At 43.8% G+C, this 288,358-nt stretch overlaps 2 protein-coding genes across 3 annotated transcripts; both read left to right on the forward strand.

Moving 5' to 3' along the window:
* Positions 1-2,119: 2,119 nt before the first annotated feature.
* ASB18 (ankyrin repeat and SOCS box containing 18) lies at positions 2,120-161,528 on the forward strand. Of its 2 annotated transcripts, none has more exons than XM_030210246.1 (5): positions 2,120-2,386; positions 46,446-46,713; positions 84,823-85,327; positions 151,445-151,558; positions 160,743-161,528. In XM_030210246.1, the coding sequence occupies exons 1-5, from the start codon at positions 2,143-2,145 to the stop codon at positions 160,926-160,928; spliced, it is 1,317 nt and encodes a 438-aa protein (XP_030066106.1). In that variant the 5' UTR covers positions 2,120-2,142; the 3' UTR covers positions 160,929-161,528. The 2 variants fall into 2 exon arrangements, with proteins under 2 accessions (XP_030066106.1, XP_030066105.1); XM_030210245.1 differs by lacking the exon at positions 2,120-2,386 and adding an exon at positions 14,562-14,805.
* A 58,294-nt stretch (positions 161,529-219,822) lies between these two features.
* GBX2 (gastrulation brain homeobox 2) lies at positions 219,823-221,879 on the forward strand. Its single transcript, XM_030210104.1, has 2 exons — positions 219,823-220,333; positions 221,359-221,879. The coding sequence occupies exons 1-2, from the start codon at positions 219,823-219,825 to the stop codon at positions 221,877-221,879; spliced, it is 1,032 nt and encodes a 343-aa protein (XP_030065964.1).
* The last annotated feature ends 66,479 nt before the right edge of the window (positions 221,880-288,358 follow it).

A 288,358-nucleotide genomic window follows, 5' to 3' on the forward strand; every position in this document is an offset into this window, starting at 1 on the left:
TCTCTACCTGGAACCGCTAGCCAGGTGACCATTATGCCTCTGGCTCTCAGTCCAAGGTGTAAACCAGTGGATTGAGCTACCAAGCGCTTACCATCATTTTCAATGTAAGGCAAGAGTCTATTACCAAAGCAGAGTATTAATTGAAAATGGCTATGTTAATGCATGCTACCTACAAGGGCTATAGTATGCATGATAAAGTGTATGCATGATAAGATATCTTTAATATGCAATATGGTGCAAGTAGAGATGGGAAGTATCAGCAGCTAGTAAAGGGCAACCAGGTTTAGTTAGTGAATTGGGAGACCAACTTGTAAATGGGAAAATGTCTTGTGGGACCACACAAAGTAAAAGAAAGGGGGAAATTCCTTGTATAACCACGCTATATCCTAAATCATGATTGAATGCATGCTGGTGACTCACAAACTGGCCCACAGGGGGGCCAAATCACATCCTTACCTATTATTGGAGAGGAGGTTGGAGACCATTGATATTATTGATACATAGGACACCTAGAGCACTTACTACTGAGCCCAGAATATATAAGCTGGAGCCACAAAGGCATGAAGTCCACCCACCTGATCATAAGACTCGCCTAAATATATCATAAAGAACACGCATAACTCTACTTTCTTTAAGATACCCAGGAATGTTCTTTACTGTCTTCTGCTTTCACACTATCATGCACCTAATGTCTATGGCTTTAACACTATCATGTATTTTACCATCATGTAACCAAAACTTCTGCTAAAACAAATGTATACTCTTTTCTATTTCCAATATTATGTATTTCACCATCATGTACCCAAAACTTGCTGTAAAACCAAATGTACATTCTTTTCTATTTCCAATATCCACGATGAATTGTAAGCCACATTGAGCCTGCAAAAAGGTGGGATAATGTGGGATACAAATGTAATAATAATAATAATAATAATGAAGTCCACCTACCTGATCATAAGACTCTCCTAGGTGTGCATTGCACACCACAGCTTGACAATAATTAAAGAAAGCCTATTACAAACCACCACGTTGGACACAGACACTGCAACCCATCTGTGTAGCCAAAGCAGTCCAAACCTCCTCCACACACGGTAGATCAAAACTGCAGTTTAAGTGAATAGGAAGCTGCTAAGTGCTTTGCCAGCTTAAGCTGCCCAATCTGAAAGCAACCAGAGATAAGTTAGGGAGAAACCATTAACAAAGCTGAGGAGGGTGGATCAGAAACGATCTGCTGCTCACCATCAAAGAGGCTCTCCTGCCTCCTCGGTGGCCCTTTATTTTGTTTTTTTTCACGCCAACAGGCCATGATCCCACCCCCTTCTCAGCCTCCCCTCCAATCCCCGCTGGAGTTTCTTGTGACATCACTCTTTCCATGGCAGGGAAGCTGGAGAACCATGCAAGCCAGGGAGCTACTGCTTGGCAGCCACCATGTTATGTGCGGCTACTCGCTATGCAGCTCGCTGGCCTTTTTGAATATACACATTCTTACAGAGCTAAGACAGGACTGACCACCAGTAAACATATGATTCTTTTTTAATATCATCCTAACGATTTTTACTTTTTTTTTTTTTACTTTTCTTTAAATGTTACCCTAAATGTGGAAACAAAGCAGAACAATTTCTAGTCTTCACTCCCAACTTTGTTGTATTATTTAGTGAAAAACAAAACCTGCTCAAGATGGGTTTTAAGCAATGGTCTGAAAGAGCCTGCCCTGTGTCCTACCCTTGCTAACAAAAGAACCTGACCTCTCTAAGCTTTGGAGCAGTGTGACTATTTATAAACTCACTCGGGGATAACATTCATTGTTATAAATAATGCATTAACTCATAAGTTCCAATCAGATGCTTGCAAGCTTTTGCACTTTTTCAGCTATGCAAAACAAAACAGTCTTGAAAGGGGATAATGTTTACATCCAAATATCATCAATTGCATTCCAAATTCCATCCACAATTGATAGTCATCTCATTTCCCTCTGTCATCTCAGAGCCACATTGTATGTTTTAAATATAGGTTTTGGGAGGATCAGGTAGCATAGCAGAGTGGCATCCACACAGAGGGGAATGAATGGAATCATTCGTGATTGATCTCAGGATAGAGATTATGGGTCCATGCTAGCCTCCAGCCATCATCTTGCTACCGGCCATGCTCAGCCATCAGGATAGAGATATCAGAGATCACCATGTCTCTGAGGGATACAATGGTGGGAGGCAAAGGAGCACAGAAGGAAATGGGACTAAAATCTCCCATGATGACATATCCATATTAAACTGTTTCTGCAGTGGTGACCTGGAAATGATTCAAAGCCTTTTCCACAACTCTCTTGACATTGTCAACGCTACTTTGAGCATTGAAAGTGATGAACTACGCTGGAGCTGCAGGAAGACAGGTATGTGCTGCTGCCCCTCATATTCCAGAAGCCAGCACACCATCTCAGCAGCGCAGGGCTAGTGACTTCACATTGTAACACAGCCACTGATGTCATCAGCAGATTCTTTATTTTTTTTTAAGCACTGGAGCAATTTATGATTTTTAAAGTTCATTTTATTTATTTATTTATTTTCAGCACTTGATTTTCTGCAAGTGATCCCTGAGGCAACTATATTTACAATTCCTGTTACAGGTACTTTGCACTGTTTCTAATGAGCTCACAATCTAAGTTATATATTGTACCTGGAGCAACAGAGGGCTAAGTAACTTGCCCAGGGTCACATGGAGCTGCAGAGGGAATTGAACCTGGTTCCCCAGGATCTCAACCTACTACAAACTGTCAGGCAGCAGCAGAAATTGGACCTTTGTGTACAACCCACCCTAACCATTAGGCCACTCCTTGAATGTTACAGTCTTAAGAGGAGGGGTAGATACTACTACTAATCATTTCTATAGTGCTGCCAGATGTATGCAGTGCTGTACATTCTATTCAGGTACTTTCTCTGTCCCTAGTGGGCTCACAATCTAATGTATGTGGGGGGGGGGGGGTGTACCTGGGCCAATGGAAGGTTAAGAGACTTGCCCAGGGTCAAAAGGAACTGCAGTGGGAATTGAACCCAGTTCCCCAGAACCACAGTTCACTGCACTAACCATTAGGCTACTCCTCCATGGATAAAAAAACATATTCACAGAAAAATATCAGTTAACCTTTGAAAGCAATTAAGTTGACTGTTAACTAATAAAAACAACAATTGTTTTTTCCTCTCTTCTTTATGGATGATACTATGTATTAGACAAACAACTCATGTCTACATACCTGCATGGAGATTCTTTGTCTCTATCCTCCCTGTCATTGTGTTTCAACATAGTTTCTTCTATTCAGCTTTCTCAAGTGATTTAACCTTTTTTTTTTTCAACATATGGCTTCCCACATACTGCTCAAGCACAGCAATATCCAGCCAAAATTGACAAAACGGATCCCTTATAATCTATTTCTGTATTATAAAATTGAAAGAAGTATTGTAGATCAGTGCTGAGGTGCACTGGTGGATAGCTAAAGGTGCGCAAGTCAAGATTCAGCTGCTTTGGCAGAACAGTATGTAGGTTCAGTGCAGGGTGGAGGGTTTTAGATTTGTAAGGAACTGGGCAACATTCTGGGGAAGGGGGAGCCTATTCTGGAATGATGGGCTCCACGTTAACCAGGGTGGGACCAGGCTGTTTGCATCAGTATTTAAAAAGGAGATAGAGCAGCTTTTAAATTAGAACCTGGGGGAAGGTTCAAAAGCATATGGTTCAGAAAGATATCACCAAAACAGGGAAGACAGGGTATCCCAATAGAGAGTCTGCAATAGAGACCATAGTAGACCAACCAGCTTATTTTCGAAAGAGAAAGATGCCCATATTTCGACCCAAATCGGGAGATGGGCGTCTTTCTCCTGTGGGTGTCCAAATCGGTATAATTGAAAGCCAATTTTGGGTGTCTTCAACTGCAATCTGTTGCGGAAATGGCCAAAGTTGATGGGGGGTGTTGGAGGCGTGGTGAAGGCTGGACAGGGGCATGTTTATCGGCCGAGGAGAGATGGGCGTCCTCAGCCGATAATCGAAAAAAGAAAGGTGTTTTTAGCGTGAATTTGGGTCACTTTTTTTACCCTTTTTTTTCACGAACAAGTCCCAAAAAAGTGCCCAAAATGACTAGACGACCACCGGAAGGAATTGGGGATGACCACCCCTGACTCCCCCAGTGGTCACTAACCCCCTCCCACCCAAAAAAACAACTTTAAAAACATTTTTTCCAGCCTGTATGCCAGCCTCAAATGTCATACCCAGCTCCATCACAGCAGTATGCAGGTCCCTGGAGCAGTTGTTAGTGGGTGCAGTGGACTTCAGGCAGGTGGACCCAGGCCCATCCCCCCTACCTGTTACACTTGTGGTGGTAAATGGGAGTGCTCCAAATCACCCCAAAATCCACGGTATCCACATCTAGGTGCCCCCCTTCAGCCATAAGTGCTATGGTAATAGTGTAGAGTTGTGGGGAGTGGGTTTTGGGGGGATTGGGGGGGCTCAGCACCCAAGGGAAGGGAGCTATGGACTTCATAGGTAGTTTGCTTTGTTTTTTTTAATTGTTACAAGTGCCTCCTAGGGTGCCCGGTTGGTGTCCAAAATTTGGAGACGTCCAAAATTGGGTTTCGATTATACCGATTTGGACATCCCTGGGAGATGGACGTCCATGTTCCGATTTATGTCGAAAGATGAGACGTCCATCTCTTTCAAAAATGAGCCTGAGAGACACTCAGCCTCTTTAAAAAAGGTGGTCCATTCAATGGTACTGTTTAAAATTAGTGGTTCCAGAGAACGTAAACGGTCCAGTGATGTTCCTTCTGTATAATGCATCTGTCATAGAGGCATATTTTCAAAGCACTTAGTCTTCCAAAGTTCCATTGAAACCTATGGAACTTTGGAAGGCTAAGTGCTTTGAAAATATGCCTCATAATCTCCTCCACGGCAACTTGGTGCCACTTGTTCAGTAGCAAAGCTAGTAAAAGAAGAAAAATCACATCCAGCAGTCTTGCAGTGGCCACCAACGTGCTCCAAACTTCTGTCAGGAGACAGCTGAACGATGTTTGTTCAATCTGATATGTAATGGTCTTTTAGTCTTGCTTGATTAGCAGTGGGAAAAAGAATAGTACAGCCACTTATCTGCACAATCTACATAATCTGCAAGCTCTCTGGACCCCGACAGGCTGGCAGGCTCTGGAGAGCTCGCAGATTGTGTAGATTGTGCAGATAACTGGCTTTACTATTCTTTTCCCACTGCTAATCATTTATTGCCTGCCATTTCAATAGAGAGGACACAAATAGATCTTTACAAAATTACATAAGTAAAAAAACATAAAAATACAAAAATACTTATAAGTAATATTTGGTAGGTGGGGGTTTTTCTGTTAATGATTTTATGAGTCACATACAGGCTTCACCCACTTATGGAGTGTTGACCAAGAGTGATAAGTCCCTGTGACTGTATGAGACTTTTTCTCCCCCTTATACCTAATCAGTAGTGAACTATTTGTCTACTTTTTTGATATTAAGTTGGTTACTTAATGGTGAGTAGACCAAGTCGTGTTGATTTTGAATTAAGTAATCCCAAATTATTACTGCAGAATTGTGAGAGAGGATGTTAGAAGTTCAAGCTTTCCATAACCCAACTTGGAGAAATACAGTGGTCCAATAGAGGTTAAGATATCATATAAAGATAGAAGAGGATCAACATTAAAAATGGACATGAGGGAAAAATAAACATAAAAATGCACTGAAATATGTAAAAAATAGATAAGCAACTAAACGGTGTGGTCTTGGCAGTCCCCTGCTACTACTTCAATGCAAGATCCTTGGCCAACAAAGCCATAGTAGTGAGGGACTGGTTGGAACTTGAACAGCCCGGACTGATGTTTGTGACACAAACATGGTTACAATCAAGAGAGGATCCAGTCCTATGAGACCTCTTACCAGGAGGATATAAAATCACACATGTATTTTGTGCATCCAAAAGAGATGGCGGGATGGCAATAACATATAAAAGTTTTTTTTTAAACATTCAGATTGAGGTGAGTAATCAGTCATCCTGCTTAGAATTATTATCATGCAAGAACAGAGACGCTTCACTACTAGGTAGCTTACAATGTACTGTATGCTACTGCCCTCCAGGGAAGTGGAAAGAAGCCAAAGGAGAATTCTTTGAACTTACGATGACTCAGAGTCTAAAATCTGGAGCACAATTAATGGTAGCTGACATAAATCTTCATTTAAATGAAGAGAATGACAAAAACACCAAGGACTTTAAAATGTTTCAACAAAACATAAACATGAAGATAATTCTAGCCCAAGGAACACATTGGCTAGGCCACCAACTAGACTTTGTAGCCTGGAGTACAGATTCTGAGACCCAAGTAAGGATAGAGGCTGGTTGCTCCAAATTTGGTCTGACCACTACCAATCACATGTAGTAGTATATTGGCAAGAAGACACCTTAGGAAAAAAGAATAAGATAACCAAACAGGAATTTTAAAAAGTACGCAAAAAAAATTGATAACAAAGTCTTCTGATCCAAAGTGGAAGAAAATCGGAAAGAATCAGATTATCAAGTAACCATCACCTTGTGGAACAGCTTTATAGAGTCAACACTAAATGAAATAACTCCTAAAAAACTGAAAAAGGTCACAAAAATGAGTAAGGAACATTGGTTTAATGAAACCTTACTAAAACTGAAACAATCCTGTAGGAACATGGAGAGAATATGGCGGAAAACCCAGAGTAAAACAGCTAGAGAGGACTGGAGAAGAATGGTAAATGTATACAAATTTCAAAATAAAATAGCCAAACAACAGTACTTTTTTGAAAAATAGAGAAAGGTAGACTATATATAAATATATATATAATATCAAATAATGGAACACCTAATGAGTCCAGAAGAATTAATAGGAACAACAATCACATTACCCAGTGCAAACTGTTTAGCACAACACTTTGAGGACAAAATCAAAAATGTAAGAAATACAGTAATAGGGAAGGCAATAAATCTCAATGATTATGAAGAATTCTCCAGTGGAGAGGTCATAAGACAGAAGAAAAGAGAATGAGCAGCAGATAGAAACTGGTCAAACTTTGAAAAAACTACAGTACAGAAACATGGATAGATACCTTGGTTCACGAATTCAGGAAAATCATGAGTACTGGCCATCAAATAGCACTGATGCAATTTGACCTCTCAAGTGCCTTTGATATAGTAGACCATAAGATGCTCCTGGAAATCTTAGAATCCCTAGGAATTAATGGCGTAGTTTTGGAATGGAAAAGAGGTTTACTCACCCTCAGATCTTACTATGTGAAATGGCACATACTGGGGTGCCACAGGGATCCTCCATCACCAATCCTATTGAATATCCTGATATCCACCCTGGCCTTCTATATGGAGAGGAATGGAATTAACTGCTTCTCCTATGCAGATGACATAACACTGTATTTTTCCTTTCGTAAAGACAAAGATGATGTTCAACCAAGGTCTGATGCTGGTTGACAAATGAGCATCATGTCTATAAGATTTTAGTAATCACAGCACCTACAATGAATGTGTCAATCATACAACTACACTTCAATGGAAAACCACTGAAAATGGAAAATGACCTTACAGCCGAGACAATTTTAGACTACTGGTACAATCTCTCATTCTTGCACAAATCGATTATTGCAATGTATTATATGTAGGCTGTGCAAAATCAATTAGAAAAAAGATACAGATGGTACAGAATGTTGCAGCTAAACTGATCTTTTCTAAATCAAAATACGAGAGAGTAACTCCTTTGTACATCACATTACACTGGCTACTGTTTGAAGCGAGAGGGATTTTTAAACTCTGCATCATGATACACTCACTTCTACATGGCAAAATGCCAGAATATGTAAATGGTTGGAGAATACTACCCAAAAAGAGAATGAGAAGAATGAAAGGAAATCATCTGGACCTAGTATTTTCATCAACAAAAGGTGTCAGATTTAAAACAGTTCACTCAACCTTATCCTATCTATTAGCAACATACAACATCACTTTGTATTTGTTCACACCAGAGTCTGCGAATGCCTCTCCCATATTATTAAGCCACATTGAGCCTGCATATAGGTGGAAAAATGTGGGATACAAATGTAACAAATAAATAAATATACCAGTGACAATAAGATCAATATCAGAGTACAGAATTTTCTGTAAACAGTTGAAGACTCATTTATTCAAATGAGGGATAATGTGTACAGCACCCCAATACCCACCCCCAACTACAACCATTATGACCCTAAAATGTAACAATGTTTTTCTTCTTGAAATGTGATGAGTCTAAAATGTAACAATATAATGTAAGTCATACTGAACTCAGTCTTTGAATGCTTGTGAATAATAAGAAATAAAGTAAAATAAAAGTAAAGTAAAGTGTTTTGGTTAGTTCGTTTCTTAAAAGCTTTAGTGGAGAAATAGTCGTCTGACCACCAATATCCACATCTAAAAAATGTATACTGGTCTTAGAAATTTGAAATGTGAATTGGATGGCTTCATTGCAACCATTTCGCCACTGAAAAAAGGAAACCAATTATGTCTCACCTCCATTTCAAATCAAAAAAACATCATCTATGAACCTACGCCATAGAAAGATTTTTCACTAAAGGGATGATGATTAATCTGTTCAGTCTCAAACTTGGACATATATAAATTCACAATGCTAGGTGCAAAGGTTGCCCTCATGGCAAACACCAGAAGTTTGCAAAAATAAGGTGTCTAGAAACAAAAACTAATTTTCCTTTAGAGCCAACTTCACCAGTCTAATTAAAAAAACCTGAAGGAACATCAACGAGTCTCATTCTTGATTCCAAATTCTCCCATATAACATCCAGTGCCTCATCTTGCAGTATGGAGGTATATAGGGATTTAAAATCTAGAGTAACCATCAAAGGCTGTTCATAATGTCTGCCAAAGGGATCTTGGATTCCCTACAGGAAGTATTGTTTCAGCAGTGGGTAATGGAACTGACGCGGAATGAAGCTATTCTGGACCTGGTGCTTACAAATGGAGGGAATGTTTCTGATGTCACAGTAAAAGACCATTTCACATCTAGTGATCACTGAATGGTGTGGTTCAATATTAAAACAGAGGAGAGGCCTATTCAAGATTGAAGGTCCAGGATCTCAAAAGAACTAACTTTGCCGAGATGGGAGAATTTCTCAAGAAAGAGTTATTAGGTTTGGAACAGCAGAAGGAAATAGAAGCTTGCGGAGCTACTGTTAGTGATATGCAATTTATCCTTAAAATTGAGCGTGGTACTAGATTGGAGGGTGGCCAATGTAACGCCGATTTTTAAAAAATATTCCAGGGGAGATCCAGGAAATTACAGACCGGTGAGTCTGACATCGGTGCCAGGGAAAATGGTAGAAGCTATTATCAAAAACAAAATTACAGAGCACATCCAAGGACATGGATTACTGAGACCAAGTCAGCACGGCTTTTGTGTGGGGAAATTTTGCCTGACCAATTTACTTCAATTCTTTGAAGGAGTAAACAAACATGTGGACAAAGGGGAGCCGGCTGATATTGTGTATCTGGATTTTCAAAAGGTACCTCATGAAAGGCTACAGAGGAAATTGGAGGGTCATGGGATAGGAGGAAATGTCCTATTGTGGATTAAAAACTGGTTGAAGGATAGTAAACAGAGATTGGGGTTAAATGGGCAGCATTCACAATGGAGAAGGGTAGTTAGTGGGGTTCCTCAGGGGTCTGTTCTAGGACCGCTGCTTTTTAATATATTTATAAATGATTTAGAGATGGGAGTAACTAGTGAGGTAATTAAATTTGCTGATGACACAAAGTTATTCAAAGTCGTCAACTCGCGACAGGATTGTGAAAAATTACAGAAGGACCTTACGAGACTGGGAGACTGAGTGGCTAAATGGCAGATGGCGTTTAATGTGAGCAAGTGCAAGGTGATGCATGTGAGGAAAAAAGAACCCAAATTATAGCTACGTCATGCAAGGTTCCACGTTAGGAGTTACGGACCAAGAAAGGGATCTGGGTGTCGTCGTTGATAATACACTGAAACCTTCTGCTCAGTGTGCTGCTGTGGCTAGGAAAGCGAATAGAATGTTGAGTATTATTAGGAAAGGTATGGAAAACAGGTGTGAGGATGTTATAATGCCGTTGTATCGCTCCATGGTGCGACCGCACCTTGAGTATTGTGTTCAATTCTGGTTGCCGCATCTCAAGAAAGATATATTAGAATTGGAAAAGGTGCAGCGAAGGGCAACTAAAATGATAGCGGGGATGGGACGACTTCTCTATGAAGAAAGACTAAGGAGGCTAGGGCTTTTCAGCTTGGAGAAGAGACGGCTGAAGGGAGACATGATAGAGGTATATAAAATAATGAGTGGAGTGGAACAGGTGGATGTGAAGCGTCTGTTCATGCTTTCCAAAAATACTAGGAGTAGGAGGCATGCGATGAAACTACAGTGTAGTAAATTTAAAACAAATCGGAGAAAAGTTTTCTTCACCCAACACATAATTAAAATCTGGAATTCATTGCCGGAGAACGTGGTGAAGGCAGTTAGCTTGGCAGAGTTTAAAAAGGGGTTAGACGGTTTCCTAAAGGACAAGTCCATAAACCACTACTAAATGGACTTGGGAAAAATCCACAATTCCAGGAATAACATGTATAAAATGTTTGTACGTTTGGGAAGCTTGCCAGGTGCCCTTGGCCTGGATTGGCCGCTGTCGTGGACAGGATGCTGGGCTCGATGGACCCTTGGTCTTTTCCCAGTGTGGCATTACTTATGTACTTATGTAGTAGTGGACAAGACTGAAAGGAGCTATTCTAAAGGAAACTAACCTTTATGTTAATAAATTACATAAAGGAAAGAGGAAAAGAAGGCCGCTCTGGTTCTCAAATGTAGTAGCCGAAAAGGTAAGGGAAAGGAGGTTAGCTTTCATATGTTATAAAATGACTCAGAAAGACGAGGACAGGTGAGATTACCTGGATAAGCTAAGAGAAGATGGAAAAGCTGTCAGGAAAGTGAAGAGACAAATGGAAGAAAAGATAGATATTAAGGTAAAATTGGGTGATAAGACATTTTTCAGATATGTAAGTGACAGGAGGAAGGGCCATAATAGTACTGTGATGCTGAAAGCTGAGGGGGAGGAATATGTGGAAGCTGATAAGGCTACAGCTGATCTGCTTAACAACTATTTCTGTTCTGTGTTCACGGACGAAAGGCCAGGGGTAGGACCTTAGAAAACAAATGCAAATAGGGATGGATGTAAGGTAGGCCATGACCCGTTCTCAGAGGACTGTGTTCATGAGGAGCTAGCTAAACTAAAAGTAGACAAAGTGATGGGGCCTGACGAGATACATCTGAGGGTGCTCAAGGAACTCAGAAACGTTCTGGCAGCTCCACTGACAGGCCTTTTCAATGCTTCCTTAGAGTCCGGAGTGGTCCTTGAAGACTGGAGAAGGGTGAATGTGGTCCCATTGCCCAAGAGTAGAAGTAAGGAGAAGGTTGGGAGTTACAGACCGGTCAGTCTGACCTTGGTGGTGAGTAAACTAATGGAAATGCTTTTAAAGAAGAGAATTGTGATCTTTCTCGAACTGAATGGAATTCATTACCCGAAGCAGCATGACTTCACTGGAGAGAGGTCATGTCAGACGAATCTGATTAATTTCTTCTACTGGGTGACCAAACAGTTGGATGTGAGAGGGGCGCTAGATGTGGTATACTTAGATTTCAGCAAAGCTTTCGACATGGTTCCACACAGGCAACTCATAAATAAACTGAGTACCCTTGGTATGAGACCTAGAGTAACTAACTGGGTTAAAAATTGGTTGAACAGAAAGAGACAGAGGGTAGTGGTAAATGGAGCTTGCTCTGAAGATAGTGATGTTATCAGTGGAGTACCGCAGGGATCGGTCCTAGGACTGGCTCTTTTTAACATCTTTGTGAGTGATATTGCAGAAAGGCTGTCTGGTAAGATTTGTCTCTTTGCAGATGATACCAAACTCTGCAACATTGTGGACACCCTGGAAGGTGTGAATGACATGAGGAAGGACCGAGTAAAGTTTGAGAAATGGTCCAATATTTGGCAACTAAAATTTAATGCTAAAAAAATGCAGGGTCATGCACTTGGGTCACAAGAATCCAAGGGAACATAGAAACATGATGGCAGATAAAGGCCATATGGCCCATCCAGTCTGCTCATCCTCTGTAACCCTTAACTCTTCCTTTTCCTAAGCAATCCCACATGCTTATCCCATGCCTTTTTAAATTCTGACAAAGTCCTCAACTCCACAACCTCCACCGGGAGGCCATTCCATTCCCCCACCACTCTTTCTGTGAAATAATACTTTCTTAGATTACTCCTAAGCCTATTCCATCTTAACTGCATCGTATGCCCCCTCGTTCTAGAGCTTTCCTTCAGTTGAAAAAGGCTCACTTTCTATACATAAATGCCCTTGAGATATTTAAACATCTCTATCATGTTTCCTCTCTCCCTCCTCTGTTCCAGCATATACATGTTGAGATTCATAAGCCTGTCCCTATAATTTTTGTGTTTAAGACTGCTTACTAATTTTGTAGCCGCTCTCTGGACTGACTCCATCCTGTTTATATCTTTTTGTAGGTGCGGTTTCCAGAATTGCACAAAGTACTCTAAATGGGGCCGCACCAGAGACTTATACAATGGCACTATCACCTCCTTTTTCCTGCTGGTCATCCCTCTTTCTATGCACCCAAGCATCCTTCTGGCTTTGACCATCACTTTTTCGACCTGTTTGGAAGCTTTAAGGTTATCAGACACAATCACCCCCCAAGTCCACTCTTCCTTCATACACTAAAGCACTTCACCCCCTATATTGTACCGTTCCCTCGGATTCTTGCAACCCAAGTGCATGACCCATTCCTCCAGCTTCTCTAGGTCCTTCATCATGTCATTCACACCCTCTTGGTGGAGGTTATGGAGATGAGGACTGTGTCAGAGTATAAGAAAGCGTGGGACAGGCACATGGAATCCCTTAGGAAAAGGAAGAGTTAGTGGTTATGGAGGATGGAAAGACTGGATGGGCCATTTGGCCTTTATCTGCTATCATGTTTCTATGTTTCTAAACCCAGATACACTAACTGCAGTTACTACATCCTCCAGCAAAGAGTTCCAGAGCTAATTTATTTATTTATTTATTTATCTATTTATTTATTTATTGCATTTATATCCCACAGTATTCCCACCCATGGGCAGGCTCAATTATTCGTTGAGTAAAAAAATATTCTATTTGTTTTAAAAGTATTTCCATGTAACTTCCTTGAGTGTCCTCTAGTCTTTGTACTTTTGGAATGAGTAAAAAATTGATTCACTTCTACTTGTTCTACACCACTCAGGATTTTGCAGACCATAATCATATCTCCCCTCATCCATTTCTTTTCCAAGTTGAAGAGCCCTAACCTTTTTATCCTTTCCTCATGTGAGAGGAGTTCCATCTCTTTTATCATTTTGGTTGCTCTTCTTTGAACCATTTCTAATTCTGCTATATCTTTTTTGAGATATGGCGACCAGAACTCAATGCAATATTCAAGGTGAGGTCGCACCATGGAGCGATACAGAGTCATTATAATCTTTTCAGTCTTATTTACCATCCCTTTCCTAATAATTCCTAGCATCCTGTTTGTTTTTTTTGGCTGCCGCCGTGCACTGAGTACCCGTTATTTTATAGACCTCTATCATTTCTCCCCTCAGCTGTCTTTTCTCCAAGCTGAAGAGCCTTAGCCACTTTAGCCTTTCCTCATAGGGAAGTCATCCCATCCCCTTTATCATTTTTGTCACCCTTCTCTGTACCTTTTCTAATTCCACTATATCTTTTTTGAGATGCAGTGATCAAAATTGCACACAGTATTCGTGGTGCGGTTGCACCATGGAGCGATACAAAGGCATTATAACATCCTCATTTTTGTTTTCCATTCCTTTCCTAATAATACCCAACATTCTATTTGCTTTCTTAGCATCACATAACTATAGTTCGGGTTCCTCTTTCCCACATGCATCACTTTGCACTTGCTCACATTAAACATCATCCGTCATTTGGATGCCCAGTCTTCCAGTCCCTCCATTACACCAGGTACAAAATAAATACTTGTAAATCACTCTCATTGTAATCACAGAAAGGCAGTACATCAAATTCCCTTCTATCTGAAGAGTGAAGAAAATTTTGATACAGTCAATATCACAAAATAAATGGCTTTTAAAATTATATTTTCTAACTCTGAGTAGTCACAGATCACAGAAAGTACTCTGAACAAGTACATAATAAAGATTTTCATGAAACTAAGCCTTATTTTCAGATTATTGTCACATCTATTAGCACTCCTGGTCCAAATCATATCAAATAACTGTGATCACCTGACCGCCCTCTGACCAAGCTATAAATAGCAAAACAATAGAACTTGACCTGGCTGACAACAATGGGATTACTTGTACAGGACAGGGAGGAATGAGTGGCACTCCAGCACAGTGCCTGCTCCAGGGCCGAGTCTTGTTTTCTGGAGAACCCTGCAGGGTGTATGTAATAATGGCCAGGCTTCCAGGACCAGCTGTAGAAAAACTGGAGATCTTTCAGGAGACCGAACCCCAGCATCCACTGCCAGCAGCACAAAGTCCTGTGGACAGGTTTCATCAAGCACTTGTCACAGGAGACCTGTTTTACTTGCGGGCACTTACTGAAAAATACTACCAAGATGTGGGTGTGGTATTTGAGATCAGAAGGAATGAGCTGGAGTGGCAGGCTGGACAGCCTGCAGCCTTTGGATCAGCAGGTACTGCACAGGTAGAAGTTGCTTTCTTTCCTTTTTCTCTAGTGCAGGCTAATAGAGTGCACTTATGCATGGACAATTATGCTTTAACAGTATGAATATTTTAGTTGTTGTTTACAACTGAAGGAAGTAATTTTTTAGTATATCATTTAATCAATAATCACAGTTCTTTAAAATTTTTGCAAGTCGCAGCTCACTGTATTGAACTAAATAGGAATTATTTAAAGAGGTTGTTTTACAGGAGCTTCCAAAACTGGTTAAACTCCTTCTGCATCATCTGCAGCCTTCACAGTTCATATATTGCAAAATCTTTGGATAAGTCTTAAATGTTCCAGTGAATTCTATCATAATCAGAAAACAATCCAGTTTTCTTCAGCACCAATATTGTAACCAAAATTTGTATTAAAGGTGACAGCAAATAAAGACCAGCACAACCCATCTAATCTGTCCAGACAGGTGTTTAGGATTGTACCTGGTGCTCTGTGCAGGGTTATCTCCTCTATGCGTTTTTTAAAAGTGTAAAAGCCATTTCAGTTTTGAGTGGAAATGTTCTATACTTTTATTCCATCCTCTTGCTGTATGGGGACCATTTACCCACACCTTCTACAATCCTGTTACTGTTTTTGTTCTCACCACCTTCTGTGAAAGAGCATTCCAGGCATTTACTGCCTTTCATGAAAATGTTTTTCCTGTTAATACTTTTAAGTTTCCCTCCTTGCAGCTTCATTTCTTGTCCTCTAGTTTTATAGCCTCTCCATTTTTGGAAAAGTTTGTTCATTAATATCTTTCAAGTATTTAAATGTCTGTATCATATCTGCCCTGTCCCTGCTCTCATCTACAGTATACATTTTCAAATCGCAAGTAATAAACAGGGCCACAGACCTTTATGTAAGGAGAGTAAATAAAAGCAAGAGAAAAAGGAAACCGATATGGTTTTCAAAGCAAGTGGCTGAGAAAATAAAGGCTAAAGAGTTAGCATTCCAGAAATACAAAAAATCTCAAGTAGAGGAACACGGGGAGGAATACCGGATGAAACTGAAAGAAGCCAAGAGAGAGGTACGTCTGGCGAAGGCGCAAGCGGAAGAACAAATGGCTAGAAATGTACGGAGGGGAGACAAAAACTTCTTCAGGTATATTAGTGAAAGGAGAAAGACTAAAAAGGGGATTGTGAGACTAAAAGATACAGCAAAACGCTATGTAGAAAATGATGAAGAAAAAGCCAATTTGCTAAATAGATACTTTTGTTCTGTTTTCACTGAAGAAACTCCTGGGGAAGGACCGAGAGGGACTTGCAAAAGTACACTTGAGAATGAAGTGGATAGAGCACCGTTCACAGAAGAGAGTGTGTATGAACAACTTGGAAAGCTAAAGGTGGACAAAGCCATGGGGCCGGACGGGATCCACCCCAGAATACTGAGGGAGCTCAGAGAGGTTCTGGCGGGTCCTTTTAAAGATTTGTTTAATAAATCCTTGGAGACGGGAGAGGTTCCGAGGGATTGGAGAACGGCGGAGGTGGTCCCTCTTCACAAAAGTGGTGATAGGGAAGAAGCTGGAAACTACAGGCCGGTAAGCCTCACTTCGGTTATTGGAAAAGTAATGGAAGCCATGCTGAAGGAAAGGATAGTGAATTTCCTGGAAGCCAATAAGTTGCAAGATCCGAGACAACATGGTTTCACCAAAGGGAAATCGTGCCAAACGAATCTCATTGAATTCTTTGACTGGGTGACAGGAGAATTAAATCAAGGACGTGCTATGGACGTCATCTACTTAGATTTCAGCAAGGCTTTTGACACGGTTCCCCACAGGAGGCTCTTGAATAAACTAGACGGGCTGAAGATGGGACCCGAAGTGGTGAACTGGATTAGGAACTGGTTGACGGGCAGACGCCAGAGGGTGGTGGTAAATGGAGTTCGCTCAGAGGAGGGAAAGGTGAGTAGTGGAGTGCCTCAGGGATCGGTGCTGGGGCCCATTCTGTTCAATATATTTGTGAGTGACATTGCCAAAGGGTTACAAGGTAAAGTTTGCCTTTTTGCGGATGACACCAAGATTTGCAACAGAGTGGACACCCCGGAGGGAGTGGAAAACATGAAAAAAGATCTGAAGAAGCTGGAAGAATGGTCAAACATTTGGCAATTAAAATTCAATGCGAAGAAATGCAAAGTTATTCACTTAGGGAGTAGAAATCCAAGGGAGGCGTATGTGTTAGGCGGGGAGAGCTACTAAGTAGTAAATTTAAAATAAACTGGAAAAAAATGTCTTTACTCAACATGTAATTAAACTCTGGAATTCGTTGCCAGAGAATGTAGTAAAAGCAGTTAGCTTAACATGGTTTAACAAAGGTTTGGATAATTTCCTAAAAGAAAAATCCATAAGCCATTATTAAGATGGACTTGGGAAAATCCACACCTTATTTCTAGGATAAGCAGCATAAAATCTGTTTTACTTTTTTGGAGAAAATATCCTTCAAGGGTGACTCCGGATACTTATCTTGATTAACTCGGGATGAGGGGAGTGTGAATATGAAATCATGTCAGATTTCAAGTAATGATTTTGCTAATGGCTTTGTTGGAAAAGTAAAATGGATTACTGACCATTTAATCAGATAAAATTACCAGTTGAGAGTGATTGCCCTTTCCAGGATAATGAGCAATGGGATTCTTTTGCAGAAGTCCTGTTCAATTCTGATCGCCGCATCTCAAGAAAGATATAGTATGGCATTACTTATGTACTTATGTCTCTCAAAAAATGATGAAACATATGGAGGCCAATATTCAAAGTGATTTAAGCGGGCAGGAGCCTCTCCTGCCCGCTTAAATCACCTGTCGCCGCCCAACCACAGATATTCAAAGGCACTAAAGAGGGCTGTGCCACTAAATATCGCCTCTGACTGGCCCCCAAAAAGAGGGATGGTCAGGGGCAGGCCAAGGAGTGGTGTTGAGGAGGAGCCAGGACTTATGCAGGAGCTGGTATTATTCAGCTGAGGCATAAGGTATGCGGGTGAAGTTAGTTCAGCTCAACAGCTGCCCTAAATTCACACGCTTATCTTTATGTGGCTGACAGGGGCGTATCTGAACTGTGGCGGTAGGGGGGGACAGGGCCAGAGTGAGGGGGCACATTATAGCCCCCCCCCCGCCGCCGCCGCCGCCATTGCCGATCCCCCTGCCCCCAGCTGCTGCCATTGCCAACCCTCCCCCTCCGTTGCTTGCCTACCTTCGCTGGCGGGGGACCCCAACCCCCGCCAGCCGAGGTCCGCGTCCTCCTGCCCCTGCCGGCTGCTTTTAAAGAATTCCGTCAGCTGGCGGGGGACCCCCAACCCCCACCAGCCAAGCCGAGGTCCTTTCATTTTTCCACTGAAGCTGGCGCCGACGAAAGTTTCTTTTGAGTCTGACGTCGCTGCACGTTGTACGTGCAGGACGTCAGACTCAGAAACACAATGAAGCTGTTTCTGAGTCTGACATCCTGCACGTACAACGTGCAGCGATGTCAGACTCAAAAGAAACTTTCGTCGGCGCCAGCTTCAGTGGAAAAATGAAAGGACCTCGGCTTGGCTGGCGGGGGTTGGGGGTCCCCCGCCAGCTGACGGAATTCTTTAAAGGCAGCCGGCAGGGGCAGGAGGACGCGCACCTCGGCTGGCGGGGGTTGGGGTCCCCCGCCAGCGAAGGTAGGTGAGCAACGGAGGGGGAGGGTTGGTAGCGGTAGGGGGGTCCAGGGCGAAATCTGCGGGGGCCCAGGCCCCTGAGGCGCCACGCAGATACGCCCCTGATGTGGCAGCTTCCTGAAAATGGCTGCTCACAGTACTTGCAGTACTCATCTCGCAGCAGACATTTTTAGGAAGCTGCGGCTAGGGGCAGGAGCGAAGGGGATTTGCTCCTGCCTCCAGCACCCCGCTGGACCACCAGGGAGGTCAGGTAGGCCCCAGGGGAGAGTCCTATCCTAACTGGGAGGTGGTGGTGGGATGGGGCTTTTGTTGGCTAGGGGGAGTAGGTGGGGCACAGCAGAGCTACCCAGGGGGAGCAGTACTGACCAGAGCAGAGCTACTGGGGGGGGGGGGGGGGGGGGTGATGTTGTCAGGTGCTGGGCCGCCCTGCTATGGGAGGATGAAAATAAATTTTTTTATGCGGGTCACCTGACATTTAGGGCCTGCATAACTTTCTGCCTGCCCGCCCGCCTCAACGTACGCCCTGATATTCAGTGCCGGTGCCCGGCCTGCAAAACATAAACGAGTTTTTGGGCAAGATCATAGTCACGTTCAGCAGGTGCACTTTTCTTTGTGATTTCATTGCTCTTGCTCAAAGCTAAACCAGTTAAAATAAACCCATCAGGAAATAGGATATCCTCATTGAAATCTGGCCATCTGAAGAGAAATGGGCACAAACTACAGAATTTATAATTGTTGTTTCTACCAGCTACAATAATTTGTGAAGCTGTTTTAGTGATATTCAATTGTTATTTCTTTTCTCCTCCACCTAAGGCATTGCCTATCCAACTGAAACAGCTTTAGACTTATTACAGATGTGGACCAACAATAAAGAACGACAACATGGAAGCAGCAGCTCATAGGTTTGCTTGCTTTGTTTTTGAGCAAAGAGTCAATGACGGCTGCGCGGGGAAGTGGACACACAGATTAACCAAATTGGTTTACTTGTTTACAGTGGACTAGATAGGCGGCTCACTTCCACTCCTGTCTATTAAACCTCCGTACTTGGCTCGGCTGCTGGTCCCGCCCCCTCATGTCAGTTCCTGTTCCTGCTGTGCAACAATAGAAAGACGTGCTTGCCTGCGCTAACAACAGAGAGATCTTGGGCAGCTGCAGTGGCTTGGGTGACAGCGTGAGGGAAAAAGGGAGGGAGACAGCAGCTTGGGTGACAGCGGGAGGGAGGGAAGCAGCGGCATTAGTGAGAGCGTGAGGGAGGGAGGGAGGGAGGGAAGGAGGTGGGGAAATCCCAGATCAGAACTCCCGATTTTTTCCAAAATAAATTGATTCATCCAAAATGAATCGATGAATCCATTTGAATTGTGAATTGGACAGCACAAGTGTTTGATACTATAAACCACACTATCTTAATAAGCAAATTTCAATCAGTTTTAAAGTGATTTAATTTTTTTTTTTTAGAAAGCAGTTTTAGTGTTGTATGAGGGAATGATGTATCAGAATCTCACCTATTATTAACAGGTGTTTCACAAGGTTCATGCTTGTCTGCTGTTCTTTTTAATGTTTTTTAGTACCCCTTCGTCAATTGTTAAATTGTTTTGGAATTCAGTTTAGGCTATATGCAGACGATATACAGCTTTTTGTTCCTTTTAAGAAGAGTGTTTGTCACATTTAATTGATTGAAGTTAATTTTGTGGTGTATTAATTGTTGGATGTCAGCAAATGGCCTAAAATTGAATATTAATAAGACCTAGATTTTATTGTTGGCCACAATTATGATATTCTGACAGAGTTTCAATTTGAGAATGATTTAATATCTATTGTGCGAAATCTGAGGGATCTGGGTGTAATGCTTGATGAAGGATTAACAATGAAAGTACAAGTAAACAAAATTACAGTTAATGAAGATATTGAGGAATTTATTGAAGTCACATAATTTCAGAACTGTTGTACAGAGTCTAATCACTCTGCATTTTGATTACGCTAATGCATTGTTATTAGGACTTCAGAGAACCCAGATAAAAGCACTGCAAATAGCACAGAACTCAATGCCTAGGGTATTGACAGGGTCCAGTGGTTTAGAACATATTACTCCTGTTTTTCCTATTGAGCAAATGGTCTAGTTTAAAATTCTTTGTCTGTTGTTTAAGATTTTAAAACAAGTCTCAGAGATATTGGCAGCTAGGTTGCATATTTACCAACCAAATCGATTGTTGAGATCAGGAACCAAAAATTTACTAGATATTCTATCTCATCATACTATTCAGTCTGATGGAAGTAGACATAAGATTTTTTTACATGGCTGGTCTAGTTCACTAGAATAGGCTACCTTTAAGATTTAGGAATATTACAGATTTTAAAGAATTAAAAGGGAACTTTAAAACATTATTGTTTATGCAAGCATACAGCTGAGGGAATGAGTAAGGATCCTGTGCCCGTTTTAAAAAACTTGATTGATTGTGTTTATAATGGTGTTATGTTTGTTTGTTTGTTTGTTTATTTATTTATTGCATTTGTATCCCACATTTTCCCACCTATTTGCAGGCTCAATGTGGCTTACATAGTACCGTCAAGGCGTTTGCCCAGTCGGTTGATAGCAAATACAAGGTTGTATATAGTGATCGAATGAGGTATATGTGGAGGGTCGGAAGGGATGAAGATTGTGTGTTGTCCAGTACGATCATTAGGCATTCTATGTTTCTGGGTGAAGAGGTTTACGTAGGGTCATTGGGGTAGGCCTTTTTGAAGAGGTTGGTTTTTAGTGATTTCCTGAAGTTCAGGTGGTCATGGATTGTTTTCACAGCTTTTGGGAGGCCATTCCATAGTTGTGCACTTATGTAGGAGAAGCAGGATGCGTAAGTTGTTTTGTATTTCAGTCCTTTGCAATTTGGGTAGTGTAGGTTTAGGTATGATCTTGACAATCCGACTCTGTTTCTTATTGGTAGATCTATAAGGTCTATCATTTATCCTGGGACTACGCCATATATAATTTTGTGGACTAAAGTGCAGATTTTGAAGATGATCCGTTCTTTGATTGGGAGCCAATGCAGCTTTTCTCGAAGGGGTTTGGCAATTTCGAGGCGTGTTTTGCTGAATATCAACCTGGCTGCCGTATTTTGGGCGGTCTGGAGTTTTTTTGTGAGTTTATTTTTATTTATTTATTTATTGCATTTGTATTCCACATTTTCCCACCTCTTTGCAGGCTCAATGTGGCTTACAATACATCATGAATGGTGGAAATATATAAGAAAATAGACAATTTAGTATTACAGAAGGGTCTTGGGTAACATTATAATGATAAAGCATGATAGTAATATAACAAGCAGATATTGAAGACAATTCTGGATGTATGTGGAGGAGTTCACATTTGTTGATCTTTGTGGTATACCTTGTTAAAGAGATGGGTCTTCAGTAATTTGCGCAAGTTAGTTAGTTCATAAACTGTTCCAGAATTGTGTGCTCAGGTATGAAAAGGTTGACGCATGCGTTAGTTTGTATTTTAGACCTTTACAGTTGGGCAAGTGAAGATTAAGGAATGTGCGGGATGATTTTTTAGCGTTCCTGGGTGGTAAGTCTATCAAGTCTGACATGTAGGCTGGGGCATCTCCGTGAATGATTTTGTGTACTAGGGAGCATATTTTGATTGTGATGCGTTCTTTAAGTGGTAGCCACTGTAGCTTTTCTCGTAGGGGTTTAGCACTTTCATATTTTGTTTTACCGAATATGGGTCTAGCTGCAGTGTTCTGGGCTGTCTGAAGTTTCTTGATTATTTGCTCTTTGCAGCCAGTGTAGAGTGTGTTGCAGTAGTCTAGATGACTGAGTACCATTGATTGTACCAGGTTATGGAAGACGGTCCTTGGGAAGAAAGGTCTTACTCTTTTTAATTTCCACATCTTTTTGGTTGTATTTTTCGCATGGTTCTCAAGTGTTAGGTGTCAATCAATGGTAACTCCAAGAATTTTTAAGGTGTCCGAGATTGGGAGATTCAGTTTTGGTGTGTTAATGGTGGTGAATTTGTTTGTGTTATGTTGAGAGGTGAGTATTAGGCATTGGGTTTTTTCTGCACTGAGTTTCAGCTGAAATGCATCCGCTCATGTATGCATGATATGTAGACTTTGGTTGATGTCATTTGAAATTTCCGTTAGATCTTGTTTAAATGGAATGTAGATCGTTACGTCATCTGCGTATATGTATGGGTTGAGGTTTTGGTTTGATAGTAGTTTGGCCAAGGGTATCATCATTAAGTTGAATAGAATCGGTGAGAGGGAGGATCCCTGTGGAACTCCGCATTCAGGTATCCATGTGGCTGATGTAGTCGAATTAGATGTCACTTGGTATGATCTTGTGGTTAGGAACCCCTTGAACCAATTGAGAACGTTGCCTCCAATTCCAAAGTACTCGAGGATATGTAGTAGTATTCCGTGATCAACCATGTCAAAGGCGCTAGATATGTCAAATTGTAGAAGTTGCAATCATTTGTTTGAATTTAGTCATGAGAGTTCTTTGCATCCCGCATAGATTCCGTTGCAATAATCTGCATGACTTAGGACCATTGAATATATTAGGTTTCAAAAGGTTTCCCTTGGGAAGAAAGGTTTTAATTGTTTGAGCTTCCACATTGAATAGAACATTTTCTTTATTACAGAGTTTACTTGGCTCTTGAGAGTGAGGTTGCGGTCGAGTGTGATGCCAAGTATTTTCAAGCTGTCTGAGGTAGGGAGGGTGTATCCCGCCTTCCTCTGATGTAATTTCCTTTCCATGAGGGCGGGCGGGACGCTGAGAGGGCAGCACTGCAGGGAAGCGAAGGACGACGGAGTCGAGCTTGCTGCTTTTACTAGCGCTGCCCACCAGTTCACCACTGCCTGCGACTTCGTTTTAGAGTGAGTGGAAGTTTGACATGGGAGTGGGGAGGACAGGGGAGGGAGGAGAATCGCTGGCCATGGGAGAGGGGAGGGAGGAGAATCGCTGGCCGTGGGAGAGGGGAGCGAGGAGAATCGCTGGCCATGGGAGAGGGGAGGGAGGAGAATCGCTGGCGAGGGGAGGGCAGGGGAGGGAGGAGAATCGCTGGATCTCTGAAAAAAGGTGCCGGTACGCTGTACCATTGCGTACCGGCACAAAAAAAGCACTGGTGTTACACCTCAATTGCTACGCTGTGGTGCGCATATAACTAGCATAATTAGCTTCGCACTTGGAAACCTGCTGCGGTTAACTGGAATGTACATCAAGAAATCAGTGGTTAACCAGCATTCAGTACGTGGTATTTAGGGCTGAGGTCGACAATGCTTAGCAATGAGCATGAGGCTATTGACAAAGGGCTTCGGGAACATAATTTATGACAGCAATTCTTACCTTTCTATCAGTACAGAGTCTCCATTGGCTTTGATGTTCAACTTGGTGTCACTTTAGGTTCCCCAGCTAAGAACATACCTGACTGCTAGATAGGTTTTACATCTACCGGCTCTCAGGCTTGTTAACTATCGAAGGGTGACACATCCATCTTCTCTACAGCACATCTTCTCTTCAGCATTTACCTATACATAAGAGTGTTTTCTTGCATTTACGTCACCAGTATTCTTTATGGGATATCGTCACCAGTATTCTTTATGGGGTATTCATGACAAGAATGATTAACACACTGGTTCTTTGCATTTTGCTCGCATTTCGCTTGGGGTAGACAAAGGGCTTTATGAACATAAGTCATGGCAATAGTTCTCACTTTTCAGTTTGGTTCCTTATAATAAAAATATACATTGCTGCTACACCGAGTACTGTCACCAGCACAGGAGGTCATCATTAGGCACATAATTGATGCTAGGTAAGGTTATTATACCAACACACCAGATTACACATAACCTACGATCAGGCTGGTTAATTATTGAAGGACTTCACATTCAAGTAATCTATCGCAGTTGACTCACGACGTTTCACTATGTACCATATAGTGTTAAGACAAAAGGGTCGCTTGCATGTGCAGTTGATATTGCACTCTCCATAGAGCCCAAGCCACTTACTTAGATGCACTTCGGTGTGTCAATCGAAGGTCATAGGAAAGGTAGTGGTGTGACCCCTTTTTCCTGTTTCTCATGAGCCAATATGACTACGACGGCTCAGTTTATGGTCCCATCAGGCTATAGCGTTTTTTGCATTGTGCCTTCCTTTTATCGTAGGCTATCAGTGGGGCATGTTTAGGGCACATGTGGATGGATTACACACAGAATTTCTTCTCCAGGCAATAGTGGGTATAGTAATTTCATCCACGTATTCTTGGTTGGGTGAGTATAGAATAAAACATGGGTAGCAAAACTACTATCCTATTGTTCTGGACAGTGCAAGTTGGGTCCCAATGGCATCCTAATGTATTGTCGGGCCACCATTATAGATTTAACTGCCCACTATGCCGGTATGAAACGAGGTGCCCGTATCAGATGAGCATCACCCTTTGACTTTATGGAATGTGGAAGCGCTCTGCATCACAGGACAGCACTTCTCAGGTATAAGATGCATTACAGATGTCAAATCAAGCGCTGCTCATGTTTAAGATAAAAATCAAGCGCTGCTTATGTTTAAGACATAATCAACTACAATTGTCAGATACTCTTCACATATTTGAAATGGCTTAATGACTGGAATTATAGGTGCCAGCTTTGGCTGTAACACATATATACAGGTCACAAGATGACAGGTGCACATACATGCGTACATACGGGATGCTGGTCCATTCATAAGTTCCTACTAGAGGGAATGCGCTCCTTATGCCAGAAGGTTCTGACGAGCCTCAGTAGAACATATGATGTCACGAGTGGGAGAGAGACATGGGGACGGAGGCAAGTGTGAATTAAAACTGTTTGGTTTGTGCCACAGACATGCACACCAATTATTACAACTGACTGGTTTGGGGCACAGAAAGGCCCACTGGTGAGGTGTAGTGCCAGTTGTTTGTCAGTTGTAACATTACCTGTGTTGGCAGTCATGACGACCTGCAAGAGGCTCACACAGCAGCAGCCTAACAGGGGGCAAGGAGTGAGTTGGATGCAGTAGTGTGCATAGTTTGGACAGATCAGCACAAGATCTAGCGAGGCTCTACCAGGGAATTATTTGCAGTCCAGTCATAAGTGTCAGAGTGAATGTGGCCGCAGATAGGATGGATTGTGGTGGGTGACCGCAACAATCGAGGTTTCGCTGTCCTGGTCTGTGGCGGTGGGTCCTAGCCTGAAAGAGTACACAGTACTATGTTTCAGACAGCCGCATGAAAAAGCAAATCAAGAAATGTATTAAGTTATGTCCAATAAAAAAGGTATCATCTTATTTTCTTTTCCATGTTTTCTTTTGTTTGATTTCTATTGATATGTTTCAGACCAAAGCAAGGTCAAAGGCCATGTGGTTGTTGTTCCATGCTAGCAGTGGCATGGATGATGTCTAAGATCAAGGGCAGTTCCCCTCTTGTACGGAGGGGGGCCAGTGCCAGATTAGCAGATGATCAGCGGAGCCTACCTCAGACTTGGACGGAATGGGGAGGCTGAAGGCTTCACGAAAGAGAGCCAATGGGTATGAGAGGGAAGATGCTTTTACAGCAATCCCTTGAGCAAAGCTGTGATGTTAGCACCTGTGCATGTTGGCAGTATATGCCCCAGGTGGAGCAAAAAGCTACAGCGTGATTATGGCAGAAAGAGAGAGAACTCACTTTTGCAAATCTCTGAAAACCTATCTCTTCAACAAGGCCTACCACGAGAATCCATAACTTAATTATAACACTTCACCACTCTTCCCTTTTCTGAACGTCTTCCTTCTACACTGTCTGCCTAGCTCTTTTTGTCATCCTCGATCTCTTTGTAACACCAATTGTATCTCTACCCTGGAATGGCGATGCCATAACAGATCTTTATAAGCCACATTGAGCCTGCAAATAGGTGGGAAAATTTGGGATACAAGTGCAATAAATAAATAAATATACTGTGTGACTCAAAAAGGCTAGGCCACTTGCCTCAAATGCTCTAGATAGAAATAGAGTCATATATTTGATTGTTTATTACTGTAAAATGTATACATGATTGGAAATTGCTTACTATTATGAATAATTCATAGATATAAATTGTAGAATACTGCGGCCACAATAAATTCCACTCTTTATCGGATAACTGGTCAAGTGTGAATATACACTGTGTATGGTCTGGACTGAAATGAGAGTGCTGAAGTGCCACCTGCCTGATTTGTGAATCATTTACCTTTGTTCCACTTTTGAGCTTCAAGTTTTGGCTATAAGATAGCCAGCCAGTTGGCAAACCTAAATCAGCTCCTCTTCCTACTCTTGGGCCAAGCACCTACAAATAAGTGATGGGCATGTATATATGCATCTTGTCAGTTCATTAACTTGTTCCAATGTCTTGCCACTGGTGAGGGGCATAGGAGGAAATTCCATAACAGGACACTAACATTTAGGTGCCATATTTGTGCGAGCAGTGAGTCTGTTCTATAAGAACACTTACATGCATAGTGTTCTTTATAGAATATTAGCATAAATTAGCATTGGTGTGCCTAAATGTAGGGGTACATATTTACAACAGGTCTATGGCTGGCAGAAAAGAACACATCTAAATGTGGCATTTACGTGCATAACCTGCTGTACACCACCTTGGGTGAATCTCTTTAAAAAGGCGGTTAATAAATCCCAATAAATAAACTTACAGTATTCTGTAAACTCTTCACATAAATGTTGGCCATGCCTATGACATGCCCATGCCCCTCCTATGTGAACACCCCCCTGCAATTACGTTTTAGCCGTTTTAGCTCGTAATTACAGAATAGCGATTAGGTATACTACTGCCATTTACTGTGTGAATGGCAGTATTCTATAAATTTAAGTATGCAAATGATACTTACCTTTTGACGAATTACAGTGCACTCCATTTAAGTGCATGTCGGATAAGCGCATGCTCTGTTTAACTGCATGCCATACTTCGGTCCCATTTTTTGCGCCATCAATTTCTATGGGGACAAACTTCAGTTTAGCACATCACTGATAAGTGCAAGATTTGCTTATATGCATGGTGTAAGACTGCTCCTCTGCAGGAAGAGTCCGCATAAGCGCACGCACGGAATATGGAAGCCGATTGGCGCATGACAAAGGTGCGGTAAATTTGAAATCTCGGTAAACTGCCACAGGCAGAATAAGCAAAAGAATGTTGTTAGAGTGTACACTGGAGTTGTCGTTGTTGTCGTCCTGCAGCTGTAAAACTTTAACACTGGCAGAACGAATAAAAGTTCTTAAAAAATTAGAAAACAAACAAAGTCAAGCATCTATTGCTAAAGAATATGGTGTCAATCCCAGTCAAATTTCACGTATCTTGAAGCAGAAAGACCAGCTTCTAGAAGACTGGCAAAACAATACAAATCCACACTGGAAACGTAAACAGGCGGGAAAAACTGAGGATGTAGAAGATGCTCTTCTTCGGTGGTTTTCTCAAGTCAGGAGCAGACAGTTTCCTGTCAGTGGTCCACTGCTTATGGAGAAAGCTAATCAGCTAGCTTAAAGTCTTGGACTAACTGAATTTAAAGCCATTGTTGGATGGTTGGAAAGATGGAAGGAGAGGAACAACATAAAATTCAAGAAACAGCATGGTGAAAAACAAGATGCTGATGACTTTGGTGCTGAAAATTGGGTTGTTACAGTTCTTCCTACCATCTTGAACGAGTTTGCACCTCATGACATTTTCAATGCTGACAAAAACGGTCTCTACTGGCGAGCGATTCCTGATGGAACACTTGCATTCAAACAAGCCGAAACTACAGGAAGTAAAACGTCAAGGGACCGACTGATGATCCTCCTTTGCTGCAATATAGATGGGAGCGAGAAGTTGGAACCACTCATCATTGGAAAGAGCAAACAGCCCCGTTGTGTCAAGAATGTTAAGCGACTTCCTTTGTCATACGAGGCTAACGCAAATTCATGGATGACTGGGGAAATTTAGAAGCAGTGGCTAAAGAAGTTAGACACTAGAATGTGGGCATAAAAGCGTCAGATTTTGTTGCTTTGTGGTAATTGTGCTGCACACAGTGATGATGTCAGGCTGTCTAACATCAAGGTGGTCTTCCTGCCACCAAACACTACCTCTCTGATCCAACCTATGGATCAGGGCATAATAGCCAATTTCAAACAACATTATCAGGCTCTTGTGCTACGTCGTGTAATGAGCGTTATGGATGACCAGACTGGCAAGGATAAACATGCGGTTGAACTGGCTCATAATCTATCACTGTTGGATTCCCTACATATGCAGAAAGAAGCCTGGAATCATGTTACACAGGCAACCATTGTGAACTGCTACAAGCGGGCAAGCTTTGTTAGGGATGTGGAGAGGGACGAAACAGATGCAGCTGTTGCAAACGCGTCAGATGAGCAGGCTATTGACATCCCAGCTGTTATTACTGAAGAGGAGTTTCATCACTACGTAGCTGTTGATTATGGTCTATAAACAGCTGATGACAGTACTGATGTCGAGATATGCACCTACACGCAGACAACGGCTGATGATGAAACAGATGATGAAATGAGCAGCAAGGCACATGCTGACGAAATTCAACAACCGCCTGTCACTTTAGCAAGAGCACTGGAGAGTCTCAACACCGTGCGGGCCTATCTGGAGGCCACTAGATGTCAGTGCTATGTCAGTTTTTACCGTCTGGCAGACGTAGTCTATGGAACTCACAGACACAAGAGTGTACAGAGGACTATGACTGATTACTTCAAATAAGCCTAACGTCAGTTAACAGAGACTGTATAATGTCAGTTAACGGAGACTGTATACTGTACGAATAATAAACAGTACTGTACATATGTTTATCAGATGTCAAGCTTCTTTGGGTCACAACGGTTAAGTGCACACTCCAGTTAATTGCATGTATTTCTTTGGTCCCAGACCCTTGCATTTAAGTGGATTACACTGTATTATAAAATGAGAAAGATAGTGTTCAGAGCCAATGTTAGACATACTGGTGCCCAGAGCACAAATTTAGGAGGGGACTCCAAAGCCTAAATAATCTATGCTTTTTTCAGCTTCAAGAGGGCTTGGGTACTCTGTGGTATGGGAGCCCCGGGCAGTTTCCCTGATTGCTTCACCTAACTCCAGCCCTGACAGTGCTCAGCCTAATAGTAAGCATGCCTACTATGCCTCTATACAAACAGATTTTCACATCTCCCTCAATGCTCTGCTGAAACAATCTCTACTCCTTCAAGGTTAACATAATCTACAAACTGGCAGGCAGGGTAATGAGCACATTCTGAATGGCTCTCAGCATGGGGCCCAAGAGAAGCTATTGCTCTGTGAATATGAACTGCAGCTTGTTACATCTATGAGATCGATGCTTCCATAGCATTCCTGCCATTGGAGTCATCTTCCTTATTTGATATTTGCTCCCTGGGGATCATATTTTCCCATTCTCTTCATGCCAGCTAACAATCTCACATATGGCTCCTGAACTCTTTCTAAAAGTTATTATTTTTAATAGATGAACAGTACTACCATGTTATATTCAGTGAGGTGCCCTATACACATAAAAGTACACAAAAATGTCTAAAGACATCGCCAGAGCAGTGAAAGAAGAATACTGTGGAAATTGTACTATTAAGTACCTTCTGACACTTTTTTATTGAGTCTCAAATCCTTTTAATTCAATGTCAATTGTAAAAATATGATTCCAAATATAACACTCATGGAGAAAGACACCTGTTATTATAACCAAGCTGATCACCAGATGTCACTTATCCTTTCTCTTCCCATCCTTGAAGACTACAAAAAGGCATTTAGTGGGGAGCTTCATGAATCAAATCTGAGGAGACAAATTTACATAAAGGAATTGGAGCTAATTATAGGTCCCTGTTTACAAAGGTACGCTATGCTCACTATGAGAGTCAGTTAGCACATGCTAAAACTGCTAGCATGCCTTTGTAGGGCTCTCTTTCATTATGGGGATGTTGGCTTTCCTCTCCAGGCTGCTAGGTCACCGCTGCCTCCTGGACACTTGACCGAATCAGCCGTTCCACACTGCTGGCTGGCTCTTCCCAAGCCTCTTTGGTGAGGTTGTCTCTCTGCGGTGAAAGCTCCTGCAGCTTGGCTTCAGTTTACTGGTGAGCACCGGCTCTTTGTGCATCCAGTTGCAGAGGCTTACCTTCTCTGTGGATGCATCAGCTTTCTTCTCCTCTCCTGGCTCTTGGATTGCTGGTGTCTCCCGGACAATTGCCGGACGGCCTTTTCTCACTGCTGGATGCAACATAGTCGGGGCTCCCAGGCCTCTTGGGTGAAGTCATCTCCCTTTGGTTATTTGTAGGGGCTTCCGTGTCGCTCCCGTGCCTGGGACACTCAGGTGTTGCTGGTCTACCGTGCTTTCTCCACAGTGATTCCTGGCTCTCCCCCGTGCTTCAAATTGGCCTCTTATTGGCTCAGGGTCCCAGAGCTCTTTGGCTCCATGCCAACTAGCTGGCAGTCATCTTTTGTAAAGAGATGAGTTTTTAAAAGTTTTAGAAACTCTGCATGACTGGGTTGATTTAACACGCAATGGTAAACTATTCCAGATTTTTACATCATGATATACTAAAGAAGATTCCAAATATGATTTTCTTTGCATTTTCCTAACAGATAGATAGTTAAGTTTTAAGTATCATTTTTTCCTAGCTGTATAGAAAGAGGTGGAAAATTCTAGATAATTAACCAATCATTTTGAGCTATCTCTGTAAAGTGACTTACATATTAAACAAGCTTTCTTATATTTATTCGTGAGTTTATCCTAAGCCAGTGCTAGTTATGCAATAATAAAGTAGCCTTCTGACCTTGAGTAGACCAGTCCAAATATTAATCTTGCTGCTGTATTTTATAAAAATTGCACTTTCTTAATTAATTCAACTGTCATTGTATTTTATCAGTTCATTGTAAGCCGCTTAGAGGCCACTTTCAGTGGTATAAAGCGGGGTATAAATGTTCTGCATAAATAAATAAATAAATAAATTTACATGAGAAACAACCATATAAAGAATTACAATAGTCTAAATATGGCAAAAGGCCAGACTGCCCCACACTTCTGAAATTATATGGATGTAGCATTGATCGTATGGCCCTTAATTGTCTAAAGTGAAAAAAAATTCTTCTCAAGAGCATTTAACTGTAATTCAAAGGTCAGACCTGAATCAACCAACACTCCAAGAATTTTGAAGTGGTTGTCTATCTGCAGGTCCTTTCCTGAATCAAGCACAAATCATTTTATTGGTAATAGATCATAAGGGCCAAACCAGACTATCTTAGAAATAGCTCCTGGCCAGTTAAATCACTTCTTTGAGGGCTAACCACTCATTTTCACTGACACTTAACTGGTTAGTGCCAATGAAAGTGTCTAGTGTAAAACTGGTTATTTCGGAGGTGTTCTGGAGGTGGAGTCAGTACTTGGCCAGATAAGTACCAATACTCAGCACTTTACTGGCCAAAGCAACCACATAAATAGGACTGCATAAAAGTCAGTGCTATTTTTATGTGATTCACCATAGCTGGTTTAGTGGTGAGCATTACTATGGTTTAGCCAGCTCTATAACCTGGAAATTCAATGCCAGAGCCTGGACATGGCCTGTCATTGAATTTCTGGGCATAACACTGGCAGAAGTCAGCAAAAGGCTGAGCACCACTGCAGAATATCAACCCCCTGATATATAACTGGAATTGTAGCCTGGACCAGATATGTAAGTGTCATTGAGCAAGCCTGGAAAAAAGCCAGGGACTGCTTGATGATAGGGGTTGTTTCCTACATCCAAACAAGCAAGCAACTCCCCCACCCCCTGGGGAATGGGAAGCATGCACAACCACACTATATTAACAAATTTCACTGGTTTTGTGTGTATAGATTTAAAACATTTCACCACACAGTCAGTATTCCAACGGTGCAATATATTCCAATCCTAAATGGAGGAAAAAGCCTCAGAAAACAATGGATGTTATAAACATATATATTTACCTCTAGGCTTCAGAGAAAAACCTCCATAAACTTTAATCATGAACCACTGTGGGTTTTAGATAGATAGATAGATAGATAGATAGATAGATAGATAGATAGATAGATAGATAGATAGATAGATAGATAGATAGATAGATAGATAGATAGATAATTTTTTATATAATTTTTAAAATATTTTTAAAGTACTTAGCTTCAGTCTATTTTGCAGGAGGTTACCCCCAACACTAGCCACCATTTCGTAGTGCCTAACCTGCTGTTTCAGGGGGTACCGACTTTGGCTCAAAAAGCTGGAGATAGAAAAGAGCAAGAAAATTAGTTGTTCATCGTCTTCAAACATTCCAATGAAAAAGCAACAATGAACTTACTCACTGCTATCTGGTTCTGTGTTGACCTCAATACTACTTAAAAATGGCAGCTTGATGTCTGAGAGGCAGTATTAATACCCAACTTGAACCAATCAGATTGCTATTAAAGACTTCATATTCACATGCTTATACACACATCAATTACATATCTTGGCACTCCCATTGGTTGGATGATTTAATTAATAAAAAGCATTGCAATGAAAAAGATCTTAATAAAAATGATGCCATTCAATGCCAGAATTAAAACCCCTTGGTTGTGTGGAATTTGGACAAAAAATCCAGCATTGCTCCATTTGAAATAAAGCCAGATATTGGTCTCTACTATGAACATCAGAATTCACCTGGCTTAATCACAAAGCATTTAAGGTTGCGGTGAGGAACTCACTGTGACCAGCGGAGACAGACCGCAGCAGGGAAGACAACTGATTCGACCACATCGACCAAGCGAAAGCCAATTGCGGCAGAGACCGACTTGCATGGGAACGTCAGCTGCAACATCAGAGGCCGAGACCCGGCCTGTAGGGACCCACTAGGAGATTATGGTGAGCAGTGCCACGCCACTCCCCCGCATAGAGAACACAGCAACACCACTATGCAACTGAGACCCACTGAGACAGAACTTCTAGAACTCCTGCGTATGTATACCTGACCGTCTGAGAGTCACGAAATTGTATACATATAACAAAATTGCGCTAACTCTTGCTTTTATTATCTTGCTGTGATATCAGCTGTGCTGACTCCTACTATTACTATCTTGCTGGTATTATCTGCTGATATTGTCTTGCTAGCATTGCATAGTATTGTTAAAATGTGATAATTAGATATCTTATATTTACAATACTATCTTTCAATTGTATATATGCTGATGCTGCCAATGCTGACACCCAACCAACCCTGCACCCTGCCAAAGCTCCTTCATCTTACAACAAACCTTTCATAGTCCAATTCCTCGGGACCCCACCCTGAACCAACAAGAGTAACCCACCCTACCCCCACCTAACCCACCCCTTAACTTTAACCCACACATGCCTACCAACCCACAAATACCCACTATCCAACCAAAGTATCTCACCAGCATGATCCTCTTGAAAATAATCATCACTATCCATTCACTCACTACAACCCATGCAACTCTCAAAACCCCCTCAACTGAATTCAACATGATACCAATCCTTCAACACAACTTAAGCACACCCATAATACTTACACCCACACAAACCAACAACAACCACAGAAACCCACCAACATCCATGCTACCATCCTCAAAAGCAGAAACAGTCCCACACAATCCCAAAACACCTATAATAAGACAACTTATCAAAATCCGCCCAACACTCCAAACCGCTGATCCACATCTATCTGTCCGAATAGGATATATCAATGCAAGATCAGTAGTAAATAAAAGCGAAATCATCACAGATTGGATCACTTCAGACAACCTTGACCTACTCTTCATCACAGAAACCTGGATCAGTAACTCAGAAGATCCCATCATAAATGAACTATGTCCTCCAAGCTACAAAATATCACACTGGCCTAGAAAAGACAAAAGAGGAGGAGGAATTGCACTCATCTACAGATCCAACTTGTCCGCAGAACCCATCTCAGAGTCCATTTCACCTCAACTTGAAATTGCCTGAATAAAACTACACAGCCCCACACTATACGAACATCTAACCTGCATACTGTTTTACAGACCTCCCAATAACTGGAACTATAACCAAACCACATTCATGGACTTTATATCAAACGCATGCACTAACAACTCCAACATATTATTAATAGGAGACCTAAACCTTCATTTAGAAGACTCCAACTCTGCCCACACTCGGGAATGTAAAGACTTCCTCCAACTATGTGACTTCAACCTTCCTCCAACACTACCAACCCATATTAAAGGACACTTACTCAACATCATCGCCCACAAACACTACACAGACCAAAACCTCCTCTTATCAGACATCTGCTGGGCAGCTTCCCTCTGGTCCGACCATCACAAAGCAACCCTATCCTTACAATGGTGGAAAAAAAACCAACCCAAACCACTTGACCCCATGACAGTCAGCACCAGAGGACGAATTGACAAGGAAACTTTCTGGCAACAAATCTATGGCAACAACTGGTCAATAGATCCAAACTCAAACCACTTCCTCACAGAATGGGACAACAGATGCAAACTTATTCTGGATGAAATCGCCCCACTACACTCCAAAACTCTACACACAAAAAAAAACCCTCACCATGGTTCAATGACGAATTAAAAAACCTAAAGAAACAAACCAGGAAACTAGAAAAAACTTGGAGCAAATCAAAAGACGATCTCACCCTGAATGTGTGGAAACAAACACAAAAGAAATACAAGAATGCCAATAAACGAGCCAAAAGAACATACTATACAAAACAAATCACATCCACCGGAACAGATATAAAAAAACAATACCAACTTATAAAGAATCTTCTTAACACGAATCCAGTAACAACTTCACCCTCAAATTGTCCATCTGCCGACCAGCTGGCCAACTATTTTAACGACAAAATCATTAATCTATGCAACACAATTCCCCAAGATGACGCCAGCATCGATATTTTCCTCGACGAACTGGACCCCGACTCGGAAGAGATCCCAGCACACCGCTCCTGGACAAACTTCACCCTCCTCAGCACTGAAGAAATTTCCACAGCAGTATCCAAACTCTCCAAGTCTCACTGCCACCTGGACCCATGCCCCAATTATCTAATGAAATATGCCCCAGCACGATACATTACAGACCTCACCACTCATTTAAATTTCCTACTTCAACAAGGCTCCTTCCCCTCCAAACACGGCAATATACTACTCACACCAATACCAAAAAAAACCCCAAGAAACTAGCAAACGACATCACTAACTACCAACCTGTGGCCTCCATCCCTCTTCTGACCAAACTAATGGAAAACAGACTGACCTCCCAACTCAACGAGTTTATACAAAAATTCTCCATACTACATGAGTCACAATTGGGTTTTCGATCTGCACACAGCACAGAAACAGTATTACTTACCCTAATATCCAAGTTCAAACAAGAAATTTCAAATGGAAACAACATACTTCTTCTGCAGTTCGACCTATCCAGCGCATTTGACATGGTAAACCACGATATTCTTACAAAACTACTGGACAAATTAGGGATTGGCTGAAACATCATTAAATGGATAAAAAGTTTCATCACCACTAGATCCTACCAAGTCAAATCAACCACATCAGTCTCATCTGCATGGTCATCAAAATGTGGAGTTCCCCAAGGATCGCCTCTATCCCCGATCCTCTTCAATGTTATGATGATTCCTCTGGCCAAATCCCTATCCAAATCTGGTCTAAACCCCTTCATCTACACAGATGACGTCAACATATGCATCCCTTTCCAAATCAACCTAGCAGAAATCTCTGATAAAATAATCACTGGCATGAACATCATGTGGTGGGATAACACTTTCAAGATGAAAATGAATAAAAAAAAAAACTCAATGCTTAATCCTCTCATCACAACACTCTACTCTACTCCCAACTACCCTGATCACCCCTGACATTACAATCCCAATATCCGACAACTAAAAATCCTAGGAGTAACTTTAGACAGCCACCTAACTCTAGAAACTCATGCAAAAGCCATGACGAAGAAGATGTTCAACATGATGTGGGTACTGAAAAGAGTGAAACCATTCCTCCCCCTAAAACCTTTCCACAATTTGGTACAATCCACTGTACTCACCCAAGCTGACTACTGCAACAGCATCTTCATTGGATGTAAAGCCCAAATCCTGAAAAAACTCCAAACCGCCCAAAACACGAAAGCCAGACTCATTTTTGGTAAATCACGATTCGAAAGCGCAACACCACTCCATGAAAAACTCCATTGGCTCCCTATCAAAGAACGAATAAACTTCAAAGTCCACACACTGATCCACAAGATCATCCATGGAGAATCTCCAAGTTACATGACCAATCTGATAGACCTTCCAGCCAGGAACAGGTCCAAATCTTCTCGAACATATCTCAACCTTCACCTTCCCAATTGCAAAGGTCTCAAATACAAAACCTACTACACATCCAACTTCTCCGTTATAGGCAGCCAACTCTGGAATGCCATACCAAGATCCATCCGAACAACCAACGAACATCTACCCTTTCGAAAGCTGCTGAAAACTTACCTCTTCAAACAAGCCTATCCAAACGACCCGACCTAATTTACGAGCCTAATCCACACCACTAATATTAACTATACCTCAATCCTCCCCTCCACATCTCTTCCTCTTGTCCTACTTTATACAACCACACCACAATTCTACTATCCTACAACAGTGTTTTTCTGTTATACTTTGTAACCCATACTTTGTAAGCCACACTGAACCTGCTATCGAGAAGGAAAGAGTGGGATATAAATGCAACAAATAAATAAATTAAATAAATAAACCCGTGTTTCTGTTGCAGGCAATGGTCCACTACTGGCGCTTCCTTCAGATCTCTGTGCAGTGCACTTCGGTGCTCAATCAAATTTTCTAGATATTTGTCCCACATAGATTTTAGCACAGGGCACAAAATAATATAAACTACAAATGCTGAATCACAGGTGGTACTGCGTCTCAATGTATATTCTTTCTGATCATATGGATTCATGAAAGAATTGATCGTTAAAGTCACAGCACAGACAGAACGCGTATGACAGGGGAGTAGAAGAGATGATTGGGTTGATATGGGTGAGGAAAGATAGGGGGAGTAGAAGAAATGATTGTGTTGATATGGGTGAGTTGGAAGGGGAGAGCTGGACATGTGGAGGTGGAATGAAAGATTCTGTACATGACAGATCGGGAGATGATGGACATCAGGGGAGGTGGAAGGGGAGATTGGGGAGATTATGTATAATGGAGGTGTAGGGAAGATCAGAAAGAGATGCTGACATGGGGAGGTGGAATGGAAAGTGCTGGATATGAGGAGGTGGAGGGGAAGATTGGGAGACGGCAGAAAAAGACCTGCATGGTCCATCCAGTCTGTCCAACAAGATAAACTCATATGTGCTACTTTTTGTGTATACCTTACCTTGATTTGTACCTGTCCTTTTCAGGGCACAGACCGTGTAAGTCTGCCCAGCACTATCCCCGCCCCCACCACCAGCTCTGGCACAGACCGTATAAGTCTACCCAGCACTATCCCCTCCTCCCGCCACCGGCTCTGCCACCCAATCTCGGCTAAGCTCCTTAGGATCCATTCCTTCTGAACAGGATTCCTTTATGTTTATCCCAGGCGTGTTTGAATTCTGTTACTGTTTTCATTTCCACCACCTCCCACGGGAGGGCATTCCAAGCGTCAGTCGGTGTCAGACAGAGGGCAGGAAGGAGGTGCGGTCAGAGGCTCTGAGGAAAGGGAGCCAGGCCTGGTCCCTTCCCCAGCTATGCGGAGGGGGCCTGGGGAGAGAGGCCCAGGAAACTCCCAGGCTATGGGGCCTACAAGGCCGAAGGATCTGAAGGCCCGGCGGAGTAGCTCTCAGCCAGTCCCTCCTCCAGCACGAAGGGAGCGTAGTCCCCTGGACCGTAAAGCGCCCAGGGCCAGGGAGGATTGTGGATCTGATGCCTCCTCCATGACCCAGCGGCATCCAGGTAAGGAGCCTGAAGATCATGGGGGAGGAAGGAGGAAGGTTGAGGCCCTAAAGGTGCAGACCCAGAAGGAGCAAGGACAAGAAGGAATGGAGGTGGGGCAGGAGGCCCAGTTGGGATTTGAGGCAGCCGGCAGTGAAGAAGAGTGGTCAGAAGAAGGGGAGGAGGCCGGTGAGTGGGAGAATATGGACCCAGGACAGTGTGCCAGAGAAACGGTGGAGCGGGTGAGGCACATCAAGTCTCTGGAGAAGGAAATAGAGGAGCTGGGGAAACGGTTGAAAATGACTAAAGCCATGAGTAGGCTGGCCCCAGCAGAGCATGGTCAAAAGTATAAGACTGAAGAAAAGCGCTTAACAAAGTTGCTGAAACAGAAGGAAAAAAGAATTGCTTGTTTAAAAACAGGCTCTGCAAATCCCTTGAGGGAGGTTTATGAGAATCAAGAGAGGATGCAGGCTGGTACATCTAAAACTATGAGCCAGGAGGTTTTTTCCCCAGCACAGGATTCTACCAGTTTAAGCTCAGGAACATTGTTTCACAAAAGGCAGTTGGTAACAGAGATTGTACAAAGTCCAAACAGTCAAAGTACATTGCAAACTATGAAAGCCCTGATGAGCCCAAGGGAAGAGGGAGTACTCAGGTTGGATACGGTTCCAGGAGAAGGGGGAGGGGCGGATTGTTTGGCCTCAGGTATTCCGGTAGAACAGAAAGGAAAAGACACAAAGTTACAACACTTTCATATTATTGAAACGGATGGAGACAGGTTTTCCACCCAGGACACTTTTTCAGTACCCACTAGTGGGGAAGAAGAACAGGGTGTGGAAAAAAGTATTGAACTTACCTGTGTGGAGAGATTGCAAGAGAAGCAAAAACCAGCAGGCTTCCAACTGCAGGAGCACTCCAAAGGTGCTCTGATTGAGGCAGCAGTTTCTGGTGATCAATTATCATCAGCTGTGCAGCTTGGCTCAGAGCAGGTCTGCCCGCGAGGTCAGGACGGACAGGAGGAAGAATCAGGAGAGATCTCTGTTCAATCTGCAGCCAAGTTTGCAGGGGACCTGCTAGGGTATGGTGCCCAGGACATAGAGAATCAGCAGGAGAAAGAGGAACTGGAACAGGAGTTGCATGGAATGGAGCAGGACATTGGACCAATTGCTCAGACCAGAGTAAGCTCTGAAAATGCACTAATTTTTAAAGCTCCTGATGTCCCAGTTGAAGGTCTGGGTTTGAACTGGTTGAGGGGGGGCTGTGTGCGAGGGGAGGGTGGGGGGCGGGGGGAGGGTCTTGGTCAAGAGAGGGGTATGCTTTCTTGTCGGAAGGTGGGGGAGGGGGATGTGGGGAGCCGGGATTCGGAGGAAGGGAAGAAGGGTAGGGGAGAAGTGAGGGGGGCGGGGGAGGGGCAGGGTGCTCTTTCCTTTGCGGCGGTGGTGAGGGGTGAGGGGGGAGGGGAGATGGGGGGGCGGCCAGTGTCTGTGGAGGGATCAAGGGGGAAAGGGGGGGAAGGGAGAGGGGCGGGGCAAATCCCCAAACGAAGGAATGTGGTGCAGATTAGATGGGTGGGGGAGGGGGCTATGCCTTCTCGGGAGACGGTTTTGAGGATGGTCATGGGCCTGGGGTTTGTGCCGGAGGACTTCTATGCCTGTATTCACCCAGTTAATTTGCCTGAGTACGATGTTAGTTTTCTAACGCAGAGGGGTATGGAAATCTTTTGGGAGAGGTATGAGGGGGTGAAAGGAAGGGGGGATTGGAGCAATTATGTGGTTATTCCTATTAGTAGACCTGACTTGGTGCAAGTCACTGTATTGGTACGAAACGAGTCCATTTCAGGGGCAGACCTGGCCTACTGGTTACAGCGGCATGCGGATTTGAGAACCCCGTTATCCAAACTCCCGGATCCAAGTAGGGTGTGGGCAGGGGGGTGGGGGGCTTGGGTTAAGCTAAGACAGGAAGGGCAAGTGGTCAAGCACATTCCTTCTGCGGCTTTTATTGGCCGGGACAGGATTCTCTGCTTTTACAAGGGACAGCCACGGCAGTGTTTCCGTTGCGGATCCTTTCGCCATTATAGTATGTCTTGCCCAGTGCAACAGTGTGTAAAGTGCGGGAGTAAGGAGCACTATACAGAAAATTGTTCCTCTATCCGTTGTAATTTGTGCGGGGGTCTGGGGCATGCCTTTAGAGACTGCCCGAGGGCGCGTCATAATAGGAGGGATGAGGGCAGGGGGAATATGATTCGGGGAGAGGGGCAGGATCTAGGTCAGGGTTCTGGGGGTCTGGGGGTTGGGAGGGCTTGGGAGGAAGGGGGAGGAGAGGGAGGTTTGGGGGTACAGGGGAGGGGTGGTTTGCAGGGGGAAGAGGAGGGTTTACGGTTAGAGGAGGGCGGGGGTCTAGAGACTAGAGGGGGACAGGAGGAGGAGGGAAAGGGAGAGTGGGTTCAAGTGTCAAAATTAAAGAAACGGAAGGTTTCAAAGGGAAAGGGTTTGACATTACAGGGGTTGCCTGGGGTGGGGCAGGGGGGTAATCGATTTCAGATTTTGGAAGAAGAGGATGGGGGGGCAGAGATACAGGGGAAGGGGGATGATGGGGAGAAGGGACCTCAGGAAGAGGGAGGAGGGGAGAGGAGTCGGGGAAAGGTCAAGGGGGAAAGGAGTCAAGGTAGGAAGGGAAGGGGTACCCATGACGAGGAGGGGGGGATGGAAGTGGAAGATGTTGAGGTTGGGGAGGAGGAGGGGGTTCCGGTAGGGAAGGGAGGGGGGGGTAAGAGGAGGATGGGGCAGGGGGTGGTTAGCCAGGAGCAAGCTCAAGGGGACGGTAATGTAGAGGTAGGAAAGGAGGGGGAGGGGGTGCAGAGGGGAGAGGTTCAAGAGGGGAAGGTTGCAGGGGGGGATTCCGTAGGGTTTAAAAAGAAGAAAGGGAGGAAGAAAGGTATGAGGGAGGGGGGAGGGGAAGGTTGGGATCAGGATACAGGGATACGGGACTGGGCGGCAGAGATAGGGGATAATGGAGAGGAGGATTACATTCTGGGTAGCAGGTTGCCACAGAGAGTAGATAGTATGCAAAGGAAGGAGGAGAGTGAGGAGTTGCATGACTCCTAATGGGGGGTATGGCAGGGCTTCTTCTGACGTTCGCCACCCTAAATGTGGCGAGTGTGGCTTCCCAGAGAGCTCAGTGTTTGGCCTATGAGTGCTTTTCTCAGGTTAAGGCCGATTGTTTTCTGCTTCAGGAAACGCGTTTGCAGAACCTGGAGCAGCTGAGAAGGGCGCGCAGGGATTGGAGATGGGGACCCTCGGTGTGGGGGCTGGCAGGGGAACGATATGGGGGAGTGGGGATTTTATTTAAGACACATAAGGTGGAAATTCAGCGTGTGATGGAACTCGGGGTGGGGAGGTGTTTAGTGGTAGACGTATTATGGCAGGGTATGGCGTTGCGAATTATTAATCTTTATGGGCCGCAGACTAGGAAGGAGCGCAGTTTGTTATTAGGGAAGATCAGGCCTTACTTGTTTACTGCACGCCAGGTAATTTGGGGGGGAGATTTCAATTTAATTATTAGGAAACAGGATAGTGGGGGTACTAAGGTACAGGTGACATATGATGGGGTGCGCTTGCTCGGGATCATGAAAGAGGGGGGGCTGATAGATGTTCACATAGAACATTTCCCAGATGAGGATGGATTCACGTTTAGCAGGGGGAGATGTAGGAGCCGAATTGATCGGTTTTTGGTTCGTAGAGGGGTATGCCAGCGGGGGCCTCGCCTGCTGGACGTGGATTTTTCCGACCATAAACTGCTTCTTGTGGAAGTAGGGGGGTCGGCGGCTCATAGGATAGGTAGGGGGTTGTGGAGGATGAATTTAAGATGGGTCCAGGATGAGGAGGCTCAAAAGAAATATTTGAATTTTTTAGAAGACCAGTTATCCTTACGGGGGATCTTTCCCTCCAGAGGAGAATGGTGGGAGGTGGTGAAAAAACGGACGCGTTTCCTTTTCATGGGACAGGCACGGAGGAGGGGAAGGGAAAGGACACGTTTGGGGATGGCCTTGAAGCAAAGGAAGGATTATTTGATTTCCAAGGGAGGGAGGAAAGAGGATATCCAAGAATTACAGTCTCTGTTAGAGAAGACTCAATACGATCGGTATTCCTCTTTAGTTTATGAGAGGGACTTTGGTAAATTGATTAGCCCAGATCCCTTCGTTTGTTGTAGGGAAAGAAGAGAGCATAGGGTGGTGGAGGGTTTTAGGGATACTAGGGGGGTGATGCAGGATTCCAAAGAGGGAATATTGAAGGTGGTGGAAGAGCACTTCAGGGTTTTTTTTTCGGATCAGCACTTGGATGGGGGGAGGATGGATCAGTATGTGGAAGGGACTCCGGGGGTGGGGAATTGGGGGTCTCATCTCCAGGCCCTTTCGTGCCCCTGGACACTGCAGGAGGTTGAGGAGGCTATAGGGGCCCTGAGAAAGAGGACATCTCCGGGGCCGGACGGGCTGCCGGCAGAATTCTATCATACGTTTCGCAGGCGCCTGGCTCCGATTTTATTGGATCTCTGGGAAGAGGCACGTCAGAGGGGGTCTCTTCCAAAATCCTTGTTGGAGTCTGCATTGATTTTGTTAAGTAAGGGCAAAGATCCGCAGCTGTTAACTAACTGGAGGCCTATTGCGCTACTAAACTGTGATCGTAAGATCTTTGCGCAGATGCTCTTCAAGCGTATGCGGCAATTCTCGGGGGACTTGTTGGCAGCCTCACAGGCTTGTGGGGTGCCGGGTAGAGGGGTGCTGGAGGCTGCGGCATGGGTGAGGGAAGGTTTAGAGCGGAGTCGGGAGGAGGGGTCAGGGTGGCTGATGGTGGCGCTTGACCAAGAAAAAGCCTTTGACAGGGTCCAATGGGGATTCCTCTGGCGGGTTTTAGAGTATTACGGGTTCCCTAGGGATTGGGTGGCACAATTACGGTTGTTATATTCTCATGCACATGCATTTCCATTGATCAATGGGTGGAAAGGGGGGGAATTTGAGCTGACGGCAGGGGTTCGGCAAGGGTGCCCTTTAAGCCCTTTGCTGTATGCATTTTCTATAGACCCTTTTATTAGGCGTCTGGAGCAGGGTGGGGTGGGAGGATTGAGGGGGGTGGAGGTAAGCACGGGAGAACAGTTGCGGGTGGTGGCATACGCAGACGATATTACTGTGTGGGTGGCAAACAAAGCAGAAGGGGATAAACTTTTGGAGTTCATCCACGATTTCGCAGGGGATACAGGGTCACGGGTGAATATCCACAAATGCAACAGTTTGTGGTTAGGGCCAGTAGGGGAGCAGTTTGAATTAGGAGGGGGTTTCCCGGGGGTGGTGGATAGAATGAGGGTTTTGGGGATTTACTTTGAGATAGGAGATTATGCTAAATTCAACTGGGACCGTTGTCTTCAGGAAGCAAAGGGGCGGGTGGACAGGTGGAAGAGGTGGAAAATGTCCATGGAAGATCGGGTGAAACTCATCAAGACCCATTTGGTGCCCCTCTTTTTGTTCATCAGCTACATTTGTTTGGTACCTGAAAAGTGCTATGCCTCTTTGTATAGCATTTTCTTCCAGTTGCTGTGGGGCAATCGGTTGAATCCAGTCAAACGAAACACCACATATCTATCTAGGAAGGAGGGGGGGGTAGGGATGATCAATCCGGTTTTGTTTTTTAGTTCTTTGTTTGTGCACTTTAATCTAGGGAGAGCGGTGGGTCAGGCTCCTCCAGGGTGGGCGAGTAGTGTGCTGGGGTGGTGGGAGAGGGTTTGGGTGGGGTGGAGGAGAGGGGAGAGGGTAGGGGTATTGCGGAAAGGGGCTCCGGAAAGGGTAGGGTACTATAAAACGTTAGTAAAATTAGTTCGGGTCTGGGGGATTCTAGTGGGGGAGATTAGGGATGGGAAGAGAGGAATCTGGGTGGAGAGAGTGCGCTCCCAGATGTTCTCGTCCCCTCTGGTACTTAGGGATGCTCCCGGGGAAGTGCTGAGGCAAGGGCTACGGAATATCAATTCGGAGAGGATTCCGGCTAAATATCGGGACATTGCCTGGCTGTCCCTACACGGCAAATTATATGTCAGAGAGAATCTGAGAGATAGGAAGATCCAGGACAGGAATTGTCCAAGGGGGGAATGTGTGGGGAAGTTAGAAACCATGGACCACTTTTTGAAGGACTGTCCCTTTTCCCGGGGGGTGGGTGACAGGGTTTCTGCTCTCCTCCAGATCCCCACGTTCCGTTCCTATACGTATGCGGACTGGGTGTATGGATATCGATTCAAGAGAGGTCAGCTGGATCCGGGGACGGGGTTCTTGATTTCGCTCATTCTCCGGTTCTGTCTTTGGATGGCTCGTTGCCGGGTATCCCTGCACCAAGAAGATCGATCCATTGAACAGGTCAGTTGGGATGTGGTGCGGGCTGTACAGCAAGTGGCGCAATGGGAAAGAGTGGAGAGGGATTCACAGATGGTGTCCTTGTGGTGGAAGCATGTGAGGTTAAAGGCCTTATGATTATAGTTACTGTGATGTTGTGTTGGTTGTAATTTTAGGGGGGGAATAAGGGGGGGAAAAGGAAGGGGGAGGGGTGTATATATGTATAGGGGCAGAAGGGATTGTTTTGGTGATAGAATGGTTTGTGTTAGGCATGTGAATATTGGTATTTATATGATTTCTGTATTTTTGTTATTCGTTGCTGTAAATAAAGAAATCTCCAAGCATCCACTACTCTCTCCGTGAAAAAATACTTCCTGACATTTTTCTTGAGTCTGCCCCCCTTCAATCTCATTTCATGTCCTCTCGTTCTACCGCCTTCGCACCTCCGGAAAAGGTTCGTTTGCGGATTAATACTTTTCAAATATTTGTACTGTTATGGATTTTTACAGCCTGCTTCACTGACACAGACTATTCAATAATTACTGTGGATTCTTTTGGAATCGTATTAGGTAAATGAAACCTTTATTAGAGACTCTAAAATCTACAATGATTAAGATATATACACACAATGATTATTAGCTATATAACTAAAAAGAAACAATACCTATCTATAAACAATCATTACATCTGTGGTCTCTACATCTATGCAATGCTACGATAAGAGTTCCTAGACTACTACTATTAGGAAAAGAAGCAATAATACACTATAAACAATCATCACTGGTCCTTACATCATCCAGGCTCTTATCATCAGCTGGAAGGGGGGGGGGGCCTGTACACAACAAAAGCCAGGAGCTTCTTTGACCAGGAGTCTGGTTCTATGCAGTGTGTCCACCCATAGATGAGCCCCTGATTTCACTGTTACAAGCTCCCCTTTTCATTAGGCTTAGAACTCATGTTCAGAGCTAAGGAAAATTACAGAATACTTGAGAAACAAGCCATTCTGTGGGAATGTGGTCACATGTTTCCCAGTCCAGGTGAAGTCCTCTCACAGATGGTGTCTTCCTAAACAAGGTCTTTATTCAAATCAATAAAAACAACCCCACACGAAACGTGTTTCGGCCGTAAAGGCCTGCGTCAGGGGTCTATTGATCTTTGATGCAAAATAACTTGTAAAGCAGATGACTCACAGTCAATTATCTGATAACAGAGATATCGGGTCACTGCTCAAAGACTGTTGTCATCTCTCTCTCTTTCTCTCATTCCACCGGTCAGTTTTTATTTATCACCTTTTTGAAGAAATCAATGTTTTATGATGGGTGTATTTTTGGTTGTTATAATATACACAAAATGGGAGTTGCTTGGATAAACATGAGTCAATACTCAAAGGGACTGTTATGTTTAGCAGCCACCATTAAATAAATAAATCCACTATCTGTGAATTTTCAGCACCACTGTATGGGTAGTGTCACCAAAAATTGCTTCTAACCACTCTGTCACTATCCAGACAGTGTTGTGACTGAGCAAGTGTGTACCACCTAACTATACACATCACAGTGATATTCAGCCACTGTATTTGCATTAAAACCTCACAAAAGTACCATGATTTTTGGCTATTTCTGAATGGCTTAACAATATTCTATTCTTCTTACCATAGGGTTATGGTCTCTGGAATACAAGCGTGAGCTAACCAATCCCCTCTGCATCACTGCCAAGTGTGGATATGCGGACTGCCTCCTCTACCTGTTGCAGCGCCGAGCAGACCCCAATGCAGCTCCTGGAGGCAAGAGCCCCCTACATGAAGCGTGCCTGGAAGGTCACAAAAACTGTGTGGAACTGCTGTTGGAGTACAGATCCAACCCTAACCTACTGAATGATGATGGACTTGCGCCGCTGCACCTCTGCACTACTAAACAGTCCTATCAGTAAGGGGAGAAAATATCATTTATATTTATGTTGTTTTGTATTTCTGATCAGGTGCTGCTAGAAAGCTGGTGAGGCTTTGTTATCATTAGTATTATTTCCTTGCTAGACTTTGTTCTACACTTCTTTTCACTTGGTTTTCATCAGAGAACATCACAGATGGCCCATCCATGTACACTTCCATTTCCCTTTTCCCTATGGCTATCATCAGGTTATCAGTTATGCATGACCTCACTTAACTACTTTGTATCATGCTTTCATCAGGGAATCAGTCTGCAGTATTTTCCTTTTTTGTCATCAAGATTTCTTTCCACTCATATTAAGTGGTGAAGGGGTCATTTTACAAAGCTGCGCTAAAAGGGGACCTGTGCTGGCATCAGTGTGTATTTTTGACACGCGCCAAGGCCCCCTATTACCGCAGTGGGTAAAAGGCAGGATTTTTTTTTTTTTTAAGAAATGGATGTGTGGCAAGTGAAGCACTTACTTCATGCCCATTTTGGGTGGGAAGCTTACCGCCACCAATTGGGCTTCCGCACTACCCCAGCAGTAACCGGGCAGCACACGGAACTGCCCAATTACCTCCGTGTACACACCGGCACTAGAAAAACAAAAATATTTTTCTGGCGCCAGAAATTACACGTACTGGGGGTGGAAACTATCGCCGGGCTGCTGCAGTAGCCCAGCGGTACTTTCCTTTTAGCAAGCAGTAAGCCCGCGTTGGGCTTACCACTGCTTTGTAAAAAGGCCCCAAAATGTCTTCTTTTTAAGTAAGGTTGTGGTATTGTATTGTATTTGATGCCAGCCACTTGGTGTCACTGTTAAAGTAATACTTAGGATTCCTTTTACTAAACTGTGCTAAAAAGTGGCCTTAGCATGCCCTTATGCTTATGAAAAAGGTGTGAGCAAAATCTAAATAAAATAATATATAAAGTTGTAATTTTTCATAATCCTGTTGCGATTTAACAAGAGGACTTTACGAGACTGGGAGACTGGGCTTCTAAATGGCAGATGATGTTTAAAGTGAACAAATGCAAAGTGATGCATGTGGGAAAGAGGAACCCGAACTATAGCTACGTAATGCAAGGCTCCACGTTAGGAGTCACTGACCAAGAAAGGGATCTTGGCGTCGTTGTTGATAATACTTTGAAATCCTCTGCTCAGTTTGCTGCAGTGACTAAGAAAGCAAATAGAATGTTAGGTATTATTAGGAAAGGATTGGAAAACAAAAGTGAGGACGTTATAATACCTTTGTATCGGTCTATGGTGCGACCACACCTCAAATATTGTGTTCAATTCTGGTCACTGCATCTCAGAAAAGATATAGTGGAATTAGAAAAGGTACAGAGAAGGGTGACGAAGATGTTATAGGGGATGGGACGACTTCCCTATGAGGAAAGGCTAAAGCATCTAGGGCTCTTCAGCTTGGAGAAGAGACGGCTGAGGGGAGAAATGATAGAGGTCTATAAAATAATGAGTGGAACGGTTAGACGTGAATTTTGTTACTCTTTCCAAAAATACTAGGACTAGGGGGCATGCGATGAAGCTACAAAGTAGTAAATTTAATACAAATCGGAGAAAAGTTTTCTTCACGCAACATGTAATTAAATTCTGGAATTCGTTGCCAGAAAATGTGGTAAAGGTGGTTAGCTTAGCGGGGTTTACAAAAGGTCTGGACGGCTTCCTAAAGGAAAAATCCATAGACTATTATTAAAATGGACTTGGGGAAAATCCACTGCTTAATTCTGGGATAAGCAGCATAAAATATTTTGTACTTTTTTGGGATCTTGCCAGGTATTTCTGACCTGAATTGGCCACTTTTGGAAACAGGATGCTGGGCTTGATGGACCTTTGGTCTGTCCCAGTATGGCAATACTTATGTACTTATGTACTTTTTACACCGGGCTGGTAGTTCCCACCCCCAGTGCGTGCCATTTCTGGCACTACAACAATTTTTTTTATTTTTGTAGCACTGGTGTTTACCTGGCGGTAATTGGGCAGTGCCGCGCGCTGCCTGGTTACTGCCGGGTTAATGTGGGAGCCCTTACTTCCACCTCAATAGGTGGCGGTAGGTGCTCCCTCCCCAAAATGGCCATGCGGCAAGTGCTTCGCTTGCCACATGGTCATTTCTTTAAAGAAAAAACAGCCTTTTACACACTGTGGTAAAAGGGGGCCTCAGCACACATAAAAAACGCACACTGATGCCAGTACAGACCCCCTTTTGCTGCAGCTTAGTAAAAGGACCCCTTACTGCAGGATGCCTCGGCACATCCCGTAGTAAGCATGTCTTAGTGCTTACCGCAGCTTAGTAGAAAGACCCCACAGAGATAGCACACATTAAGCTTTAGTAAAAGGGCCCCAATGAATGCTGCTTCACCCATGCTAATAACAGAGCCAACAAGTAGCAGTCTGAACAAGGCAAAAATGAAGCCTAGTTCTCTGGCCTAGCTGTACAGAGCTTCTGTCCATTTGTAAGATTATTTTGTTTCTTTTGGAACTAATAATGCTAGGAGTCTCAGAAGCCACAGGAGGGGCTTCGTTAGACAAGAAACCTCTCACCACAGGAGCAGTACTCAAAACCTTTCAGCCACTGCATGAGTTGGATCAAAAGTATTAAATGTATACAGCTGGGTATCTGTTTGACTAGCTAACTTCTGAGGGTCTTAGAACTGTGCACAGCTTCTCAATGCTTTGGCCTAGGAACGTTTGAACAGAGCTTTTTATTTTTTAAAAGAAAAATGTTTAGTGGTGTCTCATTCCCTTCCAGAGCTGCATGCTGCTGACACCTCTGATTCAGCAGAGGCCTCGACCCACTCTCTTCTTTTATACTCTGTCAAAACTAGGGGCAAAGCAAACTGAATTAGGGAAAAGAAAGAGGTCATGGAATTTTTTTTTACTACATTTTAAATGGCATGAGTGCACAGATGCTTGCAACAGTGTTACACTGTAAAACATATAGGGCCCCTTTTACAAAGGTATGCTAGCGTTTTTAGTGCATGCAAAAAATAAATGTGCGCTAAACGTTAGAGACATCCATATATTCCTATAGGCATCACTAGTGTTTAGCGCATGTTAATCATTAGCACGAACTAAAAACGCTAGCGTGCCTTTGTAAAAGAGACCCATAGTACTGGGCATTCAAAAATTTGACATGATGCCACAAAGTGCTCTGGGATACCTGAGGTTTGCTATTGGCTTCTACTGCCAGCACTGGGCTCTCTTATAATAAGAAGGAATGAAGGTGCAGACTGCTCTTAAGTGCCTCAGCAAAATCATTTACAAAGTTCTAATGTGCTAAATATTTAGTTATTTATTAGGATTTATTTACTGCCTTTTTGAAGGAGTTCTGTGAAGGCGGTGTACAACAAGAATAAGTCTAACATAAGCAGTATACAATTACAGCAGTAAAAATATTCAAACAACAATACAAAGTATGGCATAGTATGCTACATTACAATGCCAACACAATACACAATATAACATTTTAATAGACAGCATAATAGACTAAAATGATAGCGGGGATGGGACGACTTCCCTATGAAGAAAGACTAAGGAGGCTAGGGCTTTTCAGCTTGGAGAAGAGACGGCTGAGGGGAGACATGATAGAGGTATATAAAATAATGAGTGGAGTGGAACAGGTGGATGTGAAGCATCTGTTCATGCTTTCCAAAAATACTAGGACTAGGGGGCATGCGATGAAACTACAGTGTAGTAAATTTAAAACAAATCGGAGAAAATGTTTCTTCACCCAACGCATAATTAAACTCTGGAATTCATTGCCGGAGAACATGGTGAAGGTGGTTAGCTTGGCAGAGTTTGAAAAGGGGTTAGACGGTTTCCTAAAGGACAAGTCCATAAACCACTACTAAATGGACTTGGGAAAAATCCACAATTCCAGGAATAACATGTATAGAATGTTTGTACGTTTGGGAAGCTTGCCAGGTGCCCTTGGCCTGGATTGGCTGCTGTCATGGACAGGATGCTGGGCTTGATGGACCCTTGGTCTTTTCCCAGTGTGGCATTACTTATGTACTTATGTAGCATAGGGTGTAAGGAAAAATGGAATATATAGATAGATAAGATAGAATAACAGGAGTAAGAAAATAAGGGACTAGTTAAAGAGAGTTGCAAATGAGGAGTGGAGGAGTGACCTAGAGGTTAGAGCACCAGTCCTGCAATCTCAAATCCCACTGTTGCTCCTTGTGATCTTGGGCAAGTCACTTAACCCTCCATTGCCTCAGGTACAAACTTAGATTGTGAGCCCTCCTGGGACAGAGAAATATCCAGAGTACCTGAATGTAACTCACCTTGAGCTACTACTGAAAAAGGTGTGAGCCCTAAATAAATCCACTGAGGCCCAGCTTGAAAGTGTTATCACTTTTCCCTGAAAATAGTTCACTCAGGACCTTACCTCAAGGTGTTCCTCTCTCCACGTCACTTCTTGCTTCAACCAGGAAAAACTCTCTGTGGTGTGCCCCTCAATTCAGCCTAAGGCCACTTGGCCTCAAATATATAGACTCAATGGCTCCCCCATTGGTGGAAGCACATCAGGGGTTGCGCGGTGGTACGGAGGGGGGGGGGGGGGGAGACTACTACCTCCTTGGTGCTAAACAATGCCCTTTGAATGCTGTCTTTCATGGACTGAGCAACAGATTCAGCCAAATCCACAACTGCTTCTAATCAAGGAATAATGTCTGATTCTACCAAAGTTGCCTGCACCATCAGGTGTATTTGACCAATTACAGAGGGGTATATTCGAGGTTTCCCCTTTCTTTTTCCCATTACAAAGCAGTGGGGAACTGGCATGACAGATGACCTCAGAACTGACAAGCTTTGCCCACACATCCCTCTCAGATACCATTTTGGCACCCAGATCTGGCAGCAAATCTTGGTATGCAAAATCTGGCTTTGCAGGAAATATACAAAAAGCTATACACTCCTAGTAATTGAAACTTCTTGAAATTAGTAGGTGTCGTAATAAGAGCAAGGATGGGCCTGGAGCCAGCACAAACTGGTGCCACAGAGCAGGTGCAGGTAAAAGAAAATACAATTTATTATAAGTATCAGGTAGGGGTCTGGTTCTGTTCACTGTTGGGGGAAAAATCAACACAAAACTAGTCTGCAACCATAGCAATGTTCTTTGGTAGCCTGCTCCTCCAGGACTACAGCATACCTTACTGTCTTCCAGTTCAGCAGCACGCTTTACTTGTCTCTGGCATGGTTATCCAGAGTTATCAATGTAGTGTCTAACATTTTCTTGAGTCAAACATCCAAAGTTGGAAGGTTCCAAGTTGAACTTGGCCTACCTGACTGTAGGAGTTGCAGTACACACGCAGGTGGTGGAGGCAAATTCATTTGGGCGTCATTGCTTCCTTCTGGGCCTCCTTAGCCTATCTGTGCCCCAGGCTAGCTCTACCCCTCCCATGTCACTTCCTCCCTGGAGGGGACTATGAGTTTTAAGGTGGCTCTGAATTGGTAGCCTCCTATAGAGTCCTTCATATACCCTCCCCCTCAGCTCATCCATGCCTGTTTGATCACCTGCCACATCAGGGTCCACCTCCTGGGACAAAAAATCAGCATTGGCATGATCTCAGCCAGCCCTATGTTGAACCTCAAAACTGAAGAGTTTGAGGCAAAGAAACCACCACTTGATGTGGGTATTTTTATCTTTGTGGTGAGCCATCCACTTGATGGAATCATGGTCCATGACAAGATCTCTGATGCATCCATTTGTACCACAAAATGCCAACTGAAATCCAGGCTGACCAGCATTGGTTCTAAGCAAATGGCCTTCTTTGGGGTCTGGAAAGCAGTGTCCAGTTCTGATGTCCAATGCACCTTCTCACGGACTTTCTTCTGCAGGAAGTGGATCAGTGGCTCCTCTTCAGAAAACCCTGGAATGAATCATTGGTAGTACCCAACGAGCCCCAGGAAGGATTGCACTTGCTTTTTGGTTTGGGTTACTGGCACTTGATGTGCAGCTACTCATACCCATTGAACCTGACTTACCTACAGCCCTGAATAAACTGATTACCTGTCTAACATCAATTCATGAATAGGCTAAGCACAATAAACTTTGCCTGAACCCAAGTAAAACCAAGCATCTCTGGGTCCCTAACACCTGACATCAAAATCTCTTTTGGAAAGTTCGAACCCCCACTCGAATCACAAGTCAGGAACCTTGGAATACAGTTAGGTTTAACATTTACTCTGATTCTCCAAATCCAAGCAACCTTCAAGAGCTGCTTCTACTATTTGCAACAACTATGCTGCCTCTCTTCTTAAATCAAGAAGGAAAATCTTATCCCAGTTGTGCATGCCATGATAACATCAAAACTGGATTACAGTAATGCACTCTACAATGGTCTGACTACAAAGGGTCTGCAAAGGAGAAAGGGGGGGGTCCACTCCTTCCACAGTAACGCAAGCATACAAAACACAGGGTAGAAGAAAACGAAGTCCAAGTGACCAGCCAAAACACAGGAGTAAGAGCTCCAAACAAAGTTTTATTGGGACCCTACACGGTCCATGTTTCGGCAGAAACGCATTCTTCAAGGGTCTAAAAACACACAAAGTTTAAAATCAATACGCAGATAACAATAAAAACAATTAAATAAATAAGCATACAACGGGTAATAAAAACTGCAAACATACAAAGGAATATAAAAATAAAACACAATTTGGAATCCAGAAAGCAAATATAAAAACAACAAGAATAATATATAGATATTAATAATACATAACATTTTATATAAGTGCACAAGGTACATATATGTAAACATAACTTAATGCAGTGGTATAATGGTGGCTGCGTAAAGATTGTAAGAAAAAGGAAAAAGAAGTCCTCCCTAGTTACATAATAATGTAATGATGAATTGGAAATTTATTGATGACCAATTGTATTTAAAGTGCGTATGTGTAAACATATAGACTGTAGTGCCATGATGTTATGAGGGTAGAATAATATTGTTGTTAGGGTAGAAAAATATTATGAGAGAGATGTAAAACTGAAAAACTAAACAACTTAGAAAAGGCTGAAAAAAATGGCAAGGAAGCATACCGATAAATCCTCTGCTGAACGTCAAAACCAACTTTGAGTGCTAGGAAAGCACAAGTGTAAGGATGCTGTAAAATCAAAATAAAAATAAAAACGCTAAAAATAAAAGTAAAAATAATGATAATTAAAAATGATTATAAACAGGAGAGACATAGTACCGAATAAGCGCTGACACAGGGAGCGAAAATCGCAATGAAAAGTCAAGCATGCTGACACAGAAACCAGAAATCAGAAGCAAAACAAGCACTGTTATGAAAAGCAAGAGATAGCGTTGAAAATGGAAACCGGAACCTGAAAGCCATAACCCAGTCCACCATACCGGAACACAAAAGAGGTAGAAGGAATAAAGATAGCTAAGAAAAAACCTACCTGGGTCTGCTGAAAAGGGTGCAGCTAAGCCAAACATGTAAAAAGCAAAAAGAACCAGTGAAAGAAAGTGGGAAATAAAAATGGGCTGATGCACCAGCTCCAATTGATTCAGAATGCTGCAGCAAGACTCATAGAAGGTTGCAAGTGACTTGACTGCATTATACCATTTTTGCAAAAAATTCATTGGATACCAGTAGAATACAAAGCTAAATTTAAAACACTATCGTTAGGGAAAAAGTATTTATTCATGTCTAACTTCCTTCCCAACAGCTGATGTTTTAACCCAGAGGTCAATGTTAACGAAAGAAACTGCTCTATGTAAATTACGTTTTTTATTCAGGCATCAAATATGGAAAGTGTCACGTCTGTCACAGCTATCAGGAATAGAAGTGAGTCCTTGTGCTGATCCAAGGACCAGCAGTCAGAAGCCCAATGCTTCACCTGCAGCAACCACTGTTCCCCAGTGGTTGAGCCCCTGGGTTCAGGTGGCCAACAGGACTTAGGAAGATGGGCAAGAGAGAGGACTCAGGCTCAGACAGATGGAGGCGAGGACAGAGCTATGCAGAAGTCAGGTCCAGGCAGGGGTCAAGGCAGGCGGCAATCAGCAGAGATCAGGTCCAGATGATGGTCAAGGCAGGCGGCGATCCAGCAGTGTTCGGGTTTGGGCAGTAAGGTCAGGCAGCGATCTAGCAGAGGTCAGGTCCAGGCAGTCGTAAGGTCAGGCAGTGATTCAGCAGAGGTCAGGTCCAAGCAGTAGTCAGGTCAGGCAGCGAACTAGCAGAGGTCAGGTCCAGGCAGTAGTCAGGCTGGGCAGCTATCCAGCAGAGGTCAGGTCCAGGCAGTAGTCAGGTCAGGCAGTGATCCAGCAGAGGTCAGGTCCAAGATGTAGTCAGCAAGGAAGAACAGCAACAAGAAAAACACACCAGACACCAGGAAGGTAGTAGCTGAAGCAATGAAGTAATGAAAAGTTCCTGGTTTTAAAGTGAAGGTGTCTGACGTCAGAGTAGGCGCGCCCAGGGTGTAAGCGCCCAGACATACAGGTACCCAGACGTAGGCGCACCCAGACATAGGCACACCAAAGTGTAAATGCGCCCAGATGTAGATGTGCACGAAGTTTAGGCTTGCCCAAGCTGTAGACGCACCCAAACTGGAGATACTCAGAAGAGAGGTATTAAGTGCATAGTAGGTGTGTACATCTGGTTCCACGTTTGATATATAAAATAACGAGATGGAGTGGAACAGGTGTATGTGAAGCATCTGTTCACGCTTTCCAAAAATACTAGGACTAGGGGGCATGTGATGAAACTACAGTTTAGTAAATTTAAAACAAATTGGAGAAAATCTTTCTTCACCCAACGCGTAATTTGTTGGAATGTAATTGTATTTTACATGCATTGCCTGTCACCTATTATTTCTCTGTGATTACTCTGTGACCTCTGATGTGAATTACTTAGAGAGGTCACACAGCTATGCAACTTCCTGTGGGGGTTAGACACAGTTAGATGCAGCACATGCAGCACATGGAGCACATGGAGCTCATGATCTCTCCTAACCTGAGAGGATCTATGGTGGTGTGAGCATCCATTACCATCTAAGCACATGGAAGGAGCTGATAATACAAATGTATAATAATATGTATATATAAGCCTGTCTGATTATAATCTAACTGCAAACTGTGAGTAAACAGATGTTTTGTTACTTCAACTTTAAAGTGACTCAGCAGTGAATTATTCAGGGGTGAATGAGAGAGAGATGAAGAAAGAAATTAACATTTCTAAAGCTGAAGCTGTGTGTACTAAAATCTGCTAATTATTTGCTACAAATAATCCAACAAAAGGGTTATGGGCCCAGGGCTCAGGAATTGAAAAAGAAGAGAAATATTACCAGGCAGAAAAAAAGGCCACATTTTTCTCTTAAGTTTTAAAGGAAAGATTCAGTCTGTCTCTCTCTCCCCCCACACAGCAGACAGAAGGCTAAGAAAATGGCTGAGGGAAGAAATTCACCATTGTTCTATTCTCTCAAGGTGCCTAAATTAACTGAGTTTAATTATCAGCAGTGGGAACTAAGATTCATATGTCTCCTTCGAGCAAAAAGATTAAATATATGCTTAGACCAAGACAGAACAGATGAAAATATGGCTGAATGGGACAATGCAAACTATTATGTGAAGTGCATGCTTTTGGAAGCTCTCTCAGAGAAACAAGCCATATTAGTGGAGGGAAAAGATACACCAAAGGACATTTTATATAAACTGAGAACTATGTATGCAACTACATATGCAAAGCAGCAACCAATTTGGCTGGCAGAGTTGAATGAAACCAAATTAAGGGATAAAAGTAAATGTAATGATCACATTATGCATCTTATGTCTTCATTTCAAAAGCTAGAACTTTCTGGAATTCCCATGTGTGATGCATTGAAAAGAGCATTTCTTTTTACCTCACTATCAAAGAAGTTTGATGTTTTTAGGTCTGTAAATGAGGCCATTGAAGGGCAATCTTTTGAACAGGCAACATCAAAACTAAGGCAGGAATGCATAATAAATGATTCTGAGGAGATGTGTTCTCAAAGCAAGTCAGAGAGAAATGAAACAAATTTCTTGGCAAAGAACAGAGGAAGGCGGAGCTATGGGAAAACTCCACCCAAGGGCAAGCTGATTTGCTACTCATGTGGAAAGGAGGGACATGTATCTAAATGGTGTAAGGAAACACAAAACACTCCCTCTAGCTCACCTAAGCCAATGGAACTAAAGAATTTTCAAACCAGGAAATGTATGAAGGACAAAGATAAACACAAGGGCTTTCTAATGGCAGAAAAATCTTTGACTATGGTAAATAATAATTCAAATGAAAGTACTTGGATTTTGGATTCAGGGAGCACATGCCATTTAACCAATTGTAAGAATTTCTTTCAGGAAATGTGTCCAGAGGAAGGTATTCTTAAAACTGCAAACGCAGGGACTGCTAAGATCCAAGCAAAAGGTATTGGATTCTTAAAATGCAAAGTGTCTAATGAAGTTACAGAAATTCCTGTAAGTGATGTCTTGTATATTCCCCAAGCAGTTTGCAATATGCTTAGTGTATCTACATTAGATAAGAAGGGATTTGCGATTCATTTTGAAAACAGTAAGTGCACAATCTCTAAAAATGATGAAGTGTATGCTGAAGCTTTTATGCATAATGATGTTTATAAGCTGAACATTTCAGGTGAAGCCTCACATATGGCGCAAGTAAGGAAGAATGATGGTAAATGTAGTCTGGAAATCTGGCACCGCCGCCTGGGACATCGTGATTCTAAGGTGATCCAGGATCTTTACAGTAAGCAACTGGCCACCGGCATTCAGATAAGTGCAGATGCTGGTAAAATGGAGAAATGCATAGACTGTGTTACTCAAAAAGGTGTGAGACCCTCATTTCCTGCATACACAGGAAATAGGAGTAATAAAGTGCTGGACTTAATACACAGTGACTTATGTGGACCGTTTAATATCCCATCATTGGGAAATAACAGATTTGTGCTAATATTCTTGGATGATTTCTCTAGATACTGTGTGGCCTATTTGCTGAAAGAGAAAAGTCAAGTCACAGACATGCTGAAGAAATACGTAGCCATGGTGAGCAATAAATTTGAAAGAAAACCAAAGGTTCTTCAGACCGACAATGGTGGTGAGTTCACTTCACACAGCATGCGCACATTTCTAGAACAAGAAGGCATTCAGCATATCACAACAGTAGCTTATACACCAGAGCAAAATTCTGTTGCAGAGAGAAAATTTAGGTCACTTGTGGAAATGACCAGATGTATGCTGTCAGATAGCAATCTCCCTAAAAGACTATGGGGGGAAGCCATTCTCACAGCAGTGTACCTACAAAACAGAATGCCAACTAAAGGCGCTGAGCGCACACCACATGAGACATGGCATGGTAGGAAGCCAAACCTGTCACACATAAGAACATTTGGAAGTACAGCATATGCTCATGTACCAAAGCAAAGAAGGCATAAGCTGGATTCCACAACAGAAAGGGGCATTTTAGTTGGCTATGCTCCAGGACACAAAGGATATAGAATTTTGAATCTGAAAACTGGCATTGTTGGCATAAGACATGTTACATATTTTGATGAAAACAAAAGGGTTGATAAAGGCTGGATTATCCCAGATGAGCCTTATCATCCAGAATATGAAACTAGAACCATAATAGACATGCCAGTGTATATAAATGCCATACCAAGGCAGATGTCTGAAAGCAACTCACCTGTATCTAACGAGGAACAGGCAGAGGAAGCAGACACAGAAAGGATCATTGAAGAAGACAGTACAGTTGGAGAAGGGGAATCAATTGGAGAAGAACTCTCAGATATAGAGGATGCGGAAAGGTCAGACCAACCTGTTGTCAGACGCTCATCCAGGGAAAACAAAGGTGTTCCACCCCTAAGACTGTCTTACTTAACAAAGTCAGCAGAAGCTCAAGAGCCCTTAACATGGGATGAGATTGAGAAAATGCCAGCAGAAGAAGCTGCTGAATGGCATAAAGCTGCACAAGAAGAAATTGATGCATTGGATAAAAATAATACTTGGATTCTTACAAAATTACCTCCTGGCAAGAAAGCTATAGGATGCAAATGGGTATTCAAGTTAAAAAGGAATGCACAAGGAAAAGTGGAAAGGTATAAAGCCAGATTAGTGGCAAAGGGATATCTTCAAAAATATGGAGAAGATTTTGATGAAGTGTTTGCACCTGTAGTGAAACACACGACAATCAGAACACTTCTGAGCATTGCAGTCTCAAAAGGCATGCAAGTCAAACACATTGATGTGAAAACAGCGTTTCTTCACGGAGATATAACTGAAGACTTGTACATGGAACAGCCAACAGGTTTCATAAATACAAAACAAAGACAGCTAGTGTGTAAATTAAACAAAGGTCTTTATGGATTAAAGCAAAGTGCAAAATGTTGGAATGAAAAATTGCATGAAATATTGACAAATTTAGGATTTAAGCAAGGTGAAGCAGATAAATGCTTGTACACTAGGTGCACAAATGGACAATATGCATACATTTTAGCTTTTGTTGATGATCTGCTCATTGCAAGCAAAAGTGAGCAAGAGTACAAGGACATTGTAAAGTGTTTAAACCACAATGTTGAGATAAAAGAACTGGGTAATGTGTCATACTATCTTGGTATAGAAATTGAGAAACAAAATGATGGTTCTTATCTTCTAAGCCAGAAGCAGAAAATAAATGAGCTTATTGAAAGTTTAGGTATGCAAGATGCCCAAGTTGTAAGCACTCCCATGATCACTGATTTTCTGAAGGATGAAACAGTAAGAGAACCTTTACCAGATAACATCCAATATAGATCAGCCATAGGTAAGCTTTTATATCTAGCTACCACATACAGGGCTGATATAGCAAATGCAGTAGGAATTTTGAGCAGAAGGGTCAGCTCACCTACCAAATCAGATTGGACTGCAGTTAAAAGGATGGTAAGGTATTTAAAGGGTACCATTGATTGTAAATTAAAGATTTCAGCCAATAGTAATCCAAAACTAATATGTTACTGTGATTCAGATTGGGCAGGGGATCATTCTGATTATAAATCCACAAGTGGATATGTGTTTATGTATGGAAATGTACACATTTCATGGGCCAGTCATAAACAAAGTATTGTGAGTTTGTCTTCTACAGAAGCTGAATATGTGGCCGTATCGGAAGCGTGCAGAGAACTGATGTGGATTGAAAAACTTTTGCTGGATTTCGGAATAGCTGAACAGAGACCAATCCAGATAATGGAAGATAATCAGAGCTGCATCCGACTGTCACAGAATGACAAGGTTCAGTCACGCACCAAGCACATCGCAACGAAATACCACAACGTGCGAGAGTTGGCGAAAGAAGGGGTCATCAGTCTACACTATTGTCACACCAGTGAGATGACAGCTGACATCATGACCAAACCGTTACCCAGAGAACATTTTGTGAATCTGCGTATAAAGCTTGGACTTTGTATGAATAAATAATTGCATGACAGTTATGCATGAGAAGGGGTTTGTTGGAATGTAATTGTATTTTACATGCATTGCCTGTCACCTATTATTTCTCTGTGATTACTCTGTGACCTCTGATGTGAATTACTTAGAGAGGTCACACAGCTATGCAACTTCCTGTGGGGGTTAGACACAGTTAGATGCAGCACATGCAGCACATGGAGCACATGGAGCTCATGATCTCTCCTAACCTGAGAGGATCTATGGTGGTGTGAGCATCCATTACCATCTAAGCACATGGAAGGAGCTGATAATACAAATGTATAATAATATGTATATATAAGCCTGTCTGATTATAATCTAACTGCAAACTGTGAGTAAACAGATGTTTTGTTACTTCAACTTTAAAGTGACTCAGCAGTGAATTATTCAGGGGTGAATGAGAGAGAGATGAAGAAAGAAATTAACATTTCTAAAGCTGAAGCTGTGTGTACTAAAATCTGCTAATTATTTGCTACAAATAATCCAACATAATTAAACTCTGGAATTCGTTGCCGGAGAACGTTGTGAAGGCGGTTAGCTTGGCAGAGTTTAAAAAGGGGTTAGACGGTTTCCTAAAGGACAAGTCCATTAACCACTACTAAATGGACTTGGGAAAAATCCACAATTCCAGGACTAACATGTATAGAATGTTTGTACCTTTGGGAAGCTTGCCAGGTGCCCTTGGCCTGGATTGGCCGCTGTCGTGGATAGGATGCTGGGCTCGATGGACCCTTGGTCTTTTCCCAGTGTGGCATTACTTATGTACTTATGATATTCCAGGTTCGTGACAGAAAGATCACATTATCAATTATTGAGACAGGAACAGAATTTTTACGTGACAAAGGAAGCATGGCTATATCAACAGAAATTATACTTTCCGCTTAGATACTTTTGAAGAAAATGTTAACCATTAGCAAAGTCAAACCTAGCCAAAGTAAAGAGACTATTAGTATCTCCAACATACTGGTAGCTATTCTCTTAGCTGCCTGTTTACTCTGAGATCAACAACAAAGTGCAAGCCCAATACACAGGAATGAAAGCTTAACTGCTTCTCAGAATGCAGAGAAGTCCTCTAGTAAAACTTCCTCCCTCATATACTCGCCACTTAGCAAAATCTCAACTTTCTGTACCCCCATACATATCTTCCACACACCAACCATCACCACCATAAAAGACAAACCTTTTTCAGTTCCCTCTTTTATAAGAAATCTTGATTATGGATCTCAATGACAAACTCCACCCCTGTTCTGTACGTATCCTAAGGCCTGCAATAATGATGACATGGCAACATCCAGTCCAAGGTAATTTTAGGGAAATTCCAGGAAGGAAAATTTATTCTGACATCTTATCAGTCTACCATTGGTTATTTCCAATGAGTCCACTTTGCAACCCTCTTTTCAGAACCTTGCATTGGTCCATGTCATTACTCTCATTATCTTATCTGGGTTGCCATGATCTCCCTTCAAGGAGCATGTCAGGCTGACATGACTTCTTTGAGCATATCTACTCAAGTATAAATACTGGCCCCAGTTCTTCATGAACAGGTGAGGTGTTCTAAGTCCAAATCAAATAGCATGACTTCAAGACAATCCAAAGGTGAACCACCAGAAATTTAGCTAAGCCCTGTATCCTGTGGCCTATTACCATGTATTTCTCTCAGAATAAAATGGCTTCCCTGTCTTCCATTTTAAAATCTTATCATATCCTAAATTCCCCTGTTATCCCATGAAATCTTTAATAAATTTTGTTTTTAACACTATGTCTGATCTTCAAGGCCCTTAAAGGAAATGGCCCCAAGTACTTAAAGAACAGGATGACCCTCTACACACCTCCAAGGACACTAAGGTCTTCCCAAGGGGTATCCCTAACCACACCCTCTCCAAAAGACATTATACAATGTGATACCCGCAAACGAGTCTTCTCCGGAATAGACCCCACACTCTGGAATGCACTCCCTGAAAGGCTCCATTTAACACGTGACTGTCTGTACTTCAGGAAGCAGGTGAAAGCTTGGCTCTTCAACCAGGCCTTTAATGGAAAAAGTAACTAGCTCTTAGTCTCACACACATACACAAGGAGTGACATGGGCTGCACATACTGCAGCAGGACATGTTTATCCACTCCTACTCTAGCTGAGATAACATTTAATTATCTCTCTGATCTCATGTACAACTTTCTTTAAATTAGTCACCTTATTTTCTAACTCCTCTTATTCTCTTACCTATGCATAGGTTCCATCTTTGCTTATATCCTATGTTGTCTATTAAAATGTTCTATTATGTGTTGTGTTGACACACTATGCCATACTTTGTATTATTTGAATATTTTTACTGCTGTAATTGACTACTGCTTATGTTTGATTTATTCTTACCGCACACTGCCTTGAGTGAAGTCTTTCAAAAAGGTGGTAAATAAATCCCAATAAATAAATTTACTCTGAATGAAGATGTTGTCTATGTAGGTGGCTATCTAGCTTATTTTCGAAAGAGATCGCCAGCTATCTTCCAACACAAATCAGGAGATGGCCGGCGATCTCCTGAATCCGGCCAAATCGGTATAATTGAAAGCCGATTTTGGCCGGTTCCAACTGCTTTCCATCGCGGGGCCGTCGAAAGTTCAAGGGGGCGTGTCGGCACGGTAGCGAAGTCGGGACGGGGGCGGGACGGGGTCGTGCATGGAGATGGCCGGCTTCGTCCGATAATCAAAAAAAGAAAGCCGGCCTTGACGAGAATTTGGTCCACTTTATTTAGTCCCTTTTTTTTCAGGTCCAAGTCCCAAAAAAGTGCCCCAACTGACCAGATGACCACCTGAGGGAATCGGGGATGACCTCCCCTGACTCCCCCAGTGGTCACTAACCCCCTCCCACCTTCAAAAATACAACTTTAAAAACTTTTTTTGCCAGCCTCTATGCCAGCCTCAAGCACTTTTAGTGGGTGCAGTGCACTTTAGGCAGGTGGACCCAGGCCCATCCCCCCCTACCTGATACACTTGTGGTTTTATATGTTGAGCCCTCCAACCCCCCCCCCCAAAACCCACTGTACCTACATGTAGGAGCCCCCCTTCACCCCTTAGGGCTATGGTAATGGTGTACAGTTGTGGGGAGTGGGTTTTGGGGGGGGGATTTGGGGGGCTCAGCACACAAGGAAAGGGAGGAATGCACCTGGGAGCAATTTTTGAAGTCCACTGCAGTGCCCCCTAGGGTGCCTGGCTGGTGTCCTGGCATGTCAGGGGGGCCAGTGCACTATAAATGCTGGCTCCTCCCATGACCAAAAGCTTGCATTTCGCCGGGTTTGAGATGGCCGGGTCCGGTTTCCATTATGGCCAAAAACTGAACCCGGACATCTCTAAACCTGCGATCTCAACATTCGACCTAAATGTTTAGATTTAGCCGGCGCCAACTGTATTATCGAAGAAAAATATGGCCGGCCATCTTTTTCGAAAATACAGTTGACTCCGCCCATTTACGGAGCCGGCCCCGGAGATAGACGGCCATGGAGATGGTCGGCGCCATTCGATTATGCCCCTCCATATAACCACCATGTGGCTTTAGCAGGCAGTTGACAAGAGTTTAAACATTGTAGGAGCCCCATGAAGGCCAAAAGGAAGGACAGTGAACTGGAAAAGACCTTGAGATGTCACAAATTCTGTCTCTTTCTTGCCAGCCAGCCAGAGAGAGACACCTACCAGTACCCCTTGGTCAGGTCCATTGTTGATATGAACCAAACTTCTCCCAGCTATTTAGTGAGTTTGTCAATCTTTTGCATTATGTAGGCCTCCAGTTTGGAGACAGCATTCACTTTCCAAAAAGTTGATGCAGAACCGGAGGCTCCCATCTGGTTTAGGCACCAGCACGATGGGTAATGACTAATTCCTGGTGGATTCTATGATAATCTCAAGGTCTAGCATCTTGCTATCTCTTTTGACATTGCCTGCTGATGGACTTCAGGGATCCAATATGAGTACTACTGGACTACAACTCCTTGCTCAGTGATGACATCATAAATGGCCAGGTTGGTTTAGCCCAGCATGTTGGAGAAAACGCCCTGGTTCTGGCAGACCAACTGTTCCAGGTTGGCTTTCTGTAAGGCTGAAAGCTGCTCACCAAATAGGACTTGCCGGTGCTCAGGTTGTATTGGAACTCTGGACCCAATTTGTCCTCTTGTACTAGGGCTAGAGTCAAAAGGATCTATTTCTTCAATATATTGATGTATAAAATCTTTGATTTGCATCTTCTGTATGACAGGGCCACTTTATAATTGATAGAGACATTCTTCTCAACTATCTCATAAGGCCCTTGCCATTTACATAGCAGTCTACTCTCTGATGAAGGCAGAAGGACTAAGGTTCTGCCCCTGTCTGGAAGGTCCACTGAATGGCCTTCTTCTTATAAGCTTGGGCTTGTTCCATTTGAGCCTTCTTCTAGCAGAGTTTGGCAGACTCTACGGCTTTCTTCAATCTATCCTGCATGGTGAGCACATACTTTGCTAAGTTTTTGCCTGGGCTGGGTTCCTCCTTCCTGATGACATCCAGGATTTCTCTAGCTCTCTGTCCATATAACAATTCAAATGGAGAAAATCCTGTCAAACTCTGGGGTATCTCCCAGACAGAGAACAGTCTATGCAGGAGCAGGGTGTCCCAGTTCTTTTCATCTTCTGCTACAAACTTCCTCAGCATTTGCTTGAGTCTTGTTAAAGCATTCTACCATACTGTCTGTCTATGGATGATACACCGATGTCTGCAAAGTCTTTATTTTTAGCAGGACATACATTTGCCTCATGACTTGGGACATAGAAGTGGTGCCTTGGTCAGTCAGTATCTCAGTAGGAATCCCCATGCTATAGAAGACTTCCCATAGAGTACTGGCCACAGTGGCAATCTTCATATTATTCTCCCTATGGGTAGTGGGTGGCATAATCCAGAATAACTAAGATGTACCTGTTGCCTTAGGTGATTCATTCCATAGCCACCCTGTCAAGTGGAGTAATGACAATGGGCATGGGCATCAGAGGGGTAGGTGGAACTCTTGCAGGACTGCTCAGCTGACCAGTCAGGCAGGACTGACAAAAGAGCACTACTTGCTTGTATACATCTGGCCAGAAAAACTGTGCCAGTATCCACTCCTGGGTTTTCTCCCCCAAGTGACCTCCTAACAGTAACTAATCGCATGACTTGCCTGCAATAAGAGTGTGGGACTAACAACTGCTCTATCTCCTCCCCTTCCTTGGTACCCTTGGCCACACTATACAATAAATCCTTCTTTGGTACGAAATATAGAGGAGCTACAGGTCTTGGCTTCCCATGGGGTTCCCATCTACCATTATAACCTTGGCCCGGGCTTTTTAAAGGGATTTGCCCTCTGCCTGAGCCCTCACATATGGTGCTTTTCCAATTAAGACTTGTTTGCCATTCATCTGACTACTGGAGGTTATTTGGTCAACCCCTTCTCTTGCTTTTCTGTTCCTGGATCATATGTAGGGGTTTGCTTCCTGATTCTTTTTGTTGTGGTTTACATTTCTTTCAGTACCCAAAACTTTGTTATTATTATTTCTGTCTCTATTCTTATGCATTGTTATGGATACTCTTCCTGTTTCAGACACCTTGAAACTTCTGGGAGTTACACTTGATCAAAATCTCACATTAGAAACTCACACAAAGAATGTAACAAAGAAAATCTTCCACACAGTGTGGAAACTCAAAAGAGTAAAACCTTTCTTCCCAAGGGAGGTATTCTGTAATCTGGTGCAAACAATAGTGTTAAGTCATTTGGACTACTGCAATTCCATCTATGCTGGATGCAAAGCACAAATTATTAAGAAACTCCAAACAACCCAAAACACTGCAGCCAGACTTATATTTGGAAAAGCGAAATATGAAAGAGCCAAACCCCTCAGAGAAAAACTACATTGGCTCCCACTAAAAGATCAAATTACATTCAAGATCTGCACCCTGGTTCATAAAATTATTTATGGTGAGGCCCCGATATATATGTTAAACCTTATAGACCTACCAGCAAGGAATACAAAAAGAGCATCACGCACATTCTTGAATCTCCTCTACCCCAACTGCAAAGGACTTAAATATAAATCTATATATGCATCAAGTTTCTCCTACATCTGCACACAACTATGGAATATATTACCAAGGGCCATAAAAACAATGCACGATTTGGCAGCCTTCCGGAAACTACTAAAGTCTAACCTGTTTAAGGATACTTTTGATAAGGATCCTTCTCAAATGAACTGACATCAAAACTCTTACTAGAACAAGTTAACATTGAACTCTTTTTATTGGTTTCTTTGTCACACTGTCATTATTGAACGTTACACACTACCCTTGTTCTTAAATAACTGAAATGAATTGTATATCTGTTTTCTCTAAGTTGTATTATATTTTCTGTTCTTGAAATACAACAACATTCTGTAATTCTCATTCCGGAAATGGTGATCACCATTACGGCATATTGTAAGCCACATTGAGCCTGCAAAGAGGTGGGAAATTGTGGGATACAAATGTAGCAAATAAATAAGTAAATAAATAGAAGCTCAATTTTCAGTAGCTGTCATACCTTCTTGGATTATTAGCCATAAAAGCCTTTCCTGTTACTGTCAACAATGTACAATGAGGGTGTGCAGCAAATACTCACTCTCTTTTTGATATACACTGAAGTATCATTTGCCCCAGGTCAGTAAAAGATCAAGGTATCATATTTCTCAGTATCAGAATTGCTGCATAGCATGTTCCAGTCCACCGATCCAGCTTCCCCCTTGCTCGTTCCAGTCCATCTGCTCCAGCCTGCTTGTTCCAGTCCAAATGCTCTAGTGTGTTCCAGTCCGCCTGATCCGCCTGCTCCAAGCTCGTCCCAGTCCGCCCGATCCCAGCTTGTTCCAGTCCGCCGATCCAGCTTCCCCAGCTTGCTCCAGTGTTCCAGTCCACCTGTTCCAGCTTCTCCCTGTTTGTTCCAGTCCATCTGCTCCAGCCTATTTGCTCCGGTACACCTGCCCAGCCTGCCTGCTCCAGTACATCTGCTCCAGCGTGTTCCAGTCCGCCTGATCCGCCTGCCCCAAGCTTGTTCCAGTCTGCATGATCCCAGCTTGTTCCAGTCCGCCCAATCCCAGCTTGTTTCAGTCCGCCGATCCAGCTTCCCCTGCTTGCTCCAGTGTTCCAGTCTGCCTGTTCCAGCTTCTCCCTGCTTGTTCCAGTCCATCTGCTCCAGCCTACTTGCTCCGGTACACCTGCTCCAGCCTGCCTGCTCCAGTACATCTGCTCCAGCGTGTTCCAGTCCGCCTGAACCAGCTTCTCCCTGCTTGTTCCAGTACACCTGCTCCAGCCAGCCTGAACCAGCTTCTCCCTGCTTGTTCTAGTACACCTGCTCCAGCCTGCCTGCTCCAGTACATCTGCTCCAGCGTGCTCCAATCCGGCTGAACCAGCTTCTCCCTGCTTGTTCCAGTCCATCTGCTCCAACCTGCTTGCTCCATCTTCTCCCTGCTCGTTCCTGTCCATCTGCACCAGCTTGTTCCAGCCCACCTGCTAGCTTGTCAGCCATTGACTTAATTGCCTGCCTGCTAACTTGCTAACTTGTCAGCCATTGACTTACCTGCTCTCCAGTTTCTCCCTGCTCGTTCCTGTCCATCTGCACCAGTATGCTCCAGCCCGCCTGCTAGCTTGTCAGCCATTGACTTACTTGCCTACCTGCTAACTTGTCAGCCCTTGACTTACCTGCTCTCCAGCTTCTCCCTGCTCATTCCTGTCCATCGGCACCAGCATGCCCCAACCCGCCTGCTAGCTTGTCACCCATTGATTTACTTGCCTACCTGCTAACTTGTCTGCCATTAACTTACCAGCCTCCCGCTGCTCGTTCCTGTCCATCTGCACCAGCTTGCTCTAACCCGCCTGCAAGCTTGGCAGCCACAGCCTCACTTGCCTGCCTGCTAACTTGTCAGCCATTGACTTACCTGCTCTCCAGTCCATCAATCCCTCCAATTCCAAGCCCCCAATCCAGCTTTCCGCTCTATCTATCTGCTTCTCACCTCTGTCACTACACTTACACCTGTTACACCGCAATCACTACTTATGGCCCCTGTCCACATTCTCTTCCTTGCACTGTCCCTTCCTAATCTCTTTCCACTTCCCATACCGCTGTCTACCGCTGGAACTCATTGCCCACCCGTGTTCCCTCCCGTCCTGCTCGCTACGGCAATACCCTATTCACCCCCATCCCTCACCACATCACCATCTCTCTTGTCCCCCTCCTCCTTCCTAGCCCTTAACCTTCAACACCTCCTTCCTGCCATTAACCCATCACCATTCCTCCTAAGTGCACCCCGTCTTCATCGCCTTCGTCGCCCGACCTCCCCCACCCTCCTCCGCACTCTCTTGCTCCTCCTCCTGCTATCCGCGGGTGACATTAATCTTAATCCAGGCCCCCCTCACCTGTCCTCCTCCTACCCATGCAAACGATTCCATGATGTCTCCAATCTCGTTTTTATTCCCCTTCTCCCCCCCTCTTCCCTCCCCTTCTCATGTGCCTTGTGGAATGCCCACTCGGTCTGCAACAAACTGCCCTTCACTCACGATCTCTTCATCTCTTGTTCCATTCAACTGCTCGCCATAACTGAAACCTGGCTCTCCCCTGATGACTCTGCCTCAGTTGCGGCCCTTTGTCATGGAGGTTATCTCTTCTCCCACACTCCCCGCCCAGCTGGCCGCGGTGAAGGCGTCGGGCTACTACTCTCGCCCTCCTGTAGTTTCCAATCCCTCCTCCTACCGCAATCTCACTGCTTCTCATCCTTTGAAGCTCACTCCATCCGGCTATTCTACCCATTACCACTCAGAGTGGCAGTCATTTACTGCCCCCCTAATAAATCCCTCTCTTCCTTCCTCACTGACTTTGATGCCTGACTTTCCGTCTTTCTTGAACCCTCATCTCCTTCCCTCATTCTCGGAGATTTTAACATACACGTTGATGACCAGTCCGACCCTCACGCTTCTCAGTTCCTCACTCTAACTTCCTCCTTCAACCTCCAGCTTTGCTCCACCACCCCTACTCACCGAGACGGCCATTGTCTTGACCTCGTCCTCTCCTCCTCCGGCTCTCCCTCCAATTTCCACGTTTCAGCTCTTCCTCTCTCCGATCATCACCTAATCACCTTCACACTTCTTCACCCCCCCCCCCCCTCAGCCCCATCCAACTTTAACCACTACCTCCAGGAATCTCCAGGCTATTGACCCTCCCACCCTATCCTCCAATATTTCTAATCTCCTCCCCTCCATCATGTCCTCCGAGTCTGTCGACAAGGCTGTCTCCGCTTACAATGCCACTCTCTCCTCTGCTCTGGACACCCTCGCACCATCCACCTCCTGTCCCACAAAGCGTACTAATCCCCAGCCCTGGCTGACCCCTTGCATCCGTTACCTTCACTCCTGCGCCTGATCTGCTGAATGCCTCTGGAGGAAATCTCGCACCCATTCAGACTTCCTTCACTATAAATTCATGCTATCCTCCTTCCACTCCTCCCTATTCCTTGCCAAACAGGACTATTACACCCAATTGACCAATTCTCTCAGCTCCAACCCCCATCGTCTCTTCTTCACCCTTAACTCCCTCCTCAAAGTGCCCTCCGCTCCCCCCCCCCTCGCTCTCTCCTCAATCACTGGCTGATTACTTCCACGACAAGGTGCAAAAGATCAACCTTGAGTTCACTACCAAGCCATCTCTTCTTCACCCTTCAACCCTCTCCCTCAACCACCCAACCCATGCCTTTTTCTCCTCCTTCCCTGTCATCACCAAGGAGGAATGCTCGCCTTCTTTCCTCCTCGAAATGCACCACCTGCTCTTCTGATCCCATCCCCACCAACTTACTTAACAACAGCTCTCATACTGTCACCCCCTCCATCTGTCATATCCTCAACCTCTCTCTCTCCTCTGCAACTGTCCCTGACACCTTCAAGCACGCCGTAGTCACACCTCTCCTCAAAAAACCATCACTTGACCCTACCTGTCCCTCCAACTACCGCCCCATCTCCCTCCTACCCTTCCTCTCCAAAATACTTGAGCGTGCCGTTCACAGCCGCTGCCTTGATTTTCTCTCCTCTCACACCATCCTCAATCCACTTCAATCCGGCTTTCGCCCTCTTCACTCGACAGAAACAGCACTCTCTAAAGTCTGTAATGACCTGTTCCTTGCCAAATCCAGAGGCCACAACTCCATCCTCATCCTCCTTGATCTATCTGCCGCTTTTGACACTGTCAATCATGACTTACTTCTTGCCACACTGTCCTCATTTGGGTTCCAGGGCTCTGTCCTCTCCTGGTTCTCCTCCTAACTCTCCCACCGCACCTTCAGAGTTCACTCTCATGGATCTTCCTCCACCCCTATCCCCCTATCTGTTGGTGTTCCCCAGGGATCTGTCCTTGGACCCCTTCTCTTCTCAATCTACACCTCTTCCCTGGGCTCCCTGATCTCATCTCATGGTTTCCAGTATCATCTCTATGCTGATGACACCCAGCTATATCTCTCTACACCAGACATCACCGCAGAGACCCAGGCTAAGGTATCAGCCTGCTTATCCAACATTGCTGCCTGGATGTCCAACCGCCACCTGAAATTGAACATGTCCAAGACAGAGCTCCTCGTCTATCCACCAAAACCCATGTCTCCTCTTCCTCCACTTTCTATCTCAGTTGATAACACCCTCATCCTCCCCGTCTCATCTGCCCGCAACCTCGGGGTCATCTTTGACTCCTCCCTCTCCTTCTCTGCGCATATCCAGCAGATAGCCAAGACGTGCCGCTTCTTCCTCTTTAACATCAGCAAAATTCGCCCTTTCCTCTCTGAATACACCACCCGAACTCTCGTCCACGCTCTCATTACCTCTCGCCTTGACTACTGCAACTTACTCCTCACCAGCCTCCCACTTAGCCAACTATACGTACAGAACTCTGCTGTACGTCTCATATTCCGCCAGAACCGATATACTCATATCACCCCTCTCCTCAAGTCACTTCACTGGCTTCCAATCAGATACCGCATTCAATTCAAGCTTCTCCTTCTTACCTACAAATGCACTCAGTCTGCTGCCCCTCACTATCGTTCTACCCTCATCTCCCCTTACGTTCCCGCCCGTAACCTCCGTTCACAGGACAAATCCCTCCTCTCTGTACCCTTCTCCACCACCGCCAACTCCAGGCTCCGCTCATTCTGCCTCGCCTCACCCTATGCTTGGAACAACCTTACTGAGCCCTTACGCCAAGCCCCCTCCCTGCCTATCTTCAAGTCTTTGCTTAAAACCCACCTCTTCAATGCTGCATTCGGCACCTAACTCTTACCATTCAGTAAATCCAGACTGCCCCATTTTGACTGCCCCTATCGGACTGACCGTTCATTTGTCTCTTAGATTGTAAGCTCTATGTTAAATTGTACAGCGCTGCGTAACTCTAGTAGCGCTTTAGAAATGTTAAGTAGTAGTAGTAGTAGTCTTGTCCCAGCTGTAGAAAATCCGTACTTGCCATGGGCTCTCCACAACTCCCCCAGTCCCTCAAATGTTGAGGCTATCATTAAGTAACCAAAATTTCCAAAGCATCCTGTATATTATTGATATAAATATTGAGGCCCACATCCAACAAATGCATCCCATCAGATCAATGCACCCGGGGCACCCCTCAGCTATCTCAATCTCAGGTATTTGTAGCTCACTCAATCCCTAGATCTGGTTCAGAGTGGCTATCATTAGAAGAATATAAATAACAATTTCTACAATCAGATAGACATCATTAAAAGAGAGCCAATGTTACTTTAAATATTTTTGAAGGAGATATGATTTTAGGCTTTTATAAAATAATGCATAGGTAGTTTGTTGCATAACAACTGAAGGTAAGTGAACATTATTTTGCTCTGTGTTGGTGATTTAAAGATTTGGAATAAAAGAGAAATTGAAGGTTTATTGATAAAGACAGTTTAAATTTAGAAAAACAAACTTTATTAACTACTTTCCATAGTGTAAAACCTTTTTCCACATCATTTTAAACTTGAACTTTCTGATAGAGGTATAAACTTAACTGTCACAGCTTACAACATTAACAGATGGCTTCTTGAAGTCACAGCAGGACCTAGTTCAGTCTTCATACCCACCCACCCTCCCCAGCTCCCACTCACTCCAAGCATATCTCTTCATATAGTCCTGATCGTGACTGAATAGACATGGATGGGCTGGAATGTAAATTTTAAGGGGTTTCGATGTTAGCATCAGAACTTAGTACAAGAAGAGTGCTGGGCAGACTTCTACGGTCTATGCCCTGAGAATGTCAAGGACAAATCAAACTCGGGTATAAAATATTGCATACCATGTAAAATGAGTTTATCTTGTTGGGCAGACTGGATGGACCGTACAGGTCTTTATCTGCTGTCATTTACTATGTTACAATTATTCTAATTAGGATAACAAGAGGGAAGTTTTCATTGTAGAGTTTTAATTACATTGTATTACTTCCTGAGAAGCAAATACTAAATAAATCATGTGGAGGGGCATAATCAAACGTGAACGCCCATCTCCATGGACTTCTATCTCCGAGGATGGGTACATGAAGGGGCGGGCCAGACCGTATTTTCGAAAAAAAAATGGGTGTCTATCTTTTTTTTGATAATACGGTTTGTGCCGGGCAAATGCATCGGATTTAGGCGGATTTGAGCTGGGTGATTTCGTTTTTCAGCGATAATGGAAACTGAAGGCGCCCAGCTCAAAAATGAACAAATCCAAGGCATTTGGACATGGGAGGGGCCAGGATTCATAGTGCACTGGTCAGAGGAGGTCATCCCCGATTCCCTCCGGTGGTCATCTAGGCAGTTGGGGCACTTTTTGGGGACTTGTTTGTGAGAAAAAAGGGTCCAGAAAAAGTGACCCAAATTCTCGCTTCTGGAGCCCTTCTTTTTTTGATTATCGGCCAAGGGCGCCCATCTCTTCTCGGCCGATAAACATGTCCCAGTCCCACCTTCACGACGCCTCCGACATGCCCCTGTCAACTTTGTCCGTTCCCACGACAGATTGCAGTTGGAGACGCCCAAAATTGGCTTTCGATTATACTGATTTGGGCGCCCACGGGAGAAAGACGCCCATCTCTCAATTTGGGTCGAAATGTGAGCGTCTTTCTCTTTCAAAAATAAGCTGGATAATATACCATATAATCTCTGAAGGATTTTTATATTAGTCTAATATTCCTAGTACTGTAACAAACTTTAATTAATTAAACAATTCAATAATAATAAGATGCAGATAGCAGTCCAGCAGCAAGAGGGGTGCTATCCAGTTGTGTGCACTGTCATATATATATGATTATCTCCCATTTGGCAAGAGTCACATATATGATTGTCACCCAGTTGGCGAGAGTTTGTATGTGTGTGTTCAATGCAGGGAGCTCCTAGCTCTCAGGGAATGAGTCTGTTCTCTTGAAGCTAGAGTAGCAGACTTGAAGGAGCTGAGGCATACAGAGAGGTACATAGAGGAGACCTACAGGGATGTTGACGAGAAGTCCCACCTCCAGTCTGAGAGAGGTCTCCTAAAAGGAGAGCATCACCCTGGTGATCTATTTAGTAATCCTGTAGCCAGGACCTGCTCACCAGGGGATGCAATATCCTCTAGCACCTAGGATGTATCTTCAGGATAGGGAAGAAGCTGGAAACTACAGGCCGGTAAGCCTCACTTCGGTTATTGGAAAAGTAATGGAAGCGATGCTGAAGGAAAGGATAGTGAATTTCCTGGAAGCCAATAAGTTGCAAGATCCGAGACAACATGGTTTTACCAAAGGGAAATCATGCCAAACAAATCTCATTGAGTTCTTTGATTGGGTAACAGGAGAATTGAATCAGGGACGAGCTATGGACGTAATCTACTTAGATTTCAGCAAAGCTTTTGACACGGTTCCTCACAGGAGGCTCTTAAATAAACTGGATAGGCTGAAGATAGGACCCGAAGTGGTGAACTGGATTAGGAACTGGTTGATGGACAGACGCCAGAGGGTGGTGGTGAATGGAATTTGCTCGGAGGAGGGAAAGGTGAGTAGTGGAGTGCCTCAAGGATCAGTGCTGGGGCCGATTCTGTTCAATATATTTGTGAGTGACATTGCCGAAGGGTTAGAAGGTAAGGTTTGCCTATTTGCGGATGATACTAAGATCTGTAACAGAGTGGACACCCCAGAGGGAGTGGAAAACATGAAAAAGGACCTACGGAAGCTAGAAGAATGGTCTAAGGTTTGGCAATTAAAATTCAATGTGAAGAAATGCAAAGTGATGCACTTAGGGAGTAGAAATCCACGGAAGACGTATGTGTTAGGCGGGGAGAGTCTGATAGGTACGGATGGGGAGAGGGATCTTGGGGTGATAGTATCTGAAAATTTGAAGGCGACGAAACAGTGTGACAAGGCGGTGGCCGTAGCTAGAAGGTTGTTAGGCTGTATAGAGAGAGGTGTGACCAGCAGAAGAAAGGGGGTGTTGGTGCCCCTGTATAAGTCGTTGGTGAGGCCCCACCTGGAGTATTGTGTTCAGTTTTGGAGGCGTATCTTGTTAAGGATGTAAAAATAATTGAAGCGGTGCAAAGAAAAGCTACGAGAATGGTATGGGATTTGCGTTACAAGACGTATGAGGAGAGACTTGTGGACCTGAACATGTATACTCTGGAGGAAAGGAGAAACAGGGGTGATATGATACAGACGTTCAAATATTTGAAAGGTATTAATCTGCAAACGAACCTTTTCCGGAGATGCGAAGGCGGTAGAACGAGAGGACATGAAATGAGATTGAAGGGGGGCAGACTGAAGAAAAATGTCAGGAAGTATTTTTTCATGGAGAGAGTAATGGATGCTTGGAATGCCCTCCCGCGGGAGGTGGTGGAAATGAAAATGGTAACGGAATTCAAACATGCATGGGATAAACATAAAGGAATCCTGTTCAGAAGGAATGGATCCTAAGGAGCTTAGCCGAGATTGGGTGGCAGAGTCGGTGGCGGGAGGCGGGGATGGTGCTGGGCAGACTTATACGGTCTGTGCCAGAGCCGGTGGTGGGAGGCAGGACTGGTGGTTGGGAGGCGGGGATATTGCTGGGCAGACTTATACGGTCTGTGCCCTGAAAAGGACAGGTACAAATCAAGGTAAGGTATACACAAAAAGTAGCACATATGAGTTTATCTTGTTGGGCAGACTGGATGGACCTTGCAGGTCTTTTTCTGCCGTCATCTACTATTTTACTATGTTTCAGGAGCTTCTGCCCAGGAGGGAAGGGTTAGGGCAGCTGTTGTAATTGCTGGTTCGATCATTAGGCATATAGATAGCTGGATGGCTAGTGGGTGTGAGGATCACCTGGTCATTTGCCTGCCTGGAGTGAAGGTGGAGGACTTCATGTATCTTCTAGATAGGATTTTAGATAGTGCTGGGGAGGAGCCAACTGTCTTGTTAGGAAATGGGCAATGTTCTGGGAAAGGGGAGCCTATTCTAAAAGGATGGACTCCACTTTAACCAAGTTGGAACCAGGTTGCTGGCACTAACATTTAAAAAGGAGATAGAGCAGCTTTTAAAATAAAATGGGGGAGGGGGAAGCTGACAGTCGCCCAGAGCGCATTTTTCAGTATGGAGTATCCTTGAAGGATATTATTGAAACTGGATCTTTAGGGTATCCCAATAGAGAGGTTCCAATAATGGTGAAAGAAAGCCAGGAGTGTTTAATGGGAGATCAGAGTAAAGGATGCAAATTATCCCCATCAACTTCAAAGCAGCCTGTAGATACAAGGAAAAAGTACAATTTGAAGTGTATATATACAAAGCCTACAAAATAAGATGGGAGAGTTAGCATATAAATCACTAAATGTGAAGGTAGATATAGTAGACATCTCAGAGACCTGGTGCAAGCAGGACAATCAATAGGACACTGTGTTAACAGAGTACAAATTATATCATAATGATAAAGTGGATCAAATTGGAACGGGGTTGTGCTATATGTTAAAGAGGGAATTGATTCAAACAAAATAAACATTCTACATGAAACAGATAGTAGTGTGGAATCCTTGTGGATAGAAATTCATGTGCGAAGGGAAGGAGTATACTAGTAGGGCTGTACTACCGTCCATCAGCACAGAATGAACAGACAGATGAAAATTGTTTACAGAAATTAGGAAATCTGGCAAATTTGGCAGGAGTATAATAATGGGTGATTTCAATTACCCCAATATTGACTGGATAAATGTTACACCAGGGAGCACTAGGGAGATAAAACTCCTAGACATAATAAATGACTGCTTCTTGGAGCAACTGGTCCAGGAACCAACAAGAGCCCCCCCCCCCCCCCCCCCCACTTGTTGGCTCCTGGACCAGTTGCTCCAAGAAGCAGTCATTTTAGATCTAGTCCTTAGTGGAAAGCAGGGCATAGTATGAGAAGTAACGGTGTTGGGTCTGCTGGAAACTGTGATCATAACATGATCAAATTTGAGCTAATATCTAGACTGAAGTCACAACGTAACAACACTTAATTGCTGAAAGGGCAACTATGATAAAATGAGGAAAATGGTTAATAAGAAGCTAAAAGGATCATCTACAAAGATTAGGACTTTAAATCAGGCATGGACATTGGTTATAAAATACCATTTTTGAAGCCCAGTTCAGATGTGTTCCACATATTTACAAAGGTGGAAAGAAGAGCAAACGACAGCCAGCATACTTAAAAGCTGAAGTGAAAAATGCTATTACAGCCAAAAGAACATCCTTCAAAGAATGGAAAAAGGACCTGAATGAAGAAAATAAGAAGCAACATAAGCACTGGCAAGTTAGATGTAAAGCCCATTATAAACCATAAAGTTGTAATGCTCTGTTTGTCTCCATGCATATCTACCTGTCTCTCACCCATCCACCCTCATCCTGTTAGACTGTCACTGAAATGCTTTGATGTTTCCATGCATATCTCTCACCTATCCACCACCATCCTGTTAGATTGTCACTGAAATGCTTTGATGTCTCACTTATATATACTGTCAACTACCAACATTTGCTTATTTCCAATCTGATGAAGAAGGGCAACCTTCAAAAGCTAATCAAGAAATGTATTAAGTTATGTCCATTAAAAAAAGGTATCATCTTATTTTCTTTTCCATGTTTTATTTTGTTTTATTTCTATTGATTACCTTTAAAAGTGGACTACCACACCTCTCTACTCAAGATATTTGAATAAACTGACTGGGTAATCTGTCTTTTGAAAAGGAGAGGAACTGCTGTAGGAAGAGGAGAAGACCCTGTAACCCAGCTGACCACAGTATTTTCAGGATTTAGGACAAGATGAAGATGCATTAACCAGTTAGCGACTTCTCGCAGGCAGTCTTGTAGAGGTGATAAGTTAATAAACAGCAGATCAGTGTATGAATAGGTACTTATACCAAAAGTCTAGATAAGCAATGCTAAGGGACTGACAAACAGGTTGAAAAGAGAGGGTGAGAGGACAGAACCCTGGGGAACCCCATATGAGACAGTACATGGGCAGAAGTAGAAGTAGACTAAACAACTGTGAAGGAGATGTGTACCAGTAAAGAAGTAAACCATTTAAGATCAGTATTTATTTTATTTTATTTGTTATATTTGTATCCCACATTTTCCCACCTATTTGCAGGCTCAACATGGCTTTCATAGTACCATAAAGGCATTCGCCAAGTCCGGTAGAGAAACAAATACAAGGTGATATTGTAGAATAAACGTACATGTGTTTCCGGTACAATGGGGATCGAGGAGAGGAAAGGTTATTAGTGTCCATTACGAGCTTTGGTTTTGCTGTGTTGCAGAGTGTAGGTATTTATGTTGGGTCGGTGGGGTATGCCTTTTTGAACAGGTTAGTTTTTAATGATTTCCTGAAGTTTAGGTGGTCATAGGTTGTTTTCACAGCTTTAGGCAATGCGTTCCATAGTTGTGTGCTTATGTAAGAGAAGCTGGATGCATAGGTTGCTTTGAGCGGTCTGGAGTTTCTTAGTGAGTTGTTCTTTGCATCCCACGTAGATTCCGTTGCAGTAGTCTGCATGGCTTAGTACCATTGATTGTATTAGGTTACAAAATATTTCACTCAGGAAGAAAGGTTTTACGCGTTTAAGTTTCCACATTGAGTGGAACATTTTCTTTGTTGTGGAGTTCGCTTGGCTCTCGAGTGTGAGGTTGCGGTCGATTGTGACACCGAGTATTTTCAGACTGTCTGAGATAGGGAGGGTGTGTTCTGGGGTGATTAAGGTTGTGGGTTTATACGTATTGTATTGGGATGAGAGGATGAGGCAGTGTGTTTTTTCAGTGTTCAATTTCAATTGAAAAGAGTTTGCCCATGAGTCCATGGTGTTCAGACCGAGTTTGATATCGTTGTTGATTTCTGTTAGATCATGCCTGAAGGGAATGCTTATTGTGACATCTTCTGCGTAAATGAACGGGTTGAGGCCTTGCTTTGATAAGGTCTTGGCCAGTGGGATCATCATTATGTTGAACAGTGTTGGTGATAGTGGTGATCTTTGAGGTACTCCACAGTCTGCTTTCCAAGGTGGTGATATGTCTAAATTTGATTTCACTTGGTATGTTCTGGTGGTTAGAAAACCCTTGATCCAGCTAAGTATATTGCCACCAATTCCGAAGTAGTCTAGGAGTCTTAGAAATATATTATGGTTTACCATGTCGAATACGCTTGACATATCAAATTGGAGGAGAATTATGCTTTTTACCTGTAGCTATTTCCTGCTTGAATTTGGCCAAGAGAGTGACTTGCACAGTTTCGGTGCTATGGAGGGGGCAGAATCCCGATTGTGATTCATGTAGTATTGAGAACTTGTCCATGTAATCGGTAATCTGTTTGGTCACCATGCTCTCCATCAGTTTAACTGCCAGAGGGATAGATGCAACTGGGTGGTAGTTGGCGAGTTCGGTTGTTTTTTTTCTTGGTATCTTTAGGGATTGGGGTGAGTAAGATGTTGCCAAATCCCTCAGGGAAAAGACCTTGTTGGAGCATGTAGTTTAGGTGGGATGTGAGGTCTGTTATGAAGCAGTCAGGGGCGGATTTTAGTAGGTAGCTGGGGCAAGTATCTAGTTTGCAGTGGGTGCTGGAGAATCTTTTTATCGCCTGGGTGACTGTTTCGACGGTGAGGGGTGTGAAGTTTGACCAAGTTCGGTCAGCTGGGTATTCTCCAGGGTTTGGATCCAATCTATTAATGAAGTTTTCGGTAGCAGTATAGTTCTGAGGCAGCGTTTTGTGTAGGTTTGTAATTTTTTCGTTGAAGTATTTGCTGAGTTTGTCGGCAGATGGGATGTCTGTATTGGTTTCAGTTTTATAGTATGTCCTTTTGATTTGTCTTATTGCATATTTGTATTTTCCCAAAATACCCAGAGAAACCAGATGAAGCAGAAGAATGTGGTCAATAAGGTAAAAAGCAACTGAAAAATCTAAGGACACCATTAGTGCAATCTTATCCTGCTCCAAATTACTATGAGGTTTACTCAAAAGTGCGCTGATGACAGTCTCTGTGCTATAGCCTGATATGAAACCTGATTGGCAGGGGTGCAGAGCATTCGTTGATTCTGCAAAAGGAATGTTAAATGTAGTCCAGCATGCTGAGTTGACATGCGATGAGGGAGTGGGTAGAGGAGAGTCAGGGGGGAGGGGATAATTGGAAGGCAGCGGGAAGGTAGCTTGAATCTTCTCAATCTTGGAAGTGAAATATGAAGCCAAGGTCTCAGAAGTGAGATGAACAAAAGGAGGAACCTTGGATGAAGGGGGTACAAGATGATTAAAGACCCTAAAAAGTTGCTTGGTTGAATTGGAAGTGAGTTGAATCTGCTTAGAGAAATAATTTCTCTTTCCAGTTTGAATCTGAGCATTATAATACTGTAGGTCTACCTACAAAGTCTAAGAGAGTCATCTGATTTATGTTTACACTAGAGGTGTTCATCAACATGCATGGGACAAACACAAAGGAATCCGGTATTGAAGGAATGGTTCTGCGAACTCTTAGGAGAGATTAGGTGGTGACGTCGGTAATTCGGAAACAAAGCCAGTGCTGGGTAGACTTCTACGGTCTACGCCCTGATTGTGACTGAGTGTAAAGGGGCTTCGATGTTAGCTTCAGAACTTAGTACAAGAACAGTGCTGGGCAGACTTCTACAGCCTATGCTCTGAGAATGACAAGGACAAATCAAACTTGGGTATACATATAAAGTATCACATACCATGTAAAACGAGTTTATCTTGTTGGGCAGACTGAATGAACCGTACAGGTTTTTATCTGCTGTCACTTACTGTGTTACTATGTTTCTATCAGGCTCATTTTCGAAAGAGATGGACGTCCAAAAAGTGACATAAATCAGCACTTGAACGTCCATCTCACAGAGGCGTCCAAATCGGTATAATCGAAACCCAATTTTGGATGTCTTTCTCAGAAGTCCATCGCAAGGATGTCCAAATCTCAAGAGGGCGTATTGGAGGCATGGTCAAGGCCAGGGGCGTAGCTACGGGTGGGCCTGGGTGGGCCTGGGCCCACCCAATTTTGCCTCAGGCCCACCCAGAAACACAGATCCATTTCTTTCTCACCCTCTCCTACCCCTGCTGCGGCGCTTGCACTTTACTATGGCAGCAACTCACAGATGCGGCGTCCTGCTCCGGGGCTTTCTCTCTGCTGTGTCCCTGTGTAAACAGGAAGTTGCATCAGTGCGGCGGAGGGAGAGCTCCGGAACAGGACACTGCACTGTCTACAAAGTGCAAGTCAGGAGCTGCAGCAGGGGTGGGAGAGAGAATCGCTACAAAAGGACGGTATCCATGTAGCTGCGAGGGCCCGCGACAATGATGTAGTCCGTGGAAGGCAGCGCGGGACCTCCAACAGCTTGGCAGACCTCCCAGATCAAAGCGGCACGCCTCCCCTCACCTCACCAATAATAAACTCCCGAGGGCAGAAGCGTAACGGGAAGACAGAAAAGCCACAAGGCAATTCCGTTAAACGCTTCAGCTATGTTGGAAATTCGATTCTTTCAGCACTATTCACAAACGGACTGTAAAGGAGAAGAAAAAATGATCCTACACGCAACTGTCAACGTGTCTTGAGTCTGGACTAGTTTGGAAATTTAAAAAAAATCGTTGAGGCTCCCAGTCACGTTACGCTGATGGCTCTGCGGCGCCCGACACGGACTTCCTGTTTCTGCGAGGGCAGGACAAGAAGGGGAAAATTGGGCATAAGGAAGGACACGAGGAGGACTGAAAAATAGAAGACATACTGGATTGGGGGTGAGGAAGAAGGACACAGAGGAGGACAGAAAATAGAGAAGATGCTGAATTGGGGGTCGGAGATATAGGGAAGGAATGCTGCTCACTAGAGAAGGAATGGGGGGGGGGGTGGACACAGGGAGGAACACAACATAGAGAGGGCATGCTGGTTATGAAGGAAGAATGGTGGAAGATTTTGGATACCCAGAATGAATGCTCACAAGGGTTGCTGGATAAGTGAAGGAATGAGGGAAGGAATGGCAGAGGGGGGAAGAATGGATGCAGGGAAGGACTGGACACAGAGAGGGGTTGATGGACATGAGTCAAAGAATGGGAGAAGAATCTGAACACAAGGAAGGACAGGCTGCAGGACATGTTGGACATGAGGCAAGGAATAGGGGGAGATTATGGCCACAGGGAAGGATAAGAGCAGAGTCACAAAGGTGAGGTGCTGGACATGGGGGAGGATAAGAGCACGGACACAGAGGGCGGATAAAGACATGGACACAGAAGGGAGATGGATGGTGGACATGGAGAGAGAAGAAAGGTCAAATGGACAAAGGATATTGGGAAAAAAGTTAAGAGAAGACAGAGGAATGCAGAAACCAGAGACTGAGACAACATGATTAGAAAAATAACATGACCAGACAACAAAGGTAGAAAAATATGTTATTTTCTATTTAATGATTGGAATATGTCATGCATGAGAACTGAGCATGCCTATGGTGCCGAAGCCAGTGTCACTAGCATGGAGCAGTGCCTTTGACTGCTGTGCTTTTCTAAACAGGGGTCTGTGGGCTAGAGATCTTCACCAGCTAAAGTATTTCATTTTTTTAAGTTCTTGGTTGGGGGAGGGGGGAAGGGAAGAGGAAATGCATCCCCACCCAACCTGCCCACTGGCCCACCCAAAAACTGCCTTCTGGATACACCACTGGTCAAGGCGGGACTTGGGCGTTCCTAAGACTTGGACATCTTTGAGCCATAATCGAAAAAAGAAAGACGTCCAGGACTAAAACTTGGACGTTTTCACCCAGACCTGTTTTTATTATGAATAAGGCACAAAAAGGTGCCCGAAATGACCAGATGATCACTGGAGGGAATCTGGGATGACTTCCCGTTACTCCCCCAGTGGTCAGTAACCCCCTCCCACCCTCAAAAAACATGATTAAAAATATTACTTGCCAGCCTCAGATGTCATACTCAGGTCCATGACAGCGCATGCAGGTCCCTGGAGTAGTTTAGTAGTAGGTGCAGTGCACTTCAGACAGGTGGACCCAGGCCCACACCCGCCCTACCTGTTACATTTGTGGAGGAAACAGCGAGCCCTCCAAAACCCACCAGAAACCCTCTGTACCCACATATAGGTGCACCCCTTCACCCGTAAGGCCTATGGTAGTGGTGTACAGTTGGAGGTACAGTGGTGTACAGTTGTGGGTACTGGGTTTTGGGGGGGGTTGGGGGGCTCAACAGACAAGGTAAGCGAGCTGTGTACCTGGGAGCAGTTTATGAAGTCCACTACAGTGCTCCCTAGGGTGCCCGATTGCTGTCCTGGCATGTCAGGGGGACCAGTCTACTAAAAATGCTGGCTCCTCCCACATCCCAATGGCTGCGATTTGGACATTTTAGACTTCAACGTCGTTGATTTCGAAAATGGCTGAAAATCAAAGACATTCAAATCCAAGGGCGACCAAGGTATTTTTGAACAAAAAGATGGATGTCCATCTTTTTTCGAAAATGACCTTTTCCCCGCCTCCAAATTTGGACGTCCTACAAAGATGTCCAAATTCAAATTTAGATGTTTCTTTCGAAAATGCCCCTCTATGTCTCTAAAAGGGCCCACCTACACTAAACCCAATCCTTGAGAAAAATAGAAGAACATCCCACCCCAGTCCCCCACTCCTGACACCTACTTCAATACTTTTGGACGTCTACTGTGAGCTGGAATGAGACAAAGGTACTCCTGCCCTGGCAGTATCATTTCTAAAATACTAGTACCTGACTTCTAGCAATACAACAGATGAAAAAAAGTGACTGCTGGCTGAGAACTATCTCTCCTGTCCTTTTTTTTTTTTTTTTACAGGAACCTCTCCTGTTCTTTTTTGAGAGTATGGGTAGGGGTTTTGTTAGGTTGTATATTAAGGCTCTTATGACTGTATTTTTAACGCTGTAAACAGCTTTGCTTTCTATTTGTCTATAAATTGTAAAAATAAATGAATATTCAATTGCTAACTTCTCTGGCTGCTGTGCTCAATGAGATATTCTTACTACTTAATAGCAAGCAAGCTAGTGTCTTCTCTTTCCAAGAGTAAAAATTCACTAGCTTGCTTGCTATTAAGTAGTACAAATAAATGAATGAAATAATTTTAAATTGGAGAAAAAATAAGTGATATGGCCATGGTATTTTTTTGAAGTATAAAATAAGAAAACTGTTGTGTACTTTAACAAGAGTATACCTATAAATAAGACCAAAATAGGAATTACAAAGCTCAAGAAAAAGAAAATTTGGTATACTGAGAAATGCAAGTCTCTATGCAATGAGTACTGATCTAAGTATCTTTATGGAGAATATGTTGACATCTTCTTCTTAGTGTGCAGTGGTGGCCAAAAAAGCAAATAGAATGTTAGGAATTATTAGGAAATGGATAGAAAATAAGACAAAGAATATTATAATGCCTCTGTATAACTGCACGGTGCATCTTCACCTTGTGTGTTACTTGCTTACTCTTTCAAAAAGTACAAAGATGAGTGACACTCCATGAAGTTAGATGGTAATACTTTTAAAACAAATAGGAGAAAATATTTTTTCACTTAGTGGTCCTTTTACCAAGCTGTGGTAAAAAGGGCCTTGTGCTAGCAGTGGAGGCCGTTTTTGCCCTGCGCTGCAGCCCACTTTACCACAGCGGGTAAAAATGGCTGCAAATAGCCATTTCCATGCAGTAAGATTGCTCTTACCGCATGGCCGTGTGGGGGGAAGCACTTACCATCACCATTACAGCCCTATTTTCCCTAGTACGATAAATGGTACGTGCTGGGGCTGGAACTACTGCCGGCGACCGCATTGGGCAGATGGTAGCTCCAGATTAGCTTGCAGTAAACCCACCACCGCTTTGTAAAAGGCCCCTTAATGAATAGTTAACTTCTGGAACTCTTTGCCAAAGGATGTGGTAACAGCAGGTAGTCTATGTTTAAGAAAGGTTTGAACAAGTTCCTGGAGGAAAAGTCTACAAACTTCTATTAAGGTAGACAGGGGGAAAACCACTACTTATCCCTGAAGTTGACAGCATAGGATCATGCTAATCTTTGGGAGGTACTTGTAATCTGGATTGGCCACTGTTGGAAGCAGGATATTGTCTACACGAACCATTGGTCTGACCCAGTATGGCTACTCTTATGTTCTTATGACCTTTTCTTTTTATTATAGATGTGCTAAACTGCTGATAAAATACGGAGCTCTGGTCAACCAACCAAGTGAGGAGACTGAAGACACACCTTTACATATAGCAGCTAAACATGGGCTACATGAGCATGTGCTGTTATACCTAAGATATGGTGCGAGTGTGGACAGCATGAACAGCAGTAAGGAAACACCCCTTAACGTGGCTTGTGGAGATGCCAAAGAGCTGAAACACCAAGAGAACTACCTGAAAGTGTGCAAGCTGCTTCTGGCTCATGGAGCAAATGTGAATACTCAGGATGAGGAAAAGAAAAGTCCACTCCATAAGGCCTGTAAGAATGCCAGTCATTGCCTAGTGCAGTGGCTGCTGGAGAATCAAGCTGATGTGAATGCCATAGATTACAATGGAATCTCTCCCATGGCTTGTGTCCTGCAGACTGCAGCATTCAAACAAGACCTGATGCCTCATCTTAATGTACAGTCCCTACTCAACCACGGCTCTCACAAGATATGGCCTGGAGCATTTTTCAAGGTAGGCCTTGCATGCTTGGGCTTTAGTACAAATTCAGCTAGCCACAGAGTCAAGGAGATAAGCTCATAGAAACCTTCCACATTCTTTTGCCACCTTTTTCAAAAGGTGATCCATAAAAGTGAAGGATTAAGCAATCATTTTCAGTGGCACTTAACTGGATAGTGCCACTGAAAATAACCCATTTGTGCCCAAGCCAAAACTGGCTATTATGGGGGCACACTGGGGATGAAGATGGCACTTAGCCAGTTACTTGTCAAAATTCAGTACTTAAACGGCTAAGAAAAACATATAAATAGGACCATACATAAAGCAGTCCTATCTTTTTGCAATTCTTCATAGCTGATTAAACACTGAATATCGCATTTAACCAGCTATGTTTTTGCTGGTTCTGTATACCTGGAAATTCAATGCCAAAGCCTCCTGGACATGGCCAGCATTGAATTTTTGAGTATAACACTAGCATCATTCAGCAAAACGCTGATCACCACTAGCTGAATATCGGGCCCCATAAGACCTTTTCTGTCAAGGTCCTCATTGTTTCAGCTACATCCAAAATTGGTTCAACCAAGTCTTGGGCATGAAAGGGCTTATATTATAAAGAAACAGCTGTTGCCCTGTCCATGCCTGCTTTGCAATAAAGCAGATTGAAGCTAGTTCACAAATAGGCTCCCTACTGTCCATGTCTTTTTGTGCCAACAGCGGTGCAGCACTCAGTAATGATAGCATGTCCCCTGTTTCCCATAATAGATAGGAAATATTAACAAGGATTCCTTCAACAGCAGCAGCAGCCGTAGCAGTAGAGAAATCCTTTCAAGGACAGCTAGCTCAAATCCACTTCAGTTTAAACCTTATTATCTAGCCAGGGGTCAGTGAGCTGCTTTGAATTACAAGCGAGAAAATGCCCCTGTAAGTAATACTGGAATGTCTCTATACTAGATACATGTTGTCATATGAGAAAAACTTCAAACCATGCAGCTTAAAATGCAGCAGCAAACAACAGTCTGATGCACACCTTCCTTCCTGCTGTCCTGGAACAGCCTAATGGTTAGAGCAGTGGGCTAAGAACTAATGGAGCCTGGTTCAAATCCCATTAAAGCTCCTTGTGATCTTGAGCAAGTCACTTAGGGGTCCTTTTACTAAGTTGCGGTAAAAAGTGGCCTGTGATAGTGCGAGCGTGTCTTTCAAGCACACACTGGAACATTTTTACCGCATCTAAGTTAACAGGCTTTTTTAAGGGGCCGTAAATGGACGTGTGCTAAAATTGAAACCAGCGCACGTCCATATTTGGCCTGAGACCTTACTGCCACCCATCGACCTAGTGGTAATGTCTCATGCGCTACCCATGCGGTAAGCATGCAGCACACGCCAACTGCTATTTACCACTGGGTAAGCGGCCCGTGGTAGAAAATAGAAAATTATTTTCTATCACGGGATTCAGTTCACAACAAATTCAGAATTACCGCTCAACTCACTTGCTAGCTGGGTGGTAGTGCCAATTTAGCACGTGCTGTACGCAAGTAGGCCCTCCCGTGCCTTTGTAAAAGGGCCCCTAAATCTTTCATTAACTCAGGTACAAACCCAGATTATGAGCCCTCCAGGGACAGAAAAATACCTTCTGTATCTGAATGTACACTGCTTTGATAGCTTGCAGGTGGTATATAAGAAAGGGAAAGGGAAATGGGACTTGATATACTGCCTTTCTGTGGTATTTTGCAACTACATTCAAAGCGGTTTACATATATACAGGCACTTATTTTGTACCAGGGGCAATGGAGAGTTAAGTGACTTGCCCACAGTCACAAGGAGCTGCAGTGGGAATCGAACCCAGTTCCCCAGGATCAAAGTCCGCTGCACTAACCACTAGGCTATTAAATTAAAATAAATAAGTATCCCTCACTTGTCCCCATACCCTGGCTCTTCCCTGATAGACATTTCATCTCAGGTCATAGAAAAATGTAAGTAGCAGGGCCGCTGAGAGGGCGGGGGGAACTTCCTGGGCCCGGTGCCAGCAAGCTTCTTTCTGCCTGCTTCTAGGTCTGTCCTCTCCTGCTCCTGCGTGCTGCCCTGGACGTGGATGATTACATTAATGCAATATCGCGTTAATGCAGTCATCCAGGAGCACAGGAGCACTGGAGCAGGAGAGGACAGAGCGAGGAAGCAGCGCAGCAGTGATTCAGAGAAAGAAAGGTGAAAAAAAAGTTGCGGGGTGGGAAAGTGAGGGTCCAGGGGCAGAGACAGGCAGCGGCAGCAGTGGGCGGAGGCACATGCAGCAATCCAGTCCTGCCCCGGGCCCGGCTGCGTCTCTTGATGGCCCTGATAGGCAGAAAAAGACCATATGGCCTTCCAGCAGTGGTGTAGCTAGGTGGGGCAATGGGGGCCTGGGCCCCCAAATTTCCTTTGGGCCCCTGGTTGGCTGGCAGTGGTCCCCAACCCCTGCTAACTGAAGACTTCGTTCAGCGCTGGTCTGTGGCAGTGCCGCCAGATTGCCTGCCCTGCTCTCTCTTCCCTGACATCGGGCACGCTCCTTTTAGTAAAATTGCTCAGTTTCACTAAAAGGAGTGTGCCAGACGTAAGGGGAAGAGAGAGCAGGGCAGGCAATGTGGTGGCGCTGGAGACCATCACTGGATGAAGTCTTCAGTTGTTGGGGGTTGCGGATCCCTGCTAGCCAAGGTATTTGTGGCAGTGGGCGGCGAAGGGGAAGAGGCAAGGCGGCGGAGCTGCAACCAAAATGTGCCCCCCCCCCCCCACCTTGGGCTCTGGCCTCCTCCTACCTCGAGGTCTGGCTACGGCCCTGTCTTCCAGTCTGCCCATCCATGCCACCTACTCTCCCTATCACTCCCTTAGAGATCCTATGTACTTGTCACAAGCTCTCTTGATAAAGTCATCAGCTGGAACCACCTGATTATAATCCAATTGTCTTAGATACAGCGTACAGTATAAGAGTAGATGCCCACAGAAGGGATGTCAGCCTTGGATTAATAGCACTGTGCTGGGATGTGACTCCATTGCAGTGTCAAAACAATTGAGCTGCAATTGAAAAAAAAAAACAGACACCAATTTAAGTTCATTTTCATGGAGCCCTATATTCAGCATTATTTAACTGTCTAGAAACGACTCCTGGACGGTTAAATAGCACTTAGCCACCTAAGTGCTAATATTCAGTATGAAATAGCCGGTTTTCTGTGCTGAATATTAGTGCTTAGCTGGCCAGCTAACCACACTGCTTGCCGCCGGCTGAATATCAGGGGGATGGTGTTTAATTAGACATTATCTCACAGCCATCAAACTTCAAGTGTACAGACAGAAGCATTTATATCACACCTTTTTCAGTAGTGGCTCAGTATCAGCATACTATAAGCTTTACCAACTTATAAAGGATAAAAATAAGTATGCCCTATGATGGTGAACGGGCAAAAAAAAAGAGAGAGAGAGAGAGAGAGGTATCCCATCCCAGAGGAAATAAATCAAAATAAAAATGGTAGTAGAATACAAGTAAAACTATAAAAATAAATGTATCAAATTATAAAGGCAAAGGAGGTAATTTTAGAAAGGCTTTCTATAAGTAAAACCATTTTCTATACACCAAAAGGGCTGTTTCTAAAATAATATATTTATATGCAATCAGTAATCCTATGCATACTTTAAAATATTGTTTAAATGGGCGTTCCTGGGGAAGTTGGGCAAAGTTAAAAATTTATAACAGCACCATTTTAGATAAACTGTAAATGTAGGAATATAGACATTTTAGTGAAAATGTGCCGAACCTGAGACATACAGTATATTACAATACCCAAGGCTATACATGTAAGCATATAGTAAAATCAATGTATCTCCACCCCTCTGACCAATGTGTTTTAAAAGCATGAAAAACATACAGGAAATAAATGTGAATCTCACAAAATGCAAACATGGTACATACGGAAATCCAGAATGTTCTCAAAGGGTGCCTATGACACAGAAACCAAGTCTATATGGGCATGGCCCTTATACATATACCTGCAAATTCTATATAGTGTGACTAGAGTTGTGCGCACAAATCTAGCTGTATTCTAATTTGAACGCACAACTCAATGGGTTAACAAACCAATCAGCACTGATAATTGGATGTTAACAAGCAATTATCGGCACTAATTAGAATTTACAAGATTTACTCGCTAAGCATTTTCTATAAAGTAGTCCACATAAATTCTACTGTGCGGATCTCAAAAGTGGGCATGGCCATGGGAGGAGCATGGGTGGGTTATGGGAGTTTCCAAAATTTATACACAGTCTTACAGAATATCCCGTTCTCCCCTGGATTCTATATAGCATGCATAACGATATGCACCTAAATCCAGGTATATTCTATAATAGTGCATGTAATTTAACTGGCTTAACAAGCTAATCAGCATTGATAACAGCATTTAACAACCAATAATAAGCACTAATTGGTAGTAATTAGAATTTACACACAACTCGCTAAGCATATTCAGTTCAAAGGAGGTGCGGCTAGGAGCAGGGAAATGGGCATTTCATGGGCATTCCAAAATTTATGCAAATAGTTATAGAATATGGCCCAGTTCACGTAAATCTTCAGACAGGGATTTACGCCACGCTTTCATTGGTGTAAATAGAGGCACGTAGTTTTAGGCCCTGGGACATCAACTAAGTATACTCTATATATTGCACCTAAATCTAGGCGCCACTTATAGGATATGCTTAGGCGGAAATGTTCACTGCACAGATTTTTTAGGTGCCTTATATAGAATTTGGCCCCCTGTGCCTAAAGTTATGCATGGACATTTACACCAGCCTTTCACTGGTGTAAATAGCTATGCCTAAATGTTAGTCATGTTGTCAGCTCTATGCGTATTATATGAACCATGCCTAAGGCACAATTATAGAATACACATAGGTGCATTTTCCTTCCATACCAATTTTGTGGCACCAAATATAGAATCAGGCTTATAGTAATTAGCATCTATGAGGTCCCCTGGCTGTGGAATATACATATTTAGACATCTGCATGGAAAAAAACATATAGCAGGATTCTTATCAGAATTCCTAAGGAAATTAAAATTCCACAGGCAATATCCTGTTTGCATTGGAAACTGGTTAAAAAATAGAAAGAAAATAGGTTAAATGGCCAATTCTCTCAGGGATATATACTGCATCCGAGATTTTTAACATATTTATAAATGATCTGGAAATGGAAATGTTGAGTAAAACAATCAAATTTGCAGATGACGCAAAATCTGCCAAAGTTGTTAAATCACATATGGGATAGTGAGAAATTACCGAAAGAAATTGGGAGACTTTTGTTACATGTTATATTCCCTAAAAATGTAACGGGTCCGAAAATCAGGAGACGAAAGACAAATTGGTTCCAAAACAAATCAGCTTTTTATTGCTAGCAATTCACACAGCACCAAGTACAATCTCAGAATACTGTGTGTCGAGCGTCATCTGACACTCGTTCTTATACAGATTACTGGTCATGCGCATAAAACGCATCATACGTCACACACACACATGCGCAGTACAGGCACATGCGCAATACATTAGTAGTTCTGTAGTTCTCACAGAGAAAAGATACGTCAGTCTCATAGCTTTCATAGAAATTGTTACTTTGCAAGAAATGTAACTTATTGCAGTGTCCCAGCACATTTACACAATACAGCCTCTTTATGCATGGATCACGAGACTGGGCTGGCAGAGCCAGCTGCCTTAAATTGCTGACTACTACAATTTGTTATCTAGCTGCTGGTTAACAAATACATGCTACTAGTAAAAGTCTAACTGCACAGGTTCTAGTCTTAGTCTAGGCTTATTATATGTAAGGCACAAAGGTCCAGTGCATCAATAAAGTATGGCTAAAAGACCAAAAACAGAGGTAGAGTCCATAAGTATAAGTCCATCAATAGGCACAAAACATGAGGTTGTTCTGGTGGTCAGTAGGATTCATAGTATTCAAATAGTATCCGGCGTTCCACTCCTTCATTCCCCCCTTTTGATACTTGAACATCCATCTGGTGGAGAGTATCACCTCCATGAACCCTGAAAGGGAAGAGAGAGAGACAAGAAGTATTAGCAGGGAGGCAAAAAGCGAGCCCTAAGCCCTTGCGCAGCCGTTGGTTGCTTCGCCGGGGTTGAGACGGAGGGCCCCTAGTGGAATCCCTCCCCCTTTGTAGCCGGACTTGTGCTGTCACAAGGGTACTGGCTCATTAATTGACTCAGGAGGACAGAAGTGCACGTCAGCCACAAGGTGCTTCATCGTCAGCTTCGTCGGACTGGGGAATGGGGGAGTACATCTGAAGAGCCATAAGTTGAGCAGCAGCACGGCGGTCAGCGACGCTTTCCATGGTGGAGCGGAGACACCTGAAAACTAAGGGGAGAGACAAAGGTATTAATAGGCAGGTCAGCAAAAACAGGCCCCCCATGGCGAGGAGGCCCTTTAGGCTCCCGGAGGTCGGCAACCAGCTAGTTAGGGAGGAAGTCCAATCCCAAGCGCTGTTCCAGGTTTGGACGGGGACGTGGGCCAATTTGACCATCCGGTCAGTTATCTCACTGATGACTTGGCTTTGGTCATCAATTTGCAAGCAGCAATTACTGAGGTTAAACTTGCCGCACACCCCGCCTTCCTGGGCTAAGAGGTAGTCGAGAGCCAAGCGATTTTGGTAAACTGCAGTAATAAGCTTAGTGTTCTGTCGAGCTAGGACGTTGAGGGCAAAGGCCGAGTCATTAGTAAGGATCTCGAGCACTGCCTGCAAGCGGATAATACGATTCAGCATGTAGATAGGAGTACGGTACCCGTATGTACCATCTTCAGCCCATGTGGCCGGTCCATAGTAATGAATGATACGTTCTGGCGGCCACTCGTTGTCCTTCTAGTCTCCTATCTGGACTTTGGGTTTGGTGCTCGGGAGGGACCGTTTACGTCTGCCAAGGTTATCAGGTCCCTTTTCCATATAAAGGGGGATGCCCAACGTCTCGCCGACTCGCAGGGGCAAGAGGAAGAAGCTAGGTCGGACGGTGCCCAAGAGACAGGTACCGTACCAGCGGGCCGGGAGCTGTTCATAGGCCCTGCGTCCACAAATGTAATAGTAGCCCTCCGGGGCTACCCACTTAAGGGAGGCATTCCCTCCGTGTGTCCACGTTGCGTTCAAGGTGGGTTCAGTCCAGATGGGCTCCGGGACAGGCAGCTGGTCCGTCTGCCACCAGGTATGTTGACTCCCGTTAAACTGTAGGACTCCCGTACAGGCGGAATCTCCCACGGGTATAGAATAACGCTTCGATGGCGCTCGACTAGCGCAGAGGGTACCTATGATATTAGTTCTCAGGGCCCATTCGTATGGCTTTGGGCGCTGGGGAAAGGTAATGTTTGTGGTGTTGAGCGCATCCCATGTCTGCTGTCGGATCTCTCTCGCTTCCCAGGGCCATTGCTCACCCATATCGGTGCCTCCACAGACGAAACAGTTGGTAATTCCCAGGGAGAAGGCGACATTTTCGGCCAGGTTGAGGAACATATTCCGAGCTTCTAGGGAGATGGGGAACTTAGTCGCTGCCTCTTCAGCGCGGGCAATTTCGTCGAATACCTCCTGGTACCCAACGACAGTAGTCTGATAATGCGTGGGAGGCTTAAGGTCAAGACTCTGATATATGGTAATGTACGTCAGCGGGTCCATTCCTCCTCCGTCAATGCCAAGGCCCCACGTCCCTCTCCATGGCATGTCATGGCCTCGGATGGGCCAGTCAAGGGACACATAGTTACCAGAACCTCGACGAAATTCGCCCAGGCCGGTGCATCCGGTATATCCGCCTCCCATGTAAGCGCATACTCGTTCCCAGCCCGAGGCTCGAGTGTCGCCGGCACACGGGAGCCAAACCCAAGGGGAGCAGCATCTCATGTCTGGACTGAAAGGGCAGACATACTTGTGGTCGTTCACGTATGCCTCACGCCAGCTTTGGCTTCCACACTTACGGGACCAAGGGTGTTTGTCCATGGCGGCGCAAACGTCGAAGGTGAGTGTAGCCACAGTTTGGGTACCGCCAGCAAGGATGCGAGTGGAATTGACGTAATACAGAATGCCATCCCCTTCAACTCCCGGGGGCCCGGCCACATACGCAGGGAGTCCTACACTAAGGGTAACATTGTAGTATCTTGGCTTGGTAGGGCTATGACAGACGGTGAGGTTGCCTTGGAGGCACCTGTGGAACTGTTGGAGGCCTGCCGGAGTGATGATGGCACAAGTCGGAAGGAGCCGACAACCGCTATCCGGGGGCTGCGACTGGTGGATGAGGGTGGTGACTAGGTGGTACCCTCCTTCTATGCGATGGCGCACCAGGCGCAAACATTCAGTACAGTTCTGGCTCAAGGGGTAATGGCTCGGGACTGAGCAAAGGAGGAGTAGTAGGCTCAGCATCATATATGCGGTGGAAGGTATCCGAGCCTTTGCAGCAAGAAGATGATAAGGCCCACGATTATGGCTACAATAAACGCGGAGCCAAAGACGCAGTGGGTCCAGAAGCCAGGGTTCTGTTGCTGGGCAGGCATGGATCTACCGGTTCACGTCTTTCTGAGGGTCAGCCGTAGTGGAGCGTCAGGATGTTGATGCGCAGTCCAGCGCTTCGGGGTGCTGCTAGGAGGAGCTGCAGGCTTCAGCCGGGTCCAATGTATCCACACTGGGCTTCCTGCAATTTTAACAGCGGTTGGGGTCGTTAGGAGAACAAGGGAGGGTCCTTTCCATTTGGGTTTCAAACAGTCCGATTCATCCCACTCTTTTACCCAGACTTCATCCCCCACCCTAAACTGGTGTGTAGGACTAGTAAGGACTAAGGGACCTACACTTTCAGTATATTGTTGAATGTCCTGCACTACTTCACGTAAGGCCTTCATCTGTTTTACTAAGGAATTCTCGCCCTGTATCTGCAAGGAGTCGGGAAAAGAGGGTAGTGGTGGTGGCCTAGCGTACATCATCTCGTAAGGAGTAAGGCCAGTAGCCTTAGGGGTACACCTAAGATGTAGCAAGGCCAGTGGAAGCAGGTCGGGCCATTTGGCTTTAGCTTCTTGGCATAGCTTGGCCAGCTGGTTCTTCAGGGAACGGTTAGCTCTCTCCACTATGCCACTGCTCTGGGGCCTCCAGGCACAGTGCAACTTCCAGTCGAGGCCCAGTCGCGTACTGAGCTGTTGTGTAACTTCGCTGGCGAATGCAGGACCATTGTCGGAGTTTATCTGCTTGGGGAGGCCGTATCTTGGCAGGATGTGCTGGATCAATAAGGAGGTGACCTCCTTTGCCATTTCCGTTCTGGTGGGCTGGGCTTCAATCCATCCAGTGTAGGTACACACAGCGACGAGGATAGCTTTATATCCCCGTGCTGGGGGCATGTGCGTGAAGTCAATCTGACAAACGTGGAATGGCCTAGTGCCCCGGAGAACATATCCTGGCACAGGGCCGGGCCCCGTTCTTGGGTTGTTCCTAGCACAAGTTACGCATTGGCTGGAAGCATTCTTGGTCCACAGGGATAGTTTGTTGATGTAGTAGGTCTTCTCGAGTAGACGTCCTAGAGCTTCCTTGCCCAGGTGTGTGCGGTCGTGGGCCTCCTTGGCTACAGTCCACGCCAGGCCTTCGGGTATCCATATGCGTCCGTCTTGTAGTATCCACCAGCCATTGCGTAACTCCAGGCCCTCTTGCCGGGCCCACTCCGTCTCTTGCGGGGCATAGATAGGGATCTCGGTGGGGAGGTGAACGACGAGTACAGGGTCAGAGGAACAGGAAGGGTAAGGGAGTTGACTTGCTCTTTTCGCTGCGTCGTCTGCTCGCTGATTTCCCCGAGCGATAGGGTCCGTTCTTCCAGTGTGGGCCCTGCAGTGCATCACAGCCACCTTCTTCGGTTTCCATACTGCCTCAAGTAATTGGCAGATTTCAGCGGCATTTGCAAGTCCTTTTCCCTCAGCTGTCAGAAATCCCCTCTCCTTGTACAAAGCTCCATGTACCTGGAGAGTGAGGAAAGCGTATTTGGAGTCGGTATAAATGTTAACAACTTTTCCTTCAGCCCACAGGAGGGCTCGGGTGAGGGCGATCAGCTCCGCTTTCTGGGCTGATGTTCCGGGTGTCAGAGCCATAGCCTCAATCACATGGTCCTCAGACACCACCGCATAGCCTGCTCGTCGAATTCCCTCTATCACTTGGCTGCTTCCATCGGTAAAAAGGGTGATACCCCCTTGCCAAGGTTGGTCCTTCAGGTCAGGTCTGCTCGAGTGCACAGTGGCCATTACCTCTTCACAGTCGTGGAATGGTGGTTCAGGGGCAGGAAGGAGAGTAGCAGGATTAAGGTTAGTTGTGTCCAGGATCCGTACCTCCGGATTTTCGCACAGGAGGGCTTGGTATTTGACCAATCGGGAGTTGGTCATCCATCTGGGTCCATGGCTCTCGAGTAGGCCGCGGATGGTGTGGGGCGTAGTCACAAAGAGTGTTTGGCCGAAGGTGAGCTTATTGGCCTCGTGTATCAGCAAGCAGGCAGCCGCAATGCTTCGTAGGCAGCCCGGCCATCCTCGTGCCACATTGTCCATGCTTTTGGAGAGGTATGCTACAGGGCGTTGCCAGGTGCCGACCAGTTGGGTGAGGACTCCAAGTGCCAATCCCTGCTTTTCGTCGATGAACAAGTGGAACGGCTTAGTCACATCTGGCAGTCCGAGTGCTGGTGGGGCCGCAAGGGCATCCTTAAGGTCCTGAAGGGCTTTCAGTTCGCTTTTCTCCCACCGGAGATCTTGGCCCTCGAGTTCAGGTCCTTTCAGTTTGGCATACAAACTGTGGGTCAGGATAGCAAAATTGATGATCCAAATGCGGCAATATCCAGCGGCTCCGAGGAGTGCCCGCAATTCCTTCTTATTTGCAGGAGTGGGTTGGTTGCGGATAGCTTGGGTTCGGGGGGTACCGAGCCTTCGGGTTCCTTCTCGTAGGCGAAAACCCAGGTATTCGACTTCGATCTCACATATCTGGGCCTTCTTGCGGCTGGCCCGGTACCCCTGAGCTTTCAGGGTTTTCAAGAGGTAGAGGGTGGCATCAGCACATTCCGTGAACGTTTCACGGGCCACCAATAAGTCATCCACGTATTGGACGACCGGCCCATACTCGTCCTGATACGTCTTCAGGTCCTGGGCGAGTTGGTCGCCGAAGAGGGTAGGGGAGTTCTTGAATCCCTGGGGAAGTCGGGTCCAGGTAAACTGCTGCTTATTACCGGTCTGTAAGTCTTCCCACGTGAAGGCAAACAATTTCTGGCTGTCGGCAGCAAGGGGGATGGAGAAGAAGGCATCCTTTAGATCAATGACACTATACCACTTGGTCTGGGCTGGCACTTGAGCAAGGATGGAGTAGGGGTTCGGTACGAGGGCAACTATGTCGGCTACCTGGTTGTTGACCTTCCTCAAGTCTTGGACGGGCCTATACTCCGACGTTCCTGGCTTCTTCACGGGCAACAATGGGGTGTTCCAAGCAGATCTGACAGGTCTAAGGACCCCTTGCTGAAGGAGTTTCTGTAGGTGTTTGTGCATGCTATGCCGGGCTGCATAAGGAATGTGATATTGTCCTTGGTTGACAACTTGGGCATTTGGTTTGAGTTCGATCCAGATAGGGATGGCGTTGACAGCTAGTCCACCGGGGTTCACTTCTGCCCATACGTTGGGCACCTCTGCCATTAGGTTCCTCCTCTGTTGCGCGAAAGGGGTATCCTGGTGATAGCGGCCGTCGTCAAGGCCTGCAATAAGGGGGGCATGTAGTCTCCATTCTTCCCATACCGGACAGAGGAGCGTCACCGGCCGGTCTTCAAAATGGGCTTCCACTTTGCCTGTTGGTTTAAACTTCAGGGTGGCTTGGAGTTTACACAGTAGGTCGCGGCCAATCAGGGGGACTGGGCACTCGGGGATATGGATGAACTGGTGGGACACCATCGTTCCACCGATCTGGACTTGGCGTTCCCTGAGTAGGGGGGCTGTAAGCGATTTTCCAGAGGCCCCGATGATTGGTATGGTTTCTTTGGTGGCCGGGGCGATGGCCGTGGTGATAACAGAGCGTTGGGCCCCCGTGTCTAGGAGGGCCTTCATCAATTGCGTCCCCACGCGGATCTCCACCAGAGGGTCAGTGGGGACTCTGCCCTCCCGGTCCCTTCATGCCGTATGGTCCCGGGTGGCGTCCAGAGCCATCTCCCATTCCTGTTGTTCAGTCCGTTCCCGGCCACGGCCCCGTCCTCGTTGTCCTTGTCTGGGGCCCCTGGGGCGGTCAGTGTCTTCCCTCTCTCTCTTCTGGTCACGCGTTTTCTCCGGGCAGTCCGCCCACCAGTGCCCTTCCTCTCGACAGTTTGCACATTGGTTGCGTCCTAAGGGGGGCTGTGTTCCTCTTCCCCCTCGGCCTCTGCCTCTGCCCCGTGGCCTGGACCCCAGACGTTCTTCCAGCACCGTGGCCAGCACATCCGCATTCTCGCGCATCCGCCTGGTCGACTCCTTCCGGGCTTCGGCCTTCTCTTCTTGGTCGCGGTATCCGAACACGCGATCAGCTATGGCCTTCAGTTGGCTGATGCCCATCCCCTCAAATCCTTAGGTTCTCTGGAGTTTTCTCCGTATGTCGGGTGCCGCCTGGCTAACAAAACTCATGACCACTGTAGGGATGTTTTTAGGGTCTTCGGGATTTATCGGACTATGTCTCCTAAATGCGTCCATAAGGCGCTCGAGGAAGTCCCCCGGGCTTTCATTCTTCTGTTGGACTACATTGTGAATTTTTCCCATATTGGTAATTTTCTGCTTTCCCTTCTTAAGGGCCGCTAGGTATGCCTGTTGGTACCGGCGAATGACGGCCTGTCCCTCCTCGGTCCGGTAGTCCCATGCAGGGACCGCGGTAGGGACTTCCGTGTCTACGATGGCCTGTACGTTAGCATTTCCCGGGTTGGCGTCTCGGATCGCTTGTTCCATATTTTGCTGTAGGAGGCGGCGTTCTTCGGTGGTCAGGATGTGGGCGCTCAACTGCCTGAGGTCGGCCCACGTGGGATTATAACTGTAAATGATGCCTTCTACCAATTCTATCAATTGTTCAGGTTTCTGATCATAAGAAGGTCCGTGCAGCTTCCAGTTATATAGGTCAGCGCTGGAAAAGGGAACGTGGCTGTAGACGGTCGACTGAAAGGGCTGGGCATCTGCCACTGGGTTAGGGGTGTAGGTCGTAGACTGCCGGACCGGGTATAGGTTAGTCACTTCAGTCTTTCGGGGAGCTGGGAGTGTACTTCTCGGACTCGCCTGGGGGTACCGAGTAACAGCCTTTACTACTCTGCGACTCTTCCTGGAAGTGGTGGGGTCCGGGGTTATAGCGTCTCCAGTGTCCGACTCGGACTCGGAGGCCTCAGCGTCATCCGGGCCATCCGACAAGTCCGCGAGGTCGGGGTATAGGGGAACGTAGGGAGGGGGCGCCACATCCTCTTCGTAGGCTTCTGTGGCAGCAAGGATTGGGGCCTTCGGGGATACCTCTTCGGGCTGGCCCTGAACTTTCCCTCAGCCTTTCATGGGTGGTCTAGGTTTGGAAGGCACACTGGTAGCACGGGGCGGGGCCTTCTTGGTGGTAGCACGGGGCGGGGCCTCTGGGGCTGGGGCGTCAACAGCAGGGGCGGTGGGCGTTGCAGGCGTTGTAGGGGTGGTTCCCCTGGCCTTCTGAACGGCAGCGGCTGCCGGGATTTGGAGAGCGAAGGCCGGGATTCGTTTGGCTCCCCGCCCCTTCCTCTGTTTTATTACCATAAGGGCGGCCTTCTCTACCTCATGTTGGGCCCAGTCTGGCGGGTCTCGGACAACATTTAACCACGCCTCAATGTAGGGGATGTCCTCTGGACAACCGGGGTTTCCCTCAACCATAACAATATTCATGACCGCCGCTACCTTTTCGTACTCGAATGACCCTTCCGGGGGCCATCCAGCGATTCCTAGGCCGGGCCACATAAATTGACATCGCTGTATCATCCCGGCCCTACTGCATTTATCGTGGTCGAACACTTCGCTAAAGTGTTCCGTCATTAAGTCCAACGGTGTGGAACCACCCCCGCCCATCCTAACCTGAGTGCCAAAGGATAGGAGACAGACGAAGGGGGGGAGGGATGGTGGAGGAGTAAGGGGTCTCGTTCCACCGGACACAGAAGGGTCAACACTCGGCCTGACCAGGACGTGGTCGCCCAGCCTGGAACTGCAGGCCCAATCACACAACTTCCGCACACAACAAGAAACCCTCCCGTACGGTTTCTTCGCCCAAGCCTAGTGAGGTTCCGGGACCTAGTCCGTATTAGTCACTGGCTAAGAGGGTGATCAGTCCTCTTCTTCGGCCCTTTACCGGGCCGGTCACTACGTTGAGTATACTCGCCTGTCCGTCGCCTCAGCAGGCCGCGTCGTCGTACGCGCCTCCCCGGAGAGGAAAAAGAAAAATGAGAAAGCTGTTTTGTCGGAGCCTCACAGTCCCACTTTCAGGCGGCCGGAATAGATCGGCCCTCCCGCCGCTAGGCGGACGCTGAAATCAGCGGTGGCCACTAACCGCCTTCTCGGCCGGGGGAGTCGGTGAGCCGATCCGCCTGCAGTGGGAAGGGGAAAGAATATAATCCGATTTCCCTTTCTACTCCTGCGGTCCCATCTGGGTCGCCAATGTAACGGGTCCGAAAATCAGGAGACGAAAGACAAATTGGTTCCAAAACAAATCAGCTTTTTATTGCTAGCAATTCACACAGCACCAAGTACAATCTCAGAATACTGTGTGTCGAGCGTCATCTGACACTCGTTCTTATACAGATTACTGGTCATGCGCATAAAACGCATCATACGTCACACACACACATGCGCAGTACAGGCACATGCGCAATACATTAGTAGTTCTGTAGTTCTCACAGAGAAAAGATACGTCAGTCTCATAGCTTTCATAGAAATTGTTACTTTGCAAGAAATGTAACTTATTGCAGTGTCCCAGCACATTTACACAATACAGCCTCTTTATGCATGGATCACGAGACTGGGCTGGCAGAGCCAGCTGCCTTAAATTGCTGACTACTACAATTTGTTATCTAGCTGCTGGTTAACAAATACATGCTACTAGTAAAAGTCTAACTGCACAGGTTCTAGTCTTAGTCTAGGCTTATTATATGTAAGGCACAAAGGTCCAGTGCATCAATAAAGTATGGCTAAAAGACCAAAAACAGAGGTAGAGTCCATAAGTATAAGTCCATCAATAGGCACAAAACATGAGGTTGTTCTGGTGGTCAGTAGGATTCATAGTATTCAAATAGTATCCGGCGTTCCACTCCTTCAAAAACGGTTCAATGTGGCTTACAAGTTTGGTACATTAATATCAAAAAAATTACGTTGTCCAAGGTGTCGACACAAAATGGTAATAAGTATCACTCATAAGCAAGTGGTAATAAGAATAACTGAAATTCCAAAAGTACTGCAAAAATAAATGTTTTTAACTTTTGGCAAAAATTCAGATAATTCACATTAAGTTTTATAACGCATGGCAAAAAATTCCAGAGTGTTACCGCAGCCAAAGAAAATAGAGAAGTAAACTGATTGGTGTAACAGACCCCTTAAAAAGAAGGGGGTTGGAGTAGCATCAAATTTCGTAAATGATAAGAAAACAATAGTAAAGAAATAGAAACAAATTCAATCAGCACTGCAGGTGCAATTCCATACATAATTTCTGTTCTAATATGTGTGTAGTGTTTCATGGTATTTTGGCATGAAAATATACACACACTGGCTTGGCAATAAAAGTAGACTGATGAACTATGTTCTGGAAAGCTACAGTATGGCTCTGCTTTGCATAGAAAGTGCATGCCTGAAATAGTTGCCAGGGAACCATATTTGATGGCAGAGATCAGGCAACCCTCAGGGGGAGGAATGCTGGCTTCGGCCTAACCCCTGGTAAGCCTTTCCTCAGCTGAGAGGTGCCCAGCTCTACCACCGGCTGCCTTTCAGGTGCTGAGGAGGACTTGCAGCTCCTGCATATCCTTACAGCCTTCTCCGGGGTGACACCCAGGTCTACTCCGATCCACTCAGGGCCTCCGCTCTAGGTGCCGCGCGGGGCATTTTTCTCTTTACATCTAATCTTCTTCCCAGTTGCTAAAGTACCTCAGTTGTTTATGGCCCCTATTCACATTCTCTTCCTAGCCCTGTCCCTTCCTAATCTATTCCCTCACCCCCTACCTCTCTCCGCTACAGGAACTCACTGCCCATCCATCGACTTCATCACCTCACCTTCTCTCCTACCCTCTTCCTCCCTCTTGGCTTTTAATCTCCGTCTCTTTCTTCCCTCTATTTTGCCTTCCCCATTCCACCTAAATACCTCTCGCCTTCGACGCCTTCGTGGCCACACCTCTCCTACTCTCCTCCGCTCTCTTTTACTCCTTCTCTAACTCTCAGCCGGTGACATCAATCCCAATCCTGGCCCTCCTCACCAACTATTATCCCAACTCTACAGATCTAACCGCAACCTCTCTAACCTCATCTCTATTCCTCTACTCCCCTCCTCTTCTCTGCCCTTCTCTTGCGCCCTATGGAATGCCCGCTCTATCTGTAACAAACTCCCCTATATCCAGGACCTCTTTATCTTGCCTCACCTCCATCTGCTCGCCATAACAGAAACCTGGCTCTGCCCTGATGACTCTGCTTCAGTCGCAGCCCTCTGCCATGGTGGTTATCTTTTTTCACATACTCCTCGCCCTGCTGGTCGCGGGGGCGGTGTTGGACTACTTCTCTCTCCCTCCTCCAGATTTCAACCCCTTCTTCCACCTCAATCTCACTGTTTTTCCTCCTTTGAAGTTCACTCTATCTGCCTTTTCTCTCCTCTGCCTCTTCGAATAGCAGTCATTTGTCGTCCCCCTGATAAGTCCCTTTCATCCTTTCTCAGTGACTTTGATGCCTGGCTTGCCTTCTTCCATGATCCTTCCTCCCCCTCTCTCATCCTTGGTGACTTTAATATTCCTGCTAATGATCCTTCCAACTCTTATATTTCCAAGTTACTCGCTTTAACATCCTCCTTTAATCTCCAACTATGCTGCACTTTCCCCACTCATAAAAATGGTCACTGTCTTGATCTCATCTTCTCCTCCAACTGTTCACCCTCTAGTTTCCTTGCCTCTGATCTTCCCCTCTCTGATCACCATCTTATAACTTTCACACTTAAATCTCCTCCCTCCCAGTCCCGTCCTATCTTATCTAATTTATCTAGGAACCTTCACGATATTGACCCTTCATCTCTATCCTCCCATGTTTCAAACCTCCTCTCTACTGTGGCACCATCCATGTCTGTCAATGAGGCTGTTTCTTCTTACAACAATACTCTATCCTCTGCCTTAGACACTCTTGCACCTTTGATGACCCGCCCTATAAGGCATACAAAACCCCAACCTTGGCTGACTTCTAATATCTACGTTCCTGTACCTGCTCCGCCGAATGCCTCTAGCGGAAATCTCGGGCCCTTGCTGATTTCTTACACTTTAAGTTCATGCTGACCTCCTTCCAATCTGCTCTTTTACGCACCAAACAGGATTATTATATCCAACTGACCAACTCTCTTGGCTCTAACCCTCAACTTCTCTTCACCACATTGAACTCTCTTCCTCAAGGTGCCCCCTCCCCCAACACCCCCTTCATTATCTCCTCAGACCCTTGCTGAATTCTTTCACGACAAGGTTCAAAAGATAAACCTTGAATTCTCTACCTCGCCACCTCTCCCTCCACTAGTCTGTTCCCCTCACTCTCCTTCCCCTCATTCCTTTTCCTCCTTTCCTGAAGTTACTATAGAGGAAACTACACTTCTCCTTTCTTCCTCAAAATGTACCACCTGTTCCTCTGATACCATTCCCACCCACCTTCTTAATGCCATCTCACCTGCTCTTATTTCTTTTATCTGTCACATTCTCAACCTCTCCCTTTCCTCTGCATCTGTCCCTACTGCCTTTAAACATGTTGTGGTCACACCTCTCCTTAAGAAGCCTTCACTCGACCCTACTTGTCCCTCTAATTACCGACCCATCTCCCTCCTCCCTTTTCTCTCCAAATTATTTGAGCGTGCTGTTCACCACCGCTGCCTTGATTTTCTCTCCTCACATGCTATTCTTGACCCACTACAATCTGGTTTTCGCCCTCTCTACTCAACCGAAACTGCGCTTACTAAAGTCTCCAATGACCTATTACTGGCTAAATCCAGAGGTCTCTTGATCTTTCCGCTGCTTTTGACACTGTCAATCATAGCATACTCCTCGATACCCTGTCCTCACTTGGATTCCAGGGCTCTGTCTTTTCCTGGTTCTCTTCCTACCTCTCCCTCCGCACCTTCAGTGTTCACTCTGGTGGATCCTCTTCTACTTCTATCCCTCTGCCTGTCGGCGTACCTCAGGGTTCTGTTCTTGGTCCCCTCCTCTTTTCTATCTACACTTCTTCCTTTGGTTCATTAATCTCATCCCATGGCTTTTCCTACCATCTCTATGCTGATGACTCCCAAATCTACCTTTCTACCCCTGATATCTCACCTTGCATCCAAACCAAAGTTTCAGCGTGCTTGTCTGACATTGCTGTCTGGATGTCTCAATACCACCTGAAATTAAACATGACCAAAATCGAGCTTCTCATTTTTCCCCCCAAATCCACCTCCCCACTCCCTCCGTTTTCTATTTCTGTTGATGGCTCTCTCACTCTCCCTGTCTGCTCAGCTCGAAACCTTGGGGTCATCTTTGACTCTTCTCTCTCCTTCTCTGCTCATATCCAGCAGATCGCCAAGACCTGTCGTTTCTTTCTTTACAACATCTGTAAAATCCGCCCCTTTCTTTCCGAGCACTCTACCAAAACCCTCATCCACACCCTTGTCACCTCTCGTTTAGACTACTGCAATCTGCTTCTTGCTGGCCTCCCACTTAGTCACCTCTCCCCTCTCCAATCAGTTCAAAACTCTGCTGCCTGTCTTGTCTTCCAGGGTCGCTTTACTCATACTACCCCTCTCCTCAAGTCTCTTCACTGGCTCCCTATCCGTTTTCACATCCTGTTCAAACTTCTTCTACTAACCTATAAATGTACTCACTCTGCTGCTCCCCAGTATCTCTCCACACTCGTCCTTCCCTACACCCCTTCCCGTGCACTCCGCTCCATGGATAAATCCTTCTTATCTGTTCCCTTCTCCACTACTGCCAACTCCAGACTTTGCGCCTTCTGTCTCGCTGCACCCTACGCCTGGAATAAACTTCCTGAGCCTCTACGTCTTGCCCCATCCTTGGCCACCTTTAAATCTAGACTGAAAGCCCACCTCTTTAACATTGCTTTTGACTCGTAACCACTTGTAACCACTCGCCTCCACCTACTCTCCTCTCCTCCTTCCTGTACACATTCATTGATTTGATTTGCTTACTTTATTTTTTGTCTATTAGATTGTAAGCTCTTTGAGCAGGGACTGTCTTTCTTCTATGTTTGTGCAGCGCTGCATACGCCTTGTAGCGCTATAGAAATGCTAAATAGTAGTAGTAGTAGAAACCGCTGTACCTCAGCTCATTCCCTTGAAAAAGCAGGCGGTGAAATGGATGTCCGTCAGGACACATAGAGCTTAAGGAGGAACTATTAACCATCACCATCCGGGCACCTCCTCTGCTGGGCTATCCGAGGATCCGCCCACAAACTGCAGTTTGTGGCGGATCCTCGGATAGCCCCGCAGAGGAGGTGCCCGGATGGTGATGGTTAATAGTTCCTCCTGAAGAAGAATATCTTGAAATGCGATCGCACATAGAGGAACTAGAGGAATTTAAATGGACTGAGATCTGAAAATTGAAAGGGATCTCTTGTTGTGGCTACACACGCAAGCCTTTCTCATATCACACAGCGGATTCACAAGGCCAGTCGCAATTGCGTTTGTGATGGTGAAGTATGAAATTCAGCAGTGAATAAGACATTGTGATTTAATCTGTTACTTCGAGCACATTAAGAACTTGGCTAGAATAACTCCTAGAATGAAACGGAACGCCCGTGGTTAATTGGAGCCATCTTACACGGTCTAATGGGACTTTATACAATGGTCCTTGGATACAAAGAGACATTATTTCTATAGACTTAAGCACAAGCATTGCTCGATGTGGCAATCATGATTAGGAGTTAATATTTACACCTATGTATAATTTGGTGCGATGTTGTGTCTGAGTGGCTGATGCTGTGTGGGATATTTGAGAGTGAGTTGCGTGAGAGCTTGGTGTTTGAGAAATCAGTGAATGGATATCAATAAAGGTGTCCATGAAATTTAAACTTAATAGTGGAGTACTTTTTGCATTATACTATAATAGATAGCCACAGGAATTTGGCTGTGCTGTTTCCTTCTGCATAGCAGTGGGAGTTATTGCAGATTACTATATAATAGCTACTCCCACCACCACTATTTGGTACTATATAGAGGATTCTTCATATGATAGAATATCTGCCACTGCATATGATGCAGTGCCCATGTGGTATGATTATGCCTTGTGTGTAATTGTAGGCAGATGCTGGGCATACCCCTTGCGTTTACTACTAGTTTTTGCAACTTTAAGTAAGTAGATGTAAAACCAATTGTATATTCTCTTCTACCTCCAGTATCCACGATGAATTGTAAGCCACATTGAGCCTGCAAAGAGGTGGGATAATGTGGGATACAAATGCAATAAATAAATAAAATAAATAAATACATAAAACTAATGCACAATAAATACAAAAACTTACCACATTTTAGTAAAAGAGCTAGCTTCTGACTGTTCATTAACTGCATTGCAGATAACATAGTAACATAGTAACATAGTAGATGACGGCAGAAAAAGACCTGCACGGTCCATCCAGTCTGCCCAACAAGATAAACTCATATGTGCTACTTCTTGTGTATACCTTACCTTGATTTGTATCTGCCATTTCCAGGACACAGACCGTAGAAGTCTTGCCCAGAACTAGCCCCACCACCCAAACACCAGCCCTGCCTCCATATCTCAGCTAAGCTTCTGAGGATCCATTCCTTCTGCACAGGATTCCTTTATGTTTATCCCACGCATGCTTGAATTCCGCTACTGTTTTCATCTCCACTACCTCCTGCGGGAGGACATTCCAAGTATCTACCACTCTCTCCGTGAAAAAATACTTCCTGACATTTTTCTTGAGTCTGCCCCCCTTTACTCTCATATCATGTCCTCTCATTCTACCGCCCTCCCATCTCCAGAAAAGGTTTGTTTGTGGATTAATACCTTTCAAATATTTGAACGTCTTTATCATATCACCCCTATTTCTCCTTTCCTCCAGGGTATACATGTTCAGGTCCGCAAGTCTCTCCTCATACGTCTTGTAACGCAAATCCCATACCATTCTAGTAGCTTTTCTTTGCACCGCTTCCATTTTTTTTACATCCTTAGCAATAGTTATTGCCACTTACTAAGGTGTTGTGAAATATTCTACATTATTTCCCACATTCAGTTCATACCTTGTTCCTGCCCATTTCCTACCCAATTCCGTGTTTTTCAGTTAATTATTTGTATGGGTGTGTACAACAGGTACATGTTAATTCCCACGTTAACTACTAAATACACTTTTCTAAAAGGGAGTCTCATGAGCAACAGATAGATATATAGATTGATTGAATGAATTTTCATAACTGTCTTTCTGAAAAATAAAATAAAGGCAAAACATTATTTTGTATTGACTGTAATGTGAAAGTATTACATTATTATATAGTTGATATATACTTTGTTAAGATGTAAAAGAAATGTAAGAAATGGCAAATAATGTTGTTGTATCCTTTTTCACTTTATCTTCTGCTTTTGGCATAATGAACAATTCTCTGCAATTTAACTTGGATCCTATAAGTTCTATGACCCTGCTCTGGATCTCTGAGAGACCTTCAGATTTCTCTGTCTCTGTAATCCTGTAACAGTACCAGTGGTGCAGCCCAGCATCAGTATTTGAGCAGCCATAGAAGCAAACAGGAAGTGCCTCAACCTTGCAGTGGTACTGCCACTTTCTGCCATCACCTACTGATTTTCATTACAAGATCATGGAGACAGAAGCAGCAATGTGAAAGAAAAGAGAAGAAACACAACACCAGTAATGAAATAAAAACTGTTTAAGTTTATCTTTAGCTATAGAATTTCAACCAATAAACAAGACGGAAAAAATCCCCAACATGCATTTTACCAAGAGGCATATTTTCAAAGCACTTAGCCTCCCAAAGTTCCATAGAAACCTATGGAACATAGAGGCATATTTTCAAAGCACTTAGCCTCCCAAAGTTCCATAGAAACCTATGGAACTTAGCCTCCCAAAGTGCTTTGAAAATATGCCTCTTAGCCTCCCAAAGTGCTTTGAAAATATGCCTCCAAGTGTCCTAATGTCTCTATGGTTGCTAGCATTCAATCACCATCTCAGTACTGCAGCATTTTTAAACTATTATGGGGGGAGGAAGGAAGGAGAGAATGAACAAAGAAGGTGACAAGATAAGGGGAGAACAAAGCAGGAAGTAGATGAGGAGGACACATAGCAAACAGCTCTACAACCATAGGACAGAGCTGCTGTGGCTCTGCACCATTCCTATTGTATCCTGCCTAGTCTTTGTATGTTTTCCCTTTTAATTTAGATTGTAAGCCGTCTTGATGGTTTTTTCTATAGGCGAGGTAGAACATTTTAAGTAAATCTGGAAACTTGGAAAACCTGGGGCTTTGTGCAGAGGAGGAAGGTGCAGAAAGATATGAAAAGTAGTGATGAGTCAACAGGAAGAGAAGGAAAGGAGATGGAAGTGGAATGAGAAAATGAAGGAGAGAGGATGTGGTACAGTACACAACAATTTCTGATATGCATGATAGTACCAGAAATCACTCTACTGTTGCTGATGCACTTTTTGCTGTAGATAGGTTCCAGCAACCAAGGGACCTTCTTACTGTTTCCTCCTACTTGCTGACATCTGTCTGCAAGAAGGCACATCAATGCCTATCTGGCAGTTTCTGGCACTGTCATGTATACCAATGAATTTCTTTCCATTCCTAAATCTGATCTCAAGGAGATTAAACCTAAAAGTTTTCAGTTATTGGTATGACATTGTAACAATGATAATGATGATAATGATAAATTATATCCCGCTAATACTTCATCAGTTCAAAGCGGGTAACACAGTCAGAAGAGACCAGAAACAATCCTCTGGGAAAAAAATTAATCAATATCACAGCATAGTCAAGAAGTAGAATGCAAAACATATTTTTGAAACAGTAAGGTTTTAACCCTTTTCCTAAAAACAAAATATGATGGGGAAGAATTAAAAATATCAGCCAAAGTTTTCCAATGTCTAGCTGCCTGAAACACCAGAGTCAATTCAAATAAACGCAATCTCCTCTTCCCCCTGACATAAGGAAAGGAGAAAATCACATCACCCTTACTTCTTGTCCTCCGAACAACAGGGAATTAAACATGATCATACAAATAATTAGGTGCAAGGCCATGCAAAATTTTAAAAAGAAAACAGGCCAACTTAGAAATAACTCTGGCCTCAACTGGGAGCCAGTGCAATTTTATAAAGCTGGAAGAAATTAAGTCAAATTTGGTAAGGCCAAAGATCAAACGAACTGCATTATTCTGCAAAGATCAAATGAATTGCAGCATGCCATACCCTAGCATGGCATGCTACAGGACTCAAATGGCTTTCTGAACCAGACCCCTGACGCAGGCATTTTTCTCCGAAACATGGACCGTGTCGGGTCTGATTAATAAACTATAGTTGTGATGTCCCCACTCTTGAAGGATCCTTGTGCTTCGTTTGGCTACATGCTCATATTTGAAACAGCCCATCAATAGGCCGGCATCTATATTCTGTGTTATTTGTAATGATTTTAAGGCTCAAAATAACTTTAAGTCTGAACATGGCAATAACAAGAATAATATTAAATGGATAGCTTATCTGTTTAAATTATAAATATATATCCATGAGTGGCACTTATACATTTACCATAATTGAATAGCCATATAACTATACAAATATTGTATCTAGATAAAGTTCTAAAGATATCATGCTGTTGAAAATTTACTCCAATAGTATCAGCATAGTCCCTGATTGGAGGAGATAAAGTAAGTGAAAAGACAGTAGGTGAAAGTGAAAGGTGCTATAAAAAGGGTAATTTAACTTTATGTTAAGAGAGTAAATGGAAAAGAAAACCATTAAAGTTCTCTAAGGTGGTGGCTGACAAAAGAACAAAAAGACTAGCATTCACAAAGTACAAAGAATCACTGAAGGAAGCGCATTGTAAAGCTGAGTGCCCAGAAACTGGATGTAGTGGTAAATAAAAAGAAAACCACCAGAACAGTATTGATTATAGAGGTGTTCGTCCCAAGTGACTTCAGGTATCAAGAAATGCAGTCTGAGACCAAGAAAATGTGGAAGAAGGATACAGAAATATTTCCCACTGTTTTGGGTGCCACAACATCATTAAAAAATTTTCTAAGCACACTTGGATAAATTGTCTATACATGTAACATTGTATGAAGTTCTCTTTAGTACAATGCAAGTTCTACAGCAAGCATTAGAAGTAAATTTGAGACACTGAGATCATACTTCACATCCTCTGGCTTAGGAATGAGGTTCATTCTTGTCATAGTGGGGTCCATTTTACCAAGCTGCGGTAAAAGGAGCCCTGCAGTAGCGGCGCGGGGTGTTTTTGCCATGCGCCAGGACCCTTTTTACCTCAGTGCATAACAAAATACTAAAACAGACATGATCATGCAGTAAGATTATTCTTACCATGTGGTCATGTGGGGGGAGCAATTACCACCACCCGTTGAGGTGACAGTAAGGGCTCCTGCGGTAACCCAGCAGTAAGCAGGCAGCGCATGGCACTGCCTGATTACCGCCGAGTTAGCACTAGAAATTATGGAATTATTTTCCATAGCACCATAAATGGCACATGCTCAAAGCACAACTATCACCGGTGGCTGCGTTGGGCCGGTGGTAGTTCCCGATTGCCACGCAGCCAGCCTGTTGACGCATGGCAACCCTTTAGTAAAAGGGCCTCTCTATGCACAAAACAAATCCATTTGAAGAAATTGACCCAAAAGATTCAATCATTAGGCATATAAATAGCTGGGTGGCTGGTGGACATAAAGACCATTTGAGTGGAGGAGTGGCCTAATGGTCAGTGTAGCAGGTTGCAGACCTGGGGAACTGGGTTCAATTCCTGCTCCTGCCCAATGGTCAGCAGTGGGTTGAGATGCTGAAGAACCAGGTTCAGTTCCCTTTGCAGCTCCATGTGATCTTGGGCAAGTCACTTAACCCTCTGTTGCCACAGGTACAACAGTATTATAATGTACTACTTAGACTGTGAGCCCATTAGGGACAGATCCAGAAACTGTAAACTGCTTAGGTCTAAGTGGTATATAAATATTTAATTATTTGCCTGGCTGATGTGAAGGTGTTGGACATGAATCACTTGTTTCCTCTTTCCAAAAACACTAGGACTAGGGAGCACTGCAATGAAGCTACGTACAAAGTAGTAAATTTAAAACAAATTGGAGAAAATATTTCTTCACTCAATGTGTAATTAAACTCTGGAATTCATTGTTAGTGAATATAGCCAAAGCAGTTAGCGGGGTTTAAAAAAGGTTTGGATGTCTTCCTAAAAGAAAAGTCTATAAGCCATTATTAAGATAGACTTGGGGAAAATCCACTGCTTATTTCTAGAATAGGCAGCATATTGTACTGTTTTGGGATCTTGCCAGGTACTTGTAACCTGGATTGGTCACTGTTGGAAACAAGATGCTGGGCTCGATGAACCTTCAATCTGTCTTAGTATGGCAATACTTATGTTCTTAGTTACTATGGGGCTCATTTTCGAAAGAGAAAGACGTCCAGAAAGTGTCATAAAGTACCATTTAGATGAATTTCTTATCAAACGATCCAAATCAGTAATTTCAAAACCTAGTTTACAGATGTTTTTCTATGCAATTCTTCTGCAGTGCATCCAAATCACTAAGGGGTGTGTTGGGGGTATTTCAAAGGTAGGATTAGGGCATGCCTAACACTTGAATGTTTTATAGCCATAATGAAACAAAACCAAAACATCTAGGGCAAAAACTTCAATGTTTTATTCTAGACCTGATTTTCTAACGAATAAGACACAAAAAGGTGCTCTAAATGACCAGATAAACACTGGAGGGATTCAGGGATTTTACTCCCCCAGTGGTCACTGACCCCCTCCCACCCCCCAAAAATGTGAATAAAAATAGTACTCACCAGCTTCTATGACAGCCTCAGATGTTTAGCCAGGTCTATTAGAGCAGTATGCAGGTCCCTGGAGTAGTCTAGTGGTGGACACAGTGCACTGTAGACAGGTGGACCCAGACCCATACCTCCCCCTTCCCGTTACACTTGTGCTGGAAACTGTGAGCCCTCCAAAACTCACCAGAAACCCACTGTACCCACATATGAGTGCCCCCTTCAGCAATAAGGACTATTTCAGTGGTACACAGTTGGAGATAGTGGGTTTTGGAGGGCTCAGCAGAAAAGAGAGGAATGGTGAAATGTGTCCCTGGGAGTATTTATATGAAGTCCACAGCAGTGCCTCCTAGGATGCCCCATTGCTCTCCTGGGATGTCTGGTGGACCAGACTAGCCTAAAAAGATAAACGCACAAAGCTCAAAACCTGGTTTGGAATGATATTTTCAATTTTAAAAAAAGATAGACATTTTCTTTTATTGAAAATGGTTACATTTATTTATTTAGTTAGTTACTGCCTTTTTTTAGGACTTCATTCAAGGCGGTGTACAGTAAGAATAAATCAAACATGAGCAATAGACAATTACAGCAGTAAAGACTATTTGGATTTGGAACATTTAGCACAAAACGTCCGAAGTCTGACTTAGATGTCATATCGAAAATGCCCCTCCATGTCACTTTACAAGTCTATGTGCTTTGAAAATGAACACCATAATGGGGCAATTTGACAAACTAAAGAATAACAAATCACCTGGATTGGATGGTATACATCTCAGAGTACTTACAGAACTAAAAATGAAATTGCAGATCTATTATTAGTAATTAGTAATTTATCTTTAAAAAGAAGAATGACAGGAGAAGATTGGAAGGTAGCCAATGTAACACCCATTTTTAAAAAGGGCTCCAGAGGTGATCTAGGAAATTGTAGGCCAGTGAGCCTGACATCAGTGGTGGGCAAAATGGTAGAAACTAGATGACTGAGGGGTAAAAGAGCACACAGGGAAGACAAGGCCATAGAGAAGAGATTAAATGAATTCTTTGCTTTAGTTTTCACCGAGGAAAATGTGGGAGAAATACCAGTGCCAGGAATGGTATTCAGTACTGATGAGCCAAAGAAACTGAAACAAATCTCTGTAAACCTGGATGATGTAATGGAGAAACTTGACAAACTGAAGAGTAGCAAATCTCCTGGATTGGATGACATATCTCTGAGTACTGATAGAATTGAAAAATGAACTTGCAGGAGTATTGTTAGTAATATGTAATTTATCTTTAAAATCAAACATGGTACCAGAATATTGGAGGGTGGCCAATGTAATGTCAATTTTTAAAAAGGTTTCCAGAGGTGATCTGTGAAATTATAGACCAGTGAGCCTGACATTGATGCCAGGCAAAATGGTATACACTATTATAAAGAACAAAATTATAGAGTATATACATAAGCATGGATTAATAAAACAAAGCCAACATGGATTTAGTGAATGGAAATCTAGCATCAGCAATCTACTTTCTTTGAAGGAGTGAATAAACATGTGGATAAAGGTGAGCCAATCAAAATGTGTATCTGATTTTTCAAAGGACATTTGACAAAGTACCTCATGAAAGCCTCCTGAGAAAATTAGAAAGTCATGGGATAGGAGGAAGTGTCCTATTGTGAATTATAAACTGCTTAAAAGATAGAAAACAGAGAGTAGGGTTAAATGGTCAGTATTCTCAATGGAGAAAGGTAAATAGTGGTGCTCCTCAGGGTTCTCTGCTGCTTTATAACATATTTATAAATGATCTGGAAACAGTAATAGAGAATGAAGTGATCAAATTTGCTGATGACACAAAGTTATTCAAAGTTGTTAAATCACAAGAGCATTGTGAGAAATTGCAAAAGAGCCTTACAAGACTAGGAGACTGAACATCCAAATGGCAGATGACATTTAATGTGAACAAGTGCAAAGTGATGCATGTAGGAAAAAGGAACCTAGACTATAGTTACATGATGCAAGGTTCCATATTATAAGTCACCACCGAGGAAAAGGATTGAAGTGTCTTTGTTGATGATGCATTAAAACCCTCTGCTTAGTATTTAGCAGTGGCTAAGAAAGCAAATAGAATGTTAGGAATTATTAGGAAAGGAATGGAGAACAAAACTGAGAATATTATAATGCTTTTGTATCACTCCATGGTGCAACCACACCTCAAATATTGTATGCAATTCTGGTCACTACATCTCAAAAAAGATATAGCGAAATTAGGAAAGTGCACTGAGGGAAATTTTTCATTTCAACCACAGACTCTAGCGCCACACAAGAACTGGACACCAAGGGAGGGCACCAGCTCAGTACGCTGTGATTAAACAAAAGGAACCCAACCTGCTACACTCCACTCCTTATTCAATAAATATTGTGGCAGTCAGTCACAGATACCTACTGCCATAGCAATAGGTATCTTCAGAGAGAGAAGATCTAGCAACATATATGGCTTGCAAAAAGATGGTGAACATAGTAACATAGTAACATAGTAGATGATGGCAGTAAAAGACCTGCACAGTCCATCCAGTCTGCCCAACAAGATAAATTCATATGTGCTACTTTTTATTTGTACCTGTCCTCTTCAGGGCACAGACCGTATAAGTCTGGCCAGCACTATCCCCGCCTCCCAACCACCAGCCCCGCCTCCCACCACCAGCTCTGGCACAGACCGTATAAGTCTGCCCAGCACTATCCCCGCCTCCCAACCACTAGCCCCACCTCCCACCACCGGCTCTGCCACCTAAACTCGGCTAAGCTCCCAAGGATACATTCCTTCTGAACAGGATTCCTTTATGTTTATCCTACGCATGTTTGAATTCTGTTACCATTTTCATCTCCACCACCTCCCACGGGAGGGCATTCCAAGTATCCACCACTCTCTCCGTGAAAAAGTACTTCCTGACATTTTTCCTGAGTCTGCCCCCCTTCTATCTCATTTCATGTCCTCTCGTTCTACCGCCTTCACATCTCCGGAAAAGATTTGTTTGCAGATTAATATCTTTCAAATATTTGAACGTCTGTATCATATCACCCCTGTTTCTCCTTTCCTCCAGAGTATACATGTTCAGGTCCGCAAGTCTCCCCTCATACGTCTTGTAACGCAAATCCCATACCATTCTCATAGCTTTCCTTTGCACCACTTCAATTCTTTTTACATCCTTCGCAAGATACGGCTTCCAAAACTGAACACAATACTCCAGGTGGGGCCTCACCAATGACTTGTACAGGGGCATCAACACCTCCTTTCTTCTGCTGGTCACACCTCTCTCTATACAGCCTAGCAACCTTCTCGCTACGGCCACCGCCTTGTCATACTGTTTCGTTGCCTTCAGATCCTCAGATACTATCACCCCAAGATCCCTCTCCCCATCCATACCTATCAGACTCTCACCGCTTAACACATACGTCTCCCGTGGATTTCTCTTCCCTAAGTGCATCACTTTGCATTTTTTTGCATTGAATTTTAATTGCCAAACCTTAGACCATTCTTCAAGCTTCGGCAGATCCTTTTTCATGTTTTCCACTCCCTCCCGGGTGTCCACTGTGTTACAAATCTTAGTATCGTCCACAAATAGGCAAACTTTATCTTCTAACCCTTCGGCAATGTCACTCATAAATATATTGAACAGAATCAGCCCCAGCACCGATCCCTGAGGCACTCCACTACTCACCTTTCCCTCCGAGCGAATTCCATTAACCACCACCTTCTGGCGTCTGTCCGTCAACCAGTTCCTAATCCAGTTCACCACTTCGGGTCCTATCTTCAGCCCATCCAGTTTATTTAAGAACCTCCTGTGGGGAACCGTATCAAAAGCTTTGCTGAAATCTAAGTAGATTACGTCTATAGCTCGTCCCTGATTTAATTCTCCTGTCACCCAATCAAAGAATTCAATGAGATTCGTTTGGCACGATTTCCCTTTGGTAAAACCATGTTGTCTCGGATTTTGCAACTTATTGGCTTCCAGGAAATTCACTATCCTTTCCTTCAGCATCGCTTCCATTACCTTTCCAATAACTGAAGTGAGGCTTACTGGCCTGTAGTTTCCAGCTACTTCCCTATCACCACTTTTGTGAAGAGGGACCATATCCGCCGTTCTCCAGTCCCTCGGAACCTCTCCCGTCTGCAAGGATTTATTAAACAAATCTTTAAGAGGACCCACCAGAACCTCCCTGAGCTCCCTCAATATCCTGGGGTGGATCCCGTCCAGTCCCATGGCTTTGTCCACCTTTAGCTTTTCAAGTTGTTCATACACACTCTCTTCCTTGAACGGTGCTCTATCCACTTCATTCTCATTTGTACCTTTTCCAGTCCATCGTGGTCCTTCTCCAGGATTTTCTTCTGTGAAAACAGACCAAAAGTATCTATTTAGCAAATTTGATTTTTCTTCATCATTATCTACATAGCAGTTCGCAGTATCTTTCAGTCTCACAATTCCCTTTTTAGTCATTCTCCTTTCACTAATATACCTGAAGAAATTTTTGTCACCCCTCCTTACATTTCTAGCCATTTGTTCTTCCGCTTGCACTTTTGCCAGACGTATCTCTCTCTTGGCTTCTTTCAGTTTCATCCGGTATTCCTCCCCATGTTCCTCTTCTTGAGCTTTTCTGTATTTCTGGAATGCTAACTCTTTAGCCTTTATTTTCTCAGCCACTTGCTTGGAGAACCATATCGGTTTCCTTTTTCTCTTGCTTTTATTTACTTTCCTTACATAAAGGTTCGTGGCCCTATTTATAGCTTCTTTCAGCCTGGACCACTGTCCTTCCACTTCTCGTACTTCCTCCCAGCCCACCGAACATGGGACTTACTCAGTTCAATGACTTCCCCAAAATGTATAGAGGGTAGAAATCTGACTTTAAGGATGCCATAGCAATTATGAAGCCCATCCCAAAGCAAGAAATGAACCTGATAATAAAATGGCTGGGAACTGAGTCAGAAGATCGAGTAAAGGGATTAAAGGATGCATATTTACATGACTCCTCCAGAGGTTTGAAAGAAATGTGGGAAAGACTTGACCAGCACTATGGCAGCCCAGAAGATGTCACGTCTGTGGCCGTGACCACCCTCTTACTTACCCTGTTTCTGGGAGTCAGTGGCTGTGCTGGCTTCTGCTTGTCTCTGTGTCTGTCTCTGTCTTAGTTTCTCTCTGGCTCTGTGTGCTGATTGCCCTACTGAATCTCACCTGTGTGGGCTTTGCCTCTTCCAAGATGGCTGCCGCTTCCTCCTCCTTGCCAGTATCCAAGATGGCTCCCGCTGTTCCTTCCTATGGGATGACTGCTTTGTGTGTCAAGCCTCTGTTTGGTAGCAAGGTGATTGCTGCAGCTGTGGCTCTGGTGTTGATGAGCTTTATTAGTGACTGGAGACTACAGTCCTGGCCTTTGCATTGCCATTTCCTCCGCAGTGCCTTAGGTCCCGAGGTTAGTGTGCTGTTAGCACTGTTTGCTTTCCTTGTCTTGTGCTCTGTGGGTTTTCAGCCCTTCTGTGTTTATTGTTCTGTGGGGTTTCTGCCCTTCTGTGTTTATTGCTTTGTGGGTTTCCAGCCCTTCTGTGTTTATTGCTCTGTGGGGTTTCTGCCCTTCTGTGTTTATTGCTCTGTGGGGTTTCTGCCCTTCTGTGTTTATTGCTCTGTGGGTTTCCAGCCCTTCTGTGTTTATTGCTCTGTGGGTTTTCAGCCCTTCTGTGTTTATTGTTCTGTGGGCTTCCTACCCTTCTGTGTTTATTGCTTTGTGGGTTTCCAGCCCTTCTGCTCTGTGGGTTTCCAGCCCTTCTGTGACCATTGCTTTGAACCTGCCTACTGCCAGAACCCGGACATTCCCTGCCTGTCTGCCTTGCCATCGCCCAGGGGCCAGGAGGCACTCCTGGACCTTCATTCCGGCGGTTCCTGTAAGTCCTACCGGCTGCCAGAACCTGAGGGCTCAACCCGAGGGGGAAGGCAGTCAAGTGTAGGTGAAGCCTAGGTCCAGGGGGTTCCAGTTCCGCGGGTTCCGCTCCAGTGTGTTCCAGTCCAGCGGGTTTCACTTCTGTATGTTCCTGTCCAGTGGGGCCACTCCAGGGTGTCCAGTCCAGCGGGCCCCACTCCAGTGCGCACCCGTCCGGTGCGTTCCAGTTCCGAGTGTCCCGGTGTAGAACTCCAGTCCGGAGTTCCGGTCCTGTCTTGTCTCATCTCTACCTTGTAGGTGATCTTGCCTGCCACTGCCGCTCCACGGTAGTGGTCCAAGGACTCACGAAACCAGTGCTCCCGGGGAAGAAGCCTGACAGTGTGCCAAGGTCCTCGCGCACGCGACAGAATGCAAAGGCCATGAGTCCGGCAAGATCATCACTCCCAGTGGGCTGCCTGCCCATGAGTTCGTTCCCTGTGGACAATCCGGGTGCAGTTTCTGATTTTGACTCTGATCCTTATGTCAGCCCAGTTTCTTTTTTGGGTCCTTTTATGACGCTTCGGGAGTACCGAGATAAACTTTTGTCTGATCCAGCCCTGAAGGCTACTCCTGAAGCAGCAGCTGAAAGAAAGCGTCTCTGGTGGCGTCTGGTCCGCCATAGCCCAGTTTCTGACATGAATCCTGCTATCTCGCTCTGTGAGTACCGCCTCAGACTTCTGGAGGAGCCAGCTCTGCGGGATACTCCTGAAGCTGAGGCCGAAAGAAGACGCCGGGGAATCCCTCCGCTCAGGTCTCCTCAGCAGAGCAGCCTGCGGTACCATAGCGGGTTAGTTCCTATTCGGGATTCCAGTCCACCGGCGCTGAGTCCAGTCCAAGGAGAGTTTCAAGTGGAGTCTTCAAATCCTGTTCGAGTGAAGCCGCCAGTTAAGCCTCTGAGTTCGTTCCGAGGGACGGTCCTGACCAGGTCTCTGAGGTCAGGCCGAGTGAGGCGTCGGACCAAGCCCCTGACCCCAGTTCAAGTAGCGCTGCCTCCTAAGTCACTGAGTCCAGTCCAGGGGATGCTTCATACTGAACCTCCAATTGCAGTCCAAGTAACGAGGAAGCTTAAGTCTCCGAGGCCAGTCCGAGGAAGGCGTTTGATGGAGCCTCAGATTCCTATGCAAGTGGCGCTCCAGGTCGAGCCTCCAGTCCTCGTTCAAGTGGCACGCCCTTTGAAGTCTCCGAGTCCAGTCCGAGGGAAGCCTTCGATGGAGCCTCAGATTCCTGTGCAAGTGGCGCTTCGGGTCAAGTCTCCGGTTCTTGTTCAAGTGACCCGTCCAGTCAAGCCACTGAGTCCAGTTCGAGGGGGGCTTCTAACCAAGCCTCCGATGCCAGTCCACAGGGTGGTTCAGGTGGCACCTCCGCTTCCAGTCTGGAGGGTACCTCCAATCAAGCTCCGAAGGCCAGTTCGAGTGGCGCTTCCGCTCGAGCCTCCGATCCCTGTCCAAAGGGTGTGTTCTGCCAAGCCTCAGTTAAAGTCCAGTTCGCGGGGTGCTCCCAGCCAAGCTCCTGAGTCCAGTTTGAGGGGCCCTGCCAGTCAAGCTTCTGATTCCAGTCCGGGTTCTAGTCCCGGTTCTACTCCTGTTCAGAATTCCTGTTCCAGTCAAGACTCTGATTCCAGTCCGGGTCCCAGTCCCGGTTCTACTTCTGTTCCAAGTTCCAGTTCCAGCCAAGAGGCTGACCCTGCTCCTAGCTCCAGTTCCAGCCAAGATGCTGAGTCTGTTCCAAGTTCCAGTTCCAGCCAAGATGCTGACCCTGCTCCGAGCTCCAGTTCCAGCCAAAATGCTGAGTCAGTTCCAAGTTCCAGTTCCAGCCAAGATGCTGACCCTGCTCCGAGCTCCAGTTCCAGCCAAGATGCTGAGTCTGTTCCAAGTTCCAGTTCCAGCCAAGATGCTGACCCTGCTCCGAGCTCCAGTTCCAGCCAAAATGCTGAGTCAGTTCCAAGTTCCAGTTCCAGCCAAGATGCTGACCCTGCTCCGAGCTCCAGTTCCAGCCAAGATGCTGAGTCTGTTCCAAGTTCCAGTTCCAGCCAAGATGCTGACCCTGCTCCGAGCTCCAGTTCCAGCCAAAATGCTGAGTCAGTTCCAAGTTTCAGTTCCAGCCAAGATGCTGACCCTGCTCCTAGCTCCAGTTCCAGCCAAGATGCTGAGTCTGTTCCAAGTTCCAGTTCCAGCCAAGATGCTGACCCTGCTCCGAGCTCCAGTTCCAGCCAAGATGCTGAGTCCGTTCCTAGTTCCACTTCCAGCCAAGATGCTGACCCTGCTCCGAGCTCCAGTTCCAGCCAAGATGCTGAGTCCGTTCCTAGTTCCACTTCCAGCCAAGATGCTGAGCCTGCTCTGAGTTCCAGTTCCAGTCAAGCTCCTGACGCACGCCTGGGTTCCAGTCCCGGTTTGCTTCTTGACTCTAGTCCGGGTCCCAGTCCCGGTTTGCTTCCTGAGTTCAGTCTGGGTTCCCTCAGAGAAGGGTTCCTTTTGAACATGGTTCCTCTTGATGCATCCAAGTTCCTGAGTTGGCCCAGCGGTGATTGGAAGGAGCCTCCTGTTGACAAGTTCCGCTCCTCTCTGCCAGTTTTGAACTTCTTTGTGACTTCCAGTCCAGTGATCCATGTCTGGGGGTTGACACCGATCAGAAGGTTTCACCACAGTTACCCCTGGACACCTGACCTCCTCAGGGAGACCGAGAGAGGGGTCTTGAGGAGGGGGTACTGTCACGTCTGTGGCCGTGACCACCCTCTTACTTACCCTGTTTCTGGGAGTCAGTGGCTGTGCTGGCTTCTGCTTGTCTCTGTGTCTGTCTCTGTCTTAGTTTCTCTCTGGCTCTGTGTGCTGATTGCCCTACTGAATCTCACCTGTGTGGGCTTTGCCTCTTCCAAGATGGCTGCCGCTTCCTCCTCCTTGCCAGTATCCAAGATGGCTCCCGCTGTTCCTTCCTATGGGATGACTGCTTTGTGTGTCAAGCCTCTGTTTGGTAGCAAGGTGATTGCTGCAGCTGTGGCTCTGGTGTTGATGAGCTTTATTAGTGACTTGGAGACTACAGTCCTGGCCTTTGCATTGCCATTTCCTCCGCAGTGCCTTAGGTCCCGAGGTTAGTGTGCTGTTAGCACTGTTTGCTTTCCTTGTCTTGTGCTCTGTGGGTTTTCAGCCCTTCTGTGTTTATTGTTCTGTGGGGTTTCTGCCCTTCTGTGTTTATTGCTTTGTGGGTTTCCAGCCCTTCTGTGTTTATTGCTTTGTGGGTTTCCAGCCCTTCTGTGTTTATTGCTCTGTGGGGTTTCTGCCCTTCTGTGTTTATTGCTCTGTGGGGTTTCTGCCCTTCTGTGTTTATTGCTCTGTGGGTTTCCAGCCCTTCTGTGTTTATTGCTCTGTGGGTTTTCAGCCCTTCTGTGTTTATTGTTCTGTGGGCTTCCTACCCTTCTGTGTTTATTGCTTTGTGGGTTTCCAGCCCTTCTGCTCTGTGGGTTTCCAGCCCTTCTGTGACCATTGCTTTGAACCTGCCTACTGCCAGAACCCGGACATTCCCTGCCTGTCTGCCTTGCCATCGCCCAGGGGCCAGGAGGCACTCCTGGACCTTCATTCCGGCGGTTCCTGTAAGTCCTACCGGCTGCCAGAACCTGAGGGCTCAACCCGAGGGGGAAGGCAGTCAAGTGTAGGTGAAGCCTAGGTCCAGGGGGTTCCAGTTCCGCGGGTTCCGCTCCAGTGTGTTCCAGTCCAGCGGGTTTCACTTCTGTATGTTCCTGTCCAGTGGGGCCACTCCAGGGTGTCCAGTCCAGCGGGCCCCACTCCAGTGCGCACCCGTCCGGTGCGTTCCAGTTCCGAGTGTCCCGGTGTAGAACTCCAGTCCGGAGTTCCGGTCCTGTCTTGTCTCATCTCTACCTTGTAGGTGATCTTGCCTGCCACTGCCGCTCCACGGTAGTGGTCCAAGGACTCACGAAACCAGTGCTCCCGGGGAAGAAGCCTGACAGTGTGCCAAGGTCCTCGCGCACGCGACAGAAGATAACCAAATGGCACTGATGAAAAGAATAAGGAGTTTCCCAAAGGTTAAATGTAGAGATAATGACAAGTTACAAGAATTAGGAAATCTCCTCCAGGAACTAAACAATCAAAGCTGAGCTGAACCTTCCAGACCTGTACTACTTGGATACAACTTGAGGAATCAATGAGATTATAACAAAGCTGCTATATGACATAAGAGAGAAATGGTCATCATTAGGCACAAAGTATAAAGGGAAAAACCAAGAGACATTTTCTCCATTTACAATCTTCTTGAAGTTTATCTGAGATTTGGCAGAGAAGAAATGATTCCAGCTTCATGTTTGATGTACCTGAAGCAGGCAAGACAGGCTATTTCCTGAATGAAAAACTGGTCAAGAAATATGGCAACACCAGGAGGCCTACAACTGTACATATGTCAGATGTGTCACCCACAGCAATTCCACCATCTGATTGTCTTACTACAGAGAAAGTAATGGATCCAGACCAACAGTGTTCTATACATAAGAAACCTCATCCTCTCAACAAAAGTCAAGGGTTTAGAGATAACCCCTTGAGAAAATGTAGAGAACTGTTCAAAAAAATACAGAATTTGCTATAAATGTTACTCTTCACGCAAGTATATGGCTAAAGACTGTAAAGCAGCCATCAAGTGTACTGAGTGCAATAGTAACCAGCATGTCAGTGCCTTACACCCTGACAAGAGTAAGCCTACTTCCCCAGGAACCCCAACCACACAGTCAAGCCACGTCAGGGAAAAGAAGGCAGAGCAAGTGTCACAACCGAACATTACTCCAAACTGAACACAAGTGAGCAGAGAAGGCCGCAGTGGAAGGTCATGCACCAAGATATTTGTAGCTAAAGTATATCCAAAGAGCAACCAGAAAAGGCAGTAAAGATGTATATCATCATAGATAAGCAGAGTAACCAGTTCCTTGCAAGGAGAGAATTCTTTGGCTTATTTGACATCCAGGTAGATCGCTGTCCCTATAACCTCAAGACCTGTACAGGGGTGACAAAGAGGATGGGGAGAGAAGTAAGTGGATATGTGATGGAAGCAATGGATAGCAGAAGCAAAACCCATCTCCTGATTCTTATTGAGTGTAATCATAACAGGAAGAAAATTCCAGCACCAGAAGTTGCACAACATCATTCTCATTTGCAACTTATAGTGGAATATCTGCAGCCTTTAGACCCAAATGCTGAGATTTTACTCTTGTTGGGAAGAGATGTATCAACATTGATCAGAATTTGTAAGTCATGTGTAGGTCCACCTGATGCCCCATAGGTTTATCAACTCACCTTGGGATGTGTGATAATAGGTGATGTCTGCCTTAACAGATTGACGAGACCAAGTGTAGATGTATGCAAAAAGTATGTCTTGGAGAATGGATGCACCACCTTGTTCAAGCCTTGTCTTAACCAGCTGCAAATAAAGGAAGTTTTCAGCTGGGAAAAAACAGACCCTGGCTCAACCATCTGTCAGAACACCTCTACATCAGATTTAGGAGAATGTCTGGGGAATTCAGTATTCAAAATCATCAAGGATGATGACAAACCAACTCTTTCAGTAGAAGACAGAGTCCATGAGAATCATGGATAGAGATTTCCCCATAGATAAGTCAAACAGTTGAGTAGCTCCTCTACCATTTCGGATGCCCAGATCACGACTCCCTAATAACAGAGAGCAAGCTCTGCCTCTCTACTTACTTCACTGTGGAAGACTCTAGGAAGGAAACCAGAGACAAAACAGCACTTTATGACATTCAAGCAAAACATGATCGATAATGGCCATGCAGAGCCAGCTCCACCATTAAAAGGCAAAGAAGAATGTTGGTACTTACCTACCTTTGGTGTGTATCACCCACAAAAACCAGGCCAGATCAGGATTGTTTTTGATTCCAGTGCTCAACTTCAAGAAATTTCACTTAACAATTTGCTGCTTTCTGGGCCTGACATGATCGATAGCTTATTAGGAGTCTTGAATTGCTTTTGTGTTTTACTGCTTTGTCATGCACCCTGACTACAAAAACTACTTGCAATTCATGTGATACCATGAAAACATCAACTAGGATATTGTGGAACACAGAATGAGAGTTCACATCTTTGGTAACAGTCCATCACTTGCTGCACATGGCAGCAAGAGGGAAGGAGAGTTGCTGCATGAGGTGGGGGGGGGGGGGGGGTAAGAGAGGGAAGAAGAGTTGCTGTATGTGGGGATGAGAGAGGGAAGGAGAGTTGCTACATGTGGGGCGAGAGAGGAAAGGAGACTTGCTGCATGGGGGGCAAGAGAAGGAAGGCGAGTTGCTGCTGCATGGGGGGCAAGAGAGGGAAGGCGAGTTGCTGCACAGGGGGACAAGAGAACATAGTAACATAGTAAATGATAGCAGATAAAGACCACTACGGTCCATCCAGTCTGCCCAACAAGATAAACTCATTTTACATGGTATGCTATATTTTATATGTATACCCAAGTTTGATGTGTCTTTTTCATTCTCAGGGCACAGAGCATAGAAATCTGCCCAGCACTGTTCTTGTACTAAAAGTTCTGAAGCAAACGTCGAAGTCCCTTAAAATTTACACTCTGGCCCATCCATATCTATTCAGTTACGATCAGGGCATAGACTGTAGAAGTCTGCCCAGTCTGCCCAGCACTGGTTTTGCTTCCCAATTACTGGTGTTGCCACCCAATCTCCGCTAAGATTCTGTGGATCCATTCCTTCTAAACAGGCTTCCTTTGTGTTTATCCCATGCATGTTTGAATTCCATTACTGTTTTCATCTCCACCACCTCTCGTGGGAGTGCATTCCATGAATCCACCAACCTTTCCATGAAAAAATACTTCCTGATATTACTCCTGAGTCTGCCCCCTTCAACCTCAATTCATGTCCTCTTTCTACCACCTTCTCGTCTCCAGAAAGGTTTGTTTGTGGATTAATGCCTTTCAAATATTTGAACATCTGTATTTGTGGTCACAATTAAAGGATTTTGTATATTCATAATCGGAGTACATTGGGTATATATGTTGTAGGGTTTTGTACTCTGATATCAAGCTATATTCCCCTGTATGTATAGAGTAGTATATAGTAACAACAAACAAAGTTTTAAAATTTCACATTGAAATTCCAAGCAGTTGCTGAGAAAACAGCAAGAAACTCTAGGGGTTTACTTTTTTGCCTTACCCTGTAGAATATCTGGCCTCAGGCCTTACAAACTCATTTCTATGCAGGCAGTTACTACGTCTTTGCAGAAAAAGTGCAAATATTTGCAGATTTGCAAACTATTGGGAAGTTTAATCCATGCTTTCTCAAAGTACTTCAGGCTCAGCAAGAGAACCTCAACAAATACAAACTTCCACAAACAAGTGATACAAATCATAGTGTTCCCCGTTCCATAAAGGACTGCTTTAAATTCTTACTGCCCAGACTGGAGCTGTAATGGATCTTGGATTTTGAATTACTTCTATCAGTTCATTTTCCATTAGCTCTTACCAGTCTGGACCAAATCACCCAATCTTTGTTATCATTATTTTAATTACTTCATTTCAAAGGAACAGATTAACTCTCCAAACCTTTAAGTGCACTGAAGGAAAGTAATTAATATTATTTCATGCTTAAGTGGTCTTTAGTTCAAAGCTGATGATTACCCTTGACTAGGAGAGAAAGGAGTCTAAATAGAAGAGGAAAGAGCTTTAAATCCAGTGCTCTCAGTTGATCTCACCTTGCAGAGTAAGGGCATTTAATCTTTTGTTCAGATTGATATGGAGAACTGAAAAAGTGTTATCAAGGTAAACTAAAGGTCAAGGCATATTGTACAATATTTCAAAATATAAACAATGATTAGTAATATTCTACTCAGCTAAAGTTGAATCCAGAGAAATGCAAGGCAATGTGGATTACTGGCAGGTTGATGGTTCCAAGTCTGGGGGAAAGTTATCAACATTGGTTAACCTTAAGACATAGGTATAGTTTGACTACTACATTGGGGGGGGGGGGAGGGGGGAATCGAGAGTTCAGATCGGTGGTAGGAAGATAATTTTCTCTCCCTCCTACTCTCTTCCTTCTATTTCTTTTGTTTTCACCTTTTCTGTGTGTTTCCCTGTATTCCCCTATACTTTTCCATTAGTCTTTCCCCCTCCTCACTATTCCACACACATTCTTCCTCCCTGCCTCTCCATAATTCCATTCACTTCTTTCCCTCTTCTTTTCTTCCACCCTCCCTCCTTGCTTCTATCCTGTACACCACCCAGGGCCGGTCTCAGCAATTGTGGGGCCCTGTGCAGACCAGTTTGGTGTGCCCCCCCCCATCCCACCTCCACCTAGCCCCACCACCACCTAGCCCTGCCCCTTGTTGACAAGATGCATTTTAAACTATTTGAAATTAAAAAAAAATAAGACAAATCAAGTAAAACTTGTACAGAAAAACTCATTCAAATATGCACAATGCTATCATAGGAAACCTTTGGGTTTAAAAAGCAAAATAAATCTGCTTAATATGTAATCAGTGCACTTTTTCTAGTGAAAAAGGTGCCGGTACTCAAATACTAGGCCGTCCTTCAGGGGTGGGGGTAATCACCGAGGGACCCTCCCCACAATAGTCAGGCCTCCTGCAACCAGTCACAGAACCTATGACAAGGCAGAATTGGTGTGTAGAGCCTGAGCTCTTTCATTAAAACTTGGGGACCATGGGTCAATTTTAGCAGCCAATGGAAAAGGTGCCAGCACTCAGTACCCCCAAGTACCCCCTCAAAAAAAGCCCTATATGTAATACTTGGTAACAATAATGAAACAGTGATTGAATATTCACATAGTAAGCAGCCTGAGCCAACAGATTTATTTTCCACTGAACATAATTAACTGTGTATGAACTTGGCTGCTAACAGTGTGCTGAACTGGACAATGATGGCACATTTAGACTGACTCTAAACAGTTCTACGTGAAGGAAACCCTTCCCTCATTAATCACTACCTTCTCTGTGAAATAGTAATAATTAAAAAAGAGGCACGTGCATTTTTATAATATACCACTGCATTCCACAAAGCAAAATGAGCAAGTTCCCACATGCAATCTTTTTTTCTTTTGATGTAGGCACAGAAAAAAAAAAAGATTTTAAATGCTCCCAGGTTTCAATCTAATTCATGCTTAATGTGGGATAAAATGTCATAAATAAGTAAATAAATAGATAGAAACTCTGAATGTGGTGCACTTAGGACCGTTTATTAAGATGCGCTAGCGTTTTTAGCGCATGCGCAAAATTAGTGCGCGCTATGTATGCACCCACAGGAATATTGTGGGCGCCTACACAGTTAGCATGCACTAAAAGCACTAACGCACCTCTAGCGTGGCTTAGTAAACGGGGCCCTTAATTCTCATAACATGATGTCTGTTTACCAGGAGAAAAAAAATCTCTGCACAGATATACTACTACGGGTGTCCCTTTAACCAGCCCCTCCAAATGACACAGGTATTACCCTTGATTTTTTTTTTTTACAGTATCCTCCCCTCCCCTTCCTCCCACCTATTCCAGACCTCCTCCCCACTCCCCCAAGCCACAGGGTGCCCTCCTGGCACATACCTGAAGCCACCTTGGTGGTCTATTGGAGTCTTTGGAGCAAGAAAGATCCCCAGTCTTTCCTGCCTGCTGCCAGCACTGATCCTCTTGCTGCTGCATCTTCTTTAAAATGGCTGCAGAGACTTCCAATTGCAGCCTCAACAGAAGTCTCACAAGGCTGCTGCTGGAAGTCTCGGCAGCCATTTTTAAAGAGCGATGCGGCAACAAGGGGGTCAGCACCAGCAGCAGGCAGGAAAGACTGGGGATCTTTTCTGCCCTGAAGACTCCACTAGACCACCAGGGCGGCTTCGGGTACGTGCCGGGAGGACACCCAGCAGCTAGGGGGAGGGGAGGCTAGGCTAGGAGTCAGATCGCAGCAATGGCGGGGAGCGGGAGGGAGCGCCGCAGGGCCCTGTGTGACAGCCCCTCTCGCCCCTGCCTAAGACTGGCCCTGACACCACCCTCTTCCTCTTTCTTTCTTTCTTTCTTTCTTTCTTTCTTTCTTTCTTTCTTTCTTTCTTTCTTCCTCTGGCCCCACATTTTCCACCCCTCCCTTCTCTCAGCAATTCTGCCTTCCTTCATCTCCCTCCTTCCCCCTTCCTTGCACTGCCTCTCCTTTGCTTTTTTTCTCTCTCTTCCCTCCACTTTCTATCCCTTCTTTATCTCTTTCCTTCTCATTCCGTATGCTTTCCCCTCATATCTCTTCTGTCGGTCACCATCTTCCTCGCAGTATACATTCCTCTCTCTACTTTTTTCTTTTCCTTCACCCTCCTGAAACTCATCTTTTTACTTGGAAGACCAAATAAACCAAACTGTCTCTATCTCCTTGCCCTCCCCCATAAATACTGTATGAGACAAGAAATTAGTAGGGCTATGGTCCCTGTGGCCCACTCAATTCTGCTGTCCATGCTCTCCCTCCCTTTCCTTCCCCCAGCACACTCTTCTTCTCTCCCAGAACACTTTAAGTAACACAAAACCCTCCAAATAAACAATCAAGAAAATACCATTCCAGCACTAAATCCAAGATCCTCAATTGCACCAGCCCTACCCATGATAAGTCAGCAGTAAAGGGGATGGGATTTGATATATCATCTTTCTGTGGTTACAGTCAAAGCAGTTTACATATCATCTACAGGTACTTATTTTGTACCTGGGACAATGGAGGGTTAAGTGACTTGCTCAGAGTCACAAAGAGCTGCAGTGAGAATCAAACCCAGTTCTCCAGGATGAAAGTCCACTGCGCTAACCACTAGGCTACTCCACTATTCCTACACCTCCACTTTGGGAAAAGAGGGTAAGCCAAACTGCTGCAGATTCCTACACACAACCTACATGTTGAGAGAATCCCTCACTTCTGTTACACATAGAAAACCCACACCATCACATAGTAAAAATAATAGACTGCAAATTAGAAACAAATATGTAGACATAAAATTAAATGGAAACCCCAGACTCTAACAGTGGAACACTGAAGAAAAAAACAGAAAAGCATTTTCTTCCTGTAAAGAACCTACATTCCTTAAAAAAATACTACTACTACTACTTATCATTTCTATAGCGCTACTGGATGTACGCAGCGGTTTACACTTGAACATGGAGATACAGTCCCTGCTCGACAGAGCTTACAATCTAATTAGGACAGACAGACAGGACAGGTAAGGGATAAGGGTTAGGACAGACAGGACATATAAGGGATAAGAGACAATTGAAGTGAAGATGATAAGGTGAGGATTCTGAAAGGGAGAGTGGGGATTAGGAGTTAAAAGCAGCATCAAAAAGGTGGGTTTTTAGCCTAGATTTGAAGATGGCCAGAGATGAGGCTTGATGTACCAGCTCAGGAAGTCTATTCCAGGCATATGGTGCGGCAAGATAAAAGGAACGGAGTCTGGAGTTAGCGGTGGAGGAGAAGGGTGCAGATAAGAGAGATTTACTCAGCGAGTGGAGTTCCCGGGGAGGGGTTTAGGGAGAGATGAGCGTGGAGAGGTACTGAGGAGCTGCAGAGTGAATGCATTTATAAGTCAGTAAGAGGAGTTTGAACTGTATGTGGAAATGGATAGGGAGACAATGAAGTGACTCGAGGAGAGGGGTAATATGAGCATAACGACATTGGCGGAATATTAGGCATACAGCTGAATTTTGAGCAGATTGAAGAGGAGAGAGATAGCTAAGTGGGAGACCTGTGAGAAGCATGTTGCAGTAGTCTAAGCTGGAGGTGATAACAGTGTGGATGAGGGTTCTGGTTGCGTACTCAGAAAGGAAAGGGTGAATTTTAGTGATGTTATAGAGGAAGAAATGACAGGTTTTAGCAGTCTGTTGAATATGTGAAGAGAAGGAGAGGGAGAAGTCGAAGATGACCCCAAGGTTGCGTGCTGATGAGACAGGAAGGATGAGCGTGTTATCCACAGAAATAGAGAATGGGGGGAGAGGAGAGGTTGGTTTAGGTGGAAAGATAAGGAGCTCAGTCTTGGTCATGTTTAGCTTCAGATTGCGGTGAGACATCCAGGCAGCAATGTCGGACAGGCAGGCTGATACTTTGGCCTGGATGCCTGCTGAGATTTTTGGTGCGGAGAGGTAGATCTGGGAGTCGTCGGCGTAAAGATGATACTGAAAACCATGGGATGAGATCAGAGTACCAAGTGAAGAAGTATAGATGAAGAAGAGTAGAGGTCCCAGGACAGATCCCTGAGGTATGCCAACAAACAGCGGGATAGAAGAAGAGGAGGATCCACCAGAGTGTACACTAAAAGTACGTCGGGAGAGGTAAGAAGAAAACCAGGAAAGAACAGAGCCTTGAAATCCAAGTGAGGATAGCGTATCAAGGAGTAGGCTGTGATCGACTGTGTCAAAAGCAGCAGATAGATCAAGAAGGATGAAGATAGAATAGAGCCCTTTGGATCTGGTCAGGAGCAGATCATTGGAGACTTTAGCATGCGCTGTTTCAGTTGAATGAAGGGGGCGAAAGCCAGATTGAAGCGGGTCAAGAATTGCTTGAGATGAAAGAAAGTCAAGGTAACGACGGTGAACAGCACGTTCAAGTATCTTGGATAGGAAAGGGAAGAGGGAGATGGGGCAATAATTGGAGGGACAGGTAGGGTCCAATGAGGGCTTCTTTAGGAGTGGTGTTACTGTGGCATGTTTGAAGGCCTCGGGAAAAGTCGCAGAGGAGAATGAAAGATTGAGGATATGACAGATAAAAGGGATGACAGTAGGTGAGATAGTGTTGAGTAGATGAGTGGGTGGTTAGTTTTGAGGAGGAGAGAAGGAGTGTAGTTTCGTCTTCAGTGATTTCGGAAAAGGAAGAAAAGGAGGCAGGGGTTGGGGGGTTGAGAGAATGGACTAAGGGAAGGAGAGGTGGGAGTGAACTGTTTGAGAATTCAAGTTTGATCTTGTGAACCTTATTGTGAAAGTACTCAGCTAGAGTCTGGGGAGAAAGTGAGGGGGTGTTGGAGGAGAAGGCACTTTGAGGAGAGAGTTCAGAGTGGCAAAGAGGCGTCGAGGGTTTGAGCCAAGAGAATTTGTCAATTGGATGTAATAGTTCTGTTTGGCAAGGAAAAGAGCAGATTAGAAGGAGGTCAGCATGAATTTGAAGTGTATGAAGTCAGCATGGGCACGAGATTTTAGCCAGAGGTGTTCGGCAGAGCGGGCACAGGAACGTAAGTAGCGGATTGTAGAGGTCAGCCAAGGTTGGGGTTTGGTACGTTTTACGGGACGGGGCATGGGAGGAGCAAGAGTGTCCAATGCAGAAGAGAAAATAATATTATAGGAAGAGGCAGCCTCATTGACGGACTTGGATACCATTGCGGTGGAGAAGAGATTTGAGACATTGGAGGATAGGGTCGAAGGGTCAATAGCCTGAAGAGTCCTAAATGTGTTGGTTAGGATTGGACGGGACTGGGGAGGAGGGTGTTTAAGTGTGAAAGTTATCAGATGATGGTCAGAGAGGGGAAGAGTTGAGGTGCAGAAACGGGAGAGTGAGCAATTTGAAGAGAGGATAAGATCGAGACAGTGGCCATTATGGTGAGTCGGGGCAGTGGAGCACAGTTGGAGATTGAAGGAAGATGTTAAAGCAAGAAACTGAGAAGTGTGAGAGTCAGAGGGATCATTAGCATGAATTTTAAAATCCCCTAGAATGAGAGAAGGAGATGAGGGTTCAAGAAAGAAAAAATACCTATATTCCCTAAAAAAAAAGTGGTTAAAGGGGCTTAGAAATGGGCTAGATACAGTGGTGGAAATAAGTATTTGATCCCTTGCTGATTTTGTAAGTTTGCCCACTGACAAAGACATGAGCAGCCCATAATTGAAGGGTAGGTTATTGGTAACAGTGAGAGACAGCACATCACAAATTAAATCCGGAAAATCACATTGTGGAAAGTATATGAATTTATTTGCATTCTGCAGAGGGAAATAAGTATTTGATCCCCCACCAACCAGTAAGAGATCTGGCCCCTACAGACCAGGTAGATGCTCCAAATCAACTCGTTACCTGCATGACAGACAGCTGTCGGCAATGGTCACCTGTATGAAAGACACCTGTCCACAGACTCAGTGAATCAGTCAGACTCTAACCTCTACAAAATGGCCAAGAGCAAGGAGCTGTCTAAGGATGTCAGGGACAAGATCATACACCTGCACAAGGCTGGAATGGGCTACAAAACCATCAGTAAGACGCTGGGCGAGAAGGAGACAACTGTTGGTGCCATAGTAAGAAAATGGAAGAAGTACAAAATGACTGTCAATCGACAAAGATCTGGGGCTCCACGCCAAAATCTCACCTCGTGGGGTATCCTTGATCATGAGGAAGGTTAGAAATCAGCCTACAACTACAAGGGGGGAACTTGTCAATGATCTCAAGGCAGCTGGGACCACTGTCACCACGAAAACCATTGGTAACACATTACGACATAACGGATTGCAATCCTGCAGTGCCCGCAAGGTCCCCCTGCTCCGGAAGGCACATGTGACGGCCCGTCTGAAGTTTGCCAGTGAACACCTGGATGATGCCGAGAGTGATTGGGAGAAGGTGCTGTGGTCAGATGAGACAAAAATTGAGCTCTTTGGCATGAACTCAACTCGCCGTGTTTGGAGGAAGAGAAATGCTGCCTATGACCCAAAGAACACCGTCCCCACTGTCAAGCATGGAGGTGGAAATGTTATGTTTGGGGGTGTTTCTCTGCTAAGGGCACAGGACTACTTCACCGCATCAATGGGAGAATGGATGGGGCCATGTACCGTACAATTCTGAGTGACAACCTCCTTCCCTCCGCCAGGGCCTTAAAAATGGGTCGTGGCTGGGTCTTCCAGCACGACAATGACCCAAAACATACAGCCAAGGCAACAAAGGAGTGGCTCAGGAAGAAGCACATTAGGGTCATGGAGTGGCCTAGCCAGTCACCAGACCTTAATCCCATTGAAAACTTATGGAGGGAGCTGAAGCTGCGAGTTGCCAAGCGACAGCCCAGAACTCTTAATGATTTAGAGATGATCTGCAAAGAGGAGTGGACCAAAATTCCTCCTGACATGTGTGCAAACCTCATCATCAACTACAGAAGACGTCTGACCGCTGTGCTTGCCAACAAGGGTTTTGCCACCAAGTATTAGGTCTTGTTTGCCAGAGGGATTAAATACTTATTTCCCTCTGCAGAATGCAAATAAATTCATATACTTTCCACAATGTGATTTTCCGGATTTAATTTGTGATGTGCTATCTCTCACTGTTACCAATAACCTACCCTTCAATTATGGGCTGCTCATGTCTTTGTCAGTGGGCAAACTTACAAAATCAGCAAGGGATCAAATACTTATTTCCACCACTGTATGCTCATAGAGATTGGTTGTTGCAGGAATCAAATCGGAGTAAAGATAGTATTATGGTTTGTGTTCTACCTATTCTAAACAAGCTATGCAGATTTGTAAGATTATTTTGAAACATCGAGATATTTTAAATATCTACCCGAACTTCAATCAGGTACCCAAATTTGCATATAGAAGAGCATTCAATTTAGGGGACATTTTTTCAGTTACTAACTGTAAGCCATTACAATTTTTTTTAAATATCTTTATTAATGGCAGAACAGAAAGTACAAATGACATTTCCCAACATGGTATACAGGATCTGATATCACCCTTGTCATATTCTACACCAAAAACAGCACCCCACTAAACAAACTGCAAGTCAACATTACCTGATCAATAACTCATATACAAGCAACATACAACCATAACTGTACAACCCTCTGACTTTTTATATTTAAAGGCCCTTCCCACCCCTCCTCCCCCCTCCCTTCCCCATCCCTCCCTCTGTCTCCACTTCCCCGGCAACAATAAATGGGCTCCTAGCTACATGTCTTAAGAAACCATAGGGGGACTCAACCCTTCCCCGCAATCAGACAAAGTATATGCCCTCCAAATTGCCCGATACATCCTTTGCCTCCAGGAGGCAACGACTTAATATTGAAGTTCCACCCATTCTGCCATCTCCCTCATCAAACAGTGCCATTGAGTTATGGACGGGGGAGACGGATCCACCCATGCCTGCAAGATAAATTTTTTAACCAACAGGGAGGCTAGCAAAACAAACTGGCACTCAACGTCAGAAAAGCCCTCCTCCCTAATCTGTCCTATATCACACAATAATAACGTCTGATATGACCACTCAAAGGATCGCTTCAAAGATCTTTCTATAACCGCCAGAGAGTGTGTCCACAAATGTGCAAAGGCTGGGCATTCCAAAAATGAGTGAATGAGTGTGCCTACAGCAGCATGACATTTTACATACCGGTCATTCTCCCAAAGTCCCATCTCCTTCCCCCTCTGTCGTGTAATATGCACTCTGTAAAGTATACGAAATTGAATATCTTGAAGGGCCGCATTAGGTGTAAGCTTAGAAATCCTCTCGAAGGCCTCCCCCAACTGTTCCTTTGTTACTGGATCTCCCAGCTCATCACTCCACACTAAGGCCAATCCCTCTAAGTGACTATCCCCCCTTAAATCCACTATAGTTTGATACCACTGGGACAGGCTTTTTGAGGAGGCCGGCATGGCTAAAAACACCCTGTCTGTAGCTGTGAAACTCACCGGGGACCCCACCAATCGAGCCAGTTTGAGGCAATAGTCCCGCACTTGTAGAAATTGAAAAAATTGCTTATTAGAAAGGTTCCATGCTCGTCTAATATTCTCAAACGTAGGAAAAGACTCATCCCCCAACTCCATCAAATGTCCTATATATTGACAGCCTCCTTTAGTCCAAGAGCAAAATGCAGCCTTCCCCATCCCGGCAAGAAATTCATGGTTATTTACTAAAGAAAAAAATGGGTATCCCTTCCCCGCTCCCCCAATCACTCCCCTCCACAATTTCCACGCTTTACCCAAACCTATAAAAAATGGATTTTTGCTAACCTTCCTCCCAAAGTTCTTCCTTCGGCCACCAAGAACAGAAAACACACCAAAGGGGGTGCACCAGTCTTGCCAGAAATCTGGCAGATCATACCTAGCAGACGTTGAGTAACACTCGTGAATCCATCGCAGCAAAGTAGCCACATTTTAAAGTCAAAGATCTGGGAGACGTAACCTTCCCTGGCCCCTAGATCAGGTTAATTTAGCAAAAGCAATGCAAGAGCGCTTTGCGTGCCATATAAATGAGCCAACTATACTACAGTATAACCCCTCCTCATGTCGCTCCACCCACAAAGGGAGCATAGAAGCGGATATATGAGCTCGGGAAGAATCACCATCTTAACCAGAGCTATGCGACCCCTAAAATTTACCGGAAGATCCTTCCACTGTGCACACAAACGTCGGGCCACCTCCAGCTTTTCTATGCAAGGAGAAGTGACAGGTAGGGCTTCGGATTTCACAAAATTGATACTCAACCCCGCAAAGGCGCCAAACGTTCGTATAATCTCCATCACTATAGGTAACGAAGTTGCTGCATCGTCGAGCAACAACAACATATAATCTGCGAACAAGTTAACACGATACTCACTATCACCGACCTTGATTCCTCTTACCGCCTCCTCCTGCCTTATGCTAGCAGCCAAAGGCTCCAATGACAACACAAACAGCAGAGGAGAAAGGGGGCAGCCCTGTCTAGTACCCCGGTCCAAGGAAATACTCGTTGTAAGAACGTCATTAATAAGAAGTTGGGCCATTGGGTTACTATACAACACCCGCACCCAGTCCAAAAATGTGCCTGTGATGCCAAAGCGCTGCAGAACCCAAAATAAATATGGCCATAATACTTTATCAAAGGCCTTCTTGGCATCTAGACTAGCCACTATCATGTCCCCCAACCTGCGCGCTCCGTTCCTCAATATCCTACACATGCCGAGGCAAATCTTCCCTTCACAAATCCAACCTGATCGGCATGCACCAGCAAAGATCCTGATTGATAAGGGAAATAGGCCCATAGGATCCCACCAGCTCAGGATGCTTTCCCGGTTTCGGCAGCACCGTGATAAAAACATGGTTTAATGTGGGACCCATCGTCTGGGACTCTCGGATAATTTCACACATACCTATAAACGGAGGAATGCAAATATCATGAAGAATTTTATAAAATTCTGTCCCTAGCCCATCCGGACCTGGAGCCTTAGCCAGCTTCAGATGTTTAATCACCTCCTGCACTTCCTTACCCCCTATTGGTGCATTTAACCGACCCGCTTGCCCTACAGTGAGCCTCACACCCTTTTATCGGAAAACGAGCCCATATCATATAAAGACGCATAAAAATGTGAAAACTCTCCTTGTATAGCGTCTTGGGTAGTAATACTCCCCCCACACACACACTTGGTCTTTCATCCTGACAATATAGCTCTTACCAGTGCGCAGCCGCACCAAGGATGCCAATAACTTCCCCGTCTTATTACCCCACCTATGAAGTCTATATTTATACAGTCTAATACTATACAAAGCCCATGCGTTCAGCAAAGTCTGCATTTCCTTTCTACATTCTACATATATGCGCTTATTTTCCTCCATCGGACGGAACAGATATCGCCGTCGAGCATCGCCCAGTCGACCCCCCGCTGATACTATATCATGATCTTGCCGCTTACGCACCGATACGGTATACACCATGATTTTCCCCCCTGATAACTGCCTTAGCCACTTCCCAATATAATCTCGACCCGACATCCTCTACCCTATTCTCAGCCAGATATTTCATCTACACCTTCCTCAAATAAACTTTGAACTCATTACTCTGATATAAAGCTGGGTTCATCCACGAGTGAGCTGGCCGAACCCTGGTGTGCCACTCCAGGTCCGCCCACACTGGTGCATGGTCTGAAACATCAGCCTCTCCTATAGCCGTCTGTTGCATGCCACTCAACAGTGCACCAGATATCAACACGTAATCCAAGCGCGCATGGACCATTTGCGGGTGGGAAAAAAAGTGAAATCTCTCTCCTCCTCTTGTAAAAGGCGCCAGACATCTACCAATGCCAATTTCTCCATCAAATAATTAACTCCCTTGTGCATATGGTCCTTCAGGGGTTGCCTTGGCGGCCTACAGTCAATAGAGGGGTCACTGGTAATGTTAAAATCACCCCCCAAGATGATGGGATAATCATCTAACGTTGCCAGCTTAGAATGAATTTGGGTAAAAAATTTATGAGAACTGCAAAAAGCTATTTTTACCCCCTGCAAAGTGCCTGCAACAAGTACCCACCTCCCCTCAGGATCTTGTTTGATATCATGAAGTGTAAATACCAGCGATTTCTTAATCAATACAGCGACTCCTCTCTGGCGGTCACTAAAAGAAGCAAAAAAATACTCCCCAACCCAGTCCCGCCTTAGTTTACTATGTTCTGCATCAGTCAGATAAGTCTCCTGTAGCAATGTGACATCTACTTGCAGTCTTTTTAAATATTTCAACAGTCTAGTCCTCTTCATTGAGGAGTGAATCCCATCTACATTTAAGGTAAGAACCTGGAGCTTCCCTGGGGACATATCTCTCCCAAAAAGACAAACCTCAAAGAAACCTCATCCATTAAAGTCAGATTGGCCCCCCAGCCAGGCCCCTCCAACATCCGGCTATCCCCCCATAACCTTAGGAACCATCCATCCATCATCCTACCTTCTGCATGTGAAGACCCTACCTCCCCCCCCCCCTTCCCCTACTTCCACCTACCACCAGCCCCCCTCCTAACCCTGTTCCACCTTCCCCTCTAATGCAACCGCCCCAACAACCACCAAACCCACACCAAAATGAACCCCTCAACAATCATACCCCAACCAACTCCACACATCCTTAACCCTTCCCTGCTCCCCTGCCCCCCCAACCTCCCCCCCAACCCCCACCCCCTCCGGAGCTTCCACCCCAAACTTTGTTTTTTTATTAATTTCAATTAAAATTTACAAGTTATATAAACTCACTTGCATGCAATATAGAGAAATTAAATTTAACAGGTATATGTTATACAAAGAAAATCATACATCTCTTCCTTAGACCACATATAAAAGGGGGGACACGTGAAAAACAAGGAGTATAAATAAAGAAACATTAATATTAGAAATTGGCCTGGCCATATTTTTTCTTCTGCTATTTCTTAATCTCCTTTTTCTCCTTCCCTGGATCCAGTGGGTGCTCTTTTTATTTTCAAAAAAGCACTAAGTTGTTCAGGTTTCCAAAAAACATACTTATTTTCCAGATACTTTACTATACATTTGCACTGGTAGGCAAAAAGGAATTTTGCCACTATCAACCTTGTTTCTTCTCTGAGTGCTAGAAACTTCCGCCTTCTATCTTGAGTGGTTTTTGTTACGTCAGGATAGATCCAAACTCTGTATCCACAAAAAGTTTTTAGAGAGTTCTTAAAGTACATCTTTAAAACAGAGTTTAAATCCTGCTCAAACACAAATGAGACTATTAGAGTAGACCTTTGTGTTATATCAGTCAATGAGTCTTCTAATATGGCTGAAATATCTTATAAACCATGCTCACTTCCAAACTTTTGGACCTTATTTCCCATATCAGGTTGTTCTGATAAGTTTCGATTTGATATTGGCAGATAAAAGGTTTTGTTTAATGGTGGAATTGCTTCTAGAGGGAAATGTAAAACTTCAAGCAAATATTTTTTAAAGAAATCCATCAAATTTATACCCACTGCCATCGGGAAATTTAGAATCCTTAAGTTCAGACGGCGATTATAGTTCTCTATCTGTTCCACTTTACGACGTATCATAGTCATATCTACTACTGTAGCATTAGAAACAGTTTTTATATTTGTTACCTCTGTTTGTAGCTGTGTAATTTGTTGTTTTGTTTCTTGTTTACATTCTTCCAACGAAAGAACTAGACTATCAACTTTGTTGACCAATAGCACCGTTTCTTGCACTGAAGTAGTAACCACTCTTGTAAGTTGTTGTAGAGCACTCCAAATGGATTCCAGGGTTATCACCACGGGAGCACTAACAGCTTCCATTTTCTTCCCCTCCGCGTCCACGGGAGAGGCACTGCCAACGAAAGCACAGTCCGCACTGACCTGCGGCGCCTCTGCACTTCCTGCCTCACCACGAATAGGCGCGGGACGTGGTGGAGGGTTGAGATCTGGAGGCGACAGAGTTGTTTCATTTCCCAGAAGGATCAATTCTCTTCTCTCGATTCCTTCAGCGGGAGTCTTCACTCCACTTTGAGAAGGAGCAGTTGTGTAGCGGTCCAGTGTCTACTGGACCGGGGACAAAGTCCTGTCCGATGGCAGTTGGGCTTTCACCGTTCCCTTTCTTTTCGTATGAGGCATCGAGGAAATCAAAAAAAGGTAACGCCAGCAGACAAACACTGATCGCTACCAAAATTGCATGGCCGACATCTTGACATGCCCCTCTTCCACCCCAAACTTAATATATAAAACAATAAAACAGAGCTTCGTCCAACTCGCTCCCACTAAACCGTTGCAGCACAAGAATCAATCTACATTGCAGCCACTTGATAGATCTAAGTATAAGCAGCCGAATCCACTATTGTCTGTGTCCCACTCGAATTCACCAGGGCTGCTGAATTAAATGCCACCTGTTACTACTAGGCAGTCCAAACCTCTACAGTCCTCTCATCGGGCTCCAAAAGCAATGTCCACCTTCAACAGCATGCACATCCCTGCGCCAATCAGTCCCTCTGAATACCAGATCTCTGCTATATTTTGTCCAGGAAAGTTTTAAGATCCAAGGGGTCCGTAAAAAATAAAGTCTTGTTGTCATGCGTTACCCGCACCTTAACTGGGTAAAGCATCTCAAAACGGATTCCCCGCTCATGTAGAATTTTACACTGTTGCCCCATTCTCCGTCTCTGCTCTGAGACCCTGACAGAATAATCCTGAAACAGGAGTATACGAGTCCCATGGTATTCCAGTAATTGGCTCACTCTATCCGCTTGCATCAGTAATTCTTTCTCTGAATAATCCAAAACTTTAGCCAGAACAGGCCTCAGGCGCTTATGCGCATCTCTAACAGCCCTCACTCGGTGCACTTGTTCCACACGCAGCTGGCCTTGCAACTGGTTTACTTTCAAATGTTCAGGAAGCCATCTTACCACAAAGTCCCATAAATCTTTATCCTGAACTGATTCTGGCAAGCCGATGATCCTGATATTGTTGCATTGACTTCTATTCTCTAAGTCGTCTGTCAGCTGAGTAAGTTGTTTCGCCAAAGTTTCAACCGATGCCACTCTACCCTCCAAAGTTTCCGCACGGTCTTCCTGCCTACTAATGCGTTCTTCAGCATGTTGAAGACGCGCTGCTTGTCTCTCCAGATTTCCATTAATAGAATCCACCGAGGCCTGCAACTTTGAGAGGCGGTCGTCCAGTACAGCCGTAAGCTGTTTAGTCAGCTCCCGAATTGCCTCCTCCTGCAAGGTAACCACTGCACTGCTAGTAGAAGATGCCGCCATCTTTGGGCTTGCAACCTGCACGCGGTCCCTAGAAGGCCGCGGTGTTTTTGCTGGCATGCCCCGTTAATCCAATCCAATCCAATCAGGCACCGGACTCCGTCTTCCGGAGCTCTGACTACTGCCACACTGAAGCGAACAGCTTTCATCCCGGGGGGGGGGTAGAGGAGCAGGTAATTTTGCCATTAAGAATAATCGAGAAGTGGAGCAGGGCTTACGAGAGTCTTCTCAGCCTGCTAGCATCACATGACCCCCTCGTAAGCCATCACAATTAATTGCGAATAGGGGACATCAATGCGATAATTGTAGCTACTGCAAATACACATTGAGTGTGGATAAAATTGAGAATCCTGTGATTCATAGGATGTTTTATCTTAAAACACATACTGATTGCAGTTCTATTGGAGTAATCTATGCCATCAAATGTCCATGTAATTTATGGTACAGAGGGCAAACATCAAGGAAGATTAAATTACTCATAGCTGAACTTTAGTATCCGGGTGTTAAGACAAGAAGCCCCGCTTCTTAAGCACTGGATAACAGTTAAACATGAAATAGATGACTTATGCTTTGTTGTTCTGCAACAACGTTATAGCGCCAGATGACATTGATGATCTATGTATGCGTTAGCGGTTTTTGGGATACTGAGGAATAAACAATGGAATGGATTTGGTAGCTCCAAACTATTACCTTGCTATGACTGAGAATTATATTATCCTGGAAAGACTGAATTGTAATATGAATGATATAATTATAATATGTTTTGATGTTTTTGATAACTTGCATTTATTGATTTTTTTTTTTTTTAGTTTATCCTATATAATAATTCTCACCTCCAACGTTCTGACTTGCCTGGGACAGTGGCTCATTCCGAGTTGGTCTTCTAGGCTCCGTAGATCAAGCTGACATCACCGTAGCCATTATGATGTCAACTTCAGAACCGGGGGGGGGGGGGGGAGGGAAACATGCCTCACAGCTGATCCATGTCCAGAGGAGGATCGCTGGACATGGGTGGCTGGAGGGGGGCAGGGGAGAGATGAGGGTCACTGGACATGGGTGGCTGGAGGGGAGCAGGGGAGAGAGAAGGGTCGCTGGACATGGGTGGCTGGAGGGGGGGCAGGGGAGAGAGGAGTGTCGCTGGACATGGGTGGCAGGAGAGGGGCAGGGGAGAGAGGAGTGTCGCTGGACATGGGTGGCTGCAGGGGAGCCGAGGAAAACCTTGCTAGCGCCTGTTTTATTTGTGTCAGAAACGGGCCTTTTTTACTAGTATTGTATATTTGTTGCACTGTGTATAGAAGCACAGCTCCTAAAGACACCATTCTGGCAAAACACAGCACTGTGTCAGGCAGGAAGAATTTTGTTCCTTGGATTTGTTATGTCTCATTTATTTATTTATTTATTTATTTATTTATTAGGATTTATTTACCGCCTTTTTGAAGGAATTCACTCAAGATGGTGTACAATAAGAATAGATCAACAATAGGCAATTACAGCAGTAAACATATTCAAGTAACAATACAAAGTATGGCATGGTATACTACTTGCAGTAACTACACAATACGTAATAGAACATTATAATTGGTAGTGAAGGGTAAGGTAAAGTTGTAACATATACAGTAGATGAGTAAGAAAGTAGGAAGAATTAGAAAGTAAGGTGACTGATTTGAAGAAAGTTGCACATGAGGTCAGAGAGATGGTTAAATATCATCTCAGCTAGGGTAGGAGTGGATAAACATGTCCCCCTGCAGTATGTGCAGCCTGAGTCAATCCTTGTGTGTGTGAGTGAGACTAACAAGTTAGTTACTTCTTCCATTAAAGGCTTGGTTGAAGAGCCAAGCTTTCACATGCTTCCTGAAATAGAGATAGTCTTATGTTAAGCGGAGCCTTTCAGGCAATGCATTCCACAGTGTGGGGGCTACTCTGGAGAAGGCTCGCTTGTGGGTATCACATCATGTAATGTCTTTTGGAGAGGGTGTAGTTAGTGAAAGTCCTTGGGAGGACCTTAGTGTCCTTGGCAGTGTGTGGAGGATCATCCTATTCTTTAGATACTCGGGGCCATTTCCTTTCAGGGCCTTGAAGATCAGACATAGAGTTTTAAATTTAGCCCTGTATTGTACTGGTAGCCAATGAAGTTTTTGCAAAAATGGTGTGATGTGGTCACATCGCTTGCAACCTTCTATGAGTCTTGTTGCTGCATTCTGAATCAACTGGAGCTGGTGCAGGCCCTTTGTAGTCAGACCATTGCTTAGTGCATTGCAGTCAGTGGTGTGCTGGAGCCAGCTCGCAAGAGCCGGATGTTAAATTTTCTTCCGACTTGCGAGCCGGTTGTTAAAAAGCGCAAGCCGGCTCTCCTCCCTCCGGATCCAGTCCCTCACCGACCTGACTCCGAGTCATCCTGCCTTGTCCTTCGAATTCTTCGGGGCAGGCAGTCTTGCCTGCCCGCTGCCAGCGCTGACTCTCCCCCGCTGCCGGTTCGCGCTTTAAAAATGGCCGCTGAGACTTCCAGAGGCGGCTTCGCGAGACTTCTGCTGAAGTCTTGGAGGCAGCCCTTGTAAGTCTTGACGGCCATTTTGAAGTGCGATCCGGCAGTGGGGGAGAGTCAGTGCTGACAGCGGGCAGGCAAGACTGCCTGCCCCGAAGAATTCGAAGGACAAGGCATGGTGACTCCGAGTCAGGTCGGTGAGGGACCGGATCCGGAGGGAGGGAGGAGGAGGGTCGGAGGAGAATTTGCTGAACAACTCGGGGGGGGGGGGGGTGGCAGGGGAGAGAAGGGAGTCGCTGGGCATGGGTGCATGCAGGGCAGGGGAGAGGAGGGTCACTGCTGGACAGGGTGGATGGAGGGCAGGGGAAAGGAGGGTCACTGGGTATGGGTGCATGCAGGGCAGGGGAGAGGAGGGTCGCTGGGTATGGGTGCATGCAGGGCAGGGGAGAGGAGGTTCACTGGACATGGGTGGATGGAGGGCAGGGGAGAGGAGGGTCACTGGGTATGGGTGCATGCAGGGCAGGGGAGAGGAGGGTCACTGGACATGGGTGCATGCAGGGCAGGGGAGAGGAAGGTCACTGGACATGGGTGCATGAAAGGCAGGGGAGAGGAGGGTCACTGGACATGGGTGCATGCAGGGCAGGGGAGAGGAGGGTCGCTGGGTATGGGTGCATGGAGGCCAAGGCAGGGGAGAGGAGGGTCACTGGGTATGGGTGCATGCAGGGCAGGGGAGAGGAGGTTCACTGGACATGGGTGGATGGAGGGCAGGGCAGGGGAGAGGAGGGTCACTGGGTATGGGTGCATGCAAGGCAGGGGAGAGGAGGGTCACTGGACATGGGTGCTTGCAGGGCAGGGGAGAGGAAGGTCACTGGACATGGGTGCATGCAAGGCAGGGGAGAGGAGGGTCACTGGACATGGGTGCATGTAGGGCAGGGGAGAGGAGGGTCGCTGGGTATGGGTGCATGAAGGCCAAGGCAGGGGAGAGGAGGGTCACTGGGTATGGGTGCATGCAGGGCAGGGAAGAGGAGGGTCGCTGGGTATGGGTGCATGGAGGGCAGGGGAGAGGAGGGAGAGAGAAGAAATGCTGGACATGGATGGAGGGGAGGGAAGAGTGAGGAAGGAGATGAGATGAGGGAAAAGGGAGAAAAACTGCACATGGATGAAGAAAATAGGCAGAAGCTGAGGACCAGAAATGAAGAAGAAAGGAGGAAAGGAAAGAAATAAATGGAAAGGAAGCCCTGGAAATGGAGTTAAGTGGACAGATAGTAGCAGAATTGGATACTGGGCCAGCATGATCAGAAAAGCAGTAACCAGACAACAAAGGTAGAAAAAAATCATTTTATTTTCATTATAGTGTTTGGAATATGTTCACTTTGAGAATCAGGTGCTCAACATTAAAAGTTTATATTTATTTACTTATTTATGGCATTTTATCGCACATTAACATGAATTAGATTGGAACCTGGGATCATTTAATTTTGTTTTCCTGGAGTAATGCATTGCCATCCCTCCCCACCCCCAGGCTCTCTCCCCGGCTATAGCCAGCTCTGCAATTTGGAGGGGGGCGCAGAGGGGGACCGGGGAGAGAGCCTGTTGTTAAACATTTACCAGCACACCACTGATTGCAGTAATCCAGCCTTGATGTTACCGTGGCATGCACAACTGGGATAAGATTTACCTTCTCGATTTAAGGAGAGAGGCAGTTTAGCTGTCGCAAATAGTAGAAGCAGCTCTTGAAGGTTGCTTGGATTTGGGGAATCAGAGTAAGTGTTGAATCTAACTGTATTCCAAGGTTCCTGACTTGTGATTTGAGGGGGAGTTCATACTTCCCAAAAGGGATTTTGATGTCAGGTATGTATCCACTTGTGTTAGGGACCCAGAGAAACTTGGTTTTACTTGGGTTCAGGCAAAGTTTGTTGTGTTTAGCCCATTCTTGAATTGATGATAGACAAGTAATCAGTTTATTCAAGGCTGCAGGTAAGTCAGGTTCAATGGGTATGAGTTGCTGCACATCATCCGCCTAGATGTAGAACTGAGTGTCCATTGACCGAATCAGCTCAGCTAGTGGCTAGAGGTAGATATTGCACAGAATAGGTGACAGTATCGATCCTTGTGATACCCTGCGGGTCAGTGTCCATGGTGGTGATGAGTTAGAAAGGTATGGTTCTATTGACCTTGATGTTTGTGGATCAAAGGAAGAAGATTAGCCATCTTAGTATGGTTCAGTCAAGAACATTTGATATCTAATAATATTTCAATTCTTGATAGATTGTTTGGACTTATTTTATGTGTGCACATTTTTAGGGAACACTTTTTGGGTTTTGGCAGCAACAGAAAGAAAACAACCTGCCTTCGGCTGGCCTCAGAACTGTTTCCTCTGTTGTGTCTCACCTGTGCAGACACAGGAAGTTATGTCAGAGGAGGCAGGACAAAGCAAAGAGAATTTATCCAAAGCCAGATGGAGGTAGGTTGTCGTCTTTTTCGATGCTGCTGGCAGCCCGCAGAAACCCTCCTTCACCTCCCGTGACCCGCTTCTCCATCTCCTCCCCCCCCCCCCCCCCCCCCCCCCCACTTGCAGCTCCTTTCCATTAAAAAACAAAACCTAATAGAGCTGCTTGCACAGATCATTGTGCTGCAGCACTCACTGCCAGGCTCTACCAGAACCACCCCCTGTGACACACTTCCTGCTACTGTGGGGGAGGTTCCGGCAGAGCCTGGTGATGAGTACTGCAGGACAAGGCTCTATGCTGGCAGCTCTATAATTTTGGTTTGGGTTTTTTTTTTTCTTTTACAGCACAGATTTGCTGTGGTGGAAAAGAGCCACAGGTATGGTGGTAAGGGAGGTGGGGGGCAGACCACGGGAGGTGGGGGAGCCAGAAGGTACAATGCTGGACAGGAAGGGAGAGGAGAAAGAGGGGTGTATGCTGGAGCACTGTCACGTCTGTGGTCGTGACCCCTCTCAGACTCACCTTATTTCCAGCAGTCAGCTTCTGAGCTGGCTTCTGTCTGTTCTTCCTGAGTTAGTTCTGTGTCTCTGTGTGCTGGCTGCTTCCAGCATGGCTCTGATTATTCCACTATGCTGCACCTATGTGTGTTAAGCCTCTCTGTGCTTCAGTATGCTGTCTGCCTGTGTCTTAGTTTGTGTTTCTCTTGCCCTCTGGTGGCCAGACCTGGTGGCTGCATTGGATTGTCTGTGTGAGGTTTCCCGTTCCAGACTTCAGCCTAGTCCAGTCCGGATCTTCCAGCCTGTTTGACTTGCTTGGCTTGTTTGAGCCTGCACAGCACCCGTAGCTGCCTTGTGATTGCTGCATCTGGAGCTCAACGGCTGCTGGGCTTTATCAGCCATTTGGAAACTCTCTGCTTTGCTTTTGCATCGCCTAAGGCCCTGGTTTGTTGGTGCCTGCTGCAGTTTCCCAGTCCTGTTTCTTGTTTGTATGTCTTTGTCTAGTTCTAGGTTGTCTGTGTTTCTTGTTCAGTGGCTGCCTTGCAGCTTTCAGTTCTGTCTCTTGTCTACCAGTGTTTGTTCCCTGTTTCAGTGGCTGCTTGCAGCTTTCAGTTCTGTCCCTTGTCTGTCTGAGAGTCCTAGTCTAGTATTCTGCCTAGCCTCCCTGTGTGCTCTAGTCCCTGAGTGTATCCTGCCAGTATCTAGTTCCGGCCCTGTCCGGCAAGTACTGCCGGCCACCTGCATTCAGGGGCTCAACTCCTGAGGAACGGTGGTCAAGTGCAGGTGAAGTCTAGCTGGCCCTCTCAGAGTTCTGTCTTATCCCTGTGTGGGGTGATTTTGCCTGCCACTGCCGCTCCTCGGCAGTGGCCCAAGGGCTCACAACCCTAGTTCCTGCTTTTTGGAAAGCCTGACAGGCACAAGGGGAAGGGGAGGTAGAGGAAGGCACTCAGTCCAGCTGCACTTGGGGGGGGCAATATCCCCCTCTCCTCCCCACGTCTACACTCATGAATTAAGACCAGTTATTTTACTGTTAACCTGGGTTATCTGTAACTAGGTGTCATTACATAAAATGGGGCCTCTGCTAAAATTGCTTATGTTGTGGTAAAATAATCCATCATAATGGTAGCTCATGTTGATAAGTTCCTCCTTTGTCTCCTACAGTTTCAGGACAGATGTTAACTTTATCAAGTTCATTGAACATTCTAGGGGTTATTTTTAATTCTTATCTTACTTTTAAACCCCAAGTTGCACAGTAATGAAGGCTTGTTTTTTTGCTTTGTGAAATATTAAAGCAATTAAACCATGTTTACATTGCAAGGCCTTGTTAACTTTGGTATTTGCATTAGTGATTAGCTATATTGATTATTGTAATTCATTATATAATGGTAATTCAATAACGGTTTCATACCATTTGCAATTAATCCAGAATACTGAGTTTAATTTAGAGGCCCTTTCACTAAGCCGCATAAGCGTCTACGCATGCCCAACATATGCCATAATGGAGTTACCGCCCGACTACCGTGTGGCTCTTGCAGTAATTTCATTTTTGGCATGCGTCCAATACGCGCATTTGAAAAATATTTTTTCTTTTCGGTCACACGTAACGGATGCGCGCCAAGTGGTATTTGACTGCGTAGGTTATTACCGCCCAGATTCTTTACTGCTAGGTCAATGGCTGCCGGTAAGATCTCAGACCCAAAATGGATGCGCGACAATTTTGATTTTGCCACATGTCCATTTTCGGCAAAAAAAGGACTTTTTTACAAGCGCACTAAAAAAATGGATCGGCGCGCACCCAAAACCCACGCCTACACTACCACAAGCTATTTTTCAGTGTGGCTTAGTAAAAGGACCCCTTAGTTTCTGGTTCTTGTAGATATGATCATATTACCATCATTGCTGAAAGAATATTATTGGTTACCTGTTAATTACTGAATTAAATTTAAGGTATTATTTCTTACCCTTAAAGTTTTCTATATATTGTCCTTCCATACTATCTTGCTGATTTATTAATTCCTTATATTCCACAGAAGATATTGTGGTCCTTGACCCAAGATTATCTGGTACTTCCATCCCTTAATCAAGCTACATTAGATGTTAAGAATCAGCTTTTTAATCTAGCTACAGCACTTTGGAATAGCTTACCCCAATATCTCAGAGATGAATTAATTTTAAAAAGTTAAGGTTGGGTTAAAATGTATTATTTTGGTCAAGCATAAATTAATAATTTTGATCAGGATTAGATTAATGGATGCTGACAGTGGGTTGATGGACTTAAGCTAGGAAGGAAATTTTATTTTATTTTCAAAATATTCAATTTTTGTCAATATAGAAAACATTTGAACAAATGAAATAACAATCCACTTCCATTATAAAGTGTTGTCAAAGAATAAAACATACAGAACAAATGTCTATGAAATGAAAAGGTGACCAACCATGGAGCACTCATAAAGGGCATAAGGCAAAGACAACATTATTATATCTTAATCGTGAACAGAAATTATGCATCATACAAGACTATAGATTATGAATTGTGAAATAAAAAAAATTCTAATATTATGGTATTGGAAGAAGATTACTTTGCAATATAGAGCAAAACACTGTAAGGTAAAGGAAATTAATGATAGCCTTTTCAAAAATCTTTTAATCTTTTGCTAGGAAGGAAATTATACTTATTATTTATGTTATGTTATGTGACATGCATTTTGTTTTTATATTTCAATTGTAATGTAATTTAGTATTGTGTGTAATATCTTTTATTACTATGTTTTAATTGTAATGCAATTTTGGATTATTATTTTTTATTTATTAGTTTATAAACTGCTTTGATTTATTTAGAAAGGCAGGAAAGCAATTATTTTAATAAACATAACAACTGAATATGTCACTGATTAGTCATAATTTTCAAATTCTTTAAGCCAGCATGCTAAAGATATAAAGCATGGAGGGGCATAATCAAACGCAAACGCCTATCTCCATGGGCGTCTATGTCCGAAAACGGGTACGTGAAGACGCGGGTCAGACCGTATTTTCGAAAAAATGGACGTTTTTCAGCTGGGCGTTTGTTTTTTTTAGCGATAATGGAAACTAAAAACGCCCAGCTCAAAAACGTGCTAATCGGAGCCATTTGGTCATGGGAGGGGCCACGATTCGTAGTACACTCGCCCCCCCTGACATGCCAGGACACCAACTGGGCACCCTAGAGGTCAGTGCAGTAGACTTCAGACAACGCTCCCACATACATAGCTCCCTTACCACGGGTGCTGAGCACCCATCCCCCCTCCCCAAAACCCACTACCCACAAATGTACAACACTACCATAGCTCTTAGGGGTGAAGGGGGCACCTACATGTGGGTACAGTGGATTTTGGAGACCTCCCATTTACCAGCACATGTTACAGGTAGGGGGGATGGGCCTGGGTCCACCTGGCTGAAGTGCACTACGGTGCCCACTAAAAGTGCTCCAGGGACCTGCATACACACAGACCTCTAGGACTTGTTGCTGCTATATAACATTGGCACACCAGTTGACACCTGAAGACTAATCTCGCCGAAAATGTCCTTTATTGGAATAAGCACGCTTACTCACAGTTAACTGCAGATCAGAGGTTGTGCCCCACTGGCAACGAGTCTCCCTGGTACTGAGATTAGCAGTAGGTCAGAGCTGGCAGAATGCTGTACAATGCCCTCTTTCAGCCACATTCAAGGTAAGAACTAAGTTCTGTAACGTGGCTAACACAGAAAAGGGATCTAAAACTGGCTTACAAAAATGGCCACTACCTCATGGACTACCGGAAACAAAACAGGGCACACTCTGACCCAGTAAGCAGGGGGGAAAGCACCATGGAATAGAGCCTACCAATTACCAACATCGTGAGCATTTGCCACAAGCTAGTGGAATCACGGAGCCCAATACCCTACACCCACCACAATGCATTGCTGATGTGACTCTGCAGTGCGCATAACAGAAAAGGTGTCACACTCACCGAGAGCCACATCAGAACCAGGGAAAGGCTGTCACAGGATAGAACACATTCTGCTGTCATGGAAGTGGGTACGGCATTTGAGGCTGGCATAGAGGCTGGAAAAAAAAGTTTTTAAAGCGGGGGTTTTTTGGTGGGAGGGGATTACTGACCACTGGGGGAGTCCGGGGAGGTCATCCCCGATTCCCTCCAGTGGTCATCTGGTCAGTTGGGGCACTTTTTTGGGACTTGTTCGTGAAAAAAAAGGGTCCACAAAAAATGACCCAAAATCGCGGTAAAAACGCCTTTTTTTCGATTATTAGCTAAAGACGCCCATCTCTCCTCAGCCAATAACCACGCCCCAGTTCCGCCTTCACCATGCCTCCGACATGCCCCCGTCAACTTTACCCGTTTCCGCGATGGATTGCAGTTGGAAACGCCCAAAATCGGCTTTCGATTATACCGATTTGGGCGCCCGTGGGAGAAAGATGCCCATCTCCCGATTTGAGCCGCAATATAGGCATTTTTCTCTTTCGATTATAAGCAGGATGGTGTCAAGAAATTTTTCAGGTATAGTTGGGGAAAGAGGAAGGCTAGACATTGCTGTCTGGATGTCTCAACGCCACCTGAAATTAAATATGACCAAAACCGAGCTTCTCATTTTCCCCCCCAAACCCACCTCCCCGCTCCCTCCGTTTTCTATTTCTGTTGATGGCTCTCTCATTCTCCCCGTCTCCTCAGCTCGAAACCTTGGGGTCATCTTTGACTCTTCTCTCTCCTTCTCTGCTCATATCCAGCAGATTGCCAAGACCTGTCATTTCTTTCTTTACAACATCCGTAAAATCCGCCCCTTTCTTTCCGAGCACTCTACCAAAATCCTCATCCACACCCTTGTCACCTCTCGTTTAGACTACTGCAATCTGCTTCTTGCTGGCCTCCCACTTAGTCACCTCTTCCCTCTCCAGTCAGTTCAAAACTCTGCTGCCTGTCTCATCTTCCGCCAGGGTCGCTTTACTCATACTACCCCTCTCCTCAAGACCCTTCACTGGCTCCCTATCCGTTTTCACATCCTGTTCAAACTTCTTCTACTAACCTATAAATGTACTCACTCTGCTGCTCCCCAGTATCTCTCCACACTCGTCCTTCCCTACACCCCTTCCCGTGCACTCCGCTCCATGGATAAATCCTTCTTATCCGTTCCCTTCTCCACTACTGCCATCTCCAGACTTCGCGCCTTCTGTCTCGCTGCACCCTACGCCTGGAATAAACTTCCTGAGCCCCTACGTCTTGCCCCATCCTTGGCCACCTTTAAATCTAGACTGAAAGCCCACCTCTTTAACATTGCTTTTGACTCGTAACCACTTGTAAGCACTCGCCTCCACCTACCCTCCTCTCTTCCTTCCCGTTCGCATTAATTGATTTGATTTGCTTACTTTATTTATTTTTTGTCTATTAGATTGTAAGCTCTTTGAGCAGGGACTGTCTTTCTTCTATGTTTGTGCAGCGCTGCGTATGCCTTGTAGCGCTATAGAAATGCTAACTAGTAGTAGTAGTAGTAGAGGAGAAATTACAAGACTCAAAGGTGCTGAAGGTTGATGTGTGGAAAGTGATGAGGGAAAAGGAAAAATCCTCAACAAGTACTTCAATGTTCACAGAGGGAAAAGCTGCCTTATAGTAGTCTAAAACGTAGTGGCAATATCTTGAATCCTGGTGCCCTCCTAGGTAGCAGTGGAGGGGGTGCACCTAGATTTTAAGTTGAAAAGGGGGTGTGGCCATGGGCAAGGCATGAACATTTCTAAAATTTTTGCAAACTATTATAGAATACACCAGCTCTGCACATAATTTAGGTGTTGTGATTTATACCAAGTAAAACATGGCCTAACTGGTTGGAACCAAATTTGTTCGTGTGGCAAATCGCTCAATGTATTCTATATACCGCACAGAACTTTAAGCCTATTCTATAAAATTTAGACACACTTTAGAGAATATGCCTAGACATAATTTGTTTTCTGTGTGGATTTTTCTGGCGCCATATATAGAATCTAGCCCAATGTTTCCTCCTGAGCTATGTCTCCAAGATGGTAAATTTTAGGTGTGTGCTCTCTGAAGTGCTTCAATTTACAGAAATATTTACCTTTTGTTTTGTGAGGTTCTGGCATCCTGTGCAGCTGTGCCAAAGATAATTGAAATTCTCGTCAATTCCTATGACTTTATCAGAATCACAGAGAAGTGGGTGGATGCTGTGCCTGAGGATATGTTTCAGGTAACAAGGTTAATGGTAAGGTAAATAGATGTGACTTAGGGGTATAAGGTGAGCGTGTAAGGAAGTTCTCATTGATTTCAATCCATTCCATTTCTTAGGAAGCAATCATACCAAATATTTGTGGTCCCAGATATGTCTGTGAAGGTAGGACACTCATGACCAAAAAGTCCAAAATGAAATGAGTCTTGTCAGTAGAGTCTTGTTTTTCTTTAGTTGTTAGGGTTTGTGGTTCTGCTTTTATTTTATTTGTTTTAAAGATAGTCAAGCTGAAATTCAAATGGAGCGGGCTAAGAAATTATCTGGATAGCAGTGACATTCAGTTGCTATCCAGATAAATTAGTGTAGGCCTTCAAAGATAGTTATATGTTTACCAGTAGTTAGTAAATATAAAACTTCCTTATCCATAGATATTCAATGGCTATATGGACAGTGCTGCATTGAAAATATGTCTAGCCATATCTGCATTCTCCATATAATGAAGGGAAGGCGGGAGGGTGGTTCTAAGAATTTAGCTATGATATTCAGACTGTCTGGGGATAATTATATAAAGGATTTTTCCTGCTCAAAGGACTTTCCATGTGTGTAAAAGTTTTTTTTTAAAATTTTAACTGTTTATTAAGGGGCCCTTTTACAAAGGCACCGTAAACAATTATAACAAAGTAGTAAAAAAAGGCCCGTTTTTGACACAAATGAAACGGGCGCTAGCAAGGTTTTCCTCGGAGTGTGTATGTTTGAGAGAGTGTGTGTGAGAGTGACTGTGTGAGAGAGAAAGAGAGAGAGAGTGAATGTGCGAATGTGTGTGTGTGACAGAGAGAGAGTGAGACTGGGTGCGAGTGTGTCTGTGAGAGAGAGAGCGTGTGTGTGAGAATGAGAGTGTGTGCCATGGGGCCCCCCTCCCTCCCTCCCTCCTCCCTTCCTCCAAGTTCCAAGGTCCCCCCTCCCTCCCTCCGAGTTCCAGGGTCATCCCCCTCCCTCCCTCCCTCCCTCCAAGTTCCAGGGTCGTCTCCCCCCTCCCTACCTCCCTCCGAGTTCCATGGTCGTCCTCCTCCTCCCTCCATGCTCCAGGGTCATCCCTTCCCTCCCTCTCTCCGAGTTCCAGGGTCATCCCCTCCCTCTCTCTGAGTTCCAGGGTCTTCCCCTCCATCTCTCCAAGTTCCAGGGTCTTCCCCCTCCCTTCGAGTTCCAGGGTCATCCCCTCCCTCCCTCTGAGTTCCAGGCAGGGCCGTGCTAACCCGGTAAGCGGGGTAAGCACGGCAGGGGGGCGCCTCGCCTTCAAGGGCGCCACCGCCGCCGGCTGAGTCACTGTTCTAAAATTTAAAAATATAAACCTCTCTCGCGTTGGCGCCTATATGCGCATGCACTGCTGGCTCTGGCTGCTGCCTTCCCGTGCGCAGCGCTCGTTCGTCTGTTTAGGCTTAGCACCACCCCAGCTCTTCCACGCATGGTGTGACGCCACGCCTGGAGCCTCACAGGCAGTCCAACTCTGAAGGACCTGGACGATGTTGCCGCTGCCACCACGTTGGAGTGCTGAGAGGAGAGCCGGCGCCACTGCTTGGATGATCCGCTGCTGCCCGCTCCCACAGTGCTCCGCATTCATTTTGTTTTTTGCTGAGAGTCAGACTGTGGTGGACATCATTGGTAAGGTTTCACCTTGACTTGTTGTTAATGTGCTTTTTTTTTCCCTCTCTTCTCTCCCTTGCTGTGTAAATAAGGCTGCTTTGTGCAAAGGAGCAGAGGAATTCAGAGGCTTATGCTACCTGTCCGTGATCAGGTTGTGGTTGAAGGCATTTGTGAGATTTATTTTTTATTTTTTTATTTTCTGGAAGGATGTCTGATAGGTTCTGGCCAAAGCAAGCAGAAGCATCGTGGTGTTTTTTGTTTTTTTTTTGCAAACCTCAGAGTAGTTAAACGTGTAAAGATTCTTGCAAAGAAAATGAGTTGGACGTGATCTCCTGTTTCATGCTAAAGTATTAACAAAGGATGTTTTAAAAGTGATTTGCTGGAGCATTCTAGTAGGAAAACTGAGTTGGGCTATAAATATTTAATGTGGAAATTGTTAATTATATGATTTACTCATTCAAGTGGATGATGTGCGTATAAAGTGATGAAGCCAAGAGGAAGGGCAACAGCATTTTAATAATTAATTATAGTCCATCATTCCTGTGTGAATATATATATATATATATGCATATTAGGTACACCAATTTTGCTTAATGTGTGCATTGCGTCATGTAATGAAATTGAAAAAAAAGCCATTGTAGAATTAATAATAATAATCGAGACTAATAAGCCCTCCTCTAGGCTTTGTAACTTTTTGTTCCATCTTGTCATATGTCAAAGAATCTTCCATAATGTTCTATCAGATATTCCTAATGTGAAATGAGTTGTGTTCATGTTTTCTGCATTCCTCTTTGGTGACTGACTGGGAACTTGTCTCATTGGCTGAATAGGGGACCACAAACTCCCCCCCCCCCCCCCCCTGAAAGCTGTGGGCAATGCTGGAGTTTCTCCCTTTTTTGGGGGTGAAGGATCCTGGAAGGGAGTGTACATGGAGCCCCTGGGCTCTGCCTCTCTGCTAATGAGAGGTGAGAGGAGCGGCTGCAGAGCCAATGACTGATGACTGCCTGCGGTGCCAATCCTGCTTCTTAAAATCAGCTGTTTTTGTTTTTGTACCGGCCGCTACTGCTCAACAGGAGAAGCAGCAGTGGCCGGCAATGGGAGCTGGCACCGTGTGTTTCCTTAGCAGGTCTGTCTGTTGGGTGGGCGGACCTGGAGGGAAGGTGGCTGGGCGCCCTTGAAGGTGGCTGGGCGGAAGGGGGGGTGGAGGTATGAGCGGTGGCGTCGGGGGGGTGGAAAGGGTGAACAGCAGCAACGGCGGCATCCTCGGGGGGGAGGGGGGATGACCAGGGGGGGTGCCAACTGATAGTCTGCAGGGGGGCGCCAGAGACCCTAGGCACGGCCCTGGTTCTAGGGTCGTCCCCTCCCGCTGAGTTCCAGGGGACCGAGTTTCAGGTTCCCCCTCCCTCCCTCCCTCCCTCCGAGTTTCAGGTTTGTAACTCCCCCTCCCTCCCCCCGAGTTTCGGGGTCTCCCTCCCTCTCTCCAAGTTTCAGGGTCACCCTCCCTCCCTCCCAGTTCCAGGATCCCCCCTCCCTCCCAGTTCCAGGTCATCGTCCCTCCCTTCCTCCCTCCTTTCCAGTTCCAGCACCCCTCTCCTTCTGAATTTTAGAAGTCATCTTCACTTACAAGTCAGGGTTACAGCGGCCGTCAGCAGCGGTAAAAGGCGTGCAGGCTCGGCCCTTCTCTCTCTCTCAGCTCTGGTCCCGACCTCATTTCCTGTTTCTGCAAGGGCGGAACCAGAGCTGAGAGAGAGAAGGGTCAAGCCTGCATGCCTTTTACCGTTGCTGCCGGCCGCCATAAACCCGACTTCGTAAGTGAAGATGACTTTTAAAATTTGCAGGTAGGGGGCCTGGAACTGGAAGGGAGGAAGGGAGGGACGACAACACCCTCATGCGCATGACGTCGCATTCCGTTGCCTGGCAACTCTACAGCGTTCCCTTCCAGTGACTGGTCTTTGCTGTTTGTGACGAACACGGAAGTACATGATGTCAATTCGGGAGATGGATACAGCAGGAGCACAAATGCTTCAAGGCTTCACTTTCATGGAGTCAGCTTCAGAACGTTGGAGGTGCTTTTTATTATATAGGATTCTAAAGAAAATGAAAAAATACAGACCACATTAGGGGAATTCCAAGAATATAAAATGCAGAAAATACTTTTAAGAATAGATAGAAATACTTTCTAAGAAATTAAAGCACTGACTATTAACCCAACCCAAAAAACACTATGGGCCCTGTTTACTAAGGTGCGCTAGCGTTTTTAGCATGCACTAAAAATTAGCATGTGCTAATGCTAGAGACACCCCCATAGGAATATATGAGTGTCTCTAGAATTAGCGTGCACTAATTTTTAGCATGTGCTAAAAATGCTAATGTGCCTACAGCGCAGCTTATTAAACAGGGCCCTATAATTTTCCGTAAGTTCACAAATTCACAGTGATCACTCCTACACCTGATTTCTTGCTCTGAATAAAGGTTCACAATTGTTGCTATAAGCTATCTGAGGGATTCTTTTACCAAGCTGCGGGAAAAAAGTGCCCTGAGCTAGTGGCGAAGGCCATTTGTTTCGTGCGCCAGGGCCCTTTTTACCGCAGTGGGTAAAAGTCCCCAGACAAACATGGCCATGCAATAAGAGAACTCTTACCATGTGGCCATGGGGCGGGGAGCCCTTACCGCCACCCATTGAGGTGGCAATAAGGGTTCCTGCAGTAACCTGGCAGTAATTGATAATGGGCCAATATTATGTGTGCTGGATTAATGTTCCTGTCCAATAGGCCTGTTGAACAGATCCTGCCCTGAGGCACCAGAACAGATAGAGACTAATATATGCAAGGAAAGTCACTGCCTGGTTTTCTATGACAGTGTTTCTCTTCTTAAGTACCCCCCTAACCAGTCTGGTTGCAGGGTAACCACTACTACAATGCTTTCAAATCTATCTAATGCATATTCGTTATTGATATTCTGAAAACCTGACTAGGTGGTACAGCTTCTGAAACCAATTTGACTTTAAGGATATTTATTCAGCTGCTTACACTTCTACCAAAATTCAAAGTGTGTTATAGTATACAACATGAAATATTCATTATATATATATATATATATATAAACACATTCAGTATTCAGCCTTGGCAGTCATAGGCGGTCGGTGGCCCAACTGTTTGGGGAGGCTAAAGGGGGTGGAGTTAGGGGCGGGGCCAGGGGCGGTGCTTACCTCCATAATTGTCTGACAACACACAGAAAAAAAAAATAAGTAAAAATAAAATAGTCACAATTAATACCTTTTATTAAATTTAGATATTAGATTGTAAGCTCTATTGAGCAGGAACTGTCTCTTTGTGTCAGGTGTTCAGCGCTGCGTGCGTCTGGTAGCGCTATACAAATGTTAATAATATTAGATAAGTATCATTTGTCAAAGAATAAAGTGGTTGCTCAAAGCATAAGCTAACCAATCGCTCAACTGCAAAACACTATGCACAACTTTGTGCAAAAACACACTCAGAACCTTACTGTACCATAAATATTACACTGGACAGAATACACCAATATACCACCCATACGGAAAAAGCAGACCATCAACAATATGAAACAAAGGATCATAATATCACAATTCTAATGTAGAGCCACAAAACACCCTTTTAGGGTGGATAGTGTTCACAATGAGCTCCTTTTATTAACAACCATATGTAGATCCTTCAAGAGGTAGTGTGTCATGATTTAGGCTCTACACCCTTTCAGATGTTTTGGTGCCAGCTCAGTAAGGCCAACACACAATCTCTCCACTGCAAAACACTATGCACAAACATGCAAAAACACACTCATAACCTTAGCAAACCACAACAGCACCAATTACAAGGACAGGTCAAGCTACAACCTTATGTGTGGAAAGGCAGCACTATAATTACACCTGGCTCTAAAACACCAGTACACAACCTAGTGAAAAAAATAAAAAGGGCTGCAAATACTACAAATACTACACGCTAACAGAATACTGCACCTTGATCACACATGAAAAACACATGACACAACAGATATGAAGGCAAAATACTGAACTGGAAAGTTACCTCAAGAAGTCAGACTCAGCATGCAGCAATACTAGAAAAATTTAAACTTGCATGCAAAATATCACAGATGCACATTTCCAAAAGCTGACCTATTTCAATTAATAAATTCTGAATAAAAAAGTTTTCTACCTTTGCTGTCTGAGTATTTAGTTTTTCTGTTAGCTTTGGTCCCAGTTTCTTCTGTTGTGTACAGCAATTCTCTTCTCCCATGCCCTCACCTCCTCTTCAGGGATCTGTTCTCTTCCCCTTCTCTCCAGCGATCTCTCCCCTCCCCTCCATCCATCCACCCATGGCCAGAAATTCGCCTCTCCCCTCCCCTCCCCTCCAGCGATCTGTTCTCTCCCCCTGCCTTCCCCTTCTCTCCATGTCTTGTCCAGCGATGATCTGTTCCCCTCCCCTCCCAGCGATTCTCCCTGCCCTCGCGGAAACAGGAAATGCATCATCGCGAAGGCGGGCGGGACACTGTGTGAAGAGCGAAGCGAAAAGAAAAGCTGAAGCCGAAGGCGATCCTGCAGACAGTGCCTTTTTCTTCACGTTGCTGCCAGGGAGAGTAAAACGGTTATACACGGGGGGGGGGGGGGGGGCAAGGAAGGCTGCCGGTCGGGGAGAGCAGGAAGGAAGGACGGTGGGAGAGCTCCCTGGCTGCTGCGCAAGCCCTGCGTTTGTGAGGGCAGCAGCCAGGGGAAGGTCAAGATTGGGCTGGGGAGGCTCAGCCTTCCCAAGCCTCTTATACGGGGCGCCAATGTTGGCAGTCAGTTTTTTAAATGCCACCCACCATAGCTAACAAAAAACATTGAGACATTCAGCACCAGTAGCCATATAGTGGCCAGTGCTAAATATCTGGATAGGGTGGTCAGTGCTGCTCTCTGGATAGCAGTGCTATTTAGTGTCGCTATCCAGATAGTTACCTGGATACTGCCACTGAATACCACTTCTATCTGAATATCTGGCTTCTCTGCCCATCAGGGGCGTAGCCAGACTTCGCCGTTAGGGGGGTCCAGAGCCGAGGTGAGGGGGCACATTTTAGCCCCCCCCCCGGCGCTGCCGCCGCCATTGCCAACACCCCCCCCCCCCCCGCCGCCACCAGCACCACCTCCAACAACTTTGACCCCCCCCGATGACCCTCTCAACCCCCCCCCCGCCTGCCGTCACCTACATTGGCTGGTGGGGAACCCCAACCCCCGCCAGCCAACGTCTTCTTCCTTCGTTTGGTTTCCGAGTCTGATGTCCTGCACGTACAACATGCAGGACGTCAGACTCACAGAAACAGAACGAAGCCCTGCAGATCGCAAGGCTTCGTTCTGTTTCTGTGAGTCTGACGTCCTGCATGTTGTGTACGTGCAGGACGTCAGACTCAGAAACCAAACGAAGGAAGAAGACTTCGGCTGGCGGGGGTTAGGGGTCCCCCGCCAGCAAAGATAGCAGACGGCAACAGCAGGATGACGACAGGTTGGTGGCAGCAGGGGGGTCCAGGGCCAAATCTACGGGGGCCCAGGCCCCCGTGGCCCCATAGCAGCTACGCCACTGCTGCCCAAACACCACCTCAGCATTATACACATAGTGCTGAGGTGGTCTGTAAGGATATTCAATGGCACACTCCAGATAGTGCCTCTAAATATTGATCCAGTTACTGCTATCTGGAGAAGTGCTGCTAAATGTTGACCCACCAATATCCACAGTTGGAGACTCAATCCCCCTGATATTCAGCCGGCAAATATCAGCGTTTGTTTTAAATGTTTACCATCGCCAACTAAATTAGCCCCCAATATTCAGTGTTGGACCATCTGAGTGGGTTGAGGCCCAGCCAATATTAAGCTGGGGCCCGTGCAGTCCTGGCTGAATATTGGGCCAGGACCTGCATAAGCTTTTTTTTTAATTTGAGCCCTTCTGAGCACCTGACGCATCCCCTCGTCCCTCCAGCCTGAAGCCACCAGCTACTCCCATCTCCCCCGCCCCGAAACACCCCCTCTAAATCCATCAGTAGTTCAAGTAGGCCTCCCCTAGTCCTACCTTGATCACTGGTGGTCCAGTAGTGGTCATTGGGGACAGGAACACAGCCCCCTTGCTCCTACACTTTGTAGCACCTTCCCAAATGGCTGCTACAAGCTCTTGCGGCAGGTAATGGTACCACATGAACCACCAGGCTCCTGCATGTTACCGCGCACCAACCCTTTCATAAAAGGGCCCCTATATTAGCACTCTTCCCATCCCACCAATCAGAAGAAATTCCGGCCAATATTCAATGCTATTTAACCGGCCAGTAACAGTTCCTGGTCAATTAAATAGCACTTAACCAGCTATCCGCAAATATTCAGCAGGGGATAGCTGCCTATCTCCCATTGAATACTTGTGGTCAGTGCACAGCGGCTAACCGGTTAAGCCCACCTTTTTGATGCTGCCTTTAACTCCTAACCTTTACTCACTTTTAAAGTACCTGTATTTTATCATTCCCACCTTAATAATTCCCTTATCTCTTATTTGTCCTGTTTGTCTGTCCTAATTAGATTGTAAACTCTCTCGAGCAGGGATTGTCTCTTCATCTTCAAGTGTACAGCGCTGCGAACGTCTTGTAGTGCTATAGAAATGATAAGTAGTAGTAGTAGTGATGTACCGCAAGCTGCTGCAAGATGTTGCATCAGCAATTTTGCAAAGGTACCATAGGGGCAGGAGCAAGGGGGCTCTACTCCTGCCCCCAATGACCACTACTTGACCACCAGGGATCAAGGTAGGCTACCTGAACTACTGGAAGTGACTTGTGGCCACAGGCTGGGGGAAGGGGGATGTGTTCGGAGCTCAGGAAGGTTCAAATTTTTAAAAAAAGTTTATGTGGGCCTCAGCTGAATATTGTTGGCACCTGCATAAGCCCCAGCTCCTCCCCAACACTGACCTCTGGCCTGAAATATGACTGGCCCACTTTTCTTGTGCTAGTTCGAAGTGATATTAAGTACATAAGTACATATAAGTAATGCCATACTGGGAAAAGACCAAGGGTCCATCGAGCCCAGCATCTTGTCCACGACAGCGGCCAATCCAGGCCAAGGGCACCTGGCAAGCTTCCCAAACGTACAAACATTCTATACATGTTATTCCTGGGATTTTGGATTTTTCCAAGTCCGTTTAGTAGCGGTTTATGGACTTGTCCTTTAGGATATTCAGCAGCATTGCCTGGCTTAGTGCTGCTGAATAACGGCGGTTAGGCAGCAACAGGCGATTTAAGCAGGCCAGAGCATCTCTAGCCCACTTAAATTACTCTAAATATATATGCAAATTGATCTCATGCAAATTCATTATGTACACTCTGAAAATGAAGCAGGCTATGGGGTCTCTAGGACAAGTTTGGGGAAACCTGAGCAAGGGGTTCTCCAAAGCCAGCATAAGAAAAGGAAGCTCCAAGGAAGCTCGTTTTCATTCTATGTAGTTACTGAGTAAAGGGTGAGAAATATCCAAACTTTTCCAAATAATTTACATTGTGCTTTCTCTTTCTCATTTTCTTTTTGTTTTTACAGATGCACCTCCCTTTTTATGAATCTCTCTTCGCACTGTCCTGCTCCACGCGCTGTCTGCAACATATGTGTCGCTGTGCCATCCGGAAACAGTTTGCCAACCAATGTCATCACCTTATCCCCTTACTGCCCATTCCGAAATCCCTCCAAAAGTACTTGTTGTTAGAACCTGAGGGGCTGATATTTTGAGCAGCTAATCTAATCTAGACAATTTCAACCTTCATCTCATTACAGGCAATCTTTCCTATACAGTTCTCTTCTCTAATAGCTAAAAGACATCATCAGGAGATCAAATAAGACACTCTATAATGTGTCTCTTATGGTGCTGGCCAGTGAGAAAGCACATCATAAAGTAGTTGTTCAATGCATCGGATGTTACAAATTAACAAACAGCTGAACATACATTACAAAAAGAAACTGTTCCTAGTTTAGAACATAACACCACCATTTATTTTTTGGTAATGAAAGACACATTCAGGCCAATATTGAAAAGTACTTACGCATTCAACACCAGTAGTGACCACAGAAATGTTTTTTTGTTTTTAAAAAAATTAGGGAAGCAGAATGTATAATTCTGGATATAAACATTTTTATGAAGGTAATTTTATAACAGGAAGCCTAGCTATCTTTATAAAAATACTAGCATATGTAGCAAAGAACATGCCTTAAATGTAGGTGCAATCGCTTACCAACTGCTTGAGAGCTAGTGGAAATGAAAGTGTATACTCCACACATACTCATGTAGCTTATGGTATTTCACATTCTCCCCAGGATTCTATATATTGCACCAAGATTTCTGCATATTCCATAACAATGCGCATAAGTTCATTAACAAGCTAATCAGCACTGATAAATGGATGTTTACAACCAATTATCAGCATTAATTCGCATTAATTAGAATTTACGCTCACTACTTGCTAAGCATATTCTGTAACATGGTGCACATAAATTCTAAGTCACATAATTGAAAAGGGGGCATGGTCATGGGTGTGGAATGGGCGGGTCATGGACTTTCTAAAATCTATGTGTGTTGTTATAGAATACAACCTCTCCGCACCTAATTTAGTCATCGGGATTTATACCAGGTTTTACTTGGCATAATCGGCTGTGACTAAATTTAGTTGCATGGACCAGTGCTCAGCATGTTCTATAAACTGCACAGGAATTTAGGCTTATTCTATAAATACACCTAAATTAAGGCATGCTTTATAGAGTATGCTTAAGCGAATTGTATTTTGGCGCTGAATTTTTAGGCTTGATATACAGACTCTAGCCCATACTTTCCCTAAATTCAACCCACAGGAAAAGTGCTTGCCCATCGTGTCATGGTGTGTAATTTTATACTGTCTGTATTTTATAAGAGGTCATTTACATGCATATGTGGCCACATACATGCAGGAATGAATTTATAAAATTACCCCCTTACGTCCAGAATTATATGATAGAAAAGGAGGCAGGATTTGGGGCATTCTAGGGGTTGTACAATTTACATGTCTAACTTAAAGGGGATCTTTTACTAAAGCTTAGCTCAAGTTATCTGCAACAGGGCCCATTTTAATCCTATGGGCTCTGCTGCAGATAACTCGAGCTAAGCTTTAGTAAAAGACCCCCTTATTTGTCAAAGCAGTGATATTAGAAAAGAAACAGATGGTCAAGCAGGCCACACAAATGCTGTGTATAACTTAAAACGTCTACACTGAAATTTGGACATATATTATATATGGATATTCAGTGGTGCTACCTAAACAGATAGCATCACTGAATATATGTCGAAACTAAGGAGTCCTTTTACCAAGCTGAGGTAAAAGGGGCCCTGCAGTAGCAGCGGCAGCCATTTTTGCCACGTGCCAGGGCCCTTTTTACTGCAGCAGGTCAAAAGCCCCCAAAAAACAAATAGCCATGCGGTAAGCTTGCACTTACCTTGTGGCCATGCAGAGTGGGGGGGAGAACTTACTGCCACCCACTGAGGTAACAGTAAGGGCTCCCATGCTACCCTGATGGTAACCCCCTGTGGTATATATATATATTTTTAATGCAGCAGCGCCGGAAATGGTGTGTGATGGAGACAGAACTACCGCCGGTAGCCGCATTGGGCCGGCGGTAGTTCAGGGTTGCCATGCAGCAACCCTTTAGTAAGAGGACCTCTAAGACTTTTCAAATTATACATTCTTGATACAGCTGAATATTGACCTCTATTCTTCTAGCTAGGCCACACAAAAAAGCAGGTATAAGTCAAAGTACTTTGGACATTCCAACATACCTATATATTCAGCAACACTGCCTAAACTGATAGCACTACTAAAATTATGTATAATTTAATACTATCTACATTAAACATTTCAAATTATACACTGCCCATCTTACCAAATATTGGTTTCTGTGTATTTGTAAACTGTTCAATAACTATTCTCCTTGAAAAGTATGTTCCTTTGGGGGGGAGGGTTTGAAGGCTTCAGGAGTATTGGGTGTCTGAAGGCTTGAGGTATGGTTGAAAGCTAAAGAGTTTAAATATTGGCTTTTACAAGTTTGAGGTGCTTGACTATTAGTGTAATGAAGGTACAACAAAATTACCCCCTGCTTACTAAGCCACGCTAGTGGCTGCGGTACACTAATGGTGGCACAGCCCATGCACTTTGAATGGGTTGTGTCGGCATTGCCACACAGCTTAGTAAACAGGGAGGTTAGTTAAATATGTATTGATGTTCAACATTATTTTAATGATGTTTTTAAAAACTGATGCAGTATAATAACATAAGATATATGTTTTATTTTTCTTTTTGCAGATGTATTATTATGAAATACAATAAATTGTTGTACTTAAAAAAATTGTTGCAGTCCATTCAGCAGTTTACTTACTGCAAAAGTTCAGACATCACCCTTATGCTCACTTTACAAAGAACTGCTAAAGACAGCTAGTCATAAATGTATTAGATTTGTTCAATAAAAAGTTATTAGCTATGACTTCTTTGCTCATCTTTATATTTAGGTATATGAGGGAGTAATGTAATATTTTTTACTTATTTTGTTTTATTTAATAGTATTTATTTTCCATTCTATCTTGCAAAATCTATGTGGATTACAAAATACATGCATAATCCATTGCATACATATTAAGGGCCCTGTTTACTCAACTGCACTGTAGGTAAGTATGTGCTAACGCTAGAGACACCTATATATTCCCATGAATGTCTCTAGCATTAGCATGCACTAATTTTTACTGCGCGCTAAAAATGCTAGCACACCTTAATAAAGAGGACCCTAAAAGTCAACTACAACAGTAAACAAAACAGTTACTTAAAATAATATCAACAAACATCTCAGATCTATTGCAAAAATCCATCATATAATGCAATCCACTTCTCTAAAAACAAGTGGGGAAAGCATGCAGAGCATGGCTGAATATGGGGGAGGGGGAAAAAGGGGAAAAAAAGTTATGCAGGTGCTGGCCAATATTCATGCCAAACTAGGACAGCTTTTGAGCTGTCTTAAATTTGCCCATTTAGCTATGTGGGTGCTGGCACTGCACCCATATAATTGTCAGCTTCTCCCCAATGCTGTCCCTATACAGCCCCTGACCAGTCCTTTTATTATAGCCAGCTAGAGCAAATATTCAGCTGCAAATAAGGTATCATGGCAAATAGATTGATGCAAAGAATGCTCAACCATAGCTGGATGAGAATGATGAAAACTTTAGAAAAAGAACTAGTAGGATCTGAAAATCCCACAATTTGGAATAAATTGAAACACTTGCTAAAGCCTCACATAGCTGCCAGTATTGACCAATTGCTTCTTGAAGCAGACAAAATAAATTCCAGAACTAAACTTCCAGAAATAGGGCTCTCAATCATCCACTTCCAAGACCTACTATACAACTGTCAATTATGAAGGGATAAAGCGGAAAATAACAAACACTGAATTAAAACTGGATGACTTTCCAAATCTGAAATGGCATCTTTGTCAGAAGTTTACATCTGGAACAAGTAATCAAAAATGGAACAAAAAAATGAGACAATGCATCTGCAAAATTTTTATTAATGCCAGAAATATATTGAGCAGTTAACATCGTATTTAAATGCAAGCAGCATAAAATAAGCTTTCATAATACTTCAACTTTCAATGAGCCGCACTTCCACGTCAAATTTTGGCACAAAAAACATTCTAATAGATGCAAGGAGGCAAAATGGGACAAAAGAGGCAGATCCATGATATAGATTAAGATGGTGCTAGACCTAGGGGGAGGGGGTTAAGGGAGGATGGGAGGTTGGGGGTTTGGGTAGATTGGGGGGTAGGGAATAGGAGAATAATATAAATTTCAAAAAAGATTGAAGTTTTGGTTTGTTTATTTTGCATAGTCAAATAGGTGCACTTGTGAGTTATGATGTGCTTTGAAGTGTATTGTGTAATACATTTTTTTATTTTTTTGTTACCCTGTGCTTTCCCACTCATGGCAGGCTCAATGTGGCTTACATATTGTATACAGGTACTTATTTGTACCTGGGGCAATGGAGGGTTAAGTGACTTGCCCAGTGTCACAAGGAGCTGTCCATGCCTGAAGTGGGAATTGAACTCAGTTCCTGAGCTCCCCAGGACCAAAGTCCACCACCCTAACCACTAGGCCACTCCTCCACTCATGGTGTTCTATGTACCTGAATTGTTGTATTATTTGACAATAAAGACTTCATGCAAATAAAAAAAAGGCAGATCCACATGAAAACATACTTTTACACCCATTTATAGAATAACACCTAAGGGGCCCTTTTACTAAGCCGTGTAGGCAACCTATGTGCGCCCAACACGTACCAAATTGGAGTTACCTCCTGGTTACCACGTGGCCCTTGTGGTAATTTCAATTTTGGTACGCATCTGAAAAATATTTATTTTCTGATGTGCGGCAGCTACACGTGTCAAGTGGCATTTGACATGCGTAGACCATTACCATCCATTTTGGGCCTGAGACCTTACCGCTAGCAATTGACCTAGCGGTAAGGTCTCAGACCCAAAATTGATGCGCGGCAATTTTCATTTTACCGCATGTCCATTTTCAGCAAAAATTTTAGAAAGGCATTTTTATAGGTGCGCTGAAAAATAATTCTGCACACACCCAAAACACGTGTCTACACTACTGCAGGCCATTTTTCAACACATCTTAGTAAAAGGACCCCTAAGTGTTTCTGTGCTGATTTGCAAAGGGAATGTGGCCATAGGAGGGGCATGAGTGGGCCAGGGGTGTTTCCTTAAAATGCACACAGTGTCATAGAATTCGGGAGATCCACGCTCAACTTGTGCACCAGGATTTACATCTGGTTCCAGTTGGTGTACTCCTCGTGCCCAATGTTGAGTGATAATCCTGGCGCTACACACTACACACTCTCTGTTTTGATTATGCTAATGCATCGTTATTAGGACTCCAAAGAACCCAGACAAAAAACACTGCAAATAGCACAGAACTCAGTGGCCAGGTTATTGACAGGGACCACTTGTTTAGAACATATTACTCCTGTTTTAAAGAGTCTGCACTGGTTGCCTATTGCGCAAAGGGTCCAATTTTAAATTCTTTGTCTAATGTTCAATTCAAATCAGGTCTTATATACCACTAATATCCCCTGTTTAGGGTTCAGTGTGGTTTACAACTTAGGTGGACAATATGTAGATAGTGAGTACAGTCTTGTTTATAGGTAGGACATTACAATCTTTTGGTTAAATGTTATGTTGTGTGATACTATACATACTGAGAGTGGGTTGTTTCCATTTGATAGTCTTATAGGCCATTTGGGGAGTTAAAGGGTTTCTGTTTGTTATGTAGTAGTCTTTGGGAAGAGGCAGCTTTTTAGCTGTTTCCAGAAGCTGAGGTACTTGGATTCTAATCTAACCGCCAGAGGGACAGAGTTTCAGAGAGAGATACCTGATCAGTGCTTTTTTTTTGTAGAAAAAAAGGTGCCGGTGCTCATTATGGGCGGGATCACCACATATGGCTCCACCCCTATGATAGCCACACCCACATTAGCCACACCCCTTATACCAGCCATGGCGCATATAAACAGATATCATTGAAAATATTATACTAGTATAGGAGAAAAAAATAACGTGATTTGTTTTCATTATAAATAATTTCTGTAAGCTGTTACAGCTCCAGTATATCAGTGCAAAATAAGACAGCAGATGTAAATTCTCAAATTGGACATATTTCAAACACTTAAATAAAAATAAAATGATTTTTTCTACCTTTGTTGTCTGGTGACTTTGTTTTTCTATCCATATTGGTCCCAGTCTCTGATTCTGCTGCTCTCTATCTGTTCCCTTAACTCCATTTCCAAGGCTTCCTTTACAATTATTTCTTTACTTTCCTCCTTTCTTCTTCATTTCTTGCTATACATCCATAAGTAAAAGCTGGGTCCTCCTCCGTGGAATTGACTGGAGGAGGTATAACGTGGATCCAGCTTTTGCCTATTTTCTCCATCCATGTGCAGTTTTTCTCCTCTCTTCCCTTTCTCTCATCTCCATCCATGTGCATCTTCTTTTTTCTTTCCTCCTCTCCATCCATGTCAAGCACTTCTCCTCTCTCCTCCCCTCCATCCATGTCCAGCATTTCTCCTCTCTTCCCTCCCCTGTATCCATATAAAACAATAGTTCTCTCTCCCCTCTCCTCCATCCAAGTCCAGCATTTCTCCTGTCTCCCCGCCAACCCCTCCATCCATCCATGTCCAGCAATTCTCCTCTATCTCCTGATCTCTTCTCCATCCATGTCCAGCATGTCTCCTCTCTCCCCTTCCCTCCCCTCTCATCCATGTCCAGTGAATTTCTCTTCCCTGACCGCCCCTCTCGTCCATGTCCAGTATGTCTCCTCGTTCCCTGCCCTCCCCTCCCATCCATGTCCAGTGATTCTTTTCTGCCCCCTGTCATCTCCTGCCATCCATGTCCAGCGATTCTTCTCTGCCCCCTGTCCTCCCTTGCCATCCATGTCCAGTGATTCTCCTCTCCCCTGCCCTCCCCTCCCATCCATGTCCAGCAATTCTCTCTTCCCTGCCCTCCCCTCCCATCCATGTCCAGCAATTCGCCTCTCTCCCCTGCCCTCCCCTCCCATGTCCAGCGATTCTCCTCTGTCCCCTGTCCTCCCCTCCCATCCATGTCCAGCGATTCTCCTCTCTCCCCTTCCCTCCCCTCTCATCGATGTCCAATGATTCTCTTCTCTACCCTGCCCTCCCCTTCCATCCATGTCCAATGAATTTCTCTTCCCTGCCCTCCCCTCCCATCCATGTCCTGCAATTCTCGCTTCCCTGCCCTCCCCTCCCATGATGTCCAGTGATTCTCCTCTCTCCCCTGCCCTACCCTCCCATCGATGTCCAGCAATTCTCTCTTCCATGCCCTCCCCTCCCATCCATGTCCAGCGATTCTCCTCTCTCCCTCCATGTCCAGCAATTCTCTCATCCCTGCCCTCCCCTCCCATCCCATCGATGTCCAGCAATTCTCTCTCCCCTGCCCTCCCCTCCCATCCCATCGATGTCCAGCAATTCTCTCTCCCCTGCCCTCCCCTCCCATGATGTCCAGCGATTCTCCTCTCTCCCCTGCCCTCCCCTCCCATTGATGTCCAGTGATTCGCCTCTCTCTCCTGCCCTCCCCTCTCCCATGTCCAGCGATTCTTCTTCACCCAGCCCACCCTCCTTCTCCCAGCCCACCAGCGTTGGACTCAGCAACGCGAACAGTGCAGGCAGCGATTGAGGAGAGGCTGGCAGCATCAGAGCTTCCCTCTGCGAGTCCCACCTATGCGGAAACAGGAAGTTGAAACAACGTAGGCGGGACTCACAGAGGGAAGCTCCGACACTGCCAGCCTCTTTCAATCGCTGCCTGCACCGTTCGCGCTGCCGAGTCCGATGTAGTAGTAAGTAGGGGAGTGAGAGGAAGGGTATAGGACTCGCCGGGGTGAAAAAGGTGCCGGTACGCAAAGAAAAGCTATGAGAATGGTATGGGATTTGTGTTACAAGACGTATGAGGAGAGACTTGCTGACCTGAACATGTATACCCTGGAGGAAAGGAGAAACAGGGGTGATATGATACAGACGTTCAAATATTTGAAAGGTATTAATCCGCTAACGAACCTTTTCCGGAGATGGTTAGGCGGTAGAACTAGAGGACATGAAATGAGATTGAAGGGGGGCAGACTCAAGAAAAATGTCAGGAAGTATTTTTTCACGGACAGAGTGGTGGATGCTTGGAATGCCCTCCCGCGGGAGGTGGTGGAGATGAAAACGGTAACGGAATTCAAACATGCATGGGATAAACATAAAGGAATCCTTTTCGGAAGGAAGGGATCCTCAGGAGCTTAGCCGAGATTGGATGGCAGAGGCAGGGCTGGTGGTTGGGAGGCGGGGTTAGTGCTGGGCAGACTTATACGGTCTGTGCCCTGAAAATGACAGATACAAATCAAGGGACTGGTGGTTGGGAGGCGGGGCTAATGTTGGGCAGACTTATACGGTCTGTGCCCTGAAAATGACAGATACAAATCAAGGGGCTGGTGGTTGGGAGGCGGGGCTAGTGCTGGGCAGACTTATACGGTCTGTGCCCTGAAAAAGATAGATACAAATCAAGGTAAGGTATACACAAAAAGTAGCACATATGAGTTATCTTGTTGGGCAGACTGGATGGACCGTGCAGGTCTTTTTCTGCCGTCATCTACTATGTATATGTTACTATGTATGTTGTAAGTTTGTTTTGTTCTTTATATTATGAGTGTAACCTTGTAATCTGCTAAGAACTATGAATTAAGCAGAATATAAGTTTTGTAATAAAGGGCACCAGTCCTGGAATGCTAGTGTCATGTTCCCTACCTCAACGCAAGCAGCGTCCTCGGGCTGCGCGGGGTCCCATCGACATGCACACTTGACTGGCACTGCCTGAGCCATGTGTGAGTAGTCCTCTCTGGGTTTGTTCACAGAGCGGTGGTTGCAGGCTCCTTAATTGCTTTGCTTCCATGCACCTGTTTCTGCTCTCTCTCTCTCTCTCTCTCTCTCTCTCTCTCTCTCTGCCTGGCTTCCAGGCTCCTTGATTGCTTTGCTTCCACCAACCTGGGTCTGCTCTTCCTCTGCCTGGCTTCCCTTGCTTCTCTCCTATTGGTCTTCCAGTTCCTTCTTCCCCTGCTCTTCTCCTATGGCTGTGCCCCTTCTCCCTGCTGATGTCAGACGCCAGCACTTTATCAGCTGAGTTCTCCCTGGACTCCATGCTTCGGCTTCTACTTTGGTAGGTGTTTCTAACTCTGTAGTCTGCTTCTTATCTCCTGGTTCCTCGTTGCTGACTTTACCTGTACCTGGATTACCCCTCTGCCTGCCACCTGTCTAATGACTTTCACCTGTATCTGGATTACTCTCTTGCCTGCCTACTGACTTCGCCTGTACCTGGATTACTCCCTTGCCTGCCACCTGCCTACTGACTTTTGCCTGCTTCTGGATTACTCTCTTGCCTGCCTACTGATTTCGCCTGTACCTGGATTACTCCCTTGCCTGCCACCTGCCTACTGACTTTTGCCTGCATCTGGATTACTCTCTTGCCTGCCGCCTGCCTACTGACTTTCGCCTGCATCTGGATTACTCTCTTGCCTGCCGCCTGCCTACTGACGTTCGCCTGTACCCGGATTACTCTCTTGCCTGCTGCTTGTACGTGGATTACTCTCTTGACCTGCTGCCTGCCTGGCCAATACATTCATCACCTCGCTTCCAGCTCCGTCCCGTAAGTCCTGCAGGCTGCCCGCACCTAGTGGCTCAACCTCTGGGGAACGGCGGTCAGCGCAGGTGAAACCCGGGGTTGTCCAGCCACTAAGCAGAACCTGGTCAGAGTACCGGGCTCAGCAGCGCTCTACTTGGTACAAGAACTCAGAAGTCTGACAGCTAGCTGTAGAATACCATTCAGCACTGATTTCTTTTCAGCACCGAATTTTGAGCACCGTTTATAGAATTTTCCCGTAAATGCCAATTGATCGCAAACACTACAGCAAAATCAGACCTAATGACCATTCTTTTGTCCCTCAACCTATCACCCCACAACATAAAGCTTCCCAAATAGGAAACAACTCAATAAATAAAAATTTTCTCATCTATCCATTCTCATGCCAGGACTCAGGCACACCAAGAACCATTAAAATAGACCCTGAAACTCACACCCTTACAAGCATTGGAGAATAATTGCAAGTCCAAAGTAGAAATCAGAGGAATTTGTCAAACTACTACACCATTAAAATTCTGAAAAATAACTTCCACAGCTTCAGACTTCCTTTCACACACAATGGAATCCTAATTACATAGTGCCCATGCAATACCCCTCAAGATAGCAAAGATAGACGATTACCCTGGGATTCTATACATGGTGCCTTAATTTCTGCATGGAAATCAAAGCATATTCTATAACAAAGCACATAACTTAATTAGTTAACTAGTTAATCAGCACTGTTAATTGGATGTCAACAAGTAATTATCAGCACTAATTGGCATTAATTAAGATTTACACGCACAACTCACTACGTGCACTCTGTAATGTGGTGTGCATAATTGTAAGCCACATGGAGGGGCATAATCGAATGGGGCTGGCCATCTATATGGGCGGCCATCTCTAAGGCCGGCCACGTAAAATGGCATACCCGACAGTATTATCAAAACAAGATGGCCGGCCTTCTTTCGTTTCGATAATATGGTCAGGGACAGCCAAATCTCAACATTTGGGCCGGCGTTAGAGATGGCCAGTGTTAGAGATTGCCCCCATTGGTTTCCACCGATAATGGAAACTAATGGCGGCCATCTCAAACCCGGCCAAATCCAAACCATTTGGTCGTGGGAGGAGCCAGCATTTATAGTGCACTGGTACCCTCACATGCCAGGACACCAACCGGGTATCCTAGAGGACACTGCAGTGGACTTCACAAATTGCTCCCAGATGCATAGCTCCCTTACCTTGGGTTCTGAGCCCCCCCAAAAAACCCCGAACCCACTACCCACAACTGTACAACACTACCATAGCCCTTATGGGTGAAGGGAGGCACTTACATGTGGGTACAGTGGGTTTCGGGTGGGTTTTGGAGGGCTCACATTTACCTCCACAAGTGTAACAGGTGGGGGGGTGGGCCTGGGTCCGCCTGCCTGAAGTCCACTGCAGTACCCACTAAAAACTGCTCCAGGGACCTGTATAGTGCTGTCATGGAGCTGGGTATGAGATTTGAGGCTGGCATAAAAATGTTTAACATTTTTTTGGAGGGTGACAGGAGGTTGGCAACCACTGGGGGAGTCATCTGGTCAGTTGGGGCACTTTTTTGAGGCTTGGTCCTAAAAATAAATGGACCAAGTAAAGCCGGCCAAGTGCTCGTCAGAGCTGGTCTTCTTTTTTCCATTATCTGCTGAAGCTGGCCATCTGTTAACCATGCCCCGTCCCGCCTTCGGTACCCTGCCGACACGTCCCCTTGAACTTTGGCCGGCCCTGCGATGGAAAGCAGTTGAAGTCGGCCAAAATCAGCTTTCGATTATACTGATTTGGCCGGGTTTAGGAGATGGCCAGCCATCTCCTGAATTGTGTCGGAAGATGGCCAGCCTTCTCCTTCGAAAATAAGCAGGATAGTTGAAAGGGGGTGTGGCCATGGGTGGGACATGGGCATTTCTAAAATCTATGTGCCTTGTTATAAAATATACCCACTGTGTGCCTAATTTAGGTGTTGGGATTTACGCCAAGTAAAATATGGCATAAATGACTGTGACTATATTTGGTTGTGTGGAGAGGTGCTTGGAGCTATTCTATATACCATGTGGAAATATAAGACTATTCTATAAAATTTAGGCATACTTTACAGAATATGCCTAGGCATATATTTTTTCCACACAAGTTTCAGGCAGCATATATGGAATCTAGCCCTTAGGGGGTAATTCTACATAGGAGTGAAAATGGCTGTTGTGTGTCAAAATGGAGGTAAAGCGGCACGTATGTGTTTAACTGCAGTTTGGTACTTTTCTATAACTGGGCATTTAAGTGTTCTTGCATGTAACTGCAAAGGGGGTGTTCCCATGGGAGATGCATGGGCATGGGCGTTCCTACTATTCATGCATGCACTATATGGAAAATCACATTTATGCATGCAACTGCTGCATTTAGATCCTACCATTTACATCAGCCATAGACATGGCATAAGTGGTTGCACCTTTAGGCACAACAGATTTGGTATGCAAACATACTGTTATAGAATACTAGCTGAGTGCCAAAATTTTAGGCCCCTAAGTTTTAGCTCCCTTTATAGAATTGATCCCTTAATGAACACTCTCCCCATACAGATAACCCTACATGCAAAATTTAAATGATCAAAGACTTAACTTGCCTTAAAGTCAACTTCTTACAAACTAAGGGGCCCTTTTACTAAGCTGCGGTAAGTACCAATGTGTGCTTACCGCAGGCTAAAAAGCATTACCATGGGGTGTGCTCAGGCATCTCGCAGTAGTTTTCAGACCGGTGTACACTTCCCATGGTGCTAAAAATACTTCTTATTATTTAGTGTTTGGAAATGGAGAATAGGCGTGCCCAGCACTAATCAGTTAGTGCAAATGCATCGCTGTGCACTGATTACTGCGTGGTTCACACGTGAGCCCTTACTGCCTAGAAGCTAGGTGTCAGTAAGGGCTCTCGTGCTAATGGCCATGCGCCGATTGAGAAATTAGTGCATTAATGGGGAAAATAGAAAATGTGGCCATTTTACAGCCGCACTAAAAGTGGCCTCAGTGTGCGGGAATCCCATGTGCTAGTCATAGTGCAGGTCGCTTTTTAGCGCAACTTAGTAAAAGGGCACCTAAAACTTTATCAATAGCCTCCATCAGCTTGTGCACCTTATGCAAGAGCAACCATGGCTGCATCAAATTGGAATAAAACTCCACACCCAAGAATGTGACCACCGTAGAAAGACCCTCAGATTTCTTTTTTAGCCAAAAGAACACCAAACATGGCTGCAATTTTCTCATATGCTGCCAAAGTCCACTATCAGTAGGATTCACATATATGTAACTCAATGCACAAAGGCAGAAAATGAACTTCAGGTGGGGGCTTTAACCATTGAGACAAGTACAACTGCCAACACTTTCATAGATTTTTATACGTGTTTACTAGTAGAAAACTTGTATGTTGTCAAGACCGACCTTTATTTTATTTTTTTGATAACATGCAAGTTTGCTACTAATAAAGACATAGAAGAATCTATGAAAGCATTTGGGCGTTGTACTTGTCAAAATGAGAACAAGCCGCCAAACACCCCATGTGCATGCATTTATCAAAAAAATATATATTGACCATATCCTTTCTCCAGCAATGGACAATCTGAATCACTTGAAAAAAGGGGACTCTATTTCCTGTTGTTTTCTCTCAGCAGTAAATATTAATGGCTCCCCAGTCCTACCTGGTAATAGATATTAATTGATCTGTTTTTCAGAAATTTGTGCAAACCTTTTTTTAAAAGCGAGAGGCCTTGATCACGTGCTCTATCAACAAATTCCAAAACTTAATTGTGCCTTGATTGGAAAAAAAACTTTCTTAAATTTTCCGTGGTAGAATATGGAACTGAAGAATGGACTTTGGTAAGGAGATCATAAAGAACATGCCTGCATTTAAAATGTGGTGTTACAACTGCACTCTAAATATTATCTAGAAAAACATGATCTGAAATTTAAGAAAAAGTGTTAAAGCTAATTAGAGGTGAAAGAATCCTGGCAGAAGACACGGCCAAAAGGAAAATGAGATTTTCTAGTCATGTACTCAGGGACTCTGGTGGCAAATTAGCTAATCTAGTACTGGAAGGCTTAACAGAGGAAAAAGAGACAAAAGAAAGCTGGAAGCATGACAAAAACTAAAAAAGAAAATGAAGAACTGAGAGAACTGATGTGCCATGGCTATCTACCTGTGTAACAAAACCAGCACCTGATGATTAAACATATCCAGCAATTTAGTGAGTTGGGCAGTGCTGTATCTGTCTGCTAAATGACAGGCTGTACTTCAAAAGTGCTTACAGCAGGTGGCAATATAGGCACAAAAGTGATGCCAGATTTGTAACTTAACTGTGTAGAACACAAAGAGGGAATCCAATAGTTCTAATTTTTAAAAACCAAATAGAGAAACAAGATGACTGCAAGGTTTCCATTTTACCACCATAAAAGATTCCTACTAACTCTAAAATTCACAATTGGATTATGAATAAAATCTAATTCAGTGTTATAGGGAATATATCTTTAGAAAGATGTGTTATGTGAAATCACAATGACGGATTTACTTTGTTAATACCTTGATCCACTGTATATCCTTTAAGGCAATGTTTACCATCCCTTTTCAGGAGACACACCTAGTAAGTCAGATCTTCAAGATTACCACAATGAATATGCATGAAACGGATTTGCATATACTGGCTCTCCAGTGTATACAAATTGATACCATGTATATTCATTGTAGGAATCCTAAAATCTCAGCCAGCTAGGTGTACCTCAGGAGATGGATGGAAAACATTGCTTTAAGGAAAGGATGCACATAGGTCTGCAATATGCCATCACACATGGTGAAGTGTCACAGTATGATCCTTTTCTACTAGGACATTAGTTAAAAAATATGGGAGAGGCCTGATATAGTGTGAATTCTATGAAATAAAGGGAATACAAATGCAGTTTTGTGATTTTTGATATTATAAAATCAGTGGAGCACTATAACAGCAAGGTCATCTGTCATTTAATAACAAGCTTGATGTCTTACTCTTCAATCAATCTGATTGGTCAATAAGATCTCTCTCTCTCTCTCTCTCTCTCTCTCTCTCTCTCTGTTTAACACTAAAAGTGCTCTTAATGTTTATCTAGTTGGATCATTATACTTTTGAATACAGCATTCTCTGACACTTCTGTATTTAGTAACCAGACACTGCATCAGCATCAGCTGCTGCTTCAAGCTATCAGATTCTATCTTCTTTATATTAATTCATGTATTTTTCTCAAGGGATACATTGTATATATTTTTTTTACAAATGTGTATAGAATTCCTGTGGCAGCCCTGTCATATTTCATACACATGTCACATCAAGTGGTTACACACTTATTTTCTCATTCACCATGAACAGCTAAATGCTTTTGATTTATAGTCATACAGAACATCTGATACAGAAGTGTAAGAAAATATGTCTAAGGCATACTTTATGATGACATATTTTGCCCCTGCTTGTGTGCTGCCTCTAATGTCATAGAAAGCACAGGTTTGTGTGTCCTCATGCTACAGAAGAATAGATGAGCAATTCTTGGTGCACCCCCCCAAAAAATTCATATGCAGAAGAAATGGACAGAAATTGAATTGAAGACATTCAAAATAAGTACTACAAATAGGTGATTTTAATATGCCAGATGTTGATTGATGTATCCCTTTTGCAGGGTCTTCTAGAAACAGGGAGGCCCTGGATTCTCTACAAATTGAACTGTTCCAGCAGTTGATAATGGAACCCACGTGTGATGGAGTCATACTAGACTTAGTGCTTATGAATGGGGAGAGTTTTTCTGATGTTATAGTGGGTGGTCATCCGGCCTCCAGTATCACCAGATGGTGTGATTTAGTATTAAGACAGGTGTGGAGAGGGTTCATTTAACAGTGAAGGTTCTAGATTTTTTTTAAACCTCACTTTGTTCAAATGGGGGAATACCTCAATAAGTTGTTAGCTAGATGGGAACATCTGGAAGAAGTAGGAAAACAGTGGGAAAAACTGAACGGAGCTATTTTAAGGGTAGCAACACTTTTTCTAAGGAAAGTAAATAGAAGTAAGAAGAAAAGAAGGCCACTAAGAGAAGCTGGTAAAGTAGTTAGGAGAGCAAAGATGCAAATAGAAGAAAAATAGTCAATATGATAAAATGAGGGGACAAAACTCTTTTTTAAGGTATGTTAGTGATAGGAGGAAGTGCAAAAGTGGTATTGTGAGACTCAAAGGTGAAGGGGAGAAATACTATATGTAGAAGCAAATAAAGATCAGGCAGAATAGCTTTACAAATATTTCTGTTCTATGTTCACAGCTGAAGGGCCAGCAGCAGGACTGCAGAAGACAAATACAAATAAGAAGAAGTATGGTACACTCTGAACGATTTTCAGAGGATTGTGTTAGTGAGAAGCTAGATAAATGAAAGGTGAACAAAGAGATGGGGCCAGATGGCATACATCAAAAGTATTTAAGGAACTGAGAAGCATGAATCACTATCTGAACTTCTGTAAACATCTTAAAGCCTACCTTTTCAAAAAATGTTTCACGAACTACAACACCCAACAATAGAAGTCCAGTTCTCACCCTCAATGTACATCTACCCTACCTGACACAACACTTTTGATAATAAAAATGTTATCACTGTAACTTTGTAAGCCACATTGAACCAATTCATTTTGGAAAATCATGGGATATAAATGCTGTTATAAATAAATAAGTTTTTTTAATAAATAAACTTAGGGAAGTTGTAGCAGCTCCGCTGGCTGACCTTTTCAGGGTCAAGGGTGGTCCCAGAGGGCTGGAGAAGGATGGATGTAGTCCCTCTCCACAACAATGGAAGTAAGGAAGAGGTTGGGAACTACTATAGGCTGGTAAGTCTGCCTTCTGTGGTAAGTAAATTAATAAAAATGCTTCTAAAACAGACAATAGTGATGTTTCTGGAATCCAGTGGATTGCAGGACCTGAGGTAGCATTGAATTTCCAGGCATAATGCCGACTGCGGCCAGTAAAATATTGAGCTCCCCCGGCTGAATATCAACCCCATAGGAGATAAATGTGGATCTTACTAAATTATGTCATGGTAAATGTAGAAATCCAGAATATTCTATAAAGGGCAATGATGTGGAAAACACAGCACACAAGCAAGCGCACATATTCTTACATATGTTATAATTAACGTCCACAAGGTCTGTTTGCAGTGAAAGCTGATCGGTTAGCACCTGCATGGGAAAGCCACTTTGAGCCTACAAAACTGTGGGAAAAAACGTGGGGTATAAATGTACAATAAATAAATAAATAAATAAAATATCTAGTAGGGTTCCAGCGATGGTACTAAACGTGTAGCGCTTTACGAATTGTGCTATACTGACTCCTGTTGCTGTAGTAAACTTCTAGATCTGCGCACGTACAAAGACCTACCCGGTAATGAGCAGAATGGCCATGTGCCCATGGGCTACCTCACACAATATATACAATGTCCACTAGTGACCCTCATATACCCAGAGAATGATCTCCTGGCACTCCTCATTATACAAAATGAGCACAAACTGTTCTAGAAGGGTGGGTACAGGGAAGACCCACACTGCCCCCAAGCCTCCATGCCTATCTGAGACCAGGGCAAGCTACACAGCAACCACATGTACCTGCACCAGCTAGGTGTACCCTATTTTACCCCTTCATCCCCTCCCCTCAGAAATCCACTATTTTGTGACACCAGAGGACACCTCATTCTGGAGAATGTCTCACACATGACCCCAACATCAACCACAACCTTCCATTGGCTGCCCCAATTGGGCCACTCTGAAGCTTAATGAATTAGGAAGCATCATCCCATAATGCACACAGCTCTGGCCAAAAGGTTTCTAACCAACACATGCTCAAAACCTCGGCACTGTTCTGAACAGCGTTAGAAAACACCGGTGGAACAGTGCCAAAAAAGGACATCCCAATGCTCAATGCTAATGGTATGCAAATGTTATGCCTGCTGTTAGTGCTGAGCATTGGGAAGTTAAGAAGAGGGAATGTGGTTGGCACATTCGCATAAGAGCTGTGTGGTAAGCACAGCTCTTATGCGCATGCCTAGTCAGACTGGGGAGCCCGTTCAGGAACTCCTCCCTCCCAGTGCAGCCAGACCTGAATTGCTTTGCTGTATGGAGAACAAGAATTCTTGTTTGAAGTTTGATGCAGCCTTCTAAACAACCGAACTGGAATTACTTTGTAGAACAAGAATTGTTTAAAGTTTGCTGCAGCCTGTTTAGCAAGAGCCAAGCCCGGAATTCACGCTTGCAAAGCAGACACAGTCAAGTCAGTCCTGCCTCTAGTTCGGCACAAGCACCCTAATGCCTGCTCCGAGCTGGTATTATTTTTGCAACAGCAAAAAGGCAGCTTTGTTTTCCTGTGCTGTTCTCTCAGCATTGGAGGGAACAGGAAATTACCTCATTTGACTACATTAGGATGCTGTTTGCGCTAATCTTTGGCATGCTCATTGTTCCCTGTGCTAGAGCCCTCTGAGCATTCTGCACTAGGAAATGCAGACGTGGCCTCCAGCAGCCGTATTTGATTCTGAGCATCGGGGCCTTAGCCCCTATACAGTGAGATCCTGAACACATTTTAGCATAATTGTTGTTCACACATCAGCAGTGACAATGGAATAGAGTGTGTGGAATCCTCACATATTTTAAAGAATCTTCAGCATGACCCAAGACTTCAAGGCATACAAAAGCAGATCAGGGCTATCCTGAAGACCAACTCCTTTTTATTGGTGCACTTTGGGTGTCACCTGCAACACTGGAGAGATAAGAACCCTACAAACCCACATCCCCACTGCCTCACCCAGATCCACTAAAACTCCAGCTCATGCCCCATATCACTTCTGCATGCACGTCTCCACTGTGACATGTTGGCAATCAATGCGGTCACCCATCTCCCCATGCCTGTACTCACAGTCAAAATCAACAGCACCCCAACATCATAATATGTGCATGGCCACATCTGGGAGAAGCAGCTACATAGGAATGCTGATACTCTCATTCATAGCCTCTATAGGTACATATGGCCACAAATTCCCCCCATGTGGCAGGCACATGTCCTCCAAATCAGTATACCTGTGCTATCCTCTCCATTTGGCATTGCTATGTTAGCAATGACCATGATCTGCACCAAGCTGGCTAGGGCAGGTGGAAAGGCTAGCATAATGGTGGGAGGCAAAGAGGCGAATCTTGCCTCATAAGGGGCCCGTGCAGGGCACACTTTCCTCTTCATTAGGAAACACATAGCAACAGTCATAGGGACAATGCTAGACCCTCTCCGCCACACACTTCATCACCCAAAAGTCTGAGGCAGTGGCATAACTAGTGTATTTGACACCCAGGGCGGATCATTATTTAACACCCTCATCTATACAACAAAACTCATGCCTTGATGCTCAAAAGCAAATGCAGGTGCTAGAGGTCATTAGCACCAGACTAGCGCCCACATTTGCCATTGCAGAATGCACAAATGGCCCTTGTGCAAGGAACAATGAGCGCACAGAAGGATAATGCAAATTGCATGCACATCACATTTAAATTAGGCGATTTGGTATTCCTTCTGATGCTTAATGAAGAGCGCCCTGAACAAGGACACCCTTAATGCTGAGAACCTAACACCAGATTGAAACTGGCTTTAGTTGCCTGAAGATGCCATGCGTCTTTAAAATGATGGCTCCTGCATACTGTTTGAGGCCCTCTTCTCAGCCCAGCTGTCAATCATGCTGGCACCTGCCTTTGATCCCCTGTGCCTTCACCCTGTCTCAACTGATTCACTCTCCAAAACTCTGCTTCTTTGCTTTCACAACAGCCCCTGCGCCTTGTACCAAAACTCGGCCGCTTGTCACCTAACTTTTCTGCCACTTTTGTGTGCACCTGGCTTTCACTGCATCCTACTTTTGGGGGTGGGGAAGGCAGGGAAGACTAGAAAACATACTAGAACCTGTACCTGAGCTGGTCAGCTGTCCTCTCTCTTCCTCATCTCCCCAACCGAACTCCCCCCCCCCCCCCCAGACGTTCCGGCACATGCACAGGAGAGCTATGCTTAACATACAACTCTTCAGGGCATGCACTAGGCACCATGTGCATGCTTTACTTCTTCATGCTTGAAGCTAATAGCGTGCATATTATTTGCATACTATTAGCTTTGAGTATGAGAAAATTATTCTTGGGCACTGTTGCAGCGGTAAACTCCGGCTCTGTTCTGCACAGCGCCAAAGTTTTGAGCATCTGCCGGTTAATGAATAATAATGATGGCCAGAATACTTGACCAAGAAAAGATGTTTATCAGGAAGGAGTTTTTATCACTGACATTGTTTAGAATTGTCAGTACATGGTGATAATAAAAAGTCATTGGCATGCAGTGACATTTACGACAGGGGATTCAGTAAATATGCCAAACAGCCCCCAACTTCACATCTATTGAGAAAACTGACTAAACCAAATTACTTCAGATCAGTAAATAGAAAAATCATGCTAACAGAATACCTAGTCCTGATCACACAAACTGAGCACAGATACCAAATACAGAATAACTGACCACAGACTAGAAATAAAAATATAAAGACAGATTAAACTAAACCCTCAAGAAGCCAGCCTTGCATGCAGCACAACACCAGAAAAATAAACAGAAATGCATTTTCCCCATGTGCTATACAGAAAGCACATACCAGGGACTGGGGGGAGGGGGGGAGGGAACAGTGCTATCAGGGCAACTGACCTTGATTCTCCTCTGGCCAATGAGGACCCCAAGACTGTCTTAACCTAAAGAACACATGATAGTGGGCTTTGGGGTCCCTTATCATTCCTAAATTTCTGCCTTGGACCCCAGCCACATCTAACATCAGCTCTGATAGTATACATTTCAAGAACTGATAAATTCTCATCACTAAATAGAAAATAATATTATTTTTCTGTCTTTCTTGTCTGGTCATTTTATTTTAATTGTATTGGTCCTGCTCTCTTGTTTCTGTTTTCCTCTGTCTTCTCTTGACAGTATTTACTGTTCATTAATATTTCTTCTTTCTCAATGTACAACATCCATCTTATATGTGTATGCCTGATGCAAAGAGCTCCTAGCTCTCAGAGCATAAGTCTGTTCTGTTGACGCTAGAGTAGCAGATTTGGAGGAGCTGAGGGAGACAGGGAGGTACTCAGAGGAGACCTACAGGAACGTTGTAGAGAAGTCCCACCTCCATTCTGGCAGTCCCTGTGCTGCCTTGGAGGAATGAGGTCTCTTAAAAGGAGACCATTACCCTGGTGAAGTAGGAAATACTCCTATAACCAGGACCTGCCCACTGGGGATGCACTATCCTCTCGCACAGAGGATACGTCTCCAAGAACTTCTGCCCAGGCAGGAAGGGTTAGGACAGCTGTTGCAGTTGGTGATTCGATCATTAGGCATATAGATAGCTGGGTGGCTGGTGGACATGAGGATTGCCTGGTCACTGGCCTGCCTGAGTTCTTCTACCAAGTAGAAGTGGAGGAGTGAAGGAGTGGCCTAGTGGTTAGGGTGGTGGACTTTGGTCCTGGGGAACTCAGGAACTGAGTTTGATTCCCACTTCAGGCACAGGCAGCTCCTTGTGACTCTGGACAAGTCACTTAACCCTCCATTGCCCCATGTAAGCCGCATTGAGCCTGCCATGAGTGGGAAAGCGCGGGGTACAAATGTAACAAAAAAAAAAAGTAGAGCACTGCTGAGCCCGGTACTCAGACCAGGTTCTGCTTGGCAGCTGGACAACCCCGGGTTTCACCTGCGCTGACCGCTGTTCCCCAGAGGCTGAGCCCCTAGGTGCGGGCGGCCTGCAGGACTTACGGGACGGAGCTGGAAGCGGGGTGATGAATGTATCGGCCAGGCAGGCAGCAGGTCAAGAGAGTAATCCAGGTACAAGCGGCAGTCAGTAGGCAGGCGGCAGGCAAGAGAGTAATCCAGGTACAGGCAAGTCAGTAGGCAGGCAGCAGGCAAGAGAGTAATCCAGGTACAGGCGATAGTCAGTAGGCAGGCGGCAGGCAAGAGAGTAATCCAGGTACAGGCGAAAGTCAGCAACGAGGGACCAGTAGATAAGAAGCAGACTACAGGGTTAGAAACACCTACCAAAGTAGAAGCCGAAGCATGGAGTCCAGGGAGAGCTCAGCTGATAAAGTGCTGGCATCCGACATCAGCAGGGAGAAGGGGCACAGCCATAGGACAACAGCAGGGGAAGGAGGAACCGGAAGACCAATAGGAGAGAAGCAAGGGAAGCCAGGCAGAAGATGAGCAGACCCAGGTGGGTGGAAGCAAAGCAATTAAGGAGCCTGCAACCACCACTCTGTGAACAAACCCAAAGAGGACTACACACACATGGCTTAGGCAGTGCCAGTCAAGTGTGCGTGTCAATGGGACCCCACACAGCCCGAGGACTCCACTTGCTTTGAGGTAGGGGACATGACAGGTAGTGGACCTAATGCTTCACCTAGATAGGATTTAGATAGTGCTGGGGAGGAGCCAGCTGTCTTGGTACATCTGGGTACCAATGCCATAGAAAAATGTGGGAGGGAGGTTCTGGAAGCCAAATTTAGGCTCTTAGGTAGAAAGCTGAAGTCCAGATCCTCCAGGTAGCAATTTTAGAAATGCTTCCCATTCCACGAGCAAGACCCAAGAAGCAGGCAGAGCTCCAAAGAATCAATGTGTGGTTGAAATAATGGTGCAGGGATGAGGGATTTAGATTTGTTAGGAACTGGGCAACATTCTGGAAAAGAGGGAGCCTGTTCCTATAGGATGGACTCCACTTCACTTTAACCAGGATGGAGTCAGGATGCTGGCCCTAACTTTTAAAAAGGAGATAGAGCAGCTTTTAAACTACATTGGGTGGGGGGGGGGGGGGGGGGAGCTAAAGGTTGCCCAGGAGTGCATGGTTCTGTGTGGAATATCCTTGAAGGATACTATTGAACCAGGACATTTAGGGAATCCCAATAGAGAGGTTTCAGCAATGGTGAATGAAAGCCAGGTGTGTTTAAGGAAAGAGAAAGATAAAGGATGCACATTATCCCTGTCAACTTCTAAGCAGCTTGTAGATGCAAGGAAAAAAACACAATATGAAGTGTGTGTATACAAATGCTAGAAGCCTAAAAAAATGTGACAGGAGAATTACGAGTATATAGCACTACATGATGAGGTAGATATAATAGGCATCTCAGAGACCTAGTGGAAGGAGGCATTCAATGGGAAACTGTGTTAACAAAGTACAAATTATATCGCAATGATAGAGGGGTCAAATTGGAAAGGGGGTTGCGCTATATGTTAAAGAGGGAATTGAGTCAAACAAAATAAACATTCTACACGAAACAGATAGCAGTGAGAAATCATTATAGATAGAAATTCCATGTGTGAAGGGAAGGAGTATTCTAGTAGGATTGTACTACTGTCTGCCAGAAAAGAACAAACAGAGAAATGAAGAAATGTTTACAGAAATTAGGAAAGCTGGCAAATTGGGCAACAGTATAATAATAGGTGATTTCCATTACCCCAATATTGACTAGAGGAGCGCTAGGGAGATAAAATTCCTAGATGTAATAAATGGCATCTTCTTGGAGCAACTGTTCCAGGAACCAACAAGAGGGGGGAGCCATTTTAGATCTAGTCCTTGGTAGAGTGTAGAGCATAGTACGAGAGGTAATGGTATTGGGTCTGCTGGGAAACAGTGATCATAACATGATCATGTTTGAGCTAATATCTGGAATGAAGCCACAAAGAAAATTTACTGTAGCAACATTTAATTTTTGATAGGCAACTTTGATAAAATTAGGAAAATTGTTATAAAGAAGCTAAAAGTATCAGCTTCAAAGGTTAGGACATTAAATCAGGCATGGACGTTGTTTAAAAATACCATCTTGAAAGCCCAGACCAGATGCATTCCACATATTTACAAAGCTGGAAAGAGATAAAGTAAAAGAGGCTACTAGACCCAAAAAATGTCCTTCAAAGAATTGAAAATAGAACCCAATGAAGAAAATAAGAAGCAACATAAAAACTGGCAAGTTAGAGGCAAAGCATCGATAAAGAAGACTAAAAGAGCATATGAAGGGAAACTTGTTGCATATGTAAAAACTCACAGTAACAACTTTTTCAGGTACATCAGAAGCAGAAAGCCTGTGTAGGAATCCATGGGACCGTTAAATCATGAAGGAGCAAAAGGGGCACTTAGGGAGAACAATGCCATAGCGGAGAAACTGAATTAATTCTTTGTTTCAGTCCTTACAGAAGAAGATGTAAAAAAATCTACCTGGACAGAAATAGTTTTCAAGTATGATGATGCGGAGCAACTGAAAGAAATCTCGGTGAACCTGGAAGACGTACTGAGCCAAATCGATAAATTAAAGACTAGTAAATCACCTGAACCAGATGGCATGCATCCAAGGGTACTGAAAGAACTCGAACTTGAAATTGCTAATCTGCTGTTAGTAATCTGTAACCTGTCATTAAAGTTGTCCATAGTACCTGAAGATTAGAGGGTGGCCAATGTTACACCAATTTTTCAAAAGAGTTCCGGGGTGACCCATGAATTATAGACCGGTAAGCCTGATGTCCATGCCAGGTAAAATGGTGGAAACTATTATAAAGAATAAAATAAACATGGCTTAATGGGACAGAGTCAGCATGGTTTCAGCCAATTGAAGTATTACCTCACCAATTTGCTTTATTTCTTTGAAGCCGTGAATAAAGATATGGATAAAGGTGAGCTGGTTGATGTAGTGTATCTAGATTTTCAGAAAGCTTTTAACAAAGTTCCTCATGAGAGACTCCTGAGAAAGTTAAAGAGTCGTGGGATAGGAGGTAACGCTCTATTGTGGATTAGGAATTGTTTATGGGACAGAAAGCAGAGAGTAGGGTTAAATGGCCATTTCTCTTAATGGAGGAGGGTGAATAGTGGAGTGTTGCAGGGATCTGTACCAAGACTGGTGCTATTTAACATATTTAAAAATGATCTGGAAATTGGAATGACAAGTGAGGTGATTATTATATTTGCGGATGACATAAAACTGTTCAAGGTTGTTAAAATACATGTGGACTGCGAAAAATTGCAGGAAAACCTTAGGAAACTAGAAAACTGGGCAACCAAATGGCAGCTATAATTTAATGTGGAGAAATGCAAAGTGATGCACATTGGGTAGAATAATCTGAATCATAGTTACCTGATGCTAGGGTCCACCTTGAGGGTAAGCAGCCAAGAAAAAGATCCAGGTGTTGTTGAAGACAATATGCTGAAATCTTCTGCCTAGTGTGCGGTGGTGGCCAAAAAAGCACACAGGATGCTAGGAATTATTATGAAAGTGACAGTAAATAAGACCGAGACTACTATAATGCCTCTGTATCACTCCATGGTACGGCCACACCTTGAGTATTGCGTTCAGTTCTAGACGCTGTATATCAAAAAAGATATAGCAATATTAGAAAAGGTTCAAAGAGGAGCGACCAAAATGATAAAAGGGATGGAACTCCTCTCATAAGAGTAAAGGTTAAAGAAGATAGGGCTTCGTCAGCGTGAAAAGTGAATCGATTTTTACTCTTTCAAAAAGTATAAAGACTTAGGGGGACACTCAATGAAGTACATGGATATAATTTTAAAACAAATAGGAGGAAATATTTTTCACTCACACAAGAGTTAAGCTCTGGAACTCTATACTGGAGGATGTAGTAACAGCGATTAGTGTATTGGGTTTTAAAAAGGTTAGGGCATTTCCTGGAGGAAACGTGCATAGACACATTTGAGACAGCTATGGGGAAACCACTACTGCCCTGGGATTTGTATTATGAATGTTTACTGTAAAGGGGTAACAGAATATATGTTTGTTTTGGGAACTGCATTAACCTGCACGTATGTTTGAGGAACAAGCTGATACAAGAGCTTCGGATTTTGTATCAGCTGGAATTTCCTTGTGGAATGAACTATCTGGCGAGCTTTGGCGATACTCTAACCTTGTCTAAATCTTTTGAAACAAACTAATTGTTTCTGCATTTTAATTATACATGAGTCTGCTGTTTCATGCTGAGTTAAGTTTTGTATTTGTGATTGAATATGAATGTTTTATGGAAACCATCTAGTTATAGGTGTAATTTAAGGTTTTTAAATAAATAAACAAATAAATATGCTCAGAACATAAGAGATGGATTCTTATTTCAGTTACAACTAATGTATACCTGTATAACCTGTATGATTTTAGAAGCAGTTTAGGGATTTTTACACATGGGAAATGTGTCACAAGATAAATACTGTTAGCAAGGCAGACTATTAGCTATGCTGTATTAATAGTAACTCATTTGATTGAGGCTCAGATGCATTCTTTTCTGTTGCGGCTGGAGTGGTGAATGAGGTCTTTTTCTCTGTAGCTGGATGGTGGATCCTTTGTTTGGAAAATAATTATTCTTGGTTGAGGGTCAGATGTATTCTTTCTGCTGCTGGCTGGAGTGGTGAAGGAGGTCTTTTCTCTGTAGCTTTGATGGTGAAGCTTGCTGGGGAATGAGTATTTTTGCAGATTTGTTAGTAGTAGAGCCTAGAGAAAGTCTTTTCTGGGGGGGGGGGGGTGTCCAGCAAGGCCCAGGGATTCAGTGAAGGTCCAGACAAAGGTGCAGGTCCAGAGGCCAGAGAGAAGAGAAAGAGAGGAGACTGTGTTCGAATTTTTATAATAATTCGTGTTGGGCCATGAGGGTTGATCATATGGGGTGTATTAAACCAAACAAAACTCAGGGATAGCTGAAGGTTCCTTCTGGTTTTAGAGATGGGAGTGTGGTAGCTGGTCACATGTTTCCTGGTTGACCAATTACTGGGTGGTAGTACACACCCCAAAAGGTACTTGACAGGATTAGGTGGGTCATTGTCTTGGAGTTTCAGTTAGATGGGCTGTCTTTTGTTATCCAGGCTCTTTGATTGCTGTCACTTTGCCAACCCTGAATGGTGGTGATTAACTTTTCAGTATCCACCCAGCCAGTTCTATTATTTCAGGTTATCAGTGGTCTGAAACTGGGAGGATTGAGCCAATCTTTCTGAATAAAAAGTCTTTGCCAAACATTTTTAATATATATTTATATCAGCAAAATCAATAACACTGAAGATCCATCATATCATGTGTCAGGTACAGCTATGAGATGTCTTTCCATGGATCCTCTGCTGCACTCCCTGTTGGTGGGATCTGAGAAACATAAAAAAGACATACATGAGGATCACACTTTGAAAATATGCCCACATACCCCAGAAGGTCTCTGCTAACAACAAGTACAGCTACATCTCTGAAGGAAGCCTAGACTTCATAAACCTATTTCAACTTTGGGTTATGCATTAGGGTGTTCAATCCACAGCCCTCAGATGTTCATAATGTGGGTGATAATGCTAAATTGGGCAGCCAATTTGTGGTTGCACTAATTGGCTGAGAACTGAATGCCATGGCTCAAAACATCCTACCATAATGCCTATTTTGAAATAAACACATGCATAACATCAAGATATTTAGAAGTCAATTGTAAAATGGCAAGCATAAATGTTTAGCACCTTTAAATGTTTACAGCTGCTGACAGTTTCAGAAATATCCATGTTTTGATTATCAACATTTTCAGCCCTCCTACTTCGAGTCTATCTAGTGTATCTATCGGACCGACCGTTCACTTGTCTATTAGATTGTAAGCTCTTTGAGCAGGGACTGTCTCTCTTTGTTAAATTGTACAGCGCTGCGTAACCCTAGTAGCGCTCTAGAAATGTTAAGTAGTAGTAGTAGTAGTAGTATATTTAAACATGCAGCTTGCCATTTTACAGTCTCTGAAAGTTGTGGCATAGAGGCCATTTTCACGGCTCCATACTAGAAGCAGTTGCGATACTCATGGAGGGCAAGGAGAGGTTTGGGGGCCAAGTAGGTGTGGTACTGTGCATGACATACAAATGGACAGGTTTTGGCGAAAGAATGCAAAATGTGTTGGGGAAAGTGATGTATAAGGTGCATATGATATCCCTTGGTGATTATGGTCCAAGGAACCTCACATTTACCTAATATTTTTCTGCTCTTACCAACAGCTGAAGGCCAGGTCAAGGATGCTGAATCTGGGATGAGTTCATAGCCAACTAGACCAACAGTGCAAGCATCACAGGCAGGTGTACCAGAGAGTGTGGAGAACCTGGACACATGGGAAACAGAGACCATGAAGCCATCTGTCACCAGGGCTGAGCAGCTGGAGGACATCACTTTCCCTGTACCAAAAATCTTTATGGCTCAAGAATCGGATGTTTTTAGTTGGGCCCAGCAATGCCCTTCAAAATGTCAGCAGGAACTAATGACCTGTGCCCATAATCTCCTTGCTCAGAACTAGGACATCATAGAGTAGAGGGAGCACAAGCTGTCCCTATAGGACAGCATGCTTGACATGGAGAAACAAATGGCATTTCTTACAGAGAAACTGCAGCAGAACAAGTTGATAGTGCAGACAATGCGGACACTGACCTGATGGATGGAAGTGCTCAGTAAGAGGCTGGAGAATTTGACACTGCCCTTGGACAGAATGCTCTGCAGGCATCCCAAACAAACCAACAGCCATACCCCGCCACCAACCATTCTTGTGGCTACGGGGAGGCAGCAGGCAACTGGTGGGCTGGCATGCCACACTGCCAGTAACAGTACACCACATGTCACCCCGTATTCCCCACATTTGCAGCAGCAGCCAGAAAAGCAGGTATGGATACAGGGGAATCCACCTCAAGCTATAACAGAAGTGACAGCTCTATCCAGAGCAAAGACCATGCGGACAGTCAGTCTATTTCCAAGACAGGAGAAAGACCACCCTGGAAGGGGAAAGGAAGGTGCAACATGTAGCTGGGAAGCTGGAGAGTGGGGAAGGAAAGAATCGTTATCACATGGTGGGGAGGGGGATGGGTTTGGGGACTGAGAGACTGAGAGGGCTAGAGTGGTATTAAGTGATGAGGAGGAGATTTTTAGTGGATTACGGCTAGTTTATTTAAAATTTTCTATACCATACAATCTGGGATACAGGTCTGAGCAGTTGTTGCGTTTGTGAGCTCCTATGCCCAGCGAAGCACAGATGAGACAAACGCGGACCTGAGCTCCGCAGTGCAGCCAAACAATTCCGAGACTTCACCTGGAGTGCCCCTTCCTCCGGGGGTTGAGCCCCCAGGCCCCAGTGTCGACAGGACTTCGAGACACCAGCCGAGAGAAGAGGCACGCCAAGAGCACGGTTGGAAGTCAAGGCAGGCAGCAAACAAAGAGATGGTCAGGATTCAGGCAATGAACAAAGAGATGGTCAGGATTCAGGCAATGATCAAGGCAGGCAGCAAACAAAAAGAGATAGTTGGGATTCAGGCAGAGGTCAAATTCACCAGACACAAGAAAACAGGAAACACCACGAACTCCACCGAAGTTGAAGCCGAAGCAAAATGCTGACCGTGTTCTGCTCTTAAATAGGCCTCCCATCAGAGGATCCCTGCCACAGCTGCCAGGCGAGGACTCTCATTTGGCACGCCCATAAGGCTAAGCTTCTCAAGATGGCTGCCTCTCAGGAACAGATACAGATGAACCTCTCAAGGTAGCTGCCTCTCAGGAACAGATACAGATGAACTTCCCAAGATGGCTGCCCCTCAGATGAACCTCTCAAGATGGCCACCGCCAGGCGTAGCAAGGTAGGAGTATAACAGTACCCCCTCTGGAAGACCCCCTCCTCACCGGCTCGGTCCGGGTTTAGCAGGATATCAGGTATGGAATTCTTTCACCAGCTCAGGAGCATGGACATTCTTAGCTGGTTCCCAAGAGTTGTCTTCTGGCCCGAAGTGCTTCCAGGAGAGTAGATACAAAAGCTGTCTCCCCCGACGTTTAGACTCCAGTATCTCCTCCACCTCGTACTCAGGATCGGGCTCTGCTTCAGGAATCGCCTTCTTACTACGGTCCGGGTGCCATCTGGAGGAGAGGAAGGGTTTTAAGAGAGACACATGAAAAGCATTATGTATCTTAAGGTTTCGGGGTAACCGGAGTTGGTAGGTGATGGACCCTACTCAGGACAAAACCGAGAATTGCCCAATGAATCTGGGAGCAAATTTGAAGGATGGCAACCAAAGCCTCAGATGTCTAGTGCTAAGCCATACCTTCTGCCCTGGCTGGAAAATAGGAGCCACTTGTTTCCTCTGGTCAAAAGACTGTTTCGCCCGAACTGCAGCTTGCTGAAGATGCTCCTGGACGTCTCTCCACGTGTCCTGGAAAGTAGCAAGAGTTGACTGAAGTTGCGGAAGCACTTGAGTGACAGGAACAGGTGAAGGCAAACGTGGATGACATCCAAATACAACAAAAAATGGAGAGGTCTGAGAGGCGGAATGAACACTATTATTATAGGTGAATTTGGCCCAGGGCAGTAGAGAAGTCCAGTCATCTTGACGATGGTTAGTGTAGGTTCGCAGAAAAGTCTTGAGGGTCTGGTTCACCCTCTCTGCCATCCCGTTAGTTTGTGGATGATACGCTGACGAGAATAGCGTCGTGATACCAAAGGCAGTGCAAAGTGCTCTCCAAAACCGGGATGTGAACTGGGAACCCCTGTCGCTAACAATCCGCTGGGGTAATCCATGCAGGCGAAAGATGTGGCAGATAAAACTGGTGGCAAGGGTGGAAGCCGTGGGTACAAAATGAGCCATCCGAGAGAACCGGTCGATTACCACCCAGATGACCGTGTTCCCCTGGGAGGCTGGCAGATCAGTGATAAAATCCATTGATATCTCTTACCAAGGCTGCTGTGGTACAGGTAGAGGCTGCAGCTGCCCCCAAGGTCTTCCATGGGACAATTTACTCCGGGCACAGACGGGACAGGTGGAAACAAATTGCCGAATGTCCTGTGCCATCCGTGGCCACCAGTAAAAACAGGAGATAAGATGGTAGGTCTTCTGAAAACTGAAGTGGCCGGCGAAAGTCGATGAATGCCCCCATTGGAGTACCTTCCTTCGAAGTCGAGGAGGTACTGTGCTCTTGTGTGAGGGGGAAACCCCAAGGGCGGCTGGAATGCAAGCTGGGTTTAGCATAGGATAAGGCTCCTCTGGTTCTCCGGGTGCCTCAAATACCCGGGAGAGGGCGTCGCCTGCACATTCTTCTCCGCTGGTCAAAACACCAGTCGGAAATCAAAGTGCGTGAAGAAAAGGGACCATTGGGCCTGGCGTGGATTCAGTCTCTTCGTATCCTGTAGATACAACAAATTCTTGTGGTCCGTCATGATGGTGATGGGATATGCAGCTCCCTCTAGCAGATAACACCACTCCTGGAGGGCCCACTTGAGCACAAGCAATTCCCGATCTCCAGTGGTATAGTTCTTCTCGGTAGAGGAGAACTTACGGGAAAAGAAGAAACATGGAGAGGCGTCCACCTCCACCAGAAAAGGTTTAGCCGGATCAGGACTCCGGAGTACTGGAGCAACAAGAAAAGCCTCCTTCAACGTGGAGAATGCAGTCAAGGCCTCTTGATTCCAATTCCTCACAGCCGCTCCCTTCTTGGTAAGGGCGGTTAAGGGTGCAGTGATCAGAGAATAATTCAGAATGAATTGCCGGTAGTAGTTTGCGAACCCCAGGAACCTTTGTAGAGCCCGGAGTCCCTGGGGTACCGGCCAGTTACGAATGGAAAACTTAGGGGCCTGGGTATTGTAGTTTGCAGGGAAGCATGGTCACATGTGCTGGTGTCTTATCTGATAGTTGATGGGGGGGCAGATATACATCTGATAAGATTTGTCTGAGGTAGCCAGCTGTATTTCTATAGGTGACCAATGTCTTTTGTTTAGCCCCAGCCTGAATCATTGTCTGTGAATAGGTAGATGGGCTTTCAGTCTGAGTCTTTGGTGGAGTCTTTTGTTACTGCAGTCCAGTGGCGTAGGAAGGGGGGGCGGTGGGGCGGTCCGCCCCGGGTGCACGCCGCTGGGGGGTGTCGGCGCCTCGCTGGTTCCTTGCTCTCTCTGCCCCAGAACAGGTTACTTCCTGTTCCGGGGCAGAGAGAGCAAGGAACCAGCGAGGCGCCGACACACCCCCAGCGGCGTGCTCTCGGCGGATTGGCCCTCCCACCCGCCCCTCACCGCCTTCCAGGTATGTTCTTGCGGGCGGGGCGGGGGGGTGTTGCGCTACAGAGGGGGGAGGGTGCGTCGCACTGCACCTGGGGGGGTGCGCAGCGGCGACCCGCCCCGGGTGTCAGCTGCCCTTGCGACGCCACTGCTGCAGTCTCTGTGGCTACTGTCTCTCTTCGAGTTTTTATTATGCTGATGCACTGATATTCACATCCAGCCAAGCTTTTGTTCAGTCTTCCAGGTGGGTGGAAAAGAGGAACTTGAAATCTCTTTGCAGCAGAACCTTTTATCTTTGTATCTGATCTAACAAAATATCTAAACAACTCTGGTATCATGCTACATATTTCCCTCTTTTGATTCTTAGAGACAATATTAACACAATATTGGAACGGAGAATCACAAATAACCTCAACCTAATATACATGGGTGTATTGGGAGAAGTGAATCTTTGAATAGTGGATATTGAACCTTGGAACATGTCAGTTAATAGGAATTGTGACTATTATAAGCAAATACTCATTATTATTAATTTTGTTTCTGCTCATGACTTGCATTCGGGTATTCACCATTGATTGAGTTTTTTGTGGTCATCTGGTATCAGTTCCATTAGGCGTCTATTCAGTCAGGCGGCAGAGTCTGGCATTGCACTGGTTTAAAATAGGCTTGCAATTACACTCCCGTACCTTTAATTACACAAGTGTCATCTTGCTCTACCCCCAGAGACCAGCTCCTTTTTGCCACCGCTCAGGGACATAGGTTGCTCCCAAGTTGATGCCACACAATATCCTCATGGTATGGCACTGTAGATCTGGTGAAACTTTCTCTTAACCCAGCATGCTAGCCAAATCATTAGCATAAGAGTGAGCAACTGACCAATCAATACCACCACAATGGGATGGAACAATCTATTCAGTACATTCCTACTGTGCAGTATGCAGTGGAGAATTTTCTTATCGCTTGTGTTACTGTCTCGTTGGTGATTTGGGTGAACGGCATCCAGGTCCTGTCTGCTGGTGATTCCTCTTGGGAGTAGATGAGCACATCTAATAGATTTTCGAGGTTGGAATTAGCCCTTGTAGACTCTTCCGTAAGTTGAGGATTTTCTCTTCAGAATATCTGGCCAATTTGTGTGCTGATGGGGGATTGTCGTTTCCTGTTTGTCAGTGGTTTGGTGTTTAGTAGGTTATCTTTGAGTTATCTAAACATCTTATCTTTGAAAGTATGCATATAAATTATATAGATATAGATATATAGATAAAGAGGCATAATTTAAAAGCACTTAGACTTACAAAATTACAAGATAAAAGTGTGCAAGATTTTAAAAATGAAAAATTAAAGTAAAAGTATATATAACTGCCAAAACGTGGAGCACCATGAATGCAACAAAATGAAAAATGTCATGTGATTTAAAACAAGCATAAGAACACTCTCTCATAATAATTTCAAGAAGTAAAATACATTTAAGAAATCATTAAATATTTTACCTTTGAGTACAATGCTCAGAGTTTGCAATGGTGTCTGTCAAAACTAAGCAGGAAAAAGGTCACGTACACATTGTGGATTCCTATAAGGTAAGCAAAGCCTCCCTATTAGGACAATGTATGACATAAGTTTAGACAATATTAAACATACTACTATTGCCACAAAAACATTTAAAATGTGCACTATGGGAAAGATTCTATATATGGCGCCTAAAATTTGGCTCTGAAATGAGTGCTGACTAAGCGTATTCTGTAATCGGTGCCAAGATTTAGGCACCAATCATAGAATACTCTTAGTTGATATTTCAGTGCCTAAATCTATGCACATCCATTTACACCAACAAAAATATGGAGTAAATTCCAGTGCGTAGATTTAGACACACAGGACCATATTCTGTAATTAGGTGCATAACTTTTGTAACGCTCTCAAAATGCCCATTTCTCCTCCCATAACCATGCCCCTTTTTCTTGCATATGTTAGAAGTTCAGCGCACATTGTTACAGAATACGCTTAGTGACTTGTGCACCTAAATTCTAATCAGTGCCAATTAGTGCTCATTATTGCTTGAGTGCTGTTATCAGCACTCATTAGCTTGTTAAGCTTGTTAATTTACATGCATTGTTATAGAATCTGCACCAATTTCAGTGCGGATCTGCTAAATAGAATCAAGGAGTATATATGTTGTTGTTTAAAAAACAAACAAACAAACAAATAAAAATGAGCTGACTAAGTTTGTTCACAAAAACAAAACTATCCTTCAAAATGATGCGGTGGAAAGCAAAATCCTACACAGAGACCGGATATAAAAGTGCCCCCATAAATATACAAACCTAAAGGGCCCTTTTACTAAAGCTTTGCACGTACTAAATGCTAAGGAGCCTATTTTACACCAATGGGCTTCTTAGCATTTAGGGTTAGATTCTATATATGGCGACTGAAAAATCCGCACAGTAAAAAAAATATTCCTAGGTGTATTCTCTGAAGTATACCTAAATTTTATAGAAAAGGTTTAAATTTCCAGAAGTATATAGAATATGCCAAGCGCCTCTCCAAGCAAACAAATTTGGTCATATCCATTCAGGCCATGTTTTGGTCAAAATCCTGATGCCTAAATTAGGCACAGACCGGGTATATTTTATAATAATGCATATAGATTTTAGAAATGCCCATGACCCATCCTTTCCACGTCCATAACCACACCCCTTTTTAACAATGCAACTTGCAATTTACACACATCACGTTACAGAATACATTTAGAGAGTTGTGTGTGTAAATCTTAATGCTAATTAGTGCTGATAATTGCTTGTTAACATCCAATTAACAGCGCTGATTAGCTAGTTACCAATTGTTATGTGCATTGTTGTAGAATATGCTTCAATTTCTGCGTGGAAATTAAGACGCAATATATAGAAATTAGAGGTTAGTGCCTGTGCCTGCCAAGCTTTAGTAAAAGGGCTCCTAAGTGGTGATTCTCAAAAAGCAAGATGAGGTAAACATACAGGCTTATTTTCGAAAGAGAAGGGCGCCCATCTTCCGACACAAATCGAGAGATGGGCGTCCTTCTCCCAAGGTCACCCAAATCGGCATAATCAAAAGCCAATTTTGGGCGTCCTCAACTGCTTTCTGTCGCGGGGATGACCAAAGTTCATGGGGGCGTGTCGGCACCGTAGCGAAGGCGAGACTGGGATGTGATTAAGAGATGGGCGTCCTCGGCCGATAATGGAAAAAAGAAGGGCGTCCCTGGCAAGCACTTGGCCGACTTTACTTGATCCATTTTTTCTTGCGACTAAGCTGTGAAAAGGTGCCTGAACTGACCAGATGACCACCCAAGGGAATCGGTGATGACCTCCACTTACTCCCCAGTGGTCACCAACCCCCTCCCACCCTAAAAAAAAAAACTTTAAAAATTTTTTTGCCAGCCTCAAATGTCATACCCAGCTCCATGACAGCAGTATACAAGTCCCTAGAGCAGTTTTAGTGGGTGCAGTGCACTTCAGCCAGGCGGACCCAGGCCCATCCCCCCTACCTGTTATTGTGGTGGTAAATGTGAGCCCTCCAAAACCCACCCGAAACCCACTGTACCCACATGTAGGTGCCCCTCTTCACCCCTTACGGCTATGGTAGTGGTGTACAGTTGTGGGGAGGGGGTTTGGGGGGGCTCAGCACCCAAGGTAAGGGAGCTATGCACCTGGGAGCAATTTATGAAGTCCACTGCAGTGCCCCCTAGGGTGCCCAGTTGGTGTCCTGGCATATCAGGGGGACCAGTACACTATGAATTCTGGCTCCTTTCACGACCAAAGGGCTTGCATTTGGTCGTTTTTGAGATGGGCGTCCTCGGTTTCCATTATGGCCGAAAACCGGGGACGACCATCTCTAAGGTCGACCATCTCAACATTTAGGTCGACCATCTCTAAGGTCGACCTAAATGTTGAGATTTGGGCATCCCCGACCATATTATCAAAACGAAAGATGGACGCCCATCTTATTTCGATAATATGGGTTTTCCCGCCCCTTCACGGAGCCGTCCTGTGAGGATGGCCCCAGGAAAACTTTGGTGCCCCATTCGATTATGCCCTTCATAATGATGCAAATGGCTAAGAACCAAAAATACCAAAATGGCATGGAGGTGCATTTTCAAAAGGGATGTCCAAGTTGCAATTTGGACATCCTTGCAAAACAGCAAAATCCAGGGGCAGGGAAACTCATATTTTCGTAACAAGATGGACGTCCATCTTTTGTTTTTGAAAATACCGGCAGGGATGTCCAAATCATTAAATTTGGACGTCCCTAGATTTGGTCGTCCCTAGACATGGACGTTTCTGACTTTTGGCGATTTTTGAAACCAAAAACGTCCATGTCAAAAACGGTCAAAATGCAAGCCATTTGATTGTGGGAGGAGCCAGCATTTGTAGTGCACTGGTCCCCCTGACATGCCAGGACAACAATCGGGCACCCTAGGGGGCACTGCAGTGGACTTCATAAATTGCTCCCAGGAACATAGCTCCCTTACCTTGTGTGCTGAGCCCCCCAAAACCCACTACCCACAACTATACACCACTACCATAGCCCTTACGGGTGAAGGGGACACCTATATATGGGTACAGTGGATTTGTGGTGGGTTTTGGAGAGCTCGCTGTTTCCTCCACAAGCGTAACAGATAGGGGGGTATGTGCCTGGGTCCGCCTGTCAGAAGTGCACTGCAGTACCCACTAAAACTGCTCCAGGGACCTGCATGTGCTGTCGTGGACCTGAGTATGACAACTGAGGCTGGCACGACATATTTTTAAATATGTTTTTTGAGGGTGGGAGGGGGTTAGTGACCACTGAGAGAGTAACGGGAGGTCATGCCCGATTCTCTCCAATGGTCAACTGGTCATTTTGGGCACCTTTTTTGTGCCTTAGTTGTAATAAAAACAGGTCCGGGTGAAAACGTCCAAGTGTTCATCAGGAACGTCCTTGTTTTTTTCGAATATGTATCAAGGACGTCCAAGTGTTAGGCACGCCCAAGTCCCACCTTCACTACGCCTCCGACATGCCCCCTTGAACTTTGGCCGTCCTTGTGACGGAGTGCAGTTGGGGATGTCCTAAATCGGGTTTCGATTATACCGATTTGGATGTCCCTGGGAGAAGGACGTCCATCTTCCGATTTATGTCGAAAGATGGACGTCCTTCTCTTTCGAAAATAAGCCCCATAGTGCCAGTTTTGCTAATTGTTACATGGTAGACTGCCGGTCTCAGTAGCGACTGTATAAAAAAGATGGCAAAATCTTTGAGATTAAATGTTCTGTCACTACCACTGAGAAAACGATGGACAATTAAAATATGAGTATGATGATGACCCTCTGAAGACCTATGCATGATTCCAATATAGAGATAATGTAATAATGATAAAAATATGAATATATAGTTCATCAAAAAGAGAAGAAAAGGAAGGGAAGGAAGAAAAAGAGAAAGGGAAGAAGGGAGGGAAAAGGGAGGAGAAGCGGAAAAGGAAAGTAACAGGGGGACCAAAAAGAGAAAAAAAAGAGAAGGAGAAATAGGAGGAAGGGGGAAGGGGAAAGAGGAAAGGAAGAAAAAAAGAAGGGAAAAAGACAGGGAGAAGGAAAAATGGAAAGGAAGAAGAAAAAAGGAAAAAGGGGAACAAGGAAAAGAGAAAATGAGGAGGAAGGGGGAAAGGAAGAGGAGAAGAGGGGGAAGAGAAGGGGAAAAGGGAAGAAGGGATAAAAGAAAAAAATGAAGACAAACAAGGAGGGGAAAAGAAAAAGAAGGAAAGGAGGAGGAAGGAGGGAAAAGGGGGACTAGGAAAAGAGGAAGAAAAAAGGAAAAGAAGAAAAAACAAGAATAGAAAAGAAGAATGATGAAAAAAAGGAAAAAGGGGACAGGAAAGAAAAGAAGCAAAGGAAGAAAGAGAAAAAGGATGGGATTATGGTGAGTAACCAAATGTAAAAATGAAAATGTAGTGACAAACCGAATATAAAAAAAAGTGTGTATAAAAAATGAAGGCCACATGTAAGGTCTAAGGAACAAACAAGTCTAATTCTAGATGAGAATAATGTGGTATTATACTGTAGAAAGAGTATCAGGTCCAATTCCAAGTTTAGACCATGTGGTATTACAGAATTAAACTGAAAAATCAATCTTTGGGTGCATCCCCTAAGAGTTTTCTCAATGACAAAGAGAACTTCAATCTGTGGTATATTAGTATACAGAGACTGAGGATGCACTTATGTCCCCGAAAAGAACTGCTGCTATTTCAACCCTGGTAAAGATTACCAAGATAGAAATAGTGGGAAATTCACTAAAGAAAACACATTCACTTGAGCAGCACAGACTTTTACCATGCTGCTTGGTAGGGGAAAGCACCGGGGTATGCATATAGCAATCATATGGAGAGGGGGAGTGAAGCTCCTGCTCTGGCCAGTTCTCAGCAGATGCTCTAGTAAAGAACGGATGTGTTAATAATGATATAGAACGCACTAGGGAGGAAAGAAAATATGTAGTCGGTGGTTTAAGAAACGTCTGATCTGCAATAAACACTCACAAGTGACTGTGCTTATCTGCCTCACAATAGACAGACTTTTGGGTGAGGGGCACTCTTCTCCAATCAAGCGCTAACCAGAGAAAAAAAAAGAAGAGTTCTATTTAATGTGCAGTTCCTTCTTGGAAGTGTTGCAGCCCCTGCTTGCAATGCATAAAGCAAAATCAACTCCCCAGTGTTTTTTGTGACAGGAGAGGACAGGAGGAACTTCCGCCATGGAAGCTGTGCAAACCGGGTAGGATGCACAAGAGGAGAAGCTAGAAGATCTTGAGAAGCTAGCTACAGCTGCTCCAGACCTCCCATACAATTTCTTTCAGTGAAGGTTGGTGGGCCTTCCTGTTCATCGCTCGTAAATGGCTGTTCATCCCTTGGAATGCAGATTTGAATACTGATAAGCTTATTATAATATATTAGCATATGAATTCTCATTGGCTGCTACCGCGGATGGAAAGCAGCCCACAAAGCCCCTTTATGCATTCATCACTGGATTCCAAGCTCACTAAATCGGCTTAAACCATCAAAAAAAACCACGCTACTGGCCCGGTAGGTTTAGTGCATTGGGCCTTCAATGTGTAACATCACTAATATAATGCCAGATAAATCTCTATCAATCTCGTCCAAAAGGTTAATCATATGTGATGAACCTCTGACATAAGAGCTGATGAGTGATACATACGGGCGTAAAAAGAAAATTTTAAAAATGGGAAGAGGATCAAGTATGAAGCCATTACTAGATACTATAGGTCATCCAGGAGGATCAGTCATAGATTTATTGTACTTAAGTAACATATAAAAGGTGGGAATAACAGTGTACTTTATGATCAAAAAATCACTCTTCTTTGAGGTAAGAAAGCCAGCTTTAGTGGCAACATTTACGATTTCAACAATTTCTTTTCGTATTTCTGGAGTGGGATCTGAATCAAGGGGAATATAATATTCCCTGTCATTAAGTTGTCTACTTCCCTGATATAGGCAGTCCTGTTAAGAAAAACAATCCCACCTCCTTTGTCTGTGGGCTTAATGACAATTTGAGATTGATGGGTTTATAGCCTACCACTGCTGTTAGGTTATTAGCCTACCACTATATTCCTGCTTAGTTAAATTTTTTTAAAGCATTGCCTTTTCTTTTGTTCTAATTATTCCAATATCATGCTAAACACACTGATCAAATGCATGTATCAGGGAATCTATGGGACCAAGAGGTATTCATTTGGATGATCTTTTGAACACCAATGTATCAACATGGCCAGGCCAACTTTTGGAAAAAGAGTGAATAATTGTATTTTACACAGGAATCAAAATAGATCAATACGTGTTTGAAATGCATTGTGTCTGGTAGATGTTACAAATGATAACCCCTTTTGCAAAACCCTAGACTCTGGTTCTCTAATTATTATCTCTGACAGATTAAATATGGGTATATCTACATCCAACTGGCTGTGTGGGAGTGTATCTGACCTCTCCCGTGGAAGAATCTGATCATGCCCATTTCCCTGCTCATGCCCCACCCGCTCCCCCTCAAGTTACATGTTTCCCCTTCCGAGGTAACCCTGGCTGGGGTGCCTCCTGTTCCAAATGTGGTCTAAAAAAAACTTGGAAGGACCGGGTAAAGGTCATGCACTGTCCCAATAGTGAGACTTTGCTTATCCTATAAGAATCTGCAATGTGTACATGTCCTTTTTCCCGCACTATTTTCCGACTCAAAGGTAAGATATTTAATGATTTCTCAAATGTATTTTACCTCTTGAAATTGTTTTGAGAGAGCATTCTTATCACTGTGTGTCCCTAATTGCTTGTTTTAAATCACATCTCATTTTTTGTTTCATTGCATTCAAGCTGCTCCACATTTTGGTAGTTATATATACTTCTCTTTTTCATTATTTTTTTATCTTGCAACGTACTTTCTGATTAATTTATATGCATACTTTAAAGATAAGCTGTTTAGATAGCTGATTTTTCCTCTGTGGTAAATATTTGCTTAATATGGTTCTAAGTTTGCTTATTTAAAAAATCTTTTTGCAAAGATGTTTTTAGGACAGAATTAGCTAAAGTGTGTCACGAAACACCTAGCCACCTGCCTAGGGTTACTCCATGGCCACTTAGAGAGTCTATCCCCAGAACAGCTCTGGACCACCTGCACCTGCCGCTCGTGCTCTACACTAGCACCCTCCTCCCACCAACTAGGTCACAACCGCCTCTGAGCGAGTCTCCTGCTCTCAAATTATCACCAGAGATTTCTAGGTTACTGGGGCCACACTCCCAGTAGTCCCATAGTTTCCAGAAAGCACTCACAGGCCCAACACACAAACCACCAGGATTCTTTATCAGTCTAGACAGAAAGGTAATAAACTAAATATCGTTTACTTTCTTTTAAAAAATCAAACAGTGGAATAAAATAGTGCAATCAGCAAACAGTAACAGGTAACTGAAATATGGATCAATTATTATACTAACTAAGTATTTGTATGCTGTCTAAATAGTGCCTGGGAAGATCAGGACATATAATTCACCGAGCCTCAGCAAAGAGATCTGCTATCTTTTCTCCCGGGCTAAGACTGGTGGCAAAATCAGTACACTCTAAAGCTCCTAGGCCAATCAGAGCCCAGTCAACAAGATTTAAAAGTATACTGCTACTTGGGTTAAATAAAAAGAACATGCAGGGCCAGATGCTATTAACGGTTGCTTTAGATCCTTATATGGTGTTTAGTCCTGCCCAGTGAATCCCAGAATGCACTGGGCAGGGCCTGGGAGCTGCCAGATATTTTAGGAAAAAAGCCCCAAAACAGCCAAGGTTTCAGGCACAAAAATGCTCTACGCCTCAACTGAGTGACCCTTGAAATATCTGGAAAAATATTTATCTTTCCTCCACAGAATTTTTCATTTTTCTTTGGAAAATAGTTTTTCAGCACCAGGAAATTATCATTTTTGCTAAGCAAAGTAACCAAGAATGTAGTTCTTGAGGTAATAATATCTTGAGTATCTTCAAGAAATGCAGCAAGGGTTCCAACTGTTCTACCTCCTGCTGATCCAATTGAGTCTTTTTCTTTGATGACAAATAGTAACAATTATTTATTCAAAAAGTTTCTGAATTAGCAAACCCTAATATCTCCTTTGAGATATTTTCAAAATAGTATCTCCGGAGATAATAAATAAATAGATGGAAAATTAAAAAGCCTCCAGTTATAAACCCTTCTAGCATTGTCTACCATTTCAAATTTAGAATGTACTAAAAGGAAATCTTTTAAAAAAGAAGCTGAAGTGGATTGTAACAAAGAGACCTGATGCTGTGTACCAGAAACTTGTTGATCTAAGACTCCTAACTTAGAATCCAGATTTTCAAATTTCTGTACCACTTGTTCTGAAAAAGAACAGTCTGAGTTACAACAGATTTCAATATCTTCTCCATTCGAGAATTTAAAGTCCAAAGATCTTTAAGAGTCACTTCCTTGTCCTCTGAGAAAACCTCCATTTGAGGAATAACCACTTTAATCTTCTTAGGAATATTACTAAAAGTTAAAGCCAAACCTCCAGCAGAATCTCTCATCAAGTTGCCCAGATGACTGTGGAACCTCCTGGGAAACCCCTACCTCAGGAAGTGAAAGAGGGGGTGGAGTTCTATCTGGAGGACTGAGAGAAATCTTAGTCAGACAGTACCTGAATTCCAGTGCTGTCTCTAGAAGCTATTGATACAGCATGTTTGTCCATCAGACCTGAAGCAGCAGGCGTTGATACCTTAGGCCGGACAGACCCTTTACACTTCCCCATATTGAGGTATAAATTAATTCCTCGGAGCTCCTCGGGACTCCATGGGGCTCCCAAGGGGCACGCCCCATCAGCCAAGCCCTGCGGCCATGCGCCTGCAGCCGAACACTACAGAGCATTTTCCTTTTGATAGGGGAAGTAAGGGGAAGTAGGCTGCCTCAGTGCCCGCCAAACACCTTCGGCACCGGAACCCAGTCAAAGATAGCACTTCCACTCCTGCAAAGATATTCAAAGCAGGAGGTCTGCAGCAGTTCTTACTCAAAAGATAGGACTCCTCCCTTGAAAATTGTTTTAAGAGGGGAATTCATAGCTATAGCAGCCTCCAAGAGCAAAGAATGAATGGAGAAAGAGAAGTGCCCCAGAGCCACTCTGGACACCTTGGATCAGCAGCATAAACAGCAACTAAAGATGTGATCTGCTACATAAAATTTGTGAGACTAGGGCAGCCTCGAAGCATTACATGATGAACATATTCAGTACCAGTTGGACAGAGTAAAACAAAAATATTTTGAAGTGGGCAATAGAGCTAGCCAATTATTGGCTCATAAACTTAAAGTTCAGCAATCAAAAGGGTACATACTTTCTATTAAAAGTAAGGGTGGGGAGAACACTATAGACCAGAAATTCAAGCTAATCCACAGGCTATAGCATACTAACTAGAGGGAATAAAATTATCAAGCTTGGTAGAGACAGATGCCTGACTGCTTGATGCAGATATTAGAAAGGAAGAAGTGTTGGGGGCAATCAAATCCTTGAAGTTAGGGAAGTCTTTGTGCTTGAGATGGCTTCACCGGCCTCTTTTATAAAGTATTCCAAGGTATAGTGGCACCTTTGCTTACTTGATTATTTAATTTGCTTTGTGCAGGGGAAGCACTACCATACTATATGAGGTTGGTAGGCATCATGGTGTTGCCCAAGCCTGATAAGAGTCTTACAGACTGTGGAGGTTACAGGCCAATATTGCTTCTGGGCATACATTCTAAGATAAGGGCTCAGGTATTGTCTGAAAGTCTTTCTCGTTTTATAACCGTTTTAATTAACACTGATCAGGTAGGTTTCATTATGCTGGATGGCATTAGATGGGTTCCTAACATTTTTGGAACTGGGGAACTGAGTTCAATTCCCACTTCAGGCACAGGCAGCTCCTTGTGACTCTGGGCAAGTCACTTAACCCTCCATTGCCCCAGGTACAAATAAGTACCTGTATATGTAAGCCGCATTGAGCCTGCCATGAGTGGGAAAGCGCCGGGTACAAATGTAACAAAAAAGAAACGGGTGCCCATGATAGCAGTAGACACTGAGAAGGAGCTTGAGAGGGTGCATTGGGAGTTTATGATTGGGACTTTGCGAAAGGTGGAAATAGGGGAGTGTTATATATTGAATCTTTATACCCAATCCTTGGTATGTGTTAGGGTTAACGGTAACTACTCCTCCCCTTTTTGTTTTGCACCAGGGCACACAGCAGGGGTGCCTGCTGTCACCCCTATTGTTTGCACTAGTGGTCGAACCATTAGCTCAAAAGCTTAGGGAAAGCCTGGACATTGTGGGGCTCACCATAGGAGGCTAGGAACATAAGGTGTCTTTGTTCGCAGATGATCTATTAATATTGGCTCAAGGTACAGAGAAACCCTTAACAGCTCTGCAGGAGATAATAGCAGAGTATGGCAAATTGTCTAAATTTAAAACCAATCTTATCAGTGCAGAGATCTTAATGTGTCACTTCCAGAAGAACAGGAATTGTGTTCTCAGGATAGATATCCCTTTAGGTGGGTCTCTGCCTCTATCAAATATTTAGATGTGAAGCTAGGGGCGGACTGGAAAATGCTTTTTAAGTGGAATTGTGAACTTCTTTTGATAAGCATGTAGTGTGGTGGAATAAATTGATTTTGTCCTAGATGGGGAGGATGGAGACCATGAGAATGATGGTTCTCCCTAGGTTTCTTTATTTGTTTCAAGTACTTCCTATAGAAATACCCTACTTAGGACTAGATTCTATATATCACGTATAAAAATTTGGCACGAAAATGAAATTTCCCTAAGCTCATTCTATAAAGTACACCTTAATGTAAGTGTACTTTATAGAATAAGCCTAAATTTCCATGCAGTTTATAGAATACGTTGAGCACTGGTCTGCACAACTAAATTTAGTCATGGGCAGTTACACCAAATAAAACCTGGTGTAAATATTGATGCTAAATTAGGCGCAGACTGGATGTATTCTATAACATCATGCACAGATTCTATAAACACCCACGGCCATGCCCACTTTTCAACTATGTGACTTAATTTAGGCGCAGCACGTTATAGAATTTGCTTAAACAGTTCTGCATTTAAATTCTTGATAATTGGCAATTATCACCACTGATTGGTTTGTTAACCAATTAGGTTATGTGCATTGTTATGGAATACCACCTTCTTAATGCCATCTCTCCTGCTCTTATTCATCTGTCACATTCTCAACCTCTCACTTTCCACTGCGACTGTCCCTGCTGCCTTTAAACATGCTGTGGTCACACCTCTCCTTAAGAAGCCTTCACTCGACCCTACTTGTCCCTCTAATTACCAACCCATCTCCCTCCTTCCTTTTCTCTCCAAATTACTTGAGCATGCTGTTCACCGCCGCTGCCTTGATTTTCTCTCCTCACATGCTATTCTTGACCCACTACAATCTGGTTTTCGCCCTCTCCACTCAACCGAAACTGCACATACTAAAGTCTCCAATGACCTATTACTGGCTAAATCCAGAGGTCAATATTCCATCCTCATTCTTCTTGATCTTTCCGCTGCTTTTGACACTGTCGATCACAGCATACTTCTCGATACCCTGGCCTCACTTGGATTCCAGGGCTCTGTCCTTTCCTGGTTCTCTTCCTACCTCTCCCTCCGCACCTTTAGTGTTCACTCTGGTGGATCCTCTTCTACTTCTATCCCTCTGCCTGTCAGCGTACCTCAGGGTTCTGTTCTTGGTCCCCTCCTCTTTTCTATCTACACTTCTTCCCTTGGTTCATTAATCTCATCCCATGGCTTTTCCTACCATCTCTATGCTGATGACTCCCAAATCTACCTTTCTACCCCTGATATCTCACCTTGCATCCAAACCAAAGTTTCAGCGTGCTTGTCTGACATTGCTGTCTGGATGTCTCAACGCCACCTGAAATTAAATATGACCAAAACTGAGCTTCTCATTTTCCCCCCCAAACCCACTTCCCCGCTCCCCCTGTTTTCTATTTCTGTTGATGGCTCTCTCATTCTCCCTGTCTCCTCAGCTCGAAACCTTGGGGTCATCTTTGACTCTTCTCTCTCCTTCTCTGCTCATATCCAGCAGATTGCCAAGACCTGTCATTTCTTTCTTTACAACATCCGTAAAATCCGCCCCTTTCTTTCCGAGCACTCTACCAAAACCCTCATCCACACCCTTGTCACCTCTCGTTTAGACTACTGCAAACTGCTTCTTGCTGGCCTCCCACTTAGTCACCTCTCCCCTCTCCAGTCGGTTCAAAACTCTGCTGCCCGTCTCGTCTTCCGCCAGGGTCGCTTTACTCATACTACCCCTCTCCTCAAGACCCTTCACTGGCTCCCTCTCCGTTTTCGCATCCTGTTCAAACTTCTTCTACTAACCTATAAATGTACTCACTCTGCTGCTCCCCAGTATCTCTCCACACTCGTCCTTCCCTACACCCCTTCCCGTGCACTCCACTCCATGGATAAATTCTTCTTATCTGTTCCCTTCTCCACTGCTGCCAACTCCAGACTTCGCGCCTTCTGTCTCGCTGCACCCTACGCCTGGAATAAACTTCCTGAGCCCCTATGTCTTGCCCCATCCTTGGCCACCTTTAAATCTAGACTGAAAGCCCACCTCTTTAACATTGCTTTTGACTCGTAGCCACTTGTAACCACTCGCCTCCACCTACCCTCCTCTCTTCCTTCCCGTTCACATTAATTGATTTGATTTGCTTACTTTATTTATTTTTTGTCTATTAGATTGTAAGCTCTTTGAGCAGGGACTGTCTTTCTTCTATGTTTGTGCAGCGCTGCATACGCCTTGTAGCGCTATAGAAATGCTAAATAGTAGTAGTAGTAATACAATTTGATTTCTGTGTGGAAATCTCAGCGTAATATATAGAATCCAGAGGATAATGTTTCAATGTTAGCACTGAAAGATTTTTCGGTTTACTTGGGGAGGTTCAGAGTGGCCCGGGAAGCTATGTTTCAATCTAAGGGGAAGGGGGGATGGGAATGCCTAACTTGGACAAATATTATCAAGCTGCACAAATTAAAGCATTGTTAGAATGGCAGGTACAACCTCCTAAACAATAGGTAATGTTTGAACAAGGGGCTATCGACTGCTAGTTACGGGGTACCTTCCATGAGTGGCTAAGGTGCCCAAAGACATTCGAGGTATTCAAAATCCATTTGTCCGGGCTACTGTGGAGGTGTGGTTTAAGGCTCGGCCACTTCTGTTACAGAGAAAGCTATGGACATATTTTCAATTTTTTTGGACACACAGAAAAATTATTATCCGGGAGAGGAAATAATTTTTTGCACAGATGGGAAAAACAGGGACTTATATGTTTTTTTGCCAGTTTATAAAGAATGAACAAATCTTGGATTTTGGAACTCTGCAAGACTGCTACATGTTGCCGAGTAGTGATTTATTTCTTTACCTTCAGGTTAAATACTTCATTCAAGTGGAAAGGCTTATAATAGGGGGTGGGGGTGTTAAATCTGCTTTTGAGCGGCTAGCAGGACAGCAAGTTAGCAGGGCCTGCATACCTTTAGTGTATAACCTCCTTGTTACCCTGGATAACTGGAAGGCTAGTTATAGGAGGACACGGGAGAAAGATCTAGATAGAGCATTCTCTGAGGAGGAATGGACAGAGATCTTATTGTGCACGCATAAACTGTGTTATGCACCTCGGATTATTGAGAATGGTCTTAAGATTTTGATGAAATGGCACTAGTCCCCCCTCAGAATGCAGACCATTCCAGCAAGAGGAGATAGTCTGTGTTGGTGAGGGTGTGGGCAGCAGGGAAAGTATAGTCACATTTGGTGGAATTGTCCCAAGGTTCAAGACTCTTGGAGGGAGGTGTTTATCTATGCACAACAGTTCCTTGAAGCACCTGTATCGAGTACTATGGAAAGTCCATAGGAGCCAACTTTTGAAAATTATTGGGGGTGCTAAGCCCAATGGAAATAACCCCTCCTTGGACACATATAAGGATTTTTCTCAATATTGGGGGTGCTCAAGCACCCACAGCACCCACAAAGTCAGCTCCTATTCCATTGGAAACTGCCTTGCTTAATGGAAGAATGGAAGGAATAACAAGAGCCATGTATAAACTAATGTCTTAGTTTTTACTGCAGCTCATATGTTTATTGCCTCTCACTGGCATACTCTGGACCCACCATCTTTGGATAAGGTTAAAGAGAGATTGGGTATTCTATGTGAATACTATAGATTGAGTGCTTTGCAAACTGACAAATGGAATTATTATCAAGAAATGTGAGGGAGGTATCTCCAACTGGAAAGGTGCAGTGTAGGTTCCAGTAAGGGGGAAGGGAGGGATGGGGTGTAAGGGGTAGAGTAGGTGTATTAGTTATTCTTAGGTGTTATCGTTACTGGGGGGGGGGGGGGGCAGCTGTGTTACATGTGCCATGATATCAGTGTTTCTTGTTGTTATTGATTGCTGTCTGTTATTTTTGTTAACTTTTAATAAAGATACAGTTATTAAAAAAAAAAAACTGATTAAATCCATGATAATGCTTTCTGTATGGGCCCCTCCATGAATTGTTTGCCAGACAGGGAGCTATATTTCTACTGGGCTGGAGGGGTGAATTGTTACTGTCATGAATGTGTTTGTGTGGGAGGGTCTGTTTGTCTAAAAGGGATGTATGCTTAGCCTGTCATAATGGGAACACTGTATCTGAGAAAGAATGTAACTGTTGTTAGTCTTTCCAGCAATGCAAAGGTGATGAGTTTTTTTTTAGTTCAGTTGTAAATATCTATATTGATTTCTATCTAAGAAGAAACAAGAGAGAGCATAGTATGTGACTTTTATAGGGATATAATTGGTGATAATTGAGAGAGTGCCAATATATTTTGGTGTTACTTGAATCTGAAAAAATACATGTATCCAAATTTGAGTTTCCTGCTTTTGGAAAATAATAAGATTCCCAAATTTAAAGAAAAATGATCATTTCAGGAATCAGATGCATTCATTGGCTGGAGTTTTTCAGGTTTTTGCATGTTTTTGAAAGTACAATATTTCTCATGGATAGTTAGCTGAAGTCCTGTCCCACCATCAAAAGGGAACTAGAAGAATAAACCAGTATAGATTTTGTTTCTGTTGTATATAAATGGTATCCAAATATTGCTTCAAATATGTAAATTAGTCCTCACTGATGCTATTTTAGACTGTCTTATTTTAATTACAACTGCCAGAATGTTTTTGTGATGTCATCAACCAGGGTGAAAGCATTTGACTGTGACCTGATTGACCAGAGATTAACTATTAATATCATTATTTTTCAATCTTGCCAATCTTTAAGACAAAGACCTTCAGTGCAACTTGAAAGCAGATTTATCTCTAGCTAATAATGTTAGTGACCATTTGAAGGATTAGATAGACAAACAAATAGATATGCAAAGAGAAATACAGCAATTATATTTACTGCATTTTTATACTGAGACAGGGTCTGCCATTGTCATATTTGAGAATGGATATAACTAGGTATCCTTCCCATTTAAAAACAATTGTTAGGACTTAGAGGAACTCTGTAGACAGCAAATTGGTTTCCACAGCAGCATATTGTAACATCACAAGCAGAAAATGATTTAAAATAGGAAATATCTTTCTTTCTTTTCCCAGTACAGTATGTTATACTATTTCCTATTTTGCATGCATCTTTAAAATTAAAGATCCATGCATTTTATACACACCTTCTCCATTTTTAAGCAAAATAGATGCAATACAGTAAATATCAGTAGTTTACTCCTTGGCCACAACTCTAAGTGAATCCAAACTTGAATCTTCTCTTTTTTTAAAAGTAAAATAATGTGCACTAATAAGTATCATAACCTATATAGGTACTGCAAACACAGGCTTCTAGTAATAAACAGCACAGTAACATCCTGGCTTGCTCAGATCTACAACAGGTAAATTAGCACAGTACCCAGAAATATTCAAGGTCATCGAGCCTAAGAGAAACAGAATGCATCCAGAAAAGAAATGTAGTTCTGTACTTGCTTATTCTAAGCTTATGGACAGTAGATTGGGGAACCAATGCTTTTTTTAAATAATGTGAGCATAATTCATATTTTAATTACTAATAACTCAAATTATGTAAACATAACTCATATTTTAATTACAGCATGCTATCTAAAAATGCATGTTTTTTCATACACGAAAAAGGAATATTATAATGACAGGAGTCAGGAGATCATGCACAAAGCGATACAAATAAAGAACGAGGCATCCAAGTCCTGATAGAGCTGATTGCACACACGTACATTCACTCTATATCCTCCCCCATGGCTGCTTTAAATGAAATCAGATCTCATCTGAAGACACGGAGGGGAGAAAGGAGGTTTCCAGGGCTGAGAGTCTTGCAAGTGCTTCAATATTAGCAAAGATGCTCCTCTTGTATTGATGTCGAAAATGATGGATAATGTGAGAATGGCAGATATACTATTTGTCTAATGGCTCTGCAATTAAATTCCCCTGTAAATGACCCATGCCTCATTTCATCCTAATCTATGGAATTTTGATTGAATTCGTCAGCTCTAATTGAAAAATACTGCACTTTAATGTCTGCATTGCAGTTCCAGGATTGGAGTGGTTTTAATGAGACTGTGCCCCTCTGACCTAGGGGGAGCTGAGATTTTTATTCGGGTTTTCAAGCCAGTCGACAATTCCTCAGTGGAACTACACATATTCTGGCCTGCTTGTGGCTTTGACTTTTTACTGATACGGGGGGAGTGGGGGGGGGGGAGGACATATCAAGGTATCAAACTACTCACGTTTTACAAGGTTTCTATGATGTAGGAAGATAGCTATACATCATCATTTGTGTGAGTGCCAATGTGTCTACATACAATTGTGTGTATGGGGGGAGGAGTAAGGGAATTATACATTTTGCTAAGCAAGTGTGTGTTTATGTGTTTCCCCTTTGCTTCATAGTAATAATAAAAAAAAACTATTTCAAAAATTATTTGGAGTTACTCTGGGAATTTAAATATTGAACAATTATAAAACAATACCTGCTCAGATCTGGTTATTCCTCTGTAAGGATTCTAAATATCCTTCGTGTAAAAGTTTGAATTCGTGATAACTACAACTAAATGACGTACAATGAAGATTCTTGTCTTCCGCCAGCAAGTAGGACCAATCCGAAAAATGAACAAAGGTTTAGGTTCTACTTCCACATTTATAACAAAGGAGGGGAATTTGCAACTTTCAAATTTCATATTTTTAATTTAATGGAATAATGGTACGGTGAAAAATAAATTAATTTACTTAAGTGAATCAATATTGATTGGGAGGGCCTCCCAGTTTAATAGCGGACAGCTGTGTTATACTCCCAAGTACAGATATTAAAAGGATCTTGTTATTCATCATAGTATGTTACGTCTTCACGGTTTGCGATAAGGGAACAAAAATATAGTGTTCGTATACTCAGAACTTTCTGTTTCAGAGTGAGTTAGCCGTTCTGGAGTTTCAGAAGAAAAGCGTATATTTATATTTTTTAAAAATTCTTGCCTATGAAAAATGTAATTAAATTATTGGGAAGAGCACCTCTGTTTTCTCGTCTACTAATTTCAACATGATAACCTCGGAATCCTTGCAGTCCTTGGTATACACGAGCATTTGAAGGAGCCCTGACCCTGACCCTGACCAAAACCCAGTAATCAAAAAGTCGCGTTATTTTTCACCCATATACTCGTGTGTGCTTTCGGTACCATGAAATTATTTCCCTGAAAAATCTCAAGTGTAACCAGGTGTAGATATCTGCGTCTTCTGTTTGGTTGATAGCTTGCATATTTTAAAGGAGAATGACAGGAACGAGAATATCATCTTTATTCCTAGGGAAAGTATTTAAACAGCTTTCTGGATTCCTTTCACAGATTCATTGGAAACTGCCTGGAAAAGTTCATGCTAGAATCATTCGGAAAGACCAGACTACTCTAGATTTTACCTTTCCGACGGAAATGCATACTAGTGATGAAATAAGGAGAGAGAGAAAGCAAGTTATATAAAGTATTTCCCCAATATATTTTTTTGCTCCTCCTTAGATGGATGGGTTGTCCTGGGTAGCTGATCTAGTTTGGGGCTGATCATGCTTCACAGGGCTGTGGAGAAGATTTTAAGAGCAAGCAGGTTTAAAAGGCGATGCCATGCTGTGCCCTTCCATTGCTTTGCCCTCTTCAACCCCTTAACATGCTGTCGACCGCCTTACAGTACTGAGCCACATAGCGTAACTCCAAAAACCACCTTTTCCTTCCTACCTACCTGCTGACATAACAATCACAACCAGAAATGGAGATGGTGGATTCTTATTTCTTCTTTTACTGAACAAATAAAACACGCAGTAACAATTGGGTGCCACTTTTATGCAGAATGTACTCTACAGCAAAAGGAAGACTAGCAGAAATCTGGGTGCTTACTTGGACACATAGGCTGCATCTAGACCAGAAGTTCCAGTACCAAGTGTTTACTTGCACTTTTAGGCAGTAGTGGGATACGAGACAATTCACCACCCCTTCCTTACCCAGAATATAAATACATACAAAAATCACCCCTAGTACTTAAATTCTACAAATGCACATAAATACCAGACAGACAAGTGGGTTGAGTAAACACAGGCCGAAGCTTTGCTTATTGACAAGTTGTTAGTCGTATTTGATTGTTTTATTTGTAAACCGCCTAGATTGGTAGTTGGGCAGGATATAAGAGATTGTAAATAAAATAAATAAATAAATCAGACTATCTCCCTTTTCAGCAGCTAGTAATCCGAGCAGCAGAATCTTTTCAAAACAATACCCGCCACAGCAGCTAGAGCTAATGACAGGCACTGACCTCCATGCCTGAGTTCCAGAGCTTATTCAGCACCTGATGACTAACAAGGCCGTTTTCTTAAGGACCTCCTTTAGAGCATGCTCTTAGCTTGGGTATCCCCCAAACTGTGACAAATAATCCCCGAGAACCCACAATCCAGCATACGACTACAATCACCTAACAATAAAGGGAGGATGAGCCAGCCTCCTCCGAGGAGCAGCAAGGATCCTTCCTGAGCCTGGGAGGTCGCGGCCCCAGGAAGAAGGAAATGTTCTCTACTGGGGACCTATGAACTTTTAAAAGTAAATTGCCCAACTGGACCAACAGCCGTCCCATTCTTCTAGCTGTCTCCAGCGTCTTTGAGCCGTCCTTGTCCACCAACCCCCTCCCTCTGGGCTCTCTGGCCAGTTTGGCTCATGGGATGAGCCTGCCATAGCCGCCTGCGCACCATCCAGATGGGGTGGGTTGCTGATCCCCCCCCCCCCCCCAGCTCCACTCCCGTCAGAGTCGGGCTCTAGTCTGGGGACAAGCCGATGGCCCTCGAGACTAATTCAGAATGAAACAATGAATAAACGTATCATAGAAGAAAGCTTTGCTTATACTGTTAAAATCTCTCCTACATTCTGCTGGCTTTTAAGGATTTACTTCTGCTGGTGTTTGCTACTGTCTCAGCCCTCTGTTTACAGTTATCAGGGATTAACATATCTATCATTTTCTGAACAATGCACTAGAGAAGGCAGATAAAAGGGAGTATACTGTTTTTAAAAGAAAGGGATTTAAAGTTGCCTTTGAAGTCACAGCAAGATCCAAGTGCTCCAGAGGCCAGATTCCACTTCAGATTGGGACCGAGAGATACTAATCAGCTGCTCACCTTCTAACCTCGCTGCTGCAATTCGGACAGAGAATCTCCACTGGTCCTGTGCACGTCATGTCCTAACCAGCCAAGCACAGAAAGAAGTAAAATCATACATAAGTATTAATAATCACTTAGCCCACCAAGCCCACAAGTCCATCACTGTTTAACGTGTGTCTCCGCGCAGTTACAGGTCCTTCGGGTTTGCTTGACTGTTATGTCACTTCCCTTTTGCCTAGGTTAGAAAAATAATTTTAAATGCAATGTTTAAAACACGAATCATATTCTCCACTATTCCCCTGTGAAAAGAGATTGTTAAATCATCCTGTGCTCCACCTTACTGTGTTATTAACTAACCTAGGTGTACAGATATAATTATGTCATAAGCATGCAGAAGTCAGCCTTAGCTTTAGTTGTAATTTCCCTGGTGCAGTAAATGCGAGTGTGAAAAAGTCATGTTTTACCAATACATTGAGCAGTGGTGCCCTGGGATTCATTGAACAACCATGAGATTCTTTCAATGGGTCCCGGACCTGAAGCACATTTTCTGTCAACATTACTATCTTTTTGTATATAACTGGTACGTTAGACGCCCTATAACATTGTACCAGTTATGGTCTGAATGGAAAAATTCACCCAGTGAGCACTTCATGCAGGGGATCCGACTTTTTTATTATTATTATTATTATTATTATTATTGTTGTTGTTATTATTATTTTGTCTTTTAAATACCCTTCCGTTTTAACTTGAAGATGTGAGCGAGTTTTCATCTTTCTGTATTATCAGCTTTCCGTGTATATTACTGCCAATCTTCTTTCCCCGTGTGATTTCTGTTTTCCGGGGACCTTCTATATGGCATCAGTTACGTTTTCCCACTGTTGTCCCTAGGGTTCTTCTCTCCGTAATCCATCTGAGTGGAAGAAGTGCAATTGTAACCGACTCCTCGTAGAATACCCAAGAGGAGGACAGAGGAAAAGCAGCGAGAAAGGTTATGCTGAGCCAGTTCATATGACATTAGGTCTATCAGAGAAAGCAAAGCAAGCGTGAACCAGGATATAGTTAGTAAGACAAAGCAGATATAAAGATGGAACGTAAGTGTTATCTTTCAGTGTTCAGTAAAAATATTGTACTTTAAAAAAGTGTTTTAGCTTTGAGGGTAAAGCTGTTCGGAAGGTTTTTATACGGAGCAATTTCATTTTTAGTAAGGGGAAGAATATAATATCTAAAGTGGTACAAACCAGAACAAGTGCATACTTGACTCACAATGGCTACTCCTTAATCTATGACTGCAAACTCCACCCCAACCATTAGTGAAATACCAGACACACTAGTTCAAATGTGACTCCTTAAGTGATCGAAATAACCACAGTTTTTCATTGTAAAATCATAAACAGATTATGTATTATTGTCCAAATAACTAGTAAAACAGACAACTTCGAAAAATGAGAAGTCGGAAAGAACGCTTACTTTTCCAATAGCATTCTTAACGCAAAAGCCCTTGTAACTAACCAGCTAAGCAAAAGTCACACATAAAAATATGTTCTGATACATAAACAAATAATGTCTTATAAATCTATAGTTTGAAGACATATTTTTTTTAGAACTGTGTAATCCAGGAGCTAAGTAAACATTTTCAACCAAAATATGTTTAAAAAATGCATTTCAATATTTTCTCTAAAACATGCCACAGATGGCTAACACCATAGGGGCAGAGAAAAGATCATCTTCGAAATAAGAAAACATATTCTGCTCAAGGTTTAAAACAGTATATCTATATTTTAAAGAAGGTTTTTACTTAACAAACTGGTATGCCCTACTTTAAAGGAGCCCACTTTCTAAAGACTGTTCTGTTTGTGAGCAAGAATAATATTATTTGGGGAAAGAATCCAAAGACTTCTGCTTCTTATAAACCACATGAGCTGCTTGGGAAAGTATATTAATTGAATGGGTTTGCCTTTTTGCCATCCTTTTCTCGTTTATTTATGGGCTTTAAATTGTTTAAGGTTCTCTTGACGTGCAATTTACAAGTTTGGGAACTTTTTTTTGTTCGGCCCTTTGTCCCAAAGAAAGACATCGTGTTGGAAGTGCTTTGAAAAGCCAAACATGAGAGGCTGGCCGTGAAAAGGGAGCGGGCCTGGTCCCTTTTAATTCCAGAGCGTAAGTGAATAGCTTTTTTGCATAATTGTAGGAGAGGTTTTCAAAGCCAAGTCAGGGGCTGACTTCACTTAGAACCACATGAAGTCTATTTTGGTCTTTCACAGGGAAAAAAGAAAGAAAGAAAGCATGAATAAAATAGTCTAAAAGATGAAGCTTCAGTGCCTTTGCGCCTTGCAAATTGGTGTGTCTGATGGGGGCTTTTACACAAGAACCTCTTTGTCAGCCCTTGCAGAGCATTGGAGGCACTGTTCTAACTTTGGCTACTTTGAATAGCAATGGTCCTACCCCCTAAATACAAACCAGCCCAGGCTATTTCACAAATTATTGGTGGTAAGGCTGGGGCGTGATCACTAAATGTTCAGCCCATAAACCTCTCAGCTACCCCAAACAATATTTCATCCAAACCTATATAGCATGTGGCGGGAATCTCCAGGATTGTTTGTCCCGTGTAATCTACAAATTGCTGAACTCCAGCACTTGGTCCTCTTTAAATATATAGGCAAGAGTCCTTAAAACTCCTCTACAATATAGCTCAGAACACACTTGGCTGAACCTGCAACCAATAAAGCGTGCAAAGCGTTCTCAAAAATTAAAGATAATAACGTGCCTCAAAGGGCGATAAAACTGAGATGACGAACATAGTTCAGAAAACCATTAAGGTTTTGATTTTTTTTAATACAAGATATCATTGTTTTGGATCAACAGTCACCTGTTTTTGGAAGTCTGGTTTTTCTCCAGTTCTTGTCTTGGATAAACATGAGCGTTGAAAGGAGCAAAACGAATGTTTATAAAATCTACACGCATAAAAAAAGAAGCTAATTATTTAATAAATGTCTTACCTGACTGTAAAAAAATTATACTGAAAAACGTTGTCTTCATAGAGCAGTATCCTGACCACACCTAACGATGTTACTAATTCAGAAACAAATACACACGAAAGCAATCAAAATAAAGTGAGTTTTCTACCCCCGCCCTCACAATGAATATTTTCTTTTTGAAAGATGGATATTTAACACAGAATATTAGCAACTCATGAAGAGAGGAGAAGTTTTGTTCACAAGCTTGTAGCTCTGTAATTAATCTTGCATTCTGGTCTAAAAACTGACAGCCAGATCCAATATCGAGAATCTAAATCTAAAATTTCGTCCAGTAACTCTGATTTTTAGTTTTAAGGTAGACGTAACGGATATATGCTTACCGATTAACGAACCGATTTTATTGAGTACATGAAACAGGTATGTATATACACTGTAATTTAAAAATATAGCTGGGAAACTTTACTCAAAAACTTCAGAAACCAACATTTGTTATGAGAATGGGTTTTCAAGCAATTTGTACCATCTAATGTGGGTTTGTTTTTTATACTGGTCTCCAGCAAGTGCAAGGAATATCATACTTCTTATATGGTAAATAATAATGGAGAATACACACAGCCAATGTAACATTATAGTTTTCCGCTGTCAGGGATTGGCCTGCAGACCTTCCTGTTTTCTTTACTTTGATTTGCTTTCTTTGCCCCCACAATTGAAATGCGACAGTAATATTCATTTTTCTGGTGTTTAACAGTGCAGAATAACATTGCACGTGTCATAAAAGATACCTTTTAGAGTGATTAATAAACTATTAAAAGCTCGTTTTCATATAATTAAAATATACCTATGTATACTACAGAGGACAAAAATCGGTCTCGAGAGAGATTTTTTTAAGTCTTGTCCTTGTTTTTCAGAGGGTTTGAATAGAGTTACTTCGAGTTAAGGTCACCAAATAAAGTTAACAGGCAATTTATTGCATCTATAAATCAGGCAGGGTTATTACAAAATAGCTAAGAAATGTAATTTCAGATATTGGAGAGATTGATGTTTTTTTCATACAAATGATACTTTTACAAGCACTTGTTCCAATGTCAATTACAGAATAACTTGAGAAACTATATTTAAAAAATCCAGTGCAGTCTTACATACATTAAAAAGGAAATGATGAAGTGATGAGTTGTGAAGTGATGGGATCTTATAGAACACTACACACGATTAAACTTTGCTACAGTAGGTTTCACACCAGACTTCTAAGCTCGTCAAGTTTATGGACAGCAGACATTTATAATTATATAAAATTACGAGATATTTTATTACTTACATACAATTGCTTACTTTCTGTGCCCCAGTAAAGCTTTTGTGCAAAGAACGGGCTAAATGGTTTTAGCCCCAATCTTCTAGCAGATCTGAAAAGTATAGAATTGTCCATGAGGGCCAATCAAAGTAATTCGCCATTAACCAGGCGATTTTAATAAAAACCCATTGGTCTCCCTATCCATTTCTGTCTACTGTTTTGTTAGTGCTATTAATATGATGGCTTGTCTGAACAGTCAACTTCCACACTTTCGATTTGATTGCAGCTGTAAAAAAGAACAGTCAGTAAGAACTAGGAAACCGGAAGAGAACAGATGTGTTTTGATTGTTCAGTAACACGTTTGATTTTTCTTCTATAGGTCCACAAGGAATCAATCACCAGGAGAGAGAGAGAGAGAGAGTGTGTGTGTTGGGGGTGGGGGAGAGGCTGGAGGAATGTACAGAAAGATAATAGGCAACCTAAAAGAATAAAGCTTTAAGGGATACTGGAAAAGATAACATTCCAGAAAAAACTGAATTATTGTTCAAAGAAAAGAAGCAGACAGCATGTGCACTACCACATTTAGGAAAGGAAACCTCCAGTAAGCATCTATATAATTGTCTGTAGCTAGAAAATCTTTTACTTATTTCATCCCCTCTTATATATGTTAAATAAAAATAAGAGGTTAGTAATTTTTGGAATTCGGGCATATACTTTAGAAATATCAGAATAGTTTCTTAAGCATTAAAAAAAAACTTGTTTTCCGAGAAACTGGCTTGGATGGATTATGAGTTGAACTATTAAAGGAAAGATGCTGTATAAAGTACAGTATTGGGAAGAAGCATGAAATAATTCATTGTGTAAATGATCATTTTAAAACATGTGACCCACAGAACCATTACAGATCTTACAGTACACATCGCTCACCATTTTCTTTTCTCGATTATGCTAATTACAAATTCATGATCTCTTTCCCCTATAAGGGTTCATTAGCTGTGGCCCTATACGGGGTTTTTTTCTATTTTGTTTGATAGTGTTTTAAACTAGCATCGCACTATATAGGTACTTAATTGAACGCCTTCTCCTATAGAATGTACTCTTTCAAATCTGATCAACCCATGATTAGCTAATGCAACTCTTCTTATATTAGCAGTCTGAGCAATAATTAGTTTTCTAACAGTTAAAGGCCAATAATGGATATTAGATTTTTAGAATACGGACAAACAGGAATGTATCCGCCAAATAACACGGCGCATTTATGGTATACCGTAAGTACGTATTGCTCTGTTTAGAGCTCTATAAGAGTTGACAGGTTTCTAGCACCAAACATTGCCATTCAGTTACTTCTTTGCTATCATTTCACTGGAGAGGACAGGGCTGCCTCTTCGCCTACTCCCCCAGCCAATGGGACAAGGGCGAGCAACGCACGTGATGCTAGGAAGGTTGTAAAAACTGGCAAAGTGTGAATGGGAAAGGAGAGCACTGTGGATGAGGTTGTCGGCGCCCGAGGAAGAAGCGGCAGTTCGCGGACACTAGGTGGGACTGGGATCGGACAAGGGAAAGTCGAGGAAGGGCTGTGTTCAGAGCTCCGGGAGCCCAGTGCCAGAGGCTGAAGAGCCACGGGAGCTGCTGCAGCACGTACTTTCTCCACATCAGCCCCTCTCAACTACAAAATGGACTGAAGGTTTTGGGGTTTTTTTTTTGTTTTTCCTGGAGAGGGGGAGGTTTGTCTTTTATTCAGTTCTCCCTGGAAAGGGGAGGGGGTGTTTCTGGGAGGTTATCCCCATAATTTGGGTTCATTTCTTTAATTTTTTTGGTTCTAGTTTTATTTCATATGAGTGCAGCCTTCCAGCCTCCCCTAATGATGATGCAGCGCCCTTTGGGAAGCAGCACTGCCTTCAGTATAGACTCTCTGATCGGCAGTCCTCCCCAACCCAGCCCAGGACACTTTGTCTACACCGGCTACCCCATGTTTATGCCTTACAGGCCGGTGGTGCTGCCTCCCCCACCTCCTCCCCCTCCCACTCTTCCTCAGGCCTCCCTACAGTCAGCCCTACCCCCAGCCCATCCTCACCATCAGATCCCCAGCCTACCCACGGGCTTCTGCTCCAGTTTAGCACAAGGAATGGCTCTCACTTCCACCCTTATGGCCACTTTACCTAGCAGCTTTTCAGCATCATCTCAGCATCAAGATGCAGCCAGAAAGTTTGGAGCCCAGACTCTCCAAGGGACCTTTGACAAGACAGAAGGGATGCAAGCAGACCAGGAAGACGGGAAATGTTATCTGAGTAAAGACAGCCCTCTGCTCTCCTTTGGGGCTTCAGAGGCAGTGCAAGCTTCTCTGGGTGAGTCTCGAGGTTTGTAACTTTTAACCTAGTTCTAACTTCATAACTTTTAGAATACTGCAGTCCTTTTTTTCAAGGGGGCGGGAGAACAGAGAAAAAGTTAAGATAAATTTCTTCCTTAAAAGAGTTAGACAATTTGAATTCGCTGTCACACAGAACTGCAAAGTTTCTATGCGTGTTGATGCCATACGGACAAATTTTAGACACGAACCGCTGAGTTCAGAAAAAAAAGACCCCCCCCCCCCCCCTAAACAATCGTACTAATTATTTTTTATTAACCGGAAACGTGTCTTTATAACAGGAAATGGGTCTATGAAATGCTTATAAAATACAATTTAGGATATCCTGAGACTAATCCTGTAAACTTTTTCTGTTATAATGGTCACTGAAGCACTGGTGAAATTAGCCTATCATGAAATGAATCACTCCAACCCAAAATAGCATTTTTAAAAACAAGATGAAAGAAATATCGCTGGTCATCTCGTCATAAATAAAACATCAGGCAGCGTTTTTTTAATGTGTAGATAATACAAAAATAATACTTTAATTCTGTAAAGTTGTTTTTTTTTAAATGTCATTCCGATTCAAACCTGCAAACCCCGTTTGTCATATTGTCTATATGTATATAAACTTTAAAAACCAATATGCAAATAATTGAATTTCCTCTGCCATCTACCGACTTAACACTATCCTCAGACTGAATTCTTTACTTAACTAATATTCTCTTGAATCAAAGGGGCATGAAAATAGTCTCAAACTTTGTTAGAAATTCAGTTTTATTCACCACTATTTTAGTAGTTGTCTTTTTGCCAACTAGATGTCTTTTTCACATGTTTAAAAAAAAACTGCTTTGATGTGATTTAGGGAATAGTTAATCGTGTATTAATTTCATGTACTTAAAAAAAAAACAAAACTGAAATATATCTATGAGAAACTATTAGAGAAAAGTAAACCGCCTGCCATGAAAAATAAGTCACTCTACGTTTAAATGTTAAAATTGCTTTGCTTTTATTTTTGCCTACCAGGGGCCGTAAGAGGACAAGGGAAGGAGGACTCCAAAGCAGAGGATGATTTGAAAAACAAAGAAGAGAGTTTTTCTATGGACAGTGACCTTGATTACAGCTCTGATGACAATATTTCCTGCCAGGCCAGCCATAAGGAAGAGGACTCTGGCACTACGCTGGAAGAAAGCGGCCACAGTAACAGTAACCCGAACAGTACCACGTCCACGGGGAAGAATAGGAGGAGGAGGACAGCATTCACTAGCGAACAGTTGCTAGAGCTGGAGAAGGAGTTTCACTGCAAAAAATACCTGTCCCTAACTGAGAGATCTCAGATCGCCCATGCCCTCAAACTGAGTGAAGTGCAGGTTAAAATCTGGTTCCAGAACCGAAGAGCCAAGTGGAAAAGGGTTAAAGCTGGCAACGCCAACTCCAAAACGGGGGAACCTTCCAGGAACCCTAAGATTGTGGTACCTATTCCTGTCCATGTTAGTAGATTTGCTATCAGGAGTCAACATCAGCAGCTGGAACAAGCCAGACCGTGAGCACAGCCCCAGCAACATCACCACCACCATCACCATCGATTTCCTCTTTAAATAATAAGAAAAGTTGAGGTCAACTTACCTAGGTCCTTCAAACCTAAGAAAGAACTTTGCAACTTTGAACATATCAAAGCAGTTTATAGACAAATCTCTAAAAAAAAAAAATGACTTTAAACTGTTTTAGGAAAAATTATAAAAGCTGAAAAGAGATATTTATTAAACTATTATTAGACTTTGTACATAGATGTAAAAAATTTTTCACTTCAGTGTTCGGTCATGTGGGACCAAATAATCAATTATCATGAAACAAACCTCTTTACATTCCAGCAAACAAAGACTAAAAGGAATTGCATTAAAAGTGACCACTATTTCTCCCACTTTTTTGTTTCTGCTTTACCTTTGCCAAAGGTAAAGGGGGGGGGGGGGGAGTGTGTTTTGGTTTGTTTTTGTAGTTTTGACTTTTCTTCTTTTTGTTGGCTGCTGTGCCTGATTACCCAGTAACCCGATGAAACTATATTTTTGCCTGGCTTTCTGGCCACTTATTAAATTTGGTTAGCTATCTAATATAAGCCATGTTAAAAAAAAAAAAAGCACGATTCTCTATTGTTAATTTATTTCAATGTAGCTTATTTTTTATAAGTTATAAAACTAAAACAAAATCTAGTCTTGTGAATATTAAGAATTAAAAGACCAGCAGTTCTATACAGTATATGTTTTTTTCTAAATTTCTTTTGTGATGTTAAGGCACATTGGAGTAGGGTTTTAATTTAATTTGTTTCCTCAATTTTTATTTAACAATACACTTAGCTTGAAGTAATTTTTAATATTTTGGCATTTACCTATTGGATTTATGTTTACATTTCTAAATTCTGAAGAAAGTATTCTAGGAACTATATATAAATATTTGGTGATATACATACCTACACATATCTAGAGCGATAATATATACATTCAGATAAAGTGCACTGGCAATATTTACTTTGCAACACAAATGCTAACTATACAAAAATAAATTAAAATCTGACAAATGAAAATAGGATATTTTCCATGTAAGTATTTAGGGGGAAGATGAAGAGGGCTGATTTTGTATTTCAAAAATATGAACATTAAAAAATTTGTTGCGTTAAAATGACAGTTCGGAAAGGAGTAGTGGTTGTCACCTTCATCTGATAATTTAAGGGGGAGCAGCAACATAAAACAACTATTCCCTGCTTTAGTTGTAAGCTATTTGTATTTTCAATTTGATTAACTTCTAACAAGTAAGATCATAAACAACCCCTGCTTTCTAAGTTTTATCAGCGTACTCTTTTTCTCACTATGGAGTATTATCATAATATGCCACGAAAAACAAGATTATGGCGTTAAATGGGCGTAGACTAGAGTGTGACACAGAGCAATCATACTAAAGTAAAAAAAAATGGTACAAAGTGGGAAAAACTAGAGATATATCTGAGACATAAATATACACGTAGAATGATGTACATCAGTCCACACGGGTATGGGCAAGGCAACCAGTCCTATGTGCAATTTATTATCTGATTGACATCTAAAAAGGCTAAGAACTGATGGAAATGCTGATTACAGAGCAAAGAAGGTTTTTACAAGATTAGTTAAACTGGCAGTAATGGAATACCAATGGTTATAAAATTATGGTTGCAGCTGCACCTGTTTAGACGTTTACACTGATAAAATGTCGACACCGGACAATATACGTACAGTCTCATAGCCCTAGGGAAACTTGAAATATGTGATTTAATATGCTGATTGGAGTTTGGAGGCCAAGTTCTCTAATCTAAAGCCGGCAAGCGGCTCTTTTCTTTGCCTATGATTTATCATCAAATCTGTTTCTGACTGTAACTGACTTTGGTTTGGGTATTTTTTTTTTTTTGATGAAAGATCTTATTTCACGCTCTCAAACCATTTGTTTATCAATAAGCATATTTTAAAACTAGGAACATGATTCAACGAGATCTGCAAAACTGGAATAAGGGACAAAACTTCCAACAAGTGAGAAAGCGTCCAAGGTACTCTAACAGCGTTGTTAGCAAGCTTTTGCAGACGCTTAACCTCAACAGGACTAGAAGCCCACATCTAACACAATTTCTAAGGAAGGGAGAGATATACCAGCGCTGGTGCTGAAAAATTAAACCTGTTAGCCTAGGTCTGGGGCAGAGGTACTGGCTAATGGTGGGTTATCAAGTTTAAACAGCACAGACTAAATCAACTGTTACAGAAGATCAATACCATTATTGACATAATTTATATCACTTACACTTCCTCAATATCATTTATTTTCTCTTTTCCGGCGTTAACATTTCGGATTCGGAATGGCCTGGAAGTGAGGGCAAAGGGCAACAGAACTCAAACTGGAACTCTCGCCAAACGTTCCCTAAAGCAGTAAGATGCAAAGTGACACTCTCCCTGCAAATAGCACACCATTTAAATAACAAGCGATCAGACAACATAAATAAGAATGTATTCCTAGTGCACTATAGCTTTATTGGTGAAAAAAGGAGGAAGACGGTTTAATTTTTGTCGTCTGCTGTACTTCGTTGAAAGATATGTGAAAGAATAAAGAGTATTTGACACGTATCCGATCGCTCTTTTTGGAAAAGGAAAAAAACGTAGGTCCTCCCATCTGCCTTTAGAACATTTGATAGGGGTGTGTGTGTGTATGTATATATCTGCTTATGTTTACACACACACATCATTATTGCAACATTAAAACCCAATACTCTAAGCGGATTCGAATAAATACTCTTGAGAAATACCCTCATAATGTGAAAGGCCTGGACTTGCAATCAGGGGCAGCCAAAATCTTTGTGGTTGTTGTGACCAAAAAAAACCCCAAAAACCACAGTTTCTGATCCTGCACCCAGGCTGTCTAATTGTTGCTACTGTGTTGGCTCCCACCATTACACCAATATTATTTTGCCATGGCCCTTGTGGTCCATCCCATTCCGCTGCCTATGCCTGCGATTACAAAAAGAAGACAGATCGGCAAAGCAAGCTTCTTAAGGCTATGAATATGTATATACTCACAGATAGCCAATCAATATGTTTTTTTAACGAAGTGGAAATCAGCACTAAACGAATATCTACACTCACTGTGTGTGTGTGTGTGTATATATATATATATATATATATATATAGTAAGCGGTGATGTGCATCTATCCCAGGCTGAAGTGTGCATATATAGGAATCTGGGTGGAAGGGAGGGGAGAAAACAGGCAAACTGTCTATCTGCCAAATACTTATTAAAGTTATTCACCAATGGAGCCTTATCTCCAACTATACACAAACAAAACAATCAAAACGGAAATTTTGTAGCTGGTGGGGGTGGGGAGGTCTTGAATTGTCCCGAAGTGAAAGCCACTGAGCCAGGGCAAGGAAGGAAGGGAGGGAGGGAGAAAGAAGACAAACAAGCCAGGGGGGTTTGATGGCTGTCATCATCACCATCATCAGGGCTTTCATTTGGCTGCTTAATGACTCAGATCGCAGGCAGAGAGAAAAATTGTCAATCGCCTAGACTCTAATGAATTTTTTTGCAAATTGTAATCAAGCCAGGCCGTCTCAGCTGGCTGATTAATGAGACCCAGGAGGCTTGGCCAGCACCTCGGCTTTTTATTCCATCCCGTCCTCCCTGCACTAAATTAACAGCAACTTGTCTGAGCTTCAAATTAACTTCCAATGATTAATTCTGATGGGGGGGACTGAAGAATAGTTCGCCCTAATAGGCACTGGCCTGTGATACTGTTTGAAATTAATACACTTCCCCCTTGGCTGCCTGCTTCAATCCAAGGTTGGGGCTTTGACATCACTATATTTGTTGTTACAATAAATTCCACTTACATCTGCAAATCAAATAATTATCAGACTCTCTAACAACATCACGGTACATGGGGGAAGGGGGTGATTATCCAATTGGAATTGTCCAAGTTTGATTGCAGTTTGCCTGCTTTTACTGTTCAAAACTGATTTTTCTTCCATCTACCTGAAATTATTAAAAGCAGCGAGAAGACTGGCAGTGAATGATTTGTCTCTCTAGGGGTAGAGGTGCTAAAGGTTTCTTTACATTTTGTACCTAAGGAGAAAATGTTCCGTACTGCTGACTCTAAATACTTACAGGTTAATATGGGAATTGGATTCGTATAGATTCTCCCCATCTAAATTCCATACAAGTCACAAGTTACAGAGAAATATATTATAGAAATATAGTAAGAACATTTTTGAATAGTTAGTGGCGAATGACTATTTTTCCTAACGTCAGTGTAATCTATCCAAATTATTCGGATGTATTTTAAAGCACATTGCATTTGCAGCTGTCCAAATAATTCAAAAAAAAAAAAAAAAAGGTTAACCAGAACAGCACCGCTTTTGAGATCTAGTCATGACTCGATAATTATTCAGGGCGAGGTGTTGTAACATAAACGTGTGTAATTAGGCAATCAGTGCCAAATAATTTTGTGCCATAATTAATTTGACTTGCATTAGAGTTACACTTTTCTGATGGTTGTCGTTCGGAGCCGCTCTCCGCTTACCTAGTGGGTGACTGAGTCACTTTTTTGATGCTATATTGTCAGCTCATCTGGATTACGGTGTATATAGCATGTCATTTAGCACTACACACATATGTCTCTGGGGTAAGCACATCTGTTTGAGGGACCCGAAGGCTGCCTACCCCTCCTCTGAGGGGGTCAGATCTCTCTTCCATCTTGTTTCTGTTTGTATTGACTTAATTGGTTTAATTATTTCAGCTGTGATTGGCAATACTCAGCTATGTAGCCTTTTAACTACCCCGGCTGCCCCAGGGGTCTGCAACTGATCTCTGTTAGGAGTATGCAGATTGCTTAGCGAGCCTGCAATTTACAAGAGTGCTTTTGTGCCGAGAAACTGAGATAAAAGCGGAGATCTAGGCAGTTACCACCAGGGGCTGCTGATAGTACCGGGGGGGGGGGGGGGGGTAGTAGCAGTATAGTCAAAGGGGAAAAGGTCTTCCAGGATTATAATGCGATTATTGTCTTTACTGAGGGAGAATGACCTGCTTGGCCTTATGTTGACAAACTCGACTCTGAATTTAACATGACTCACAAAAGGTTTTTCGTAAATTTGATAAAAGCTATCATATAGCCAGAGAAAGAGAGATAAGAGCAGAAGTAACACCGGAATAAGTTTGGCGTTTCAATCAGCTGGTGAAAGAGCAAGAGGGAGGAGATTTGTAGGTACTTGTCCCATTCAAACTTGAAACCTGTTTTTGGCATAATGCAAAGCAATATTTTAACTTCTCTTCTTCTTTTGTGTTGGATCTCAGCCTCTTTTTCTGTGAGATCCAAGTGCCAAATCTAAGTTATGAACCCAGGAATGTCCTTTTTTTTTTGTTAGCCTTTTTGCTGACTCAGAACTTGTACAATATAGGGGAGCTATCAAAGTGCACTGTCAGATACAGGACCATGGGATCATGTTCTGAATTTTTATTTTCAAGTAGCCAGGATACCACCAGCTCCCAAGCCTGAACCTTTTAAAGGGAAAGAGCTGATGGGACTGGGCAACTGAATGGTAACATCAAAGAGATGACTGTTGAGATGCAGCAAGTACCCTTAGGTGCTGGCCCATATTTTGCCTTTCACTCAAGGCTGATTCTAGGAATAGGTTCATTCAGCCAGAGTAGGCCCCCTGAGATGGGTGAGACCTGTATGAACCAGTGGCATAGCCACAGGTGGGCCTGGGTGGGCCAGGGCCCATCCACTTAGGGCTCAGGCCCACCCAACAGCAGCACACGTTTAGCGGTAGCTGGTGGAGATCCCAAGCTCTACCAGTTGAAGACTTCCCCCTGATGGTAATGAAAACGCTACTCTCCATAGTACTGGCACCTGCGCATGTTCAGTTTTCAGCGCATGCCTGCTGCAGACTGCCAAGGTGGAAAGAAGCATTTTCCTGCCAGCTGAGATGTCTTTTGGTGGTGGTGGTGGGGGGGGAGAACATTTGGTGCCCACCCACTTCTTGCCTAGGCCCACCCAAAATCTGTTGTCTGGCTACGCCCCTGGTATGAACCATCTCACACTGGGCCTCTGGTGCTTCTCCACTGTGTGTACAAGACAATACAGTCTTGGTAAGTGTCCTGAGCTCTTTTCTCTGGTTCATGGAGACACCGGCCTGCACCCTCCCATCCATAGATCCCCAGTTAGAACTCTCTATATTTCCTTTCCCACACCAAGGACCCTAGCAAATTTCTTCCCCCACCCAAGACACTAGCAAGCATTCATTCCTCACCAACCTCTAAACCTCCCAGGCACCTATTTTACTGGGACAGACCAAAGCTTACCCCTATAGCTGACAGTGTTGCACCTTTCTCCAGACTTTATGGTTAAATGTGAAGCTGACAACCATTCTTTTTCTAGGTAACTTACCTCCCAACTGTGTAGGCAGACACATGGCTGATTTATTAATTTTATTTATATTAAAATGTATTTTGATCACTTTTATTCTTGTCAATAAGAATGGTGCTTAGATGTTCCATTTTTGGAAATCTCACAAATAAAACAATTAAGAAAATCATTCTAGAATAACAGCAGGATCAATGAGCAAGAATGAAATGGCCTTAGGCATGTATGAGTCAGACAATAGGGAAGGGATAGCCAAATATCAATAAAACTAGAAACCCTTAGCTTTTCCACCTAAAGAAAAATCTACCCTAGAAAAAAAGGGATAGGAAAGAAAGAAAAAAAATGCACACATAGGATTAACTCAAATTTCTGTTTTCCTCAAATTTTCTATTTTCCATTTTACAAGAGGGCCTTTACACATTACAAAACAAAAACCTGAAAATAAATGTAAACAAGTTTTATGGATGTTATTAGAAAAAAACATGCAGGCATGTAATAATTGTACAAATGCAACAACTGTGTATCAAATGTCTGGGAAAAATATTAAAACTTTAAATAAAAAAAATTAAATTCCCCACCCATCACAAAAATTAGGGAAACCCAGGGGAGAAGAAATATTTAACTACAGAATTTAATCCCCAGAAGAAAGGCTAGGAGGGAAGTGGGAATTGCAGAATTAAAAACCTCAGCAGAGGATTCTGGGTGGGGTGGGTTCCAAGCCAATCACAGAAGCAGGAGGGTTAGAGCCTCAGCAAGGAGATAACACAGTCTTGGTCAATCACAGGGAGTGGAAGCAGGAGGAGAAGGAGTCAGTGCTATAAAAGAGAGGAGACAGGAGCAGAGCTCAGTCTCCATTAAGAGACTGAAGAGTGCATAGTTCTTGGCCAGAATTGACATGCAAGTCTGGGAAGGTACAGACCTGTCTTTTGAACTTTGGTATTAAGACTGACTGGGAACTATTTGGTCTAAATCAGAGCTCTTTTTGTTTTGTTGTTACTACCTGCCAGTGGGAGGATGTATCCCTGGAAGGAGGGATGGATTCCAGGAGATATGAGGTGGTAGTAGGCAGACTAGCAAGCCTGGCCTTTCTTTTTCCTTTTTATTTGGCTAGAAATATTTTCTTCTTGGAATTGAGCAAACGCTGAGGATTGTTGCTATAGGCTCTTTTTTTGTTTTGAACCTTGATGTGAACTGCATAACACCCTAGTGGCCTAGGGAGGACTGGGATGTTTTCACCTCCCCACAGGGGCTCGCCCTGGTGAAAAAGCATAAAGGAACCTAAGTCTAGAAGGGGACAGGGACTTTGTGTTGGAGGTGGACTGGGAGACTTGGTTATTCATTTTGTGTGTGAGTGCCAGATTCCAGACATAGTAGCTGTTGGTTAGCTGGAGGATATTTGCAGTCAGCTACCATTGAAAGGACTCCAGAGTAGAGGATGCATCACACTTGGTAGCAGAGGAAGGATTTCTGAAACCACAGTGGGAGATATCAGCTGATCCGAATTGAAGACCATGTAGCCCCCTGGGAAGGTGCTCTTGTCCAGAAGACTGAGGCAAGGGTACCTAAGTCAGTGGGGAGAAGTGAGTACCCGAGGTGTCTAGCAGTGTGAGTTCAACTGAATTGCAGATTGAATGTCAAAATAGTTGAAGTACCGCAATTTGGCCTTATTTGTATTCTCCCCCTCCCCCTCCCCCAGGAAGATGGCATCTGAGGAATTCATAGTTCATGAAGTTGATGGTATAGGATGCCAGCCTAGCAGGATGCCATGGAACTTCTACTATGGCATTCCTTGGAGCATCAAACCTAGCAGCAGCAGCAGCCACTGCTATTAGATGTGCATACCTGGGAAATACAAAATATCATATCTGGATGGCAGACCCTGGAGGAACAACAAGGAATGGAGGTGGAACCAAATGTGGAGAATGCAGGAGCTTCTTGAGTGGACTGGATATGGGGATTAGGCCTTACTAAGATAGGTCCAGATGATGACCCAGACTCTTTTAGTGACATTTGAATGGGTGACAGAGGCAGCAGGTTGGCCCTGGAAGCAGCGGGCCATTCAATTAGCCCCTTATTTGACTAGAGAGGCCCAAGCAGTTTATAGAAGCCTGCGTGGGACTCGGGCATGGGGAGGTTAAAGCAGCTATTCAGGATCAATTGGGTTTGACCCAGGAGGCCTATTCAAGAAAGTTTACACACAAGCAATGTAAGAAAAATGACCAACCAAGAGCAATGGCCCAGCAGCTTCTAGATTGTGCCTCTAGATGGCTGAAGCCAGAAAAACAAATCCCACAAGAGATAGTTAAATTGGTGGTCCTTGAACAATATTTAAGTATTCTTCCTCCTCCACTCAAAATGTGGCTTACCCAGCAAGAGCTAGCTAGTCTTGCTGAGATAGTGGATTTAGCTGAGAAACTTTTGGAGGCTGAAGAAGGGTGGGGTAAAAGTAAAGAAGGCCTTTGGCCAGGAAAAGGATGCATATTGGCAAGGAAGAAAGGGATTGACAGGTCCCCTGAAAGTGAAGTGCATTCCCAGGGGAAGCCACAATTCTACCATAGGTCCTGGAGGCCCAGAAAGGGGATAACAGTAGGAGAAAAGGAAGTGGTGAGGCATACCCCAAAGCAAGGAACCAGACCCCACTATCACTGTTTTGCTGTGAGGAGGTAGGACATTTTCAAAGAGTGCCCCTACATGAACTATTCTTTTTCAGGGTTGAGGGTTAGGTCTCAGGCAGGGGAAACCCAGATTGGGAAAACCATTAATAGGGGAGTAAGGATTGAGGGGGCTGCAGTGGTTGCCCTTATGAAGGATTATTTCCTATATCAATATCGGGGCCCTTATCCTGGTCTTTAAATATAGCAAAGGAGGGAAGAAAAAAATCAAAAGGATGATAGATGTATGATGTCCCCATATACACATAAAACAACATGCCAGTTATGAAGTATGGATTAGATGGGAAGGGAGAGAGAACTTGGTGTGACTAGCTATAGTAGAATGACTTCCCTTTCTCCCTCGTACTTGGGCTGAGACTGGCTGAGCTTATATGGTTCTGGGATAACCAAGGTGCTTGGGTATCTACTAGAGCCCTACAGTATTCAGATCCAGCACCAGAGGACGCTATCCTGGGGGACATTTTTCCTTTTTCTACCCAAGAAATAAAAGGGGAGCCAGAGAAATCCCAGAAAAAGGCTGCCAGAAGGGCAGAAAAATGGAAAGGGCTGAACCCAAGGGCTAGCACAGAGGCCCTGGGAGAAGAGATCTTAGAACAGTTTCCTCATTTTCAAGAGCAACAACTAGCCGATCCCTTCTTGAAGGACAATTGGGAGAAAGCCAAGTTGGGGGGGGAGTATGGTTGTACAGGATAACTTGTTGTACAGAGTGGAGCAACATGAGGATAGGGAAGAGCAAAAGCAATTGATGATACTGCAAGTTGTCAGACAAACCCTGTTAACCTTGGCCCATGCACACTCAATGGCAGGTTATCTTTGAGAGCATAGTATAACCTCTAGGATTTTGCAGCAGGGGCTCAGGCCCACCTAGGCAGCCAGCAACGTAATTTTTTTTTTTTTTAGTGCGGACCAGTTCCCCTGTTCTGGAAGTTGTTGTAGGCAGGCTATTGTAGTAGTTGTGCTGCAGCTGCATGCTGGCGCTACTATTCCAGTCTGTCACTCACTGCCTTACTCGCTCTCCATCCAGTTCTGTGCTGCTTTGCCTTGCTCTCTCCTCCTGTATCCCAGTGCGCACCATAGTGTTGCAGTTGAGCTGCATGGGGAAATCTGCTGTGTCGTCAGTGTCACTGTCATTGTTCCTCCATTCTGTACCCTACAGTGCAGCCTCCCCCCCCCCCCCCCCCAAGGCCTAGTCAGCACTCCCTCATGACCCCACAAATGGCACACAAGACATGGAGTGGAGCATACAGCACAGTGAGTGCTCTCTGCACCACCAAAGCCCAGCTGCCCAGGTTAAAAAAAGAGGTTTTTGTTTTGTTTTTTTAATTTTAACGTGTACATTGAAGTCAGTGTAATGCTGGCTGGTGGTATCAGTGGGCTTTCTGGGTGGGAGTGAGCTCTTCACTGCCTAGGGCAAAAAAAGATATATTAGAGAAATTAGATAAAGACCTGATCGCGGATATTCAAAAGTTGGGAAAGAAGAGAGAGGTGCTGTTGCTGGGAGATTTCAATCTGCCGGATGTAGATTGGAAGGTTCCGTCTGCGAATTCGGAAAGAAGTAGAGATATCGTGGATGCTTTCCAAAGTGCTCTGCTCATACAAATGGTGATGGAACCCACGAGGGAGGGAGCAACGCTGGATCTGGTGCTCACAAATGGGGATAGTGTGTCAAATGCCCGAGTGGGTGCACACCTGGGAAGCAGTGACCATCAAACGGTTTGGTTTGATATGACGGCTGAAGTGGAGGGCGGCCACTCTAAACTCAAAGTCCTGGATTTCAAGCATGCTGACTTTAGTAAAATAGGGGAATACCTGAGGAAGGAGCTGATGGGCTGGGAGGACATACAAGAAGTGAAAGGACAGTGGTCCAGGCTGAAAGAAGTAATAAATAGGGTCACAGACCGTTATGTAAGGAGAGTAAATAAAAGCAAGAGAAAAAGGAAACCGATATGGTTCTCCAAGCAAGTGGCTGAGAAAATAAAGGCTAAAGAATTGGAATGCCTGAAATATAGAAAAACTCAAGAAGAGGAACACGGGGAGGAATACCGGATGAAACTGAAAGAAGCCAAGAGAGAGGTATGTCTGGCGAAGTCGCAAGCGGAAGAACAAATGGCTAGAAATGTAAGGAGGGGCGACAAAAATTTCTTCAGGTATATTAGTGAAAAGAGAATGACTAAAAAGGGAATTGTGAGACTAAAAGATACTGCGAACCGCTATGTAGATAATGATGAAGAAAAAGCCAATTTGCTAAATAGATACTTTTGTTCTGTTTTCACTGAAGAAAATCCTGGAGAAGGACCACGAGGGTCTGGCAAAAGTACATTTGAGAATGGAGTGGATATAGCACCATTCACGGAAGAGAGTGTGTATCAACAACTTGGAAAGCTAAAGATGGACAAAGCCATGGGACCGGATGGGATCCACCCCAGAATATTGAGGGAGCTCAGAGAGGTTCTGGCGGGTCCTCTTAAAGGTTTGTTTAATAAATCCTTGGAGACGGGAGAGGTTCCAAGGGATTGGAGAACGGCGGATGTGGTCCCTCTTCACAAAAGTGGCGATAGGGAAGAAGCTGGAAACTACAGGCCGGTAAGCCTCACCTCGGTTAATGGGAAAGTAATGGATGCAATGCTGAAGGAAAGGATAGTGAATTTCCTGGAAACCAATAAGTTGCAAGATCCGAGACAACATGGTTTTACCAGAGGGAAATCGTGCCAAACGAATCTCATTGAATTCTTTGATTGGGTAACTGCAGAATTGAATCATCGACATGCTATAGACGTAATCTACTTAGATTTTAGCAAAGCTTTTGACACGGTTCCCCACAGGAGGCTCTTAAATAAACTTGATGGGCTGAAGATAGGTCCCGAAGTGGTGAACTGGATTAGGAACTGGTTGACGGACAGACGACAGAGGGTGGTGGTAAATGGAGCTCGCTCGGAGGAGGGAAAGGTGAGTAGTGGAGTGCCTCAGGGATCGGTGCTGGGGCCGATTCTGTTCAATATATTTGTGAGTGACATTGCCAAAGGGTTAGAAGGTAAAGTTTGCCTATTTGTGGATGATACTAAGATTTGTAACAGAGTGGACACCCGGGAGGGAGTGGCAAACATGAAAAAAGATCTGCGGAAGCTAGAAGAATGGTCTAAGGTTTGGCAATTAAAATTCAATGCGAAGAAATGCAAAGTGATGCACTTTGGGAGTAGAAACCCAAGAGAGACTTATGTGTTAGGCGGGGAGACTGATAGGTACTGAGGGGGAGAGGGATCTTGGGGTGATAGTATCCGAGGATCTGAAGGCGACGAAACAGTGTGACAAGGCGGTGGCCATAGTGAGAAGGTTGCTAGGCTGTATAGAGAGAGGTGTGACCAGCAGAAGAAAGGAAGTGTTGATGCCCCTGTACAAGTCGTTGGTGAGGCCCCACCTGGAGTATTGTGTTCAGTTTTGGAGCCCGTACCTTGCTAAGGATGTAAAAAAAATGGAAGCGGTGCAAAGAAAAGCTACGAGAATGGTATGGGATTTCCATTCCAAGACATATGAGGAGAGACTTGCTGACCTGAACATGTATACCCTGGAGGAAAGGAGGAACAGAGGTGATATGATACAGACATTCAAATATTTGAAAGGTATTAATCCGCAAACAAATCTTTTCCGGAGATGGGAAGGCGGTAGAACAAGAGGACATGAAATGAGATTGAAGGGGGGCAGACTCAAGAAAAATGTCAGGAAGTATTTTTTCACAAAGAGAGTGGTAGATGCTTGGAATGCCCTCCCGCGGGAGGTGGTGGAGAAGAAAACGGTAACGGAATTCAAACATGCGTGGGATATACATAAAGGAATCCTGTGCAGAAGGAATGGATCCTCAGAAGCTTAGCCGAAATTGGGTGGTGGAGCCGGTGGGGGGAAGAGGAGTTGGTGGTGGGGAGGCGAAGATAGTCATGGGCAGACTTATACGGTCTGTGCCAGATCCGGTGGTGGGAGGTGGGACTGGTAGTTGGGAGGTGGGGAATAGTACTGGGCAGACTTATACAGTCTGTGCCAGAGCCGGTGGTGGGAGGCGGGGCTGGTGGTTGGGAGGAGGGGATAGTGCTGGCCAGACTTATATGGTCTGTGCCCTGAAAAAGACAGGTACAAATCAAGGTAAGGTATACACATGAGTTTATCTTGTTGGGCAGACTGGATGGACCGTGCGGGTCTTTTTCTGCTGTCATCTACTATGTATTTAATCATTCAATATACTTTTTTTTTCCTAGGCAGTGAAGAACAGACTTCCACCCAGAAACCCACCACCAATAAATTGTATTATACTCGGGTTAAAATTTTTAAAAGGTTGTACTATATTTGTCATGGTGCCTTGGTGGCTTTTGGGTGGGTGTGGTCTCTGCAGTGCCTGGGTTAAAAAAAAAATTTTCAATTTGATGTACGTGAGTTTCTGGGTGGAGGTGGCTCTGCTGTGCCCAGAACATTAAAGAAAAACCCCCCAAACCAAAAAGGTCTTATATTTAATGCTGGTATCCTTCAGGGTGGGGGAACCAGGGGAGGAGATGCCAGACCATGGAAGGATGGATGGGAGTAGGACAGTGCTGATGCTAGGCTACAGGGAAGGATGAGGGGTAGGGTAGGGCTGATGCCTAGCTATGGGATGGATGGTGGGGAAGAAAAGGCTGATACTGGACTATGGGGTTGGATGGTGGGGAGTAAGGTAGGGAAGGGCTAATGCTGGGCTACAGAGATGGATGAATGGAGGGGTAGGGAAGGGAAAAGCTGATGCTGGGCTATAGGGATGGATGGGGGGAGGTGTTTAGGGAAGGGCTGATGTCGGGTTACAGGACAACTTCTCATTTTTCGTCCTTTATTCTGTAATTGATGAGGGTTGGTCTGTGTTCTGCATGTGACTGAGTATGCTGGTATGTGGTTTGTGTGGGGATCTTTGAGTCTGACTTGTCTGGCCTTTCCAATGGGATGCGTAGTGCTGTTGTGTATATTCAGTGTTGCCTTTGTAAAGGTATTGTTATTGGAATCGATGTTAAAGTTTGAAGTATTATATCATTGCTGTAATTATATTGCAGAATCCTGTCATGTGCATTGAGATGTTTGCTATTATAGTAGACTTATGTCTGGTTAAGTTTGATATGGCTTAATCTAACTATATTTTAAAATATTGTTTTTTTTTTTCATTAAGTATGCATGTGGTTTATGTTGATGCAGGCAGCTGTTGGGCAAACTACTTAGAAATCCATCATCAAGTGTATTCTAAGGCATTATTTTGTAGTATCCCAAGAAACATTACTCATATCTATATTCACAGTGCCCACCCATATTAGCCCTGAGCTCACCCAGAATGTCAGGACTAGCTTTGTCACTGTTTTGCAGCATATTTATCAGCAGGTCAAGGATTTTTGTAGGTCCTGTCTGCCACAACACTTTCCCAGAAAAGTCCTTTAATACCTTTCCTTTGGTAGACAACCTGATGGCAGGATAGCCCTGGATATATTAGGGCCCCTAGACTGAAGTTCTGTGGTCATCAATATATTCTAGGAATAATAGATTATGCCACCAGATTTCCTTGGGCTATACCTTTAAAACTCACTTTTGCCCAAGTGATTGCCTGAAAATTATTGCACATCTTTTGTCAAGTTAAGGTCTCCAAAGGAGGTGCTTACTGATAGGGGCACCAATTTGATGGCTAAATTGTTGCAGAAGTTATGGAAGTTGTTTGTGATCTAGCACTTAAAAACTGCTGCATAGCATCCCCAGACAAATGGGCTGGTGGAGAGGTTCAGCCAGACCCTAATAAGAATGATAAATGTATGGGGGAGGATGTGAAGGACTCGGACACAATGATACCATTTGTGTAATTTGCAGCCTGGGAAGTCCCACAAACATCCTTAGGGTTTTCCCCTTCTGAAAGATGTATGGCTGGGAACCTCTGATTACATTGGAGGTTGTTAGAGAAGTCTGGGCAGGACCCCAAAGAGAGGTTGGTTCTGTAATTGATTAGGTACAACAGTTGAGAAACAAATTGCGTTGAGTAGCAGGGGTGGCTAAAGAGAATCTAGAGAAAGCTCAAGAATGACAGAAGACGTATTATGATAGAGAGGACAAAGACAAGGAATTTCAGCCTAACGACAGAGTGTTAGTCTTGATTCCCACTTCCATCGATAAGTTCTTAGCCTGGCAGAAAGGACTCTTGACAGTATTGAAAGGCGGCAGACTCAGGAATAATGTCAGAAAGTATTTTTTCACAGAGAGGGTGGTAGATACTGGAATGCCCGCCCATGGGAACTGATGGAGATAAAACGGTAACGGAATTTAAAAATGCATGAGATAAACACAACGGAATCCTGTTTAGAAGGAATGGATCCAAAGAAGCTTAGCAAAAATAAGGAAGCAAAGTTAGTACTGGGCTAATGTTTGCGGTCTGTGCTTTGATCATGGCTGGACAGATCAGCTTCAGAAGTTGGAGAACAAGGACAGTGCTGGGCAGACTTCTATGGTATATGTACTGAAAATGGCAATGACAAAATCAAGACCAGGTATACATATGAAGTATCACATATCATAGGTAATGAGTTTATCTTATTGGGAAGACTGGATAAACCGTACAGGTCTTTATCTGCTGTCATCTACTTTGTTACTATGTTAGGAGACTTGGATTATGAAGTAAATCAAGAGGGGAATAAAACCCCAATTTTCCATGTAAATCTCCTAAAGCCATGGGTTAGTCGGAAGGGGTTGGTCATAGAAACAGTCCTTGCAGAGGAGGGTTTAGGCCCCACGGTACACGAATGCAAGGGTGTAGAGTTTGTAAAAACAGAGACTTTAACCTCAAAGCAAAAATGTCAAGTAAATTATTTGATACATAATTTGGGGATGTGTTTTCTGCTGTACCAGGGTGAACTACCTTGAAGCAGCATAGAATTGTGATGCTACCGAGGACAGTAGAATGTCAGAAACCCTATTGCCTACCAGAAGCTAAATGAGGAAAAGTAAAGAGAAGATTTTATGGCATTCAACATCTCAACTAGTGAGTGGGCTAGCTTCATAGTGTTAGTACCCAAACCCACTGATTCTGCACACTTTTGCATAGATATCCACTTTTTCAGTCTGATGTGAGGGCATACCAAACTCGCATCAAAAAATCATTGTAGAATGAAAATTTGTTGAGAGAAAAAAATAAGTACATGGAAAAAAATTTTTGATCTATGAGATCAGTGAATCACTGAGCTGTGTCTCAGTGTGAAATGAGTCGCTGCTGAGGTATGATAAAGTAACCTGTGCTTCAGTTTGTAAGTTGTTGGATTGATTTCTGATGTGAGTTTGCATAGACTTCCGGCAGGTGAGCGCCATGTCCCAGAAAGATGCCTACCCAATGCCCAGAATGGAGGATATTCTGGAACAGTTAGGGGGAGCCCGGTATATATCCACATTAGACATAATGAAGGGATAGTGGCAAAATCTTTTAGAACCATCATCCTGGGCGTAATTTGGGGGGGTGAGGGGGCATTGTTCCCTCCCCCAAACAATCTACCTGTCCAGCCTATCAACCTCCCACCCGTGGGATCTGGTACTATTCTCTCCCTCCCTGCTTACTGCTCCCTGCACCACTGCCCTCGTTTAATCTTCTGTACCGCCGGCAGCATCAGTGAAGTAAGCACACTGCCTTCGGCAGCCCTGGAAGTTTTTCCTCTGCTACAATTTCCTGTTACGCATAGGGAGAACTTCTGGGGCCACTGAAGGCAGTGTGCTTACTTCACCAATGTATGGAAGATGAAAATGAAGGCAGGGAGAGAATAGTAGTAGATCCCGCAGGGGTGGAAGAAGCAAGAAATGCTGCACCTGCCGATTGGGGGGGGGGGGGGGAGAGATCTTCCACATCGCCAGAGGTGAGAAGGAAGGAGGGAAGCATAGAGATGCCAGACTGTGTGGGGGGGGGGAAGGGGCAGGGCAGGAGAGAGATGATAACCATGGAGGAGGGGAGGATAGAGTTGGAGATGCCAGACTGGGAGGGGGTAGGAGGGAAGGAAAGGAGATTGATGCCAGACTGGAGGGTGGGGTGGAGTAAGGGAAAGGAAGGAGAGAGATGCTAGACCACAGACAGGGATGAAGAGAAGGAGAGAGATGCCAGAATGTGGGGTGGGTTAGGGAAGGAGATAGATGCCAGAAGGACATTGATGCCAGACTGGGGGGGGGGGGGGGGTGAGGAAAAGAGAGAGATGTTTTGGCCTTCATTGGCCGATGATCAGAAGCATACAGGGGTATTAGAAGTCAATAGTGTTTGCTCCCGCCCAATGATCAGAGCAGGTGAGCGCATGTAATAATGTGCTTGCCGGCTCTGAACACTAATTGCATGCAAACAAGGGTCTCCCACATTCATCTCTCATGATCAGCGGGCAGCACGCCAAACAAGAGCACTGTTACCACTGCAAACCTTATTCCAGCTAGGAACTGGTGTTAGGGTTTGCTAGCGAGGAATGAATGAGGGAGACCCACTGAAGAGATTTGACAGGTCTGGAATTTTCTCCCGGACCTGTCAAACCTAAACCCACCCTCCCCCAAGCACAAAAACCCTGGTGGTTCAGTGGGACCACTAGCTTCCCCCCACCCCCATAGCACAAAAACCCTGGTGGTCCAGTGGGACCACTAGCTTTCTCCCCCCCCCCCCCCACCCCATTCCCTCCTCCTTGGGAACCTTCCCAAAATGGTGGCGTCCCAACATGCCTGGTGCATCCTGGATTCACTGGGAAACAGTGATCATAACATGATCAAATTTGAGCTGACATCTGGAGTGAAGTCACTAAAGAAATCTACTGTAGCAGCATTCAATTTTCGATAGGGTGACTATGACAGAATGAGGAAAATGGTAACAAGAAGCTGAAGGGTCATTCGCAAAGGTTAAAACTTTACATCGGGTGTGGACGTTGTTTAAAAATACCATCTTGGAAGCCCAAACCAGATGTATTCCACATATTATAAAAGGTGGAAAGAAGTGCAAATGACAGCCAGTGTGGTTAAATGGTGAAGTGAAAGAGGCTTAGAGCCAAAAGAGCATCCTTCAAAGAATGGGAAAAGGATCTGACTGAAGAAAAAGAAGAAGCAACATAAGCAGTGTCAAGAAGCAACATAAGCAGTGTCAAGGTAGATGCAAAGCACTGAAGGATAAAAGAGAATATGAAGACAAATTTGCCATGGGGACAAAAACACACAGTAACACCTTTTTCAGGTACATCAGCAGCAAAAACCCTGTGAAGGAATCCATGGGACCATTAGATCATGACGGAGCAAAAGTGGAACTCAGGGAAGACAAGGCCATAGCAGAGAGGTTGAATGAATTCTTCACTTCAGTCTTTGCAGAAGAAGATATGAGATCTACCTGTTCCGGAAATGGTTTTCAATGGTGATGATGTGGAGGAACTGAAAGAAATCTTGGTGAACCTGGAAGATGTACTGAGCCAAACTGACAAGTTAGAGTGATACATCACAGGGTACTGAAAGAGCTCAAACAAGAAATTGCTGATCTGTTGTTAGTGATCTGTAGCCTATCGTTAAAATCATCCATAGTACCTGAAGATTGGAGTGTGGCCAATGTAATGCTGATTTTTAAAAAGAGTTCCAGGGGTGATCTGGGAAATTTCAGACCAGTAAGCCTGACTTCAGTGCCAGAGAAATTGTTTCCACTATTATAAAATAATAAAATTTTGGAACACATAGACAACATGGTTTAATGGGACAGAGTAGGTATGGGATCAGCCATGGGAAATTTTGCCTCACCAATTTGCTTCATTTCTTTGAAGGCATAAATAAACATGTGGATAAAGGTGAGCCAGGTGATGTAGTATATCTGGATTTTCAGAAAGCTTTTGACAAACTTCCTCATGAGAGACTCCTGAGAAAATTAAAAAGTCATCGGATAGGAGGTAATGTCCTTCTGTGGACCAGGAATTGGTTATTGGACAGAAAACAAAAGGTAGTGTTAAGTGGCCATTTTTCTCAATGGAGAAGGGTGAACAGTGGAGTGCAGCAGTGATCTGTACTGGGACCGGGACCGGTACTATTTAACATATTTATAAATGATCTGGCAAATGGAACGACGAGTGAGGTGATTAAATTTGCAGATCACCTTAGGAAACTGGAAGAGTGGGCATCCAAATGGCAGATAAAATTTAATGTGGACAAATGCAAAGTGATGCACGTTAAAAAGAATAATTCAAATCATAGTTAACTGATGCTAAGTTCCACCTTAGGAGTTGGTACTCAAGAAAATGGTCTAGGTTTCAGACAATATGCTGATATCTTCTGCCCACTGTGCAGTGGCAGCCAAAAAAGCAAATAGGATGCAAGGAATTATTAGGAAAGGGATGCAAAATAAGACCAAGAATATTACGTCTCTGAATCGCTCCATGGTACAACCTCACCTTGAGTATTGCATTCAGTTCTGGTTGCTGTATCTTGGAAAAGATATAGCAGAGTTTGAAAAGGTTCAAAGATAAATGATAAATGGGATGGAACTCCTCCCATATGACAAAGTTAAAGAGGTTGGGGCTCTTCAGCTTGGAAAAGAGACAGCTGAGTGATATGATTGAGATCTATAAAATCCCGAGTGTGTTGAATGGGTAGAAGTGAATCAATTTTTCACTCATTCAAAAAGTAAAAAGACCAGGGGACACTCAATAAATTTACATGGAAATACTTTAAAAACAAATTGGAGGAAATATTTATCACTCAAAGAATAGTTAAGCTCTGGAATTTGCTGTCGTAAAATGTGGTAACAGTGGTTAGCATATCTGGGCTTAAAAAAGGTTTGGACAATTTCCTGGAGGAAAAATCCATAGTCTGTTATTGAGGTGGACATGGGCTAAGCCACTGCTTGCCCTTGGATTGGTAGCATGGAATGTTGCTACTAACTGGCGTTCTGTCAGGTATTTGTGACCTGGATTGGCCACTGTTAGAAGCAGCATACTGGGCTAGATGGACCATTGTCCTGACCCAGTATGGCTATTATGTGCTTATGCAGTCCTACATGCTGGTTTAGCTATGCAGGTTCAGGCACTGAATATTGCCAGCACCTGCATAACTTCCAGATCCTCCCTGGCTCCACCCTCTGTAATGCCCCTGACCTGCCTACTTGGGGCACTGTTAAGTGCCAATGAATATTGATGACTGGGTGGGCACAAGCAATTTAAGCAGATATGAACTTTTCCTGCCCGTTGATATTGCCTTGAATATTGACCCAATAGGGACCTAATATCCATACATACACATGTGATCCATATATATTTGTGGTCTGCACCTGGAATGCTCTCACCCCATCCTTTCTGCTCTGTATATAGCAGTATACGTGTAGAGGTCATTATTATAGAAACATATGCATATGTAAATAGCAGTATTCACAGGTGGAGGAGTAGCCTAATGGTTAGTGCAGTGGGCTGAGATCCTGGGGAACCAGGTCAATTCCCATTGCTGCTTGTTGTGATCCTGGGCAAGCCACTTAACCCTCCATTGCCCCAAGTACAAAACTTAGCAGTTTCCTGAAATTAGTATTTACTCATGTATGTGATATACTACTAATCACAATCTATTTGCTGTAAATATCAACACCATTTTATGTATAGATTTCAAGGCGATGCAGTTTGGACTGGACTAAAATCTATACGTGTATTCCTACTTTTACAAAAGAAATACATGTGTATGTGGAAAAAGCTCAACACTGAGATTTAAACACACCCAAAAGTATATATAGACTTTCAAAAAGTGCTAGGTTAGGCCAAGGAAGGCTCTCCACAGAGTGGATGAACACAGACATTACAGGAAGAATTAAAGTAGTCATTCTCCTTAATCCCATGTAGTTTATGTCCACAGGAAGGCTGCCAGGTTCTTGAAATTCATTTGTAAAATAGATGCTCCTCTACTGCACATGCTGGCAAGTGCACTTGTCCTGCAGGTATTTTAGAAAAGGCTTTGCAGCAGCAGTTTCTCCTCTAAAACACCATTGGACTTGATTATATCCCACCCTGGAAGTCTCAATTGCAGTCTCTAGATTCTACGTGAAATGGGTCACCACATTTATAAGACCCACAGATATTTTGTTCAAAAGCAGTTAAATGTTTAGCATAGTGCAAAATCTTTAATTGCTGTTTGAAGGTCTGTTGCCTAACAATGAGCTTTAGAAAATCTTTACAAATCTCAGAATTCCTATTGTCCTACTCTGGTGATGGCTTTTATAGAAGCACTAGGAAAAAAAGGCCCGTTTCTGACACAAATGAAACAGGCGCTAGCAAGGTTTTCCTCGGAGTGTGTGTGTTTTACAGAGTGTGTGTGAGAGTGAGTGTGTGATAGAGAGAGAGTGAATGTCTGAGTGTGTGTGACAGAGAGAGTGAGACTGGGTGCGAGAGTGTGACAGAGAGAGTGAGATTGGGTGCGAGAGTGTGTGTGTGAGAATGAGACTGTGTGCCAGGGGCCCCCTCCCTCCCAGTTCCAGGGTTCCCCCCTCCCTCCCAGTTCCTGGGTCGTTGCCCCCCCCCCCCCCCCCCCTCCTGCCACCCTGCAATGTTTAACTGCAAAATTAGGGAGCTGTGTAGTGTAATAAAACGCACCTGCAAGGTTGTGAAGCTGACTCCGTGGCTTCATTGAAGTGATGGTGACAGATTGACGAATCTGACAAACATTACGAACCCTTCACGGAGTCAGCTTCACAACCTTGCAGGTGCTTTTTATTATAGTAGAGATGTTCAGCTATGGTACACTAGTTTTCTGTGCTCAGTTTTCCCTTTTTTTTCTTCTCTTGGTTCCAGATATTTACCAATTTTTAGTGTCATCACCCCAGAATATGCTCTGGTTTTCTTTGCCTTTTTTGTTCTCTATCATGCTCTCTAGTACTAGATGAGCTAACTTACCACCAGAACACATGACCAGAAAATTTTGTTTTCCTTTGGCCAAGTTTTCACCAATAGCTTTAGTCAGGAGTGCTGGCCAATCTGTCCCGTGACCTAAGAACTCTCCCAATTCGCTATGTGGGCTGCTTGAAAGACTGAAAAATATAAAACAGAGCAACCCTAAGTTTAGGAGTTACTCACTTGTGTGCCTGACTCAATCCTGCTTGTCAACAGAAAATGCAGGGTTGCTCACCTATAATAGGTGCTTTGTATAAACAGCCAGATCAATAAGGCAAACAATTCCACCTACCTCTTCAGGTTGTTTTTCCTTTTACAGCTTTAAAACTAACTGTATTTAATTTTGCTTTTGCTGCCTGCTGATGAGAAGGAGGAGCAGCTGAAGGAGATTTGAGAGGGGGAAGATGCTGGACTGGTGAGAGGCAGAAGGAGAGATGTTGGACCTTGGAAGAGGGGGACAAGGAAGGGAGGCAGAGGGAGAAATGAGAAGAGAGGACTGGGAAGAAGAGATAAGCAGAAAGGGATAGAAGTAGTGAGAAAAAGGAGAGAAATGATGTGGAAAATAGAGAAGTAAGGAGGGGGTGATGAAGAGGGAATTATGGAAAGGTGAAGAAAAGTAGTGGGGAGGTGAGGAGCACGGGGGGGGGGGGTGAGAGAGAGAACAGGAGAGAAGGGACAGGAGAGAATGGAAGAGGATAAAGAAACATAAGGGGAAATTAAAAAAAATATAGTTTATAACATAAGCAAAAGAGAGATTACAACAGGATGGAATCAACTATTCTAGAGATATCCAGAGAGAATGAAATAAGTAGCAGAAGAAAAAAAAACGTAGACATGTTAAGTTATACACGACTTATTGTCTGCAAATCCCAAAGCCTGGTTCATTGTAGATTACAGTCAATTAAAGATAAGGCATAACCTCATAATTATATACTATCATAATAGAAAAATAATCAAATTTTAAAATCCTATATAGTATACTTAATCCAGATATTCATGGAATAAAATCATTTTTACACTTTTACAAAATATCTGATAATTTCCTAAACATACGCATTTCTAATCTCTCTATAAATAATTGGTCAATCTGCGTCCCTGGATGGCTGGCTGGCTGGCAACCATATGCAAAAGAGCTACTATGTCATCGACTACGTAATCAGCTCGCCTCCAGTCTTCCCTTCCCTCTGTGTCCCGCCCTCGTGGTAAAAGGAAATTATGTCAGAGGAGGGCAGGACACTGAGAGGAAAGGGAAGGCTGGATGCGAGCCACTGCGACTTGAGGTAAAATAAAAGTTTGGAAGGCAGGGCAGCAGGAAAAAAAGGAGGGCTGTTGTGGGAGAAGAGGGCAGGCAGGTGAGGGCTGGGGTTGAACTGGAACTTGGGTGCTTACAATGGGGGCAGATGGGGGCTGGGTGAGTCACTGGACATGAGTGGGATAGGAGGGAAGGGCAGAGGAGAATCGCTGGACATGGAGGGTAGGGCAGGGGAGAGAGGAGAACTCGCTGGACATGGTTTGCAGGGGAGAGAGGAGACATGGAGGGGACATGGAGGGGAGGGCAGGGGAGAGAGGAGAATTGCTGGCTATAGATGGAAGAGAAGGCAGGGAAGAGAGAAGAGTTGCTGGATATGGATGGATGGAGGGGAAGGCAAGGGAGAGATGAGGGCAGGGGAGCAAAGAGGAAACAATAGAAAAAGAAATGCTGATTTGGAAAGGGAGAGAATTTAAAACATAATGGCAATGATAGCCTTGCTAGGGCCCATTTCATTTTTCGCGAAACAGGCTTTTTTGCTTGTGGTAAAGAATTCTAACAGGAAGCAAACAAATAATGAAGAGAAGAGTTAAACAAACTCTTAAATCTTAGTAAACGGATTGATGGAAAATTTAACAGCATCTGAGAGGAAAGTAAATATAGAAAAAGATAAAATGAATTAAGAAGGAAAAGCTATAGAAATAAAAATAAATCTAAATAAAATTTTAAAAAGAAAAATAAAGGAAGATAAGAATAGATTAAGCAATGCAAACATTTGAAAATATGTAATTGCATCTCCTCTATTGTAGGAAGTGGGTGTGAAGTTTGAGGCTGGTGGCAACAGGCCTAGACGGAAAGGTTAAAGTATGAGTCACAGAACAAGAGTGTGTGTGTATGTATGTATGTATGTGAGAGAGAGAGAGGTCACCATTTCCCTCCTGTCACTAATCTAAGCTCTCCACCCCTTGACTCTCTAACAAAACAGGCAAACACCTATGCATGTCATCATAATTAGAAATAGTTTTCAGTGGGGGGCAGAGCTAAGATGGTGGAATGACCCATATTAGTGTCCTTCTGGACTGCTGCTGTACTTTTTATTCATTATGCCACATACAAAAAGGAAAGAGATGGTTAAAAACTCACAGCCTCCACGTGTCAAACTTCCACTCCTGTGGAGAAAAAAATTTGAGCGATATGCTGCCAGGACCCCCATATTTACTGGAGTTGAATCTGCTGTTCTGTCCAGTGGAGGAGCATTAATGAGCCTGGCCTTAATGTATTCACTAACTAATTTGTATTGTTAGTTTAATAATATGTTAGAGACATTGAACCTGATTTGTATTGTCGGTATAATAATCTGTTAGCTACTGTATATTGAACCCAATTTAATTGGGAAAACGTGGGATATAAACGAATAAATATACATTTCTTTGCCACATCAAGGAACTTGCTAAGAAGGACTCTTTTTTTTTTCTATGTCCTCACAATTCCATTCCCCCTGACATGTCATCTCCACTGTTATCGTAACCTGATGATGGAACAAGGTGCCCAAATATAGTGTAATTTCCAACCAAAAATGCTGTATACGTGTACATGCCCAGATAGTGTGAAGGATGCCATTGTCGCCCTGGGTACACCTAACTCAGGTCAGAGAGGGCAGCATCCCTGACTTCTACATCTGCAGCTAGGTGAAGTATACGCTATGGAGAACCTGGAACACACACTCCCACAGATCTGCACCCTTATTCTGCTTTAGGTTCTTTCGAGTATATCTCTGTCAGACATAGACTATAGAAGCGGTCAAAGGTTATTACATAAACTTTATTCAAATACAGTGGGGGAAATAAGTATTTGATCCCTTGCTGATTTTGTAAGTTTGCCCACTGACAAAGACATGAGCAGCCCATAATTGAAGGGTAGGTTATTGGTAACAGTGAGAGATAGCACATCACAAATTAAATCCGGAAAATCACATTGTGGAAAGTATATGAATTTATTTGCATTCTGCAGAGGGAAATAAGTATTTGATCCCTCTGGCAAACAAGACCTAATACTTGGTGGCAAAACCCTTGTTGGCAAGCACAGCGGTCAGACGTCTTCTGTAGTTGATGATGAGGTTTGCACACATGTCAGGAGGAATTTTGGTCCACTCCTCTTTGCAGATCATCTCTAAATCATTAAGAGTTCTGGGCTGTCGCTTGGCAACTCGCAGCTTCAGCTCCCTCCATAAGTTTTCAATGGGATTAAGGTCTGGTGACTGGCTAGGCCACTCCATGACCCTAATATGCTTCTTCCTGAGCCACTCCTTTGTTGCCTTGGCTGTATGTTTTGGGTCATTGTCGTGCTGGAAGACCCAGCCACGACCCATTTTTAAGGCCCTGGCGGAGGGAAGGAGGTTGTCACTCAGAATTGTACGGTACATGGCCCCATCCATTCTCCCATTGATGCGGTGAAGTAGTCCTGTGCCCTTAGCAGAGAAACACCCCCAAAACATAACATTTCCACCTCCATGCTTGACAGTGGGGACGGTGTTCTTTGGGTCATAGGCAGCATTTCTCTTCCTCCAAACACGGCGAGTTGAGTTCATGCCAAAGAGCTCAATTTTTGTCTCATCTGACCACAGCACCTTCTCCCAATCACTCTCGGCATCATCCAGGTGTTCACTGGCAAACTTCAGACGGGCCGTCACATGTGCCTTCCGGAGCAGGGGGACCTTGCGGGCACTGCAGGATTGCAATCCGTTATGTCGTAATGTGTTACCAATGGTTTTCGTGGTGACAGTGGTCCCAGCTGCCTTGAGATCATTGACAAGTTCCCCCCTTGTAGTTGTAGGCTGATTTCTAACCTTCCTCATGATCAAGGATACCCCACGAGGTGAGATTTTGCGTGGAGCCCCAGATCTTTGTCGATTGACAGTCATTTTGTACTTCTTCCATTTTCTTACTATGGCACCAACAGTTGTCTCCTTCTCGCCCAGCGTCTTACTGATGGTTTTGTAGCCCATTCCAGCCTTGTGCAGGTGTATGATCTTGTCCCTGACATCCTTAGACAGCTCCTTGCTCTTGGCCATTTTGTAGAGGTTAGAGTCTGACTGATTCACTGAGTCTGTGGACAGGTGTCTTTCATACAGGTGACCATTGCCGACAGCTGTCTGTCATGCAGGTAACGAGTTGATTTGGAGCATCTACCTGGTCTGTAGGGGCCAGATCTCTTACTGGTTGGTGGGGGATCAAATACTTATTTCCCTCTGCAGAATGCAAATAAATTCATATACTTTCCACAATGTGATTTTCCGGATTTAATTTGTGATGTGCTATCTCTCACTGTTACCAATAACCTACCCTTCAATTATGGGCTGCTCATGTCTTTGTCAGTGGGCAAACTTACAAAATCAGCAAGGGATCAAATACTTATTTCCCCCACTGTAAGTAAATCATACATCACCACTTGAGTTGCAGACAGCATCTCCTGTCAGCGGCTGGGAGGTTCTGGTGCAGCCAAACAGAGAGTCTCAGCAGGCACAGGGGGCCTAGGTAACACGTCTGCTCCTGGGCTGAAACCTCTGTTTGTCCACCCTTAACTCCCAGCTTTTATACTGACCAATAAACATGATCTCATTTAATTGAATAAGGCTAACGTGTAGTTAAGGATGTGAAAGTTTCTTAATGCATCCCCAGGAACTGGCCAGGTTTTCAGAGATTCATGTGAAACATCATCCTTTGGCCCTAAGTATGTTGTCATTCCATTTAGTACAAAATTACTTCATCATTTAATATGATAATGCTATCAGTTCCTGTCCTGAGAGTCCATTAAATATCCATATGGGAGTCCATTATGTCCTTTCAAGAGAACATTAACTATGATATCATTACTTCATTATGTATTTTCAAGAAACATTAAATATAACTATAGGCAGAACTCACTGTCAAGCACAAACTTTTCCATTACAACCCTGTATTAATTAGGATGTTCTTTATTAATGTAGATCACATTCCACCTCGACAGTGGCATCCACAGGTCTGTCTCCCATCTTGTTTTTTTTTTTTTTTAATTTATTTATTTATTAGTATATTTCATTATTTCACTACAAATTGTGAATATGCAATCGGCATTACTATCAGGAAATCCATATAAGGATAAATCTTAAGGCCTATTCGTCCACAAATTAAGAAACATTTGGTTCCAAGAATCCAGAAATATAAGTAACATAAGGTATTTAAGAAAAATAATCTACCAGTTGCTACCTCGGGTTAACGACCCTAGCCTGCTATTTATGGAGGGCATACAACATTCATATCTACTCTAGCATCAAGAAATTCTTTTAACTGTTTAGGGTCCACAAATTGAAACTGTTTGCCCTCCAGCAGTAAATTACATGTACAAGGAAATCGTAATACAAAATTTATTCCCAATGCCAACGCTCTAGGACGCTGTTCCAAAAAGGCCCTGCGTCTAGTTTGTGTAGGCTTTGAGAGATCTGGAAAAATACGGACCTTTGATCCCATAAACAGATTTTCTAAATGTCTTAAGGAAAGTCTTAATATAGCATTGCGGTCAGGCTCCAGAACAAAAGTGACCAGCATAGTAGACCTCTGAGTAATAATTTCCAGTGAACTCTCGAGGAATGAAGTCATTCATTCCATCCCCCACCACTGGGGGGTTTCCATCACCCCCCTTTGGGTTCCAGATGTAATAGGCCCGTGTTATGGGGGGTAACGAATCCTTATCCATTCCAAGAATGTCAACCATATATTTTTTGACCATTTCAACAGGTGGAATTAAAGGAGACTTAGGGAAATTAAGAAACCTAAGGTTAAGTCTCCTAGCCTGATTCTCCAAGTACTCCATTCGTTTGTGGAGAAAATTGTTATCCTTAACCAATGCAGTCTCTAAAGTTCCCATTTCTTGCAATTTAGTGTTCATATTTTCCAATTTCGAGGACTGCTGTGCAGACACCTGTGCTTGGAGTAGCGCAGCTTCAGAAAGAGTTTTTATTTTGTCAGTATTTTCTTTTAATGTGGTTTGCATAGAGATTTGAATGTTGTAGACCATGTCCCATAGTGACTCTAGTGTCACAGTTGCTGGTCTAACCACGCCACTAGCTCCAGGAGGGGATTGAGTTTGAGCACCAACTTGAGACAGTCTAGTAACAATGTCCTGAGGAAATACCTGTAGTGCTGATTGAATTAGTGCTTCTCTTGGTTGGTGTTCATTCTCTGTCGCTGCAGTCCTTCCCTCGGGCAGTTTAGGTTGAACTCCTTCATTCTCCGTCTCTGCTTGGGCTGTCAGCAACTCCCTTCCGGGCTGAGGCGGAGCAATGCGCTCCACAGGGCTCAGGGAAGCCCCATTAGCGCTCTCAATCGACGCCGACGCGTCGAGAGCTGCAGAAGGGGTCGAAGTTCCCCGAGGTCCCGGTTGTTGCCTCGGGAACTGCAGGGTCGTCTGCCGCCACGCCAAAGATGCCTCAGGAACCGAGGAATGCTCCTTGACTTTCCCCCTCTGTTTCCCCATCGTAGGGGACGAGGTTACAGAGGCAGCGAGAACGCCAAACAATGGAGTCACCTCAGCAGCAAACTCAGGTGCGTCCGGTCAGAGCGCCATCTTGAAACCTCCTCCCATCTTGTTTTTACTACGGTGAAATCCTTACCCCCTCCCAGGGCTTGCACTGTTTTAGCTAAGCCTGAAATAGCCAACCTTTTTGCAGTCACTGACTCAAAAAAATCCCCTTAATTTTTACTTCAACTTCAATTTTAAAATGTTGGGGGTCTAATGAGTTAATGTAATGCTTAAGTTGGCAAAAAGCAAATTGATAGGCCCACTTCACTTCCCCTGTTGACAAAAGGTCTCAAAAGTCATCATCGTTCCTTCGCTGTAAGCACATTCTCCACAACAGTATAACCCCAAGCTTCTTGATGAACAAAAGTGTAACATAGTAAATGACAGCAGATAAAGACCTGTACAGTCCATCCAGTCTGCCCAACAAGATACTTTATGTGCATATCCGAGTTTGATTTGTCCTTGACTTTCTCAGGGCACAGACTTAGAAGTCTGCCCAGCACTGTTCTTGTACTAAGTTCTGAAGGTAACGTCAAAGCCCCTTAAAATTTACACTCCAGCCCATCCCTATCTATTCAGTCTCGATCAGGGCATAGACCATAGAAGTCTGCCCAGCTCCATTTTGTTTCCCAATTACCAGCGTCGACACCCAATCTCCGCTAAGATTCCATGGAATCATTCCTTCTAAACAGGATTCTTTTGTGTTTATCCTAAGCATGTTTGAATTCCATTATCGTTTTCATCTCCACCACCTCCCGTGGAAGGGCATTCCACATATCCACCTTCCTCTCCGTGAAAAATACTTCCTGACATTAGTCCTGAGTCTGCCCCCCTTCAACTTCAATTCATGTCCTCTAGTTCTACCGCCTTCCCGTCTCAAAAAAAGGTTTGTTTGCGGATTAATACCTCTCAGATGTTTGAACATCTGTATCATGTCACCCCTGTTTCTCCTTTCCTTCGACATGTTCAGGTCAGCAAGTCTCTCCTCGTACGGTTTGCAATGCAAATCCCATACCATTTTTGTAGCTTTTCTTTGCACTGCTTCCAGTCTTTTTACATCTTTAGCAAGATACAGCCTCCAAAACTGAACACAATACGCCAAGTGGGGCCTCACCAATGACTTGTAGAGGGGCATCAACACCTCCTTCCTTCTGCTGGTTATTCCCCTCTCTATGCAGCCTAGCATCCATCTGGCCATGGCCATTGCCTTGTCGCATTCTTTCTTCACCTTCAGATCCTCAGACACCTGTCTAATACTGGCGGAAATTGTACACTATCATGTATTGGCAATTGGCCAGTTCCCATGGAAGAACTACCCAACCATCATGTCACCTTATTCCAAGTTTCTTTTAATGGCCAAAGTAATATGCTCCACCCCAGCGAGTAAGGAAGGAGACAAGTAGGGACCTGTAAGAGGGACAGAACATTATACGGATCAAAGAGCAATTGTTCCTATGTAATGGAAGTAAAGTCCATTCAGCCTAATAGCCAATCTCCTAGGTGGCGAAGAAGGCCAGCATAATTATATGATTGTAAATCTGATAGACCCAATCCTCCACCCTGACAATTGCCATACAAGTATGGTAAGCGCATTTGCACCTTTTTCCCTCCCCAACAAAATTTGGTCACTAGTCTGACTAGTTGTTAAAGGTTAACGAGGCAGATAGGAAGATCTGGAGCATGTACAGCCACTTGGGGAAAACTACCATCTTATACAGGCTGATTTGGCCAGACAGAGATAAAGGTAATGCTGACCAACCTTCCAGCTGTCACTTTGTGGTGGCTAAGAGTTTCCGTATTAAGAGATTGCAACAACTTGGCAGAGTGAGACATTTGGATCTCAAAGATTGAGTGGCCCACTGCAGTGGAAGTTCCTCCCTCCAATTCTGATGCACCAGAGCCTCGGTGGCCAAAGCTTCCACTTTGGAAAGGTTTAATTTGAAACCAGTATGGTCCCCATATTCCCTAAAGATGTCTAACAGCTCCTCAAAGGAGCGCTGAGGGTCAGTCAAGTGGACCAGCAGGTCATCTGCAAAGGCTGCTAGTTTAAAGGCATTAACCCCTATCTCCACCTCTTTAAGCATGGGATTAGTAAGAATATCCTGTATCAGAGGGTCTAACATCAGGATAAACAATAATAGGGATAAGGGACATCCCTGATAGGTCCCTCTTTGGATGGTAAATTCCTCTGATCTGTGTCAGTTAACCCACATTCTAGCTTGTGAGGCTGAGAAGAGGGTCATTATTGCATTGAAGAATCAACCCCCAAAAGCTATAGTATTTTAAAACATCATACATAAAATCCCAGATGACCCTATTGAATGCATTTTCAGCATCAAAACTAATAAAGAAGGGGTATGGGTAAGTTCCCTAAGTTCAAGAGAAGTCAAAATTTTCCTGATATTTTTGTCTATTTATCTGTCCTGCACAAAACCCACCTGGGATTTGTGAACCAAGCAGGGAAGTACACAGGCAAGCTTATTAGCCAACAATTTTGCCAGTAATTTGGTCTCAAAATTCAGCAACTCTATTGGGCAGTATGATTACAAGGAATCCATCCCAGGCTTGAGGATAGCTATTATTTGGGCCATACGTAACGCGCCCAGCAGCTGTTGGGAATCCAAGCATGCTGTGAATGTGGCAGTTAAGGGAGCAAGAATTTGCTCCCCTAATAGTTTGTAAAATTCTGCCCTGAAACTATCTGGTCCAGGGACTTTCAACAATGGCCTTTGTTTAATCGCCCAAATTATCACTTCCTGCTTTAGTTCTATATCTATCAGTGTCAATTTAGGTGTTTCTAGATTTTCCTGATTCATTATTCCACCAAGACCTGCCACTCCTGGCCGATCATACAGGGTGGCATAATATTCCTTATAAATTTTACATATATCTGCATCTGAATTTATTACCTTCCCCTCCTTATTCTTATGCCCCACTACCCTTTTGGGCCCATCTCATGTAGAAACCAACCTAGCCAAACGTTTTCCCCCCTTTATTAGCATATTTATTGAGTTGATATTTATAGTAGGTCAGGAATTTCTTGGCATGTTGGTGTAACAATTCATTAAGAGAAGTCTGTAAGGCCAATAGATTGTATTAACATCTGTAGCTTGTCTCATATTTATGATGCACAAGTCTCACCTGCCCCTCTAGGTGTATAATATCCTTATTCCTAGATTTTGTTTCTTGAAACTAGTGTAACTTACAATGTTCCCTCTTAGCATCGCTTTCGCTGATTCCCAGAATAAGATATGGTTGTCTATGGTAAACCTATAGGGAAATTAATTCATAGCATAATGTCCTACAATATAATCAAGAAACTTGGCATTTCCATAAAGGTCCAAGGGAAACTGCCATATAAACAAGTCTCTCCTATCTTTAATATCTACCCAATCCACCCATATGCTTAACATGGTAGGAAACTTCACAGGGGCCAATCTCCACCTCCTGAACAGAGGACATCAAAGAAGGAGACATCAACATATAATCAATGCAAGATTGTATTCTATGTGCTCTGGGCAGGTAAGTGAAATCCCACTCCCGAGAGTGCAAAACTCTCCAAATATCTAGTAAGTGTAACACCCAACACAAGGAAGGGAGGCCTCTATTCATATTCATTTTTTCTTTCCTTGAATTATGGGACTTACCAATAGAAAGATCCCAAACCAAATTAAAATCCCCACCCAACATTATAGGAACATCCCCAAGCTGCAACAGGCTATTTCTCAGCCTCTGATAAAATCTTCCATCATATTGGTTGGAGGCAAAAACATTACACAGAACCAGCCACAGAAGCTTAACTGAAATTGGGTGGCGGGGGGAAGAGGGGTTGGTGGTTGAGAGGCTAGGATAGGGGAGGGCAGACTTATACGGGGTCTGTGCCAGAGCCAGTGATGGGAGGCGGGACTGGTGGTTGGGAGGCGGGAAATACTGCTGGACAGACTTATACAGTCTGTGCCCTGAAAAAGACAGGTACAAATCAAGGTAAGGTATACACATATGAGTTTATCGTGGGCAGACTGGATGGACCATGCAGGTCTTTTTCTGCCGTCATCTACTATGTTACTATGATGCCTCAGGCTAACTTGACAAAGAATATAGCATCCTTTTGCATCCTCTTGAATGTTGTGTATTTGTGTCAACTTCCCCTTATGGACCAAGATAGGAACCCTCCCCCTTCTTCCCCCTAGCCAGAGTAGCCATACAAGCCTCCACCCACCAGGTTTTCAACTTCTCATGCTATTTGACTATCAGGTAGGTCTCTTCTAAGAAAGCCACATCTGTCTGGTGTCTCTGCAGAGCCTGTAGAATTTTTTTTATATTTTATTGGGGAGGATATACTTCCCACATTCCAAGAGATTAACTGGACCATGAGTACTCAGAAAGCCATGGAGAACCCACCCCAAAACTTCCAGAACAAACAAAGGGGCCTGTCCCAGCCGCTCCTCCCACTCAGAATAGGCATAATGTACCAACCCCCTCTCAATACCCCCTAGTGTAGAGGGCTGTTCCCTCTTTTTGTGAATCCATAACAAGTACTGAATGAAACAACCTTCGTCCCCTAATGTCAATAGAGCAAATACATACCAACACATATACATTTTCCCAGAATCCTGGGAATACTAAACCGGGTCCACTGAAGATTGACTGATCACCAGGTCAGGGACCTTGGAAAGAATGTTCAGCAACCATCCCAGAGACCTAAGGCTCTCTGCATTAGAAGAATCATCAGAGCTGGGGCCTTCCTCTTCCCTTCTGTCACAGCATATGGTGATAACACTCTTAAGTCCAAGTGTCCACTTCCCAACTGGTGTTCCCTTGTCCTTGGAGGCAAACGATGATCCCCCTGGGCTGACATGTATCTATCATGGGTTTAGGCTGTGGGGCCTTAGAAGGAATTCTAACCCACATTTCCAATTCCATGAGAAATTTTCGGGCTTCCTTTGGGGTAGTCAAAAATCTGCATCTGCTGTTGACCGTGATCATTGGTTTGGCCTGGTACCACATTCCCACACGCAGGCCCTTATTTTGTATTTCCATTTTATGCTGAAGCAATTCTTTGCATTTTTATATCATTTCTAAGTTTAAATCTAGGAAGATTCTAATCTCTGCATTGTCATAGGCACTGACTTAAGTTGTCTCACAAGCCGTAAACCCAACTGTCTCTTGAAAGCACAAAAGTTTTACCAGAAAAGCCCTAGGGGTAAGGTTGCATTGGTCAGAGTCGGCCCTGTGAGCCTTTTCAATTTCAAACTGTGGAGAAGCAAAAGACTGAGAAGCAGGCTTGAAGATTCTGGACATATACCACCAAGTCTTTACTCTCTCTGTTCTCTGGGACACCAAGGATCTGAAGGTTTGAGCATCAGCTTCTATTTTCCTGCTTCTCCAATTTCTCCAGTAGATGCTCACCTGTTTTTGTAGAGTGTATCTGGAGGATTTTTCTTCCTCTCAATCCTCAAACATATGGATTTTCGATTCAAGAGAGTTCAGCTAGGCAGTCAGAGCCTCAAATCTATCCTCCAATCTGGTCATCACCATCTCCACTATTTCTGTCTTGGCCCCTCAAATCTCTTTGAGGACCAAGTCCCAAATTGCGTCAGGCATTTTTGCTTGTTCCGCCTGCGTGGAAGAGGCAGAAGGGGCCAGGGGGATTGATGATGGTGATTTAGCCGGGCTACCAGGGACCCAGTACAAAGGTTCTACTTTAGCAGCACAAATGTCCTTGATTGACACTAGGGTCTTGGGACGCAACTGTTTAGGCATGCTGTGAAATTAACTGGATGGTTCATATACCAATAAGTTGTCCAAGGGCAAGCACATTCGGTCACACACAAATCCAAGATTGCTGAGCTCTACAGTCTACGCCCTGATCGTGACTGAATAGATATGGATGGGCTGGAGTATAAATTTCAAGGGGCTTTGACATTAGTTTCAGAACTTTTAGTGCAAGAAGAGAGCTGGGCAGATTTCTACAGTCTGTGCTCTGAGAATGGCAAGGACAAGTCAAACTCGGGAATACATATAAAGTATCGCATACCTTGTAAAATGAGTTTATCTTGTTGGGCAGACTGGATGGACTGTACAGGTCTTTTTCTGCCGCCATTTACTATGTTACTATGACACCAAGCTGCTCTGTACCTGAGGAACTCCCCGGGCACTGATTCAGAGAGACCCAAGTCTGCTGGCCTGCTGCTGCCAGTTCGTTTTCCTCACCTCCAGGTCACAGCTCCACACCTCCACCCTCTCAGGATGCAGTAGGGCCGCTCTACTTTGCCATAGCATGGGCCAGCTTTGTGAGCCTCTTCACCTCTGTGCTGCTCTCACAACTGCAAGCACCCCCAAACTTCACACGCTCCCCCCCCTTTCTACTGGTAATCACCTGGGAGAGAACAGCCCTGGCACCCACACTACCTTCAGTGGGAGCAGAATGGACCTCCCTCAGGCCCCCTTGCAAGCTAATTTGGGGCAGAGATCTCACTCCCACTGACGCTTGGGAAAATCCAAGCTGTGCCTTCACTGCACCTCTGTGGTAAGCTGTCGACCAGGCTTCGGGGGTCACCGGCTGTATGTGAGGAGCAGCCCTGGGCAAGGCGGGGGAGGGAGGTTGTCGGTGCTCCCTCACTGTGCGGCTCCCATTTTTGTGCATAAAAGTCTGATTTATGCATGTAAATTGGTGCTTATAAAAGTAGGAACAACATGGTGACTGAACACAAGAATCCCACGGGGAACACAACAGAGAACCAAAAAGCAGGAACTAGAAGAAGGCTTAGCAAACAATGGGACTTAAAAAGTGTAAAACTGTACTTTAGTTCATATAACACTTTAAAACAGTTCCTTTTGTTAGTTTCAAAGGAACTGTTTTTGATGCTATATGAATTGACTGTGAAGGAGTGGGTAGACGAGGGTTGGGGAAATGGATAGCCTCACATTTTGAAATATTGAGAAAGAGTAAGTTGTCCTTAAGCCATAAGGAAATAGATTGTAAGCAATTGTCAAGGTCATGAGTAGAGGAGGAGGACAATGTTGATAAAGTGTATAGAATTTGAACATTGTCAGCATAACAGTGGGGCTGCAGCCCTGTGATTGGATAAGGACAAGGTATACAGACATTTAAGCACCTAACAAAAAAAAGCCCTTTTATCTGCTGAGGTAAAAGGGGGCCTCGGCAAACGGAAAATCTATACAATGACATTACTGCAGGGCCCCTTTTACTGCAGCTTTGTAAAAGGGGCCTTAAATTACTTACACCTTGTCAGGTAACTACTTTGTTTCTTCACTAAAATTGTGTATTTCTCAAAATCCTGAAACTAGCATGTTCTTTAAAGCCTACTCACAATAGCACAGCTTCAGCGTCTTGTTTCAGCCTTTTTAAAATACATGAACTATAATTGTGCCAAAACACCTGTAGGTGGAGCTAGCTTCAGTATAGTGTAATTTGTTGTTATCAGGATTTTCTTAAACCCCATCCCACCATTATACAAATCCAAGTTCTATTGTTCTGGGAACTGACAAACAGGCCAATTATTATAAAAATAAAGGTTATTTATGTACAAGCAAGTGAAACAACCATAAGTGGAAACATGAACAACTAAGAATTGTGTATAAATGTAAGGTCATGCAGGAAAATAAAAAATAAAGGTTTTTATCAGAGAATTAGTCATAGTCTGGCACTAAATCAAGCCTCCTATTCCTCCTATTACAACCATTTAGCAGTAATACAGCTGGTATATAACCTGCATGTAGATGAGGGAAGCAGGTGATGTCAGTGCAGGACACCAAATGAACAGCTGGATGCAGAAGGTTCCCAGCAGGTCCTACCAGTGCTACAGCAGAAAGAAAGACTGGTAGAAACCTGAAACAGTGATAATTCAGGTTGAATGGAAAAACCAGCTCCCTTTCCTGGTTTCCAGCCATGTTCTAAACATTCAGTCCTCAGAAACCACACTTCACATCCCTGAAGGTGCAGTTCTTGGAATTCAGAAAAGCCGCTGAACTTTGGCACCAGAGCGGCAGGGTCAAGCTAGTATCTGTACAACAAGTACAGGGCACAGTTTGTGCAAATCACATTGGCTAAGTAGTCCAGTTCCAGCTGATGAGCAAATTCAGGCTAAAGTTCGCTGCATTAGGCTCTATTCTTGCAGAAGGTTGTCAAGCCAAGAGCTCTGTATTGCAGCTATATAAACATGCTGACATTTTAAAGGGGCTCAAGTCTTGGTGCTTTTGCTATTTAACTAATTCCTGAGCTTATTACTATGCTGATGATGCCATCTTAGTTCATTATGTTCTTTACACATATCAAATCTAACAGAGACTATAATCACACCATATAACACTCTATATCTATCCAATAGGAATGTATTCACCCATTGTCCTACATATAAAACTGTAACTGTTCTACTAATGTTGTAAACCACACTGCACCCTAAACAGGGGATATTAGCGGTATATAAGACCTAAATTGAATTGAATTATATTATGCATACCCCCGTCCCTAATTTGTCAACTTTGCAACCAGTGTTACATAAGATTTCTGAACGGATATCTGATAATCTTCTTATTCTAAATCACTGTAAAACTGTAGGTTGCTGGATCTCTGGCCACTTTTGTACTTCAATAATAGCATCCTCACTCTGTGGTAATCCTCTTACAATGGTCCTCAACCTTAAATATCTAGGGGTTATTATTGATAATAAGCTGAGCATTGAGTCACAGGTGGCTGCTCTTGTAAGAAGCTGCTTCTAAGCAGTAAGACAATTCCGTGCAATCCACTCTTTTCTTGACTACACCTCACAGATAAGTCCTCCTTGCCCCAGTAATCTCAAGTTTAGATTACTGTAATATCACATATGCTGGCATCTCACAATCTTTTTTTTTTATATATAGGCTCCAATCAGTGCAGAACACAGCTATCAGGATTCTCTGCCATGCCAGTCACTTCAACCATGCTGCACCCCTCTTAAAACAATACCACTGGCTTCCTGTCACCTAAAGAGTAAAATTTAAGGTTCTTTCTGCAACTCAGAATATACTCTGGTATCCCATATTACCTTTCTTCCTCAATCATACCATATACTCTTTTTTGTACTCTTCGTTCCCTTGAAGATCACGACATTATAGCCATAAATTGTTTTCCGCTCACCCCAAGTCAATTCGTTCTTCTGTCATGGTCTATCTAGCACCTAGTCTCTGGAACTCCCTCCCAAAACACCTACACCTAGAACTTTCCTACCTATGTTCAAAAATGCACTAAAAACACACTTGTTTTCTACTGCCTTTGATTCATGATTTTCCCAGCCTTCCAACCCCTGATTACTATCCACCAGGAACAATAATGTTACTATTGCTTTACTATCATTACCTATCAACTTTTTCTTCCTCCTTTACTGTTTTTCCTCTCCTGTTTAATATTGCAGTTCCCTTTATAATTTCAAGTTATCTATTTTAATTATTGCACATCACTTTTCTGTTTCTACAAAAGGCGGTATATTAAAAACAAATACACCATAAACTATATCCTGATTAAAAACTCCTTTTGCAACAATAACTTCCATGAGGAGACGTATAGAAATCCACGGGAGACGTATGTGTTAAGCAGTGAAAGTATGATAGGTATGGACGGGGAGAGGGATCTTGGAGTGATAGTATCTGAGGATTTGAAGACGACGAAACAGTGTGACAAGGCGGTGGCCGTAGCTAGAAGGTTGTTAGGCTGTATAGAGAGAGGTGTGACCAGCAGAAGAAAGGGGGTGTTGATGCCCCTGTATAAATCGTTGGTGAGGCCCCACCTGGAGTATTGTGTTCAGTTTTGGAGGCCATATCTTGCTAAGGATGTAAAAAGAATTGAAGTGGTGCAAAGAAAAGCTACGAGAATGGTATGGGATTTGCGTTACAAGACATATGAGGAGAGACTTGCTGACCTAAACATGTATACTCTGGAGGAAAGAAGAAACAGGGGTGATATGATACAGACGTTCAAATATTTGAAAGGTATTAATCCACAAACGAACCTTTTCCGGAGATGCGAAGGTGGTAGAACGAGAGGACATGAAATGAGATCGAAGAGGGGCAGACTCAAGAAAAATGTCAGGAAGTTCTTTTTCACGGAGAGAGTAGTGGATGCTTGGAATGCCCTCCTGCAGGAGGTGGTGGAAATGAAAACAGTAACGGAATTCAAACATGCGTGGGATAAACATAAAGAAATCCTGTTCAGAAGGAATGGATCCTCAGGAGCTTAGCCGAGATTGGGTGGCAGAGCCGGTGGTGGGAGGCGGGGCTGGAGTTTGGGAGGCGGGGATAGTGCTGAGCAGACTTATACGGTCTGTGCCAGAGCTGGTGGTGGGAGGCGGGGCTGGTGGTTGGGAGGCGGGGATAGTGCTGGGCAGACTTATATGGTCTGTGCCCTGAAGAGGACAGGTACAAATCAAAGTAGGGTATACACAATAAGTAGCACATGTGAGTTTATGTTGTTGGGCAGACTGGATGGACTATGCAGGTCTTTTTCTGCCGTCATCTACTATGTTACTATGAGTCTTTTAGGATAAGTGTCTACCAATCTTGGCCAGTGGAGTCTACCAGCTTTGCCTATTCTTATAAGTACATAAGTATTGCCATACTGGGAAGGACCAAAGGTCCATTGAGCCCAGCATCCTGTTTCCAACAGTGGCCAATCCAGGTCACAAATACCTGGCAAGCTCCCAAAATGTACAAAACATTTTATAATGCTTATCCCAGAAATAGTGGATTTTCCCCAAGTTCATTTAATAACGGTCTATGGCCTTTTTCTTTAGGAAGCCGTCCAAACCTTTTTTAAACTCCGCCTTTACCACATTCTCTGGCAACGAATGTTAATCCCTGCACTGTTCTAAGAATTGTTGTCCAGCTCTAGGTGAATAATTGTTAGCATTCAATTATTGGTTGTTAATGACTTACTAACTAATTTAGAGACACATGCGACTCCCAATTGTGTGCAAATTTGGGTGCCCAAATGTAGGCGCCCTTTATGTATCCCTTTTGGGTCTATTCACTACCTGTGTTCACCAGTTCTTCAGCATTTTTGCACAATATCTACATTTGAGATGTTTAACACTCAGTGCAATTAATTTTTGATGAAATCATTAATGCATTTTTGCAATCCACTTTTGTCTGATATGGTTGGTTTTGTGTATATTCACACATTTTCTATGTATTTCAATTATGCATGGCTGTTTCACAGCAAGCCAATATGCATGTATTTGAAATACATAGACAAAGCAGCTCAAATTCCTGCAAGATAGCATTTATTTAGATTTTGCTCACACCTTTTTTCAGTAGTAGCTCAAGGTGAGTTACATTCAGGTACTCTGGATATTTCTCTGTCCCAGGAGGACTCACAATCTAAGTTTGTACCTGAGGCAATGGAGGGTTAAGCGATTTGCCTAAGATCACAAGGAGCAGCAATGGGATTTGAATTGGCCACCTCTGGATTGCAAGACCGGTGCTCTAACCACTAGGCCAGTCCTCCACTCAACTGGAGTATTAACTGTTGATTGCAATCCTAAAGCCATGCCACAAATTTTCTTTTGCATCCAAGTCTGGACCTGGGAGCTAAAGTACTACTACTACTACTAAAGTGCTACTAGACGTACACAGCGCTGTACACTTGAACATGAAGAGACAGTCCTTGCTCGACAGAGCTTACAATCTAATTAGGACAGACAAACAGGACAAACAAGAGATAAGGGAATATTAAAGTGAGGATGATGAAATAAGGGTTCTGAACAAGTGACTAGGTTTAGGAGTTAAAAGCAGCTTCAAAAAGGTGAGCTTTTATCTTAGATTTGAAACGTACCGGCTCAGGAAGTCTATTCCAGGCATATGGTGCAGCAAGATAAAAGGAACGGAGTCTGGAGTTAGCAGTGGAGGAGAAGGGTGCAGATAGTGACTAAAAACTGCATCTTCTATGTGGTCTGCTCTTTTTTTTGATTATCATATTGGGATCTTGCAAATTGTTTGCCTTCCTGTTTACTTGGACATTGTTTGTTTTACATTACACATTTATTTATTAGGATCTGTTGTACCGCCTTTTGGAGAAATTCACTCAAGGTGGTATACAGCAAGTATAATCTGGATGTAGTCAGTAAATAGTTACAACAATGAAATACTAAAACAATACATCCATAGTATAGTACACTACCTCTAATGTCAACACCATACACATTATCATCTCATTAGTCTGCAAAAGGGACAAGCAAAGTTGACACATACAGGCAGATAAGAGTAACAGGAGTTTAGATAGATAAGGGTGATAAGAGTGACTAATTCAAGGTAAAATTGCACATGCAATGGAAAAGATGCAGGTAGCTATCTCAGCTTGAGTACGTATGGTAAGCAACTCCTGCTGCAGAATGTGCAGCCAGTTAGTCCTTGTGTATGTGTGACTAACTAGTTAGTTGCTTTTCTATTAAAAGTTTAGGAGAAGAGCCAGGCTTTCACAAGCTTTCTAAAGTAGAGAGTCTTGCATTATGACAAATATTTACAGGAGTGCATTCCAGATTATGGGGGCTACTCCCAAGAAGACTTGCTTTGTATGATTTCCATTATAGAGGATATGATTAGGGTTGCCCCTTGAGAGGACCTTAGAGACTTGGAGATGCATGGAGGAAAATCCTATTTTTCAAGTACTCTGGACCACTTCCTCTAAGGTAAGTAGAAGTATATAGTGAGGTCCAATCAACAACAAAACAAAAACCAGGAAAAAAAACAAGGAGCCATATAAATAGAAAATTGTTGCTTCAATTTATTCAACAAACAAGGAACAGTCCATGTGTACAACAGACTCTACAATGAGGCTTAAAACTAAAGAACAAGACTTGAAATGACTATGATTAGAATTTGCTTAGTCATGCCCTCTCTGAAGAAAGCACCAGTGATACTGGCTGATGCAAGACAAAGGAATGTGAGCAATGCCTGCCTAGAGCATGGAATGTGGGGATTAATCTCCAGAGTGACATCAAAAGACATTCTTGTAGTTTTTGAAGTCACACATCAGGGTAGCAGCTGATCATCTATCTAATCGGAGAGGTTGCTGATATCAAAATGACATAAAAGGGCACCTGCTGTCCCTAGCATACCAAGGGTGGGACAGTGGGGGCGGTCTACCCCAGGTGCAGGCAGCAAGGGGGTGCACGGAGCAGTCATGCAGCTGTCGGCTCTGCCAGTTCCCTGCCCCCTCTGACGTTGCTTCCTGTTCTGGGGCAGGGAACCACAGCCACACGACTGCTAAGTGCACCTCCAGGTGGTGAGGATGATGCACTTTGGAGGGGGGAGGTGGGTGATGCACTATAGGGAGGAGGGGTGTGATGTGCTGAAGGGGGGGCGTGATGCGCCATGGGTGCAGCCACCCTAGGTAAGCCACTGTCTGTTGTGGCAAGAGATAACTCATCTCATCAATTCATCACTGGAACACTTCAGAGCAAGCACTGCCTTGATGAAAACTCGTGCTGTTCCAAGCCATCCCAAAGAGAGAGAGACTTGCATCACTTGCAGGCTGTTTGGTCAAGATCTGTAATTACTTTCAGAGAACAGACAGTAGACATTTTACCACAGGGTGTGTGTGTTTATTCCAATTGATTTAAAGTGTTTGTTTTTGTTTTGACCCTTTATTCTGTTTAATTCTAAACCTTTGTATATAATTGTTATATTCTAATTATTTCCATTTTTATTTTTGTTTATATTTCATTCTTGTAAATAAACCTTTCCTTGTTATTATCTTCATTAACATGTGATATTGGAGATAACAGTATATATTTATGGGGTTAGAGAACAGGGTCAGCTGAAAAGGAGGTATGGATTTTATCATTATTCCAGAGTGCAAAATGGATCTCTGTCCTAACACACCTGGTGGTGACTTATTGGTACTACCCCTACAAGTCCTAGCTGATAGAAACACTTTTTAAAACTTAAGTGTGCCTCTAAGCTGCTGTAAAACCTGATGCGGAAATTTGTTTAAATATGTGCATTCCTGTTGTAAGATAAGAAATGCATGTATAAATTTTCAGATTCCCCACCCAAAATATGCGCCCTAGATATCACTGTGCCCCAACCATCTACACATATAAATAGCAGGTTTCTGAATCTCCGTTTATACAAGTAACCTATCTACATATTCAAATGATACTATTTGCCCATGTTGGTGATTTCAAAATGATCTCCTTAATGTTTTAGAGGATCTTTTGAGTGTAATTTTATAACAGGTTAATAGGACAGGAAAGTACACAAGTGCCTATGAGGCTCATTTTCAAAGTACTTAGGTTACTATGGAACTTTGTAAGTCGGTGCTTTGAAAATACACCTCAGTGTCTTTATAAAATACTAGCCCAAATCGTGCCTAGATTGAAAGAGTAGACATTATACCTACTCATGAGGCGTGCAAATTGCAACTCCATCCATGCTCCTCCGACACTCCACCCCTGAGCACACCTAGAGGGTAATTTTAGAACAGGGCACCTGGTTAAAGAGGGCAAATAGGTACCTACTTAGCAAGGGCGTAGCCAGACAGCAGATTTTGGGTGGGCCTAGGCAAGAAGTGGGTGGGCACCAAATGTTCACCCCCCCCCCCCCCCCCCCAACACACACACACTACCCAAAAAATATCTCAGCTGCTGGGAAAATGCTTCTCTCCACCTTGGTAGTCTGCAGCAGGCATGTGCTGAAAACTGAGCATGCGTAGGTGCCAGTATTGTGGAGAGCAGCATTTTCATTACCATCAGGGGGAAGTCTTCAGCTGGTAGAGCTTGGGATCCCCAGCAGCTACCACTAAACATGTGCTTCCGTTGGGTGGGCCTGAACCCTAAGTGGGTGGGCCCCAGCCCACCCAGGCCCAACTGTGGCTACGCCACTGCTACTTAGTGTATTTTATAAAGACAAATGGATGGAATTCAATAAATGGCAGTCAAAATGGGTGCTGGAAAAGATTGTTGCTAAGCACTATTCTAGAAAGGGTGTGCGCCCTTTATAGTTATAGAATAGCAGTGCCAATTCCCATGCCCAAATCTGGATGCTAGACTTTTGCCTGCTGAAACTTGGTGTAGATCTCAACACCCAAGTTGGCCATGGAGATCCGTTAGTCTATAACTCTGCACACAACTTTTTGGAATGCTCCTGACCCACCCATCCCCCTCCTATGGAGTGGAGTAGTAGCCTTGTGGTTAGTGCAGTGGACTTTGATCCTGGGGAACTGAGTTCAATTCCCACTGTAGCTCCTTGTGACTCTGAATATATGTAAACCGCTTTGAATGTGGTTGCAAAAACCTCAGAAAGGTGGTATATCAAGTCCCATTTCCCTTTCCCTATGGCCATACCCCCTTTTGAGTTGTTCACTATGGGATTTAGACACCCAGCATTATAGAATAGTACACAGCCAGATGTCTTCACAAATCTTAATTGGTGCCAATTATCATCAGTAATTGGTTGTTAGCTTCCAATTATTGCTCATGAACAGCTCGTTAGCCAAGTTGTGTGAACATCTCAGAAGCATGCTCAAATCTGGGTGCCATATATAGAATCCAGGGTATAGGCATTTATGTTTCTCTATAAAAATACTATGCATAAGTAGCAGAAATTGTAGGAACTTGGTCTCAAGAGGTGCAAACGTCCATGCCTAGACTGTGCAAGTGCAAGGCATCGATAGGTATCTTATTCCCTATTTGAATTCTGTGAAGATTCTAGGTGTTATCTTCAACGCTAAGCTAACTTTTAAAACACAGATTGCTGCGATACTATGTACTTCTTTTTTCTTTTTTTTTTGCCCTATACAGAATTCGCTCAGTCAAAATTCTTGGCCTGCTTTCTCCTTCTAAACCTCATCCTGGATTTAGTAATCTCCAATCTAGATTACTGTAGGCTTCCTATCTCAAATTCCTTCAGTTGATTAAATCTACTGTGGTTAAGCTTCTTTACACACTCAACACTTTTGATCCCTCCCGATCTCTACACTGGTTTCCAATTTCAGCATGCATTAAGTTCAAAATTTTGACATTGGGCTACGGCCCTTGTAGACCAATCTCCTTCTGCCCCAGATTACTTATCAAACCTTCTTATCTCCTACTCCCTTTCATGCACTCTTCACTCCTCTCATCAGGCCCTGTTGTCACTTTCAGCACCTTCTCATCTCTTCCTTGAAATATCTTGTGACACCGCCTTCTGTTATGCTGGACCACAGTAATGAAACACCTTACCGTTCGAACAACCCTGTAGCACTTAATTTCTAACCTGTACTCACTTATATTTTGATATGCTCTTTCTTTTTTCTCTTTCTTTCTTCACTCCTATGCTTTCTTAGATTAAGTATTGCAAACCACTTAGCTATACTGTATATGTGTTTGGTGGTATATCAAGCCTACAAATAAAATATAAATAAAATATTGATTCAGAAGGAGAAAAGACTTTTTGATTTCTTTTAATTACTTTTTGAATATTTCTGTAATTGTACTTTCACACTGAAAATGTATAGATCATTGAAAGCAACTCTTACTTTAATGCATTTTGAATTGTATCTTTTTAGACAGCAGAATGTGAAAAATGTGCAAGGATGTGAAGACTTTTACAAGGCACTGTAGGTACAACATGGTGCCTGTGAGCCTTCACAGCATAAGTACCCTGTTATAAAAATTACTCTCTCCAGTGCTTTAAAAGTATACCTGCAAAGGAGGCAGGCCTTATTCAACAGTAAGTAGGCTTTGGATTGAGGATTTCTAAGGGGAAAGGAAGGGTTCATGGAAATGATCCATTGGTGTGACTGGGCAGATTAGATGGTTTTGTTCTGCCATCATGTTCTGTGTTTCAAGGGAAATAGACTTGATTTTAACAGCAAATATCTTGTTGGATAGGGACAATCAACTTCTGGGATTAATTAATATTACATATGATTTTTTTTTCAATAAATTGTGGGAATTTGGGGCCCATTTACAAAGGCATATTAGGCTCTAAATGCATGCAGCATGTGCCAAAATGAGACTACCACCAGGCTACCGCACCCCTGACAGTAATTTCAGATTTGCTGCATGCCCTTAATGCCTGAATGATTTATTTATTTTCTCCCATGCACGGCCTTTTTGGCGGTAATCGGTTGTTAGCATGGGCCAACCGGTCACCATGCATGTAACACGTGAGCCCTTACCACTAGATCATTGGGCTCAGGCCGGTTTTAGGCATGTGCTGGTTTCAGTTTTACCACATGCCCCTTTCCTGTCCCATTAAAAAAAAGCCCTTTTTTGCAGACACAGTAAAAACTGGCCCGGCGTACGCCCCAAACACATACCTACACTACCGCAGGCCACTTAGTAAAAGGATCCCTTAATGAGCTATGACTCAGATGTGAACACATTAAACAAAACTAACCAACTCTGATGTCTTCATTTACTGACTAAGTTCTTTTTGTGATGTTTTGACAGAATGTGAGATGTGAGTTTTCAATCGTTGATTTTGGAAATAATTTTGAAATGTTGTCATAGAATTGTTTTGTTATCACTTTACTTTTAACATTGCAGTATATTTGCTGTTGTTTCATAATCTAAAGTCAATGGCATGTTATCGCCAGATAATAAACTTCAGACTTGGGTGGATTCGTTCAGGAGAAAGTGGACTCAGTAGTATTAATTGATTTGAGTGGGGAAATAACAGGGAGAGGAGATATAAAGAAAAATGGTATCTGTGGAATAGATTGTTAGGAACGGTGATAAAAATGAACCAAATGCATATTTCCTGACTTGTCTCGAGATGCACAGAAGAGGCGCCAAGCTTTCTTGGTCTTTTGGCCAAGAGTAGTAGCTTTGGGAGGCCATTTTTGTTTTGAAATTTCCCTGAGTATGTGTGATACTTAAAGATGGTCTAAAAAGCTTTTGGAGTTTATAGTGGCTAAAGAGGAATGTAAGATTTGGATGGGATTTGGTTTTCCACTGTTAGTAGGGTGGGCTTGGATGGGCTCCATGGAGGTAACATCATCTCTTTGTATTGAGTTTATCCTGATACTCGTTTCCTGATCTTGGATCTAATGTTGTGGTCTGTTGTGCAGGATTTTTTTTCCTAATATTATTTTCCTGTAATCTTTGCCTATTTCTTAGCAAGGATATTTTTATAATGATTGTAATCTTAAAACTATTTAAAAAAAAAGTAAAAAACACAAAACACAAAAAAACTACATGATTATTCAGTTACTATATAATATGGAGTAGATGTTAATGTATTCCTGATTCTCTCACAGGGGTTGTACTTTCACTCATCAATTCAGTGTCCATTTTACTGAGGCTGAGCACTGTATCTGGCACCATATCAGCCTCCACAGCTTCCATCTTCTTTTCCTCCACCATTACCACTACTCCTGTATGTTCCTCTGATAGAACATTTGGTAATAACATTACGATACCAATTATACTTCCGTTATAACATTTGGTGACAGAACATCTCACCGTACCATATTTCATATAATTTTGCAGCCTAGATTGAGTCACTGCCTGTCACAATGATATGAGAATGTGTACTGTTCAGAACATTGGAATGCAGGTTATTTCCCCTCATGCCTTGTTCATAGGCTGATATAGTAGGTGGGGATGAGACGAGGTAACTAGCTCTTTGGGCAGGCGGACAAAAAGGTTTGCTATTGAAAGCTGGAGTAAGGGCTATTTATTTGGCTACGTAGAAGCACACAGAACATAACAGTTGATCAAGGAAGCAATTTGGTTTACTCTCATAAAACTTGAAGAATTACATTAACTGCCTCATTTCCCCATGTATGAACTTCCTCTTTTTTTTACTTTATTTTTATGTAACGTTATACAATAATTGATAAGTATAATTCACTTTTACAGCAAATAAGATTAATGTACAGCAAAAACAAAATACAAAAGATAATCATAATTAAAAAAAGAAATCACCATCTCTTATTAAGCCCCTAGCAACAGAGGAGACAATCCAAAAGAAAAATAGAGAGATTCACAAGAAATCAGCAAACAAAATCAAGAAGGTGATAGGCCATCAATCACAATCTGCATGATTTTATTCACTAGGATGCTGAAACCTATTCATCCCCCTTCCCCAACATCCAATTGTACAGGGAACTTATTAGCTAGAAAATTCTTAAAGTGCATTGGCTAAAAGAAAATGTAGGAATCTGTGGGATTTTTGCACAATGTGCATAGGAAAATCCCTCAGACTCCACCAATGGTAATTATTCTGGACAGCTTGATGACATCACTGGTTACCAATTAGGAGTGTGTTATGGTGATCTCAGAAATTCTGACCATCCTAGGGAAATAGTCTAATTAGTAGATACACTAAAGTAAGGAGGAGTTAAATTATGGAGGGAAGTTTGAGAAATATACAAGATGCAGCGAGACGGGTGTCAGAGCTCCAGGCGCTGTCCTGTAGAGACCCATTTCTGCAATTTTCAGAGTCCGGAGTCACGGTTCGGACCGTGCCTTCCTTTATGCCTAAGGTGGTTTCAGCCTTTCACCTAAACCAGCCTATTTTCTTGCCCTCTTTTTCAGAGGAAGAGTTTCCAGAATCTTTTGGGCAGCTGCACCTTTTGGATGTGCGTAGGACTCTGCTGCAGTATCTGCGAGTTACTAACTCTTTCAGGACTTCTGATCATCTGTTTGTTTTGCTATCTGGTTCTCGCAGAGGGTCTCCAGCGTCTAAAGCCACTATTGCCCGCTGGCTCAAAGAAACTATCTTTTCAGCTTATCTGCTGGCCGGCAGGGTTCCGCCTGTAGCCTTTAAGGCACATTCTACTAGAGCGATTTCTTCCTCTTGGGCTGAAACTGGAGCACTCTCTCTTCAAGAGATATGCAGTGCAGCAACATGGGCTTCTAAGCTCTCCTTTGCCCGACATTACAGGCTGGATGTGGCTGCCAGGAGGGATGCGCGTTTTGGTGCACAAGTGCTAGCGCGTGGTGTGGCTTGTTCCCACCCTATCTAGGGATTGCTTTGTTATATCCCATACATAATGGCTTCATCTGCTTGATGACAAGGAAGGGAAAATTAGGTTCTTACCTTGGTAATTTTCTTTCCTTTAGTCATAGCAGATGAAGCCATGAGCCCTCCCTGTATGATTGTCTGTATGCTGTGAATCTGTTTTTCAGGTTCTGTTCTAATTTCCTGAAGTTCCTTCCTTGGGAGAAAGTTGGAAAACAATCTTCAGGATTCATGTTCAGTTTAAATTTAGGAGGATGTGTTCATTCCCTCCAGCATGTTTTTTTTGGAGGATGTGTTGATTCTCTCCAGGAGGCGCGTGTGTTCCCCTCCAGTTCTATAAATAGGAGGATGAGTTCATTCCCTCCAGTGTGTTGGGAGGATGTGTGATTCCCTCCAGGAGGCGCGTGTGTTCCCCTCCACTTATACAATAAGGAGGATGAGTTTATTCCCTCCAGGAGGATGTGCATTCCCTCCTTTATGAGTTCATGCCCTTGTGATGGGCCATCGTTCGCTGTGAGGAAAGCTCTTGTGATTCCCATTGCGGTTTGCCATACTGCTTTGGAAGCTTCAAATACTGAGGAGGCGGTGGAGCTGGCTGGCCGGGAGGGCGCTGTGGGGGTTTGGGTGCTCTCTGTCTCCCCTGCTGGTTGATGGACATTGCCCATGCGTAATGGCTTCATCTGCTATGACTAAAGGAAAGAAAATTACCAAGGTAAGAACCTAATTTTCCCATCTGAAGGCGATGAAACAGTGTGACAAGGCGTTGGCTATAGCCTGAAGGTTACTAGGCTGTATAGAGAGAGGTGTGACCAGCAGAAGAAAAGGAGGTGTTGATACCCCTGTACAAGTCATTGGTGAGGCCCCACCTGGAGTATTGTGTTCAGTTTTGGAGGCCATATGTTGCTAAGGATGTAAAAAGAATTGAAGCGGTGCAAAGAAAAAATACAAAAATGGTATGAGATTTGCGTTACAAGACGTATGAGGGGAGACTTGCTGACCTGAACATGTATACCCTGGAGGAAAGGAGCAACAGGGGTGACATGATACAGACGTTCAAATATTTGAAAGGTATTAATCTGCAAACTAACCTTTTCCGGAGAAGGGAAGGCGGTAGAACTAGAGGACATGAAATGTGGTTGAAGGGGGGCAGACTCAAGAAAAATGTCAGGAAGTATTTTTTCACTGAGAGAGTGGTGGATACCTGGAATGACCTCCCGAGGGAGGTAGTGGAGATGAAAACGGTAGCGGAATTCAAAAATGCGTGGGATAAACATAAAGGAATCCTGTTCAGAAGAAATGGATCATCAGAAGCTTAGTAGAGATTGGGTGGCAGCACCGGTAGTTAGGAGGTGGGGCTAGTGCTGGGCAGACTTCTACAGTCTGTCCCCTGAAAATGGTAGATACAAATCAAGGTCAGATCTGTGCCAGAACCAGTGGTGGGAGGCGGGGATAGTGCTGAGCAGACTTATACAGTCTGTGCCCTGAAGGTACAAATCGAGGTAAGGTATACACAAAAAGTAGCACATATGAGTTTATCTTGTTGGGCAGACTGGATGGACCGTGCAGGTCTTTTTCTGCCGTCATCTACTATATGTTACTATTTAAAATTTGTCTGTTGCTTCTTGCCTTCCAGGTCCTGATCCCTATGCAAGACAGAGCCCTCCGATCTGATGCCATGAATTTCTAAAACACAGCATTTATTTACAACCAGTAAACACAATTATATAATTTAAAAGACAAACACCAGAACTGTCACCCAGACCGCTGACCTGTAGTGTATTGTAAGCTCTTTGAGCAGGGACTGTCCTTTGTGTATAGTGTACAGCGCTGCGTATGCCTTGTAGCGCTATAGAAATGATAAGTAGTAGTAGTAGTGTGTGGGTATGTGGAAGTGGGGATATCCACTTCATCCTTTTTTTACAGAACTGAAGAAGAAACATAGTTGGAGAAACTCTGCATTTATACTGTCTGCCAATACTGTCCCTGAAGTGACTACAACACCTGGGGCTAGATTTACTAAGCAGCACTATGGACGCATTAGTATTTTTAATGCGCATAAATGGTGTACACGCATTAAACGCTAACTCGCCCAGGCGCATTAGCATTTAACACACCTTAAATTTATAGGCGCGTTAAAAACGCTAACGCACCTTGGTAAACATACCCCTTGAGGTAAAAGTGATTTCTTGATTCAGAAAACATCCAACTGTGTGATCTGCATTTATTGAGAAAAAAGTGAGTAGTGAATGAGTGGAATCCAGCCTATTTAACCTCCTGGAACCTTTTCCAGTCCCAGCCCCTGCCCCAAGATGAATGTGATTATGTACACCAGATTCAGGCAGCTGCCAGATTCATCTTGACTGCCTGGGCCCCAGTTTCCATTACAAAAATACATCTAACAGTTTGAATTTAACTAAACATTGAGGAACATCAAAGAAATAAATCTCCCACATATTTCAAAACTTCCTGGCAAAGCTAGAAAAAAAGTATTTGATAAAACTTTGGAATCTCCCTACCTGTGTTCCTCCAGAAGAGATTTAAAGAGATTTCTAGAGCTTCTTATGTAATTCTCCTGAAGAAGCTTGACTGTGAAACATGGATCCATGTTTTATTTATTTATTTGCTGCATTTGTACCCCACATTTTCCCACCTAGAAGGAGCAACTGTCTGAATCACATCTAAAGACAAAGTTGGGTGTATTGGAACACCACATGTAATGAAGGATTCTTTATCTTTCTCAAGATAAGTGTCATTATTTCATCCTATATGACTTCCAATGGATGTTTATAGATGTGCAATGATTGAAAAGGTGGTTGCTTCTTAGTGTGTATTAATTTACGCTGCAGGCATGTTTGTTTTTTTCTGAGCACATCGTATCACAAATTTGTCATACTTTGTATGATTTATATTACTTTAGCAAAGAATGAGGTATTATTGTACAGAATCATTGTTTTGATTTTTATGAATTTTGTAGACTAAGATGGGTAGTTTGAATGTGATTCTGTGTGAGACTGGTAGCCAGTGTTCATTCTTTAGAAGTGGAGTTGCATAATCCTGGAATTAGAAAAGCTTCAAAAAAGAGCAACCAAAGTGATAAAGGGGATGGAACTCCTCTCATATGAGGAAAGGCTAAAGAGGTTAGGGCTTTTCAGCATGGCAAAGAGACAGCTGAGGAGAGATATGATTGAGGTCTACAAAATCCTGAGTGGTGTAGAATGGGTAAAAGTGAATCGATTTTTTTGCTCTTTAAAAAAGTACAAAGACTAAGGGACTCTCAATGAAGTTGCATGGAAATACTTTTAAAACATATAAGAGGAAATATTTTTTTACTCAGTGAATATTTACGTGTAAACCAACTGACAAAGTGCAAGCATGGTGCCTAAGCACTATTCTGTATAAGTGGCATAGTGCATAAATGCAAGGGGTCATACACATGGGTGAAGCATGGGCAGGGATCCCACTGATGTGCTTAGTCTACAGAATATTGTAAGTTACACATGTCCCTATCGCATTTAGGAACCTGTAGTTGTGACAAGTCTACTGCATGTGAATGGAAGGCATGCCAATACTAGATCACACAAGTATTCTAAAACATAATCTGGGCAACCAGATGTTGTTCCATGCTTTCTTGGAAGCATATTGTCTTTGTGCTTATCACTTCCGTAGGGAGGCTGTTCCATGCACCCACCAACCCTTCTATAAAGAAATATTTACTTAGATTACTCTGTCTTCCTCCTTTCCTCCTATGACCCCTCATTCCAGAGCCTCCTAGTCATAGAAAGGATCCTGCCTCCTGTACATTTATACCTTGGAGGTATTAAAATGCATCTATAGATGTGTTTCCATGAATAGGACAGTTGTGAATGAAGGATGCAAAATAAAAGTTGTTTGCTGGTCAGTTGCCAGTATGGATAGGTGGTAGCACTGAATATGCTTGAAGAGTGCTCACAGCTGGCAGCTGCATATATAACCTCTAATTCTATATAGTGCACCACAAATTAGGTGTCAAACTGGCACTTAACTTTAGACACTAAAACAGAAGTCAAACACCAAAATTGGGGTAAATGCCAGTTATGTGCATAACTGTACTTCGGGGCTATTCTAAAAGGTAGCACCTAACATACATACATAGTAGATGACGGCAGAAAAAGACCTGCACGGTCCATCTAGTCTGCCCACGATAAACTCATGTGTATACCTTACCTTGATTTGTACCTGTCTTTTTCAGGGCACAGACCATATAAGTCTGTGCAGCAGTATTTCCCGCCTCCCAACCACCAGTCCCACCTCCCATCACCGGCTCCGGCACAGACCCCGTATAAGTCTGCCCTCCCCCATCCTAGCCTCTCAACCACCAACCCCTCTTCCCCCCGCCACCCAATTTCAGCTAAGCTTCTGTGGATCCATTCCTTCTGCACAGGATTCCTTTATGCCTGTCCCACGCATGCTTGAATTCCATTACCGTTTTCATCTCCACCACCTCCCGCGGGAGGGCATTCCAAGCGTTCACCACCCTCTCCGTGAAGAAATACTTCCTGACATCTTTCCTGAGTCTGCCCCCCTTCAATCTCATTTCATGTCCTCTCGTTCTACCGCCTTCCCCTCTCCGTTAAAAGATTCGTTTGCGGATTAATACCTTTCAAATATTTGAACGTCTGTATCATATCACCCGTTCCTCCTTTCCTCCAGAGTATACATGTTCAGGTCAGCAAGTCTCTCTTCATACGTCTTGGAACGCAACTCCCATACCATCCTCGTAGCTTTTCTTTGTACCGCTTCCATTTTTTTAACATCCTTCGCAAGGTACGGGCTCCAAAACTGAACACAATACTCCAGGTGGGGCCTCACCAACGTCTTATACAGGGGCATTAAAACCTCCTTTTTTCTGCTGGTCACACCTCTCTCTATACAGCCTAGCAACCTTCTCGCTACGGCCACCGCCTTGTCGCACTGTTTCATAGCCTTTAGGTCCAGGGGTTGATATTCAAAGCAATTTAACTGGCCAGGAACAGCTCCACGGGTGCTTAACTGGTTAGTGCCACTGAAAATAAACGGTTAGCGTCATACTGAAAAACAGCTCTTTTAGGTGCATTCTAGGGACAGAGTTTGCACTTAGCCAGTTAAGTGCCAATATTCAGCACTTAATAGGCAAGGTTAACCACCTAAGTAGGACTGACTTTTATGTGGAATTATCTTTATGTAGTAACCCATAGCCAATTAAGTGGAGAAACACTGATCTCCACCAGCTGAATAGCAGGCCTTAAGTTCTTAGGTCCAAATTTTATAAATGGTGCCTTAAAAATCAGTGCCAAAAAACATGTGGTTAGTGTGATTCTATAAACTATGCCTAAAGTTACGTGTAGTTTATAGAATATGCTCTCACTCCATTTTTGAAACTAAAATTTAGGCCACCTAAAACCAGGCCTAAATACCTGCACCTAAGTTAGGCACATAGTTTTTTGAAATGCCCACAACCCACCCATTCTACACCCATGGCCACACCCTCTTTTTGACTGCATTAGAATTTACACGCATTGCAATATAGAATACATGTAAATTCTAGTCAAAGCCAATTAGTGCCGCAAATTGGTTAAGTACCAATTATTGGCACTGATTGGCTTTTTAATTAAGTTGTGCACATAATTTGGCCTTGCAGCCAAATAAGTACGCACAGCTTAAAGAGCCATATATAGAATTTATGTGATAGTGCATAACTGCAAGGAGTCATGCATTTGGATGAGGATGGGCAGGTCACACACTTAACTGTGAAACTTATAGAATACTGTAAGTTGTGTGTATAAGTGCCAACAATTAGGCACTAACATTTCCTTCTGCCTTTCACATGGAATGCATGACAGTGCTTAAATGTTACATTTATGTTAGTAGTACTGGATCTCAGGGGCCTAGTTCCGGGGGGCCCAGGCCCCCTCAATCTCGACTAAGGCCCCCCAGTCAGGTACCCTGCCTGCCTCCAGACTGGATCCCTGGCTGGGCTGTGCATTACCCATCCCCTGGCGTTATCTGCACACTCTAAGCCTGTACCCAGCTCCTCCCTCCAGCCTTCCCTCGATCAGACAGCCACTGCCAAGAATCTGTGTGGCGCTAAACTCTTGGTAATGGGCTGGGGCTGAGACCTGAGGCTGCTTCTTTCTAGCGTTTACCCTTTCCCCTTCCCCGCTGACATCTCGCATCTAACCTCTCCCACTTCCTTGATCGCTGTTGGTAGTGGCACTGCAGCAATTACAACAGTCTGCCTCGGAGCCTCGGCCTTCCCTGCCACATGTCCTGCCTATGCAGAACAGGAAGTTGTACCAGAGGAGGCAGAACTTGTAGCAGGGAAGTCCGAGGCTCTGAGGCAGACTGCTCTATTGATAGCTGCAGTGCTGCTACCGGCAACGATCAACGCAAGTGCGAGGGATAATCGGACTGTGAGGAGGAAGGAAAAGGGAGAGACACTGGAACCGGGGGGAGGGGGGTGAGAAAAGCAGAAAGATGGAGGTACTGTTCTGCTGGACCTTTGGGAGGAGAGAGGTGATGGAACCATGTGGGTAGGGGTGAATGGAGGACAGGAGTAGGATCTACAGGATGGAGGGGGAGAGGTGCAGGTCCTGCTGTGCTGGATATTTGGGGGAGAGAGGATGGACAAAGAGGAAGAGGTGCTGGATTGGGGGGGAGAAGGGATTGTTAGATGTGGATTAGCTGGTAGGAGGGAAGAAGGGAGGCTGGACTAGGGGAAAGGGGGAGAGACACTGGACTGTGAATGGATGGTAGGAATTGAGAGCCAGACATATTGGCCCCAGTAGGGGATGTAGGAGGAAGGGAAGAGAAAGAAGAGCGTCAGAGAGACAGAGAAGAGAGATTCTGGTCATTCAGGGAGCAAAGAGATAGGGACACAAAGGGACAATGCTGGACAGAGAGGAGATAAGGATACACAGGGACAATGCTGGGAGGAAAAAGGGATATTGGAAGATGCTGGACATAGGGTGAGTAAGAAGACAGGGGAGATGCTGGAAACGGGGAGGTAAGAAAATGATGGGGGTGCTAGACATTGGATGGGGATGGGGACAAAGAGGTGATATGCTGGACATGGGAGGAGTAATGATATAATGGAGAAGCTGACAAGGAAGGGAAGGAGACATGGAGGGATGCTGGATATGAGAGGGAATATGGTGACAGGGAGAGATGCTGGATTGAAGTAAGGGAAGGAGGATATGCTGGACAGAAGAGGGTGAGAGAAGGAGAATATACTGGTCAGAGGAGTGAAAATAGAGAGAGGGTGCTGTATAGAAGGGAGGAAATAGAAAGAGAGGGTGCTGGAAGAGGGGAGAGTTAGCAAAAAAAACCAGGAATAACAGGATGGAGAATGGGATGATTGGGGTGAGGGACATGAAAAGTTGTAGGTAGATGTGGTTGAAAAAAGGACATTGAATACTACAAATGAAGTCTGAGCAGATTGAGAGAAAGAAAAATAAATGAAGGAAAGCTGAAGGGAAAAGATCAAAGTTAGCGATGGATATAGGAGAAGTGAAGAAGACAGGAAGGGAGAGAAAAAGTAGGAGATGGACTGGAGATCTTGTAAAGAAAGTTAAGGAAAGCAGAAACTGGAGACTGGGACAAACACGATTGGAAAAAAAAAAAAACAACCAGACAACAAAGGTAGAAAGAAGAATTTTATTCTTAATTCAGTGAATGGAAAAATATCAGTTTCGCAGTAAATTTACACTGGGGGGTTTTTATAGTTTGAAACATGCAAGATGCTGTTTCTGTTTCTCATTCTCTAATGTTGCACTGCCTGCAGAGGGTGGCTTCTTGGGCTTTAGTCTACACATCCATATTTTAAGTGGCAAGGGTCTATTTGTGTTCAGTGTTTGTGACTGAGGCCAGGTAGTCTGTTTGCATGGATTTTCTGTTTAAGCCTCTGTAATAATTCAGCTTGTTCAGTTTCCCAATAGGTGTATTGATGTTCTAGATCCGACTGCAATATTTATTGTGTTGCATTATCCTAGGCAGGGTCCTTGTTGTGTTACTTCTGTAAGTTAGTGGTATTATGGTAAAGTAGATTAGCTGTATAGGTCCTGAGTGATTTTTATAGGCTTCATATTACAGGTACTTCATAGTATGCTTCGGACTGGAAAGGATCTATGTTTTTACTGAGATTATACCAAAATCAACTTTTTTTTGGTATGGCAAGTTCCTGGGGAAATGTCCTTTTTCTGCTGTGCATCCATTCTTGGAGGAGGAGCTATGGGGGGTTTTGTGGATGTCAAATATATGTTTAAATTAACAGCTTGATAGTCCAGTGTTCAGTGTTAGGGATCAGCATTTTTTATATTAGATTTTAGGCTACACATTTAAACTGTACAGCTTATTGTTATTGAGGTGTTTATATTTGTCATAAAGCAGTTGAAGGATAAGTACCATTGTGGTAATTATTTTGCAGGATATTGTGATGCTTTTTGAGATGTTGACCATTACTGTAATGGCAAAGTTTTTAGTTACAGGATAATGCACATTTATTTTAAAATGTCAGCATTTCCAAAAGGCTCCTTTTACAAAGCTGCAGTAGAGATTCCTACATGGCAAATGCGATGAAAACACAGAAGAATTGAATGGGCTTTCTTGCATTTGCCGTGCTGTAATCACTACCGTGGTTTTGTAAAAGGAGCCCAAAGTTTCCGTAAGTATTTATAGGGTTTATGTTTGATACAGGATAGACTATTTACTTAGAAATCTGTCATCAAGTGCACACTAAGGTGTTATTTAGGAGTATACTAAGCAGTCCTATATGCCTAGTGCCCCTCATGTTAAGTCTGGGCCCCCCCAAACTGTCAAGACTGGATACGCCTCTGTAGGATCTATCGGATGCGCATGTCACCACTACTCCAGGTCAATATGTCAAGCCAAGTGATGCTTATAGTGGACATGTACAGTGGTGGAAATAAGTATTTGATCCCTTGCTGATTTTGTAAGTTTGCCCACTGACAAAGACATGAGCAGCCCATAATTGAAGGGTAGGTTATTGGTAACAATGAGAGATAGCACATCACAAATTAAATCCGGAAAATCACATTGTGGAAAGTATATGAATTTATTTGCATTCTGCAGAGGGAAATAAGTATTTGATCCCCCACCAACCAGTAAGAGATCTGGCCCCTACAGACCAGGTAGATGCTCCAAATCAACTCATTACCTGCATGACAGACAGCTGTCGGCAATGGTCACCTGTATGAAAGACACCTGTCCACAGACTCAGTGAATCAGTCAGACTCTAACCTCTACAAAATGGCCAAGAGCAAGGAGCTGTCTAAGGATGTCAGGGACAAGATCATACACCTGCACAAGGCTGGAATGGGCTACAAAACCATCAGTAAGATGCTGGGCGAGAAGGAGACAACTGTTGGTGCCATAGTAAGAAAATGGAAGAAGTACAAAATGACTGTCAATCGACAAAGATCTGGGGCTCCACGCAAAATCTCACCTCGTGGGGTATCCTTGATCATGAGGAAGGTTAGAAATCAGCCTACAACTACAAGGGGGGAACTTGTCAATGATCTCAAGGCAGCTGGGACCACTGTCACCACGAAAACCATTGGTAACACATTACGACATAACGGATTGCAATCCTGCAGTGCCCGCAAGGTCCCCCTGCTCTGGAAGGCACATGTGACGGCCCGTCTGAAGTTTGCCAGTGAACACCTGGATGATGCCGAGAGTGATTGGGAGAAGGTGCTGTGGTCAGATGAGACAAAAATTGAGCTCTTTGGCATGAACTCAACTCGCCGTGTTTGGAGGAAGAGAAATGCTGCCTATGACCCAAAGAACACCGTCCCCACTGTCAAGCATGGAGGTGGAAATGTTATGTTTTGGGGGTGTTTCTCTGCTAAGGGCACAGGACTACTTCACCGCATCAATGGGAGAATGGATGGGGCCATGTACCATACAATTCTGAGTGACAACCTCCTTCCCTCCGCCAGGGCCTTAAAAATGGGTCGTGGCTGGGTCTTCCAGCACGACAATGACCCAAAACATACAGCCAAGGCAACAAAGGAGTGGCTCAGGAAGAAGCACATTAGGGTCATGGAGTGGCCTAGCCAGTCACCAGACCTTAATCCCATTGAAAACTTATGGAGGGAGCTGAAGCTGCGAGTTGCCAAGCGACAGCCCAGAACTCTTAATGATTTAGAGATGATCTGCAAAGAGGAGTGGACCAAAATTCCTCCTGACATGTGTGCAAACCTCATCATCAACTACAGAAGACATCTGACCGCTGTGCTTGCCAACAAGGGTTTTGCCACCAAGTATTAGGTCTTGTTTGCCAGAGGGATTAAATACTTATTTCCCTCTGCAGAATGCAAATAAATTCATATACTTTCCACAATGTGATTTTCCGGATTTAATTTGTGATGTGCTATCTCTCACTGTTACCAATAACCTACCCTTCAATTATGGGCTGCTCATGTCTTTGTCAGTGGGCAAACTTACAAAATCAGCAAGGGATCAAATACTTATTTCCACCACTGTATTCGTCATTGATCCATATCCCGCGGGGTATGAAGTTGTTGCCTTTTGGTGTAGTGCAGACAATCCTTGACACAGCAATTTGTGCGAAACATGAGTTCATGTCAGTTTAAGAAGTCTCCTTAATGTAAGACTGAAGTTTGATACTAGAAAGACTTATTGTAAAAAAAAATTTCAAAAAAATGATAAAAATTGGATCAATGACAAATACATGCCCACTATAAGCATCGCTTGGCTTGACATATTGAGTCGGAATAGTGGTGAAATGCGCATCCGATAGATCCAGTACTACTAACATAAATGTGATATATAAGATGAACTGATTATTTATTTGGAGCTGGGTATTGATATTGGTTGCTATAGGAACCCCCTCCATTGAGAGAAGCTACAGATACTGCAAAAATTAGAGTGCTTAAATGTTGGCATAAAATGCCAAATTATTCTCTATTCTATAATAGAATCTGGAACCCGGATGTCATTATAGGGTACTATCTTAGTGCAAAGATTTCTGGTACCTAACTTTTAGCATCCTTTATAGATTTGTCCTCATGGGGTGAATTCTACAACTGGGTACCTCCAATTAGGCGCCCCAATACCATGCAATGATACCTGTTCATAACACCATCTGGGCGTCCAGATTCATTTTATTTCCACCTTCTTTAGGAAGTGGAAGGGATTTCAGAGCATTTTGAGTGGATGGGTAGAATGAACAGGTCATATGGAGGCATATTTTCAAAGTATTTAGACTTACAAAGTTACATATAATAACCTATGGAACTTTGTAAGTCTAAGTGCTTTGAAAATGAGCCCCATGGTCTTTTATGCTCTCATGTGCTATGTTTCTGTATGGCACTAGCCACTTTCCATTAAGAACAACAAGCAATTTTCAACTTCTGCTTTTCTGTCATGGTCTCACAATCTCATAACACCTTTCAACACAGGTCCAGCTCTGTAACTAGATCACCTACTCTTTGTCCCCATAATTCATACTCCATCTTTCTGTCTTTCTCTCTTTTACATCAGTGCTCTAACATGGAAACATGAGAAAAATATCACTGGGATTCTTTCCAACACAAGGCTTTTATGGTGTAAACACTTGAAATATGAGCATCTTAACTAAACCTGAATGCAAATTGAAGTGTCAGGGTAATAAAGCACCTGAGACAGTGACACACAAAAGCAACACCATATGTATGAAGACAACCTGTATGAATTATACATTACATCATAAAAATTGATTGCCTCCTAACTGTTCAGAAACAGGAAAATCATTCGTGACTTTCACCTTGATATTGTTTTAGTTTTAGCTTTTTAAGGTTGTGGAATTTAATGTAATCCCATGCTTTTAGAGCAAGGCTGACTATGTACCAGTGAGAAATAGCATTGTGTTAAATCCCAAAGACTCATGTCAAACTTTTAGTTAAATCTGTTATTTTATTTTATTTTGATTGCTTTTGTAAGATCAGCACAACAAACATTTAATTTATGAGAATAAAACTAGTTCCTGAGGCTTTGTCTAAGCAATTCTGTGTAAAGGGCACATAGAAATAATCATATAAGAGACATGGGGAGTACCTACAAGCTTGGTGTCTGCTCTCACCCATCTTATTCAATGTATTCTTAAACTACATAGGAAGGGTGATTATTGGTATGGGATTATCTTATTTCATATACCTTGGTGATATTCAGGGAGTCTTTTACTAAGGCACACTAGCATTTTTAGTGCACGCTAAATGCTAGAGATGCCATTGTATTCCTATGGGTGTCTCTAGCATTTAGCATGCGCCTATTTTTAGCACACGCTAAAAATGCCCTTAGTAAAAGACCCCCTCAGATTGTTATTCCCTTTCAAGTCTTCATAGCAGAGATTCATGATTTAATTAACTCCTGCTTTTGTACTATTAAATGTGGATGGGTACACATCATCTTAAACAGTAAGTGGAGAAAACATTACTGCTCTGAGTAGACTGCAAAGGCAGATTTCTGCCTGAGACTGGTTCCCAAATGGGGAGAATATATCTATGCAGGTCAGTATTCAGCCAGCAGTGGCCAAATCACACCTGAATATCCAATAGTGAGCCATTTATGGGCACCAGAAGTGATACAGGGAAGTAAGGCGGGTACTGCTGATATTCAGTACCATACCCATATAGCTAAACTGGACAAAGTTAGAAATGAATATTGCCAGTGCCGACATAACTCCTGGTTTTGCACACACTATGCCACCACCCTGCCCTGGCACTGAGTGCTGTGATGATCAGAGGAGAAGTTAAGCAGCACTGCTCAGTTAAGTGCTGCTGAATATCCCTTCCCAGCCTGCTCAGCATGGTTTAACCAGGCAGGAGCCTCTCCTGCCTAGTTAAACCCTTTTGAATATTAGGCCCACAATCGTCTATTCCAGTTTGAAAATTATGAATAAGAACACAGAGTAGCCATACTGGGACAGACCAATGGTCCATCTAACCCAGTATTCTGTTTTCCAAACAGTGGCCAAGCCAGGTCACAAGTACCTGGCAGAAATCGAAATCGTGGCAATACTCCATACTACAAATCACAGGGCAAGCAGTTGCTTCCCATGTCTATCTCAATAGCAGACTATGGACTTTTTTCTCCAGGAATTTGTCCAAACCTTTTTTAAACCCAGATACACTAACTACTGTTACCACATCTTCCAGCAAAGAGTTCCAGAGCTTAACTATCCGTTGAATGAAAAAATATTTCCTCCTATTTGTTTTTAAAGTATTTCCATGTAACTTCCTCGAGTGTCCTCTAGTCTTTGTACGTTTGGAATGAGTACAAAATCAATTTACTTCTACTCATTCTACACCACTCAGGATTTTGTAGACCTCAATCATATCTCCTATCATCCGTCTCTTTTCCAAGCTGAAGAGCCCTAACCTCTTTAGCCTTTCCTCATACGAGAGGAGTTCCATCCCCTTTTTTATCATTTTTGGTTGCACTTCTAAGAATCATTTCTAATTCCGCTATATCTTTTTTGAGATACAGCGACCAGAACGGAACGCAATACTAAAGGTGCGGACACACCATGGAGCGATACAGAGGTATTATAGTATTTTCTGTCTTATTCACCATCTCTTTCCTAATAATTCCTAGTATCCTGTTTGCTTTTTTGGCCGCAACCACACACTGAGCAGAAGATTTCAGCGTATTGTCTACAACGGCACCCAGATCTTTTTTTTGGGTGCTGACCCTGAAGGTGGACCCCAGCATCAGGAAACTATGATTCAGATTATTCTTTCCAATATGTATCACCTTGCATTTGTCCACATTAAATTTCATCTGCCATTTGGATGCCCAGTCTTCCAATTTCCTAAGGTCTTCCTGCAATATTTCACAGTCTGCACGTGTTTTAATAACCTTGAATAATTTTGTATCATCTGCTGATTTAATCACTTCACTTGTCATTCTGATTTCCATATCATTTATAATTATGTTAAATAGCACTGGTCCCAGTACAGATCCTTCCAGCACTCCACTGTTCACCCTCCTTCATTGATAGAAATGACCAAGGTATTAAACATTGCTTGATAAACCAAATTAACTGTAAAGATAGTAAGTTTTTCTAGAAACCTAAATAATTTTTACAAAGTATTGCAGCAGTTGGTATGGAGATCCAAATTGTCAACATTTGGTATGACAGAGAAGCAGTAAACTACATAAGCACATAAGTATTGCCATACTGGGACAGACCAAAGGTCCATCAAGCCCAGCATCCTGTTTCCAACAGTGGCCAATCCAGGTCACAAATACCTGGCAGGATTCCAAAAAAGTACAATACATTTTATGCTGCTTATCCCAGAAATAAGCAGTGGATTTTTTTCCATTTTAATAATAGTCTATGGACTTTTCCTTTAGGAAGCCAACTTATTAAACTCTTCTAAGCTAACTGCCTTTACCACATTCTCTAGCAACAAATTCCAGAGTTAACAAATCAGTTCTTTTCAGGATGGCTACTTCCTGGAGGGACAATTCAGTGATCTGTGAACTCCCAGCCAGTGCAGGCAAGCCCAGAGATTCTTGGGAGTAGTTCCCTGTCCCTAGAGGGCTCACAGTCTATGTTGGTACTTGAGACAATGGAGGGTTAAGTGACTTGCCCAAGATCACAAGGAGCAGTAGTGGGATTTGAACCAGGCACCTCTGGATATCATGAGCAGTGCTCTAACCACTAGACAACTCCGCCACTACTAGCCATACAACCTACCTCCCCATCGGAGAATTGAACCCCGGTCTCCTGCATGACAGGCAGGGATACTTGCTACAATACTAACTGCTTTACAGACTTCAACTTATGAGCCAAAGGGAACTGTAGCATGAAAGTATTACGAGTGTTTTTTGAACCCTGGAAAAAAGTGAATAGAACAGTTTGATAAGTTGGAGCTTTGCCCATCATTAGCTTAAAAACTGATACTCCTACTTTAAATTGTATTTGTGCCTCTACCAGAAGCCAGTGTAACTTAGAATAGAGAGTTTTCACAGAATCAAATCTTTTCAATCCATAAATTAGCTGAATGGCTGTATTCTGAAATAACTGTAGTTGATAGCAGGGCTGCCGAGAGACTGGGCCAGGCCCGGGACAAGGCCGCCCCGGGGCCCCCCCGGCCCCCCACCTGAAGTCGCCGAGCCCCCCCTACACCTGCCACCGGGGCCCTCTCTCCACCCCCGAGCCCTCTGCACTGACCTTAAGCGCCTCACCTTAGAAAGCGCAGCAACAAGCAGCGGCAGACCGCTCCTTCCTTCCGTGTCCCGCCCTCGCAGAAGTTACGTCAGGAGAGGGTGGGACATGGAAGGAAGGAGTGGTTTGCCACTGCTTGCTGCTCTTTCGAAGGTGAGGCGCTTAAGTTCAATGCCAGGGAGCGACGGAGGGCGGGGATGGCCGGACTGTGGCGCCGCCACACCCCCCCCCCCCCTGGAGGCCCGAGCCTGGGGAATTTTGTCCCCCCTGTCCCCCCCTCTTGGCGTCCCTGGTTGATAGAGAAGGAGTTTAATACAACCAATAATAATAATGTTACAGTAGTCCAATCTCAAGATCAAGGATTGGACAAAAGCCTAAGAGTTAATGGCTCAAAATATTTCCTTACAGCTCTTACCCCCTTGCTTACTAAGCAGCGCTAGCAGCTGCCGTGCACTAATGCCAACACAGCCCATTTACTTTGAATGAGCTGTGTCAGCAGCCATTAGCATGGCTTAGTAAACGGGGGGGGAGGGAGGGGTTAGTTTCCTGAGTGTAACTATGCATAGATAGCTGGTTGTCAAGTTCTGCATGTTTAGATTTTAAGCCTAATTTAAATTGGTCGGAGCCTACCTTCAACAGGGCCGGTCTTAGCAAGTGCGGGGCCCTGTGCAGACCAATTTGGTGGGGCCCCATCCTAGCCCCGCCCACCCTAGCCCCACCCCATTGATAAGATTATTCCATTTTTAGAAAAAATTTTTATTTATGAAATTTCAAATAAAGACAAATGAAGCTAAACTTGTAAAAAAAACTTATTGAAATAATAAGCACAATGCTATCATGAAACCTCCCCTCCCCAGAAATTATTAAGTTCATGTCCACTACAATTAGTAGTTCCAATTCTCATAACAAAGGAGAATAAAGGAAAAATATTAAGAAAAGATCCAGTACTTTTAAATTCCCCATTTGGAAGGGAGATGGTGTGAGGGGCATGCTGAGGCCATGGGATGAAATAGGGACCGTAGAGAAGATACTAGACCACCAGGGGTGCAAGGGAATAGGACACAAACGTCGGGAAACAGTGGACATGGAGAGGAAAAGAGAGATGGGTGATACTGGACATAGAGGGATAGGGAGATATGCTGGAAGGAGGTGAAGAGGGGAGAGTCACTGGATGTGGAGAGTAGAAAGGAGATACCTGGAGAAGCAGTGGAGAAATTAAGTGACTAACAATAGAAGAAACACTGGGGAGGCAGGATGAATGAAGTTTGGGGAGCACTGCAGCAAGGATGACTAAGGCTGTAATACAGGCTACTGGGGAGATGAGAGGCTTGGACATAAATATTGGGAAAGGATAACAGGATCTGGAGTGGGAGAGCACTAAGGGAGGAAGATGGATGGGGATGTGTGGCAGCACTAGTGAGACAATGAATGATACTGGGAGGGTGGAGGGTGACTGAGGTGTAGTGGAGTACAGGTGAGACTTGGGGTGCACCCTGGGGAAGGATGAAGCATATGGGACCACTTAGGGGAGGATGAGTAAGGCTCAGAAGGAAGAATTAATAAAATTAAGGTGCATTGAAGAAGGTAGGTAAAAGATTAAAAAGATATCTATGGGTAAAGGTGGGCAGGGACTGAAAGAGGAAGAAGGGCACTACTGTGGCTCACTGGAAGCAAGGGTCCCAAAACCTCTGACAAAAATGGACATACAGCTGAACATTTCAAAACCACAGAGACAGTTAGGTAACATGATGAATCATCAGGTTCCATTCGCAAATCAAGACCACTTTAATTTAAAAAGGTTCCTATAAGAAAAAAAGCTATCATACCTTGCTGCCTTAATGGCACAAACTGTAGCCCTGTCTGTTGCTTTGCTTGCCTCGATCCACTGCACGCACACTCGCTCGCACCACAGAGATGGCTCACCTCGGACCAGGCTCCAGCTTTTCCCGCTCAGTGACTCCCGCTCTTGCGAAAACAGGAAATACCTCATCAGAAGGCGGGACATTGAGCGGGAAGTAAAAAGCTGGAGGTGATCCGTCGCTACAACTGTCTGTCTGGGCCGTCGCTGGCTCGCTGCAAGTTACTGTCGGGGTCCGGGGACTCGGGAGCTGACGGAGGGCTCAGCAGGCCCAAGCCGGGGGTGAGCGCCGGTGGCGGGAGTGGAGCGGCTGAGCAGGATCATGATGCAGTCGTCCGAGGCGAGCAGCGGTCGGAGGCAGAGTTGAGAAGCACCGCGCGGGGCCCCCTTAGGCGCGGGGCCCTATGCAGCCGCCTTGGTCACCTCTGCCTAAGACCGGCCCTGACCTTCAAAGTATGATGACATCTAGCGTCAATAGAAGATCCTATCCATAAAAACTTCGGGGCCCTTTTACTAAGACTTGTAGGCGCTTATGCATGCAAAACATGTGTCAAATTAGAACTGCCACCCAGTTACCACATACCCCAGGAAGTAATTCTAATTTCTACACGCAGCCAAAACAAGCAGCAGAAAATCATTTCTATTTCTACCATGTGGCGTTAACCAGGCAGTAATCAGCAGTGTACGTGCTCTGATGATTACCGCCTGGTTAACGTATGAGACCA

The sequence above is a fragment of the Microcaecilia unicolor genome, chromosome 7 (genome assembly GCF_901765095.1).
Source record: "Microcaecilia unicolor chromosome 7, aMicUni1.1, whole genome shotgun sequence".
Taxonomy (NCBI): domain Eukaryota; kingdom Metazoa; phylum Chordata; class Amphibia; order Gymnophiona; family Siphonopidae; genus Microcaecilia; species Microcaecilia unicolor.

Bases quoted from the DNA above. Each gene is read 5' to 3' on its own strand.
- ASB18 (XM_030210246.1), top strand. From the start codon at position 2,143: ATGCTCAGCCATCAGGATAGAGATATCAGAGATCACCATGTCTCTGAG. The intron at 46,714-84,822 runs GTAAGGGGAGAA...TTTTTATTATAG, and splicing joins ACTACTAAACAGTCCTATCA to ATGTGCTAAACTGCTGATAA. The intron at 85,328-151,444 runs GTAGGCCTTGCA...TTGTTTTGTGAG, and splicing joins GGCCTGGAGCATTTTTCAAG to GTTCTGGCATCCTGTGCAGC.
- GBX2 (XM_030210104.1), top strand. From the start codon at position 219,823: ATGAGTGCAGCCTTCCAGCCTCCCCTAATGATGATGCAGCGCCCTTTG. The intron at 220,334-221,358 runs GTGAGTCTCGAG...TTTGCCTACCAG, and splicing joins GGCAGTGCAAGCTTCTCTGG to GGGCCGTAAGAGGACAAGGG.